This window comes from Onychostruthus taczanowskii, unplaced genomic scaffold (genome assembly GCF_017590055.1).
Source record: "Onychostruthus taczanowskii isolate IOZ18803 unplaced genomic scaffold, ASM1759005v1 scaffold62, whole genome shotgun sequence".
Classification (NCBI taxonomy): domain Eukaryota; kingdom Metazoa; phylum Chordata; class Aves; order Passeriformes; family Passeridae; genus Onychostruthus; species Onychostruthus taczanowskii.
In genome coordinates, this window is record NW_024503901.1 from 2,242,154 (window position 1) to 2,530,511 (window position 288,358).

Consider the following 288,358-nt stretch of genomic DNA (forward strand, 5'->3'; position numbering starts at 1 on the left):
TCAAAGGTCTCCAAATCACTTTGTTTACTCATTTCTCTGCCTGTGACCATGTAACACTGTGCCTTCTGGTAGATAAATGATCATATTCGTTAAAAGTAAGCCAATGCCAATTCAGGGGAAGGGGAAAATGAATTTTAAGGAGAAATTTCACCAATAAGGGTGCTGTGTGGCTCCAAGCCTCTCACTGTACATCCAGTCATCCTACACTGGCTCAAACATAAAGGAAGCTTTTTTATGGAAGGGCCAGACACAAGGGAGAAGCCCACCTAGGTTGGAGAGTGTCCCTAGGAGCAATTGCAAATACCAACTCTCTTCAACCAGGTATGAACTTGCAATTTCCAGTGTGCCACTGCCCTCCTCCAGCAGCTGTTCCTTCACTTCAGGGGCACACAGTGGACAAACCCTCTCCTGGCTGCACCAGTACCTCACAGACACTGCACATCCACAGCACCAGCCTCCCCACACACAGGGAAAGGAGAGGGGCAGAAGTAAAGGGCTCCCCTTTTAAAATACTTGGGGTATTCAGATTATATAGTAATGCAAAATATTTTTATATCATCCCAGGACATTTTTGTTTATACTGCTGAGTGCTAGTTTATTTGTTCCAGCTTTGCCACAGATGCACAAATTCTGTGAAAGGAGAAAGAATGTCTACTCTCTATGGTGGCTTTTAAAAAAAATCAGAAGAGCAAGTAAAATCCATTTCTTAAGCAAACATTCCATTAAAAAATCACTATATGCTTATAGAAAACAAAGATTTAATTTTAAAAAGTTAGTATCTAGGTATTCCAGAAGGTTTGAGTCATCCACAGTAATAATTAGGGGGTTTGTTCCATACAAAATGCTTTATTTAACCTTCATGCCTCCATTCAGATAATTGTACAAATGCATACATTTAAAGGTTTAAACTCTATTTCAATTCACAGCTCAATTCATAGGAAAGTTGAATACAGAAAAGCAATGCACCAACAAAATATGTCTGAGACACCATTTAAAACGATAACACTTGTTCATTTAAATCTTTGAGAATAGAGTGGAATAATCATCCTCTGACAGAATTTCATTAGGGGACTCCCTTTACATTATCATAGGGCAAAAATCACCTTTTTACAGTAAGAGGAAAAAAAGCTCTGAGTATATTTACAATACGTACACTATACATAAATACAAGAACAACACTTACATAATATTAATAAACTTATAGGCATTGCCTAAACACTACATAGTATATAAATGCAGAGGAAACTATTGGGAAATTAGATCTTCAGAAGTTTAAGTTTTGAAGAAAAGTAATTTTTGTATTTAAAAGCTTTTGAAAAGAAGGCAAAAGAAAGTCTAAAAACTAATAGGTTTGCCTGCTAGCACTGGTATTTTTATTCCTTTTAAATGTAGGAGCTCTATTGACACTACTATCTCTATGGGGTTACCGATAATGGCCCTCCCTTTCGCATCTTATCTAGGAAAAAGATTGAGGTGCTGTACACTCTAATTCCATTGCTGTGAAGCTTCAGTCCCAAATGAACCGCTTGGTAAACTACGGGATGTTTTTGTATTTTTACACAGGAGGATCAAATGAACACTCATTGGTACATACAACAGTAATGACCTGATTAGAAGGAACAATTTGGGGCCAAATACAATCCCATCCTTAGGTTTTCATTCAAATAACACCATGGGGGAATTTGCTTCGTCCATAAGTAACTTGGCCAAGAATGATATTTTTCAGTATTGTTGTTTTTTCCTGAACACAGCTGAAAGAACTTTCTGATTTAATGGTATTTTTGACCCCACATGTTGATAGCAGTGTCCAAGTCTCTCTTTCCCTTGATGTGTATGAAATGCATGTGCCTGTGTGTGGGTTGAAGGTCTTAAGGCTGATGGTGCATGAAACTTAAGTAATTCATTACTGTCTCTGTGTATATTCTACAAATGTGCAAATGGGAAATACAACTTTGTAAGGACAGACAGAAGTCAAGAGAGCATATTGTGTAGGTGTTCAGTGAAGAACTTACATTACCAAGGAAGCCATGTATAGGACAATCAGGAACGAAATCAACCATGTGTTTTTTTTTTTTTTAACATGGAAATGTGGCAGTGAAAAAGTCTGAAACCAGAAATGACAACAACTCTGAATCGTGTAAAATATTAGTTCAGCCATGAAGATTTGACTCAAGCTGTCTTTCCAAAGCTCTCTTATATAGAAAGGCAGGGGGAGGGAGAAGAGTGGTATCTGAACCTGTGTATTTCATGGTTGATGCTTATGACAATCCATCAAAGCCATTGCCTATGGTCCCATATCAGACACTGAATTAATGTTTTTATATGCTGAGGTCACAGCACAGAGCAAGGTTTAGTGAGTCAATGTGTGAACCACCCCTTCTTTTACTTCTGAGAGCATCTTGACTCACTGAAACTTCTGACTCTGAATTGGGAGAGATGTTGCAGTTCATTCATATGGACAACAGGATATCAGGTAATTTTTTGTATTCTTATTGTCATAATAGCTAAAATTTACATGCCCAGTTTTGTTTCTCTGGAGGACTGAAGAACTCTGTATTGAATAACGCAGAAGTTTTCACAAGTGTAACTATTTCATAATTCAAAGTCAGTGAACACGAGCTGCTATAGAATAATGCTTGCAAAGCAAAAAAAAAAAAAAAACAAAAAACCAAAAAAACCCCCAAAACAAACAAAAAAACCCAAAAAACCAAAACAAAATAAAAAAACCCCCGACACAAATAAAACAAAAAAGCCCCAAAAAGTAAAATCAAAGCAAAACAAACTAAAAAAACCAAACAAAAAAAAAGAAGAACCCTTACTCAGAGTCTGCTTTTCAGAATGAAGGGGAAAAAACCTGTCTCATTTTGGGATGGTGAAGACAAGGCACCCTTTCCTGCTGAAGAACTAACACATGCAGGGCTGGAATCAGCCAAACGTTCCAACACAGCAGCTTTCTAAGGGTGTCCCTTCGCTGTGTTGTTCTCCAGAATGGAGAACAGAACACTCCTCTCCAAAAAGGGCTCAGGTACTGGGTAAGAAACTAAATTCCTTTGTCCTTCTGACGACACATTCCCTGGTGCTCTCCTGAAATCCCCAGCATGAGTTGTGCTTAATATCTGGAGATAAGCTCAGGACAACCGAGTAAGTATATGCATGTTCTGATGGGATTATTTCTGCCGGTGGTTAACATTTCAATTTGCTACTGAATGAGCAACTTTGTCACATAATTAACTCATGTTCATGAATACCTAATTGTTACACGTGTGTCCACGTCCACTTTTTTTTTGGGGGTGGGGGTTGTTTTTGGACCTGCACTCATGATCATCGGTGCATGAGCCTCAGTGAGACTCCAGCAGCAATCCACTCATGGCAGCAGAAGTCTAAACAAAATGCAGGATTTCTCAAATACAAAATTTTGCCTGGATAAATTACAGGTACAAATTCAGAGGACAGAAAGCAATCTTCCTTGGCAAAGGCATCAGGACAACCAGTTACATTTTGATTTCCAATAAATTAATTTTTAAAAATAGAAGAAGCATGAGGGCATTACACTGCTATTTTAAGAATCCATTAGCAGTAGTTAATATTTACAAAAAAACTGAGAAAAAATAAGAGTGCAAGAGTCACAGCTGGCCGTTTTCTGGTAAGATCAATTAGTCTACTGATGCCAATGTTTAGGCCACTCAATATAAAAATCTCCATACTTCATTTTAGGAATATCGACCTTCTTGTTTGCTATTCAAATAGTCTCTAGACAGACAGTCCCCAATTTTTCACTCATTTGTCCCCAAAAGAAAGCAAAGTGATACATTTTGTCCACTCATGAAGTCAACCAAGATGATATTAAATACTATGAGCATTGCATGATGAAGAGAAAGGAGACATAAGGTGAACTCTTGTGTTTCCAGAGTTCAATGCAGAGGATTTTTCAAGAGAATCCCTGTTCTTTCATATTCCCTAAAAAAAAAGCTCCATTGGGCTTATTGCTGGTTTTGGATTACTTCACTAGAGAATACCCTGGATACATGGGCATAACCAACATAAATTGGGAAGAAATTCCCTAAAACATTGCTCTGACAACGACTTCCAATCACACCTACTGAGAATTGGTACAGCTACGAGTCACTTGTAAACTAAGATTTATTTTATTCTTACAAATATATGACAGATGTTATCTGAGAAAATAACTAAACCTCTAACACAGTATCTCAACATGTGAACATACAAATGGCACTTTGTGTTTGTTTCTGTGCTGCATTATTGTTCTCCAAGTAAAATTTCATTTTTACCTTACTGTTAACAGAATCCCATTAAGTTATTGCTGTGTAAAAGTATAGGAACATCCCATCAGTTCTAATTACAGGCACTTTCAGTTTCTGTTTCACCTCTAAAATAGATTTCAGGCTATCTCACTGAAATGTATGTGTATTTTAAATGTCAGAACTGTCCTGCTACAATGGAAATTCTTGACATGTTACTGCACCTAGAAGACTAAACTCCCCTGGAATCAGCAAAAAGCAGCTGCCTATTTCAGCTCTGCAACCTTTAATCAGGATGCACTGTAGTTGAGGAAATACAAGAAGAAATAAAATCATATGAGTGTTTGCCATTCCTGTATCTGCAGTTCATTGTAAAATGCCAGAAGGAAAAAAGAAATCACAAACCGACAAACCTTTCATATGGTTTTCATTTTAAGTGTTTTTTTTTTCCTTTATTCAGTCAAAGACATTGAGCATTGACTTATTTGACACGGAAGGACCCAGTATAACTTTGCTATATCACACACCATCTGCAAAACAGCAAAGAAGTGGCCACTCCATTTTGCAGAGAAAACACACTCTGATAAAACAGAACAATTTACTTCTTGTGTTTTGTGTTTTAGCTTTGCAAGGCATTATCCTAACAGTCTTCTGATGAAAACTGAAGGTAAGGTTTAAAATTGTTTAAAATTTTATTTCATTTCAGCTATTTAACACCCCACGTAAAACTGTGAGTTTGAAAATTTTCCATTATCACATGTATTACAGAATATTTTAACTGTTGCAAGTATAGTAAAATACTTTCAAGTTACTTTGATTTCTAAAGATGCAGTATCCTTACAGTTACATTTTTATGCCAAAACCTGATTTATTGTGTAGAATTTAAGCCTTTTCAGTGTTCTAGTGGGCATGACTTCATAAGCATACATTACACAGCAACTGCTACGCTATAGCAAAACTGTGAAAATACAACAATTTCTTTGTGCAATTCTCCAGTCACATATCAGATGCAAAGGCGTAACACAATAACATGAACTGGTTTCTTAAGGTAGTATGTTCTGTATCAGTGTTTACTTAAAATTCTTTATTTTCTGTCCTTTTTTGTTTGGTTGTTTTTTTTCCCTAAATTTTAATTTTAAATAAACTTGTTTATTACCTGCACATGGGTAGAGACACTTGGAAGTGCTGGGAATATGCATGAGTGTAAGGATGAGCATGTGGGAACAGCATGGATTTACTGAATGATCTTAAGACTTGACTGCTGTGGAAGACACAGTTTCACACGATGACCTTACCAAACTCAAATTCAAACTAAAAAGTGGGATACTGTTAGTCACACCTACTCTGATTTTGAGGTATCCACCTTCAATAAAGGGGAAAGAGATTTTTTTACATTAAACAGCATTTATTACAGAATTTATATTTATAAATGGCAACTAGAATACATTTTCAATGTGGTTAATGGAAAACGAGACTTAGGATCACTGTTATTCTCATTATTAAAGGGGAGAAAGGCTGTCCAGCTATTTGTCCATGCTCTGCACTGCAAGTTTACCTGAACATCAACATCACTGATGTAATTTTCAACACTGTTAATTCTGTTATACATTACTTCAGCAAATTATTATATATACAAGTCAGTCTAAATCTATTTAATTAATTATGTTCAGCATGAGACATAATAAGGAATACTGCATCTTCATCCCAAGAAAAAACTGCTGTTGCAATGAGCCAATTTTACAGTGCTGAATATAAGAGGTGCTCAAAAAATAATGACAGAATTAAAAATTTTTAAAAGTTTAATATCAAAGCTGTTTGCTCATTACATTTTCCTAAAATGCCGGCTCCTGAGGTTTCCTGACAAATCCATTTAGAACTTCTGACAATACATGAAATGTGACACTTCATGGCATAATTTCTCTTGCAAGCTGTAACATGCAATGTCACAGCATCGTGGATTGAAATCTCTTGTATTTCTGAAGGAATGGGGGACACTCTATGTTAGTGTATCCCAACTGCTTAATTAAGATGGTCCTAGTGGATCATGTCAGGATGAGATCTGGTGTTCCTGCATGCTACACATGATGTAAGCTTTTGCCACAGCCATGAATGTCACCCTGTGGTGGGCTACCAGGATTTTTGAGGAAACTACCCCGGAGCAATTGCCCATGGTCTTTGCATGAGCACAGAAACTTGGCAGGTCTGAACCACAGCCAATAAAGGCAAAGATACACTGAGGATCTGGGGGACATCAGCTCCACATTCAAACATCCTACTGAGTAACTTCTCTTAAAACACTTCTGAAGGGAACAAAAGCCAGAAAACAACCCCATGGAGTAATTGAGATCAAAGCCTGCAGGTGCTGGTATGAATGAGAACCTCATCAAGAACCACACTGTGTACTTGAAACCCTACTGCTGGTTGTGCAAGTCATCTAAGGTAACAGCAGCATGAGAAGCCCTTGCACAGGTGCTGGAGAGGCTGAGGATGTAGTTCCTGCCTGTGCAGTAACAAAATGTAGCACACGCTCCTCTACCTTTTGGCGTCATTCTCCTACCATTGCCACACTCTGTGCCTGTGTCCCTTGGCATTACTGCTGCTTTAACCCTCTATCACTTTGGGGCTCTTTGAATAAAACCAGACCCACTTTCTGTTGCAGTGTTTCCAATTCATATCACAACAGGCAACCAGCTGAAAAACCAGGGATTCACAGAGACCAACCTTTGGCCTTGGGAGAAGAGCCTCTCCAGGGTCTGTTATACATATGCTCCTCCACAGGGCATTTCAAAGCTCAACACTAAAATTAAAGGCCTCGCCACTTCTCTTGTAGTTTCTCTGTCTTCACTGACAACAGCGGAAGCCTAACGAGGAGCACCGATCTCTCCCAGTTGCACCCTGCAACTGATGTTTGAGAGTAACACCACAACCTCCTGCATGCTAACAGAATGCCCAGTAGGAGTTTCTGCTCAAGCAAACTTAATTTTCTATGAGAGGAAAAAAAAAACCTCACAGATCCCAAAAGGAATTCTGTATGCCACTGGTTCTTCAACTGAATTACTGCTATTCAAACAATTAGTTGGTAAAATATTCTTGGGCAAGAAAAGAACTTTATCAATGGGGTTCTACCTGACCTGACTTCTTTCCCTAAATGACAACAATGACAGATGCATTTAAGGGGATGATACGGAAGTACACAAAATCCAGACCTCAGACACAATCCATGAAGCACCTCACATACAATACTTTGACAACCAGTTTTTTAAATCAACAGTAGCAACACTGCTTGTAAAGACACAGTTCTGCTGCCCTGCAATGCCTCATGGTCTATCCAGAAGCCCTGCTCTGTCCCTGATTTGGAGATGGATTCTAGAATGTCGTCAAATTTGGTGGAAGTAGATCACCAACATGGTCAATGGGAGTTGACAGAGGCATTTTTCCCACAACAGCTGTGGATAATTTGTGTTGAGTTTCTCTGCTGACCACTTGGCAGTGGGAAGCCTGAGCTTTTTGTAAGTTCTTTCAGAGAGGTGATAAACTATCCATACTGGGGAACAATCAAACTCTGGATCTTGTGAATGCTGTTGTAAGTATAATCCCATTTATAATGTCATATTAATCCTCAATTAATTGTAATTGCTTTTGTATCTGTATGGGTACTCTGTGTTGTTTTTTCTTAAAGATTACCTTGATTCCAGAATCCCAACATTACTACATTTACTTCAGGAATCTGATATTAACTGAGATGGTCAAACATTTAAAAACAAACAAGTAGCATCACAAATTTAATCTGGAATTCCTGGAACAAAATATTCATAATTAAATGCATTGCAAAAGACCTTTACGTTTACATCTTTCATCTCTAAGCTATGAAAATCTCAACACTTAGAAAATATTGCCAAGCCTCCCCTTTGTCAAATTTAGCTGAATAGGCAGATCCTTGTAAGGAAAGAAAACAGAAAAACACTATTCTGTTAGCATGAATAACTGATGACTAAGAGTTTCTTTCTTTCCTACATAATTCAATTAATACAAATTGGTTTGCAATTACAGGGCTGTATGGGAATGATCAAGAATTTCCTTTTATTTAATCTGAAAAGGCTTGGACTGAGAATCCAAGCAGAGGCAGCCACTGGTACCCATACAGAGGTCCATTTATATCATACTAGACAGCTGGCAAAATCTTGTTATTCCCTAACTCCCAGGGAGAAATCTAATGTCTTGCAGAGCACAACTGTGTATTTCTCTGTCCTACTTACAGTTCATCCACTACCTCCTGAATAGTCAACTCTTTCCTTTATCTTTCCTGCTTTCCAGACACAAGTATTATGTTAAAGGAAATAAAAGTACTTAATTGTGGCACCTAGCAGGTCAGTGAAACCAGCAAAAAGATTAATTTAAATGCTTAAATTTTACATGCTGTTTCTGCATACCCCTCACTTCTGTTGGTGTGGAGTAGATTATTGTCACAAGAGCCATTTTATTCATTATTGCTTTTTCTCTGCAAGAGATGCAGCCGTTTCTTCTCTGTTTTGATGATACATTCAATTCCATCTCAGGAATGGCTATATCACTAACCTTGGTACCAGCAAGTACAAGATCTGACTATTTCCTTGGGTTCAAATAATGGTTGTGGGGAAGAGGATACCTGCATGAAAGAAAACAGCACACTGAGAATAGGGTAGTAGTTTTTAGGTGGGCCCTTTCTATACAAATCAGAAAATGGATCTAAGTAATTCCATGATAAAATACAGATACTTAATATGGTATTTCAGCAGAGATGCTGCTGCCCTTTGCTTATTTTACAGACTTCAACAATGACGACGACAAAAGAAAAGAAGGAAAAAAACAATAAAAGAAAAAAGTTAAATGGCTGGTGTCCTCTAGGGCATAATGACAAGGTGTGGTATGATATTAAAATGCCACCATCGTTATTGCAAAAGTCTGATCAAGCAAACCTCCAGCTCTGGCAGAGGGATCTCTCCAGCAGAATCTTCTTGCCTACTCACATGCAGCTTGTCTGTAGCACAGCTCCGGTGCAGTGCTGACACCGGCCAGATGGTACTGAAAACAAGGGAAAAAGATGGCATAATACAGATCTAGCGGTCTTGCTCTCATCATCATCATCATCATCATCATCATCATCACTATCATCATCGTCATCATCATCATCAGTTCATGGTATCTATACTCCAACCAGCAGTGATTTTTCAGGAACAAAATGTCTGGCAGCTGAGAAAACATACAAGTTATAAACATTTTTTGTCAAAGGATGCAGCATGTAAAATAATGCCCATTCCTGTAGCATCTCAGCTGCTATTTCCCAGGTGATTGTGATGACACTTTCAGGGGGTAGCCATGCTGAGGGGCAGACAGAGTTAACTTCAGATGGCGAGGAGAAGAGTGGCACTTCTTTTCCTGCTTTTTTTGAATTTCTGTTACTATTCTTTGTTACAGACATCAGGGAAAGCCCTGCCTGTTAACACTGTAGAGGGGGATTCAGCCCTGCTGAATTCACTGTGGGTAGTTAAGAGACCCAGCTCTTAAACTCGGCTGGAACAGGTAGCATTTCTCAAACCAGCATGTGCCTGCGGCGGTGGAGCGCCAAGTGATCCGAGCGGGAGAAGCTGCGGTCACAGTCTGCACACTTGAATGGCTTCACTCCTGTGTGCTTGCGGTAATGCCTCGTCAGTTCATCGGATCGAGCAAACTTCCAGGTGCAGCCTTCCCAGGTACATTTGTAGGGTTTTTCTCCTGGGAGAAACAGAAGAAAGAAGGGAAGGGGGAAAAACAGGTTGTGACTTTCCCCTTGTTGCCATTAATCCCCACAATCCCCTCTGCACGCTTCCCAGGAACACGCACTGCCTAGGGGTTGCTTTAGGCCAAATTACACAATTATGAGGTACTGCATCTGCTGAATATAAGGAAAAAACCTTGAGATTTATCATTCCCGTGGCATTCACATGACTAAGAAAATCAACAGGATTAAGGCAATAATATAGATCCTACCTTGCAGGGGTGATGTGAGTATTACTATCAGGACAGAGAGCTGTGCAATTATTCTCATGATTACCATACAAGTCTGCAACTCTCATCTTGTCAGACTACACTTTCTCCCCAAATGACCAGACTACCTGATATTTCTGCAATTTACCATGGGCTGACACAGACTTCCCATTATTCTACAATATTTATGAAGGTTTCTGATTATTTGTGTAAACAGCATTCCAATAAATTTCTTAGTAAGCTGGTAAAAATCAACTACAATTTTCCAATGAAACATAAAAATTCAATCTGCAAAACCTCCTCTTTATTTACTGCACTTACTTTCAGTAAAAATAATTTTATGTAAGATGTTACTAGGAATGGTGTACATTTTTAAAGTGTACTTAGCCATGGGATTTGCACAACACTGTTCATAAATATCCATTTACTTTAGTGAGCTCAGACTTGGGCTAATGTAGATTTTTGGAAAATCCCACCATCTTGCTTTATATTTAAGGGTAAGAATGATGGTGTGTCATGTCAGAGGAGAAGATTAATACATCCAAACTGGATTTTATGCTTGCATAAAGCACAAACTGTTTAAAATCCCATTTTGGCCATGTTTTTAGGCTATACTTCTTTCTGACTTCTATCACTCACCTTCACTGTCTATAGAAATGCTCTTGGCAGTTATCCTAATCCCATAGTTCAGCACAAACCAAAACTGAGGAAAGGAAACTGTGTGAGGTCCATCTTTTATCTTCCTTTTGTGTGTCTAAAATTTTACTTCCCCTCTGAAACCAGCTAATCACAACCTGGACAACAAAAGGCCATCTCTGCAACAACTGTTTCCTTTGTTAAGCACAATCATTCTTCAGTTATTTATTATCTCATATGAATCATGAGCAGCTTGCAAGGAACTATTTCAATTATATGAACCAGTGACGCAACACTTGCCTTTTCATAGGCAGCACCTCCCTCCTTGCGTCTCTTCAAAAGTCAATAAATGCTTTGCAGAGAGCCCTTGGTTTCAAAAGAAAATTCCCAAGCAAGAGTATCATCACAAAGTTCAAACAGCCCTGAAAAATCCAGCTGAAATGGCCTCTGTAAGGAAACTGAGTGCTGTACAGACATCAGCATGACATGTCAGCGAGGTTGTCAGCAACATTAGAGCTCCTTGGGTTGGTACCTTCTGTGCACCATCTGGGCTGTGCTGCAGTTTTGATGTCAGATGGGGGTGGGAAGCAGCTGCTGTGAGGAGAACCCAGCAATCAGGGCTCTGACCACAACCTGTACTTGCACCAGCAGCAGCTCAGCCTAGCTAATTTTGTACCCTCCAACCAAGCTCAGAGCACCAAATAGTTCTCATTGCCCCTGGGTGGCCACAGTGTTGGGCATCTCAAATCCAGAAGCTGCTGTGAGCTGGAAAGGCAGGCACAAGCTACATGGCAGATGGTGGGATGCACACTCTTGCCAATGACACAGTGCTACAAAACGCACTCAAATTTGCCACCAAACTGTATTACATAGATATTCTTGCCACAAACAGTTGGTGCAGAGCACTGTACAAATATAGCAGTACCCTCATCCAACTTGGCAGGTTGATTCCAAGGCTCCCATCACACCGCATCAATGTTTTCCAAGTGCAGTGCTTGTCCTGCCCATTCCTCAACACACTTAAACTCTCTTGTTCACAAGCCTCAGTTGGCTTCTTTGGCCACAGACACTTTTAGAAAACAGATATTCCTTAGGCTCTGGATTCTTACTTACAAGCATCTGAAATTCTAAACATCTTCAGGGATGGATACTCAACTACTTCACTGGACAACCAGGGTCAGGAATTTTTGCCTAATATCCAATCTAAACTTACCTTGGTGCAACCTTGGTGTAACTGGAGGCCACTTCCTTTTGTCCTATTACTTATTATCTGGGAGAAGAGACTGATCCACATCTTGCAACAACTTCCTTTCAGGTATTTACAGAAAGCAGAAAGATTCCCCTGGCCCTCTCTTTCACCAGGCTAAGTAACCCCACTTCTCTCAGTCATCGCTCCTAAGACTTGTACCCACACCCTTCATCAGCTCCACTGTCTTTCTGTGGACACACTCCAGCAGCTCAATGTCCTTCTTTTAGTGAGAAGTACAGAATTCAACACAGGATTTGAGGTGTGGCCTCACCAGTGTCAAGTGCAGGGGAACAATCACTGCCCTGGTCCTGCTGGCCGCACTCTTGCTGATACAGGCCAGGATGCCATTGGCCTTCTCAGCCACTGGGCACTCTGCTGGCTCATCTTCAGCTGGCTGTTGATCAGCATCCCCAGATCCTTTTCTGATGTGCAGCTTTTCAGCCTCTCTTCCCCCAGCCTGTAGTGCTGCCTGGGTATGCTGTGACACAAGTGCAGGATCCAGCTCTCAGTCTTGTTGACTCTCACACAACTGGCCTCAGCCCATTGATCCAGACTGTCCAGATTCCTCTGCAGAGCTTTCCCACCCTCCAGCAGATCAACACTTCCCAACTTACTAAGGGTGCACTTGATCCCTTTGTTCAGATTGCTAATAATGATATTAAAGATACCCATGAAATCTTTCCCCTTGGCATATGGAATTCTGTATTTTCCTTCCCTCAGCAGAAAACAGAGAACCCAATGCAGAAAGGGATGGTTTGCACAAGAAATACCAGAAACAGTTTTTTTTAGTTCATCCATTAAAACAGTATCATTTCAGGTAAGAAATGAAAGTCAGCTGACAGAACGATATGAGTGTAGATCACTCAGCTGGAGTTCCCACATGTTGCTTCCAGCATCCCTCCTCAGTGACTGCTGCCTACCCAGCCCTCATGGAGCTATGTGAAAGAGACAGGACTGACAACATTCCTTGCAAGGTATTTACTCCACTGAAGGAGAATCACTCTTACAAGCTCAACCTAAGAAGACCTATCGTTGTTTTCAATTAAATACATACATTTAGTATAAGAAAGAAAAAAACAGCCAAAGAAGTGTTAATGTGAAGACATTCACTCACACACACCTTAAAAAGGCTGCTGTAAAGACAACTGTGAAAGATACTATATTGTTCATTAAGGTTAGTCAACATTTTACTCAAGTCTAATTTTTAGGGAAAGAATAGTACTTTTCTCTTAGACAGCTACATTATCTGTGCATGCTCAAGTGCTAGAAAAAGAATTTCTTCATATACTAACTCTTAACCTTTTGTTTGGTATCATCCCAGACATGAAGTCTAACCACCGAGTTTGTCAAAACCAGAAGACCCAAGAGTTCTAATGATGGAGAAAGGACCAGCACAAGCAGAATTGCTACAAGCTGAGAAGCTGGTGTCAGCTATCCTACACCAGCTTTGCCTGTTGAGAGCTTGAGCACTCATGGCTGAAATCCTCAGTGCAACCAACAGAGAGAAGCTGGGCCTCAGCAGGGCAACCCAGAGAGCAGTGTGTGAGGAGGAGGAGGAGGAGAAAACTGGAAGAACTTAACCACAGTGCGTATCTGTCTGTCTATCTATCTATCTATCTATCTATCTATCTATCTATCTATCTATCTATCTATCTAATCTATCTACCTATCACCTATCTATCTGCATTTCAAGACTGGATTGCAGTGGAGTTGAAATCAAACACTCAACCATTGTGACTCAGACACTTCTGTCTCCATGCAAGCACTTGAGTTTAAGTGTTTAAGAAACTCTTGGGCTTAAAGTATGGGCACGTTTTGACTCCTCATGCACCCAGACACTCAAATTCTCTTTCACCTTTAAGGAGCAAATGCAGGCTTGTGTGAGTTTTGCCTGGGGTGGTGGAAACACAGGAATGAAGAAGTCAAAACAGTAGACAGTTTTGGGAAATTGGAAGCAAGAAGAGCTGCAGAAAGAGACTAAAAACATGTGGCAATTAGGAAGAGGAGAAAAGGAAAAGTGGAAGGAGATAAAATCCTGTTAGTCCAACATTCTGAATTTGTGAAGTTTTAAAGAATCTACCAACTTAAAAATAGACACCTGAAGCTGTGAACATTTGCTGACCCTCTAGTTTTGCATGTGCCTTTGCGAGCTCTATTGTTTTGTCCTGAAACCTGACAAAAATATCCCAAAACAGAGAAATTCTGCAGCTTTGTCCTGCAATATGTGGACAGTGAACAGTACACCACAAGAGCCATTTACATAGATCAAGCAAGACCCTGGAGCATGAAAAAGTATTTCTAGACAGTTCTCTGAAAATGAGTATTTACTAATATTTGGGGGAGTTAATTACAAAGTTTTGAAGGGATGAGTCAATACTCCAAATGGGAATAGTCATTTTTCAATCTTCTATTAACACAACATCTATTTCTAAGAGCCCTCCAAAACCATGCCTTTTGTAGTCAAGATGCAACAAACCAAATTAGTTTAATTACTTTTACCATATTATTTTTCCTAACCTACCATGACTCCTTTCACTTAGGCACTTAGGAAGATGGTTACAACTGCTGCTCATTAAATCCTCCAAAACTCCTCAAGTATTGAATTAATAATGCTGAATAATGACCACTGTTCAGCCACTTCAAAATTTTCCACCTTCACACAGCCCAACATTTGTCTTCCCATATCTTTATTCATGTACCCTGACATCTGGAAGACCATTCACTCAGGGAAATAAATCTCTTGAACTTTTACTTTATAACCCAATGACATTCACATACTCCTTATTAAAAAAATTCTGTGTAGGTACCAGCCCAATACAAGCCATGTAATAGACAACAGAACCAGGGTCTGTTTTGTGCCATGCAGAATTTCCCACGTGGGATGTTGCTCAGCATTTATCCTCTGCCCATCATCTAGCTGGTATCAACAGTATTTGATGCCAGACCAGATGTTTCAAAGACAGACACCACAAAACCACCATGTAAATAGTTATGGGTTACTCTGCCAGCAGGGAAACTGTTCTGGAACTCCAGGAAACAGAGCTGGGCTTATGTTCATTCCTTAGGTGAAGAACCTTATTTACCGCAACTGCAGATGCCCCATGTATTCCCTCTGCCCATTTGCAGTTCCTTTCACTTGTGTATTATTTAAGTTTCATTTATCCAGCAGTTTAACAGACTCTTGGCAACCATGAGGTAACACTGTCTACTACCATGACAGAAAATATCCCAGGGCTCAAGCTGTAAACAGTTCTCTTTCTCTGGCATCAACTCCCCTCTCTTTCTGGTATTACAGATAAGTGCCATGTCCCTTCTCATTTATGTCCTCTTCAGATACTCCTCTATCCATTTTTTCTGCACATGGAATTGTCACCATGACTCTTGAGTTACGTCACTTCTCTGCAGCTCCTTCCTGCAGTGGCACGCAGCATCTTGAAACGTTGCTAACACTTTTATTCCAAATAAAAGACAATGAAGAAATAAACACAGGGGACTGTTCAGGGGTAAAGGTTTAGCAATCTAGTCAGATTTTTTCTATGTTAAGCTTTCATCACCTTGTGAAAGACAAAGTTAGAAAGCATATGGAAACAAATCCTAATGTATAGGTTTGTGTAGTAATTCTAGACAGGGAGGATGGGGGCGTGGAGAAGATGACTGCTTACCCCATTCACAAAATACTATGGGTTTTAGTGAAATTTGCACAGTTCAATAGGTGGAACATGCCCAGTTCTGCTATATAAATATTTATGCCCCAAGTTTCTACTGTCATTATTTTGGGGAAGTATTCCCCACATGAAAACAGAGTGAGGTCATAAGGATTTAGCCCAAAACAAATTGGAAGAAAAGAAATAAGCCAGCACGCATGCCTCTGCCTATGTCTGATATGCTACATTTTCTAGTCAAAGTGAACAGATCTCCAGTTTTGCAGGGTTGAGGACATCTCCTGGTGATTCCTGGTTTGGTTTCTGCTACAGGATGTTATGCAATATATGTAATGTGAAGTATTTATGTCAGCTGTTTTCAGCTCCCATGTAAACACCAGAATTGTTCTGAAGCACGTGGGACAGTCCTAAGTGCACCCATACTGACAGGACGCTAGGAGAACAAATCATACATTGAAAACCACAAATGATGGCTAATTAGATGTTGCATTTCTACTAAAAATAAGAAATTTCAGGCAGAAAAGAATCTTTTTACAGCAAAAACACTACCTGATAATGAACATCCTCAGGCACTCCCAGAGGAAGAGAGGAGCTTAGCTTTCAGACATGGGGAAAGGGAAAAATGACAATTCTTACATTTTATGTGATATTTTTATTAGTATAATTTTTTTAATGAAAAAATAGAGCACTTATCAAGCACTTTACAACTTTCAAGTGCCTTATAAAGCTTTTTTGAAAATGTAAGCCCCCATAAAAGTCTCTCTTCACAGTAGTACTGTGTAACAAATATCAAGTTCATTCTGCAGGTAGGAAAACCAAACCAGTGAGCATCAGCCTTCCCAAAACTGCCAAGACTGAACAGCAAGGCTATGACTTACACATTAGGAAACACCTTACTTTCTGTAATGAAAGTGCTAGAACTTAGCTTAAACCCTTTAAAACTTTGAAATATTTTAAATCATTTTGATGCAAAAATCTAATTCAATTATTTACTTAATGCAGTTACTAATTCACTCTCTCTCTTTGGTGAACATAGGCCATTTGACTTTTATGTTTCAGTATTGTCAAAATATGCAAATAAAATATCTTTCCAGGAAGAGATTAGTTTCGTATCAGTTGAGCAAGTCTGGCAAAACAATTTCTACAAGCAGAACAGGAACATACTGTGCTGCCTGGGACACGTCTTGAAGTTCAGGTTTTTATTTCTTGTTCTCAGCCTGACTTAGGCAAAGGACAGGGACATGGTTTCTTCACGTGGAAACCGGGAACAAAACAATTTCTTCAGTTCAAATATACAGTGACAACATCAACTCTAGAAGAAGAGACAGAACTTCATTACACTTTGGCAGCCCTTGAACTCATTATTTACAAACTCCTCTTGCGATAATTCAGGTGGGAGTTCTTTTCTCAAAACACATCAAAACACACAAACACATTTTCATTTCACTGCACTGATGAGCTTTGGTCCTGTTTGCCATCCTGGCTCTTCTTCTCACTCCCCCAGCAAGACCAGTCCCTAGTTTGGCAACCCTACTTCTTTCCTTCCACTACTGTTGTCCCACATGCCACTGTAGGTATACAGCTGCCCCAGTCTGATGCTATTTAAATACAAATACCAGTAAAAAAGCCTTTGGGACTTAAATCACAAAATTCAATTTGCTATAATTTAAGAAGGCAAACCCGTTGTATCAGTCTCTGGTCTGTTCTGTAACCACACGCACAGAAAAATGAGAAAGAGGGGGAATCCAAGCAAATTCCCTGTTTTCTCTTTTGGGGGCTTCTGCAGAGACTTTGTCCCTGAATGGGCCCTACTAAGCCCTATGTGACATATGAATGAATTAATGCTTGGGGACAAGGATTAGTTATGTACATTGCCGAGGGCGCTGCTGATGCAGTATGATAAATTTTAACTCCTGTAAAAATAGAAAAAGTAAAACATTTGGAAATGTAAAAGGCCTCTTCCTGTACACCTGAATCCAGGAGCCAGACCAAGCCCCAACAGTTCATGAAAAATATAATTTTTTTAACCTTCCTGAAATTTTCTTCCTGTATGACATTGTATGTATATGTAAGTTTTTAAGTATACGTTAAGTGCATATACGTATACACTTAACATATATCTGTTACAGATATATCTGTAGAGAAAGACGACATGAAGTTTTCTTCTTCACAACAGCCATAGCAAATCCAGGGGACTATTGAATTTCCAGTGCTGTGGGAAAAAATTGAGGTTTTACTTCTTATAGCAGCCTTCACTCACTAAAGTATTTGGAAAATGTGATGCAACAGATCCATACTTCCATCAGCAGCCAAGTGTATGGAGCCAGCAGATCTGCACATTTACTCTCCTTAACTGAGGTACTGCAGGCTTGGCCTTTAGTCTGGCCTTCCACAAATAAAACAACTTTCCTTCACTGTGGTCTGCAACTGCAAGGGAGGCACCAAACAAGTCACACTTCAGTGCTGGTACTGCTGCTCCTCCCGGCACCGTCCCACCATGTTCATCAAGAGAAATACTCATGCTTCGCAGTATGAAACTTAGACCTTCCTTTTGTTTCTTGAAAAAAAACCAGAAACCCCAAACCAAGAACGAAACTTGCCAAAGAAATAATAAAGAAAACCCCAAAGAAAAAATAACTAAAAGGCTCCAAGGGATGAGCTTGGTCTCACGGTTTTGCACAATTGATTATTTGGTGTTTGCACTGTGCTGGAAGTCAGGCTCAAGCAGAGGATGGGCACTGTCGTGCTGAGCTGTGTATAGAAACAGAGCATTAAAAAACCCACCTCCCATTTAAGTGAGTTGGAAATGGAATTAAACTTCCCAAAAGAAGATATGCCAATTTTTATCACAATAAAAATCAGACTAAATATATATAATACTAAAGAAAAATATTAGCTGAAAAAAATATGCATGAGAAGAGACAAGGGGAAAGCTCATTCATGTGACAAAAACCCACTATTTCATATCCTACATGGAGAAAACACTGAAGTACAGACAGTAGCTCCTCATCCTACACAGGTTTCATCAGTTCTTTTTACTTTCCCAAACAACAAGAAGTTTTTGCAGAATTTACTCATGTTTCTAACAGCTTATTTGCAAAAAAAGTGAAGAGTGAAAACACTAATTTTCAGGATCTACCTCTTGTTTGCTTTTATGCATGGAAAAATAAGAAAGCAGGAAAGAAGAAAACCTGAATAAAACATTTTTAAAAAAGCTTTTATGATGCTTACTTGCAGTTTTGAGCATGCTGCACTCTCAAAGACTGTGTTTCTGATCCAAGGTTGCCCTGACAATGACAGGATGGACATGAGCAACTTCAGACACACTTCCCAAAAAACATGGGTTATCACCAGCAGCAAATTATTGTTCCCTCTGCTGGGGACGGAGTGGGCTGCAAGAGCTGGAAACCCTGTACTGTGTATTTATTCCTCCAGGTCTGGGTGCAACATCTGGGAAAATGTTTTGGAAGCAGTGGGAGTAAAGACATCTTTCTTGTCTTCATGGCACTTCAGGGCTACACATGGTAGACCACAATCACGCCAGAGACCTCAGATGAACTGCAACTCTTCGGAGGTAGAGCATTAAGTACTGAAAGGTTGGCTTAGAGAAAAATCTTATTCTGCATAATGAAATTATCATTATTCCCTCGTGCCACACACAGACAAAACACATATGCACCCCATATTTACAAAGTCAAGGGGCACTGTTGAAAATATTTTTCATAACCTTGAGACTGCAAGTAATCACAGACGCAATTAGACTCGCTTCCCCATCAAAGTGCCTTGGAATAACCACACGGGCACTCTTCCATATCGGCACAGCATCAGACCTACAATGCAGAGGAATGACTCCCTGTGTGTAAGGTGAATTCAGAGCTTGCAAAATGTGCCAGAAACAAAATCATCTAACTTTCCACAGAGCAGCTATTGGAAGAGAACTGGATGTACAAGCTCCTTCTGGTATGGACACCTGTCTGTAACTAGCTGGGCTCAGACAACGATCTCACTACATCCAGAGGCTCCCACTTGTACATCACCCTTCTAGGCTGTGGTGGCTTTGGTGAGCCTGCCCTTACACTCCTGATACATACTAAACCAGCAGACAGCTGCTCTTAAATATATTTCTGTCCTGAATGTGAAGCCTGCCACATCAACGGGAGTAGGCTGAGGTTTCATTTATTGAATAGTTTATCTTCTAAAGAGAAACTGCATGAAGAAAGAGCAGAAAGACTAGAAAGGAAAACTTCTGTGAAATATACTAGTTTTCACATTGGAAAGCTCTACTGTTTATTGAAATTGGCACTAAATTTTAAATACTAAAAGAAAGTATTTCTTAAAAAATAAAAGCATCACCCAACACAAATAGACCCTCCTATTTTACTTAAAGCAAATTAATTTTTAAATTGGTTTTGTTTATTTAAATTCCCAGTTTCTGAAACAGCATATGAACCTGCTTTTGGAGGTTTTTTCACTTGACAGATTTTCATGGTACAAGAAGAGCTCAGAGACAAAGAGTACACAGGACATGAGAAAGAAAAGCTGGGGTACTGAAGAGTGAGTCTGGCGGGTAGGTGACAAAGAGGTGTTAGAAACCAAAAATCTACACAGTTCAAGTAAAATCCAGACAGATTATTTAAAAAATGTTACTTCTTCCCAATATTTGTCTAAAGAAGGGATTACAAATCTGTAAATATCTCTCTGGAACTTATAGTTAGCAAAAGGCATTAAACAGACCTTAAAAAAACAACAGGTAATGAATGGTGTTTTAAAACCTACAGAACAAAAATACCTTTTTTTCGTGCCTCTGACTTTTTAAGTCCACTGTGAAAGCGCTCAAAGGAAAATGTGAACAAAGACTAATGACAGGGGCCCTTTCATATTAAAATAATATATGGAGCAACAGTGAGTGAGAGGAATGCAATGTTTGAAAAAGCACAGACTAAATAAAACACCCATGTACTCACTAGTCCTCTCTCTTCTAGGGTGGTGTTTCAACACAGCTACAAAGGAACATCTTGGGGAGGGAATGCTGTCATTTTCTCAGGTACAAATCTGTACTTCTGAGATGTTTACTGTCTCCATGTAAAACTGCTGAAGACCCCTTGACACTGACAAATAGGCTTCATTACGTGTGTGGCAAAGGTATTTGCTCTCATCTCTAAGGAATGATATAGGCGTTGATCAAGGACAAAGCACCAAACACTAAAACAATCCACTTGGCCTGGGGGCTATATTCAGCCTGGCTCTGCAGGAGCCTGGTAGAGCAGCCCCTCTACTGCAGCAGCACACTGAGAAGGGTGCCTCAGACCCAGTGCCAACTGGGGCAGCCCAGTATCTGCCCCAGGCAGATACTGGGGCAGCCCAGTATCTGAGTCCCACAGAAGCGCTCTGGTTACAGACCTTGGCCTTCTCCACTCCTCCGAAGCAGGAGCAAAGCCATGCCTGTGGATATATGGTGCCTACACCCATGGATTACATCCATTCCCACTTCATGCTGCCTGGAAAGTCCCAGGCTTTTGCAGCTGTTGACCTCAGAAAGCCACACTGTCACATTCTACCAGAAATTTTCAACTAACAACTGAAATAAAGTTGCACAGAAATACAGAATGCTGATTACTACTACAGTAAATGAAAATCCTGTGGAGGTGAGAGACAGAGAACAAATCTCTTGTGTTTCAGACACTACCTCAAAGCAGGCATCTTCTTTCTTTTTTGACTTCTTCAGAATGATTCATACAATGTTTTAAACTCCTTAGGCTTCTCCATGTGCTAAGGGGGCAGCCATGATGAACTAGAACTGGATTTAACCATAAGCAACTCCAGATGTTTAGATGTTCATACAGTGGAAAGAACCAGTATTAATTACTCAGTCTACAGGACTCAGATGTCCTATTGGAAGTGTCAATAGCAACTTTAGTACTGCTTAAAAGGACTGAAATAGCCACTACAGATCATAAAATAGCATTCTGACTTGTTTTCTTCTCCAACTTCAAAGTAAAGGCACCACAGTGAAGAAGGTGGCTCCCACCACGGCTGCACAGGTGCACAGCCCTTGGAAACAGCATCTACACTCTCCCCATTCCTGGGGCCAGCACCAGCACCTGTGCCAAGTGCAAGACAGTTGAACACAAACTGGGAATGTAACCCATGACTGCTGGTTTTCCCATTTTTGAAGATTATTCCTTTGTAATTCACATATTAGTAATTTTCTTTAAGTTCATTGAAGCAGAAACTAGCTCAATGCAGGCCCAGTGAGCCAATTTCTCACAGTTTCTCCTTGCAGAAAGAGTTGACAAACCTGAGCTGCGAGATTGCCTGTGAGCCCTGAAGGCTCTCCATCACACCTGATACCTCCTGATAGCTTTATTTGATGATCTGGCAAAACAAAAGCAAGCAGGTGATACTAGAAAGAGAAATTTAATACCAGTGCTTGTGCTTTATGCAATGCTCTATCTATCAGAGGTTTCACTTGCAGCTTTCCCAGTCAGAGAGACAATACATAATTCAAGTCCGCCCCCCAGTGGACTCCATGCCCACACCAGCACGCCAAATTTTGAGGACAGTGGTGGCAAGTATTCAGGAGCGAGATGACAGCATACTTAAAAAACTTAGGAGTTACTCCAAGAGAATTAAATTCAGTTGTTACCATCTATAATACTCTGTTTCTGCTCTCCATTAGGATGAAAAGAAGTATACCCTTCAACCAACAAATCTGTTCATCCTATCATAACACCACATTGTTTTTCCTCCTGAGTCTAAACCACTGTGAATGTTTCAGGGGCTATGCACACAAAACAATGTAGTTTGGAAAAGATCTTTAAGATCATCAAAAAAAAAAAAAGTTCTCAAGCACATGTTGCTTAGGTAAACAACTGTCAGCAAGATCAGCCTGCCTAAAAAAAATAAGGTACAGATTATGCAATGCTGAGTTTCTGTGATCTTTTCTCAGAAAGTTTCCTACTGAAACTTGCTCACTCTTGCGTGCATAGCTGTCATACTTCATTTATACTTATCCAAAACTGCACTAATTACTGTGGGTCATACGTGAATAATTAACTTGTTTTGCCTGAAGCAAAAGTAAAGGCCAAGATAAAAAATGGAAGATGAGATTAGTACATGGCCAAGTACAAGATGAGTATGCTCATGGCCAAGGCTGCATGCAAGTCTGAATTTACCAACTTCTTATCAAGACCTCTGAAGTGTCCTGTAAAGCACATTTAATTTTAACAGCATGACACAAGTTTTCTAACTGGATCCACTGGTTAAATTCAGCACTGACCATTTTTTCTAGACTATACTTCTTTCATCATGCCTGCTGCAATGTCACTATAAAGCAGTTATCAGCTGACTATTTAATGAAGATTTTTGATTCAATGCTGTTTTTCTTTTTCCCTGAAGTAATAAACCAACTACCAGCATGACTACAAAACAGCTCAGGCAATTGTATTTTGGTGTGGGAATCCATTTCAGTCAACTCGCAGCCTGGCAGGTATCTGGGCTTCCTCTGTACTCAGCAGTGAAAGAGAAGCACCTTTGAAAGCCAATCTCTGGGTATACCTGAAGAGGGAATAACATGCCCCACAGGTGCCAATCCCTCTTCTCTGACTACCCAGAGATCCCAGACAGATAGCATAGCCTTGACACCCAGCTGCCAGAGAACCACAGCTGGGGATATGCATCCTACTATTACAGCAGGTAGACAAACTCCTTTTTGTGCTGGTGGAGAGCTACATATGCTTAAATTTGGGATTTCCTACATCCTCTCAAGCCTTCAGTGCCTACTTCTGAGCACCCTACGTGTACAGCCTGAGATTCAGTGGAGTTGACTGCCTAACACTAATTGGGTGCATTACCTGCAAGCAGCAGTCTGCCCCATGAGATCACTGACGAATTACAGATGTCCGACAAATGTAATTCTCAGTGTTTTAAAATGTCACAGCAGAAAAGAGCCTCTTCTGTTTCTGGGCTGCCTTGGGTGTGACATTTCTGAGGTTGTCCACATCTAGTTTGGTAACTCACATGATGATTGCTTGTACTCCTGGGCTGGCTGCCAGTCTGGCAGGATAGAAAAGAGTGACTTCCTTGTGGTGTAAGCAGATAAATGGTATTTTTGTTTCAAACCAAACCCTCTACTGCTCTTCTCTGATGGGCTCTCTGTCTTTGAATTTGTTACAGATGTGTAATGCTCAAAGGGTGATACAGGCAAGAAAAGAAACAACATGTAAATCCAGCAGGGAGAAGGAAAATGACAGAGAAGGGTTAGACTGGGAAAAAGAGGTAAAACAAGAATGCCAGAAAATGGCGACAGGGTAAGGGTATATCAAAGGTATTAAAAGAGTAGGGATGAAAGACCACATTTAAGATGGGAAAGAAGAGGGAAGATGAAAAAAGAATTAAGACAGGACATGACAAATAATGAGAGAGCAGAAGGGTCATCTAAATGGGAATATATGAAGAAACCAAGAACATTTGCCTGGAAGGAAATGTAATGAAATTTCCAGATCACCAGAACATTTCTGTTGTTTAAGGAAGGGACCTACAGAAATTGTTTTAGTAGAGGATATTAGGATGGAGCCTGGTTCAGAACTCCTTTCAACAAAAGTCCTATCAACCAAAAGACATACTGGAAATAGTGTTGGAGATCCGGCCTCAATTGAAATGGAGAGGCCTCCACTTAATTTTCTAAAATAATACGTCATACTCTTTAGAGTACATCAGATCACAGAAAGCACCAGGAGATTCTCAGCAAAGAACAACATTGTCCTATACACTGGATAAACACCATCTTTCCTCCAAGAAATTACAGGAATGCTGAAGTCCATTAAGAGCAGAGAGATCAATAAATTTAATTTAAGCAAATCAGCATCAGAGTAAGGAATAGCACTGAGGCTTAGAGTGTTCTGTTCACTGCCTTTCCAGCTATCCAATCAATCCCCTTTTAGACTTGCTCTTGATAACTTCAAATTGCAGCTCCTGAGTTTATCCACAACAAAATTAGAACTATTACGCATCACTGCTTCAGCTACCCTTACATGCCTGTCATACAGATTAGTAACAGCCCATAAAGTTAATAAGGACACCAGGTATTGACTGAGTGTTAACTATAGTCACCCCTGAATGGGGCCCAGCTCCTCTAAGCATCTCTCTTGCATCTCTGCTATAGGGATCTAGTGTGACTGATTTTCATACAGTGATGACTTCCCTCTCCAGTATGAGATAGGTGTCTCTGAATGCCTCCAGAACGACATATTGAGGACTTGAGTTTTCCTTGCATTGAACTGAAAAGATTTCAGGAGCTCCTGGCATCCAAAGGCTACATCTGTAAAAGCAAGCAGTTTCAAAAGAAACAGGTCTGTAGAGTGAAAAAAAACGTTGCTGAAGATTCATGACCACACTATATGATCTTGAGGGTTTTCTCTGGACTAGCTCTGGTTGGTCCCAAGCAATGACCACACTTTGTTGAAGCATAGCAAGCATGTCCCCAGAGGCCACTCTCTGTTGAGTTTCATCTGAGAAGAGTCTGGTTGGTGCACCAGTCTTGTGCTGACACCTGATTTGCACCAGAATGCCAGTGCACTCACAGACATGTCTCTTACTCAGGTACAGGCATTCGGCTATCAGTGTAGGATGACAAGCTCATTATGCCCTAAACTGGATAGAAAGACACCTGCTTGTCTTAACCACAGTGCACAGTGCCAGCAAATCTTACCTGTGTGCGTTCTCCGGTGAGCCTTCAGGTGGGAGCTTTTTGTGTACACTTTGTTGCATCCCTCAAAGTCACACCGATGGATGCGCCGCTTCCTGGAGTCTGGAGACTCAGACCTCCTCTGACGCCTTGTGCTCTCAATACTGAACGGTGAAATTGAACTGAAAAACAGAACAGAAACAAAAAATGAAGCAAGAGCATGGTGTATAGCCCAGCCCCAAAAATTCAGCTGTAACAGAAGTGACTGTGCTAGAAGTGACATAGAAAATAAATTATCTATTTCCCTTTCAACATTTTGACACAATTAGTGCTTGAACTAGAGCATATTCTGTAGTATGAAATATCTGAAGTTTTGATGTAGAAGTGCTTATTGCCCAAAAAACCCCACCATGATACTTGAAATACTGCTCCAACGAAGCAGCCTGACTTTATCTGAGCTCTCTTTCTATCTGACATGTGACCAGGCACAAGCTCACTGAACTGCTTTCTAAACAGGTTTATCTATAGCCTCCATAACTTCTCTTTGACAAGTTTAAATAGATAAAAAGCCTGAAACCTTTCATGAAAAAGTGTTTCCAGTATCCAGATCTGAACTATGGATCATCACATTAGGCCAAACACCTGTTGTTTGCTTGAATACAGACTGCTAATAGATCCAGATCACCCTGGAGCAGTGATTTTTTCCATTTTCTCATTTAGCAGTTCTCAATCTATCACGTGCAATCCAATGAAATTTATTTTCTTTCAGACCATTGATAAATGAAGTTTAAGAACAAGGCCAGAGAACAATCCCCACAGAAACACATAAATGCTTATCAAAGATATTCAATTTACAGCAATGTCCTACAGCCTATCAGTTACCCTAATTTTAAGCAATTAAAAATACAACACTGAAGTAATGTTTCATGAGTTTCTAAGTACAGTGTGTGCTGGACCTATTACTTGAAAAAAGCCTTGCTACCGCAATGCATTTGGCTTGGTTAGATAAATTATTATCAAGTTGGAAGGTCGTGATTCAAACCCTCATTGACTGTCAGTAATCATACCACCCAGCCATGAATCATTATTAACTGATCATCCTATCAACCTCACTACGATTATATTGCACAGCAACCACCATCACCCACAGCTACAGCAGCCTGTTTAGTTAAGTACTGGAACAACTCTGCTCTTCATCAGGTTTCTGGAGCTTCCCAGGTTTATTGACAATCAGGGTAAATGGGCTACAGACTCATTAGCCTGCTCTTTTAGTCTCTTAAGATCAATCTGAACAAAAAGCATGAACCTTTGGAGAAGCTACTAAGGCGGGCATCTGAAAGGAGCACTGATGTTGATGCATCTGCTGGGAAGCACCTCTGTTAACACCGACCTGCAAGCTCCTGTCAGAGGAGCTCCTGCACAGCTGTAGCTGTTATGGCACACACTGAAATCCTGGAGCTTTCCAGAACTTGCTGAGGACTACTCATATGGGGTGAAATGTTTGTGTAAAGCATCTCACACCATTAGCACATAATTTCACTGATGTTCTAATTCTCTCCATACAAATCTCTAAGCCTTGAATTAGTGGTAGTCCAAATTACGCAGTTTTATTTTTGTTTAAATATTTTCACAGTACAGTCCTAATTTGAAGCACTAATGGGGGGAAAAAAAGTACTTTCTTCCTTAACAGTACTCTTAACACATATTCATATTTCAGCTGCAGGCAAGAGATTCTCCAGATTAATTATTTTTGCCTATAATATGACGCATATAAACAGACGTGCAGAGAATTCCTGAAATGGAGACAGAAGTGGACAGAGAGCCGTAGTAACACTAGCTGGCAAAAATTGTCCCCAAGAGAGTAAGAAACATTAGCACTTTAACTATATGACTGGAGTACAGATATGTCTAGCTCTCACAGAAAATGGCTTAGGAATTGCATTTAAGCAATTGTTCTGAATGTCAGAACAAATAAAAGTCTTGGGTTAGACAATTCACTGAGAATGGTTTCACTACTCCAATAGGTTTGTTTTTTAAACATCCCACCAGCTGAAATAAAAGCAAGCTTGTAAATCAAATGTTAAAGCTCAATACTGAACTGAAAATCCAGTGCTCAAAACTAGGAAATCCTGATCTTTAAAAGAAGTATTTGTGCATCCTTTTTGCTGCAAGCAACTTCTGAGCTGTCTTAAAACCCTGTTTTGTAACAGAGTGTTCAGATCCTGGATAGTACAGCTCATTTAAATAGGAGGAGGATCAAGCTTAAAATGCTGCTGCAATTTCCAGCCCCGAGACAAACCGAACCTTGAGAAGAGTCAGCACCTCATAAAAAGCTATTTGTCACATATGAGAAAGTGATCTCATTGCTGGGAACTGCTCTGTGCTTTCCTGGATATTTATACAGAAGAGGATGGTACAGAGCAGTGCCATGAAGGTGGCACACGATCAATGCTGCTGCTTTTTAACTGGATTGCTCCCTCTTTCTAAAAACAGTAGCACCCTACTTATCCCACAGGAGGGAAAATAACTGAGTAAGCCACAGAAGGTGATGAATATTGTCACCATCCCCTGAGAGCTTCACAGTCATCGCTTGCACAGCACAGCAAGGAGAAAAGCTCTTGTCAACTAGAACCAGCAAATGTCACCGCAAGCCTTCCTTTTGCAGCGTAAATGACAAACTAACCAGCAGAGGAGACCCACATGGCAAGTGAGAGCATATGTTCAAGGTGGTTTTCCTCTGCCACTTCAACTGCTATGGCACAGGGGGACCCCCAGTAGAGACATGTTCCATGGTGGTCAAGGAGCCAGAATCCACCTGACTCCACCAGCTTGGTTTTAGCCTTGCAAAAGCTGTGTGACTTTAAATGGGGATATCACCAAAGACCCTAAAAAAAGCACAAAGTGTTTTTTGCTGCTTCTTCAGGTTAGCCCCTCTCACAGTAAGTTCCAGATGATTTGCTGATGTTCCTTCCCTTTGCCATGAAAACAGTAAAGGGACACCTTCTCCTTTCTCAACCGATTTCTATAAAATACCCTCACTGACCACACAGACAGAAGGAAAGTCCTCAAAACAACATTTGGTGCCTTTTGAAGCCCACAGGGGCTGTGTCAGGTGTCTCTGGTCAGGACAGGGTTCCCAAAACTACTGTTTTATGGTACCATGGTAGACAAAGACTTTGAAATGTGTCAGGGAATTCACTGGCATTTATTTTCTCAACTAACTTACTTTTCATTTGTTTAAAATTCTATAAAATAAAGGAAAAACAGCACAAAAAAGACCACAATGCCCCTCTTCTCCAACCAAAACCCAAACAAACCATATAGTAGCAGCCTCTTTCAAATTTAAGTGTCCTCCCAGCAACTGCACAGCGGGAAGACTTGGAAACCTGTCATCAGCCAAGAGCTACCAGGATACCCTGAGGAGGAGCTGCCAATTCTTCTGTGAATGGCCATGATCTCAGCCAGTCTTTAAGGCTCAAGGTGGGCTTTTGCAGCAGGACTGATGCCACTTAACAGCTCAGCAGGATGTATTAAATTACTGCTGAAACATGAAGTTTGAAAGATAAATTAACAAAGAGGAAAACTGGGTTCTGACCTGTCAGCTTGATGTTTATTTATTTGCAGCTCGTTATTTCTAAAACCAGTGCAATTTCTATGTTAGTGTAGAAATTGTTACACCTAATGGGAATCCTGGGGGACTGCTGGCTGCCTCCATGACCCGCTGCAACACCTGTAGTCAGTATGGTTCATATGGTTAAATGAATAAAACCCATGTGAGCGTTTAGAGTTATTTATAAGAATCCAGCCATGTTACTTCCAGCTAGAAGTGAAAACATACGTCTTTGCAACTCACACATGGCCAAGTATTGTCTCTCTGATACAAAGAAGTCTGCAAAATGTAACACCGACTGGGGCTTCACCACTAGATGGCCATCAAGTTCTGCCGAACGTGATCTGCACTGCAGGAGATGTGGATCATAACAAACCTGGTTGCAGGATTATTTTCCCTTTCTATGAATGCTACCCATGACTTCCTAGATGCTTTGCCTCTATTCTGTGTGGACAGTGAATAGCCCTTGGCACAGGCAGCAACACTGTTAAAAACCACATGTAATGGGTGAATTTATACTGATCCTGTGTTTTCTGAGCAATATGCCGAGCAGAGCTGCCTGGGGAACAGTTTGTTTATTAAAGCCTTGAACTGTGTTCAGTATCGTGACACACAAGTCCCTGCACACTGGCTGCTCCCCACTCACGGTGTGCTCAAGTGCACTCACCCTGTGGCAAACACACAGGGTCTCCTCTGGCCACCCAAGCACGAGCTCCTGGGTGCTGCTGGCATCCCAGTGAGGTGGCCAAGGGCTGGCTGACATGGCCAGCAAGGAGCGAGGGACATGCAGCAAGCCACACTTTGCTCTTTGCTCTACAAACCCAAACAGTGTCCCAGTGTTGCATCTTCATCCTTGTGATTACCAGTTTTACTCCTCCTTGGCCCCTCCACTATGAGCTCAGACTCTGTGGCAACACATCCTCCCTGCCTCCAAAGTCCTAATGGAAAACACATAAATCCAGGGCTAACAGGTGAAACCAGTTTGTACCCAACATCCCTGTCACCTTACCTAAGTCTCTCCACTACAGCAATCAGGCTGCATTACCTTCCTCTCTAGCTGGCCCTGCAGTTAATTGAGACACTTGTGGCTGCACCCTAATAACAATCCATGGCTGCTAAAAGCAGATGCTCTCTTCCCTTTGGGGTGAGGCCCAGGATGTGTCAGCCATGTCCTCTCCACTCTGGCTACCATGGGAAGAAAAACCAGATGGGGCTCATGTCCGTGCAGCATCTGCTCAGCCTGGATGAGGGGCTCAGCAGGCCAGCCCGTGTAACACGAGTTGTGGTCCTCTTGTGCTTCTCAGCCCCTGGGTTCTGAGTAGAGGATTTGGCTGAGATGGCACATCACCACAGTTCTGCTCCAGCTGCTTTCTGTTGTGTTGGCACCGGCACTTGCCTGATTCCGCAGAAAGCCAGTGCAGCACCCACAGTAACAAGAAAATTCTGCCAAGAAAAATCTGAGAAGCTTTTGGTAGCTTGACTCCCTAAGCAGGACAGTCTGCGAAGTACCTGCACTGACATATGGCAGAGGATGGGAACCTGTGGCCATGGGTTAGGGGACTGTCACCACCCCTTTTATTGGGAACCAGCTGTGATTACCACAGCTTCCATGTATATTTAGAATATGTGTGAAGAAATTGAGAATGTGGACATAAGCAGTCAACATCAGGAACAACTGGAAAATCCAGCTTTTGTTCCACAGAAAAGTTGCTTCTTGTAATATTTGACACACAGATATAAAACACACAGAAAAATAACCATGTAAATAGATAAGCTGAAAACAAAAATTGGGAGATATGACCATATCGATAACTATGAGCTGATGATGTGCTTTGGCAATACATGATAGAAGCAGTCATATCCCACCCTCAGTTCAATTTTAGACATTTGATATTTACAAGTTTTATGTTTTTAAGGGAAAAATATGTCGCTATACAATACTCAAATATTCAAATAATGTATAAATTTAGCGATGTGAATCTTTATGAGAAATGCAAAGCTTCTGGGTCAGACTGTAAGTTATAGTAATTAGAAATGCAGGCAAATTAAATAAAAGCAGAAAACTAGAGTACTACATGCCTGCATTCAGATGATAATGAGCAGTTGAAGAAAATCCTTGGATCTTTAGCATTTGTTCAAAGGGTTCCAGGGCTGCAGAAAGAAACATCATGGGTTTTGGCTGCTTAACATTTATAGAAACTAGAGCTGTTAAGTGACTAACTATAGACATAATGTTTTTAAATCCCAGCCTTTGGACTGAGTGTGGGATGGCACCCCCTGGGCACACTGAACTGCACGCTCACACACCCCCATGGCAGCTGTCACTCCTCCTCTGGTTCTCAGGGCAGCTGCCCACCAAGAACCCTCAGAAGCAGGGATGACCACAGTCCCAACACCTGTGCTTGGCTCCTCTGGCACTCTTCTGAATGATCACACTCACAGCAGCACATCACACATTTATGGAGTTGATGTAACTTAAGACAAAGTATCTTCTATTAGTTAAGACCTTAAGTTTCACACGCTAACAGACACGTGAGTACTCCATGCCTTTTTGAAAAGTGGCTTTGAATAGCATTTCCTAGATTCCAACTCTCAATTACTTTATTTTTCACATAATGTAATTTCATTTTCTGGCAGGTCATGTAATGTTTCCATCCCACTCAGGACAGCAGTAACACTCCACACTACACCATGAAGAAATATGACATGGATTTTATTTCTCAATACAATTTATAAAACTCCTTCTAGTAGTCAGATGCCAAAATCCTACTATATAAAATGTAGTACTTTTTGCTATAAAATGCTTAAATATCAGTGCCCTCTCCTGATAAAAATCTTCACTTGAATATTTATTTTTAAAAAAATTACGAAGTTGCTACTGTCTCCTGTTCATAAACAGATGCACATGCATATATACACATGTATTTTTTTCTCCTCTTTGATTCTTATATTCTATTTAATGTTTCATGAAAGGCAAACAGCTGTCTTAGGAATGTTAGACATTAAAACATATCAAGCAGTACTTAAGGTGATCATAAAAGAAAAATATGTGCTACTCTTTTATTAGCAGTAGTTACTTCAATCACTGTACTTTAAGGTGATGTTATACTCAAAATTATACTTTTTGTCAAGAAAGAAAGGAGGAATTTGGCAGCATACACAAACAGCACACATATTAAATAGGAAAATTACATGGACAAACAATACAGAGATAAAAGGTGATTTGAATACATTTGGTTCAGAAAGTGCTTGAACTGGAGCGAAGCTGCACAAGGAGCAGATGAACAGATGGGAGTAGGAGCACAGAAGTTTCTCCTGTTATGCTCTGAACTAGATGTCCACCACTGGCTGCTGCCAGAGGCAGTACCCTGGTAAAGAGGATCCTCTGCTCCAGCTCCATATGACCGTTCCCATCCATATATATATATTCCTGACCTGGGCAGTCAGCAAACAAAACACCCTGCGTGTCTTTGACCTTATCTGCAGCATTTACTGCTGAGACCAGATAAAGGTACTTGAACTGCTGAGCTGCTTTGCAAAACCTGAGTGTGCCACAACATTGCTCTGGCTGGGGTGGAAGTGGAAGCACAACTATACATGGAACACACTTCTGGCAAAAGGAAAGAAGTTTGGGGCCTGCTAAGAAAAGCACTAAGGTAAACCACAGCACACCGTACCAAAACTATTCATCACCTCTGTAATCAGCTGCATTAAGCTGAGACATGAGACATTTGTTTGATCTTTCTGATCTATATTTGTGCTGTGGGATCCAGGGGCACTTTCCAGCTCTTAGGATTTGGTGTTCTGAGGTGCATTCCAGCTCCACAGTGGGCTGAGGCCCAAATACACACCCTATTCTCCTCTTTCATGCTGCTCCTCTCTTCTGGCTTTCTAAGGAAAGAAAGCTGGGCCACAAAGCATCTCTGACATGCTCCAGCACACCCCCCAGATCTGGTGACTGGAGGACTGTAAAGCACTTCTGACAGAGAAAACCCACAAATCAAATCTATGATGAACTCTGAAATGTCACAGGAAAAAATCCCCACTAAAACTTTTCCATCTATTTTCCCCTTATCAACAAAGTTTTACCCTAGAAAGCAAAGGAATTACAAGCTAACTACCTTGCACTAGGCATTGCCTACATTACTAAAATGTTTCTTCCTGGTTTTGAGGAAGTTCATACCTGTATGTCAGCTTGCACTACTACATCCAGCAGGAGCCAAACCTGGGCAACAGCTACTCCCACACCAGCCCTACTGAATTACTGAGATGCTCCTTAACAAGGATGAATCTCACGTTTCTCCTAACATGCGAGAGCATACAGAGTTTGTTCCTACCTGCAAAGGTTTTAGAAACATTTGACAGGAAGGCTATTATGTTTTACACACAGACTTAACATTTTCAGTAATATTAAACATAATTCTGTTTCACTGCTCTGCCTTTCCCTTGGTTTGGACAGACGGACTCCTATTAAATGAGACACTTGTCCTTAGATTTTGTCAGAGATTCTGAGGTGACACATGACAGCAGCTTACATATGTTTAGAAGTATTTTTTCTAACACGTGCATATTACTGAGGATGCACAGCTGCAATACTGACCCTTCCAGCTCATCAGGATGGCTGAACAGAGTGCAAAAACTGCTCTGGATGTCAAAGCCCATGTTAACACCTTTTTTTAACATGGTGTATTATCATGGAATAAAGACTAACAGAAAAACTCTTTCCTGTGGAGCAAACTATAAATTTTCTGCTCAGCAAGGTTCTTCAGAAGTAGACCAAGTTGTTCACAGTCTTATTCTGTTTAAGGATGAAAATGTTCAAAGACAGAAAAAAAAAAACCAAAAAACCAACCAAAAAACAGCAACAGTTTTCTGGGAATTAAGTTCCAGCACTCAGCTGCTCATATTCTAAAGAGAGTTTCTAATAAATGCTTGTTTTTTCTAAATAGTTCCTACAAGGTGTTTATAATCATAAACACATATATCTACCCATTATAAAGAAAGACTACTAAGTGACCATGAGCTAACATAAGTTTTCACTTCTCTTAGAAAAACCTCCAAAATTAGCTTACTTAGCTTTAGCCTGATGTTTTTTTCTCAGCAGGAGTGAAAATTCATGAAAAAAAGGAAACCTCAAGAAGTGGGGAAATGTGTCTTCACAATTAACTTGCAAGTGGACTAAAGTGCATGGGCATGAGTCCGTTTTTTGGATCTGAAGACGAAGCATTGTATATCTTCCTGAAAGCAGGAACAATTCCTGAAATCCTGTATGCCACACATGTTTGACGCATGCTAGCTCAGGCCTGGGAGCTGAATCTGGTCTAGCAGAGAAAAAGCATCTTATTTTCTCCCCTCCTTTCAGAGCTGGCAGAACAGCAGTGATCATTCACAGGCTCTCCAGCCACACTAACGCTCCCTCCAGACACAGGCTGCATCAATGCCGAGTCTGTTCTTTCTTTCTTGTTTCCTTCTAAACAGAGCAGAAAATTGGGTAACTGAGCACCTACAACTCAGCTCCGAGATCACAGGGCCCTGCTTTTTACCTCTTCTGTTGCTGATTCACATTTTTTCTTCGCACTTTTCTGGCAACACATATTGCAAACAAGCCTTGTCAATACTGGTAATCTCAGCAGAAAATTATTTTAAAAGGGAAATAAAAACAACTCTGCCGCACATATGGGATAAGCTGAAATGTTCTTCATGGAAATAAGATGAATACGTACATATATTCATGCCTTTCACCTTTGTTCTGTTTATTTGTTCAAAGAGCACAGACCCTCCACTTTCTAGTGCAGGACTCCCTGTCTTGCCCTCCAATTTCACTTTCTTCTACTATCTCTAATTCTGATTCTTCACACTGTACAGCACAGTAGTCAGTCCCAGTGACTGTACAATGACGACTCCTGCCTGTGCATCCACCTCTTCTTGTTGATCAGAGTAAGAAATGTAGTGGTGATTAAAAATTCTGTGTTCTGTATCCTTAGCTGACAAAATTGCCACCAGCATCTTGCCAAGTCAGTGATATTAAATGAGGACATTGTTTCCATTGGGACCGAAGCTCATGTGAATGACCTTTACTTTCTTCCTGTTCAGAAGGGTTATTACTGATAAGTTAAATATTTGATTACCCAAGATACCTATATGAAATGCAATTATGGGTGGTCATCTGTCATACTCTGTGTCGTCAAGCACATTTTGTTAACTACTAAATGGTTGACCACACTGAAGTGTACATTTTGGTGTTTATATATTTATTTATGTAAAGACAGCCTTGCCACCCCCAACAGAAAGCCATCTCAGAAGACCAGATTTTTTTTATGCCCCACAGCCCTTTACAAGCTCCTGTGTGAGAGTATATATTGCCAAGTATTCATCTATAACTGGGACAATATAACTACCATACCTGTTTGATCTGTCTAGGAAAAAGGGGACTAAATAATTTCATTGATTTGGGGGACAAAAAAGTTACTGAGTGCAAGATTATACTTCAGGGATTTGGATTTCTCTTCCTAAGATACTTTCTAACCAATAAATTCTGAGATTTATGGTATTGCTTGTTTTGTTCTCCCAGAGCACCCTATCATCCTATTGAAAGAAATTTTTAATAAAAGAACAAGAGAAAAACACCCTATAAATCTAAACTGCACCACTCAAGGGCTCTACAGATTGTGTTACTAAGCATTTTCATTAACAAGGAATCCTGATGTATTCATTTTACACAAGAAATCAGCTTTTCTGTTCAGTGTGCTACCTTGTACCTGGCTTTACAGCCATGCATATCAATGATGTATTTCCTCATTTGAACTATGAGATCCTTGCCACATCTTCATGGCTGCTTTGTGTTTGCAAAACAAAGTAGAGTGAGGTCCCAGTACATGAACAGAGCACTAATACACTACTGCAATAAGAAGAAAACCCACTACCTCTCCTTGCATCTGTAGTTTTCCACACCTATTTATAGCAAGTCTCACCTGAAGCAATGTTCTGGGCTTCACCAGGCCCAGCCTCTCATAGCACTTTCCCAAGGACTGCCACTTCGTTTCTCTTCCTTAATTTCTCCCCTCTTCCCTCAGACTTGCTACCAATTCCCCAGCTGGGAACCGTCTCTCTAGAGAATCACAAGGTCAGGTTTTGTCACTGAGTGTCATAGTTTACAGAGGTAGAAATTTACACAGTTGTAGTTTCTGTATTTGGTAGTATTTGGAAAATTTCTGGTGGCTTCATCTGTACTCCAGATGGAAAGTGTTCCTGAAAGCTGCAGAAACCACTCAGACATTCAAATTCTGAGAGAGGGGAACTCATGACTACCATCTATGAGCTGGAAGAGTTACTGCATATTTTTACTGGCCTTGCACAGATCTGTTGCATCATGTGGGCAACATTCCTCTTCTTCTTTCTATTACTAAAATCAACCCAATTTCCACCCAGCAAATAGTCAGTCTGTGGTAAGTAGAGTTCTTCCACTTGTAATTAATTATGCAGCAGAGCACTAATGTACTTTTCACACGTATCAAAAAGCCAAATTTCAACAATTCCTTATTTATCATTATACCAGCTCACCAGCCACAATGATATCCAGCTTGGACACAGACCTCATAAAGTCTGGACAAGCTCCTATTCTCTTCAGTGGAGTCAAACATAGGATTTCCCAATAGGAGGAGGAAACCAGAGTATTGTTTTCATGAACTGGCCCTCTTAACACTTTCTTACCAAGGCAGAATTGCATTTATACTCTCAAGTCTCATGAGAAAGGCAAGGTTTGATTAAGATAAAAATTTCTTCTGTAAATTGTTCCAGTTGCACTCAGTACAAAGTCTATTTTTCCTGATAAATACACCATAACACTTTTCCAAGAGCCTTGATTAGGCTGGTAACCAAGAAATTCCACTCCTCTGGGCTTCACTGGGTCAAGGTGACTTCATGGGCTTGCTCTCATGGTCATCCACTTGAAAAACTAGGTGGCCCTCACTGTGGCTATTCCCTGGTCAGGGAAAACTACAAACATCTTTAGGATGACAATAACCTTCTTTAGAAAGGCAAGAACAAAATTCTGATGGCTTTTTGCCATCAAAATAAAGCTCAAGATTTCACTCCACCTCTGCTAAAGCAAAAACTGAACTGAGGACTTGGGTGTTTATATTCACTATTACTATGTATGTGAATTTATGCAGGGATTTAAACTGGGCAAGATCTAAATGAAGTTGCCTCTTCAGGTTTTTTGAAACGTAACATAATGCATTCTGCTGGCAAGGAATGTTCCCCCACTGGTAAAAGGGCATATGTCTCCCCTTGGTATGTCAAGTATTCAATTATTTGAGAGAAATTATTCTGCTATTTCCAACTGACATTTCAAGTTCTGTTTAGGAAAGGATAAAAACATACAAAGTTGAACAAGTTTTGCAACTGTCAGATTTTTTACCTGGCCCTTCCGTACACACTAGCGACAGGGAAAAAAAATCTATGTTTGCAGGCTTTATAAAATCAATTTTATTTCACTTCATCCCACAATAATTAGGTAGGTTAATCACTTGGTAACAATGCTGCCCAACAAAAGAAAGGGAATTCATAGTCATATAGTACAGTAGTTAAATGAATATTTTTTAACAGGAGGTTAAATGGCCACCCCTTTTCAGGTTAGCAAACTTTTTCCTTTGATTTGAAATTGTCTCAGGGACGAGGGAAGGAACCAAGTTTCCATCTATGCAGAAAAATCATCCTGTCACCAGGAGAATTTCTTGAAGACACCTTAGTACGGACATCAGACGTCACGTCCTTCATCCACATGATTCTCCTTGTCCTATTTAGTGCTACATCATATTTCCATGGCCTCGCTATCAATATTTAAGGTATTTACTATTTACACTACCATCACTACAATTTATTTTCACACTTAGAAGCACACTCACATTACAAGGGAAACCTTGCAAAGAAGCAAAGGGAATCTGCTCTCTTGGAAGCTGTCATATCCCTCCCAACTGCATCTCCTACAATACTGAGAATCAAGGGATGGTAACAATGGGATACTTCATTCACCTTGCTAATTTATGCATGTTGCTCATTAGCAGAGGTCGACACATCTGAGTGGCTGGAAGACAGGGCTCTGAATTTCAAGTATCTTAACTGTGCAGTCAGCAGAACTGGTCTAAGATCCAGTGGTCTCTTGTTTGCCACAGTCTTCCTGCATATATTAGCCCAAAGCCAGTTGTGCTGACCCAGGATGCAATTCATTAATGTCTGGAATTCCTACTGCTGCCCTGAAAACATTTATTCTCTCAAATCTTCACCAACAGGACGTTTAGCTTAATAACTTAAATCCACATCAGGACTCATTTAGTTCTACTTTTTAAATTTCCATTTTTGGAGAAAATAACCCAAGAAAATAGACACTTCTAGATATTTTCCCCTTCCTAATCTGTTAAAATCTCTGCCTGTTTACTATATGAGATTTTACAAACAGTCACCAAATACAGCATCAGCTAGTGCTGCCAACATAGTAATTAAGAACAACTAGTGTGCTTACATTCAAGCTTTTATGGGAGAAATCAGAGTCTGTTAAAATCTAGCAAAACTCAACTCTGCACATATGTTGTTTTGCTTTGTTTTGTTAAATGGGATGGAACATACCAGAACTTTAAAGATCAAAAAACACCCATAATTTCCTAAAACATTTGGAGCCTTCACACGCAGTAAAAAGGGATAATTATCAAAGCATTTTGCTGTCACAATTGTTCATTTGGAAGAGGCACAGGAAAAAAACAACCAAATCCAGAACTCCCAGCATAACAGAATGGCATCTCTGTAACTGCAGTAAATAAGAGAAAGTGTTAGACAAATGGAAGGGGGCATCAGAGTGGCATTCAGCACAGGATCAGATAAGACAACAATGGCCATCACAAGCAACCCCAGTAAGACCAGCCAGACATGTCACCCTGGCAATGGGGTCCCCATACCCCATGAGCCCCACGGAGCCACCCCCACTCTGGGCAGGTGCCCCTGCTGACACTGCCTCGGACATGAGGATGGCTGCTCAAGGTACCTTGTGACCCCTTTCACTGAGGTAAAAAAATATATTTCAAGGGGCAGAAGGAGCAGGGCTCTTCCTTTCCATCCCACTTCTCATTTCTTTGCCCCGTTACATACTTTTACCCCAAACAGAAGGGATGGAACAAGGAGGACTGTTGTTGCAGTCTGAAGTAGAGTTTGATCCAAGACCACAATCTGGACACACAACTTGATGCGCTAAGCATTTTTTTCAGGAGTATTGTTTTCAGCAAGCCATTTACTTCAATTACATCCCTAAATCCTCTTTGGAATCTCCCATTTCCAAGGCCATCACCCTTTGCCTGGGTAGGAAAGTGGAAGTCTGTAATGAATTTCATATTAGCTGTAACATCAACCACGAAATCCATCTCACACTTGGCCACTCAAATGCAACCATATGAGTTACACATACGTAGGTAGTGTTTAATACTGACAGAATGGATTTTGTAATAGTAATAATGTTAATTACGTGTGACTTAGAAGCATCTTGTGGCATGATGAAGTCCCTCGCCTGCCATGCACTCGCCCCACAGCAGGCACAGAATGAAGCTGTAGCACTTACTGCCAATGCATTTGCTCCAGGTAGTGTTAAACAGCTTTGTTCCCTGGCCAGTTATTTCTTGCTTTTGTTAGGGTCTTTTCTACAAAAACAAGCTGTCTGAATTTCAGTGTATTTTATGTTCATTAAATCACAGTCATTTTCAAAATATCTTTAAGCTTTTCAGTGGCTGATGGCCTGGCAGGTGGACCTTTTGCAACTTTTCATACTAGAAGCCTGATAAATGTTTTCTGGAAAAAGCAGGCAGGGAGAGGGTATGTAAAATCATAGAGTATCAGCCAAACAAGTGGTGCATAGTGTGCTGCTCTCTGCTTCACACCAGGATGGTAAATCCTACTGTCTCGTTTCTGTGACAAAAAATTGAGCAATAACAAAAAATTGTCTAGTGCTCATCTGGTTTTGAGACAGGCTGCTTTTATTTCAGCCTCTCGAGTTCAAAGAGCAGAGATGTGGTTTACACAGATGTCCCATGGGTGAGCTTGTATTTCTGAAAGGCTGAAGTCTAACCCTACCCATCTGAAAGCACTGCATTTAAAAGCCATTTTGAAAGACAACTCTGTTATGAAGTCTCACATTATTTCAATGCCCATCTTACTCAACAATACCCTTTGAAAGTATAGACAAATTAAATGCACAGCTTCTCATTAAAGCAATGTGTTACATTTTAATAGAGTGAAGACAGGGAAAGGTTTGGAGCCCCAGAGCACTGCAAATGATTTTTCCTGGGTATTCTTAATCCTGCTCTGTATGATTTTTGTGGGGGCAGTTGTGGGCATATTACCCCTACCTCCTCTCCCTCTTCCTCCTGCCACCACAGTATCAGACTGGTCATCTTTTTGGGACTGGACTGAATCACACAGCTGTATGAACGCACATGTTTTCCAGGCAGAAGAGTAAATGTTAGCACTAAACACAACCAGCAAATGCTGCAAGTACGTAGCAGAAAACATCAGAAAGTAACCTATTCTCAATTTCTGACTGGGCTGTAAGTCAGAAATGCTACTTTACTGTTTGCAATGACTGAAGTGAGTGTTTAATCCTTCCAGTAGGATCACATTTTAGGTGAGTATCGTTAGGAGAAATCCTTACTGACACTAATATGGTGATGATGCCTACGGTGCTACTTCATGCTTTTCTACCACATACACATCACCAGACAAAATGCAAGCCAAATACTGGCATGGGATTTCTAAAAAATCTCTTAGGAAAATGTTAGGTTTTCTTTTTCTAAAGTAGTGATTAAATAAAAAATTGAATAAAACAATTGTGTGGCCAGACTGCTTCTGCTTTGCTGGCAAACCTGCCAGAAACTACAGGCTCCCAACTCTGGGACAAAAGAGCTATTATAGACCAAATATTCACAGGAATTCAAAGCTGCTACCTCATGTTCTGGCAGAAGTCCCTGAAAAAGGTGGTGCTGTGATTTATGTGCCATTCAATGTTGTTTTCAAGACATTCATTGAACTGAAGAAGCACCATTAGAATACATCAAGCACACATCAAAACCCATCTAAATCAACAGTGGCTGAAAATACATCATGTGCTTGACATACAGTAATTGACACGTCATATTTTATTTGACATTTCAAGGACAGTAGTGCCTATTGAAATGGAAATACAGTAACAAAAATATTTTTTATTTGAGCTAACCAAAATCTAACAGGGCATTTTGACGAAAAGCTGGTCACTGAATATCAGAAGAAAGAAGTAATTAAAATAGTGAAATCTCTAATGATTCAAATTATGAAACACAGAAGAGTCAACTTACGAGAATATAACTCTACTAACACATCATTATCTCAAGGGGAAAATTCTGGTCACACTGACTAGCAGCCTCCTACTGATTGCCATGGAGCCATCACTTCAGCCATCCCTGTCCACTCCGTTTGCAGCTCTGCCTGGGTTTAGGTCTACAACTAAAACTGCCAGGACTATCAGCATGATAACTGGTACAGAAACATGGATCAACGTGATGGGAGTACAGGGAGTCATGCACACAGCATGGGTCACGCTCTTTTTCCCAGCATAGACAAGACATTGTGAGGTAGCAGAATTTTGAATCACATATGCTTCACCTGACACCTCATCCTCTCTCCTGAAGGCAGCTGCATAGGGACATCACCTGTAATAACAAAGGTCCTACAGGACATCTTGACAGAAGAAAGGGGGATGTAATATGAACCATTCAAGGAGCAGCAGCCACATATGCTACTCTTTACAACAAGACTAGGAGATTCCCTCAAATTTAATACCCAACACTCAACAAATTGAGAGCTCACTGTCATACTTTCTTCTTTCCCACTTATAAAGATCACTATCAAAAGGTCCTTGTATTCTTTTCCTTCTCTTAAATAACCTAAAGGTTTTTTTTTCCACCATATGCTGTGATGCAAAAGAAGGGTGCTGACAGTTTTTAAATTGAGGGCTAAACTGACTAAATTAATCTGCTGTCACTGTTTCACCTAATGCATGCTGTACGGTTTTAATTGATTATTTCTTGTTCCATCTTATCGCCATTTCTAAGACATGAGGTTGCACTGCCCTGAACTGCTGTTCAGTCAAGCCAAATGTATTTAACTCTTTTACTCTGCCCTCTCAGCTACACCCTCTAGCAATCTAAGCAGTTTGCTGCTTCTCTCAGGTTTTATTCAGATTTGTACATGCACTGAATGCAGCACCCTTCCCTGACGTAACGCCACGTTCTCACCAAATGCAGGAAGGACCCAGGTGCTCTATGTGTAATCTAATGATACTACGTTTTGTGGATGCCATGTAGGAAAAGCCATTGTAAATAAGGATGGCCAGCATAAAGAGTGAAGCAAGCATGCAGAAACCTAACATCCCAGTAAATACTTGCTGTTATGTATTCTTCCCTCCATTTTTTTTTCTTTGTAAGCTTTTGCTTCAAAGAATGCAATGAATTTATTAATGAATAAATGTTCAATCTGTCAGAGAATACAAACAAACTAATTTACCTGTTTTTTTTTAAACTAAGGTCCTGCTCATACATTCTGCGATATCTATGTCCAAGTAAGAAAGTAAACAGAAACCTTGTGCTAGTGTAGAAGTTTATTAAACCAGAAGCAGGAAAAGGGAGATTGAGAAGGCGGTAATCATGTTAGACCAGCAAGCAGAGAATTTTAATCCCCCCACAACCCTCAAAAAGTTTTTGGTGAATCTTTTTAATTGCAGCAACTACAAAGAAAAATAGTATGAGTAATGTGTCATATGCCTAATTCTTCTTTCAGAGCTGTGGAGAACTGAGCAAGGTAGAGAAAGATACAGTGCCAGAGTTTCATTTTAGGCTTCAGAATTAAATACAGAGATCAAGTGCTTCAAAAGACATGAAAGAAAAAAGACTTCATGTACTTTGTGAATTTAACTTCTTCTTAATAGTTGTGTCTATGCTTCCATAACAAGACAAGACCATACTGGGGGAAAATGGAAAAAGACAAAACTACTAACGAATGTGAAGTCATTTTCAAGACTCAAAACAGGATAACTCAAAGAACTGAGAACAAAAAGGAAGAGTAACACTACAAAGCGATTTTTGACAGCCCTCTTTTTAGAAAGTGGCTGAGCAGATTTATCAAAGTATGTGAAATGCCTGATCCTAAGCTGAACTTCTATGAAAATAGAATCAAATTCCTTTATGTTCGTAGGTCAAAGAAACGCTGCCAGCACCAAAGGAAAGGACAAAGAGCACTTTCTGATTTTAAATTAGGGAGTGCTCCATGTACAGACACAAGTGCCTCTATATATCTAGCTAAAATGTGGTCCCTGAGCCCAGAGTGTGTTTACACATTTAATTGACTAAAACTGAGAGGTCAAGGCCTGAATAGCTGAAAATTAAAAGAGTATTCAATGACACAAGTGAAAAGGAGGCTAAGTGAAATATATAGATAATGACAATATGCAAACTCACTCAAAATGCTTTTTCTAATTAACAGTTATATCAAGGCTATGGAAGAAGAATGCACCAGAGATGATAAGACATAATGATCCTGTAATAAGTGTCTTTTCTGAAAGCACACACAGAACCAAATGTTAGGACACAGTATTTCAAGTCTGTACATGCTGTGCTGAGCCCAGTTCTGCTCTGCTCTGCCTGATGTCTGCCCTCTTTCCCCTGGCCCCATCTACAACCCATCAAGGAAAACGAGGCCGTTCCACCACCCTGCAAGCCATACATCAGGGATGGGCCATTCTCATACATCCAAGTCAGGACAGTCTGCTTGAAATGCCATACTCCTACTCCTATATGCATGCAATGAGATCCATCACTTCAGGAACTGGATGGGACGTGCTGCTTTATGCAATGGTAGTGCTATGAGGCAGCTTGCTTCCCAGTCCTCATGAAAACATGATCTTCTGCTTGCCCCATAGCATGAGAGCACAGGTACCTGGTCTCATCAACAGTGTTTGCTTGTTCCTGCAAGCTCAGACTTTGGTAGGGTACTGCCTTGGTGGGAGGGACTGGCCTTGTGCAAGAGAGTTTCTCTCCCCAGAAGGACCCATCACTGGCTTCCCTTGGGGCTGTGAAACTGGATGAGGAGAAGCAGAGGGAGCAGCAAAGGAGACAAAGGCAACTGAAGGCATCAAATGTGCCACAGGAGAAAATGTGTCTGCCATTGTTCTAGTTTGAGGTGCAGGCCTTCAGGTTGTGTGGAGTAAGGTCATTGAGTCTAAGTGCAATTATGAGAGGGAAAAGTGTAAGACAACTAAATGAGCAGTTCTTCTTTTTGATTTTTGAGTGCCAAGTTACAGCCTTACTCCAATCAGCTCCACACTGGAACTTTTTTGTGCACCTGCAATGCTCATCTCCCTGATTAAGCTGCCTCCTGTTGTGCATGCTAACTTCTCAATATGGTGTTACACAAAGAACTGAGAGGCTGGAGCTGAAGAAAAATCTGAGGGGGAGGGCACAAAGGAGGTGAGAAAAGCCCTGCAACACCTCAGTGGGGACAGTCCCTCTGTGTACACCCTTTTACTTAACACAGGCTGCCTTTCCATCCATACTCCCAGGATACTCTGCAAGCCCTTGCAAAGAATGCCATCAGCTTGGAAAGTACTGAGCAGACTTTTAAAATCAAGCAAGAACAAGGAAAAAGACACTTGTTGGGTTAACAAGTCCTAACACAGATCACAATTCTCACAGCATCTTTACGTGTACTCTTCTAAATCTCATTTGCTTTCAATGCAACCATGTACAGAAATACAGCCAAGGTTTAAAATTCAGGTCAAATATTAAGTTCAAGTCAAATATTAAGGGGCCATGCCACCTTAGAAGCTTATCTTCTAATCACCTTGGTTACCTGCTACACACATACTTTCCAGTCTGTTGTCATGTTACACCGTTTGTGCTTCAAATTAAAATTTAAAGAAAATTCAAAACACCTCTACAACTCAACTAGGCCATTAGGTTTGGAATTCAATATTGTTATATGAAATGAAACATTTTAAAAGATGAAAAAGGCAAACCAGGTATTTCTGTGTATCCTAGAGATATCATATACAGGAATGAAAACTACATCATACTAAATACAACGTTGAAGGGAATGTTTTCAGTCCTAGTTATCTGTACATAGCTTAGCCAAGATTTTTTGTCAACTCCTCTAATCATGTAATAATTGTATTTGTATTGCAGGAGTACTGTCCTCCTTTTACCACTATGTTAAATAGCAATTTTCACATGCTGAGAACATTTTAATTGAAATTAATACCTTAGATTACAAGTAAACAAAAAAGCACTTACTAAAAATAAAAAATACTTTTAGAAGTTCTTATTATTACTACTGAAATGAAAAGCAAAGAAAGCAGTTCCATTGCTTTGAGGGGTTTTCCTCTACTATTGTTTTCACATACACATTACTTGAATGCCAGTCCTGAAGAGGCAAACAACGTCAGGTCTTGACTCTAGATGGCAGCAGCCTCCTTTAGATTTTGGTTTTCTCCTTCCCTAGTGTCCTGGTCTTTTGTTCCTTAACGCTCCAAACAATCCTATACTTCCTTCTCTTCCCCCAAAAGAAAGACCTCAGTGCTCCAAGCTGCACAGTTTGGGGAAGGTGACTGGGAGGCATCTTCAGTTAAAGAAATTAGGCCATTCCTGCAGTTAAGCTACAAGGTTCTTCAAAGCATGCAGGATAATTGAGGCCAGAAATGGGAAAAAAGAAAGGAAGATTTTTTCCCGCCCCCTTTTCCTATCAGTCACCTGAAGAAATATTGGAAAATGTTGCTTTTTTTCAGCTAACAACAGCCCCTCAGAAAGGAAGGGGCAAAAGACAGAGAAAAAAGAAAAGAGGCACCCAAGAAATGGAATGAAAAGGTGCCATTTCATAATGAATCTGAACTGGGAAAAAAGTCTACCTAAACAATATGACTTTAAAGCCCTGAACAATTGTACAAATCTCTGTCTTTGGACATGGTATACTGACACTATGCTGGTGGAGTCCATTAGATGAGCCAAGGCTACTTTACGTATCATAAAACTTAACACATAAAGAAAGCTACTGCTCAAGGAAAAACACCTTGTCTGAACACCTCTCCTTTTCTCCTAACATTCACCTTTAGCTCTGGCACTAAGCCATTAGTATTGGCCAGTATGTCCCTGCCCCATCCTGTTGCTAGTTCTTCCCCACAATGGGTTTAGGTTGGATACCGTGCCTCCTCCAGCTTGTTAGTACTTCTCACATGTCCTTTGACAAGACTACAACTCCAACATTCACATGAATGAAACTGAAACACAGGAATACCTTAAAGAGAGATTTCCAGAGGTTCATGTATGCATAATTCCTTAACATTTGTAAACTGCCGCAATTAGAGCTGATTCTGTGAGCCCTTAAGCACACAAGACACTTTATTTGGGCAAACAATCCCAGTTCAGCTGGATCAGACCCCTCTGCGCAGTTTCCCATAAATGTGTTGTAAAAACAAAGCTACTATATTTTAAGTTCACAGGCACTATCAGAATTTTGAGGATTCCCACATAAATGTATGGCCATGATTGGGACACACAGGGACATCAGAAAGCACCCAGGGAACAGCGTTTTGGAATAGTTACAGATGGAGGGCACTTACTGTGGTGCTCTAGAGCATCAACATGTTATGTCTGGGCTATTCTCAAAACTGTAACCCTAACCTCTCCAGCCCAATCCACAGACACCTCTAACGGTATGGAGAAGCAGGTTAGGGAGCTAACATGTGCCAGTGCCCTCCCTGGCATGATTCACCAGCTCAACTTGGGTACCCACACAAGACAAGTGGCAAATACCCATGACTAGGGACAGGGACTGGACTCTGCCTGTTAGATTTGTCCATTCATATGTGCAACCAGGTTATCCCTGCTGCTTTTGAGAAAGGAACTAACATCACCAAATTATGTCACTGCTAAAGGGCTCAGATGTTAAATCAACAAATGAAGATTTCCACTCACATATATTCCAAAACTTGACTTCCTTGTCATATCACAACTAGAAGATACAGAGACACTAGAAGACACAGAGTGTCTTCTAGAAGACCACACTCACACTATCCCAAGGCTTTTTAATTGCAAGCCCCAACTACCCAACACCGGCAGAAACAGTTCTGTGTTGTGTGTGGGTAAAAAACCCCTAGTACTGGCGTATCTATACCTTAAATTCTGCAATTGGATCCAAATGGTCAAACTTGTGTCAATGTGGGACCCCAAGAAAATGAAAGGCATCCTCTGAAGGTGCAAGACTTGCTTGCATGAGTGTACTTGCAGCACCGGGATCAAAATCTTTGCTTTTGGGTCTAACACAATTACAATTCAGAAATGGCAACTGAACCATGGCCACTTTAAAAACTGCATCTCAAGGGCCCAACACAACTTATGAGAGCAGCAGAAATCATCAGTGGTCTCACCCTTAGGACTACAGTAATAAACAGTTCATTTTTGTGCTACCAGAAAGAGCAAAAAGAGAGCAAACAAAGCAGTAAAGCTCCATCTTCCCTTTACTCTCAATTATTATCAGGTTTATCTATAATTCACTGGTTTTACTATGAGAATCAACATAAAATCTGTTGAACAGAGTACAGATTTATGAATTTATTTTCTCAATACCCATATGAGGTTGATGGACAATGTTACTACCATTTTTCAGAGAAAGGAATGACACACAGAATAATTAACTGCCCAATTTTTTTCTTCTATCTTCTTTCTTTTTTTGTATTCTTTTTTACAATAGAAATACAATAGAAATATAGAGTGGAATGAAAAATATGGGTGATTGGGGCATCCTTAAAAATGAGAAATCTATGATAACCAGGGTGGCATTTGGCAGATAAGAAATCCTTAGTCACAATCCCATATACCTACTGAATGCAAAACTGTGTGTGATTCAAGGTGGCTCATTCTTCAAGCTCTGTTTTTCTGGCCTTCAGTGGGTGCTCAGTTTAGGATTAGAACTCACATAATTTTCAAAGAGGGATTTTTTTTTTCTCCAGGATAATATCTTTACATCTCCACTTGTTACGTTCTCTTTAAGACGTGCTTTTTTTTCTGCTCTAACTTAGTTTAGTGGTTTGCTTAGACTCCTTTGATGGCCAAAGGAAAAACAGACCCAGGGAGAAACTGACAATCCTTGGGATAACTCACCACATTTGTCTCAGACATAAACGTTTTCAAATGGGATGGAAAAGTCCACCCCTCTCCAGTAAATGCAGAGTGAACCCTACTCATCAAAGCAGTCATATCAAGAGGAGCACATAATATTTATTTATCTATCCATGACAGTGTCTTTAGCTGCTATGCTGAAGACAACAGGTGACATTGGGAAATCATGGCAACTACTTTCACACAGCTGATAAAAAAAGGTAGTGGTTTGCAAAATATTGTTAAAACAGAGAAAACTGAATGGAAAAAAAAAAGATACTTATTTGGTTTAGAAGCTGTTTGATTGCTCAACAAACTGCTAAGTCATTTGCCTACTTATATGGTGGTTTGCAAAATATTGTTAAAACGGAGAAAACGGAATGGAAAAAAAAAAAGATACTTATTTGGTTTAGAAGCTGTTTGATTGCTCAACAAACTGCTAAGTCATTTGCCTACTTATATTTACATATGTGTGCATTTATGAAAATGCAGTCTGTGTGAGGCACAGTGGAAGGTGTCTGGAGGCAACACAGGGCATGCTGATACACTCTTGACTTTAATGTATCAGACTTGTAATGAGGGACTAATTTGGTTCTAAGCACTAGCTTGGCAGAAACAAAATACTTATAGACTATTAATAGAGAAACTTCTCAGAGAAGCTGTGACCTTTATGACTTAGCATGGTTTACAGCCCTACCTCTGTTAAAATTAAGCACAGCTTTGCTGCAAAGCAACAGATTTCTGCCTTTTTTTTTTTCCTCCCCCAATTATAAGGAAAGGACTGCTAAAGTAGAGCTACTGATACAAATCCTGATACAAATCCCTTCTGCAGTATGGAGGGGTACTAAAACACAGCAGGTTTATGCTGCTCTGAACAATGTTTCCCTAATGTCCTGCAAACATCTACCCTCAACAGACACCCTAAGCTGAAGGCCTAGGGAGATTTAAAGACAATGATCCCTATTAAAAAAAAAATAATAATGAGAAAATATTATCAGTCACAATGTTATCATGGAATTGGGGGAAGGGGGAGAAGTTTATTGAAGAGGTTACTTCTCTCACTGCCAAGTCAGACATATGTAGTAAGTTTCTAATGACTTTGAGTATAATTAAACATTTCAAATCAGTATTGCGAATGCCTGATGGAAAACAGTGATGAAACACATCAGAGAGGACAGTTAATTTACTATTTCAGCCTTTATTTGCCAAGCCATGTGTCAACAAAAATACTGGTTATTAAGGTCACTGAGACGGGAAGAGCCAGGGGAAAATATATCAGGATCACTTTTAACACAAGTGGTGCAAATCTATAACTCACGGAAATATATAATGCAAAATACACATTTTCATTTTTAAATACACTAAATAAACTTTTTTAAAATCATAAAAGATTAATCTGACTCCATCTGCTCACTGCTGTAGTTCACAGCAGCAGTGAAAGTATGTATAAAAGCACAGGTGCATGGGATTAAAAAACAAAAACCAAAAAGACATAAAATAATGTAAAAAGACAACAAATTAGTTCCAGAAATACAAACTAAAGAGATATTCAGAAATAATTACACCAATAGGCACAGTAATCCTAGTTCTTCCTCGCACTGCAGAAATGAGGAGCTTTATAGAGATATGCCAACAGGTCAAGCAGCTGAACAAGCAATGAGCATAATTTTGCTGTACCTAAAAATGAGAATTGAACAAACTACCATCTCTTTAGAAGCAAATGGTGAGAGCAGCTAAATTACTGGTATTTCAGCAGTTTTATGTTTTGTAACTATTTGTGGCAGAAGAAGTGATGTTCCGAATGTTATGAGTGACAGAGTAGTCCATGCTAAGCATGTTTCTTTAATTTATCCTAGTCTTAGTAATAGATTCTGATGATGGCAGATCTAGGATTAATTTGGTCTCAAGAAGAGAGTGCAGAGTGGAAAAGGCTCCCTGGGAAAATGATTTCAGCCACCTCTTTGACAGCTGGCCCACAACTACGTTACCCTGTGAATGCCAAATTTGTGAGATAACTGAGGGGAGATAGTAGAGCTCTGCACAGCCAAGAATGTAATGATAGGAAGTGATTATCCACTATTTTTTCAAAGAACGGGGGACTTAAATTGAACAGAGGGAAGAACTTCTTTATTTTTTTCACATAGCACACACACTTAGAGCTCACTGCCACTGCATACGGCAGGGGCCAAGAATATAGATGAGCTCAAATGAGGATTAGACAAGTTCACGAAGGGCAGGCCATATATGGATATTAAACATTAAGGTCAAGTAATAGCCTCACAGGCTTAGGGGCAAAAACTACTAATTTTTTTTTCATGCTGTAAGGTAGAAGATGGATAGAGAGAGGGGACTCAGGTACTCCAGAGGAATAATTGCTCTATCACAACCTTGTTTCTCTGCTCCTTTGGTAAACACTAGCCAGGTTATTGGGTTCACCTGGACCTCAGTGGGAAGGATTTTAGACTTTGGTTAGCTGTTTCTACACACACACTAATGAAACTCGCCCTTTTGAAACCAGTTTTTTCATGCCAGCTTTAGTGAAGGAGACTCCCATATCAGAGGATTAAATTTGCTAGCTCTTATGCCAACAGGACTAGGAGGACCTCCAGTAAAAGGTTCTCCTTTTAGTGTCCTCCTAGGAGGACACTACCTGGAGTGCTTACAAAATACACGGCAGCTTTAAAATGACAGCTTTAAAAACAGCAGACCAAAAGAAACATGCTCATCAGAAAGGAGAAGGTTCAACTTGCAACACCAAGCTGCCCAGCAAGGCAGGGCTGTTCACTGTATGCTGCCCAATGTTTTGTTTATGTCAAACCCAGATGACAAGCTGATGAGCATAGTACCACTTCCTATTCAAGCACATTTCACAGGCCAAGAAGGACATACCAGGAATCTTCTCAGTATCATCTAGCCCAGGAAACAGGTGTAGGGAGCATGAAGAAATATCTAAGGGCATGGAAAAGTGGCGAGTGGGCTTCTCAGTCTCACTGAGAGAGGCCAGAGGAAGGGTAAGAAGCCACTGCCAAGGCAAAAGGGGAAGGGACAGCAGTAAATAAAAAGACATGTAGGCTGCTGAGGTTCCTGAAAACATACTTTAAGTGGCAACAGGAAATCTGAAAGGTTGAGAAGTGGCAGAGATTTCAACAGCTGGCTCAACGGAGCAAGTCTCCTTGATCTCACTGCTGGGACAAGTACCTCCAGAAACACTCCTGCTCTCAGAACAGGATACTTTTCTTAGTCAGGTCTGGTGGTAGAAACCACAAGAGCATGAAAACTACTTTAATTTTCTCCATTGAAATCACTGTAGTGTTTAGTGCTCACACGAGGCTCAGACACAACAGTGTTTAATGATATTACCATGACACAGAGATAGAGAGGGTGGATAAAAACCTAAAAAAAAAAAAAAAAGAAATCAAAAAACCCTCCACAAAATTGCCTGACAAGTAATTTTTATGAAATGAAAATAATTTACACAGCAGTTTTACAGAAAAAGGGAATTACACCATTAATCAGCACTGCTGGATAATTACACTGTACATGAGGCCTTGCTTTTAGAGAAAAAATATAAGCTAATAAAGACAGTCAGACGATCGGTAATGGCAGGGCTTTTGGGAGATACCAGAGACACAAAGCTTAATAATTTACCACTAAGGAGTATAATGATTGAGAAACCAAATTATTTTAAGTTTACATTAATTTTCCACCCAATTACATATTTAACATTAAATCCAAAAGCTAAAGAATTCCCCTCAGCTGTGAACAACCACAGCAACAATGAGAAAGCCAAGGGGATGTGATCTCGAACATGACTGGACTCTGAATGTACCCTTCCAACTGCTGTGTACATCCTTAATATTCAGAGGTCTGCTCAAGAATTAAAGCCAGTTCACACTTCCCTCCAGTTACTGCCGGTTCAAATAAGGTCTCTCCCTAATACAGTCAACTGCAGTCAATCAATTTTCTTTGTGGTGTCTCTTTGCACCTCCCAAGCACCAGCAGCAGATGGCTCAGCCTGGCTGTCTCACTGCCACATTTGTAAGGGAGAAACCACTGAAAAGTTGAACAACATTGAATTAACAAAGAAATTGAGGACTGCAGTGTAATGAGAATGTTTCGCTACCTTTGTGTCATAAGCAATTCAGCCCTGACTATTACTGGCCTCTGGCAATACTGCATCCAAGTAAAATGTGCTAACCTAAAAAGCATGGGTACACTGGAAGGCAGACATTGCTTCTGAGTGTACTCATAAATAAACCAGAGCGTTTCCCTTCCTGTGTTAGAGGCTTACCTTACAGCTGAGTTATCAGCATTCAGCAGTTCCCTCCTACTTTGTGTCTGCGCAACAAACAACACAACTTGGTATAGTACACCTGGAAAATTACTATTATTATTATTATTATTATCACTTATGTGGCACCCAAAAGAGCATTAGGTACTTCACAAAGTAGTTAAAAAGACAAACTATGTGCTACAAAGGGCTAATACTCGGTGAAACAGTAGAACTACACAGGGTGGAAAAACAGGAGGAGGTGGTATAACAGGAGGAAGTATACAGGTTACAGGAATAACATTAAGCAGTTACTGATCTGGGGGACGCGAGGTTCAGTGCACGCTGCCTTTTCTTATTCCACACCAAGTTCACAGGAATCCCTGTGACAGGACATTTTGTTAGCGTGCTTTCCAAATCCACTGATTTTTTCTGGAAGTGTTGTTTGTTTGCATGCTAATCTTTAATCTTTTTGTCTTTGAAGGTGTTGTAGGCTGAAAGCAGATACATTTAAAAGTTTTGCAGTCCAAAGTTAATATGCCTATAAAGGATTCAGCAGCAGCAGCCACAGATTTTGAAACTTTCACTGATTTTACAATGATAGCACAATAGAGTCCATGACTTTGGGCCAAGATGCAGTAGGCCAGATGCACAGGAGCAGCTCTTTCCTCTACACACTGCATAGTGCAGAAACAACCCACACTGAGGGGCTCTGCACACTTAGGGACCCTGCAGACCACTAAGTGTAGCTGAATGTGTAGTCTATTCCCACTGAAGTGCTATGGTGCTCTGTGAGCCTGCCCCTACTATGCACCTTGGTGTCCCAAGAGCTCTTCCCTCTCTTCTGCCAGAGGGATCACAGCATCCTTCACGTGCTGAGCACACTGGGGACAGTCCAGGGAGGAGGCAGAGAAGAGGAAGGTGAATTTGAAAAACCTGACCAGGAAAAACTAGAGTTCATCATCAAATCCATCTACCAATACTAAAACACAGTTCCCTGCACTCTGGGCAACCACATTCCATCCAGAACAAAGCATGTTGCTGGAGCCTCCAGAATATTAATAATAGTAAGGTATGTACTGCAGCGGGAGGGAGAACCACAAGGGGTAACGCTCCATGGGGCTGGCATAAGGAATGGATCTGCTTCAGGCTGCCTGCCAAAGGCACTGGAAAACGTGACTTTTCAGAGTCTGCCCAAAGATGCTTTTCTCCTGCCTGCAGTACTCTCTGGAGGGCTTTTGCCTAGACCAGGCTGTACTGCAGTCAAATGCCGGTGGGAAGTATCCCTGCTCACTCTCCAGCCTCTCCAACTAGTACTGCTGCTTCCTGATGGAATAGTCACCAGGATCCCTCACCACCCTACCGATAAAAGCTTTTGGTTCCATGACATCCTGCCACGCACATGGGGCTTTTCAGAGGTCACCAGAGTCACAGGCAAGTGTCTTAGAAATAAATCACTCCCCATAGTCCCGTAACCCAAGGGAAAGCAAGTAACAATGGAGGCTGCCAGAGGGACTATTCAGGTTTGCCCAGAATCCACTGCAAATGCAGGGATTACAATGGTCTTCCAAGACAGACAAGAGAAGAGAAAAATGCACAAAATGCTGACAGAAACACCTCACTCCCTGCTAACAGCCTTTTATACCAGAGGTTTTGGTATGGGGCAAAAGCAGTAAACCAGCATGGAGAAAGGAAGGGACACAAGGGGGAAAAAATATTGAGATTCCAGTCAGTAGCCATTGCAGCATTGCAATGGTGCACCCTTCAGCATGGGGAGACATGTCCAAGGGAAGTGTGTATTCATGAACAATCTGCTGCCAGTTCAGGTCTTGCATCTCCCTTAAGTTTGCACACACGCAACACATCCCTGAGATGCAATGTATCCCCCACTTCCTCCCCCATCAGACGGCTGACAAACTGCGGAACAATACAAAGAAAAACCACTGCTGGCTTAGTCAAAAGGATTGCAGACAGATAGCTGCTAGAAGCATTACTAAATATGTTGATGTTTCATAACAGTTTGATCTCACTGCTGTTTGTGTTTCTGGTTTGTGTACAGCAGGAACAGCAAGTCAAGGTGATGCATTTACTGTGCAGATCTGATGCAGCACTTCAGTTTCAGCGGTGGAACTGATCCAGGCATCCCAGTTCCCTGCTCCCCACAGCTTCCCTGCTGTGGGAATGTGCTGTGGTGCACTGAGAGAGCCGAACTCCCTACAGAAGTGCACACAGAAAACTTAAACCTTGCTTAAACCTTGTCTATATGAAACCTTCATCTTTCACACTGCTAGCAGTGAGTCCACAGGTGGAAGAAACAATTTGACTTCCATACATACTGTGCAGAAGTAATTTGAGTTACCATCTATTTTTCCAAGGATTAAAGCTAACATGTGTCTATCTCAAAACATCTGCCTGCCTCACAAATACAAACATGCAGTTACAGTTTTCAGGGATACATTATCTCACACCATGGTATTTGTCAAGGGGTTAACCTAAGCCTTGGAGGTATGATTTAAAACTGCTTTTACTAAGCCACTGTCATCTACTAAATATAACTTTGTTTTCATAGGAAAAATAAAAAAAAGTCCTTTAGGAGTTTCCTTTGAAAAACATAGCTCTTTGAGGCCATCCTGAGGGTTCCTGGAATTTTTTCATGTGTTCTAAAAATCATCCTTGTGAAGCCCTGCACAGTCATGCCTCCCCATCAGAGCTGTCCAGAAAATGCAGAGGTTGTATGGCTCCTGCTCCAGGTGCCCCCAGCCCTACAGCTTGAGGTGGTCCTTCCCAACCAGAGTTAATTCTCTGCCCAAATAATTTCCATGTGACTTTGCAAGCTGCTCCTTGTAGAGAAAAGCTTAACTAAATGATCATTCTAAACAAGTTCCTATACATATAAGAAGTCCCGTGAGCATAACACTGAAAATTATTGAAATCCTTACTTTCTTGCACTGGTCAATGGACTGCATATTACTTTACAGAAGCTAATACAATTTTGTCCCTGTTCCTTACAAAGGACCAGCCACAGTTTCTCCCCAAGAGGGAGCACATCTCTGCACTTAGCCTATATTCTTCCAGGACTCTTTTATTACCATTTTCCCTACAGCTGATCTGTTCTGTACAGATTTTCTGCTCAGTATGAGGGGCTGGGGAGGGGGGCATTAATTATACAGCAAGATGGAGCAGGGCCAGGCAGCCCCTCTGGTGCACTGTCTCCTCCACGCACAGCCTTCTTCCTGCTGCTTTGCAGCTACAAGGATCACCTGTTGGTCTTGGCACTTTCCCAAGCTGGGGCCTAGCGGAAATGACAGAATCCGAGCGCTGTCCAAAGAATGCAGAGGTTGTATGGCTCCTGCTCCAGGTGCCCCCAGCCCTACAGCTTGAGGTAGTCCTTCCCAACCAGAGTTAATTCTCTGCCCAAATAATTTCCATGTGACTTTGCAAGCTGCTCCTTGTAGAGAAAAGCTTAACTAAATGATCATTCTAAACAAGTTCCTATACATATAAGAAGTCCCGTGAGCATAACACTGAAAATTATTGAAATCCTTACTTTCTTGCACTGGTCAATGGACTGCATATTACTTTACAGAAGCTAATACAATTTTGTCCCTGTTCCTTACAAAGGACCAGCCACAGTTTCTCCCCAAGAGGGAGCACATCTCTGCACTTAGCCTATATTCTTCCAGGACTCTTTTATTACCATTTTCCCTACAGCTGATCTGTTCTGTACAGATTTTCTGCTCAGTATGAGGGGCTGGGGAGGGGGGCATTAATTATACAGCAAGATGGAGCAGGGCCAGGCAGCCCCTCTGGTGCACTGTCTCCTCCACGCACAGCCTCTTCCTGCTGCTTTGCAGCTACAAGGATCACCTGTTGGTCTTGGCACTTTCCCAAGCTGGGGCCTAGCGGAAATGACAGAATCAGCTAGAAATGAAAGCCAGCTCCTATTCCAGCAACCCAAATGAGGGAAATACAAAAACAGATGATGGCAACGTGATCTAGCTGCCACACGTGAGAGCCAGGAGGGGGTGGGGTAGAGGGGATGGATAAAGAAGGGGTGAATGTTGGACAAAAACCCCAAAACAAATAAAAAACCAGAAAACCTCCAAAACCACTAAAAGGAAGCTTTTTTTTCCTGCTGTTGTCCTCTTTTCATATTCAGCACAGCAAAAACATTAGGAGAGTTTTTCTCTATCTGAACACCTGCCAACAGGGAAAACTAGCTACCTTGTTCCTGCTCCTGCTGGAGTTGTCAGATGTTTCCATCTCCCATATGAGAGATGTCAAAGAGACATTCAGGTACATAGCAGAAAAAACCGGCCTTTTTCAGGCCAACTCCTCTCTGTACTGCACGGTGACACACAAGCTGTTCCAAGAGCTGTGTAAGGAATTCCCTTCTTCCACAACAGTGCTCAGCAAAACCTTTTACTTGATGTTTGGGTGAGATGCAGTGTTGTGTAGCAGAAAGATTAAACATTACTCGTCTCTCATTTTGGTCTTCCAGGCAGAAAAAGCAGATAAGTAATCCAACAGAAAAGGTAACCATGACTAACTATTTAAAACAGAGCAATGTTGCCTCTAAAATGATAAAAATACAAGCTAATTGCACTCTGCATTTCCATATCTAATTCCATACAAGCCCTTGAAATCCATATTTACTCAAAGCAGTAACCATCCTAACATCCTGGATCTCTCATCAAATTTCTCTGAACCCTTGAGTTGAGCGACACCGTATATATTTACTCTCTCCAATACCTTAACAGGCTTTAAAAATGAACTTTTAACATTTTTTTTAACCCAATAATTTTTAGAAACCATAACAATAAAAGCAGGAAAAACCTAATTCTTAAAAGGAAGTTTATTTCCTCTCCAAGAGCAATGGAATGGGTCCCCAGAGCTTCCTTCTTCCTGAGAAAACACTCTATGAATAATCAATGTAGAGTCCAATTCCTCAACAAGCACCGAGCCTTCAAACACACCCAGCATTCAGCAGTCTCTGTGACTCTGGCCTTTAAACTGTAACACTCATTGCCTTTCTCTCCCTGGTTTCCCAAGCATTCTTTATTCTTTTCTTTCCAGCAACTAGGTAGGTAAGCAGAAGCAAAATTCGAGCAGTGGGAGCAAGCTGGGGCTAATTTGCACCTTATGAATTATTCAGGCCCTCCTGATTCCTGCACCTGCACTGAGGCAGGAAGCTTGCGAGGAACAGTCATTACTCTTCTCTTGGGTTTGCACAAGCTTGGTTACTGCTCAGACACTTTGTTCTGTAACCAAGGGCTTCAGGTCTTGTACTAAGCAATAGGAATAGGAAAAAAAAACCAAAAAACCCTGCATGTTGTCAACCCCCCCCTCTCCTGCCTCAAACCCAGGATAATCATTCAACCCTGTTCTGAGACAAATGAATTGCAGGGTGTATCTGATGCTGAATTTATCTTACATATGCTAATCCACACAGAGCATCAGGAGAGAAAGAGCGAATGGGTGCTTGAGTTGGTCTTGTCAGACATTTACTCAGCTGCATTAAATTGCACATTTAAACTTCTCCCTAGCTCAGTAGGGAGTACTTCATGTGTATCAAGTATTTCACATGCTAACCTGATCATTAAGGCATCCTTCTCCCCAGATACAGGACAAATAAATTCTCTGCCTGGCATTCCGGCTGACATAAGGGGTGCTAACAGTTTAATGCTATTGGAAAAGCCTATATTGTGCTTACAACAGGGTGGATTTAACAAGCAAACAGGTCTTTTTCATCTCCATCTACTATTATCTTGATAAACAGAATGTGACACCTAACTGCAATTCCAGATACAACCCATGAATCTAGACAGCCATTAGGAACACTTGCAGCGAGCAGATACAAACCAATTAGCACTACGAACATTTTAAGATAATGATATGTTTTTGAGCTAATATGCTAAGGCAAACAAATCTAAAAGTATTACACAAATTCAAAGCAGCAAACACCATCTTTACTGTATCTCATGTCCACAGCTGCACTGAGTACCATTAGGTCTTGTCCTTTATTAACACTGCTGTTACCAACAAGTTCTGCAATTAAAAGATCATCTCATTAATCCCAAGCAGCTAAGCATCATGTTTTGATTGATTCAGTAAAACAGATCTGTAGTAACTGATAATGAAACCTCTTTAATCCCCTCTTCCAAAAAAACCAAGTCAAACACAAGTAGTAAGCATTCAGAAAGGTACTGTCAATCCTTATCAAATCTTTGCTTTTCTTCTTTGTATGCCTAAAGAAGTTAATGCATTTTCCTGTCGATGCAGAATGTATGACTGGTCCTCTGCTTCTCTTATCACATTCCAATCCAACAATAGGTACTCTGGCGCTTTTTTTAAGGTATTTTAATCGAGCATGTAAACACGTTTTATTCTTTGATGCTCTTTCATTCAGCATCATTAATCCCAGCATGAAATCAATAGACTTAAAACATTTAATCACGTCAAAACGCAACATACAAATCCACAAATGACTTCAGTTCATCACACACACTGAATAGCTTGCAAATTGGAAACTATGCCTTCTTTTTGCCTTGGGAATCAGCAAACCCTAAGCTAGTCTTCCACTGAAGTAAACAGATCCTTTCTCCAAGAATCTGCCATTAGGCAAAAGAAAAAAAAAAGCGATAAACAAAACATGGGATTTTCTGTTTGCACTGTCATCTTTTTTCATCCCTTACAGTCTCATTGGCCTTATGTGAAACACTTGTTTTACTGCAATCTCTTGACAGTATTCATGTTTAAAAGAAGTTTAAAAACAATTACAGTAACTGGGTTACAGAATGTACTGGAGGTGCAAGAGAATGGAAAAACATCTTTGTGGTTGCTTGCTTTCCCTTTTTAACGGCATACATTGTTTCTCTGCTTGAACAGAATGCAAAAGGGACAACAATCCTTGGCACTTAAAGAAAAAGAGAATAAGCTCAATCTTATATATGATTATGATTTCCAAACCCCGTAGGACACAGAAAGTGACAAGAAACACTTTGATGGGGCAAAAGTTGTGGCTGAGCTAAAAAAGGGCAAAACCAGGTAAACCAGCAAAAGGAATAGTCTAGGTAATGGAATAGTATCTTTAATTCTACTACATTTAAAAACACTGAAAGCTTGCTAATTTGAAAGAAGAAAATACAGTTTGGAAAGTGGTGAAGTGTGAGAATGGGCATGCTGAAACCCTGATTTGGAAGGCAGACACCCAAAAGCCTGCCTAGGTCCATGACTCCATCCCCACCCACGGTCCCATGAAGAGTCCTACACAGCCTCCCCCAAACCCATGAGGTCCTTCATTATTAAGATGGAGCTTCTCTGGGTACCTATCACTAGGCACTTGTCCACACATACTCATGCTGGCAGCTGCCCATTTTCCACCTATAGGCAGAGCCCTGTCCTGAACTTTGCCTGTGTCATGTGAAGAAGCTCCAAAAGGCAGGCAGAGTGCTGATGGTGGTGGCACTGGCAAGGTGCTGCACTGTAGCCCTGCAGCCCAATTCACCCAGAGAAGGAGCATCACGCCAGGAATAATCTGGCTATACAGATGCAGGACCTTCTGCCTAAGTGCCCATGGAAGTGAGGCTACTCTGTAATCAGGAATGCAAGACCCACAGGGCAAAAAGGCTGGACAGAAAAGGAGGATCCTGGCTCCATCTGGAGATTGGGACACTAAGCATCTAGACAGGAACAAGGAAAGGTCTGTTTCAGTATCCACTGCTTTTTCTGGCCCGATGTTGCTTCAGGGAATGGAGTCTATAGTCCCAGTCCTGTCCATGCTCAGGCAAGGATACACGTTCTTCTTACCCACTCTCCTTCCCCATCCCGTAACTTCTGTGTTCCATCTGCCTTCAGCACGAAGGGAGATAACACTCCACTGCTCCCCTCGTATCTTATCTGGTTAGGCCTGCGCCAAGGATCCCAGTGAGATCAGCTTGTGCTCAGAACCTACACCTCAGTCTCCCAGTCTGCTGACGGGCTAGTTAGTGAAGCTCATCTGCAAAAGTGGCAAAATTGCTATTGCTGCTGCCAGCTTGTTTGACAAAAGACTCATGCCTGCTCCATTATAATCCAGGAAGGGCTACAGAGACTACCTCTGAGGGAAAACAATGCTTTTATTGCCTACTGGTTCTCTATACAGTCCATAATGATTGATCTGATGTAACTGGCCTGTATTTCCAGAGAAGCACTTACATTCCCTAGGCCACCGAAGTATACACCTAAACTAGTTGGGTAAGGACTCCTTTTTGGTTGTTCCTGGGACATGCAATTCCCTCTAGTGACTATAATGAGGAATTCAAATGCTTTTCCTCAGAGGTCAGCTCAACCTTCAAAGCTCAACCTTAATATACAGATAGAAGTTTCATTTCACAGTGAAGCACAAGTGCTACTCACTCAAGCATTAAAAAAGTTTTCTGAGAGTGTAACAGAGGTATCAGTGCCTCTAGTGTAGCACAACATAGTCCCACTCTAGCTGAGAGAGGGAATGAAAATTTCATAGTAGTTATGACTAATCTGAACTTTACTGTAAGTATACAGAGTGTAAGTGACCTCCTGATTTTGCAGTTTTTCCTATTGCAAGTAATGTTTATGCACTGAGCGGCATGAAGGAAAATATGTAGATTAGGGAATTGCTTCAAATGCTTTGCCTATCCTAGATGCATTAATTTTTCATTACCTCATTTATGGGAAAAAAAAACCAAAAAACAAACCGAACAGCAAACTAACAAAAAAAGCCCAATAAAAAACCTGAAGTAGAGCTAAAATGTGAAATGAGGACATTCCAAATGTGGCAAAGAGAAGATCAAGCATTTTCTGCTGGCAGTGCTCTTAATTATTACCAGTAACTTCCTATTTATTATCATCATCATCATCATCATCATCACTATTCTTTATCCTGTTCTTTAAAAATGATCCAGATTACCTCTGCAAAAGTGTCGGGTTTTTTTCTGTTTGACAGATGCTAGATTCACTTTTGGCTGAAAGCAATCAAAGTTTAGACAGAAGAAATATATCCTTTAAAGCCTGTGCTCCTCAGTTAACAATTTGGTCCTGGAGATGAATTGCAAGTAGAGACTTGGGCCTAAACATTCTTACTAACTAATGGGAATGCTAACAAGTAAAGCAGCGTACTCTGCACTCCAATGCTTACTTTCTCTTTGAACTCATGCCAAATAAGGACTGCTTCAAATTAGTCTTACAAATGTCAGCAATACAACAGAACCCTGCAAATGTTCCTCTTTGAACAGTGGAGAGTCAAAGTGGACTAAGGTGAAAATGGTGTCCAGCAGAGCAATTCAGATCAGGAAAGCCATCCAACTCCAAAGCAGCTTGACCTGAACACAGCCCCAGAGGCAGTGCCACAGCTGCCAGCTAGACAGTAGCCAAGAAGTTAGCAGAGGTGCAAGCCAAGAAGCCAGCCATGAGCCCAGTGCCAATGCAGGAAAGCTGTATTTCAGAATTTGGCATCTGGGTCCTCCAGCTGCCAAACATCTCCCATCTGGCTGAGCCTGTGGATAAGGTGTTAAAAAGAAGATCAGGGAAGATTATACAAGAGCAAAAGCAGTACCCTTTGCAAGACAGCAAAGATGAAGAGGCACATCGTGCCCTCAACATGTGAAACTCACACACATTATCACTTTGTTCCCAGTGGATCAGAGGAGGCTGTCTGGACAAAATGCTCCACATTTCAGAGGAAATGAAGAGTTAGATGTGCATGAACTGAGACAACCGTCCCAGCCTCCAGCCATCCACAGAGGTCAGCACATGCAGATTTGTGTGGAATTGGTTTGGAGTAAAACTTACAACTTTTAGTAGAGCTGATGAACCCAAAGAGAAAAAATAGGAAAAAAAAACACTACAAAAAATGTTTCTTCAAGACTTTGTGATCCACTCTGTTCCTCCATCATCACAAAGAAACTGAAGTACCAAAGAATATTTCTGTACTTTTCCTAACTGGAATACAATACTTCTCAGTGTAATTTTAAGGAAAGATAACTTTCTTGTAATTTAGTGGAAAAAAATAAGTTTAGTAATACCAAGTTGAAAAATATCCAAACTTGGGTAGGCATGAAATTTAATTCAAATGAAATATATCCACTCATACAGCTGCATTTAACTGCAGCAGAATTCACTTCTGACAAGCATTTACTGTTCCCAAACTCCAGCAGTGTCATACCCCAAGAAGAGGGACCAGCTGTGGGGAAGACTCCTGGCACTGTCAGCAGTTTTAAGTGCATCATAAGAATTCACATATTCAAATAATGCACTGACTTTAATGTTAATCTAATTGATCTTACTTCCACCTTTCAATCTACAGGCAGGCCCACATGGCCCAAATGAGGTTTGACAGATGTGTTTTCTTGATCAATTTGGTTCTTTATTTTAAAACCACATTAAAAAAAAACAAAAAAAAACCCTACAGCTCTTTTCCAAATTTCTGTTTTTATTACAACCTGTTTGTCTTGCCAAATGTTACCTTTCAGTCTCATCTCGCTCCAGTCAGAGTACACTAACTTTCAGCAGTTTAAAACTGCTGCATGAGATGACCTAGTCATCTTCATTGACATCTAACCATGCATGTATTTCAGGGGGCCACATTAGTAGGACCTCATATTCATCACTATGGTATGTAAATACCACATAAATTCATGAGGGATTTTTAAAGCAAAAATACTGACATCATCAAAAAAGTAACAACGTAAGTGTCCTTCTTGAAAATGCTTCCTGCAGAATAGAAGCCAATACCCAAAATATTATATAGTTCATTTAATGCCAGCTAAAGAAGCCTGCTTTAAAAATTGTATTTGGAATATGCATATGTTTTAGAAACACAACATTCTGAGAGACTAGTAGGCTCATCAGAATAATTTCTGACATTGCACTGATTAAATACAATCAGATCAAAGTCAATTATAAGGATTTTAAAAAATAAATGCATTGTTTCAATTTCATAGTTAAGGAAACCTTACAAGATTTGTATTAGCTGTAACAGAGAAATTGCTCCTGCTGCTACTTTGAAAATGTTTGAGTAATAAGATCCTGCAAATTTTTAACATAAATATACCAGTTGTAGTGTAATTAACTGCAAATTGGAGATAGGAGTAGTCTTGAGGAATGACTTCTGTATTTGACTACTCATTAGCAATTTGAAAGTGTAATTGCTCTTAAACATGCCTTCTTCCTAATTTTATTACAAAGCTTAGCTGTACTTATAAATGTGAAGAATGTGATTTATCCTGGAACATACTTGCTTAAATTCAATGTGTGAAGTTGTTTTTTCTTCTGCACTCCACAGACAGAGGGCACACAGGTCACTAAGAGCAGATAAAGCAGTGAGCTGATGCGTTTACACTTGTCTCATAATAAACATGACTCCAAAGGAACCTTCTGATGGGCACACAAAACAAACAAAAGAAGGGAGGAGGACAGGCAAGCAAGCAAGCACACTGAGAGTGGACATTTCACTGCAGACTATTTTAAAACCCACTAAAGCAACAGCCATGAATCCCACAAAAACAGGAACTCTACCAGCTTTGACACATCCTTCTGTCATCTGACACCATTTCTACCTGGGCAAGTGGGGTGAGCCCGAGGGCCCTTATGGTATCACAAGACTTGCTGAAGCCTTCCAGTCACCCCCTGCCACTGGACTGGCATGTAAACCCTGTGCCATCTACTAGGCACGTTACACAGGAAGGTTTTAAAATTGTGCCCTCCTTGAAATAAAAGCAAGGAGATGTTTGCAAAGAGCTCTTCCTACATTTTGCAGCTTTGTTTCATGTTAATTGGCAATGACTCATTATAACATGAGCTATATTGATGCACATTAATTTCTTTACTCAATTTCAGAAGACTACTTTGAACACTTTAAACTATATTATTGAACATCAGAAAAAGTATTTTCTAGTCTAATATTTTTAACACTGTGATTTATATTAAAAAAAATAAAAATTGCAGCTTTCCCACCACCCTCTAAGCCCCAAGATAAAAAAAGCAATTGCAAAACTCAACTTCAGATCTTGCCTAGCCCCACATACCCCCCAGTCATGACACAAAGAGGGAAAGAAACCTGAAAAGCACTGCTACTAGACTTTATCAATAAAACAGAGTATTATATAATACACAATAAAATGCTTCATACCTGGAGTTGAAAAAACGAAAAGGGTTAACAGCTGACCTGGCACAGCCCCACATGCTCTCTCTGGAAATTGAACACAGACAATTAGGAATTTTAAGTTACCCCAAATAATCGAAGGGGATTTAGACAAGCTTGAGGAACACTTACTGCAAAGTAAGTAAGGCATATAGCCTCAGTGTGGAAGGCACTTTAGGATTTTCTCATTCACTCAAAACTCTCCTCAAACTGAATTTGCTCTGTAGATGCCCCATCTAATGATAAGTAGGTCATTAGGAGCTCTGTGATTAATTTAATAGCAGCAAAGTCAAAGCTTAAGGGTCCACATGTCACTCAGTGGTAACTCTGGATCATGATAGATCATATTTTCTTATTAAAAAAATAATCAGCCACAAACAGGTAAACTTTAACAAGAACCTACAGCAGACGGCATTGCATGAAGAGGAAATAGGGGCTGCAGTGAATGTCTGCTCCCAGAATTCTGCTGCATCAGTAATATTATTCCCACACAAAACCAAAAATCTTAGGCTTTAACATTTTTACTTAGAACTGGGACTCCAGGAGAAATATACAATCTTGTAAAATACCATTTGGAATAATGAACAACACCAATATACAGTGGGATAGCTGTACAAACTCCTATGCTGGTTGAGATTTGGACTATGTGAAAGGTTCCTTTTCACTGACAAATTCTGATCTACTGCATGTGCTCAAAGAAGAAGCTTCATACAGATGGTTTTTGGAAAAAGTTCCACCAATTTAGGGGAAAAAAGAAGAAAAACCTGCAGAAAGCCAAGAACATGAATAAGCCCCTTTAGTCCTTCTCTTTGTGGTTCAGATCTTAAATGTACTGTGAAAGTAGTCTGAGGCCAATACCTAAGAAACTAGCAAAAATATTAGAATAACAATATGAATAATAAAAAAGCTCTAGCACACTAGCAGTTGAATGCATTTGCACTGAAAATGTTTTGGATCTTTTATAATGCTCAATTAAAATATCCACGTTGGCACAGGAACTGTTGAAAGTGAAAAGGAAATTTTCAGAACAACTTTATTTCATTTATATAATTGCATTTTCCACTGGCCCTTGGAAACCTACAAACAATCTATTTCCTCTAAAAATTTTGTACTGAATGCTTTGAACCTGTCACATTTCCCTCCTTCAAGTGTATAGCAAATATTGGCTTTCTTTACTGTTTTTCCCATTTTTTAGATGCTAGATTTCTGATAATGACAGAAATATGGTATGCAGATGACAAAATTATGTACAGAATTTCTGAAGTATAAGTTATTAGCTCTAACATTGCCTAACACTGTTTTTGTTTTTTTCCACACTCTTTTCCCACTCTCCATGTAGAGTCTTTTTCTTCTCAGAAATAAATATCAGGTACTTGTCCCACAGTACCAAGTAAGTACAGATTTAATTTTACAACTGTGTCAGCACCTAATCAAAGAGCACTGTGACAAAATCTCCCCTGCCCCATCAGCTCTCAACTGAAAACAATATGCACTGGAAAAAGGTTACTGGAAACCATTAACACAAATGGTTCTCTTCCATGTCAATTAATTTGCAATCATCTCTGTGTCTCACTGGAAAATCATTTATTTGCACAGGTGATATAAACATCCATACATTACCTGGAAGTTGTAACTCTAAATTTTGGACACTCCATTTCAAAAAGTTCCTTTTTTACCACTAAGCAATAGGGCAGACCAAAATACAGTTGTTGGGGTTAAGTATTTGCATGCTGAATTTCTGACAGTGGGAAATTTAGCAGACAACTAAAACTCTGTTTAGAACCTACAGTATCCAGGCACTGAAGCAAAAGGCACTCAGGCATCATTCAACCAACCTCACTGACACCTTAAAGTCACTATGCTCCTTTCTGTTTGGTGTGAAAGCCAAAGGGTTGTGGCCTCCCACGTAACCTCTTCTTCAAACCAGAAACCGTGGAGTGAAATACCTAATCCTTGCCTCTGGAACTTGAAGCTTTTCTGTGCTATGAAAATGGCTAAAACACATCTCAGACCATGTAATCAGCATAAAAAGGATCTGTAACAGTCTCTTCCCAATCCAAAATGCAAGTGCAAAATAAAAAAGAGGAAAAGGACCACTCCTGGGTATCTTTTGCACACAAACGTAGATATCTGGCTTCCTGAGTTAGCGCTCTAACAGCAGGCTTTTATGCCATAGGTGGGTGGCTGCACCACTGCCGGCTGTCACATTTTCACACAGAGAGATGAGAGATGGCCCATGGGAGAAGGACAGCACACTCTGGATGGTTGCAACAGGCAGAAATAGGTAAGCTCAGAACTGGATCTCTTCATTTCCACAACGGAAAGTCAGGAACATGAGCTGTTCTTGTTTTTTCCAAACTACTTTAATGAACTACTACAGTTCAGAAGACCAAGCTCCAAAGAGAGCAGAGAAAACTCACAGCCACATACCCACCCAAGATGTAAGTGGAGACATCTCTAGGAAGCTGATTGCTCTGCCCATTGAACTTCAAAGCCTTTAACTCTTTGTTGACTATACTGTGGGAGTGTTAATGCCTTGTGCAGGTGCTCTGCCACAGTGCTGGAGCCAATCACCTATTTCAGAACTTCACAACACCTCCATCAGCACTCCCGCAAAGCAGAAAATCTGCATCTTGTCTCAAGCGCCTGTGCTGTTGTGGCTCATCTTGGTCCTGGGTACCTGCAGTACTTCATGTGTGTTGCAAGCATTTGGGGATAGTGGAATCTCTATGCTGTGTAATATATTGACAAGGATGTACCTGTTACAGAATTGAATGTACTTGACTATAGGAATGGCAAAATATCTCAGAAATCATGTGTTGATACAGGCACTCAAGCAGTTCTGAAGTGGAAAAATTGAGTGCAAAAGGAATCAACCTGTTCAGCTTGGTAAATAATTTTCAGCAAATAATTTATTATACAACATCACTCTATTATTGTGCTTTTGAAACTTTTATGACTGACATTTTGGTCATTATTATAGTTCCTCCTGTGAACTTATTTATCAATGGTTTAACTCTTTGGCCCTGACAAACAACTGATTACAGAAACAGCAGTGCTCATCAGTTCTTAAGAGAAATACCATGGTGACTTACATGTCTATCTGTCAGCACTGTGTGTCCCTGATTTATCATGCATTATCCCAGCACTATGATAAATATTGTACTTTTCATGCAAATAATTGAGGGACATATTTTGACAAGACTGGGACTGCTGACTTTTAATGAGTACATAAACCAAGTATTTCTTTTACTGCCTGATGTCAGCTTCTGGTGATTTCCGGGTTAATTTATTTTTCAGGCTGTTTGCAATGCTGGGCTTTTCAGCCAGCAGCAGATCCTGTATGCAGGCCTTAAGGTGAGCACTTTCTAGGGCAGCCTCTGGCCTCAGTGCCTGCCAGCCTGCTCCAGGCCCCCCTGAGCTAGCAACACAGGCTAGACAAGAGGGCTCTGGCAGTTGCTGCTTCCTCTGATCCACCCTGGTCTCTTCCTCATTTTCTCCCTGCCTCAGCTTTCAGATTTCCTTGCTTTACCCTCTGGCAACTGAGTATATCTCACAAGGATAAATAAAGAAAAATATGACCCAGAACCTCACGCTTGACACATCTTTTGTCACTGCTCTAATGATGGAGGTGCAGAGTTTGACTCTGAAACCTGTAACTGTCATTACTCCAGGATTAGATGCTATAATATCAGCCATTGATTTGCTTTACTGCTTGTTTGTGCTTTCAATTCCTTTATTGTGACTAGAGTAATTTTGTATGTGTGGTGGCTGTGAGGTTCAAGTATCCTTTCTGCGATGCATTCAGAATAGTAATGCTCATGTTCAAAGTCACATACACATGTACAGTGGCACCTCCTTGGCACACAAGCTCAACACAAAAAACCCCAAACAACCTGTCTTCATATCCATCATCCAAGAGCTGCTGTTCCCTCCTCTTTCTATGAGAAATGAGGTTGTGGTGAAATCACTACTACTCAAAGAGGATTTAACTAACAGATGGGGAAACCTACCACAATCTTGTCCCGTTATGCAGGAGAAAGGAAAATGGCAAGAAAAAAAGAGCAGGTTCATTTTTTTTTATTCCTGTATTTACATGCTCATTCAATTATGCCTTGCCAAACAGTGTTCCCCCCTTAATAGTTCCCTCCTTTACATGCAGTTTACATACCCGTGACCTACACAACTTTAGTGGCTTCGCATGCATTGACCTAAACACTCAGGACAATATTTCCATAAATCAGTGTAAGCACTGCTATTAAGATTTAATTTTGTTGCATGTATGTCTGTCAAAATCACAGGAACTGCCTTATGGAAAAGGAAAGATAAAAATTTATCTAATCTAGATAATGAAACAAGAAGTAATTTTGGCTCAAGTGACAGCAGAGGACAATGCTCTTTCTTTTTCTTATCAGTAAGTCAAAGTAGCAGTTCACTGAGAAGTTTTATTGTGGCTTTTCCTGGCACTGTTCTGCTATCCAATCCACACCTATGAGTATTTGTTATAGCTCTAAATTTCTTCAGGCACACAGCTCTGTCCCTGCTTTCTGTGCTGATTTAGAAAGACAAAACATAAAAAGCTGAATAACGAATCACTGGGGGAAAGAGATGCCAAACAGGTGTACAAACTGCTAACTGGGTAGTAGTAATTCATAGTGTTATTTATAATTCATTCTTCAGTGTCATGCTCTTCAAGCAATTACAGAATGCCTGCCTCACTATCCATAAAATGCATTTCACATATCCAACAACTAATAACTCGAGCTTCACTCTGGAGCAACACATTTTAGTGGATTAAGCATGGGAGTAAGAGGCAGATGTACCTGATCCCAACTCATTCTCTCCTTTGCTGCATGGCCTTGAGCAAGTCACTAACCTGTGGATAATTATAATATCTGAACACACAGGGGACCTGTACAATTTAATTAGTTAATGTTTGCAAAGCACTCCAAAGATAAAAAATGCTTTATGAATGATAATCACATGCTATTGTTCAATGGCATTTGATCCTAAAGCATGTTTGTATAAACACGTTTAGAAATGTAAAATTCCAGTAATGCCAACGTTTGACAACTACCTTAAAATTATTGGCATTTCTTAGACTACAACTTAAATTAATTAACAAATTTAACTTATATTAAGAAGACATTTATACATGAATTCAATACAGACATTAAAGTGAAGCTGGGAAACAAGATCTTTGAAAGTTTCTTTGTGACAGATAAAGGAAGTAAAAAAGACATACAGAATGTATCAATAAACCAATATGTGTAACTCTTTTACTGCAAGATAATGGTCCCCCAAATAGCCTAAGTGTTACTTTCCTTTCCTTTAACATCCAAACTCCTGAAACTAATGATTAGTTTCAGGATTAATCATTAGACCAAACAAAGTTAATGGCAAACAGAAACAGGATTTTGGACTTTAACAGAACCAGGATAAATTGGTTCTTCAAGCTTATTATACAATTAATTTAAATATTTCTCTCAAAAGGAAAAAAAAAAATTACTCCTAGTAATGGTATGGTAAAAGCTCTAAAATTACCTGCTCAACAGTAATGGAAATTTATTCCTACAGAGGAGACAGGAAGATATGATTTTATGTAGGCCAAGGTAAAAACACTCTTATTTTCAGGGAACAACTCTTATTTTCTTCAGGGAACAATTTGACAATACCTGTATCTCCTGATACACTTCCATTTAAGCAAGCCCTTTCAAAGCAGGAAGTGGTGTTGATTTCTCTGTAGAAGCTGGTTTTGATTTACAGTTGCCATTCACCTGGCCCTCATTTCTAATGATCTTTGGCTGATGGGGAATTTTGTTATTCTGGCAAAAGGCCTTGGGACATAGAATAGAAAATTTTCATACCAAAAAAATCCTAGTGCATACACAGGATGTCATCTTTTGATTTTACTGCCCAACTCTCCTTTTGTCAATCATCACATATTTTAAAAAAGGAACCTTTTTAGAATATTATGGGTTTATTGGATTACTGAAACCCCAGGTTCATACTTAGTGCCTAAAGAGCAATTCCCAAAGGTATATAGGTCTTTCAAGCTCTTGAAGTCCTTAATAACGGCTTCAGGCCAATTCATTTTTATAAACAAACAATTTGTTTCTGAGTATTCAGATTTTGCTAGAAATAGCTTTATAAAATGCCATATAAACCCACTGTAGAATAAGTCAGTACTTCTTTGACAAGCTGTCTGAACTGCATGTAGGGGAAATCACACCTGTAGTAGTTGGGGTAGGTCAAATTTAGATGTACTAAATCAGCTTCTTCTCAAGCCACAGACTTCAAGCACAGCCTTAGAAAATAACATAGAGAGTGTTTCCTCATATGTAACTTCAGCAATGTAAAGTTCTATCACTCTCTAAACCACTTGTCCAGGTTTATTTACAGCTGCTGGGGAAGACAGATACCTTTTTAAAGGTAGTTGAGCATAACTGAAAAGATGACTGGACCTAGAAATATCTAAAGAAATCCAAAATACTTGAGCCTAACTTTTAGATATTTTGCATTGTGAGAGATGTGATTTGCTGCAAGGTTATGTCCGAATTGGAGAGTCCAGCACTACGCAGAGGCTGCCTAAGGTAGCTGAGACACAGTACACAGTGCCAGCTCAGCAGTACCCTTGGGTCAGTAGCCACCATCCAACCCAGCAAACTTTTCACTGCAGAAACCCCTTCTTTTCTGCCACAGGATACTTACTTGAGACTGCTGACAAAAAATGAAACAAAACTAGAACAGAAACATCCCTGAAATAATGACACAGTGGGGGCACCAACCATAACACAGATGCCTTGCAGTGCTCTATGTCATTACTGTCTTTCGCTTACGTATTGGCACAAATGCCTCTCAATACTTTTAGCAAGTCAGTTCTGTTTGTAGAACAACTCTGGAGGAGGCCAAGGAGAAGCCTCACCATGTTACAGCCTGTGGGGAGGTCAGAGGCCCATAGACAGTTCTTTCTGAGTGTGTGGTCCAATTTCCCTACAACTGCAGCAACTATGTAACCTTCTGCTCTGAAGTCTTGCTGCAATGGAAAAATGCATCCCAGACTTGGGTATTCTTCATGAGACAAGTAAAATGGAAATTGATGTATTCCTACAATTTCACTTCAAAACAATTAGTGTTCTCCAGAGGAAAAAAAAAATCCTTTATTGAGGAATTCTGGAGGAGCACTAGCCAGTTCTCCATATGTAAAATCACCACTCAACTGTGTGCCAGCTTTAAAATGAGCATGGGCAGATGTACCAGAGAAGAGGGAAGCAAAGTTCACACAAACACTGCTGAAACAACCTCGCTTATGTTTTTTGGAGACTCGGGACAAAGTATTTTGTCTGCAAGTGGAAGGGAAAAATGAGGTGAAAGTTCCCTATAATGAATAGCACAACAGCAGTAACGATTGCAACCGAAGCAGGAAAACAAACTATACCAGTGTAGAAAATGAATGGTTGATGGAAACAAAGATACAAACTTCTAAAAAATAAAAATAAACCACAGAAGTTGATTTACACTGAAGAAGAGAAGGGAGGAAAAAAAGAGATCTAGGGGAAAAAAAACCCACCAAACAGATTTGAAAAGCATGTACTAATTTAAGAGAGTACATAGGAATGGTGCTATGCTGTCTGTTGTGGAGCCTCCTTTTTGTTACTGCAGTGTTCAAAATGAACTCCTACTGTATTGCAGTAATAGATGCCAGAGAATTTAAAAATAAAGTAAGATGATCACATTAGCACCAATATATTGATCACATAAAGTAGCCAATGAGAACAGGGGTACGGTCCCTAATCTCATTTTCATACAAGCACTCCGAGGCACCCAGCTCAGCCCAAAGGGGAATTCATGTTAAAGGTTAGAGCAGTCAGATACAAATGACAAATCCCATCTCTGTGAATTAACTGCAGCTGTAACTACAAGTAGACAGGATTTACTCTCTGAAACTTCTGTCTCTCCCTTACTCTAGAAAAACAATACACTATTTGAAGCATCATCAGTTTATATGCACAGTTCCTCTTTTCCTTGACATTTGAAAGAAAAAAATGGTTCCATCAAAGGAGTTTCCTCCACTTACAACACCTAAGGAGAAAAGAAGTCTAGAGAGAAAGAGGAATTTCTGGACCTTCAGATTTTTACCAACATACTGGTCAAAAGCTCATGCTAAAAATCACCCTCTGCCTATCCTGCTTCTGCACTCAGGTTCTGCAAGTAGGAGATCTCAAATTGTGCATATTCAGGGAGGCAGAGCTGCATGCTGTAAAATAATATATTTTACCACACAAGTAAGTGTGCAGGAAATAAGGAGATGAAAGCTCTGTTCAGGGTTTGCATTACTATGTGCCATGGAGATGGCCCCTGAGGCCACCCTGCATCAGTTCTGCCTACGGATGGAAAGGCTGCCAGGCTGAGGGAAAAGCACGTTGCCTCTATGAGGGATCCTAAAAAAGTTTTACTGGTCTTAGAGAGGTTGACTAATGTCTTCTCCTCCCTTGGCTTCATAAAGATTTCCGGAGCGTATCTGAAATTTGGTTCTGAATATATGATGCTATTCTTGCTGTGTAATAAGCATCAGTGGTGTCAGGCATATGGAGGCAAATCTGCTCTTTGTTAGATGTTACATGTCAAAATGAGTTTGTAAAACATGCCATAGGAAGGATGAAATGCTGCTTACAATGCAAAGCCCACTGAAATCTACATAATGTTGCAATATTTATTATCAGCCAGAGCGCATTATCTGAGATTAATAAACAATTCTTAGTCCGTATTTTGTAAGACATAGCAACTTCCATAAACCAGCACTGTCACAGGAAGAAATTTCACTGAAGTACCCTGCTTGAAATAATGACTTTATTTATCTATAACTTCACATTATTGATTGGGTTTGTTGAACTGAAGGAGAACTATGAACTCATTCCGAAAGAACTACTGAGAAAGAAGTCTGGAAGCTCAGCCAACATGAAGCTTGCAGCAAGAAGGCAATTTCCCTGAGAAAAAATAGTCATACTTGGTCACCTCACAAATATGCAAGCAAATTACATTCTGTTTGTGTAAATAAGAACTAATGCCAAACATGTGGCTCTTAGTGTTTCATTGTCACAATTTTTATTCCTAAGAATTTTGTTCCTGTAAGACTACAGTGGACCCGAAACAAAGCAGCAACATTGGTGGATGCCACCCAGTTTAAGAGGACAAGAAAAGCAAAGCTTTCAAACAGGCATTCCAAACTGTCCTGTGACCCAGCTAGGTAAGTGTCATTTTCAAAATAACAAGCTTAAAGATTAAAACAACAGTTTCTCGCCAAAAACTGATGAGCTGATTTCCCTGTGGTTAAAACGTGGCAGAGATGGAGGGCAGATGCAGGAGCATTCAGTACAGTGCTGCCACTCCCAGTTTCTGGCACAGTAGCTCCCCAGTCAGGCACGGTGGACTGCCTGGCCTCACCTCGCACCAGGGATCTGCAGCGCTGACGTGTGTCCCAGGCAGCTGTCCGCACCACCCGTGGGCGATGGAGAGGAACGGGAGTCTCTCTCTGCCCCTGTATTAGACAGCTCCAACAGGGCAGAGGGATTGCTGCCTGAGTGTGTGTGCTAAGTGCTACCATATGCAGGGAGAAAGGTAACTGGCTGGGATGCAGATACCCAGGCAGGCAAGATGAATCCTGAGCCCCACCGACAGCACACAGGGAAAGGCAGGAGGCAAGGAAAGGCAAGGCACTGAGGCAATCCCTCACAGCCCCATGCTGTGTGAGGGGCTCTACAGGATCAACCCAAAGCAAATTCCCACCACCAGATACTGAAAACCCCAGAGTCTGAACCCCCTTACTGCTCTTAGAGAATAGGTGGCAGTAAGCAAATATATATACATTTATATATTCATAATCCTTATGCAGAATAATTTAAAACATGTCTGAAAAACAAGGAAGAAAAGATCAACTGCTGTCTCACACCTGCTACCAAGCACCTACAAATTGGTACTGTGTTTAACAAAGACAAGACTGTACAATACCAATTGGTACTGAAGAAAAGGAAGCTGCCATCGCTTTGGAAGTACTGTAGTGTAGTGTAGTTCCCAGTCACTCTTTGCAAGAAGTTATTTTTTTTTGGCAACTATTCACCAGAAAGAGCTTACAAGCTCACTTAGAAAACAACACACTCTGTGGGACAGTCATCCAGACTCGAGGGCCAGCCTGCCTCCCTCAGGCACTAAGCTTTGACCTACACTTTACTGACTGCTGAAGAAGTCTTTCTATGTATGTCCCTATGCCTGGTTATTCAGCAGAACAGTAGGTGCCTTTCCATGTCCTCAGAGGAAATTCCTGTCTGCTAAGTTTAGATGCTGAAATTGAGCACACAGGATCTCCCTCTGGAAGGCTTCAGAGGCACTTTTCTCTCTTTAACAAGGCTATGTAGAATGAGAGCTTCTTCTTCAGCGGAGTCCTTTGCTAAACATCTAATATTAAGGTACATATTAGATGCCTAAAATCAAAATAGAGCCTGCCTGTAAGGCACAATATTGCAGACCAAGTAAGAAATAGATTGAGTGCAGCAGCATGAAGTGCCAACATTCCTTTTCAACTCAGCAGCCCTATGTGTGGTGTCTGTGACCGAGAACGAAGTAAAGATGACAAATTGCAGATCACAGTCAAATTAGATTTTCCTAATGGGGCTTTTGAAATAAACTAACAGATTACTGTTTAAATAAAACCTGTAACAAGAATGAGTTGATGTTATATTATTAAATTTCTTAATTTGATTCTTAAGCTCCAGAGCCAGTCAAGTAATACTCAATATATTTAACTTCATGAACTGGAATTCATTGTGCAAAAGCTTAAAAACGCTTCCCATGGTTTGACCAATTCTCTAAGTGTTCAAGCAATATCCATCACAGAGAACAGTATCTGCCTGCCAGTCATATATTAAAATTATTTGCTAGTGCTCCATACTTCCTTTGTTCAGTAATTAGACAGTGCAAAATCATTTACTGCAAAATCATGACGTATTGTTTTATTTTTCTGGCTTACTATGTGTGCTATAAATTGAGAAAAAATACTTAGCACTTCAGGGCCGGCTGTTGTGACTAGAAAATAGAAAATACATATGGGACCTGCCTATCAAGTAATAGCCTCACTGGCAAAGAAACCCTCCCCTCCTTTATCACTGTTAGAAACGGAGCCTGCTAATCACAGAACCAACACCTTGTCTTGCCTTGCTCACAAACACCTCTCTGTCTGCTTAAGGAGAATATTGGTTTGATATTCACAGTTATGGTGCTTGGCTGGAAGATGAAGTACTACATTCCAGTGAAAAATGCAGAAAAAAACAAAACCCAAAAGCAGTACCTCCCCAAACATGGCTTAGAAATGTCAGCTCTTTTAGCTGTTGGTGTTCAGCAAAACAAAGTAAAACATTTTTAGATACCATATTAAGATATTTAAAATGCATCTATAATAATATATACAATAGTAACGTCTAATGGCCTTCATTATACCATTTTTATTTAATAATGTCCAGAATTCCCATATTTTGAACCTCTCAGATAAAGTAATGTGTTTTGTGGGTCTAGCACAGGCTTCAGTGCCTGGAGGCTCTAGTTCTATTTCCAGCTCTGCTTCAGACCAACCCCACCACAGGGTGACCTTTACACATAACCTCATTTTCCTCACCTATAAAATTGAGACATTAATACTTATTTACCTCACAGTTGGTTCCCTTCCAGCTGCTACAGTGACTGACCAACCTCATGCATCTACAGAATTGCAAATGTTCATGATAAACTGCTTCTTTAGTTTCACACAAGCAGTGCAGGTACTAAATTAAGAAATTATTTGTCCACCCCGTTCACAAAAGTACAGAGAAAAATAACCACAGTGGAAAATTGTTTGAAGACCCTCAGTAATTTCCTTCCAATTACACTGTTCTTCAGGAGAAATGCTGCTAATTCCTATCTGACAGCAACTACAATCAACTTCCCGATGCTGCTTTCAGTCAAGGAAAAATGGTTTTTGAGCGGTAATCTAACCTGCTCTCTCTCTGGAGAGGGTATAAAACCACTGCAAGCTTTCCAAGTATATAAAGGGGAAGAAACAACTTCAATATGAAACTCAACCTAATAATGAGGGCAGAGAGAAAGAAAGGAAAATATCATGAGAGAGACAAGAGATGCAGTCATCTCTTCCAAAAAAGGGAATAAATCTCCAGGGAAAGGTGCTGGCAGGTATGCTGCCCGCGGGCAGGAGGACAGCCCTGCAGCACCAGTGCCTCCGTCAGCCTGGGAACACCTCAGCAACACTCATCTTGTCTGGGAACGTGATACTTACTCTTGTACTGCTCTGGCTATGGAGAGCGCTGTAGATCCAGTTTCATTAACGCTATCTAAGGTCACATTTGGCAGGTCGTCATCATCACTGTCACTTTTAATTTGTCTGGGAGATAGGCCTCGGGGGTCCATTTGTGCTGGAAAGAGACATATAATGGATTAATGTGAGTGTGCTGAAATTAATCTTGTCCCAGAACAACATCAGGGTGCACAACACATCTGCCTGCTCCGGCTGGAGAGCACTGATTGTGCTGAGCTTCCCAAATCAGCTGATAGGTGGGCAAAGCCACCCAGTGGTGCCACAGCTGGATGTGAGCACTGCCAGGGGCATGCAGGTCTCTGAATTCACAGAGGCTGCACCAGTGTACCAAAACATCACTGCTCAGACCGCATCCAACAAAAACCCAGTTTACTCGCAAGTAACTTACTCTGCCTGACTTCAGAAAGGGAAGGGAAAGGGTTACATCTGCTTTGTACAACACAGAACACTCAAGAGTACATTTGACAGCAAAATTTCAGGAGTGATCTCTGATTCTGAGCATTCATTGTGAGGTATCAGGATGGAACCCATGTCACTCTACTCAATTAAAATTTAGGCATCTAAACCTCCAGTCATCCTGATTTCTGACATAATTCAGTATCACTGTCGGCCTCTGAAGGATCCTTCACTCCACACTATGTGCAACCTCACACAGGCAACCAACATTCAGGTGACCAGTATCAATAGGGTTAACACATTTTTTTGAGAAGTCGCCCAGTTTCAGGTCTTACAAATCTCTGAAGATCAGGAATTGCAGGATTGTTTTACCTGTCCACATCTCACAGTATCCATACTGCATGGCAATGGTGTAAGTGCCCAGGTGCTGGCAGCAACAGCTGCAGGGATGTGTATGAGGAGCAGCCAGGGCTGCCCTGTGGCAGACACAGTGCTGGGCACAGCTGAGCCCTGCAGACAGTGGGAGTGATTCAGGGAAAACAGGTTTAAGAAAAGGCAAAAGAACTGGCCAAGAAAGGAGTGACTGAAAAAAGTGTGAGAAACACTTTACATAGAGGGTGGCAGAGCACAAGAACAGGCTGCACAGGGAGATTGTGGAGCCTCCTTCTCTGGAGACATTCAAAACCCACCTGGATGTGTTCCTGTGTCACCTGCTCCTGGTGACCCTGGCTTTTCGGGGATGTTGGACTGGTTGATCTCCAGAAGTCATTTCCAATACTAACAGTTCTGGGATCATGTGAAACAGCTCTGCAGATACCAATGTGCAAGGAGATGGAGGAGAGAAGGTTCTTCATAAATAGGGAAGTCCCCAGAGGAGACTGTCCTGATGGGAACTACTATCTACAGGGAAACAACAATGGAGCAAGGGAACAGTGTGAGGAGAAAGAGCAGCAGAGAGGAACAATTATGGACTAACCACAGCCCCCAGTCACCATGCCCCTGGGATGGGAGAAGAGCTGGGAATCAAGGAGTAGAGTGCTGGAAAAGGAGGTTGGGGACAGTGGTTCTCACGACACAATCTACTTTTAATTAGCAATAAATTACTTTTCCCTGTGCTGAGTCCTATTTGCCTGTAAAGGTAATTGGTAAGTGATCTCTCTGCCTCTATCTTGAGCCTTGAGTTCTGGCACTTTATCTTCCCCACTGTTCTGTGGAGGAGGAGGAGTGAGAACAGCTGGGTGTGCACCAGGCAGATGGCCACCAGAGTTAGCTTTTCTGCCAAAAACATACAGGAAAGGAGAGAACAGAAAGGCAGGTGACCTGCCTTCCCTCTTATGCTGGTTGCTGTCTTTCAAATGGGAAGAAAGCATAACTCAGCAGGATAGGGCAAGGAACCAAGAGATGGGTATAGAGGGGAAATATGGGGCACAACTGTGACTTGGGATAGTGCTGAGAGGAACTGGGGGTTGTTTGTGCCATAGACAAACTTCAGAGGTGATGTGGAGAAAGAGGCATTTCTCTTACTCATGAAATACCACATAGGATTAGTAAGTGCAGAGAGACACTGAAAGCAGCTGGAGAAGAGAGTAAAACTGGAGAGATGTCTGACTCTGCAAGGGAGGCACAGCAAGGGGAAAGACAGGCAGAGATTTGTGTAAAAATGTGTTTATTTTGTCTGCTCTGGTGAAATAGGGGAATTCATGGTTATTTATTTGAAGAGCTAACTCTTGCAGTTTGTCAGCTCGTGCTCTCCTGTATTGCAGAGCAGACAGGACACTTTCTTCTGGGTCTTGCAACATGACTTTTGAGAAAGGTATTCATTCCTACTCAAGTCAACTCAACCACAGACCTAGACAATAGGTATCACAGGTTCCCTTTAGAGATCATGAACAGTGCAGTGGGCCCACAGCTAGAGAGCAGCTCCAAAAGTCATAGTTAAATCTGCCATTATGCCATCTTTCTTATGTTACAGTGTTTACTGACTCTACAAAAGGAACTGAGTTACAATGAAAAATGGGAGGGCTGCAGACACTTCAGGAGCTGTGCAGCCACAACAGTAGGACTGATGAATAGCTGGCTCTTGAAAAGAAAGCACTCCACAAATGAGTGATGAATCCAGGGAAAGCTGGTCTTAAATTTTAATTTATGTCTTAGCTGCAAACCACCTGTGAGGAAAAGAACACTGATTGTAAAACAACTTTCAGCTGTGGTTTTTATGTTACAGAACTTCATAAGGAAAATGCTGTTAAATATATTCAGTAGGCTGATGGAACAACCCCTTCTGGAACCACAGTGCATTTACAGCTGCACAGTACTTCTTCTACTACCTTTCTACAGGCACAGGTTAGGTGCCTCAGTAATGCTGGCTACGTCTGGACTGCTTATTATTTTTCATGTATGGTAAACACCTTTTGCTTATCCAAGCAAAGGCTGTTGACAGTGAACCATGACCTACATGAGACAAACACAACTTAGAAATTGTTAGAAACATTCAATTGTTTTAGGCAGAATGAGCATGATTCTGACTGTGCTTCTTAAAATCACAATTTATACATGATGATATTCAATGTGTAACCTCAACCTGAGCACTAGAGATAATCTAGTATTTTATTTAAAAGCAACTGAACCACCTAGTCATCTGATTTAGCCCCAGAAAACTATTTGGAAAGAAGTACCACTTCTGCCTTGCTCCCTAATGCTCCTTCTTAAAAGAATGAGGTTATTACCATGTATTTCATTAATTCTGAGTCTAGAAAAGATTATGTTCTTTTCATAGAATCACAGAAAGGTGTAGGTTTGTAGGGACCTTAAAGATGATCTAGTTCCAGCCCCTCTGCCATGGGGGCTGGAACTAGACTCAGTTGCTCAGAGCCTCATCCAACCTGGCCTTGAACACTTCCAAGGATGGGGCATCCACAGCTTCTCTGGGCAACCTGTTCCACTGCCTTACTATCTTCTGAGAAAAGCTTTGATTTCCCCCTTAAAGGTCCCCCTTGAATTTCATTACAAAAAGTTATGCTTATATGTGCCCAATATTTAAATGTGCTACAAGTGCTGCACTTGTGAGAGCTAGTTATTTGTACACAGAATTAAAAAATTGTAACAAAAAAGCTATGTATGTTAACTGAGGTTTAATCTGACTTGCAGTACAGCAAAGGTTTTATGTAGCTAGTTCAGAAACTAAACCTAACTTGAGATGATGGAAGTTGTTACATAACTGAGTCTGTAACACAGTTCTTACATGTGAATTCTGATCACTTAAGTGTGAATACACCTACATAGAAAGAGATGGTATAAATGTGTATGAACAATCTTACATACTTTCGTTCTCTGTAAGACATGTTTCATTATTACTGCAGATTGCTGGCTCTCAAGATATTAATGAGACTCCTATGACATCTGGTATTGATTGTAGATTACTACAGGAATGTGCCAAGATCACAGCTCTCAATTACCTTCTCCTTGCTTCTACTCAGTAAGTCCTACGCTGTACACCAGCACAGACACAAGGTTGCAAACACCATTTTACTTTTTCACCCAGGGACAATTCACTGTACCCAATGGGTACAGTTTGCCCATCAGACACCAATGTTTAAGCATATAATGAGGTGCTGCCACACGTAAGTATGGAGAGGACAAAAGGTGAGGAATGGAAATATATCAGTGGGTAAATTCAAAGGCAGGTATTTCAAGCACTGCTATGTATTTGCAGAAAACCTAACCAAAGACTGTAAGTAAATAAAACAATGTTCTAGGGATTATTTCCTTACTTTTTACGTCAGCCCATATATACATCCTTTTTTGTCTCTCTGTTTGTCACTTCCTTCCAGCTTGCAGACGTGGGTGGCCGAGGCACTTGGGAGCTGAGGTGACTGACCAGGAGGCTGAGCTTTGCTGCTGCCAGCTGGTGGAAACTGGCCTGTTTTATCATCAGCAGGGCTGCAGCTGCTAGGGGAAAACAGCCTTCAAAGCTGCTCTCCGACCTGAAATGAGCCATGTGAATAACCAACTGGCCAAAAGCCTAACAGATCTCTCCTCCTCACCACTCTCTGCAGTGTGCAGACTGCAGCACAGGACTGTTACACATTAGGAGTTCGTGACTCCTACTTATGTCAACAGCTCTGACTTTCTCTTGGACATCTAAGAACAACTGTCGAGCTCCTGGCACCAAGGTTTATAAATACCAGCCTCAGTTCATAAGCACTGAATTAGAAGTAATTACTGGCATAATGAACATCAAACAGGAGAGGATGAAGAGATGCAGGCAAGAGATAGTTTAGCAAATGCAATAAAAAAGGTGGAGGACAAGTGATTAACAGAATGCAACTGGCAAGCAAGGTGGAGGAAAGTCCATAAAACATGCCAATGCATGTCAGCCTCACTTGATGCTGTACCTTGCTCTAACAGCCAAGCTTTTCCTTGAACTCAGGACCATAGGTCCAAAAGGGACTTGTCTGGATCACTGAATCAAGTCCTCCCAAACACAGGCAGACACATTAATTAATAAAGCTCAAACCCTAAACCTTAACTGGTTTTCTTGCCCTTGCTACGCCTCTTGAAAGGCAAGTTTTGTCCAACAGAGCTATCTAGTGGTTTTGTGAAGTGTGAATGAGGTTAAGGTGAGGCAAGCAAAAAAAGAAACCAGTCAGAGACTGCTGCTTTCACAGGACAAAGGTGCCATTGAAAGGGTGCACAGGAGCTACAGAAGCAAGCTGTTAGCTCTCCATGCTGAATAGACTGGTGAGCCAGGGGAGTTAAGAATGTCTGCAAGTGCTGAAGGCTGCAAGCAGCCATGTTGCTTCCCATCCTTGTTAGCCTCAAGAAACAATGATCCTTTTTTGCTAAGAAAAGTAGAATTGCTCATGATGCACACAAATACATGCAATCACTTCTTAATGCCCCTTTGCCAAACTGTACCAAAGAGGAGCTTCCCTCTGGGCACTGCGAGCAAATTCACTTCCTGCATTTGTTTTAAGTGAAGATGTGCAAATGAATCTCACGTAAAGCACATACCAGCCAGTAAGCACTACACAACTTAAGTCTATCATCATTAATATTGTATCTGCCAGCTGCCAGTAGGAAAAAGCCTGATCTGGATCAGATATAAGCTTGCTTCTATTTCTGTCAAACTGAACAGTTTGGGGCTTTAAAATTTATTCTGGCTGTGGGGTCAGACAATACCTGATCCCACTTCTGAGGACAAAATTGCCTGTTCTACAATGCTGGAAGATATTTAAATTTGCATAGGAGCTTTTTAATGAGCACTGCATACATTTGTGCTTTCTGGCACACAGCTACATTGGTTTTGACATGGTACAGGATTAGCCATGTCACAGAAGCACAATCTCTGGGAAGGATCCAGCTTGTCGGTCGCTAAGGGCAGATAAACCCCTTGGAACAGGATCAATCCTCTACCTCCCCAGGGGAATAACCTGAGCCCACAGCCACACCACCAGGGGACTTTTTTTCCTTCTTCCTAACTGGTGCTCCTGCCCACATTCTGCAAACTCTTGGGAAGGAAGGATTGTGGACTTAAATCGCTCCAGGCTGACAAGAGCCCAGCATCCCTCCTCTCACTTCTCACGCATGTGCTGCTGATACTGGCATGGTAGGTAAATCTCCTCCCCGTCTGTCACACTTGGGTTTCAGCCAGGTTATGTCCTAACATCTTTGGTTTTTTTCAGTGAATAATCAGGGACACACACCTCAAGGGCTCTGATGTGGTCAGACAAAGCCAGGCACTGTCAGAAGCCCTGCATCTGGATGCCTGCAGGTGGCATGAAAAGGGCCATACACCACAACACTGCTGTCACCACTGGCAGTTCTCAGTTACTGCAACCTGATTCACTTTCCCCAGTCAAACTTCCCTCGAGTGAAAGGGAAGAAAACTCATCCCATCATTAGGCTCATGAACATCCACTAGAAATAATTTTATGTCTACATCCATCTTTGACTTAAAGGCAAATATGAGACCCTTGGGCTAAAGATGAATGAAATATTTAAGAGCAGGACAAAACTAAGTAACCATTAGGAGTTTTGCCTCAATTTATAGCTAAGCCACATAGTAATTAACTGATGTCGAAATGACTGTGAGATGATGCTTGCTGGTATGAAAGCAGAGAGAAAATTTCAGCATCCTGAAATACCTCTGTCTCCCTTCAGCTTAGAAACCCAGCTTTCTGCATTTACTTAACTTCTCAGCTAATAACTTTGTAAACTTAGCCACATGTAGGTTTGCCAACACACCACACCACAATAAGAATCACTGTTACACTCTTAAATTATTAAAAATCTGTTTCTGCACTTTGAAAGGACTTCCAAATTCAGAGTTTGCTTGCTTTTGTTTCACATTTTAAACTCTGCTTTCTCTGAAGGATGCCTTATCAACCTGCTAATCAAAATGATTGTTCATGATGGGATTTCCAACTGGTCCTCCCATTCCCCCACTAGGGGTTGCCTGTCAGAAGCAGGGTTACATGGCTCTGCAGTGGGCAGTGACACCAAGACCTGTGCTAGCTGAGACACCAGCCTGGATGGTAGGGAGGCCCCTCCAGCCTTGCCAGTTCAGATCCATGCCTGGTGATGGGTTTGGTCTTGGAAACACAGCCACAGATTTTTATTCTGATGGAAGTTTAAATGAAGCAGAAATATGGGATGCCTCCACAAGCCAAAAAGGGTCACATTTGCTGTTTCCACTAAACTCCTCTCTGGTTGATTTCAGTCCATGTTGGCATACAATAGATTAAAGACTGTCTCCAACTGCAAGTAATGCTACTTTGCACTTCCATTAGGAATGGAAAACAAAATACTACCCCACATGTCAAAATTAACATTAATAAGAATCTCATTACTACTGCTGTTACACATGTATGTCCCTGTGTCTGGAGAGCATGAAGGACTGAAGTAAAAACAGACATTTGCTGCCAAACTCCTAGAAGGATGGAAATGGAAAATATGGCTAAGAAAACTGTATGGCACTCATGTTTTAGCACAGTATACAATTAATCTGCCAGCATCAGAAACACTGCAGTTATGAACACTGCAGTGTCTAAACCACAACTCTGGACCCTTAATTTTGGCATACAGCAGAGTTCAGTATCTGAAATATTGCACGAAAGCTCCTGACCAAGATTAAGTCTTCTGCTCTTTTTTAAACTGAAACTGTCTTAAATGTCTCTGATAACAAATGCATCTGGGCGGATCAAACACCAAGCAAAGGGAAATCATCTCCATCCTTCTTGGTTACTCTTGGAAAATGGGTTTTACAACAGTGGAAGTCAGCCTCACACCACAGTTTGATGTTTGAAACAAATGAACATCCTCCTTCTTTGAAAGTTTTTTTAGAGAACAGGACACCAGCATGGACTTAGCAGGAGAGCATCAAAAAAGATTGCAACAGACATCACTATGCATTTTTAACGGTGGAAGCAACACTTCCAGATGCAGCTGTACAGGAGCTACTTAAAATTATGACCTCAGAGACTGTGTTGCGCTCAGGTTTTTTTAAGGCATTCCAGGAAACAAAATTGTGTCTTTACAGACCTACCAAATGCACGTGAATAATGCTATTCACGATTTCCTTCTCCTAAGCTGGTTCATACTGTATAAAGCACATATATGGCATTTTTCTTCCTATTTAAAGTTCATTATAAATGCTTTATGCATTGGAAAAATGCTCTGAGTGCACCAATCAGATTTTTGCTCAAAACAGCTTGGTGCCTGGTAGGGGCAGCAGAATTGGTCGATTTATTTCATAAAACTTCATGTACAAAGCAGCAGTATCCATGAATGTAATGGTCAGAATATAGAGTCTACAGGGGTAATTTTTATTACAATTTATAGCAAGATTACCCATACTCCACAGTTTTCAGATTTTATTAAGATTTTATGGGACTATATGGCTTTAGCAGTTAACTGCACCTAGCAGTGGTTATAGTTCACAGAGAATAGGAACTGGTACTGAATGCACAGGGTAACTAATCTAGCAGAGAATATTAATTGCTATGATCCAATCAAAGGCAATATTTAAAATCATTTCAACAGTCAAGTAATTTGCCATAAACCTGCAAAATAATAGCTATATGGAGAAATACAGAGGTAAGAGGGATTGCACGGATGTAATATATGCACATAATTAAGCATCTCTATCTTTGGGTTGTATACATAAAAATACAAACTCATTTTTTAAACAAAGGACTTTTCTCTTTCTAAGCTATTTCAATGCCAGAAGACCTAATCTGCACAAAAAAGGAAACTACTAAGACTACTGATATTTATGTCTTGCTGAGCATCCAATATACAAATACTCTATTATCAAAAATAAACAAGGAAAATAATAAGGACAGAATGTATTTAATATTAAATAAAATACTGTGAAACTACCACACAATGGTAGCAGACTGCAACTTACACACTGCAACAGGCCAGAGATATTTTAGACTTCAGGAAGCTTCCAGCAGGTTGGTCCAAGGCACAGTAAAACCCAAGGCAGAGAGAAAATAAATGAGAAGTTTAGGCATCCAAATTCATGGGATAAAAGCAAGCAGATCAAAGCTCAGCCCTGGTGAGAATACAGAACTGAAGGGCCAGAGGCATTCTTGGCGGGGAAGACAAGGAACTAACAACTTCCAAAAGGTGCAGGATATGTCAAAAGAGATTTACTCATCCCACTTACGTTGGGCTTCACAAATCAAGCTGGAATATGCCTGTACCTCATTCCCTTCCTCAAATTCCTCCTAGCTGAAAACGAACAATGAACATCAACATGAACAATTCATATTGATGAATCTTAAAAAGTCATTTGCTTCTACAGTGAAAAAACCCAAGTATGTCACTAGTGAATCACTAGAAGTAGCACTTTTCTGGAAATTTAAGTAGAAGACTGTTTAGGGAAGTCCCCATAGTTAACTTAATCCATTTTGTCTTAAATCAACCTCCTCAGTTTCAAATACCACAGAATATCTTACAGCCTGTGTTTTAGCTCTTCATTCTGGCAAAAACTACTGCTTACTCTAGCTCTTAAATAATGTGCACCATCTTCAGGAGCACAGGTCCCACCGTGAACATAAGCCTCTCCTCCTGCCAAGACACTGCCAACATCCTGTTCCTGCTTTCCCAGAACCTCTAGTGTTTCTTCCAGCTGAACCAACCAAACAGGGGTAGACAGACCCAACATTCTGGGGGGCAGCAGCAGGGGAGGTCAACCAGCTGAATACGTACAGCCACAGAAGATTTTTGTGCTTAACAACAAAATGGTGGTAGCTAAAGTAGAAACTCCCAGCCTCAAAGCAACTCAAATCCAAAATAACCATCTACTAAAATGCAGAAAGGATAATCACTCCACATGAAACAAAAAAGCAACACTACTGGTTTTAATTAAAAGTCTCTTCCATAGCATAATTTATACGAACAGACCATATAATCTGACCTCTAAACAAATGGAACATCTTAGTTTCTATCTTTTAACTACAAATTGCATTTACTTTTGTGAAATAAACTTTACAGTAGGCAGAAATAACAGGCTGCACTTTAAAAAACAACAAGGGCAGTGGGTAATGCAATCTAATGGTACTACCTGCTTGAAGTCACAAAAAATCTGCAGCAAAAGATACTGCATTTACTACTTATTAGTATATCCACAGTGAAGAATATGCCATTTGCAAACTGTGAAAAGACAAAACCTGTGTATTTTTGCCAGGTCTACATACAGGTATAACATAGTAAAGGTCCAAGACCATGTCATTACAGCTGGTTATGTACAAGGGAAGCAGACAAAGTTCAGTTGGCAAATTTAAATTTATAATGTTCTGACTGGTGAATTTTGCATGTGATTGTGCCCTCTGAAAACATAAAAACTCGTAAGAATGAGAATCCATAAATTTAATTCCAAAACCCCAGAAATAGCAAAGTTGCACCAGCCCTTCGTCCACCATTATCAGGAAGGAGATTCTAAAAGGCTCTTCAATTAAGGCATTAACTCCTCTGAACTAGAGAAAACAATTTTCAAGGATATTGTATTTGGCAAAACTTGCTGCTAGAGGGACACGATTTGCCAGTAATATTCATGGATATCTGCTGAAAGCAAAGAACAATGGTCCAAACCAAGCATGAGGTTCACGTCATTAGCAACAATGAAGTTCTACAGTTTTTCATAGGAAAAAAATAAAAAGCTTGAAAAAATTTTTGAACATAGAAAATGCTACATTTTTTTTCCTCTATGCTCAGTCTTAGGAAGAGTGGAATAGTTTTTCTTCTTGAAAATTTCCTCTTAAAGGAAGAAAAAAAAAGAGAAAATACAGGAACAGCTTGAGGCAGATGTGCAGGATGGAAAATGTTAGTCTCAATGGTTAACATACAGCCAGCCTTGGAGCAACTGAAGATGGGGTTTTAAGGGAAATAATCAGGCACTCTTATCCATAGGTGCTGCTAACTGCTGGGCCTCTAAGAAAACTTTTAGAACTTTTAGCAATGCTTACATTGCTAAACAGGGAGCAAAAAAAAGCAAGGAAAAAGTTTTTCTGGGACTATAATGCTGTTTCATGGAATATTTTAATGTACAATAATGTCTAGTCACCACCACCTAATCCTCACAGAAAAAACCTCCAAGCACCTTTTAAGGCTGTGACAAGAGCAGTGACCACAGAAGAAAGCGAAATTTGACTCTGCCATGTTGTGGTGGTGGCAGAGGGCACAGTCTAGCCCTGTGGTGTCCATGAGGACTTGTGCCTGGCTCCCTTTCCCTGTGCGCCCGACAGCCCTAATGCATTACTTTGGTTTATGTGTATGAAATAATGAGAGGAGAAGGTTGTAGGGGGCAACTTGCACAGCTGGGCTGGTGCTGTGGGGGCTGCAAGAGACCCCACTGCCCTGGGGATCTCCCTTGAGAGTGTCCTCACCAATGGGTGCATCAGGGCAGGAAGGAGCACGGTCAGTAGGGGAGTCTGTCTGTAACTGTGTGTGTATTCATAGCTGAGTGCTGTGGTGTCAGCAACTTGTAGGAATTTACTGAGATTTGTAAATGGTAAGTGCTGTATTACCGACACCGAAAATAGTGCTCTCTAATTACCTTCTAATTAAGCATTGTTAATAACTTCCTAAAAATCCAGCAATCCTGGTTTTGATTTAGACTAGGTTTTTAATCCTGCAAAAGCATATCACTCTGACATAAGGCTGCTTTTGCAGCATGACAGCCCTGTCTCCCACTGCCAGCCTTTGGGTGTAGCACGTGGCACAGGACCTGATGGGAGACTGCTGGCACCTTATATATACAAGGGCTACGTGTCTTCAAAACAAAAAGAAACCTTGCAAGCAAAGAAAAAAAAAAAAGGAGAAAGGAGGCAGGATAGACAGCAGAAATAAACAGCAAACTGGGAGGCAGAAAAGGAGATCTGAGATTCTTCTGAAGGATGGTGAGACAAAGAACACCATGATGAATGGCACCATGGAGAAGGATGCACAGAGGCAGAGGAGAAGATGACAGTATTGGCTAGAAATATTAAGAGAAAAAGGTGGGGAAGACAAAGCAGAGCTGCTGAAAGTGGCACTCAAAGAGCAGTCAGCAAGATGGGAAGAACTAGAAAAAATAGAGAAATAGAAAAATACAGGGAAACAGAAGACAAGGTAGCCACTTCTTGTGCCGAAAGGAGAGAAAAATTCAAACAGAACATCAAGAAGGAACTATTTGCTTGAACTGCCTAAAAAAGCAGCCACCTGGAGAGTTTTGTCTGAGACAGAGAGACGGGGGGGGGGGGGGGGGGGGAAACAGAGAGAGAGAGAGAGAGAGAGAGGGTCTGGGAAGCATCAGGGGAAGCAGAAAGCCACCTGTGCAAAACACCTGGAGACACTATTAGAGGGATGGTGACAGCCTGGGAAGGTTTGCAAAAAAACCTAAAAATTAAATGGTTCTAGTCAAACCTGGAAGGAAGAGGGAAATTCAGCATGAGAAAAATAAAATTGGGAATAACAAGGAAAAAGCTTTTCTCCATGCCCTGTTTCCTGTATTTGCTTCCCATAGCACCTGAAACCTAGAAAAACAGGAGACATCTAAGCTCAGGTCTGATGTAATTTTTATTAATTTTCACATTAAAAAATATCTCTTTTCAGGAAAGTGCCTTAGTCTCAATTGTGTGAAAAGGGCTTAGATAAGGGTTTTATGTAAAACATAACTTTAAGTGCTTCCCAACTGACACTCCTAGATCATCAACATCGCCTCTGAATTAGCACCAATGCAGGAATAACATAGGGATTATGCTGCTGATGCTGTCTGTGGATCAACTGTTTCAGTGTGCATATTTTTCTGTTTCTGAAAATTAGCAGCATTCATGTAGAAGTTGAAAGCTGTGACTCTAGATGACTTCAAACCTGCATTTGTCCATCAGCTAGTCAAGGATTAGGAACTAATTCAATTTGGCAACAATGTCCTGTTAGGATCTGTGTAACATTTATTTCTTGTTATCAGCACAAGAGCTGATCATTTAACAGAATTTAGTCTGCACACAAAATAATTTAATTGGCTAATTTGTGCAATATCACTGCATTTAATTATTTATATTGTTTTGCATTGAAGAATGATAAACACTCCAGCAAAAGCTGATAGAAGATTACTACCTAGAGTGGATTGCTGCCCAATTTACTTCTATTGTATTTATTTAAATTAACCTGAACTTCTTAATCAAAAGAATTAAGGACAACAAAATGAGCACAACTCATGAGACAAAATTAATAAACTGAAGAACTGTTAATACCTTCTTTTACTTTAACTGTGCATTAATAGATGATGCAGGGGCTAATGGCTAATGACCTCTACCAATTAGAGCACAAAGGCCACATTGTCAGGGCAGGTCTGAAGGCATGGAGTTCATGGGCTGAAATCCCTATAGCACATTAAAATCTGGAATTTTGTTGATGAAACTGGGGTAGTGAATTTCCAGTTTTACAAGATCAGGAGGTGCTTCCTATAGAGGGGCCTACTACCACAGCCAACTAGCACCTTTGAAAACAAAACAAACAGGAAAATTTCTCAATGGGCTCATGGCTAGCGTGCACCTTGAAGCTCCAAAATCAAAATACAGCCTAAAACTTTCTTTTTTTCTGTTTGTTTGGGCTTTTTTTTTCCTAGACTACATGGTACAAAGTTCAGGTTTTATTCCTAATTTCTTGACAGAAAGGCACAAAGGGCTAAAATTACATCACTGTATGAAGTGCAATAAAACTTAAACCCTAATTTTGAGGCTTAAAACTAGACTCAGATCAACTATGAGTTCATTTCCTGTGTCCAAGCCGACTGAGAGGGCAGAGTCCTAACTTGGGTAGTGAGGGAACAGTATGAGAGTCAGAGACTAATAGACAACAGGATACCCCTAAACATCTGAATGACCCATCACTGTAGTCCTGTACAATAACACACAGTTGCCAGTTTATGAAAGACAGGCATGAGAGGTAAGGAACAAGTTTTTGAGACCTGCTCACTATGCAATTAGGAACACAAGAGATATTACAAGACTAAATGTCCTGCAGTCTCATAAGCCCCGAGGTAAGGTTATCTGTCAATACCCTCCCTTTTCTGCCTCAAGCAATACCTCATTTCAGGGGAAAATTACTGTATTTTATTCACTCACGTGCAATGAGCCTTGAAATGAGTATCTCATTCCTTTCCTCACATTCCCATCTCTGTCACTAATGCCCCCTTTATAAAGCTGTGCTTTCAAAGTTTCTGGGCACATCTGTTTTTCCTTTCCTTTCTCCACCCATCATCTCACTACCCCTAACAAGTTTTTGCTCCCTCAGTAACTGTTGGGTTCTCAGTCTTTCTTGCTTTCCAGCTTCCCTTTCTGTGTTCTTTGGACACCTCAAGAGTGTATCCGTCCTTCTGACATGTGCCTCTTCCTCCCTTCCCACCTGCATGCGCCTCTTGCGTCCTGTGTCTGCAAAACTCATTCCCAACATAAACATTCTGGGTGGCTTCCTTCCCTTCTGCTGTTTAATCTGGAAGAAGAAACCTAATTCAAAGTACTGCACTGCCACTCCTTAAGCTTACTAAAACCTACTTCTCTGCATCTGCTAATGCTCTTTGGTCCACAAGCCTTTCCTTCACACATTCCTGCAGCCTAATGATTGTTTTCTACTTGCTGGGGAACAATCCCTCTGACATTCCTCCCCCTGCTAAATCTGAAACACCTGGTGAGTTTTCCATGTTCATCTGGGATGTTTTATATATTGTCATAAATATCATGCACTGACATTTTTTCCATTCTCCTACTTCTTCAGCTTCTGGGGAAAACTTACTTCTCTCAGGACAGAACCTGCCACAAGTTGTCTGAGCATCTAACACCACTACTAAACCCAATCTTAATTAAAAAACTTATTTACTTTAAAGATCATCTGGAGTAAGACTTAAAGGTTTCTCCCAATCGTGTAAGCTGTATGTCTTTTCAGCAAGAACACAGTAAGTATGGAAACTAACAACTTTTTAACTGTTGTTATGTTTTTCTCATACAAGACCAGTTTCAGAGATGCCACAGATGCACAACACTGGCTCCACCTTACCTTTGACATGGCTTCTCCCATCCTCCAACAGTGGTACTACTATAGTGTTGTTCATATTCCCAGGTGATCTCACAGCTGTATAGACAACAGGTACCGACTGTACCACCACGGGGATACGGTGCACGTGACTCATTTTGTTGGACTGCAAGTTCATGGGACTTGAAGGTGGTACCGGATGGATAATGTGCAAAAACTGCTGGCCTCCAACACCAGATGCAGAGGCCACAAGAGGACCTGGAGTTAATACTGACGGTACAGATGCTGCTGAGGAGACTGATGTTATTACTGTGGGGGATGAAGCTGGCCGACTGGAAGAGGAAGAAGTAGAAGTAGAAGAAGGAGAGGAGGCTGATGCTGTCATGGAAACCGGTGAAGATGAAGCTGCTGTAGGGGATGACCTGGCTTTGTTTATTGACAAGTCCACTGGTTCAGTCTGTGTTTTAAAAACTTATTTACTTTAAAGATCACCTGGAGTAAGACTTTTAAAGGTTTCTCCCAATCGTGTAAGCTGTATGTCTTTTCAGCAAGAACACAGTAAGTATGGAAACTAACAACTTTTTAACTGTTGTTATGTTTTTCTCATACAAGACCAGTTTCAGAGATGCCACAGATGCACAACACTGGCTCCACCTTACCTTTGACATGGCTTCTCCCATCCTCCAACAGTGGTACTACTATAGTGTTGTTCATATTCCCAGGTGATCTCACAGCTGTATAGACAACAGGTACCGACTGTACCACCACGGGGATACGGTGCACGTGACTCATTTTGTTGGACTGCAAGTTCATGGGACTTGAAGGTGGTACCGGATGGATAATGTGCAAAAACTGCTGGCCTCCAACACCAGATGCAGAGGCCACAAGAGGACCTGGAGTTAATACTGACGGTACAGATGCTGCTGAGGAGACTGATGTTATTACTGTGGGGGATGAAGCTGGCCGACTGGAAGAGGAAGAAGTAGAAGTAGAAGAAGGAGAGGAGGCTGATGCTGTCATGGAAACCGGTGAAGATGAAGCTGCTGTAGGGGATGACCTGGCTTTGTTTATTGACAAGTCCACTGGTTCAGTCTGTGTTTGGAAATGGTCTGTAGATAACGAATCCTCCGTGGGGTCGGCCTTCATATTGTTTAGTAACAAGGGTACAGCATCCATATCTGGGTAGTTGTGGACGTTTGGAGACTGTTGAGGAAGAACAAAGGGACATAGTTACACGCGTGGCTAAAGATGACTTGCACACCCAATTGCTAATGCACAGAACACAACTTGATTGTGAAAGCCACAGAACTTGCTTTCTTTTCTTGGGTCAGCTCATAATTGAAAAGTACAAATCATGTTAGAAAGCACAGGCATGTTCTGTTAAAACAGAATATTAAAAAGAAAAAAAGCTCTACTCCCATTTCTTAAAAAGTGCCAGGACTAACAGTACAAAATCATCCTGCTTCTTTGCACTTTGCAAAGTCACCAATGACAAAAATTTTAGTATCTTCCATGTAGCTATGATATTATGAAAATCCTTTGCTGGGATTTTTCCTCTCCCGAGAAGCTGAGGAGCTTCAGGAGAGAAATGTAAACAATTACTATCTGCTGTTGTGGAATGCAACAGGTGCATCTATGATTGGTTCATGTGGATTGTTTTCCATTGATGACCAATCACAGTCACCTGTGCCAAGGCTGTGAGCAGTCACAGGATTTTTGTTATTCTATTCTGTTCTGTTCTTGTTGTAACCTTCTGAACTCTCTGTTCTTTTAGTACAGCTTTAATGTAGTATTTAATGTAATATTTAACATAATAAATCAGCCTTCTGAAATAGAGTCAAGCCTCGTGTCTCAACACGTGGAGAGTCGTCAACATTCCGCAGTAAAAAACTATTTATATTGACAGAACATTTTTTCCCAACATCTAATTTTAAACCACAGCATCACTCTCTTGTGTCATCATCACTCAGACATGAAGAAGAAATGGTTACCATCATTTCTCAAACAACTTTCTGCATGCTCAAAGACTAATTCCGCCCCACTTGTCCAAATTCTTCTAGACTAGGCAGACCTGGCTGCTTCTTTCTGTCATGTCTGCTTTAAAGGGCCAAGCCTTAGTACCCATTTGCTTTTTTACAGTGATCTTTGAAGTCGTGTCCACAACACTTTTCAGAAGGTGCCTTATGCTGCCCTCAGTGCTTCAGTTCTGTGTTTGGCTTCTGTACTCTGAATAGTCATTGGTAATGAACTTACAAGTCATTACAGAGCCACACATTTGTACGACTGCCCCGTCAGAATGAGCAATGGTTACAGCAATTTATTATTCTGAACTAGCCCATTAGACAGCTTCCCCCATTGTTATTATTATTATTTCCATACTAATTGAGAACAATTTTCCTGACTTCATGAAACAATTTTATGCTTTAGATTAGTTTTTTCAAAGCTGGTTGGACTAAATGTATTCTAGAGTGGTGCCGTCTGCTATTTTTATAGTTTTCCCTTATTTCTGTCATCAAAGAGGTTAATAGAATTTTTGAATAATGCTAGACCAAAGACAGGTCCCTAGAGAAGTTCATTTGATATATCTTTCAGTTTTGACAGTACATCATTAATAACCAGTCTTTAATGATGTTTTTTCAAGTAATTTTCACCAGGCAGAGTAAGGATGGAAACGTCCATCGATAATCTGGTCATAAGACAAAGCACAGCTCTCAGCTCCTTAGCTAAGGAACTCCACTGCACTGCAGCAGAGCTTCTCTACAGACAGGCATTCACACTGCGCAGCACCAAACCCCAACCTCAACACAAACCACTGCTCCTTCAAACCTCACTTGACCCAAAACAATTACTCCCTATACAGACCTAAGCAGCTCTAAATGCATTAACCTGATCTCTAGATTACAGTATTTACAAAGTATCTAAAAATATTAACTCAGAAATATTTAAGATAGAAATATTTAAGCTAGAAATATTTTAATGCATCTACTGTCAATAAATTAACAATCAATCAAGCTATGAATTCCCTTTGGGATTTTTATAATCAACTACATTAAATATTTCCAAGGAAAGTCCTCCTCATTTTGAGTCAGAGTCAAGCTTCAACAGACAAAGAAAATCTATTGAAAAATACCAACACTTATATTCAAAACTGCAGTAATAAGGACCTAACTGGATATTATTGCTGGCATGCTGAAAGGTGAGATGTTCTATTTGATCTCATCTATTCAGCTGATTTAGATTGGTTCTTGGATCTGATATTTCCCCCCATCTGAAAGCAAGAACATCTCTGGAATGCTCTCTTCCTCTGTTCATACACAAACCAACTTAAAATAAAGGGACCACCATCTAAATAATGGATTCACCAGAACCCTGGACAGCAGGCTATTCTGTTGTAGTACAAGTAACAAAAACAAAACATCCCTTTTCATAAAGACAATGGGAAATTCTGCTAAAAATAAAACAAAATGAAGAACTGGTTACTTTTCAAAGCACATAACCAGCCATGAGTGACAAGGTTATGTAAAGCTCTTCCTCAAGAAGGCAAACCTGCCCATAATTGGCAGATGATGATTCCTGGTTAACTTCCTCTAAAACACCTTATCCTGGCTATTGTCCATAATGAGATTCCCACCACGCCATCATAAAGACAAAACCATAAACGTACATGGCACAGGAAGTTAATTTGTCTAATCTTGACAGGTCTCATCTATATGCACTTGGGCAGACAGACTGGTTCTGCTGAACTGAACAGACAGGTACCACAGCAAAGGCAAAGTGGAGAGGGACACCCACACAAGGCTACACCTGGACCCTCATAAGGCCAAAGGCAGCATCTCCTATCTTAAATGTTTGAGAGGAGAGGGATAAATGGCATCAGCTTGTGCAAGAGAGATGAGGGATCCTCTCATGCACATGGCCACACGAGTGTCATCTAGAAGCAGCATGAATCCACAGTGTAGATAAATCCACTGTGCAAGAAATCCTACGTTGTTTCATTTCTAGGTTTTCCCTGGGTGCCAGAGGCAGATATCAGGTTGACCCACTGCCACAAGGGACTGAACACAAGGCACCCACACAGATCTCAAAAGCTATTGCCAAACGGGGTGCATCTGCTGCAAAGTCTTACTTGCCTTTGCAGAAAGCAGCACTAGGTCCCTCACAAGAAGAGTAAAGAACACCACACCCTCCTGTAGCTGACACCACACCAAGTATTTGTTCTCTGGATAGAGTTAATGGTCTTTGAGATAAAGCACAAGTCACGACTTACAGATTTTTCTAAGCTGTGCTAAGAACAGGCCTTTGATTCACTATAATAATTACACCTACTCCTTTGGGAATTCAGAAAAAAAGTAACATGTAACTTCAGACTATCATACAAATCACTATCTTCTACATTTACTTTTGTTTGTACATTCCTTACACTCCATATATCCTTCCCTAGGTACTTTCTTCTTGTCCAGAGCTCCAGGACAGGCCACACAGTCTCTGTGTGCTATGGTAATGCAGTTGATATTATTATTTCAGTCTTCAGTAGTGAAACAAATCTCAAAACCTTTATAACCCCTTCATGAATTTCTCCAAACAGGATCACAACTGGTATGCCCTTCCATAGCTGCCTTTCCCTGATAAAACTCCAAGGATGCCACTGATATCAGCTGATGTTACAAAAAACAGCCAGATCCTTATCAAAACAGGTTAGTATGTCTCATATTTAAGATAAAAATTGTACGCAAGTGCTCCATTTTCTTCTGCTAGTGGTAAACAAAGAGATCTACCCCAAGAACTCACACTCTCTTACAGTGGAGCTACAAGTGGTATGTGTTCCTCCATGACCTCAGAATTTAACTAAGCTGCCAAAACTCTATTTAATCAGCATGTGAATCAAAACTTTGAACATTAAATTTATCATTATATGCTGAAAATGGATCATATAAGTAAACTTTTCCCAGTGATGACAGCTATTCCAGAATGAGGAACTATGGGAAGAAGAGCAGCAGGGAAGCCAAAAGGAATGGCAGAATTCTCAGAACACTATTTCTCAGCATCTCACTAACATTATTAACTGAGAAGTAAATGTTCATTTACCTAGACTCAGAGTGTTTTTAGTTTTATTTAATGGAACTACATCTTTTCTAACTGAGAAGATAATAAAACTCTGGCTGCGATATTCAGTGTACCTTCAGCCGTTCTGTCAGCTCAACTGGAAGGGAAACAAGTAGTTGTGTGTTTTCTTCTGTCTCTCTAATTCTGTCTTTCCATTCTCATCTAGTGAACTGGGCTTCTTGTGGGCTCAGAGGATTGCTACTTGGGGCTTCTGAAGCAGGCTTTTCCTGTCTGGCTCCCAAAAGTATCTGTGTTGGTTTTGCAAATTTCATTTTGGTTTTAGGAGTCTAAACTCTGTTGCTAAGAGTTTGGCAGCTTTCAGAACACTTGGTGGCTTAGAAAGGGTTCATCCAAAGGTCCCTGTAATTCAGTGGGCTGCCCTGGACACTAGTCCAGACCATGGAAATACAGCATGAGGGGTTACATCTCCACGTGGCCTCCTTCATCTCACTGCTCAGCCCGCTGGTACAATGCAGAGGGACAGCTTCAGCCCTGCCACCAGCTGGGACTTCGAAGCAAATCTCAGCCACACAAGTCTCTGCAACATTGCTGTTTTATCCTTATGCTGTTCACTATCTACTCCAATCCAGGCTGAGCCAGAACTGGAAAGCAGGTAAGGATGGCTCCCTGCTAGAAAAGGCTTTTTAACAAAGTTGCAGCCCCTATTAATCAATGCTCTTCGCTCATGCTTTTTGTGCCTCCCCTTTTAAAGCTGTACACCAGTATTCTCTGCAGTGCTCTGTTTCATTAGCTTGTCATTAATAAATATCGCCAGGAACGTTAACACGTGATTTCCGTATTCACATAGATTTTTTTTGCTGAATAAAAAAGCATTCTTTATTCCTTCTTCCCAGACCACTATGGAAAAACTACCAGTCTACCTTGCAAACAGCCACAATACCGGGAGTGAAACACGGTGATGCTGTGGCTGGTAACATCCTACCTGCTGGGCAGCCATCCTTTCCTGTACAGCTCTTCATCTTCTTTCCAGCCCTCCTGAATTCTTCTTAATTTGCGAGGAAATTTTGCAACAGACCCTTTTAAATCTACTCTAATTCCACTCATGGCAACTCCTTTGTGTATCAGCATTGTCTCCCACCCTAAAGAAGCAAGGAAGAGCTCACAGCTTCCACACAGCTGAGGTTAAAACCAGAGAAAAAGCAAGAATCATTTTGTTGTCAGCAGCTCATCCTGACACCTTGCAGTTCACCAGCTTCACAGGGTACTAAGCCACAGTGAGTCTTTAAGCCTTTGCGGACTTCTACTGAGCCCACACAACTGAGCCACACAACAGAGTTTACGAGCCTCCAACAATCAGCTGTCAGCTTTTGAAGTGTCTTCCTTTCTGGCAGCAATCTCCCAAGGTCAAACATTTTGTAAGAAAGCATACCAAAAAAGCTGTCCTTGATGACGGAAACAGAACAGACTAAATTTAGCGTTTATAAAATAAGCTAGCTTTGAGGACAGGAAGTTAAAAAATAAATTGCTAAGCATTTAACTCTTCAGTCAAATCACACAAAACCCCTTCTTGGTTTCATTATGCTCTTCCACCTCATTCTGCTCTGGCAGGAGCAATTTTAGACAAGATGATTTTGTTTTGTCAGTGTTAAAGAAGACTGAGATAAGAAAAATTATACTTTATCTAAAAAGCTTGCCACAATTTTAACCACATCATTGCCACTGCAGCACCAAAATGCCAAGGCTCAACAGTGCAGGCAGTGCAGAACATGTGCCCATCCAGAGCAGCTTTCAGCTCTGGTCATAATGCCTGGAGGTTGAAACCTTAATAATCAGAAATTCTGCGCAGGTCACAGATTTTCTAACACTTCACAGTAAATGAAAACCAAGAACATTTTAAATTACAAAACTCACTTGATCTAGAAGGAGTCGTTTTGCTTTTGCATAGCATACAGATCTGTTTACAGCTCTGATGCCATGAGATGAGCAGGTGGCTTGGGTTTAGAATATGGTGTGCTCCACACGGTTTGCTTTTAAAATTAAAATTGAATATTTTCCTTATCTTTCTTGTGATACAGTAGAAAGTCATGCCCCTGAAACTGCAGTTCTGTAGAGGTGCTGGCCATGAAACATATGCCCATGTCAGGTTTTGTCCTACCCCACACCCTGTGGGCACTTGACGAGCACAGAGGCTGCAGCTAGCTAGGGTAAGTAGCAGCCTGGGCACTTCAAAAAGCTGTGTAGGTTATGGCTAGAAGTACCCAGAGCTTAAGAGTCTTTTTAGGGCTTATTTTGCTAATCTAAGAGTAAATTCTCTTTGAAGTTAAGGAAGAGATGTTTTTCAAAACCCCTTCCCAGCATGAGAAATTATCTCCACAATATTTGCTTCTGCCTGAAAATCCCCACTTTAACCAAAGCAACAAAATATTCTCAGCAAAAGAAGTAATACAATCTTCAAAAATATGAACTAAACAACCTCTACTTGAAACACTCTGCTATGCCTCTGAAAAGATGACACATCCAAGACTCAACAATGCTCATTTGGAGATGAGGCTATTATTATTAATCCATACATGAAGGACGCACCAGTACAGTGGCGACAGACAGCTGTATAAAGGCTGAAATACATACACAGCTGAAAACTAAGACAGAGAAAAATATTTAAAATTTTGTTTCCACATGCTAAAGCGCCAAGAGAACAGGCATTTCTGCCTTTTTGCTCAAGGCTACTGCTGTAGGCTTTCCCAGGCTCACGGAACTAGTGCTCAGCTTGGATGCACTGGAGAAACACAGGAGGTCATGCTGAAGAAGAGGGTAAAATGCAAGACAACTAGATCTTTCTGTTTCCTTTCTGGAAGCACAAATTAAAATGTGTCTTACTGTCAGTTTTCAACAAACAGTTGCTCAGGGCCAAGGTTAAATTTGTGTTCCAGGGAAGAAAAGAGATCCCCAAAAGACGGCACTCCCAAGTAAGGTTGAGTCAGACTCTGTCATAACGACTCATATTGAAGCTTTTATAAAAAGCAGCAACTGGCACTGGGAAAGACAGAGGGTGAAGTCCAGAAATTATTAAAATTAAAAAAGGCTCAATGAAAATGCATTTAGCCAAACTGGAATTCATTCAACAGGAGAGACTGAGAGATACCCACTTTAAGACACTCATGATTCACTTAATGTATCATTATCTCTGCATAACACTTGGAAGTTTGATTTTGAAGTGGAGGTTTCCAACCCTCAAGGCCTAAAAATAGTATTTCTGTTCTCCTTGTGAGTCTGAAGAGGCTAAAGAAACTCCCCTAGCCTATCCTAAGAGGCATAGGTGGCCTTGTTAGCTGAGTGTTGCTAAATGTGTACAATCTACAGAAGATGCCTCAAAATAAAAAGATAATTACCTAAGAAATAGGAGACCAAATGCAAATCAACCATTCATAAACACACAAGCAGAATTCAAGCTCCAAGGCTGTCAACACTATCTTCTAACTTTTCCTGATCAGTGACACTATGATGTTATTCCACAACTATTTCAACACAAAAAAAAGTACCACGTTCTGCAACCTTTAGTAACACTTCAAATTTGGACTGGGGAAACATGCTTCAAAACGAAAGGAGATCCCTATGTAAACAGCATTAATTTTTAAACATGTTTAACAATGTGTGCAAATACATCTAATATGAAATGACTTATTTTTACATAATATGTTTGCAAAAATGTAAGCATTAGCATTACTTTGCATCCAACTCTCCTGTCCCCAAATTGACAGGTTTATCCAAGGATTTCCGTAACAGCACAGAAGATTACAGATTTCTACACCAAACAAACTAATCAAGCCCTTTACTAGCTAGTACGTTAAATGTAAAAAAGATCTGTATCTTGAAAATGAGGACAAATTCTCAGTACCTCAAATTCTACATGGGCCTGCAGTGATATTTTTTGATAAGCAACAAAACCCAACAAAACCTAACAAAATCTTGTTCTCTAAATCTTGAACACATTCAGCATGCTAGATGTTCAGCTTAGATGTTTTACTTATATTTGAGAAGTGTTACTAGAGTGCTCTGTCAAAGGAAGAAGTAGTTGAAAGAAAGAAATTAATGCTTATTGCTATGACACAAGTCTTGAAGAGAAACAAATCTAGTAAAAGTGCAGTGCTTGGATAATTACTTGCTTAAGCATAAAAAGAATATTGGTAATATATTTGTATTCCTTATACAGATCCATTTTAGATGTGAAAATAATTTCTCAATAAATGGTAAATCCATAAATAGTTGGTAAAGGGAAGGTAAAATACCAGGAAAAATAATATATTGCTCCAATTCAATTTGGGGGATTTAAAAAAATAAGTTTGTAAAATTCTAGACAACAAGAATTCATATAATCACCTAACATCTCTCTTTCTAACCCTTCTCCTCAACTTACACTGAAAACATTGAAAGCCTGAAGAAAAATTTGCAGTCAACAATTTTTTAAGTTAAGATTTTGATGCAAAGTTTTGATATACATTTTCTTACCCTGCACATTACTCTGAAATATTCATAAATATATTAGCATAAAGGACTATGACAAATAATGCATGAAACTATTATTTATACCCTTTAACCACCTGCAAGCTGTCACCAAGCTCCAGGCAAAATTCAGCCATGACCAAACCTTTGAGCTGGACTCTGTGCACCTGGTCAATAGAGCTGATGTAGAAAAGTCACAGAAGACTGGGCAGTACTTCTTTTCAATCATTCCTCATTACTCAGTCTTGCTCTGAGGTATGAAGGTCTCTGTTAACTGCTTCAGTACCTGTGTGTCTACTGGACATGCACGTGGTAGTGATGGAGGTGCCATGCCTGAAACTCATATCTAGGGTGTCATCTACACTCTGCAACTGAGCTTCTCCATGTCTTTCCTCACCTGTCATTGCTCATCTGAATTTCCACCAGAAGAATTCATTTTCCCAAATGAACTTCCTTCTGTTTACTATCGTTCAACCTGAAGTTTAAATTTGTTTTGTTCTTCTGACCTCCCAGCTGAGGCTGCACTCAATGCCAACATTTCTTCAGTAAAATAAATCGATAGCACAAAGATAGGTACAGTTAGGTCTGACTGAAATGAACCTTTTCAGTGGCTTAAAAAAAAAAAATTCACTCCAGAGAGAAAACATTTAAAGTTGTACTGAAACTAACACTTTCTGCGGACTGTTCCTCAAACTTTTTGTTGGTCCTAGTAAAACAAACATGGCTGATACTGTTCACTAGTACTGAGGGAACATGGCTTGAGTTTGTATATCCAAAACCTCTCAACTTCCAAGTGTGGGTAGCTCTACTCCAAGCTTGTTAACCTGGGTGAAAGCAGTCTGCCTCATTAACTCCCTTGAAATCCTTGCCTGCTTCCCACTGCCACCCTTCCTCTGGGAACACGCAGCACTGAGGTGGACATGAGCTGACCTCAAGGAAGGAAAACCAGACAAATTTATGAAAATAATAACACTGGCTAGAAAAAAAGGCCTACAGAGGCAGACAAAATGCAGAGATTAGGTCTGGAACTGTCTGAAAGGGGAAAGTTACATAATAAGTCTTGGCCGGGAAGGCTGGGATACTACGAGTAAAGGGACCCAGGCTCCCAGGGGTCACGTCAAGTGAGTCTGTAAAGAAATCAGGCACTTTAAATCCTACACAATGATGTGTAGGATTGTCACCTCAGATACAACAGGGAGGCCTACAAGATGAAGATGAGGGTGGGAAGGAGACAGTGCTTATCCCTCTGGGTCAGGGGTTGCCCAGAAAGGCTTCAAGTATTGGCTAGATGTCAGAGCATGGCCCAGCCTGGAGAAGAGAAGGCAGGCAAGTCAAGCTTGGAGTGACCACATAAAAGGGCTTGTGCCCAGTAAAGCAAATTGCCCCACCAGTGCCTGGGACCTGAAACTGATGAGGTTCACCCTTCCTCTGCTCTCAGCAGACATACCAGAAACCCGCTGGTGAAACATCCTGTCCCTCTGTGCCAGTCTTCCACAGAAAATGAAGATAAGAAATGCATATTGCAGTAATGGCCCACTAAGGGTCTGAGCAAAACTAGCAGAGACAGCCTTCCTCCCAAAGGCAGACCAACATTGCCCAAAGGCAGACTGCTTCAGTGCTTAGGCTCACCAATGTTCTTTTAGCATGGCTTTTGGAAAAGTAGAACTGGGATGGCTATTTCTGACTTTTTACGCTTAAAGCAAATAGTCATACATAGTATGAACATGTATATTTGGGAAATTAATTCCTAATGCCTCTGGACTGGATTTTTACTCAATTCACTGTCCTGGTACATCACAGTTACAGAAGGAAACTGTTATTGTTACAGAAGAAAAAAACAATAATAAAAACCAAGCCCTCTCTGTGCACCTACTTTGAGTATTTATATAAAGTTTACAGTTACAGACTAAGTAGAACAACATATGGATTATGAGATGGCCAACCCACTGACACCACACATGGACCAGCACACAAACACTCCAGTAGACACTCTTTAATGCAATACTCTGGAGCTGACAATTGTTGAGAGCTTTATAACAAGCTAGCTCCTGGGTAAGGGCCACAGCCAGATTAATCTGCCCGAGATACAAACAGGGGAAATGTAGAGGATTTTGTAGATAGTTAGCTAGCTAACAAAGATCATGCTGGAAGCAAGAAGGAGACGAGGATAAAAGCGGCAAGGTCACTGTGCCCTTGCCGAAACTTGAGGTTGTGGGAGAGGTTCGTTAGCTAGCAAGAATGAAGGAACGATAGGAGAAACCATAACAAGGTGAACACAAGAATGTAAACGTAGACGTAGTTGACTGATAAATGACTAACCAATGATGAGCTCAATTTTTGCAATATGCATTAGCCTTATTAACACTGCTATAAATGTGTGTGCCTATCCAATAAACTTTTGAGACTTGTTGTTCATCATCTGGTGTGCAAGTCTTCCTTCTCCATCAGACAATGAAGATTCCCTTGTTTCAGTTCTTATCCTATGACAATAATAATCACTTACTGATTACTGCAAAATTTTTAGTCTTCAGAAATCTCGTTTACATGGAGATAACATAAACCACACTTCCACTTTACAGAAGGGGAAATGTAGGGAAGAATCTCTAGAGATTTTCCCACACTACAATATCAAATTTAGAGTTGTAACAGTAGAGCTAAAACACTGTAATACTCAATATAAAAATTAAAGGCATTCTGACTATGAAATCCTCTTTATATTATTTTATTCTCTCTGACTTTTAAGGGCTGAATAAAAATAGCATAAAACAAAGTATCATTATTCAGACTACTTCTCCTGCTCTAAAGTAAAGCCTGCAATGTGTATTTGCAACATCTTCCATTATTTGAAAGGCTCACCTCTGAAACCTGAGACAACTGTACACACTCAATATTTCATTATACTTTTAATCTTAAAACAATAAACACCTTAGCAACTGAACTAAAATGAAACCAAACTTAGTATTTTTAATAGCCAACAATATTATAGTGATATTATTACACATCAGAAGAAACTGGGTATTTACTTGTTTTTCTCGAACAGAGTTAATACAAAACTGTGATCACCATGTTACTACTTACGATGACATCACTTCAAGTTTGCTCTGAAGAACTAATCGCTTTTAAACAGAAAAAAAACATTAACTTTCAAATAAGGTGTTTGTAATAGCTGCTTAATAACTCTTCATTTCCTAGGCTTAGATCAACTTCAGAATATATTACTATACCTGAAATTAAATTGTTAGAGACAAAACAACTGAGTTTTGCCAACAAGTAATACATATAAAAATGCCATATTAGACACCTAAAACTAAACTGTAGGCAAAATAATGCTCTTGAACTCTCAGAGATATACATTTCAACTTAAAGAAAACTCCTTATATGCTACCTATGGTGACAGGGGCAACCAGACACAAGCTATTTCTCTTGCTTGTGAAAAGAAAACATGGAAGGGGAAAAAGGAAGCTTTATTTTGGTGCACAAATTATTTTTAAACAAAATAATTAGTTTTACTTCAAAGTAGAAGTTTCTATTTAAAAATAAAAGAGCAGAGGGAAAAGTAAATATTAGAATGATCCACTGTTAATGATACACATTGACCCATTTAAACTTTAGGTAAAGAACACATTAGGTATCTTCTGATCTTTTTTTTTGTTATTTCCTTACTGATTATAACCGGCTAGTGCATTTGAAAGCAATTCCCCAAGTTTTTGGTTGACCTAAATCCTCTTTCCTTGCCTGTTCCTCACCCCTTTCCTTTGTTAAGAAAGCAACATTCTGTACGAAGTTTTCTTTTGGCTCTTTCACTAAGAGTGCTGAACTCAGACGTCCAGGCAGAGGCACATGGTGCCACCTGAGACCTCCTGGAGTGTGAAGGATGGCACTGAGCTCAGGGACAGGCTCTGGCACTCTCATGGGGAGCAACTGGCAGTGGCTGGGGTAGACCAGGGTATCCCTGAGGACATGAGCTGTGCAATTACCTACCTATGCCAACCCAGCAAAAGATGCACACAAGCACCTCTTACAAGCACACAGAAGGACAGAAGAAAAAGAGTATTTTGCTTTTAGCTGGTAAAAAAAAAGGTTCTGTAATTCTTAATTTCATTTTAAGTACAGACATAAATGGACTGCCTGCTAAGTAATGTATAACATCACAACAGTGACATCAGGATAAGCACTGCCACACTTCCCCATGTTAGAACAGGATACGACACCTGGTACTGGTTATGGAACTGATGTTTTGCCACATCATTGATAACATAACCCATATTAGAGTAGAAATTATAGGTACAGTCAAAGAAGGAAGGTGCTTAACTGCATGTGTCCATCGACTCTGAGAAATTACTGCTGCATTTTCAGATGCACACACGACTCTGAGAAATTACTGCTGCATTTTCAGATGCACACACACACACACGGATACACCCTTCTCAACAGCCAAGGCTCATGGGAAGGATCCAAGGGTACCAAGCATTTCCAAATACTCCTCCTGACTGTCTGAGGAGCACAACAGTTTAAAGTGCAAGAGCTGATCCCTACAATGTGCACCGCCTTGCTGCTCTGCTTCAGAAGGAAGACTTGCAAACCCAGTGTGATTGTTTACTTTGGGAGAGGGGCATGAGGTAACCTAAAGACCTATAGCTTCAATCACTCTCTTTTTTCAGTAACCATAAATACCATGCCTGGCCAAATGGAGGTGAGCACACCTAATACATCTCTGAATAGGCATACTCAAAATTCTGCTTCTTCTGAGACGCAGTCACTATTACTCTTGTTGACATGTGGGTGTTATGCTCAAGCTATTTTACAGCACTAATTAGCACTGACAGCTTCTAATATATTACAAATTAAATAGGGGAATTCACACTTGTGTTTAGGGGCTCTTTTACCACTGAATTTAAAAGAGTATCTCTAGCTTCAATATATATGTAATTGCATGTTAGAGGCATGAAAATCTAATAGGAGAAAACTGCAGGCTGTAAAGTGCAGCTGCTTCACACATGGCTTGACATCTCACAACTTCACTTAGGAAATTCAAGACTTCTGCTGTCAAGCAAGACAGAAGAGAGATTCTGACACAGAACAACACCTGCACAGACAGGGCCGTGGTTTCCCTGTGGAGCTGCTTGTGGCAGGGTCACAGTGTAACTGTGCTCACTGATTAGCTCAGGTACCTCCTTCAGAATGCCTGTACACTCACCACTTTGCTCTATTTCACCTCTACTACCACACATGCTCACAACACAAATGTAGGGAATTGTAGGAAACCTTGGGTTGGAAAACAGACCTTGAAAGACCATCCAGTCAACCCACCTGCTGAGGGCAGGGACATCTTTCACTACACCAAGTTGTTCAAAACCCCATCCAACCTGGCCATAAACATGTCCAAGGACAGGGAATACACAGCTTTTCTGAGCAACTGCTTCTTGAGTCTCACCAACATCATCATAAAACTTACGTCTCTTCCTTATGTCCAGTCTAAATCCAGGCACTTTCAGTTTAAAATCATTGTCCCTAGTGCTGTTGCCACAGACCTTTATTCACCTTTCTTATAACCCCTGTTTGAATACTGAAAGGCTGCAATATGGTCTCTCTGGAGCTTCCCCTGGTACTTTTCTTCTCCAGAGTGAACAACTCCTGTCTCAGCCTTTCTTCACAGGAGAGCTGTTACATTCTACTGCTCAGTTTTGTAGCCCTCCTCTGGACCAGGTCTAAATGTTATTCCTCAACACAGAAATAGATGATACAGAGCCAACCACTCCCCCACTCACCAAACTGGTTTTCTAGAGGCACACTGATATAAATAATTCAAATCATGCTCTGATAGTATGTAATACCCTTTTGCAGTACTCTTCTTGCTGTTTCAAAAGCTTGTCTACTCCATGACTTGCAATCCACTACACAAAGTAAGGTTGGCAGCTACTGCCTATCTTTACAGATACTTTGGCCATGGCAAAAAGCTCATCTTCTGTGTACTTCCCAAGCAACAAACTTCACAGTAACTGCTGCACCAGTGAAGAACAGCAGGCCTACTAACTGTGAACAGGCCAATTTCCCCAAGAAAGACTGAAGCAGGTATGGAAAATTCTGATGGCAAGGAAGATTTCCTACATCCTAAGTAATTATGTGCTAGAGAGAGTTACATGCTTCAGATTAACTTTGTAAGAGGGAAAAAAATATCCCTGACAGAAAAAACCCCACCACACTGAATAAAAACCTTAACTTAGGTAGCAGGAAAGTGGTTTCTCAGGGCAGCAGAACATTACACTGCCTGTCCAGCTGGTGCTGGGCTAAGCCACCCAGTACCCTCACTACCTGCCACTAGATTCCAACAGTGAAGTTCCTCTGCAAAAAGGAAGGTTCAGTTGGAAAAACTGAGATTCACACCAACCTTCACTTTGCATTTTGTAAGAAAATAATGACACCGAGGAGGGAGTCTGGAGTTCTGATTCTACATGATTTAGATAATCACTGGATTAAATCAGTGAAGTGTATTTTCTAAGCAATGTGTGAGGTGGTGTAAGCTTGTCTTCACCTAGCACAGCTGTCAGCAGCCTCTGGCTTACGTGAGAAATTGTGGCATGTGGGTAGACTGCCAGTAGCACACAGCAGGAATTAGATGCTAAAATCATCTGTCTTTCACAGAATCAAGATATCATGAATTACCTCTCTGGTAATACATAGCCAGTTAAGAGAAAAATCCTGCTGAGAACAATTCTTGAAAATTTGCCTAGCAAGTAAACTCTGATCAAAACATTCTCTTTCTCTCTCTCTCTCGCTGCTGTCCTGTATATCTCAGAACTGTAAAGCAGACTAGTTTGAAGAGGATGCATCAGAAGATCCCATCTCAGAACAACAGCCTCATAACTGCACCTCATAAATCACAAAAAGCCTCATAAACAGAGCTCTCCTTGCATGTGTGGGAGACACTTGAATCCCTTCAGGCACTGGTGCAAACTGAACGCAGGTCTTCCACATCATTAGTGGTTAAGTGACCCATGCTTCAAAGTAAAAAAGAAAGCAGGAACATTACCTGCTAGTTCTCTACTTTAAAATATGGGGTTTCAGGGCATCTAAAGCAGAGTCTGAGTCACAGCAGTGGAAATTTTTACATTTCAACCACCAGGCCTCTACTCTCAATGGCAGAGATACAAATCACCACTGCTCCTAGTCCTGATTAGAGGCATGCAGCACTGAGCTGCTCTACCTTTAAGAGGTTCACAAACGCTAAAAAACTATTGTAGGCCTTAAGAAATGCAATACATTATAGCTAAAAACAATGACATTCCTCTGAACTTTTGTCGTCAAACAGAAGATTTAAGGATTTCACTTTTGAATTCTGTCACTAAAACCCCTACTGATTGGTCCACTTCAGGAAGGGATCACGCTAAACACCCATTTATTTTGCTGCATACACAATTAAAATAAATGATTAATACTATTGCCTGTGACAAAGCATTCAAGTGGCTAGCTGACATGGGCATCATTTTAACATAAAAACAGTGCTGTGATAAGGTTTTATAATCCCACTACAAGACTTTGATAGAAGGGCTCACAGTTCATATAAACGGAGGTGGTCTTCACACACAGATGAAGTACTTCATCACATTTCATGGTAATAAACTTTTTATATACAAGGGACTACTCCTCAAGTGCACTAAGCATTTCTAAACACTGTTCAACTTCTGTACAGCTGTACAGCTTAGACAGCCCTTTATATTTAACTACTAACTAATCCAGTGCCTGCATAGAACATAATCAATAGCTTTATTATCCTGGAATCTAATTACAAGATTGATCACCATTTCTTGCCCTTTCTCTCCCTTTACAAATAAAAGTTTTCTCCTAGGGAATGAAAATAACAGTTTTATTTTACTATCTGTCATAGATACTGTATTTTATTGAATTCAAAGGAAGTTCATTATCATACTGAAAGGTCTTCATTTGGTAAAAAAGCCCAAAGACTTTACTACAGTGACTATGCTACATGACGGAATACAACAAAGCTGATATACTTCTAGATTAAAGGAAGCTAATTTCATTTTATGATGTATAATGTGTTCAGCATAACATTAGCTGGTGAATCAGGTCAGTTACCAGTCCTGTCAGACACAGGCATTGCTTAGAGGGACCAGGGCTGCTGTTGAACCAACTAATGACTCCTTTTCTGAGGGAAGCACTTTTCAAAAGGCTAAGAAAGCCAGCTTACCAACTGATTCACTCTGACTATTAAAAATACATCCCAACAGGGCCGACAGTTAAAATAGTAGAGCCAGCCGCCTGCCAAAAAACCCTCAAAAAACCTAATGTGTGAATCTATTGAGGGAAATCTCAGGTTATTTATTCATACTGAGGATCCCAAAAGAGAGAACATTTGTTTAGGCCAGAATTTGCATACTGTACCCTGCTTCAGGCATCAATGCTCTTTCAAAATGCTGGTCATGATGTGCCTAAACATAAAAGATTGAGGAACAGCAGAAGACAAAGCAACCAATCTTATTAGTATTACATAAGATATAAACCTAAGAAAAGGAGAAGTTGGGCAAGTAAAACTTAATTCATGCTTTGCCTTCATCCTACTTCTCTCCAAAGACTTCTATATACAGAACAATATTAACACATCTGATCTTAGCAATATCGATTACACACCACAATTACGATATTTCAAACCACCTCTTCCTTACATCCTAAAGTAACAGATACCACCATGCAGGGATATGTTTATCACCATGAGCTAAACCAGTTACCTCTGGAAAATTAGTTTACTTTATAACTCCTTCAAGATACCAAAATAAGTCTTAGGATGAAAATGCAGCACTTGCAGTAGCAATTGTGTACAACAAAGGCAACAAACAGAGTAACTGGTGGTGCTTGGAAAGGTATCATTAAGGTCATGTTGAGTTCAATAGGCATGAAAGGTTGTGAATGATGTGAGGCATTTTTTTCCAGTATTTCCCTTCCAGATTAACTTTGTCCAGTAAAAGAACTAGTCATGCTATACTCAGATGAGCAGTCAAATCCTCCTGGGGAACAGATGTTTCTGGGTCTCACCTTCAATATTTCAGATCTGCCAGAAAGGTCAGATCCATGGTATATAAATAGTGGGAAGTATGCCACTAATTTTCCTTCCATATACATTTTTGGTAATGACACAGAACACTGTATAAATGAAGGGAAAATAAAAAAAAATTAAAATTACATGAAACAGAGAGAAATTTGCATAGATTAACTAATTTAGTTCATCTAGCTCATAACTGGAGGATCTAAGAAAGCAAATTAGGAAAAGCAAGCCCTCCTTTTAGAATTCCTGGTCTTGAATTTGCCCTATAGAGGAGTGTTCAATGCACCAACAGGGAAAGAAACCTGTGGGCAAGGTGCACTGAACTCCATTCCTCAAGCCAAAGGATATACGCAAATAAAATTTAAAAAGCCCCTAGAATAAAATGGCTTAAACCCCATTACGTATTATCTATTTAAATTATCATAACATGGTATTTCAAGTATGTTAGTGCTATTGAATTAATCTAGACAAACCTCCTTCCTTAACAGGTAAGTAGCTTACAAAAATTTGAGAGGTACTTCATTATCAAATATTACTCTACTTACAGTATTCATGGGTCAACATGCCTCTTGGAACCTTGCTGTGAGTTTTAAGAGATGGGTTTTAGTTCACCTTAAGTTAACTTGACCAAATAAACTCAATAAAACACTACAGCTTAAATCAATAAACCAATAACCTACATTAAACAAGATAAAATCCAGAAAATTTACTAATGGCAAAAAGGAGTGTGTCAAATAGATTTTATTATTACAATAACGTGTGTTAAACTTAAGTATTAATATCTGGGGAGAGTATACTTTGAATATTTTTAAAAATCCACTAGGACCTTCCGTCATAATGGTGTACCACAAACAGGCTTCAGGCAGGCTTATGATCCTGCATTTCAAGATCTACAATGTAACTGTTCGCAGGTGAGCTATGGGAAAGTAATCTTTGCCTATAATCAGTAGAGCCAGGAGAGGCCAGAGAGCTCCTGGGATGAGCGGGGCTGCTGTCGCCCCAAAGCGTGAGATCTGGGCTTCCACCTAAAAAAGCTCCCCCTCATTAACCAGGTCCAGCTACCAGCTTACATGTATGCATTGAAAGGGGATAAAACTATTTATCCCTTTTTCTATTCCTCCTGTATGGTGAAAAAAAGAGATCTCTCACCATAATTAAAACATTCTAAAGGATAAGCAAGGTTTCATGTTGGGAGCTGCATAATCAGCCCTTTTCTAACACTTAACTGCAGACCTCCAGCTGCAGGGTGGGTAGGCAATGAAGAAGGGAAGCAAAGTATCTCTACAAAAGGACAATCTCATTGAGAAAAACCTGATTTCCTCCATCTGCCACTCCCTTTCACTTTGTCCAGATTAACTTTTGGCCAAAGGTACACATGGGTCAGAATGAAGCTGCAGTAAAAATAATAAAAGCACAGTAGGGAGCACAAATAGCTCAATGTTACTCATCCAAATGAAAACAGAGCTGGTAATAGGATGCTTCAGAAAGACTTCTTTTCTTCTTTTTTAAATAAGGCACCATTTACAGGCTTTTAGAAGGCATTAGACTTCAAGGATGGTCAGAACCCTGAATTTTAACTTCAGCTTGGCTTTCCCAAGAAGGGTATTAACACCTTGAGGGCAATCAAGAAAAGTACTGTTATTAAGCATATTTAATACCTGAAACCAGTGAAGTGTTTCAATTTGTTCTCAACAGAAAACTCGGAAGTGACCAGCACAATAAAAATATCTCTATAGTAATGATTTACTTTGATAAAATGGAGCAGAGTTCATTATTTGCATTCATGACAGAGCCATCTTTGAAAAGGAAAATTAAAAAATACATGGGTGATTAGAAAGAATGAGCAGGGCACATGTGAATTGCTATCTTTTCTGTTCTACAGTGTATCATAAAACTACTGTAAATTAAAATAGTCTGAGTTTATATTACTGAAATCATAATATAACCTGATACAATTTGTGATTTACATACTATTACTACAGATGTAAAACAAATTGAAAGATAACACAACACTTGTGTGGTTACTAAATAGCACAGGTGCCTGAGATCAAGTTCAGTTTGGCACTAAAGGCGATTAATTGGTCCACCTTACAGAATAACAATTTCTGATTAAGAAGACCGCAAACATGAAAACCAAATTTAATTGCCATTAACAGCAACCAGATTTAATTCTCCTCCAAGAGCAATAAGCTGTAGCTTTTTGCTTGCTTGAACTACCAAGATTACTACCAAAAAAAGGGGAGGACTGCAGACCCGGCCTCACATGTCCCAAAAGCCTTGGGGCAGCTAGAGGACCCCCACTCACTCCAGCAATGACTGACTTCATCAATGGTTAACTCTCACCGCGCTCCATCTGCTTATAGCACAGTCAGAGAGGTGGCAAATGCTTAGCGGGGAGGAAACTGATGACTGAGTATTTGGCAGCTATAATCAGCACAGCACTTATTTTTGGGTGATGAATCACCACTTTTATCCCAGCCACACAGTGCTGGTACATTCACTGCACAGAAAACCTCTTTTATGCAAGGGGCTGATGGCAGGACAATGAACACCTCTCCTGGTAGAGTCATGTCAAGAAACTGCTTTGGAGAGCTCAGAAGATCTTATGACCAAAGGCTGCTGTGTGCAGTACTGCTCACTATCATTTGCCAGCCACACACCAAGCTCTGGGGGAACGCGGGACTACTTGCCAGGAGATCTCCAAATTCTGTTTATAGTCAATAAGGATCACGTTTTCCTTCCTAGTGAAAACAAGACTGAGGATGCCATGAAGGCATGCAAGGTGTCAACAGTAGTATCAAGGGAGAAAGCTAGGTCCCCTCCCTTGTGAGCCCCTTGAAACTGAAGTCAAGTCACATCACAAAACCATACTTCAAAGTCCTGTCAAAACCTTGAATAAATGAGCAAAAATTGGAAAACTGGAAAAAAATGACTGAACAACATTTTCATACACTCAGCTGAAGCACATCTCCAAAATCACACTCCCCACAAAGCCCTTGGCAGCCTCACCACAGGCTGCCTGGGACCAGGGCCAGGAGACGTACCCGATGTCATCATGCGCCAGAAACGGCACTGCAGCTACCTTCCAAACCCACAGTGATGGCAGTGAGGTGCAGAGTCTTTATTTGGCACTACAGTGCACATGCTCTTCAGCAGTGCTGTGCATTGTCAAGATTTATTGCCCTCCTCCCACCGTGCCTCTCAGCTCAGAATCTGGCAGTACTTCAAGGACTGACCCAGGCTTTTGGTACATCCTCCATGGTCTCTTGAACACAAATTTCCACCACAGCAGCGCTCTCAGTCACAGGATAATTACATATAGGTCAGCAACTATTTTCTGTGGCATATCAGCTGTATCACAAATGACATCCTAATAAAATTATAACAGATCCACTGACATTTTGCCTCAGCATTAAGAGATATGACAAAGTCAACAAACACATCATAAGCACTTCAGGGTAGTGAATGGGTGAAATCAGTGCTTTTGCTTTAGTGTTTACTATGGTGGAATCCAGAATCCTTAACAAATGCAGCAGATTACTTTTGCCACCCCAAAATAGGCACTTTCTAACTTAAACATCTGTCTTGCCGCCACCTACCAAATTACTCCATCCTTTTCATTCTGACTTTAAACTGATATCAACAAGTGGCAACGCTTTGATATAAGCTCAAGCCTGACAATGCATCTGTTTATATTAATGTACAACCCAAATCCATTCATTTTGGGATCCATCAAGAAGAGTGGAACAATAGTAACTATTTAGATAGAGATATGCATACAAACAGTATAAAATATAAATGAAAGTATTTAAATATAATTGTATACAGATAGATATGTGTGTTTGTAATCATAGTACATATTTTTTTTAATCTATACATATAAAGATGTAAGTATAAAGACATGTATTATAAAGAAAATTTTTTGAGGCCAGGTCTATTCTTTGACTCAGAGTTTCTACTCAGTGACCTGCAGAACAACTGAAAAATCTCTATGAAACACAGACTTCACTAGGATATCTATTTTTTCTCTGTTTTTTTTTTCCACTTTTGCAAACCCTTTAGAAAAAAACAACCAAACAAAAACTAATGAGCACCACTCCTTCCTTTTTAGCCGTTTTTTATTACTATTCCTGTCAATATTACAAAAAATATTTTAGTTTGAGAATTTCCAAGTGATTTCTGCTTATGACACCACCAAAAGCCTAATATTGTCCTAACATTGCTGAAGATCAAAAGAGAAAAGAGTGAATTCTAATAACATCAGCTCTAATCCCATTAGATTTCAAGCTGTGCTGATGAATCTGCTCCTTAGGGAACAATCACTAAGATGCCTTTTTCAGCTCTAGCTTCCTATGTTTTCTATCTTCTTCAGAAATTCAGTAGCCGCTCATGACATTCAGCAAGGAATATTTTTGTACTGAATATACAATATATTGTGGTTACTATTTCCCAGAAACAAATCCCTAACATACAATATGCACTTGCTGCTCCCAGCCCGCAATCCTTCAGTGTGTTGAACAGACCTAATACCACAAGGCTATTGCTGCTCCTCTTTTCCACTGTCAACACTGGAGCACAATTGTAATTCATCGTTTACAAGTCACACATAATTGAAAGGATAACACAGAAACATGTCATACATCGCTCTATAAAGCCATGATGTCTGCCTAAACACCCCTTTATCGGTTGTCCCGAATCTGCACATAAGTTCTATCCTTAAATTATCATACACAACAGTAGTAAATTCTTTTTTAAAAACCCACAAAATTCCTCATGATGCTATCGGATACATCACTACTTTTTACAGCCACCAATTGAAAAATTTTACTTCAAAACCACCATACAAACACAGCGAGGTGTTCTGCACTGCAAACTATTCTTTCTGTAATATAGTATCACTTCCCGAAATAAGAACTTAATCGATATTCTTTTAGTTTATTGTTAGTTCAAGGCAGTTACAATTAAAGTTTCAGTACAGTCATGTACTAAGAGTCTGTAACAGGACTCAACAGTACCACAAATAAATTAACCTGTACATGAGGTTTCAGTAAGATACATAAAGAACTAAAATGCAGAACTTGTTTTGTAAGTTGTATACAGAAATCGTTTTGTAAGTTTACACATTAGGATAATCTTTTTAAAAGGACACATAGACCAAGATGGGTGATTTCAGGAAGGATTATCCCTCTGCTATGGAATATTCTATTTCAAAATTTCCATAGAAACAGTAAAACCCATTTAAACTGCTATAAGGCTACCAACACTGTAACTGTCTGAAACACCTGAGCCCACATCTATAAAACGTTCAAATTTTTTGGCACAATATCAGAGTGTGGGTGCCTGATATCTTGCATCCTGAGTTATAAGGCCTCTGAAAAAAGAGCAGGGCCAATGCTGCAGCTGGAAAACTACATCTGTGACTATATATACATATTTAATAGACAGAATTAGAGCTGATCTACCTATATAGATAGGTATTGTAAATCCCTGTTGTTTACTGGAAATTGGAAATCTAAGTGCTGTGGTGGGTCTGGAGCACAGCCTGCTCACTATAGGGCAGAGATTTACCTTCAAGCCCTGATCATCTGTCTTTCTGCTTCTTCCCTCTCCTCCTCTACCATGTACAAGGCTGCCACCAGTGGAAAACCAAAGGCGGTAATTTCTCAACCAACCTGTCACAAAACCACTGCTGCACTGCAGCCAGTTAATCAAACGTGTCCCTTTTGAAACCTGCATGAAGGCACCGTATCCGCCACTTCAAATTAGTGGCTCCAAATATTCAGGTCCATTTGCAAACCACAGTCTGTCCCAATCCATTATCACATGACACTTGGTCAGCAAGCAGATTGTAAATTAACATTTCCATCTTCTGCTGTAGCCTTTTAGTCATAGTAATTACAATAAAATCGCTTTAATCAGCAGACTCATAAAATAACCAAGATGGATGTCTTTTATTTGAGAAGACCTTGTGATACACATTATGTCACCAGCTGCAGGGGGAGAATATCAGGCTTTGCTAGGGCAGCAAAGCAGCAAGCTTTCTCACACTCAAGCCAGGAACAGCTATTCGAGTTCCTCAGTGATGCAACGCTTTCTGCTGTGATTAAAGTGAAACAAATAACATATTTCAGGTTTCCTCTTTTACTTTCAGTGTACTTCCAATGTTCTTAATAAAACACTCCCATAAAATGCTTGCAGATCACCTAAGCAGAGACATATGTGCTCTGTAATGTCATTTCTTCAATGTTCAAGGCAGTCTTTTCAACAGGGCTTATAATTAAGAATGCTTTTGATGGCGAAATTGGGCCTCTGCTGCTAATCAAAGGACCAAAGACACCCCTCAGCATGCATAATTCCACACCTCTTTGTTTCAAGGAAATCTTGACAGGAAAATAATGGTTCCTTCCATTCCTTTCTTCTCTGTCAGTTAACCACGGAAGGATATTCTGCTCCAGCCTCCCAACTGCTGCAGCACAGATTACTGGAAGGGGAAAGAGTCAGAGGCACAAACTTCCCAAGAAACCCTCTGCATCATTTTTGCACTGGGGTTGAATGAACTAACCTGAGTAAAATGACCTTCACCAGAACCTATGGGTAGGTCCCAGGGAAATTCAGTGCTCGCTAAAATTTAGGAAAACTGCAGTCAAATGAAACAGTCTGTCCTTCAAACCAACCCTATTTCTGATCTTCAGATATCCCCAAATATGATCTCAGCTCAGGCACAGCTGAGACTCAGAAGTACAGCACTGTCAAAACTCTTCAAACACTTAAAATATCTGGAAAAACATAACACAGCTTTGCAAGCTTCTGTATTGAAATGTGTTCCATCTTTGAGAAATCTTCTCAAGATTACCAAATGATTGCATTTCCAAAGAAAATCTGTAGGGTTTATATGGCAAATCTGAGTTTCCAAGTTGTAAAGCTAGTTGGTGCTCAAGGAACAAGAATTTCTGCTAACAGAGAAATAAATCAATGAAAAGGTGCACAAAAAGTAACAGGGAAAATGTATGCAAGCAGAAGAAAGGAGAAGCTTTGTTCTGTCTCAATCTTCAAGACAGGTCAAACAGTTCCTGATCCTGCTTTTCAGTGTTTTGATACTGTCATTGATTTATCTATCAGAGAAAGTAAAGAAGTTTCATCTTCAGACAGTTATTGAAATCATTGCAACTAAAGAGGTAAAAAGCACTCAGAAATAAACTATCCTCAATTCCAAAAGCTTTTTATACTTGCAAATTGCATTAATCATTCTTTTTAAAAGGTGGAAGTATAAACCAACAAATTTAAACACCTAAAAATTACCAAACTCGCAAAGATAGAGGTTGTAGGGCAATCTCAATCATGAGTTAAATACTCCTGTGCTGCTTCCTTAGTGTTACTGGCCAAAGGGGCTTGTAAAAAATATGGACATCCCCTCACCTCAGTTCTGTTCCCTCTGTGCTACATCCATGCACCTCCCCCATACACAGCATTCGTTATTCACTGAATTTACAGTGTTATTAGGAAAGGATCCATTTAAAGAAAACTCTGACATGAATTTTACATCAGTTTGTTCCTTTGGGTATTCCAGTAGGCTTCAAAGAGAATGTGTCAGTAATTAATGCAAGTTCATAAGTTTATTTCCTAGGAGTCGGCCCACATATGTGCTTTTGTCCAACAGGATACGTCTCTCGGCAAAGGCCTGAGCTGCACTGGGAGCATCATCAGCTCTCTAGCGAGCCATCACCACTTTCATGTAGTCATCTACAAGTCCTTCTGAGAGAAGCATGGTCTACATTTTTCTTTCTTCATACATTTCTTCACACATTTCTGATCATCTTGATATTATTAAATATCTCCTTTCCTAACAGACCCTATTTTTACTGGCTTTGTATTTCTTCTATGCTACCCAAATAGGTATTAAAAGACAAGTGAAGAAATTTCAGAAGTAACTGAAATACTTAATGTGTTTCTGAGGAATGGAACAAAGTTTCTGGAAAGAACATTACTCCTATCTTCTCGCCCAAACTGGACAGAAGTAGTGGTAACTACAGCCAACTCCTTCTGATTTGCAGTTACGGAAGGACAAGAATTGCATTTATAGGAGATGCCACAGAAAGACATCTGGGGACACAAAGGCCAAAGAAGAAAGAAAACCTGAGGGAAATAACAGATATGGCATTGCCAGTTAAAACAGCAGCTAAATCCGTTTCTATCAAACATCACCATGTGGCTCTTGGAGCAGACATGAGGACAGAGAATTACAAGGGATCTTAGAGGGCTGCAGCAAGTCATATTTTTAGTTTTAAATCAGATACCATTATAAAGACTATGTCCCTAAAGGCCATTCCCACACATTAAACATTATCTCTTGCCACCCACAGAGATCACATGGCACAGCCTCTCCTTGCTCTACCCTGCACTCCATACTTAAACCATAATAAAAGCATGGTCTTCTCTCTAGCTCCCCACTGCTGCCTCTGAAACTACCTTGTTGTCCAGAATTACTGATTCATGCTATTGTGCAACGGGTTCCAAAATTTACTTGGACTTTCTTCCCAGACGTGCTAGTCCAACCACTGGAACAGCAGGAGAGAGATTAAATTTGATACCAGAAGTTCTGCATCAAGGAGAAGCCTATTTTTAAATTAGGAGCTGTTTTCAATCACTACCAACACTCTGTGGGCAACAGGGTTTTATTCTGATCTCAAAAAAAGAGCTGCTAGTCTGAAACTGAAAACTTCACAAAAATTAGATGACATTCTTGATGGATTTTTTTTTGCATGCATAAACAAATGTCCTAACCACAGCCACAGACATGAGCCAAAGATTACGAATTTCAACATGTGAAGTCAGGAAATATACAATGTAAATACTGAAAATTCAACACCAGATACCTTCAGATATTCCCTGTGCCCTGGTGAGTGGATTCAACCAAATATATGCACCAACAATCCAAAAGCCCAAGAATCCAGAAACTTGTCTGTGAAGGCAATCTAAACCCAAAACACTTCAATGACTACACTTGTTTAGTATCTCTCAACTTTTCTATGTCAAAAGTGATGTTAGAAAACAAGGAGAAAGTGGTCCTCTAACACTCCATTCAATTTAGAAAGTTTGAAAAATTACAAGTAAGCAAGCAAAGAAAGAAACCAAACCCACAGGCATCTTTTTTCTATTCAGCAGAAAGCAGAGTTTCTTTTAAAAAGAAAGCAGTATCATGACAGATACTCCAACTAAGACTCCTTCTTTAGGGCTTTCCTCCTTCTTCTCCCCCTGTCATCACCCCCCCACACCCCCCACAGAATAGCAAGCTTATATGAAGTCTTTGTACATGAAATATAAAATATACTAGTTCAGTATTTTTCCAATACCTACCATTAGGCAACATTTCGGGTTATTTTTACTACTTTTAAGCAAAATTTTCATTGTAGTATAGCTAGAATCCTACAGACAGATGTATCTTGAGTTTTGACATTTGAACCCCACTCACTGTAAAGCTGACATGCTTGCAAAAACTAGATTGTGAGCTCAGGCTCACAGGGTACAGCAAAGCCCACTGATGTGTTATCTCCCTGCACCTCTAAAACTTTCGTATTTTCCAGAGCACCCTCATTGTTCAGGCACTTTCAACTCTGATCCCTTGCTGTCTAACTATCAATTTCCTTTCAGTCCTTTTCACTACTACTTTCCAGCAGTAATAAACACAGTTCTTTCAAGTAACAGCTGCCTTGCAGTTTGACACCATTCAGAAACCTATTACAATGATTGCTACAGGAAGGTATCTTAAAATCAAGCTTGTCTCCAACCAACTTTGAAATTATCTAAGCTTTTAAATACAAGTGTATGAAGCTCATTTTCTTTGCAACACTTGAAGCCAAGCAGTTACCTTAAATGACCCAGGGAAGAGCGAAATGCCAAGCAGCAGCTCTCTGATATGGGCATGCACAAAGTGTGCAAAACAGCAGCATGCAGCACTCGGAAAAAAAGTGTCGGGATTTCTTTAGTTTGTGTTTTGAGTTGCAAGCAGTGACCACATTGCTTTAAGTATTTAAAGCATAATAGCAGATCAGAATTGGGTGAAACATGATGCCTGTCATGGTATTTTTATTTTCAAAGACTATTTAAGAAAAGACTTGAAAGTGTCCACAAAACCATAGTGTCCCAGACCCCCCGGTTCACTCCAGCACTGCTCTCACTGTAGCACTGCTAGATGTTTGTAACTCTCACAGAACAGAAAATGCAAACTTCACACTGACATTAGCAGGCACACCAAACACACCATTGCCCTTTTTTGATTATAATTATGACTGGGACATACAAACAGGGCATAAAAACCATGTATTTCTCCAACACCTGTGATGTACAAGCAAGCAAGCAATGTAACACATAGTGTCACAGTCAAATGCCTTGGATTTTGTCATGTACAACTTTGAGACACCAAAATTCTTCAGAAAAGCCCTCCTGCACCCTTCTGTACCTGATGGAAGCTATGGGAAGTTTAAATCAATATGGATTTAGCCACTCCTGTGCTGAAGAACACTTGGAAAATAAACTGAAATAGCTAGGTGTTCAAATACAGACATGCTTTTGCACTGAGTAGTCTACAGAATAAAGGAGAGGATTTCTTTCAGGCCTAAGGAGCCACAGACAGGACAAGCTCCTACAAGAAGGGGCTCCTCTCCTGTGACAGAATTTTCTACATCCCAAGGCAATACAAAATCCAAACTGCCACTGCAAACACCACCAGGGAAGGAAGGACTGTATTAACTGCATTATGTTACTCAGCTCATCTACAGATGCCAGAGGTTACAGCTGCACCAGTCACTTTATCTACACTTGCATAAAGCATAGAGGCTGAGCCAAGTGCTTCCTTCATTTAATTTACAAAGAAAAGCTTTACAAATAAATTCTTGGGGTTTTTGTTTTCATTTTCATTAAAAACTAGTAGATGATTAAGCCCTTACAACATTAAGAAAGTGTACTCAGCATGAGACACAGTTTAGAAGTAAATACATCAGCTTATCATTCAACTCAGAGACTGACTAGCCTCAAGCAACTACACCAGGATCTCTGCTTTCACACTTCTAGAACTGTGCAACCATCACTGTCTAATTCAAATAAAATAGACAGCCCCCCAGGAATCTTCCTGCAATTAAGGCAAGCAGCAATTAAGCACAAAATAGTTGTAAGGCTCTGAGAAAATAAGTGAATCAAAACGCTCTGGTTCACAAGGCTCAAGGAACAGCCCCATGTTTGCAAGACCACTGCTTTTCTTTTCTCCCCACGGACACTAACCCAGAAATAATTTGCGATTAACTCAATAATCGATAAAATAAAGTCACTTTCATGTGGAAACCCACAGCACTGGAAATATTTCTCTGTCTGCCCTGGGATGCCCTGATCCCTAAGGGAGCACTGACTTTGACCCTCATTCATGGAGAAAGTTTCCTAGACTTCAAGAAAGACTAGAATCCACAAAAGTGTGAAACAGATTATAGAGAGTAGTGTAGGTGTATCACTTGGTGAGACATTTAGGTTTTTAGTATGTTGTGGATGGAAGCAAGATGGAGGGCACAGGGTGTTGTCTTCAGTTTCTTCTTCACGCTTCTTCTTCCTTCTTCTTCATGGGTTTGGGTGGCATTTTGTAATTGGGAAGAAAAGGCTGCATTGTAGGCTCTTTGGGAGCAGTTATTGGGTTAAAGGGAAAATAATCTAGGTGTCAGTTCTTAATTGGATAGTTTAGTCTTAAAAGACCTCGTAACAAGAGATTGTTACCCATTTTGTGCCTTCTAATGAAAAGCTGCCAAACTCACAGTAGTGAGACTGTTTTACTGATAAGAAATAATAAACACTTGAGTCCCAACATGAACTACTGTCTCAAGTGCCTTCAATCCAGACCCAGAGAAACTGACAACTGGTACCCCCACATCTTCAGGAGATGCTAAAATGATGACCAAAAAGAAAAAGAAGAGGAAGGCAGAAGTACTTGCTCAACTGTATGTAGCTTCTGTCTTCTGTGCTTGAGTTACTTTTTGTTTTAAATGCTGTAGGAGCAGTCAGAATTTCTCTTTAATTGTTGGATAGTTTCAGACATGATTAGGCACCGGTAAAGCTCTGCTGAGACAGGTCAGCAATAAATCAAAGGTACACAGAGACGCCCTTCTGCCTTTAGCAGATTTTCTGTTATTGGGGTGGTGCATTCTTGCTCCCATATCAGCTGAGATCTTGCACCCCACAGTAATATGCAAAATGCCTCTCTATCAATACGAACAGAAGAGCACTGTACCATATTATTCATGCAAGATTTTATTATAAAAAATAATTTTACAAATCTATTTGCTGCATTTCTCCACCCCTCTTACTTGTTGTTTACCTAGCTGCCAAAATCACTAAATTTCAAATGCAGATGTTAACCTTACCATGAATATCAACTAACATCTTCTAACTAAGCTACAATTTTAAATGTCAGTTCTAGGCAAACAAGTGAGCAAAACTCATGAGGGCATAATTTATTAACATTGTAAAATGGACCGCTGTTAAATGTTTTCCTCTAGTAATGACATGGTTGGCCCCTAATCAGACATATGCACACTAGAAGGAGTTACAGGATCACCCTAATTCTGACTTGCTTCAGTTCTGAACTGAAAACCAGGCAAAACATTTAAAAAAACAAATTCTAACATAATAGTGACAGACCACACATCCTACAGCACATTCAAAGGACACTCCACCCCTCACAACAGTGAGAAATTCCTTTGTACAAGATCACAGCAGCACAGAAATGGAACACTGAACATGATAGTAAGGCAGAAACTAATGACTTTTGTTGTTCTAGAAGTTGAATCAGATAGGTTTAGAAAGGTTTGTTCAACTTAATGTTAAAACTTTGAGAAGTAAGGTTTTACAACCTCAGAACCTGCTAAGAGTGCTTAGCTATCATCAAAGTTAACACGGTTTTTCCTGGGAAAACTAAACTTTCTCATCATACTCTCAGAGAATATTAAATCATTATTTTGCTGCCTCTAAACAGCCTTTAAAAAAATTTGGATGCTGCCCTTTTTTCTTCTTTCTAGACTAAATGAATGTTTACCCATCAAACTTCTATCCAGTTAGTTTATGCTATGCATTTACTGACTTCATTTTCCAGTCTAAAATGATTCGCTATTTTTCTGTACTGATCTTCTTCTTAAATGATTCTGGATCTCACCTCCAGTTTACCTATTTTACTCTGGTCTTCTATAAAGCTTGCAGTCCAGCTGGAAGTTCACAGGCTTTGTTGTCTTGGTTCTGGCCAAGACAGGGTTAATTTATGCAGTAGCACGGAAAGGGCACAGCCAGGAAATGGAATTTTATTCTATACCACCTCATGTCATTGCCAGGGACAAGGGGAGAAGAAGGGAGTTTCTTCTAGGAAGAAGGCGTTCCTTCCAGTCAAGCCAGTGTGGTGGCAGTTCCCAGCTGGAGGGAGTGGTTGGATAATGTCAGTTCCAAGCCAGAGGGAACAGCTGGGTAGCTGGTTCTGAGCTGGAAAGAGCATTTGGAAGGATCTTAATGTTTGTAACACATACCTACCAGCGGAAGTAAAGAAGACGGAGCCAGACCCTTCCCAGTGGTGCCCAGTAAAACAAGAAGCAACAGCATGAACTGAAGCACAGAAAATTCCATTTAAACATAAGAAAAAAAACCTTTTGTACTATCAGGATGATCAAACAAGTTGCCAAGAAAGGTTGTGGAGTCTCCATCCTTGGAGGCTCCAAGGGTGGAGGCCTTGGATATGCACACAGGGACTGCATACAGTCTTGAGCAACCTGTTCTGGGTGGTCCTGCTCCGGTCCCCAACAATCCTCTGATCCTGTGGTTATGTTCAACTGCATCCTACCATCTGTAATTTGATAACCCCACCAGATACATATCCCTCTGTTAGACAGACTGCCACCACCATTTAATCTGTTTGCAGTCATCCACATCACATGCTTCTGTACGTTTGCAGTCATCCACATTGTCATCATTTTATACACACAGTAGATCTTCCAGATTGTTTCTGAGATGTCGCATATGACTCCAATCAGAGCCTTACTGAAGTCAAGAGGAAACTCTTGGACTGTTCTTTCACCCCAGCTGAGATACAGTGTCACCAAGTCATTCTATCTCAATCAGAAATTTCATCAAGCCCATTTCATAAGATCACCACATTCCATCATTACATTTTTGTCCTCACTACTGTAACCAACTAGAAGACTTGAAGTCTACGTACTTTATTACAAAACTGTCATAAAACATCAGTTTACACTTATTCATGACCACATGCTTTTGAAGAGTTATGTGTCTGAACATCTTTCAAGTTGCAAAATTTGTTTGAATGGTCTGCAATCACAACATCTTCCTTCTTTGTCTCTTTTAAGAACATACTCTCTATGTGCCCTCTTTTGGGATATCACCTGTCCTTTATGGTTCTTACAAGGTAATTGTTCTTGGACTCAAAACTGCTTCAATTAGTTGTTTGGGTAGGAAATAATAAAATCCACCTTAAGCTTACAAACCTGAATGTTTGTAACTCAAAAGTATTCTTCAACCTGTTCTTTGCTTTTTCTGCCCTGTGTTCCTTCCACCTTGCTGTTAGCTTCAACCATGCTAAGTTAGCTTATCTTCTTTGTAACGACAGAATACAGGTAGATTACTATTCCAGCTTCTTCTGTCTTCAATTATTTTCTCAATCTCTCCTCCAGATAACAGTCATAATTTCCTTTGTCTCCCTTTACTTACAGAAGATTTTTTCTATTTACAAAACAATAGCTTGTTGTGCACTACATCCCTTACTATCTGCAGGTCTGCATTTTTTAATTTGTCCAGCATGCTTCTCATTTTCTTTTATCTTTAATAATCATAGTGCCAAAAGAGTTTGTCAACATTTCAAACTACCATCCTTGTACTGCTGTTTGGATACTTCATTTGGATTAGCCAACAGTCTCAAATGAAGTCTCAGCTTACCTGCAGAGAGAAACTGCTAAATGATCTCAGGTTTTTAATATTCTTTTGTAACTGTATTTCAAAGCTCTGCTAAACAAATCAGTCAGAGAAGCAGTACACCCACGTTCACAACCTTTCTTTAGCTAATGATAATTACAGATTGTACTACAGACAGCCTTTAATAAACAGCATCAGGTTTAGAAAGAAGACATCTGTAGGGACCTTTCTGTTGCCATGGAAATATCTGCAGGCCAAGCTGTCTTTAGCTCCACACATTACCTCTGTATTAGCCTATTATTATGCTTTTCTTTGAGTATTAATACAAATTATGGACTAACTCACCCCAATAGGATTATTATAAATGATAATTTTGTCTGACTTTGAGGGATTCCAAAGGAGGAGTCACAAATGCTACATAAAAGGGTAAAATCCTGGACTTTCAGAAAACTGAATACTGGCCCAATGTTGCATGGCTTTTATTCCATGGAGTCTTGCATATCTGCAGCTTGCTTCAGTAACAGGGACAGGTCAAGGCTCCCAGCAATCACTAATGCACTTTCTGAAGGCCAGGGAGCAATTCACAGCTAAATTTTTTCACATCATTATAAAAGTCTGGATGAAACTTAAACCATGCCAGCTAAAAATATTAAACAGATGATTACTTTCTGAAACTATGTGATTAACACCGTAACCATCACGAATGCAATAAACAATAATGACAAATGGTGTGGAACACTACAGCAACAAGCACAATAAATGTGTGCAACAGTTTCACGTGTGGAATACTGCTTTGAAGGATCCCAAAACATTTTGCAACTATGTACACTTAACACTGCTGAAATGCAGTCATCTCAAAGGGTAGATGGTACTAAGTGACTTGCAAATGGCATATAGCATAACAGGGGCATCTTTAACACCCACACAGAATAAACAGGATCTCAGTTTTTAAGATCTCATCCAAAACACACCCACACAGCCAAGTGCATAGTATTCAGTTTACTTATTTCATATAAATGAAGAAGAAATTAACCTCTGCTAAGGTATGAACGACTGGGCTCCAGAAGAGTGAGGGATCCAACCACGATTGTTCACAATTAACAACTGCATTTTCACCACTTCAACAAAATTACAGAGGACATAACTGAAAATGTTCCTTACTCTGACAATATCTCATACTGCTATAATTTTTGAACAGAAGATTACTCAGAAGTTCTCCCTAATGGCTTCCACTGCAACATTAACTTTTGTCACCAAGTATCTGATGATAGACTTTTGAAAAGAATCTTTTAGAGTGCTGCCCAAAGAAGCACAGGCAACCTCGTTAGCATGAGCTCAACTTGAAACTCGTAGAAAAACAGACGTAGAAAGAATTCCAGGAAATACAAAGTTATTGCTGCTGGTTCTTACGTAGTATGAACTATATCTGTTAGCGAAAAGGCTTTAAGTACAGTTTCTCAGATAAAGAAAATCCTAACAAAAATATTTTCTGTATTTTTTCTGTATTTTGCTAATACCTTGTAACCTGAAAATAAAAAAGAAAGTAATTTTATCAGGCTGTCCAGAGTGTGAACAGCAATTTAGGTTCTATTTCTGAACTGCTGACTCAAATCTGTGGAAATCTCTCCACAGACCCTAGAAAATCTGTGATTATTGCTCAGAAGTGATACTAGTTCAGTCAACAATTAAAACCATCTATTTTCAGAACAAAAGGAAACCTTTTCTCTTTTCATCTTTCTTTTGTTTCTTGATCTTATTCCCTCCAGTGAAAAAAACCCCACTCTTAGTAAGCAAAGGTATACACTTTTAATGCAAACTTTAAAATTATAAATACTGGAGAACACGCCTTCAGGCTGGAAATCCTCATATAATAACAAGTGGCCTAGCTACCACCAGGTAAGGACTTAACTTATCACCTTGGTCTTTTTAACCAAGAGCGGCATGTGCATTTTGTACTCACACATGAGTACAAAATGAAATTAAAAGCTGATAATACAAGAGGCAGTAACCCCATTGCCCTCCTGCCTCCAATTTGCCTCCTCCCTCATGCTGCCAGAGACTTGTACACCAGCACTAGGGAACTGATAGACTGAAAATCACCTCCTTTTCCCAAAAAATTTATCATTTTTATTATATATCCATCCTCAATCTGTTGGTGATAAGGAAGGAGCTTCAGGTCAACCATGTGCAGCTAAGACACCAAGGCAGGAGTGTACTGCTGTGTGCTGGCAGCAGGACTGGCATACACCGTGGGATGGTGACAATGAAACAAAGTGGGGGTCTGAGGGCAACAAAGGGGGCACTGACATTTGTCTGAGCAGTCAGATTCCTGTATCTTTATTGTATTTGCAGGGCCCCCAGACGTAGGAAGGAATGATAAATCTGACTCCATGTTCTCAGAATGCTAATTTATTATTTTATGATACTATATTATATTAAAGAATACTAAACTATACTACACCAAAGAATACAGAAAGTATACTTACAGAAGGCTGGAAAAATAGTGAAAAACTCAGGACTCTTTCCAGAGTCCTGACACAGCTTGGCACTGATTGGCCAATGAGTGAAAAGACTCACAGCAGAAACCAATGAAACAACCACCTGTTGATAACAATCTCCAAATACATCCCAAAGGAGCAAAACACAGGAGAAGCAAATGAGATAATATTGTTTTCCTTTTCCTCTGAGGCTTCTCAGCTTCCCCAGAGAAAAATCCTAGACGAAGGGATTTTTCAGAAAATATGAATGTGTCATATCATCAACTCACATTCAGTGGTGCCTTCTGTCAGTAATCCCACTGGGATCAACAGGACCACACATGGACAACTTCACTGTACCACTGTTCCTAAAATGTTTTCCCTGTGTTTCATTTATGTAAGGCACACTATCACTTGTGCAAAGTTCTCCATTCATTCAGTGCTCATGACAAACAGCCCTCAATGAACAAGACAACAGATTGTACTTGTTATTCCACCGTCACCGGTGACTGCTCAATGCCGCATTTCCTCTGGAAGATGCACTCAAACACTTCTTATTCATGTCATAGAGGAAATAACGAATCCAAGTTCAAGGTTTACTGAATTCCCCACTGCCATCCACACCTACAGCCAGGCCTCAACACCATGGGAGGCCAAGACCCTGGAGTGTACAGGAATCGCTGCCTCCAGAAGCTCCACTTCTGCTCCCAGCAGGGTGCAGGGAACGTGTTGCTTGTCCTGCCACCCAACCTCTCTAAAAATCCTCCATCACAGTGGTGGAAGTACCACAGGGATGAGGCTCCATGGACATGAAAAACACACCCACCTAAATGGACCCAAAGATGGGGCAGTAAAGCCAAGGACAAACTTTATGTGTAAGAAAAGGAGGATTACACTTCAGAAGCTGAAGTTAAACAGCTGAATAAGAGTGGAAACTCACAGGTCTGATTTCAGCTGTATTACATCCAAATGATCCCTTAAGAACAGCAGGCACAGGTAAGCAGATTAAAAAAGGTAGTATAATTTTTAAATTAAAAGATGAACTAAGATCTCTGCAGATCCTAAGTTCAATATAGTTCCAATTAAGAACAATGAGACAGCGACAAACTATCAAGCAGAATTTAGCTGTACAGAAAATGGTGTTTGGTCATGTCACTAACTTTGCAAACAATGTATTTGCAAAGAATAGTGCATCTACTAAAAGAAATAACCAACAAACCCATTAGCACTTTCCAGATATAAGACATATAATCCCGTGACTTCTGAGGGATATTTTTTACATTTCGAAGTAAACACAGGATTTAAAAAAATATACTTTCCATTCAATCAAGCCTAGAATCAATGAAAAAGTGGAGTGAGTAATGGTCAAAGCACAACATGCACAGTTACACTGCCTAGGCAAGAGGGCTTCACACTCAGCAGCACTGTGCCAAGAAAGAACTTGCCACTTGACATACAGAAGTTGCTTAAGTGAGAAGACCAATTCTAATTACATCAAGAGATTGGCACTAAAGGTCATGTTATTTAATATGCAGTATTCCTGGCCCTTTAAAGAACACTTAACATATGGCATTTCTGGCTTTTAAGTCACTTTTCCGAGACTTTCCTTATATTCACATTCAATATCAATCTACAAAGACTTGCAGAATGAACTTGCAAAACTGAGTGACAAGGCAGTGACACAATATGCATGTGGGAGAACCACCCCCTATTGTGCCTATACAGGGATGACCCATAAACTGGACATGTAAATCGAACTGTCTTGGTGGCAATGGCTTATACTACAGCAGCTCTCTTGGGAAACACAACATTGCCTTCAAAACAATGCCACATTATGGTATACAAAGTGTAACCCATTCTTTTAAATGCTACATGGAAGAGAGACCTGGGCAAAATGCTAATAACCTCATGTCTTTCAAGAATCAATCCCATTTAGGACTTTCCTGTTTTTGGCAGGGCCTGGGGCATTTTTAGTAACATTTTTTGTTTTAAGCCAATCAACACCTAAAGCATGAAAACTCATTGAAAATCTGCAGTGGGTTAAGCCTGGCTGGATGCCAGGCACCCACCAAAATCACTCTATTACTCCTCTCTACAACTGGACAGGGCAGAGAAAACACAAAGAAGGGTCTCTGGGTTGAGATAAGGACAGGGAGACATCACTCACCATATACCATCATGGGCAAAACAGACTCAAACTGTGGATATTAACTGAATTTATTACTAAAAAATCGGAGTAGGATAACAAGACGTAAAATAAATCTTAAAACTACCTTTCCCCCACCCATTCCTCAGCTCTACTTCCTCCCCTGCAGTGGCACAGGGAGACTGAGAATGTGGGTTACGATCAGTTCATCACGCATTTTTCCTGCTGCTGCTCAGGGAGAAGAGTCCTTCCCCTGCTCCAGTGTGGGGTCCCTTCCAAAGGACACAGTCCTCCACAAACTTCTTCACTGGGTCCATCCCACAGGCAACAGTTCTCCACGAACTGCTCCAATGTGGATCACTCTTCCACAAGTTGCAGTCCTTCAGGCACAGTCTGCTCCAACACAGATCCCCCAGAGTGTCGAAAGTCCTCCAAGAAACCTGGTTCAGCACAGGCTCACCTCTCCATGGGTCCATAGGTCCCTGTTAGGATCCTGCTCCAGAATGAGCCTCCCATACAGTCACAGCTGCCCTCTAGGCATCCACCTGCTCTGGTGCTGGTCTCCTCCATGGGCTGCAGGTGGATCTCTATATCCCCATGGAACTCCACAGGCTGCAGGGGGCAGCTGCTTCACCATGGCTGCACCACAGGCTGCAGGGAAATCCCAGCTCTGGCACCCGGAGCACCTCCTCCCACCTCCTTCTCGACTGACCTTGGTGTCTGCAGGTCTGTTCCTCTCACATATTCTCACCCTATTTTTCTCTGGCTACAAATATATCTGTGTAACATTTTTTTCCCCCTTCTTAAATCTTAACAGAGGCATTACCACCATTTCTAACTGGCTCCAGCTTGGGCCAGTGGCACACCCATCCTGGAGCTATTGATGCTATAGATGTGTTTGACACCTTAACTTGCACTGGTTACTGTACCAGTGGTGAAAAATCAAGGGGCCAGAGGATTTTTGTCTCAACAGTTCTAGAGATTAAGGATGATTAGCTCAGACACTGCTATTTAACATTTAAATACTTAACTTACTGAAGAAGAACCCTGAACCTGATATTTAAAAATGTATGTTAGCATACAGTTACAAGGTTGATGTGAGACATGAACTTTCAAGGATATATAAGGCAGATAATATGCTTAGGTTTTGGAAAACGATGACTGAAGTCCTATGATAAGCATTCAAATAGCAATTTATATGGAAACTGTTCTTCACAACATAAACCTAATGCAATTGGCAGACAACAGCTGCAAAATAACTGAAAAGAAGTAGCCTACATTTGCCACGACATTGCCACGAGTGTCCCACAACGCAGAAAGATAAATGAGTTAAAAGATGGATCAAACAGTTTTACTGGGAATAGTTAATCAGCTGCTATTAAATACAATGACTCAAGTATAGCAATGGGCTTAAAATCACCTTAAAAATGCTGACTGATCAAAGTTATGTCCAAGGAAGGATCACACAACATGAACCTTTTCCATCCTCCCTGTTTTCCTTACCTATTGGGGGTCCTGCTGCAGTGTGTAGTCAAATGGACCTTTGGCTTGACTCACCGTGATGCTTATGAGGATTCTAAATAAATCAGCTTGCTACTGCTACCGCCTCACTCCACACAACCGGACTGCAACCATAAACTGCTTTAATGCACAGTATGTTTCACCACATGCCCATGTAACAAAGTTCAAGTGTCAGCTAAGCTCCTTTGTGGATATTACCACATGATGTCATGCCCTGTACTCAGTCAGATGCCATTTGGATACCAGTATAAAGAACAGGTTGTCAAGTATTTAAAAAAACAGCTGCACTTAGATTTAAGAAGAGTAGTGAAACACACAGGTTGATGACCATATTTTAGCCATGATTTTAGACTGAGGAAACATGACACAGGGGTCAGTGTAACATAGTAAAGAGGAAATCAGACATACTGGATGAAAAGCTGTTTTTTTCTATTAGGGACACAAAGTCCATTTGGACATCATCTAGAGCACCATTCACCTCACTCCCCAAACAACAACAAAACCAATACCTGGGTTTTGTAAAAGGCACAGACTTCTTGTTCTCATCAGGGCACAATGGAAGCAGTTGTTTTTCATCTATTAATTCCTTTCTGACTTAGAGGCTGGTTAGCCCAGATAAACTCTCCTCCATACATTCTTCCCTGACAACTGAACTCAGATAAGGTTCTCCACCAAACATCTGACCAGATGAATATGTTCTGGGCATTTGTGACAAGAGTGCTTCCCTTGGCCTAGCAGAGTCCAACCTTCTTTTTTCTTTCCTTCCCCAAGCTTTATGAGAATGATGAGAAGTTCTTTAACTTCCTCAAGGTCAGACTTGAAGTGGTGGGTAAAGTAGATGATTTACTTGGGAGGAGATGCATTCTGAATTTAAAATCAGACCAAGCCTTTAACTGAAGCTCAACCAAAATGAATACAATTATCTGTATCTCATACGAAGAGGGCTATTTTGAAAGCTTCGATTTAGCCACTTTTTGCCTAGAGCAAACTGATAAGTGAATTTTAAGAAACATCTTTAGAAATACACAAAGTGCTATAGATAAACAAAATACTGAGAACAAGAAATACATAATGAGAACAGTCTTAGGCACATACTGAAAACTCTGGTGTTGCAACTGCTTCAAAACCTTAATGCTGTTACAGTAAAGATGTCCAACCAATAACAGTATTATTCGTGCTGATCACTGAATGTTAAATGCCATTCTGAAAGAGTACCTTCTGTTATTTGCCAGTGACTTTCATTTTTAAGACATTCCACTAGCAACAGGCTCTATCCATGCTGAAACATTGAAATTTCATGTTTGATGCACCACTTACAGGTTACGAAGTTCATCTCACAAAAATGGGCAATTTATTAATTTCAAGTTCCTTTCTTGGTATACATATTAAGATTACAGAATCACATAATGGGTCAGGTTGGAATGATCCCAGTGGGTCATCTGGTCCAACCTCCCTGCTCAAGCAGTGTCCAGACGGTTCCTGAATTACATTAGCACTTTATTATTATTCCTTAATAATGATCCCCAAAAACTAAACCTATGACTGTAGATGGAACAGCATGCCATGGGCTGGATCTTGAGCTGTGCAGTCTCCAGGTTCTATGGACAGCTGTAACTGCTGATTCATTACACTGAGAAGAGAGGGTATATTTCGTATGGAGCTCGTTCTTCCTCCAGGTCAATAAGGAAATGGATCAGTCTTTACATTTCTTCAGTGTAAACCTCCAACTCAGCTGCTCAGGGGCTTATCTGTCAGGTTTTATAGAAACAAACAGAAGCCAGGAGGAGAAACCATACCCACTTACAGAGTCTCAGTAACTCAAACACTTCCCTTCTATTGAACACACTGAAGAAGAAAACGTGATGTAGATCCGGCTTCCCTCCTTGAAATGAGTGTATTTGAAACTACGTAAAACAAAAGACCTCACTGTTTAGGATGCCTTTGCTTCTGGAAATGTCTAGCGATAATCAGCAGGTCGACAAAATAAATAATGGTACTCTCACATTATTGTTTTTGTTCAGTCATGCCAGGACAATCTTACTGTTTCATGTGAGATAATGATGCAATAAATCTTAAGAGGTCTATGCCACTGCATTTTAATTTTTTTTTTTTAATGACATGCTCCCAAGACTTCTAGCATACAGATACATCACCCTCATAAAGGCCTTGATCCTTGTGTGGCTGCAAATGTTGATATACTCCATTACCAGCAATAGCACTAGCACAGGTTACACAGAGGTGCTATGAAGGATGAGCCTCAGACACAGCTCTCCATGGTGTCTGAGAACTGCTGTTCTTTTACACATGCAATCTCTCATGCTACGAAAAACAAATTCAAAAACAAAACAAAAAAAACAGCAGAAGATTCCATCAGAAAAAACAGAGTGGTAGGGAAATCTCCGTATTACCCTAACAAGCACAGACTGTGCTGTCAGGCAGCTCTATTCTTTCATGTCATGTCACTTAGCTGTCTTTTGCTGGAGTCAAAATGCCTTCCTTGTTCAGTCACTTAGCACCTGCAAATTGCAAAAGCAAAGCCCTAGCAGCATTTCATCCACATGGCATGACTAAGAGCATGAGCCATGAATTAGGGTAGCACATAGCCAAGCATGTGCTGTCACTCTTCCCCTTCACTGCACATTCCTTCTGCTTTGAGACTACTTTGGCATTTGCCAAAAGTCTAAGTCTATTTGCTAAGAAAGTCAAAATTCTGTTGGGTTTTTCACGCCCTCCCTCCAAGCTACTTTTATGTCAGATTGTCAGGCTGAACTGGCTCACTAAGCAATCCCGCAGTTACTAGCATCAGTTCAGGAACGGCAGCTGAGGAGTTGGGGAAGGAAAGAGGTGGGAAGAACAAAGGATGGGACAACTTCTTTAAATGTCTGACCTAGCCTTCACTACAACTAATAGTAAGGCTACTACTACAAGGAGTATTAAATCTTGTTAAGGCCGGTAAGCAGTCCTTGAACCATGCCCAAAAAAGCAGAGGTCATAATTTAAAAAAAAAGCACAGAAAGCAGAGATTTGTGTGTACGCAACAGAAGAAGGGAACTGAGAGAAGGCAGCACAGAGCACAGAAGCACAAGCCATCCACACAAGGTGGACAGCACAGCTATTTGTTCCAGGCCAAGTTGCAAAAGGCTTTGAGGAACCTGATCTAGTGGAAGGTATCCCTGCCCGTGTCAGAGGGCTGGAACGAAATGTTCTTTAAGGTCCCTTCCAACCCAAATCATGCTATGATTCCATGATACCTGGCCATGACAGGGACCAGCAGCAGCCTAGCTGCAGCAGCTCAGATCTCAACAGGGGCAAATTCATCCAGAGATACCCCCTACTAACTTATCTGGCTTGTCCTGATCCCAGAGGTGGCTCATACCATCCTAAGTGCACAAAGTACTCTATCATAGCACGAGTACTCCCTAAACACAGATCACAGCGCAAGCTGAACACTGCTTTAAGGGCACTGGAGGCAAAGCAATGCAAGTGCCTTGCACTATTAAATTCTCCTGCAATAACTCAAGACAAAATAAAAAATCAACATTTTAGATAAAGTTTCAATGTCTTTTTTTGTTCCTCCTTTTATAAAATCAGAAGGCTATAAAAAGCTACAGACAAAACATGAATAACACATGTCCAAGTTCCAGAACACAAGGAGTATCAGGGTTTAGAAATAAGTATTTTTTAAAGATGCTGGTTCTCTGCAGAGTTTTCACATTATGTCAGAAAAAATAGGGAAGACAAAAAGTAAATATGCTAGTCAATGATTTAAGGGAACACCCAAAACAGCTACTAAGGGAGACAGACTGGTGAAACCCACATCTGGCTTTCACAGCTGCTTGAGAAATGATTCACAAAGGGCTCGGGTCAGCATGCAGCACGGGCTCAGGACTGGTACCCATCACCACACCGCAGGCAGACACTTCCCATATTAGCAGATAGGCACAGCAGGGTCTGGTACAGGACAGCAGGAAGCTCCGACAGACAGATTGCCAGTGCAGAATTTCATAGGGGGAATGGTGAAGGTCGATTATCAAAAATGTAACCTTTTGGTTTTCCACAGAGCATGTTTTTCTCTTAAAGTTCCCACTCAGCAGTTATTCATTACCAGTTTCCTCCTGTTAGAGAAATTACTTGGTTGGCATAGCAACATATTCCCACCACGAATTTCTATCCCTGTGCCTACTTTCAGTTCCTGAGAACTGAGAGCTTCACTGATTCCTCTTCACCCTTTCATGCCATTACTGCCTATACCATACTCCTTCACATGGGCTTTTATTTGAATTGCATCTGGCATCCATGGGTGTGCACAGTCGTTGTGTTCTCTGGCAATGACATTATGTGAGGAGCTGCAGTTAAGGAATACACTCAGTGTAAAGAGCAACTCCTAAACACACCAGAGACATGGTCAAGGCTTGGTAACTGACCTACATCATCCATGTTTTAGAGGGTAAAAGATATTTTCCCTTACTTTAAAATGAGTAAGGCAAATTTATCTAATGTTATTATGATATTTTAAAACAGAAAGTTAGCTTATCAGAGGATGCACTCCAACTACATTTGCTGATGTAATTTGTACCCACCACTAACTGATGGATAACAACAAAAACATTTATCTTTTTAGAGATTATATGGCTTTAGAGATCCTTTGAGTGAAGGCAAGGAACACATTAAAAAATCAGAGTACATAATCAACAATAAACCCTCTCATACACACTTCATCCCAGCACTTGATATGAATAAAATTAGTCCATAAAGAATAGTTAAAGTTCACAACTTCACAAAAACTTTCCTTGTTGTAAATGTACTGCATATTAGCTTAACAGCAGGGTTTAAACAAAACTAAGAACAAGCATCATGTCAGTAATGTATCACCTAACATGCTCATTACTCTGCCTGAAAATGCAAGGACATTTAATCCAATTTATTTCTTCCAATTATTTTAAAGACTGTTACAGATTTCTAGAGATTATGGCAGAAGCTTTTATAGACGTAAGGTTCCTGCATGGTACACCCTGGCCCTGAGTCAGTGCCACGAGTAAGTAACAGATCTCCTCCAGTTCCTAAAAGCCAAGCAGATACTTACCTTCTCTGCTGAATGCTTAATATTCAGTATCTTCCAAAAACAAGCCCACAGCATGCAGACCAGATATTTCATACTCTGTATGTGTGATCTGGATTTACTTTATCAGGCTGCACATTAGGAAGAACGTGTTCACTGAAACTGGTTAAGCATTGGTACAGGATCCCCAGGGAAGTGGTGGAGTCACTATCCCTTGAACTGTTCAAAAAACAAGTAAACGTGGCACCTTAAGAAATGGTCTCATGCACTTGGTGGGACTGGATTTGATCATGGAGGTCTTTTCCAACCTTAATGACTCTATGATACTTTGAGTACCGTTTTGTTTCTTTTCAGCTTGGAGTTTGCAGACAAACTTGCAAATAGCAATTGAACAGAAGCTGCAAGTTTCTCTCCGCAATCCATGTAACCTACCAAATTTTTAGAGCAGGCAGTTATTTTAATATTTAGCCTTTAAGAAATACTTGTTCTTCTTTCTGACAACAGTAAGGTCACAATCTACACAGTAAAATTGTTATGAAACTCAAGGTGACCTCTTTTTAGACTAGAAGTATTTTTGGAATTTTAACGTAAGAATAAATTAATATTTGAGTATTCAGTACTAACAACTTACATACTTATTTTATGTTAACAGTTGTCTTAAACTGACTCTTTATCCCATCAATACTATGAATGGTTATTCAGCGAAAAACATAAAGCATATTTCAAGTAATTCAGTCTAAATCCATTCATGAAAACTAACATGTACAGCAACAAAGGAAAGAAGTTCCAATAAACCAAACTATAAACTGTTTTCCAAGACCAAACATAAGTAATATTTCACTCTATATTTTTAGCTTATTTTGTAAAACGAATACTATTCAGAAGCCAACGAGACTGTTTTGGCTTCTTTTCTATTTCTCTATTCTATTTTACAAGTTTTCTGTAATGAAAATCAATAATGTTTTCTGCGCCATGTTTGCACAGCATGTTTTAACCTGCAGATCACACAGAACTGTGGATGTTGCAGATCTAACATTTTAATCAGTCTATACCTACATCTTAACTTGGATCTTTAAAAAAACCTGAATTTAGAGAAGAAAAACTCCTAAACATGTTTCAGTTTTTCCTTTTTTTTTTTTTCCTAGCTTAGAAGCTTAGAGCACATCTCTGCACTGCCACAACCTCAGAGGAGTTAACAGTGGACAGGAGCTTCCAAACTGCTGTTCTGCCATATAAATAATGGACCAGACCAGTACTACTTCCACCAGTAGTTTTTTTGTTGACAGCTGTCAATAACATTACTACTTTTTATTGCTTTTTACTCAACAACAGAACAACATATTAGTATAAAAACCCTAAGTACTCTATTAAACATAAGTTATAGGACCATGAAGTTGTCACAGAGCATTGTTCCACAATACCCAGCAGCTGAAGGAAGAAAACCTGAAGTCTTTTGTTTTCAAAAGCATAGCTTCTACCCTCCCCAGACACCTCATTATATGGACTCTCCAGAAATCCACAGTTCTGTTCTACTGTAAGTAAAGGGAAAATAAATCGGGAGTGTTACAGGAAATGCACTCACTGCCACCACTGTTTATATCACTACATCTTCAGCTCCTACTGCAGTCTAAGGATGGCAGTAGGCAGGTGGAACACACAGGTCAAAACTTACACCACAGCCTCTGGTTATCAGGAGAATCTCCATGGAGCTCAAAGAGCAGTGAAAACTTGCAATACTAAACATCATCTTCTGCTCATGTGGCCCCCAGCTGCACACTGACAGGTACAGGTACAGCTGCACACTGGTGTACCAGGGCACTGTTGCTATATGCTTGCTTTTTGCCTGTGCTTTCTGGAGGTTCATGACAACAGCTGCCATTGTATGTGTAAAAAGAACCTCTCATTAGGTTCACTGTGATCACTCCTGCATTCTTGTAACATCCCATACGGACAAAACCAAAATGACCACTGTATGTGTGGAAAAAAGAACAAGCAGGGCTGTGGTAATCAGTGGGTGTGATGACCTCTATGCAATGGAGTTCCAGAGGAGAGTGGAGAAAGCAAGGTACTAACAAACACCGAGTCCCAGTCAATCTACACTCCCAGCTAGAGGAGAGTAGAAGTTGTCAGGGAACTAAGTGGGATCTCATGGGAGATACCTCTAAAAGGGTCAAACAGCACAGGAGTACTGGAAGGTCTCTAAGGAGATCAAAGTACAACACTAGTACATATAACCACTCAGAAAAGCAAGAAGAATTAGGACACCGGTTTGGGAGACATGAAACACATGAAGGAGCTCCAGTACAAAAAGGCAGTATAGCAGGAAGAGCAAGAAAAGGATGAACACCAAATATCACACAGGAACACATGGGTGGTTTTGGGAAAGCCAAAGCCCAGCTGGACTTCAGACTTGTAGAGAACAAAGGCAACAAGAACTTCTACCACTACATCAGCAATACAAGGATGAACAAGAAAAATGTGGGTTCATGGCTGAAACAGGGCACAGCTTGCAGCACCTTCATCTACCATGTGAAAGGTCCCAGAAACAGGAAAAAAAGCTATCAAAGAAAGCAGAAAATGTCATGGAAGGGCACCTACAATACTGAAAACATAATCAAGCCTATCTGTAACACATACAGGAGAGGGTGATGCTGCTGTCTTCCAAGGACAAACTGATATGACTGCTACAGAATTTCCAGTAACTCCCTCACTGCAATGGCATAAGCTCCACACAGAGCATCATAGAGGAAGATCAAAGTCAGCATCTCAGAATCACTATCAATCTCTAGTGTATATCATGTGTCGCCCTGATTTTGTAAGACTTTGTTAAGCTTTCTGATGTTTGCATTCTTTCAACGTATCAATCTCTAGTGTATATCATGAAAGTAGGAAACAAGCTACAAACACCAACAGAGACAAAGGAGGCAGGGTGCATGTGACATCTGCGTGGCTGGTGTTCCCCCCAGGCACCAGGGGAATGGAGGCAATTTGGAGGAGACAGGGCTGAGCGGGCTAATCTAACACAGTCCTTTCCATGAACAAGCTTTGCCTGGGAAGATCACCTGTCCTCCCCCTCCACTGCATCCTCAGCACCTCTCCTCCTCTCCTTGTTCCCTGCCCACCCCAATGAGCTGGGTCTTACCACACTTGTCTGCTTCGACTCCATCCTTGGGCAATAGGAAGCATGAGCAGTGGCCTGTGCCAGCAGGGAAGGACAAACACCACCTTTGGTTGCTGCTGTTTTTTTCTGCCTGTGGTTCCTATAGTTTCCTGGTATGTAAGCAATGAAAGCAAGCAATAACAACATCTGTAAAAGGACATCTGAAAACAGATGCCCCCCCTAAATAACAGTTTGTTAAATACTCATCCTCACAATGTGAAACAGGGTGGGGTTGTGGAGAGGAGAGTGAGGATATTGTGAAGAGAATTTAAAAACTAAACAAAAAAACCCCCAAAACAAATAAAAAAATTAAAGAAAAGAGAAACCTTACAGTAATTTATGTAAGGACTTATCTCCACAGGCAGAAATAAGGAAAAAAGCCAATGATGCTAAAAAATATATACAGCTCTTTCAGTACTTCCCCAGCAGGATACAGAACAAGAGTAAAATATACATCAAAAAGAGTACTTATAAGACAACCTCCAACAGAAAAGAAAAGCTAACAGAACATCAATGAACAAGAGAAAAGTAGAAGTAATCCTTTCTCATAATGAACAGCAAGGATTAAAATAATTTTGGTACTTTCATAACATAATTGTCTCATGATGCTGAAGTGTTCATGATATTGAAAATTACTGAGTTATGTTGGCTTATGTTTATTTTTCTTAGGCTAGCCACTATACAATACACTAACAATGCACACTTACACAACACTTCTCACTTCAAGAGTCCTTGAAGAAATAGAGTATCGCAATTACCAAACTGAGAACCAGGAAGAGAGAAGATTTCACTTTACTGAAGTCAAAGCAAAGGGAATGGACAAGAGCCCAGTCACTTCCATCTCATTTCTACTTTGAATATACCAACATGCCCCGGTGAGCAAAATATAGACTGTCATAATGAACCGACTACTCTAATGAGCATTAAAACAAACAAAAAAATTCCACTAAACTCATCTGTGAGTAGAACAAAATGAAACCTAGTGACTAACTTTTCTCCTCACTAAGCAGCTTAAAGATTTTGTGAGTAACAATTATTTCACAGAGACATTTCAATGGAAAACATTTTTAATCAAGGGCTCTGGACCCCCAAAGTTGGCATGCATCAGCAGGCCAGCACAACTCATGCATATATATAATCATAGACAGAGCTAAACAAGAGGTAATTCCATTTCTTTTAAGAAAAGCGGGATTATCTAACTCACCTTCATCAGTTTCTTAATATGAACAGAGGGGTTAAGTACACTTGTAACCTATTGAATTTCCCTTCCACTGCAGCCTGAAACAAACTTCAGATGCCCAACGAGGCAAGTTACCAGACAAGAAGAGTAACTATTTTTCATATGCCAATAATAGTTTCACACATGAAGTCTAAAATGCTCATTGCTGTATCTTAGAATTCCACTGCACTGTGACATGAAACAACACAGACCTGTGATGACTTTCAAGGCAGAGATGCAACAGGATTTTATACAGTACTGTATACCAGCTCCCATGACTACAGTGTTAATACCCTTCTGGCATAATGCATAAAAGCAAAAATCTGTACCTCACTGGTTCCTCAATTAGGATTGCAAGCTCAATCACAATTACAGTTAAACTGTCAATATTGGATTCCCCAAAGAGAAAGAAATGGAGCACACACAAGCGTCATGGGAACTTTGGACATCAGGGGGAGTCACATTAATTGTAGATATTTGGATGGTTAAAGTCATTCTTATGTTTTTTTTAAAACCATTTTCAGTGACTTCTTCAGTGCAGTAATGGAAATGCTGACCTTTCACATCTTGATAAAGGAATCTATTTTCAATCCAAAACGTAGATTTAGGAATTCACAGTAACCACAGATATACAGCTTGTATATGCCATGCTTGTTTTTCTTTGTGTCCAGTTTCTCAGCTGAATAAATCTTCCGGGAGACTCCCATCATAAGCTCTGGTAGCAGTGCAAGCTGAGAGGTCATACATGATCAAAAAGGCAGACTGGCTGGAAGGTGAGCTCACAAAATAGTTGACTGGGGAAAGAAGGCAACCAAACTATAATATTGCAATGAACTTCAGCAATACACTCCAATCAAAGGGTCAACTTTTCTTCTCTCAAAGGCAACATTACTTTTCTAATCCATATAAGCACATAAAAAAATATCAATTTATGTATCTAACATGATATATTCTGTAACTGTGTTTTTGCTATGTAACTGTAACAATATTAAGCTATGTTAGTTTCTGGGTAACATCCCACATTCTCTATGAAACTTTCTCCAGTCTTGGCAGACAATTATCCTTCTCCTCTACCAAATAGTTCTTCATAAAAATCTAAATTTCTGATAATTGAAACCATCTTATTGCTGCCTTTCTATTACTGTAGACATAGGAAATCTATTGGGCATGGCACTGTTGGCTAAACACACGTTGTTTGGAGCAGAGGTCTTCCTCTGCTTCACTCCTTTACACTTGCTGCTGAATTCCTAATAAGCACAGCCACTAATATCTGAAGAACACCATTAAAAGTCTAAACTTCTGATTAAGTAAACCTAGATACCCTGGGACCACCCTTTATCAGAACAATGCCTCACACAATGAAGTTTTCGCCCACAAGTGAAAATCCCCCTGTTCCTACCATACGTAGAACAAACAATACCAGACAGAATAAGGAGCACATTCCCTGCTGTGCTCTGTAACAGTCAACTCAGCTGCCTAGGAAAGGAAAGCAATGGCAGACAGCAGTCAGTAAATTAAGTCTCAAAGGATCTGGGATACTTCACTTGGTGTGAATTTCAGACAGCATCATACATCTTACAACCCCACCCGCACTTTTAGTCTGCAAACTTGGCAAAAACCTGCCTGGCAAGCATGCTGAGCTGGTTAAGCTATCATTTCCTGTTAGTCTTAAATCTGTTACCTTTCTATTACATTTCTGAGTCTGATTCCTGGGGAGAAAAAAAAAAAAAAAAAAAAAAAAGAAATGAAAAAGGAAACCACACCTACATCCATGACAAAACCCCTTGGCTCCCTACACATGAGCTGACTTCAGAAGGAATAAGAAACATGAAACACTGAAAAGGTTCAGTGTTTGGTAATGCAGCACTGCAGAAACATGCCAGAAGTGGGCAGCTGGGGTCCCAGAAGTAGCAAAGATGTCTCAGGATGTAGTTCTAGATACAGGTCACCAGCTGTAATCAAAAGCAGCACCCATGATCTTTCTCCCACTCTCCCCATCTCCATATAACAGAGGATATCCATGACTTCACATGCAAGTATGACTTGCAAGACATATACAACCATTCCCTTTCTCCCTCTGGGTAGGTTTGTCTTGGACCAGTGATCAGCTGACGCTACATTCCCCAGTGTCATTGAGTCACTGGCAACGGATTGAGCAAGAATGCTAGGATAACAGCAAAGATGTAAGAGTTGGCTACCTTTTTTTCTTCATACAAGTTTCCACTCAATGTGAAACAGTACTCATCAGCTAGTGATGCTTGATTTGACTTAATTAATCCAACTGGCATAACCCTTCTGGGATGTGACTTGCACCCTTCTGGGCTGCAAGCTTAACCTTCGGCTGTGCTCAGGAAACGTATCTCTTAGGTACATCTCACAGGGCTTTGCATTGTGCCCTGGAGGTTAAGTCCTTACTGGATCTGGAGTCAGATCTTGACCTCTTTCTGAAGACTATTCCACATTTATGGCACTGCAAAGCAACCAATGAATTGCACCAGCTGTGATTCTAACACTTCATAACTCCCTGAAGTGATGCCAATTGCAAGGTGAAAAGAACCAACAGAAAGCAAGAAGGGCTTTCTTTGCAGAAGAGATCAATACACGTGCACTGTCCATACACATCCTGTTTCCCCAAATCAATCATACTAAACATTAAGTTATTCAGAAAACAAATAAGTAATTGAATAAAGCAGAAACTCACAAACAACAATAGCAAATATTAGAAGCGCTCTTTCTTCTACTAATACAAAGAATGTACCCAAGCTGAATGAATCACTGCGAAACAATTCCCCATATAGTCATGGAGTAAGTTTTGTTACTGAGACCATTCTCAACTGAATGCAAATAGGTATTTTTGTAAATCTTTAAAAATAAGAGATTTATGTCAGTATTACCCAGGCTGAGGTAAAACATATTTATGTATATAACAACATAAGGATGGATGGCATTCTTCAGAGACAGGAAGATAAATTTGGCTGGCTATGAAAGATACAGAACAATATTGGCTTATTAAAGGGTTTTGTCATTTTAATAATTTCTTTTCATAATTCAGTAATGATAAGTGATTAGAATGTAGACAGATCAAGAAGAATTAGGAGGGCACTTCAGAGTAAGATATATAATCCTCCAGTGATGATTTGAGAGAACAAAATGTAGGCAAAGGAACAGATGAGACTGCAGATCTGGAAACAAAAAGACTGATGATAATTAGCAGTCATCATTCTCTGTATTTGAAGATTGATTGTGGAATCTAAGTCCCACATTCATATCTTCTTTTAACAACAGCTTACGGCACAAGTCAGCAAATACTTAAAAAAGTGCAACTGAACACTAAGTTGCACACATTTACCAGTTTTTAGAAACTGGGCCACATTCTGCAATGACTAGCAGGATTTTCAAACTCCACACTGAAGCCAGTCAACACTATTCACGCTAACTTCTTAACAGTAGCCACCACCTAATAAATTCTCCACCCAGTCTTTATTACCAATACATTAATCCAGCTTCCATGCATTTTCACAATAGTGAAATATTTCCAGAATAGTTTTTGACACAAACAAAGACTGAAATTTTTTTTTTTTTTCCTTCTGAAGTACCCTACCTTCAGCCTCATGGGGAGGGACAACCTTCTTCTTCATAGCCTTTTTGGAAGCTGGTAACTGAGAAAGATTTTACTGCAGCCCAAAAGATCTAAAGTTGTAGGTCACTGGAGGATATTAAATGATAAGCAAATTCATATTTCTAAAGTAATTCTCTCAATTTATTAGCAATGCTAGCTCCTGTTCCACAGTAGGGGAGATAATAATGAAGCCTTGTTAAAGGGCGATGCGATATCTTTCATGTAGTGTCTTCTTTTCATTTGTGATAAAGTCATTAAAGCAGCACTGTGTCTTCCTGAAGCATCAAACAATTGACTGCATTAAATCTCCTGTGCAAAATTAAGGACAGTAGCTCACTGGAAAAATAAGCATGTGTTCTTGCTAATGCTGACGGCCTTCTAAAAAGCATTAAACTACTCTAAATTGGTGACAACAAAACAATGCAGAACTTTTTTAACTTTTTCCAAAGCAAAGAGAAAATCAATTTCCCTTGTAAGTACCTCTTTGTTCCAAAACTGACTAGTTACCTCTATCTCCTAAGGCATGTCATCCTTACAGACTGCTTAAATCCTATTCTCCCACAATGATCTAACTTCACACTCAATGTCTTAAATTTGGGTTGGTAAAGGTTTGTCTTCACTACACCAACACAGGCTGCAGCTCCAGAGCCCTGTCTTGCTCACCTCTTCTACAGTCACAGGCTCCAAGGATGGGGCATAGCTGAAATGTCAGCTTCAATTTCCTTTCAGACTCAGCTGAGACTGGGCTGCTTTGCAGCTGGGAGTACCTCACACAGTTTCATTCTCCCAGGGCTACCCTAAAATCTCAGCTGGACTACACTTTCTTTTTTTATTCCTTCTGCAGTGTTGCATTTTAAACTCACCTTCACTTGCTCTAGATAAGTAACACTTGTGCATTGTAAAGGCTGAGACTACTTTTTAAGAAAACTACTTAAACTTTTCAGTGGTATCAGACCAGGTTTGGACAGAGCACCCAAATACAGCAAAAGACACAGAGGAAATAATGAAACAAAACAAAACACGTAATACAAAAGTTTAAAGAGCTTGGAGCTCATGCACAAACGGTAGAGAAGAACCTTACATTATACTTAACCTCTTTTGCAAAACACTGAAGTCTCCAAATTAAAACAAAAAAAAAGGGGAATACAATGAATTGATTGCCTAGCTTGGTATCCAAATACAGGAAGAACTGCTAGTATCTTCTCTGTCTTGGTTCTCATCTACATCATGCATGACTTCTACTACCACCATACATAGTCAAGAGACAACCTGAAGACCAAGTTGCCCAGAGCAGTACAGGGAAGATGAATTTCTTATGAATGAAATGCACGTGGCCACATGGTGCATTTTTCACTGCAACTGTATGTCACAAAAAGTAAGTGAAAAAGTAACTCAAGGTTAAAAGCTGGTGTTGCTTCTATAAAAACTGTTTTTTTTCAATTGTACTTTCATTTTGGTGCTGTAGGTGGGAATGTTCCTTCTATCTGAGCTTTTTTTACTTCCATGTTGTCCAGGTATTGGAATGATAATTTTTCACTTTTAATTCTAAGCTGGGTATTTTCTACTTCTTTAGTAAATAGGTCAAGGGGAGAATCAGCTGAGTGTGCAACACAGTCCGGCACTCATAAATGGCCAGACAACACCCAAACTCCCCCAGCAAGGTCCTGTGTGTGAAGCCCACCTTGGAGGCCATGAATCACAAGGTAGAGTTATCCAAGGCACAACTACAGAGAAAACACATTTTCTCTATGACATATTCATGTGTCCTGCAGAAAAGTATCTTTTAAATTAAGAAGATGTTTATTTGAAATATGGGCTCAGACTTAAACAGGAGACAACTCAAAGTGGTCCTGTAGAATTTCTGAGACAATAGCACCCTAAAGCCTCATGGGTAAAGCATGACAACTCCGTGTTGAACCCAGTGTTCTCTGGTCTGATAGAGCAATGCTCACTATCCTGGTCAAGGTGCTCCAGACGCTGTTGGTTTCACTCCTCCACAACTAGTATTTCCTTCATGATTCTCCAACCACAGATGAAACCTTTTTTACATAACCCCTAGCCCATGTCTCACTTTTGCCCTTGCAGACGTAGAGCAAATCTAGAGCCAACAGCTGACACCAAGCCAGAAAAGCAAAAAACCCAAATGTCTTCCTCTGAGTTTTGGAAGAGTTTGTCTGGTGTTCAGCTCCTAAGTGATGAAGGTTTGGCCATTAAGCTCAGAAGACTCAAAATGCCATTTTAGTTCCCAAAGTTTCAAGTAGAAGTCATACATATGCTGTGATGGAGGTGCAACTCTAGGGACTTTGGGCACTGTAACAACACAGACAGACATGACAATTTCAAACTCCTACTACTTGGATCACACTTCAGTTCCCACTCCATGCTTCCCAGTTATGATATTCATCTTCTCAAACAGCTCCACGGGCTGGTTTTGGTAATCACATCCTTCAAACACTTGTCCCTGTTATGCATACCAACATCTACATACTCAAAGCAGTCTCCAAAGTACATGCCAAACATCTGTTTCAACCAGCTCTGTTTAGAGTTAAAGCTGTTTGCTGGAAAATTGCCATCCTAATGGCCAGCTCCTCTGTTAGTGAACTGGAGAATTCACTTTGTATTTATCGATTGCTCCCTAATGAAGAATCATAAAGGTGCCAGAGACTCTTGACCAGACACTACTTAATTAGTACTGAAGTGCATAAAATTCCAAATCAAAAGAGCTCTTTGTCCAATGGCTCAGTCACTGGGGGAAAAAGTGACATCATTTTCTGCTTATACAGAAGTCCATAAAATTTTATTTAAAAACTCTAAGGAAATTAAAAAATTATATAAATTATTCATTTCCTTCCAGTTCCTAAGACACCAAGTAGGTCTTCCAGAAACAACTCATGCTTTGCTAAAGGAAGTACTCCTCATGAAGGACCCAGCAATATGTATATGTATCATGCACAGAATTTATTTTACACTGAACGAAGGTATATGGTAATGGAACCTTTGTCTTCTGAACACTATAGAAACTTCTCTGCTACATAAAAAGACATAATGCAAAGCATCCAGGAGGTATTAAAAATTAATGGATCTGTCTTTTCATCATTGCGGCTCACAAAACAGTTCAATTTTTACATTCCCACAAACTACATTGGAGTAATTTCTGAGGGTACTTGCTCTTAAGAAGGCAAAGGTGAGAAGAAAAAAACTCAATTAAATGCCAACCTTTTTCTTCCTCTCAAACTTGAAGCCTCAAAAACACCCTGAATAACTGGTATTTCCTTTCAAGTATTTCAAATTAAGTAATCCTGAAAGTTAATTCCCTATTTTCCATATAATTCAAATTCTCAATTAAATAACTGAGAAAATAGCAGAAAGGGAAAAAGCCAAGCAGAATTAGACAAAAGCCCATCCCTACAAGGCAATAGCATTGCTGCTTCTATTAGGCTGCTTGTTGAAGGCATCTGTCTTCAGATTAGTAAAATCCCTTGGATTCTTTGGAATAACATATCATGTACACAAGGAAACAAAGGTTCATGATAACAAAAAATCCATTAAAACAGATATCCTTGCTGTAATCTACCTACAATCATTGATACCACATACACAAGAAAATACCCTCCCATCTTCCTAAAAGCTATCACTCTGACACCAAGTTCGGCATAAAAAAAAATCAAAATCCAATTCATGATCTATACCACATCCAGCAGCTGACGTGATACCACCTTTAGTCCTCTTATCTTAATGATAAACAAGTGCATTTCACCGGAGAGAGAGCAGGTTTCCACAAACAGAAAATGGAGCAGGAGGAGCATATAAAGGATGAAACAATTGCAGTAAGGCAAATATCCCAAGAAGGCAGAATAGCAAAGACACATACATACATATATGGACTTTCCAGACATATGGTTTTATTTACTGAAATCTATTCCCTTTTCCTTTTTTTTAAATTAAACTGCACCTTTTTTCAATAGGTGTAAAATTACACCAACAGCATCTCAGCTATCCCAGATGATTTCAGTAAGTCTTCTGCAGAGTTTTGTTGTGTGCTCTTAGCAGATCAGACTAGACGCTTACCAGTACAAGTCCCAAGAAAATATGCTCCAGAACAGAGGAAATAAAGAAAAACATAGAAAAGAAAATGGGAGGGACAGCTAACCACAGAGAAGCTGGGGAAGGGTTACCAGAGTGAGGTCACACAAACCTCTGCTTACCCCTTGCTCAGATTCCAGCAGCTCTGTTTTGACTCTGACTGCCGGCATCCCATCAAGCATTAACATTCTGTTCTCAAAGGCGCTGATGTCCTAAGGCAAAAAAGGACAAGGTTAATCAAAAAATTATGAAAAAAACCACTTGTTTCAATTCACTGGTTTAAGTTCTACAATACTGTAGAAGTATGTTTCTTTCAGCGGAAATGAAGTTAACGAGGAGGATGTAATAGTAATTTCAAGGAGTAGCTGCCAAGTTACTACTTCTGCTAAAACAGTAAATCACACTTTCAGTTATCCTTAAATGAGAACTAAGTCTTTGTAAGCAACAAGGAAAAATAATCTCCAATACTATTTTGTAATTTGAAATTAATTACACAGGTACACGTATATTAATTCCTTGCTTTAGAACTGAAAAGAAAAGCAGTGGTGTCAAAGAGTTTGAAGGTTTTGGCAGTATGCTTAGGTATAGTTGATTTCAGTCAAAACACTTGCACTTCTGGTAGAGAAAGCTTATATGGAGAGAAGTTACAGTGAAGGCCTGTATCCATACACATTATAAATTAATACATAATTGCTCAAATTTCTTATCGTCTTATAAAGTTATCAGCATTTGCTAATGAAAATCTCCACACACCTCTGAGACAAAAAAATAATCTCTGAGAGAGATAAAAAGCAAGTTAAAAACAGGCACTGTCCATGTAGTTATGGGCACCATATGCTGAGAGCTTCAAGCTGAAGGAGGATTTGCAGAACTTTGGTTCTCTGAATCAACATTCCTGCTGTTACTGGAGCAGTTTATGAGGACATACAAAAAAATCCTCTTGTGCCTTCAATTCAAACAGTACCTCAACTGAATCAATTTTCTACGCCAGCCAAGGCTCAAGGCCGGTGTTTGAAAGCAAGTGTCTTCAGCTGCCATTTAGTCTGGACACCATGGAGAGGATAAAAACATTATATCCTTCAAGCTAGCATGTGAGCTTACAAATCCAGACACCTTGGTCAGTGCTAAAGAAATGTGGAGACATCACACCCATTTTTCAAATAATGTAACTGGAGCACACTTCACTTACAAGTGACTTATTCACAAGCAGTTATTAATCTGCAGCCCTGTCTGGAAGACTCTAGACTGGAAACTCACCTCTGCTCTGGTACCTCATAGTCCTCTAACTGCATGAGAATGGAAAAAAAAACATTGTCCCTGTGTTTCACAGGCAGCAGTTCATTCAGCACTGTGTGGTGCCATTAGTCATAAGGAATGCATTCATAGTCTTGTTTCTTATCATGGTTGCTTCAGTGGAAGCCTAAGGAAAATGGTCTATGGGAATGGAGCTTCCAAAGTACTTTTCAAAAACTTAAACTAATTTAAACATTTTCTTTTTTTTCCAATCAATAAACCTCATCCCAGGACTTCCACTTTCCAGGATATAAATACTGCAGAAACTGTTTATTTTTTGTATACTCCTTTATTGTCATTTAAAGAACATGTTGAAAATTGAAATTGATAGGCCCAGCATGCTGCCAAAAACAGAGCAAATTACCTGCTTAAAATTCCTGTCACCCCCACTTTAAGTCCTGTGTATTTTAGCACCCAGAGCTGTGGTGCTTACTTACTACAGGACTGGAAGAAGCTTGATGGTGAAGCAGATAAGCAAGTGCAATCTCTATTGCCTTCCTTTAAAAGTAGATTTAGATCATTCACAACAAGCTCTAAATGTTTAGTTATGAAATTTCAGATTGAACAAGTAATTTTCAGCAGAACACCTCTGCATTCAAACATGTGAGAATGGAAACCAGTCAAGCTATTGACGTGTCTCACTCCATGCTATGCTACGGCTGTGCACCTACTGTACTTTTAAAGGTTGACACAACAGGAAGAGGAAGAAAAACAAGTTTCTCCTATGTTTGCTGAGCAAATTATTTTGTGCACCTTGATCTTTATTCAGTGTTTGAGGCATGAGGTAGAAAAAATGCAGGAAAGAAGGATCTCTGATGCCACAAAGGAGCTGGATGAAACTGTGCCTGGCTTTGCATCTTTCTCCCCAGCAAGGGCCCTGCCCTGTTTACTTATTAGCAGCAGATCTCAGGTGTCACTGAGCCCCATCAGTTTGGATGTGGTTTGAGGTGGATAAAGAGCAGAAGCCAGCATGGCATTCCTGGCTCCCCCAGTGCCTATTTTGCAAGTTGAGAGGTCCCTCTGCTTTCTTGATTTATAGGCAGCACAGTTGAATTTTACAGCAAGATCAGGAATACACCATCATCAAACATCCCTTAGGCTGTTTAGCTCATAGACAAAGAAGGATGGCTGATGCTGCACCGTGTCCCTGAGGAAGTTTTACCCGCCTGAGCAAAGGGACGAGGCTGGCTTACACAGGAGGCACAGGCAGAAGGAGGGGGGAAGACAAAGTACCATGGAGGAAAGGCAGGTTTAATGAACTGTTAGAATCTGATTAGAGGCTAATGTCCCTTTTAGTGCTTTGTACCAATTTACAGCTGATATACTTGAACCATTTTTTCCCCACTGGCTGTGATAAACTCATTAGTTTTAAAAATGCAAGCTAAACAGAGCCTTTGAAGTTTAAAACTGATAAATCATGAAAACCTGACTAGTTCATGTACCATTTAACACATTTACATTTAACTAAATTTTCACTGTGTTCGCTTCTCCTTTTGTTCTCCAAAAATCTTATTTCTTAAAAGCAGCCTTTCGAGTGCAGGTCTGAAGAGCAAATACTCTGGCTGCGAACAGCTCTGCCTTTCGGGTAATTTATAATTCACAGGAGCAATAATCACAGGAGTAAATTGTTTCCAAACTATTTGATCTCTTCTGCATTTATAACTTGAAGTACGTTGTGTGACACATCCTCAGAGGCCACTGCCGAGTAGATCCAGTCTATGTGTGATCACAGGCACAACAAATTCAGACCAAAGTCACCCAGAGAGCTGATCCTTCCAAATGGTGTTCTTCCTGCCATAACCAGTGCTTGTACCACAGTATGTTCAAAGCCATGCAGCAAACCAGGTATAATTGCTGAGGTTTGCACAGAGTGGGCTGTCACCTAAGGCAAAGGGGCTTGAGTACTCCCACTGAGGCTGGAGATACGAATTGAGCTCTTCCAGGAGCCTTCAAGGTCAGGCAAGCAGATGGAGCATCCATACCAGAGTGAGGCCAGGCTGCTCCAGTGCCCACATTAACTGATGACACTCATGAGACCCACTGACAGAGACAGGTGATGTGATGTATTGAGTCAATGCATTATTCAGACAACCCCATTTTCTTCATTAACTGTGGTAGCTAACTTGCAGCCCCCAAAATTGCTCAGGTGAAGGGTACCTTAATTTGTGTGACAGTCCTTCCTTTTCTAGTCTCCCACCTCAACCCTTCTGGTGGACTCCTTTACCACCTTCGTAAAACGCACAGCAGATGTAGGTCCTAAACTGGGCAGACAATCAAGCCAAACACTGCATGACCTTACCAAAACATCTGTTCTCTTGGATGAGTAACTCATCCTAAAAGAGAGAATGCTGTCTTTCTCAGTGCCATCCGCTGGAACCTGCCACTAATCACTTTTGGACATTTATTCCCTTGAAATATTAATTAAAAACACAAATCATACCCAGGTCTGTATGGGCAACTGCTACTAGAGCAGTTGTTACACAAGACAGATAAGCTTTCAAGCTTTTCTGAGAAGCTGTGGCAGTCCATTAATAACCAGACTCCCCCACTCCTAAAAAGCCTGCATTTTCTACATGCATTTCCTACATTTCTTACATACTCCTAAAAAGCACAGCACCTCTACAGCCATCACTGGCATTTTCTTCATGAGGATGGCTTTCCGTTGCAACTTTTTTCCGTTTGCAATAATTTAATCAAATTATTTTTCACTACTTTAGAGGAAGAAAAAACTCCCCAAATCTTATCTCATCCTGATACAAACACCCTCAGCACCTTGTAGTGTTTATTTAATTATAAATTATACTATTATGACATTTGCCATTCACAAGAAGTGCTAAGGTTTTGTAGGCAAGTTTTTTCATTTGGCCAAGCCATACATTTTGAGAATCACTCTGTAAACTTTTAATAGCCAGAGAGGATCTGATGCCACAACTGACCTCATGTTTTGAGACACCACCAAAGGCACCCCTAAACCCCCTTTGTAATTTCTTCTCAGCATAAAATGACAGAAACCAGATATTTATATTTATTCTTCAAAGCAAGAGTCAGCATAACACAAGAAGACAAAAAATGTGAAGCGATCCACTCAAGGTAAAGTGGAACCTTTTAATAGTATGACTAGGTAAGTTTTTCAAAATGTGAAATTGGTTTTTTCTCTTAGTTTCAAGGGATAACAGAAAAGTGAAGGATTACCATCTCTTATCAAATATAACAATTTTCATAGGGAGAGGAAGCCAAAGAAACCTGTCAACTAACTTAGTTTTCTGAAGACCTTTATACAGCATACAACGAGATCTGTTATTCACTTAAATGCAGTTCTCCCTAGGATGAAACATACCAGTTAAAGAAAGTACATTCATGTGGCTAGAAGAGAATCACTTAACTGGGAGTTCTTCCAGGGAACTGGAGGTAACAGCCCATGTCTTGCCATAAGATCTTCATCATATGTAATTATATCCACAGCTGTGTGAAATGTTCATAATGAAAGCAGAGATTCTGGTAGTTCTGTATTTTAGTCCAAACTTGAATTTTCAGTCAAACTCACCAGCAAACTACAGTTTGCCTTTACTGATGCTTCAAGGAAAGCCAAAACAATTTATGTGAAAAACGTTAAATAAAGCCTTAGACTTCTTACTGTTTTCATATGAAACTGGGTGGGGTTGATTCTAGTTCATTTCAATTCAAAATTAATTTTCTTTGGTGAGAAGGACACAGACTACAAGGCATCCAGTGAACAGGGAGGCATCTCAGCTCTAAGCTTTTCAAAGGCTTCTGAGTGTGGTCTCTTATTACAATTGTGCCTGCCAGGTAGAATCCAGACCTCAACAGCGGCTGTGACTTGATGCTGTCAGTGCCTGAGGCACATGCAAGGGTTGGCCTTCAGCACATGCTCCCAAGCTCAGATCCTTGCTAGGAATACCAGACCATGTGCAGCTTTATCCCACTCATACCAGTACAAAGATGTGCACATGAAAAACAAGTTTCTCAAATTCCTAGTCCATTGCCTAGATCTCTTGAAGAAAATAATACTGATTTTGAAAACAGCAGACTTCCAAAATTATGAAGTACTCAAATCCCTAAGGATGTAGCTATGTTGTAATCTGCAACCTATTTTTACAGATCTGTCTCCAGGAAAAGACTTCATGTCGAGACAATATTCAGTGAAGATAACAAAGATCTCAAATTTTGCTGCTAAAATCTTTTTTATTAGCTTGGGTTTAGGTTAGTTTTTGGGAATATAAATAGAACTGAAGAGACATGAGCAACTTCCAGGTGACAGAGGATCATCAAGTGCATTGGCAACTAGAAGCCAATCTGCTGTTTCCCAAACTCAGCAGGCAACCCTATCAGCTGTGATGGCTTAAAATCCCTTTACATCAGCTCTGCTGTCCCGTCAGTTTTAGTGCTTCTACAAAGAATTATGGATCCTTCCTGTGGTATGGAATTCAGACACAACAGGTTACAACCAACAGTACTTACACCAAAGCCTCACATTTAACTTTTATCAACATTAATGGCTTCATTGTTTACCTTCTAATACAACATGCACAGAATATTGGATTTTTGTGAATATCCAAGGATTCATTAAGTATCTGTGTATTTTCTTAACCTTACACTTAAAAGTCCCACATAATGAAAAAAGCCCAACCTCTCCATCAAAAAGAGAGTGGGAAAAGAGCCATCATTTAGGAGTGGCACATATTTAAGAAAGGGTACATGGGCAGAAAGCACGTGCTACATTTATCTTTACACCAGAATTATTTTAGAAGACATCTCTTCAGAACACTTGATACGTAATAGTAAAATAAACTCTTGATAGTTTCTCCTTTGGGTTTTTTTAGTACAGGCAAGTAGTAAAGACTACTATCAAGCCAAAACTCATTACTGTTTCCCAAAAAGCCAACAAAATCAACAACAACTAATAACCCTACTAATTGATTTAGACTGCCACTTCTCCTTGACCACTATTATAAGACAAGTGTTTTTAAAAAATTCTTGCTCAATTTCCAAAGCAGTGTTCTAATGTCTTATGTCAACTGCCCTCAAAAGTAGAGAAGAGCTTAAAGAAGAGTTTGAAGATGAATAAGGCTTAAAATTAAAAGCAAACCTCACCACCTGGCAAAAAAAAAAAAAAATGGAACAGGAAACAGGATAATTTTTCTAGTATTACACTGACCAAATCTGCACGTATTACTTAAAGGTTACCTTCACTGTTGTCCAAATTGTGACTATTTTGTACTTGCTGAGCAAATTAATATTAAATGGCATTGCCCAGGAGCTTGCCAGCAGATACACAGTGACGACAAGTTTACTCTGAATTCTGACTGTACCTGCTCTGGTCAGAAAATTAGCTGCTGACAGCACAGAGAGCTGGCTGGCACAGTTCCCCTACCTTCCACTGTGCAAAGTGTGTTTCCATAAAGACAGATACAACATAGACTCTGTGTGCTGGAGAATAGAAGGAACATTTAGCATGTAGCAGCAGTCAACGGTTTAGTCCAAAATTTGTGCATGAGATGTTATGTGGCAGGCCAAACATTGTTGCTCTTTGGCAAGAAGAGAAGATGATTTCTACAGGATCTGCTTGGCACCATCATTCCATGCAGTCCAAAGGGACCATCACCTCAAAGCAACAACATCTTCAGTTCCACAACTGCAAAGCTCCAGAGGGAGCAGTGAAACAGCCACGTAAGCACTTTCATAGGCTGGGTATCATCACTTGCTTCAGAAATTACATCGGCCCTTGCCATTTGTGTTTCAAAGTAAACAAACACTGTCTGTCCCACTGCTGCATGGGATCATACCCAACCTTTCAGCTCAGCAACAAAACTGCTTCTCCTCCAGGTGCCACGTTCACTCCCCTAAAATAAAACATGGCAATAAATTGACGGTCAGGGCCAAAATCTGGCTTCTTATAAACCACAGACATTACAAACTGTATCCCCTGAACAAGAGCAATATAAGCTTATGCCAACGTTAAATACACCTAGTGCCTTCTAGCAGCTGAGCCACAGACATGTTAGGCAAATGGCACTGCTTCTATGCAGCACGTAAGTAAAGGTAATTCCTTGATTCTCACTGATCTGGGAGCTCCAACACAGAGGCAGAACGAAAAGGAAAACAAGAAAAAGCCAGCCTTTGTAACAACTAAAATTCAGGAATTTCAGGTAAGATTTATTTTTTATTTCAGGTTTACTTTGCACGCAGTTTTTAAAAAACTTTTGGGGTTTCTTACTATTAAAAATAGAGCAGTATATGACACCCATAAGAGAACAACTTGTTCCCAGAAGTCAGTGGCTCATTTCCAGCTCAGCCTGTCATGCTGCCCATGACAGGAACAGCAGCCTTGAGGAGAAGGAGGACACCCTGTGTGCAGTTGCACCTTCCAACACCAGGTATCATAGGATACACCCACGAAGCAGACAGAAGGTTCACACAGAGCCTCAGAAACCATCTGTCACAGTTCATGTACAAAGTCACAGATACTACAGGCAGTAAGTGGTGAAACCAAGTGCTCTTTCAATGGCCCTGTTCCAGCTGCCAGTTAGAGCTGTGACCACAGTCTCAGCCTCAGAAGCACAGTCAGTTAGCAAAAGCATATATAAAGCACATTTGATTCAAGGACAGGCCAAAATAACGCAGGATTAATTAAACAAAACTAAATGATTGCACACTCAGATGAAAAAGTTGAACTACATGCCAAAAACTAAGCATTACTCCATGCCCTTTCCCCACACCTTACACGTGTGTGGAGGAGCGCCAATTGCTGTACCTGCTTCTCACCATGGAGCAAATTCACTGCTTATTCTGACATGTTTAAAGAAAGGGTGTATGCTGTGATGGAACTCCCAAACTGCAAATGTTTAACACACTGTCTCAACCCAATCTCTGTTTTATTTAACAACAGTTTGAGGTTTTTCCTGCTCCCCACATGCTTCAGTGGAAACTCCTGAGAAAATACTAATATTAAAGCTGGTGAGTCGTACAAAGCTCAAAAAAACGGAAAACACAGTTCAAAAAAAGGGGAAATTCTTGACTTCTGTTCATTTAGTGAATAAAATACAAAGCACCTCAATTCATTAATAAGAATTTGCAAGTGTCCACCAAATATTTTTAAAAATTGTATAAAATAACACTTTGATCTCAGATTGGTTGCACCAACTACTAGATCAAGCCAATACCTAACTACTCACGAGGTACTTTCTTACTCAACACAGAATTATCAAAATGCTTATGTACAAAACTGCCAAATTAGATTCCACAAGCAATAAATTATAGTAGAATTAGGGCCCATTTTAAAGACAATTCTAATTAAGTGCTAAGAATTTCTAATTAACAAGTTTTAAATGTCGCCAACATGCATTTCCCACAGATTCTCAAAGAAACTGTGATTCCTGAAACACGTTTAAAAAACAAATGCTCTGCACAAAATTACTGCAAATTATCAAAATAATGGCAAACTTCAAGATTAAAGAATAGCTTAAGTAATTCTAGACAGAGCCATAAAAATCTGGAAAAGATCAGAAAGAGATATACAAGTAGTACATTAACAGACACTATGAACTTTCATTAAAACTTCTTTAAAAGGCAGATATACTGAATTTGCTATAGAAAGCCAATCCAACTTGGCAGTTATATTAAATCAGAGGTTTAAACAAAATATATGAGTGTGTGTCTAGGCAAAAGACAAGCAAATGCATAATTCATTTATACCAAGTCATTTTACAGCATGAAATATCACGGAACAACTGGGGGAACAATAAATGCTATAGCCAAGTTGTTTTTTTCTTAGGATTGTAGGATAATTTAGTGGGAAAGCATTTCTGGAGACCTCCAGTCCAACCTCCTACTCAAATAGGTGCTTTGCACTGGATTTGCACTGGATTTGCACTGGAAGCCGTAACTTACACACAGAGAGAAGCTGGTCTCATGACAAGTCTGCTTTTCTGATGGGCTGGATATTGGTTGAAAAACAATTGGACTTTTCTCCAGATTTGTTTACCAAAAGCTATCATCAAGCACAAAAATATAGATACAACCTCTGGCTATGCAAACTTGGAAGAGGTACTGGGGCAATATCATCACTCACACAACAGCCTTGCTACAGCCTTTCCCTAAGCATCCATTATTGACTAATGAAAGCAGAAGCAGGTAAGGTAGATGGTCATTTCTTCTAACAGAAAACACGTTTCTATTTTTATGTCTTTTTTTTATGGATAATACATGCCAAAAACATCAAAGTTAAATCAGCTCTAAACCATGGCATTCTGGTCTCAAGAGCTGCACTCCAGAATGAATTGACATTCGTCTGCCAAGTAACTGGTACGGATCACTGTCAAAAGGTACCTTAAGCTAGGTAGGCCACCGTCTGCTCTTCTGCAGGATTTCACTCCCTGACATTTACTGTAGAGGTGAATGAGATGGTCAGCACACGGCATATACAGCTTAGTATGAACTTCAAACAGTAACTTCAGAGCCCTCTCCCTTTGTTCCTCTCAGTGACTATTCGATTGCTGAATACGCAGTGATACAGCCTGCCCGTGCATGCTGCTGCTGCTGGCCAGCTTCACAACTGGTAAAAATCACAGCCAAACAACAGCACCTGGCAAAGCACCAGCACACTGCAACCAATTGCTGTGCTCACTGAAATGCTGAGAAGATTTACACCAAGCTATACAATAAAACTATTCATTCTTACCTGCTTTTTGAACTTTTTTGCCTTGCATCAGAGGCACCCTTTGCAACAGCATTTGATAGAATCATGTGTGACTGCTAAATGTGCACCACTGGGTCTTTAAATCCTCATTAGTGTTTTTGAAGTCAGAGCACCTGATTATACATTGCACAGCAGGAAGATCTAACCAAGTGTTGTTATTTGTATCATCCTTTCATCCTGTATCAACCTAGCATCACGCTTCCTTTAAAAATGTATAGTGACCTTACCATGTCAAGGCTTTCAAGAAATAATGCACTGAGATAATTGGTTGCTTGGCATCATACATAGCCTTTAGAGCATGTGTCAAGCCCCAAGTCACACTAATATATTTAACATTTCTCATTAGGACATAAAAAGAAATTGTGCCTGTATAAATCACATATTTATTCCCAACACGTGGCTTAGTTACACTGTGTAAAATGATGAAAACGATTTTCTGTCCACATTAGCTATGTCTCACATAGACTAAAATGCTTTTATTAGATTTACTTTGCACCACAAGAACTGGATGGGTTAAGTTGCTCATATTTTTAAACAACGATCTCTGTACAGAGATAGAGTGTTATGTATACTGCATCTTTCTGAAGATACCCAGACCTCAAACATTAATACCATGACAAACTACCTCCATCATTATTCTGGTTGCTAAAATTCAATAAACATTACTAAAATATTCTCACCACTAAAACCACAGTCACAGTTGTTTCAAGAGCAGTGTTTATCAGACACTGAATGATGCTGGACATAAATCTGGTGAGTGATTCCCTCAATCAATGTAGCTGATTCACGAGAATGCTTTCTATGCTGAAAGCTCATGCCAAGTCACCATTTCACACGTAAAGTAAAAATAATTTTAAGAATTTTTCTCATGAAAACATACCTTTTCTTAAAAATCACTCCTCATCGGACTTCAGCTAAAAGAATCTGGGTTTTGTGACGAAAAGCACCAAAGTTACATCTCTGTTAGTGCTGTTTCCTAAAATGTTCATCGCCTGGCTCAGCACCATCAAGACTTCCATCCAATGTCTGAGCATGTGAATGACTTTAGTATTTTGAGGTATACTCCATACTGTCTGAAGATATTAATGAATTCATAATTTCAAGAATTTTAGAAAAAAGCTTGGTAATTTTATTACCTGTTTGGTGCCAGGGAGAATAAATTATCTACTCTTAAGTGAAAAATGTGAAATTTTACCATTATTTATTTTTAAGTTTAAGATGGTCTCCAAAACATTCAGGGGTGGTGGTTCCTGCTTGTATTTTGTCACTTGTTTGGGAGTTTATGGTGGTTTTGTTATTGTTTTGGTTGGGTTTTTTTTTTTTAAGTAATGATAACTCTCAGTTGGTCACATGTCTGAAGAATAAGAGAACTCTACATTTATTTGCAACATGAAAGAATACTTGCAAAATCAATGGATTAATCTCTTACTTCAAAGCACAAACTTAAGTATTAACCAGAATATACCACAACTCTGAAAAAAAAAAAAAAAAAAAGTCATATCACCCATTCAAGTGAGGAACTGCTAGATTAATCAAAGACATCACTGTTAATGCTGTTGTGACTATATCTAATTATCAAGTCCCATATAACCCTAATACAAAGGGCAAAGCAAGCCTTTTAGAACTAGAAAAAAATCCTTTCCATTCTACCATACAACTGCTTCAGGGTCAGATATAAAGGTTTATACTTGGATGGGATCACTCCAAAATGTCTACTAAGAAGTGAGTAGTAACCTGCACCCATACAGGCAGAATCCTGGCTGACTATCTGGAATGTTCCCCAGGGTTCAAAGCAGTACAAGCCAATACAGGAAATGCCTGGCTTCACTCCTCACTAGCAAGGAATACAGGTTCATCAAAATGTGATAAGCATTTCTGAGTTGCTATCTCAGAGGCGAAGGCAGCACACATTTAATGGTACAACAACACAACAAGCAGTAAATGCTTACTCTTTAAGATCTGTACAACTTGTAAACTTTTGCAACTCAAACCTTCAGGATATTTAACTAAATGAACAAAACCACCACAGTCATGCTAGAGCAGATCAAGTCCAGCCCTGCAGAGAAGGGCTTGGGGGTGCTGGTGGGTGAGAAGCTGGACATAGCCCAGCCATGGGCACTCACAGCCCAGAAACCAAACGTGTCCTGGGCTGCATCCAAAGCAGCGTGGGCAGCAGGGACAGGGAGGGCATTCTGCCCCTCTGCTCTGCTGTGACCCCAACTGGAACCCTGCATCCAGCTCTGGGGTCCCAGCACAGGGAGGACACAGTCCTGTTGGAGTGAGTCCAGAGGAGGGACACTAGAATGTTTAGAGGGATGGAACAGCTCTTGTGTGAAGAAAGGCTAGGAGAATTGGGATTGTTCAGCCTGGACAAGAGAAGGTTTCAGGGAGAACTTACAGCAGCCTTCCAGTACCTGTAGCGGGCCTACAAGAAAGATGGAGAGAGACTTTTTACAAGTGCATGCAGTGATAGTACAAGGGGGAATGGTTTCAAACAAAGAGGGTATGGTTAAATTAGATACTAGGAAAAAATTCTTTACTGTGAGGCTGGTGAGGCAATGGAAAAGGTTTCCCAGAGAAGCTGTGGATGCCCCATCCCTAAAGTGTTCACAGCCTGTTTGAATGGTGCTCTGAGCAACCTTGTCTAGTGAAAGGTGTCCATGCCCACAGCAGTGGAGCGGCATCTTTAAAGTCCCATCCAGCTCAAACCATTTAGTATTTCTGTCTCTGTGCAGGCAAATACTGGTAGGCCACTTGGGTTTGGATTACAAATAAGAGACTTCGCTGATACGAATGTACACACAGCCCAAAGAAGGGCAAGCTGTGGAAAAGTATGACATGAGGAAGCTGTCCCAATCCAGAGGGATGTTCTTCGGACACCAGGACTCTTTAGAATCCTCTCCTGTGTACACAGGGTCTGTGCTGCATAGCTACACAGTGCAAATACAAAGTCTGGAGGCTGAAGTGAACTTTTCCCCTTGTTTGCCTTGCTCGTATCATATTTAAGATTTTAATGCTGTTTGGGGAACAGTTACAAACACTTTAAATCACATTTGCCTGGTATGATCTTTTATTTATTTACTCTAAGGATCCCCACGTGGGAGATTTCAGAGCCAACGGGGTGGAAGAATTTCAGTATTTTGAAACACTTTCTGATGAAAACAACTCCGTTCTTATAAAAGATTCCTTGGTCTCTGATCCCACCAGGCTGGCACTGTGGAGAGACACCAGCAAACATAAGCAGATTGGTTATCACATTGGTGCCCTTCCTTCCACACTGCAGTAACTGTTACTGATACAGACTTGTGACTTGACAGAAATAACACATTTACTAGAAACACAGGGAAAAAAAAACTCGACTGGCAAAAAGAAAAATCTAACTTTGTACATCCACTGATAAACAATAAATGCTATCCAGCATCCAGAGGAAATCTGGCAGAACTAATCCCAGTCTGCATCTGGGAATTAAGAGCGGAGCACAGCATACCTAGTAGATTGATTAGCTATTGTCCATCACTGCTGAAATCACTGGAAATATGTTTCTTCATTAACAAAAGCAGAAACTCACATAATACTACGCTCGATAAATTCTGACTTTTTTTTCTGATAACCTGGTTTCACATTAGGTAAATAAATGCCTTTTTCCTGCGCAACATTGTATAATTAAATACTTGCCCCGGCTCCTCTAGAAGAACTAGCAATTGACATAAGATTAATACAAAAAATTCTTAAGCTGCATACAGCTCACTAAAACCAGAACCTAAGGACATCATTAACTCTTCTGGAAACTTGCTATGCCCAAAAGTAAATCTTTTCCTTCGAGCAAAAGTGCTAAGTAGCCTTGATCGTTAGGAAGTTTTGTTAAAGATCAAAGAGCAATGGCACATTTATATTCAGAATAACATAAGAGTCCAATTCTTGCTTGAAGCCAAATACACAACTGACAAGGATACAACAGGAATTGGGTGTTGTTATTACCACCTAGACTTAACTATTTTACTTTTCCAGTGTTTGCTTGTCCACTTTCCATGCTGAAGAGATATTATCAGCTGAAGTAGAAAAACAGAAACCTCCACACCAACCAAAGTGGGTAAATTGGTTTGATAAAAAATTAAATCCTGCAGCCTTTCAACACTAAAGCTTCTTTCCAAAAATGCACCCACTTTGAAATTACAAAGGCTCTAAAACTTTTGAAATTATCATTACAACTACAGAACTAACAGCAGGTATGCTTGGTTTATAAATGCTTTCCATATATTTAAATATATAACAGTTAGAATAATTACCCAACCTGTTATGAGCATCTTACATCAAGCCATGAATTATCATCTCATTTTACTACATACCAGACATATTTTTAGAGATGTAGGTTGCTTGTCCTCCCTGAAGAGCTTTGGAATTCCTCAATAAGAAAGCACGATGGCTGAATTGATTCAGATCATTCTAAAGAAAGGTTGGGTTCCTTGCACATGAACAGCCAGGATATTGTGAACTCTCTGGCTCTCTTTCTCCGTATTTAAAAAAAATAAAGAAAAAAAGGAAAGATTACCCTTGCTTTCTGCAGAGACTATTAAGGCAATTCACTTGTTTTACATCCTGAGATAAAATAAACTCCACTGTCATGCTGCCTGGAGCTCCTGTATCTCATCCATTATGTAAATCTCCAAAGAGTAGTTCAGCAAACATCATCTCAGTTCCACTGCACTTAAGACAACCTACACATCTAAGTTAATTTTCATCTTCCTAAGTCCAACAGGCACTCCTTACTACTTAATTTGCAAGAGAGATTCTCACTGTAATCTCACTTCAGAAACACCAAATCCCAAATTCATATGATTTTAAATGAAATTCAGACTGTACTCCAAATGTTTGGGTTTTGAGGGCTGTACCATACTCTTAAAAATAAAAGGAAAAACAAAGCCAACGAAAAAAATAATGTTTTCTATCTTGCTATTTCTAAGACACCTTTTATCATGTCTTTAGCCTTTTCATTAGGGTTTTTTTTATTTGTTTTTGTTTCCTAATATAAATACTGAAACACTTCCATATTACTTAAAAATTAAGGTGGAAACTCAGCACATTTACCTACAATGCCTGAAAGCCCAGGCTTCTGTTCTCACTGGAGCTATGCCCACATGTCCATCACAGCTGACTGCAATCACAGCTGCAGCTGACTGCTATCCAACTGAACATCAAAAAACTTCAGTAAATAGCAAAGTTCAAAAGAAGGTGACAGTCTCAAAGTAGAGAACTTGCCCTTTCCTGACTCATCACCAGACCTCTGCAAAAGAAAGACTTCATGAATCATCACATGGGAAGCACAAGAGTGAGTGGAGATTTAGATTAATACTGGAAGCTTGTTTTCTCTTTTAGACATATGTCCTTGGGTACAGGAAATACCATACCCAGTGGAATCATTATTCAGGTCTGTTAGCAGTGGATATCAGTATTAAGCTAACTGTCTTTTCCTTATGTGCTAGCTACTGAATTCTAACACATTCTTCTACACCATCATAAGAGAAGTGACAAATTGCCATTGTTCAACATCATGCTCTCCACAGGATGTAAAAGATACTAAAATCCAAATGCATTTATTTCTACCACTAAATTCTTATTGTCAGATATGTAGGAAAAGAAAGCAAGAATACACAATATTTCAGTATGGTTCGATGTATTTTCATCAGCACCACTGTTCAGATGGAGAAGATCCTTCCCCTCCTCATCACAAAGAAATGATTAACTCCAAAATGCAATTAGTTGTGATGGTTCATAACATTGAGAATTAATATCTCAACACAAGAGAAGCATCTTTTTTTTCCCCATGCAAAACTTACATGCTTATAACTAATGACCAGATAGAGGTCATTATTAAATAAGCTGAAGTAGCAAGTCCTGTACATCTGTTTTTAAATTGTTTTATTTGATGAACCATACTCAATAGAAATTATGATTATTCTGTTTCTTGGAAACTGAAAACCGGAGAGTATGAATTTAAACATTTTTGTCCCCATTAGGCACTTTGGAAACTGGTGTCATACTTCTCAAAATACACACATTAAAATGGTCTTGTCAAACAGCTTTGAAATTAAGTGCCTTGTGCTTCCCTCTCTGGAGTAGTATAAATTTAGTTATTACTAGAATTAGTAAATTGTTCACTAAGTGCACTAGGATTAAAAGGTGAAATGATCATGGTGACTGCTCTTTTGTTCCCAAGAGACTGTGTGGCAGCAAAGAAGTCAGGCTGCAAGAGCAGGGATGCTCAGGGGTGTTTTGGAAACCCAAGGGCTGGAGAATGAGCTCAGCACAGTGGAGCGTCGTGTACTCACAGTGTCTGTACCATCATATGTTACAGGCAGAACAGATGTCCCTTCAGGGAGGACAGAAAAATCCCATGGGAAGGACTGCCCTCTGGAGATGCTTATTAGTAGAAGACAGACTATGCTGACTAGTAGAAGACAGGAGCCTTTCGCAAAATGACTGAAAATTAGAAGAATGAATTCAGGTATTCGCAATCTAGTTCTCTGTGAATTATGTCCCATCAGCCAGAACTAGTCCCCAGAAGAGCTGTCAAGGCTGAAAAAGGAACTGAAGAAAGTGGTTTGAAACACAAAGTGGTTTGGAAACACCAAACCAGGTTTCTTCCAATAATTTGTGCAGCCCTGGGCCATGCCATGAGGTGAAACAAAGCCTGCTGGGCCAGGACACGGATGGAAGCATTTCCTGATCTAAGCTAAAGCAGTAACACTCTTGGCTCGCTTCCCACTATAGCCTGAAACAAGGAAATGCTCATCTGAAAACTTCTCACCTAGATCCTTAGGCTGTTTCCACTATTTTACTTCATATATAGCCTACAAGACAAATTTTGGAGACAAGAGGCCACGGTATCAGTTTCTGCCCCTGAGATGCAGGAACTGTTTTTAACACATCTCCGCCTCCCAGCAGGGGAACACCAACACACACCACACATTTTCAACACCAGAAATGGGAACCAAGGGTGTCTTTGCCCACATTATAAAGCTGTTTGTTATTTTATGCTCACAGGCTAGTTTTTGTTAACTCTGCTCTCAGCTCTTGCTGATCTTTTCAAGATAAAGTTTTTCTCATATTTGTTTCACTCCCAAAATGAATTAAAAACCAAAGAAAACCCTCAACCCGACAAAAAAATCCTCAAACTTCAAAAAACAAAGCAACATTTACAGGAGGATGGTGATCACAGGATGCATTTAAAAGCTCCCTATGACCTTAATTAATCAGATGAAGTTACCACACCCCAAGCCTTACCATCAACAGCAGTAAGTAATACAAATTATAGATGCTAATGCATTCACTAAGTAAGATCATAAAGGGTTATCTATTAACTTTCAGAAGTAGATTAAACAGCACTCTGCAGAACTTAGTTATGTCAGTAGGTGCTAAAGGTAGCTCTTAAACAGCATTCACCTACATCCATAATTTACTACCCACAGACCATCCTCACCACCTGTCTCTTCATGGAGAAGTGATCCAGGCAACACCAGCAAGATCTACCTTTGCTTGAAAATGACATTTAGTAATTTTCATGACTTGAACTGTAAAAGAACATTTTAAATATTCCACATTTTTATCACATTTTGTCAATTCTAGACAAACTACTCTCCTGTAAACTTCACTATAATGTGAGCTGCCTTACTCTCCCACACATCACCTCACATGAAAATTGCTACCATCCTCTTTTATGCAATTCTCCATTCTTCCTATTTCAAAAAAGTGTTTAATAAAAAGCATTTTAATTCAAAAACCAATACACTCAAAATATTCCACAGCAGCTCCAAGCAGAGCAGAAGTCTGTGTAGTCACTGGATGCAAACCCTCCACACCACTACTGAGCCAAAGACCTTTCTTCCAGTTATGAACAAAGCCTTTTGGGCAACTTTGCTCTGACTATTTGAGAAAACAACCTTATTTATAACATGAAAATATGTATTGATTTTAGAGCAAAGCTTGAGATTTTGCAGAAGACCAGGCTTTGACAGGGCAAGTTTAACTCACCCCGTGCCTACTTTCTATGCCTTTTGAAGAGTGAGAGTGCAAAAAGACCACAGCTATCTTCAATTAGTAAAATAACACTTCTGAAATGTCTGCATTTTTATGTATAAAACTTAAAGACAATAGTTAGGATACCCCATGGATGTTTTATCCCTGATCCACACTGGCAGAAACTAAATACAAAAACAAATAGCCCAATTTTATTTAAACAAGATCAGATCACAAGCCAACTGCTAAATATGATTTGTCCATAATCTACATGTACGTGTGTCACCAAAAGAGTTAGGAAATGAATGGAATGTAGGCAAGACCCAGGATCCGTAAACAATAAACTAAGATTATGAAAGCATCTGTCTGGCACAAATGAAGAAAATTAACTGTATAGAACAAATTTTGTACTGCTGTTCATAAGGAAAGCCTAATAAGAACACCAGGGTTTTTCCAGCAATCATTCCGTAACTTTGGAAATGCAAGGGAAACAGCAAAGAGCTAATAGGTAAACTCACAAAGCTGAAGTGGTTTGTTGCCAGCCATCTTAAATGCCTTTTTCTCCTTGGAAAATTTTAGTGTTGGAAATGACCCCAGCAATTTTTCAGTCATAGGCACCAGCTCCAAATTCACCTGACCCCACCTGCAGTAGGGCTGAGCCTACAGTGAGTAAACCTGGGGCTACAGTGTGCACCATGCACAGTCCTACAGCATCCAGTGGGAAAAGACAGGAGCAAGAGACAGCACAGTATGTGGCTGCTGATGTAAGGAATAGGAAAAGAAAGAAAACCACTGCTGCTCCTCCCTTTCTGCAACATAAGATTTGGGGAAAAGCTTTCCTCCCACTCAACAGTTTCAGCATTAACTTTTACATTTTTCAGTGACAGCAAGTAAAAGCAGATCTCTCAAATGGATATGATGGAACTCCAGATAACTGCCTGCTATCTATTTACATTGTGAAATATTCATTAAAAATCAACTGTTAAGGGACCCATCTTGATAAACGCTAGACAACAGATGAAACCAAAAGAACTTCACAGCCCCCTGCCTTGCTGAATGGGGCCATCAGTCATTTTTAAGTAGTCATTTGTTACATTGTTTTACCCAACTAATTTATAATCACAATGAATTAAGACAAAACATCAAACTACAGCCTCTTTGCCTGAGAGTAATCTAAACTGAAAAGCACACGACAAAAAGATTGATGGTCAGTGCAAAGTAATTCCCTCAAGATTAATATATTTTACCAAGTTGATGTTTCTAGTCATAATTATATTCCAAGAATCCATTGACTGATGCTAGATGAGAAAGACTCCTTAAGAACAGCTGCTTTCTTTCTAGAAAAAACTGCATTTGTTTGCAATACAGAGGGGACAGCTGACAAGAAAAACCAAACATATCACCACACTGTTACCACTATACTGACTATGCAAATAAAACCATAAAACTTCCTTGAAACATTCTCAAATACATTTTACAAAGACATTTTTTTATCATGACCAGACTTTAAAAAGCATGAAAAAGCAAAAAGATGAAGTCCAATGAATCCAAACTCCACACAAAACCAGGGCAGATCCTGAGTCAGATGAGATGACCCAGGAGCTTGCCCAGCCGGCAGTGGAGCATGGGGTAGAGCCCCAGGCCTGCAACCAGCAGCTAGCAGGTTCTGCACCCTCCCATGCCCTGCTACATGCAGGAGCCAGAGGAGGCGAGGCAAGGGCACATAAGAGGTTGGGAGATTTCTGAAACGGGGTGGGCTTTCAACATAGTTCAAAAACCACCTCCTTGAGTCCCGTCCTCTATACAGTTGAGCTAAAGTTTGCTCTTGGATGTCTTTAGTTTGGTTTTTTTTGAAAACATGACACACAGAAAATCAGGAGTCATCCTTACACCACTAAACTCAGTGTTGTTCATCACTTTTCCAGCATTAAATAACTTAAAACATCATTAAACCTGATCAACTGAAATGCCCAGTGTTATTTCTAGGAGCTGTTTATGAAACCACAGTGTGAGTCGTGTGATTGCACCCATGGTCACTCATTAAGTACAACCCAGATCTGTGCTTTTCCAATCTGGATCTGTGCTTTTCCAATCTGAACGATCCCTTTAGTTTTGCTCTCTGACCTTCTTTCAGTCCTGTTTACCTAGTTTTGAAGTCTTAGATCTTTATTTTGCCCAAAACCTTTGAGCTATAGTTTTTCTCTGTCAGGTACCCATTTCCTTGCCAGTTCCTACCCAAGTCTCATTCCTCCTACACCCCCATTCAGCCACTGTACACTGAAAAACAAACGTTAAATATCTGATTCAACAGACAAATGAACCTCTGGATGCAGCTGTCAGTATTATGGAAAATGCAGAAGCATTTTAAGTTGCAAGCATTCTGTATACACATATGCTGTCAGGTTTACTTTTGCATATTTTTCTGCTAGGTATTTATCTAACTTCATTTTATGAGAATAAGAATTATGCCCATTTTTCCTTCATCAGTTGCATATATGCTTGGATATCACTTATTTATACAACACCACGTTTACATATATTTTGAGGCAGGCCCAGGAAGACCTTAAATATACCAATATAACATACAGTCAATGCAACACAAGTTGTTTACACTCCCAATAATACAGCAACATTTTAATGTTAGCAGTGAAAATCTTTCAAAACTAGATTAGTAGAGGAGCAATAAAACAAAAAGCTAAGGCAGGGTACTGGCTGAAATCCAATCTCTTCCCTATTGGAGCCAGAACTTTTATCAACTGATCATAACAGTGACCACAGAGAAGCCTTCTCCATCCCTGTTGCTTAAGCTTTCTGGAATCATTTCTTCCCAGAAAAGGAAAAAGAAATTTTTAGCTCAAACTTCAAATTCCTCCATGTAACCACTTTTTTTTTTTTTTTTTTTTTTTTTTCTTTTCTTCTTTTTTAGAAGGCTCTGGGGAGACCTTAATTTAATCACGGTACTTTCCTAACATAAAAGACTACCAGTAGGATTCAGAGTCCTACATTTGCAAAGGCTGCCAAACAGAATACATGTGAAGAAATAACTCAGTACCCCTTTCCTTATCTGCACATATTTAGAGCAGCTTCCCCACAATTACTGTGGGATGTCATCAGAAGGGCATGAGAGAGTGGAACTATGGCTTGAGAAGAAAGAGGTCACCCTGTTCTCCAGTTCTTCCTTCCTCATTCCACACTCTGTGTTAAACCAGAAAAGCAAAAGCAGAGAGAGGAACAGCAATACAGTGCTACCAGAGATACAGCTCTCATGCAATTACAGAAACCTGCAAAAAGGAAAAATTATTTCAAGAGTCTTTTGCTTTTGCTTGATCTGGAAGCCGTCCCCCCTCTGCACAGACTCTGGCATGACAGCTCCTCTCAAGAAAAAAATCCCTAACTTTTTCTGCCCAGGTGTTACTTCCCAAACCAAATACCTAAGACACAGCCTGTCCCAGTTACTTCTCAATCCAACACAGAACATTACCACACTATGGTAGTGCTGCTCTGTGCTGTCTCCTGGACAGCAAGAGTAGTCCACTGTAACAAAATTATATCCAAAGATGGCTTACAAATAATTAGTTTGGTTTTTTACCCTCTCACACTTTCTGTCAGTGAAATGCCTCCCCAAGTTTGTAAATACAAGATCTTATCACCTCACTTCTGAAACATGCAAGTAAGGTTTGGAAAGTATCAGTTTTTCCCTCTGCTATTCATAGCCAAGAGATCTGAGCAGGGAAGCGCTTGCTCGGCCACGACGCTGGCCCATCCCAAGCTGTTAGACATCGGTATGGGCAGCAGCCACTGACTTGTCAGCAATCAAACCAAAGAGAAATTCCTCAAGATTTTGTGCTCTGGTTTTAGCAGGCAACAACTGCTGCCTCGTGTGGGCATATGGGCCCCTGACCCCATGGAAAAAATTGTGTACATTTCTGCACAGCTACTAATACCACTTTGTCTCTATCAGGGTTTAAATTTGGCTCTGGGAGGCCAGAGGTGTTTTCTGGGACCTGCAGCATACAAAGGAGAAGTTCTATGGATGCTTCTGAAGATTGCTTTGCTGGCTCTTATTTCAGAAAACAAAATTCAAAGACACAGATGATTCCCCCAAATTTTATGCTGCTTCTGAATTTGGAGGTATCTGGAATCAGCATGTCCATTCCCTGTTCTGAACACTCAAGAAGTTTACCCAAGAAGGAATTACACTCTTCTACATCCAGGTCAGTAGTTCATAAATTGTAAAACATCTGAACCATTAAGAGCTTGATAAAACTGAATTATTACTGAGAAAAATAAGACTCTGTCCTCTTTAACCACTTTGCTAAATTAACAGAACTGCAGACTTACATTTCTTGTATTGATTTAATACTCTGCTCTTGAAAAACAAAACCTCGGATTTTTTGATGGTTTTTTGATTGTTTCCATCCCTGTCTGGGATTCAGAGGTTGACAGAAGCTCTCAAGGGAACAGGCTTCCCACAATAACACCCCTCCTTGACTCTTAGAGTTTTCAGAATGTTTTACTTAGCCAAGCTGCTGCGCAGCATCCCCCTGGACTGTGCCCTGCATCCCACTGTACCAGACCCTGCATTTGTCAATACAATTCATTTGCTCTGGTCTAAATCCACAGGCAGCATCAATTGTGTTTAAATGGCCTCAATGCTAATTGGTTATCATAGCATCCCAGAAAAAGATTATCCCTCATAGTCACCAATAACTCAGATTGGCAGAGGTCAAGGCTTGGTGTGTTAGACCAGTAGCCAGTCATGGAGGTCTACCAATAGCTTCTTCCTTTTTTATTATCAGAGGAAATTCACAGTGTAAATAATCTTCTCTCATCACAAGAAAACAAAGCACCAAGATAACTTTCAAACAGATCATCTCCTGTTTGACTTCTTAAACAGCACCTGTCAATGTGGCATCTGAGTGCCACTCCACAACATATTAAGCATCATAGTCAGTAGCTATAATGGAAGACAACATTCTACTTCTACTTCTGCCTTCATCCTTGCATGGAAGAATGTGTGAGCCCATTCAAACACCTGGCTTCAAAGGAATTGACTATTTCCTTAACGTACTACTGGGTTTTCTGCTACTATATTCGGGTATTGTCAGCAAACGCTGCATTAAGCCACAGCTGTTAAGCTACAGTACTCCCCTGCCTCAAAGACAATGCAGCATACAAAGCTCAGGCCAGTTATTTAAGCTATTCTGTTTTATAACACAGTGTAAATTTTTGATACCCGCATTAATACATATAATATATATGGCTGTAAAAATGTCAACCAACTTTTATGGCTTTCCTCTTCATATGAATATTCAGTCATCCATTTGTCCCTAGATCCACTTCAATCCTGAAAAAGAAAATATTAAATCATTTAATTTGTGTATTTTCTGAGAAGTTCAATAATTTCTCAAGTATGTTGTGTATGTAAATACAAAAAAATCTAACCACAGACATCTATTCCACAGTAAAACAGAGCTCAGAAGAACAGTGATTTTATAAGCACTTCAAACAAAAATGGATTAATATGACAAAAAGGTATATTGGAGAAAGTCTTATGTTTCCTCTTAACTAATGATTTTAGTCAAAGCTCTGTGTTTTTAACTTCTGCGCTGCTATTTCAGCTCACTAAATCCCAACCACTTTAATTAGTCTTCTGAGCCCACTATGTACCAGTACCCTGCATTTGTACAGGTAAACTTTCCAGCAGCTACAGAGGGCAAGCATTCTTTACCCATATTTAAAACTGTATTTCCCAGAAATACTATGCATAATCCCAACAGTGACACATTAAAAAACTGTCCAAGACCACCACAAAATCTGAATATATATTTCTTTCAGCGTTTCCTATAGATACATGATCAGTTTAGTTATGAGGGCCACAGAGAACAGAGGGCTGCAGCATCCCTCCTGTGAAGAGGGGCTGAAAGAGTTAGGGTTGCTCAGCCTGGAGAAGAGAAGGCTCTGGGGAGACCTTACAGCACCTTCCAGTACCTAAAGGGCTACAAGAGAGCTGGAGAAGGACTTTTTAAATGGGCATATACCATAAGACAATGTTTCAAACGAAACGAGGAGAGATATAGATTAGATGTTAGAAATAAATTCTTTACTGTGAGGGTGGCAAGGCATTGGCACAGGTTGTCCAGAGAAGCTGTGGATGCTCTATCCCTAAAAGTGTTCAAGGACAGGTTGGATGAGGTTTTAAGCAACCTGACCTAGGGGGTGGCAACCCTGTCCATTACAGGGAGGTTGGAACTAGATGAACATTAAGTTCCTTCCAACTCAAAACATCCTAAGATTCTATGTTAATCTGTAAAACAAAAAAGCATACAGAGATTCAAATATTGTGTTTTGTGAGGCTCCTTCAGGTTTAAAAAAATAAACAAACCCAGCAGTCCAACTTTTTTAAAAAAGCCTTGGGGGAGAAAAAAAATCTTCAGATGTCCGAAATTTAAATAATAGACAGGATGTCTTAAACCCCTTGACAGAATATGTGCATGTATCTGGAAGCAAATGCTACTTACATATGTCTCTCTTAATAATGGAAATGGTGTGAAGTCAAGAATCTAAATCTGCTGTCAGAATTACTATAAACAATCTGCTGTTATTTTTCTGTCATTCAAAATAAGGTCATCCTTCAAGTGCCAGTAGAGCATCACCTACCTGATTTTAAACCACATTCCAGTATTTCATTACTGCTGTATATATGACAACATGACAGGTTTCCAAATACCACACAAACTTCTACAGTGAAAAGAAGACAAGAAGCTCCCTTAAGAAAATAGAAATAGTCCATTCATATAGTGTGTTATTGTCATACCAACTAAACATCACACACTTGTATTTTATTCCTAAGAAAATATTAAGTATAATAGAAGAAAGTAAGTTTCAAATACTTGTATCAATTATAAAAAGCTGCAAAGTCACCACAAACACTGACCTAACTGAATACAACAGACCATAAGCATGCTAACTGTTGCAGACCATTTGTCTTCTCTCGTGCATCTTGTAGACTCTCTTTCCCTTTTGTTATTTCATCTTCCTTGGCATTATTTGGATTACTTCAAAATTTCATGTAGCAGATTCCTTTTTTTTTCCTTTTAAAACTGCACACTTGAAGAACCACCTTTAAGTTTATAACTGCTCTTGTCCAAAAATGGGACAACTGGACCACATTTTCCATATCCTGGACTCACACAATGTGGTCACCTAACCTGTACAGGAAATTACTTAGTCATTTCCTTTTTTTAAATTAAATGCAATGTATCCAAAAGCTTCACGGAGTCTCCATGAGAGAAGACAGAGTTTGACCTGTAATTGTTTCCAGTTCTCCAGGTTTTCTCATCATTACTCCTCTCTACATGCACACAGACGCACATGTTCCTACAACACAACTTTGCTTCAAGTTACACACCAACGCTGCAGTCCTATTATGTTACGGTGGCTATGGTGACACAGCAAACATGGGTCTGTGTTTCAGAACTAACAAACCTCTATCCAACCAGCCAGAGCTGCAGCTGTGCTTTTGCGTTATTAAATCATGTCCAAGGGTCCTCCTCAAGGAAAAGCTACTTCTTTAGCAATGACAAGTCACTGGGTTTGCTTATTAATGCTCTTCGGGTCAGCACAATTAACAAGCATTAAATTGCCTACATCCTTGCACCACTGGGTGTTCTCCTCTATGGAAGAGCTTCTATTTTAGGCTGCTTTTTAGAAGATTAAGAGCAAACCTTTTTCCCCTGAAAATGACATTTAACTAGTAACTTCACAAATGTTTGCCCCGATTTTGAAAAGTGCTGAAAAGGTTTGACTTCATATGAAAGCACCTTGAAATGCATATGAAAAAAGGGCCCATCCATTCTGCCACACGTGTCACTGCCATGAAACCCGCTACGGACTTTGGTTTTCAGTCCCTTGCAGTGAAATGTTACTTTCTACTATCAGGAATATGAAATCAGACATTGAAGTCCAAGTAGAAACATCTTCCATTTGCACCAAGCAGGTTGCACAGTAGAAGAAAATGTACCCAACGAGACAGCTGCACAGTATTTCCAATTTGAAACCTTTAACGCTAAAAAGGCTCTTCAAATACAGAGTGAAAGCACAAACCATAATCTTCAACCAAAATAATGAAATTTAAGCAGCAAACACTGAATTATATCCTCTTCTACCCAAAGCCTAACTTTCACCTTAAAATAGTGTTTTAGGACCCCAGGAGTTTATGAATGCCACCAAACATTAGATTCCTTTTTCTACAGCAAGAAGAAACCAAATACATTTGGTTGGCAACACCTAGTCCATTTTGAAAACCTGTCTTGATCATGTCTTGAGATGCCCTGGTAGTGCCACCCCAACCAGCAGAAACACTTCCTGGTGGAGCTGAGCAAGACTCCTGGACCACATTAATGAGCATGAGAAGACAGGACAATCATTAATGAGCATGATTCCAGGACAATCATGCTGAGTGTATTTCAGGAAAGACAGAAGTCCCTATGGATGCAGAGGTAGCCATACCTCTACAAATAGAACACTTTTGAACATATAAACCCGTGTTAGTTCATTAGCTCACAAGTCCGCACTAGTATCACTTTTACTTATCTTTTGCATACTGATAATTTTAAAGGAAACTCACATTAATATATTAACAAATTGCTCCTTGTGCTATTTTTACTCTTTTATAATTCAGATAGGTATGGGAACGTACATTTGGAAAATACCAACTAATTTGCAAAGTTATGTCATTTGCTGAATCAGGATTTACTAACTTTTTCTGCTACAAAACAAACTCCGTATTTGGACATAGTGGGGCTAGTCACCTTCTTACATCATCTATTTTATTTTCAAAGTATGCACTTTTCTTCTTTAAAGCCCTCAGATCTGTATTTTGACTTGTGCAACCCCTTTCAAGGGCCCTGAGTCACACCAAACTTCCCCAAAACCAGCATGACTTCTCCCAAACTCATCAAGACCACCCTGGCCATCAGGTAAGGCAGGATCACTGAAAGCTCAGTTTCAGCACTACTCAGAGATGAACACAGGTTATCCTCAACCCAGTGTTAAGGATAACTACCCTTGTAGTAAGAGTAGTCACACACTTGTTCTTTTTCCCTACGTTTCTGACTCTTGCAGGGACATTCATACACTTCACAAAGTGACATTTTGCACAAGCTACACATGAAATATACATTAACCACAAGATACAAATCCACAGCAGTCCTTTGACACTTAAAACTGATACAGGATAGGAGATGCTGGTATACAGTCCAGCACTGTATTGAGCAAATCCCAAAGTCTTCCTCAGCTGCATTTCAAGTGTCTCCCTTTCTGGACCTGGGTCTGGTCCCCAGGATATTTTTAAACTGAGTGCTGCACCACTGAAACCAGCCAATACACTTTGCCACAAAGCTTCGTAAAAAAAAAAAAAAAAAAAAAAAAAAGTGAAATTCCAATTCAAGGCACTGTCCCACCAGCAGTCACTACAAGCTGCAAGACAAACCCCAGAGTACAGTCTAAAAGTCATTCAGTTTAGGTTAAGTGTAACTGCAGACCTCACAAGACCAAAGGATCACTTGCTATGCATCCTAACAACTGAGGTTATAAGGGTTATTCTGTCTCCAGCTGAAGTTTTTGCTAATTTTTGATTGCAACTACTGTTCAAACAAGGTCTTTAATATGCCAGCCCCCACAACAACATCTTTGCTGCTCTGCTGTAACATCTTAACAAAAATATCTCAAGTTGCTGTAAATATTTCTGAAAATTACCTTAATGTTTCAACTTCTGGTTTTCAGATACTTTAATAGAAGTAAAGAGAAGCAGGAGGTAGAGAGTGGGATGCTTGTGGCTAGGTGATACCTAGCTATCTTGAACTCCTAAAGACTGAAATATTTATCCAGACTCCCACAAAGAATGACATCTAGCAGAGAGAAGAGACACACACATGTACTAAAGTACAGCAGGATTCAAAGAAAGAAGCAGCAACTCTGCCACTTGTTTGGTCCCTAGGGCACCTGAGAAGACTGCCGTCTGGGATGGGGATGATACAGCTCCTCCTAAACATATGCCCCAGTTTTTGCTAAGACTACATGGAGCGATGCCTCCAATACATTAATGCCAAACCAGAATGACGTCAATGCCATTGGAATCATGGTAGCACAAGTAAATGCATCCTTGGCTATCTGACTATAAAGCAGTGTTGTTTTCCTGATGTCTGGGGTACTTTTCCCCAAATCACTACACTCTGACAACAGGTTTCCATTGAAAAAAAGCATGCAGTTGGCCAAATGTGGATGAACAATTAATCAACTAAACACACAACGTTCCTGCCATGTTCCTCCTGCTCCTCACTTTAAAAGGTTTATAATAAATGTTCAACAAGTGCTTACACAGTCCTTCAGTAGAGGCTTAGAGGAATAAACATTATTCTTTACAGGGTCTTTTATTTGACATTAATGAATTATTCTGAACTGAACAGCTTCAAGGGTAACTCCCAGACCTTCTGAGTCTTCAAGATGAATTCCAAGAACAATTTGATCTCCCTAGAACTTACATGTCTGGTTTGACAACTATTAAAGTTTCAGAGAAAGACAATGTCTTCCAGTAATATTTAAAAAGCCTTGCTACTGCATCAATGTACACAAAAGAAATTAAAACGTGTATGTGCACAGTGATAATATCTTAAACACAGAATGGGACTTAAACTCTGGAGAAGTAATGGAGTCCTCAAATGACTGGATTTAGGTAATAATCAGTGGCCAATCTAGAAGAGTGCAATAAATTGCAGGGAGCAGAGAAAAACACAGCCAAATACAACTCCTTGGCTTCTTACTCTAAAAGCAGTGAACTTCGACACTCAGTTTTTTGAAAGGATAGCTCTGAAACCTTGATACTCCCTTCACAATTCTAGCTTAAACAGAATGACATTGTTTTTCATTAGATCCAAATGAAACCAATAGTGATAAACACAATCACCCATCACTTTGGGTAGCTTCCCTGACATACGGAAATGCTCATGTTACAGTGCAGGACAAGGTCTGTCAGTTCACCACCTCACCCTCACACACAGTTCAAACTCTGTTAGACGAAAATTCTATTTACCAGCCTGTGCACAATGTCTAAAGACTTCACGAGCCTTTTCTTGTTACAAAAATTATAGGGTTTTTTTTATATATATACACATACACACACACTTGTATACATATATTATTATAAAAGTATGCACATGTTCGGTCACAAATTTTTGATGGTTTTTTTTGGTAAATAAAGTTTGGTAAAGAAGTATTTAAAATAATATTTTAATATTTAAAAGTGGTTATTCCTAACTCAGACTGGGATTATGTATGTTCTGTTTGGACTTCATATGAAACAAATGTGATTAGGGGTACTAAAAATGAAGTTAAACTTTAAATGAAAAGGAAGGTAAACCACAGGAAAACTGCTTGTGCCTCAAGGAGGATAAGAGGGAAGAGACCTGCTAGTGATTATTCTCTATCTCCGCAGTGGGGGAAGGGATAAAGATCAACCTCTCCAGCAGGACAGTTCCATCAAGACTAGATTGACACAATAGATGCTGCACAGGAAAGATCCTAACTTTATAGGTTTCTTACTCTTATTTTGCCCTGATAATACAGATTAGCATTACCAGATACCATCACCCATTGGCCCACTTCTGGCTTAATGCTTTTACTCAAACTAGGTTTATGCTCAGTCCAGAATCAAGCCAGCTTTACTTGAGATACAAGCAGCAGTATTTCATCTCTCTTTTCAAAGTTGCAATATAATCTTCTATATTCTAACTCATTTCAAAAATAAAACAGGGATTTTCTTTACCTTCTGTTAGGATGCTGCTGAATCCCAGAGACCACGAGAAGAATAAATAAGCCTCACACTCGTATGCACTTATAAATGAAATGACCAGATCATAAGAACCAGTTTACTTAGAAATATAATTTCTGTGTGGACCATGTCTCTGATGTTTCTCAATGTGATGGCAACCTCCTGATTACCTGATTGAGGGAGGGTGGATGAACCCCTAAAGCCTCATGCTACAAGTCCAGAGGGATGAGGACAATTTCACTGCACACCTGTGTCAAAATCTGCTCTTTGGTCAAGCCAGTGAGCAGAGCAAGCGGTAGTTTAGCCTGCAAGTCTGAAACACATGAAAGTCTGAAACAGATTAATACTGCCTCAGATGGCAAATGTACTACCCTTACATGACTCAGAATTTTTTAAAGTTTATCCTCACAGTTGACTTCAGAGGGAACACCAAGACAATTGAAAAATCAGAGCAGGAAAAAAAAAATCTAACACTATGTAGTAGCTTATATAAACCCTGGCATGTCTTCCCTTTTTACACTGTGCAAGATGTTGTAAAAGAAGTTACAAAACGGTAGTAACCACCATCCCACTACAGACAAAATACTGTGCAGCTCTCCACCAGTGTCAAGCACTCTGAGCCAACTTTCACAGCAAAGACACTTAAAGAATAAGCAAAAACAGACAAGTTGCGCCTATTAAAATTCCTTTAAATGAAGGAATAAAATTGTTCCCACAAGCAGCAGAAGAAAGGTGAACAAGCTTCAAATGTATACATCACCAGAAGGTGGTTGTAAAATCAGTGTTCATGTTGCTGAGGCCTGCATAGCAAGAGCCAACACCTCACCCCACAAAGTCCCAGCCTGGAGACGGCCACCACTTCAGAAGTGCCCACATACTCAACTTCTACCTCACTGTGTCAATAAATGCAAGATAAGTTAGCCAAAACCCAAACTGCCTAAACAAATCTATTGTGATCCTCCAAAGCAGAGGTGGCAATAGTTATGAGTTACTGACCTCTCTAACGACAGCCACAGCATCTAAGGACAGGCTTCCACCATTTACCCTAAAGTTGAAAAAAAAGAGCAAAGAAAACCAAGCAAATGCTATTCCAAGTCGCAATACACACTGAAGAAACCCAACTTCCAGGCTCAGTTATGCTTGTAAGAAATAAAGCTATAAGCTGAATGCACCCTGCTCTATATAGCAGAAAATATTCAGGCCTATTCCTGCCTTTGCACAACAAATTCCAACACTGCATTTTTGACAACGTGAGCCTCTTCTTTTGCTTTCCATTAGAACTATATCAATAAAACGCTTTTTCAAGAAAACAGCATGGTATCTACAGCATTGTAGCTATCCATCTATCTATGTGCCTGCGTAGTTACATAATCAGGCTCTAAATGAGGGGCACTACATGACACCAGTGATGCTATTAATCAATTTAAGCAGCCTATTTGGCTGGCATCCTACAAATGTGGGTGATGAGTGTCTATTTTAATAGGAAAGTACACTCTCTAAAATTGATCAATTGACCACAAGTGTTTCAATTAATAATTTTTAATGTCTTTTCTCCTAGCCTGCCCTTCCTTAAAAGTGGATACTGGCATTATTACTAATAATCATCTGTCAGCGTATTGGAGGCAAAAGGTTCAGAAAAGAGAGAAATCCCAAAATCTGTCAACACAACATTCCCATCAGGTGCTGACCAGCCTGAAACAGCTTCACTACCAGATTCAACAGCTACAAATCTTTTTGTAGCAATTTGAAATCCAGAGAAAATCAGTGAAGCATACTCATGTTCTTGACGCCTTCAGAAGGAATGAGGATAATAAAATTTGTCTTTATACTGTTCCTAGAGAATTTCCACTGTAAACTCTCCATCTCAGCTTTTCAAGCTTCCCAATGCATGGTAAAGCTCAGAAAAAGCCATCATTAACCTTAGGAAATGGTACATGTGTCTGGAGATCCACCCAATACATACCTGGTCATATTCCATCAGCCTCCCTAGGCCTCATCATTTTCCTCCTTGTTCCAACAGCCCTCACATTTTGACAGGACACACAGATGCTCTGATTATTTTCCTGTCCTTGCTTAGACAGAAATATATTTGCTTCTCCCCTTTGAAGAAGGGGATGGTTGGGAAATAATTTCATGCATTATTCCAGGGGGACATTAATCTGCAAATTTGACTATATACTTAAGTCCAAAATCCAGAAGTAGCCTGATGTCCAAAGGTAATTTGTACTTTCCAGTCTCCTGCTGAGATGACTGCAGCAGCCTGCAGGACTCACCATCTGCATGCAGCAAGCCACTGACATTTCAGTCTGCAGACCAGCACAGGCAAACAACCCCCTTAATCGTGGCTTGGCAATTGTTCACATTCACAGCCCAGAAACCATAACCTGAAGAGCAACTTTAGCAGATAAAGTTCTAGGCAAGTGGCAGGCTCATCTCACCTACTGACAGACACTTCCACCTGTGCTAGCTGCCCTTCATGGCTCTGCAGCCAAAGGACAGAAAGGGGCAGTGTAAGGGCCTGAGTCACTGTCACTGCAGCCAGTCCAGCAACTGCTTTTGACCAAAAATCATTTTAAATAAAACAGTACTTAGTTGTCTGCAAAGTGAAGGGTACTGTTAGTTTTAAGAGCTTTGGTTTTTTAAACCAGTCTTGGATTCCTTTGTTTTCCTGAGCAAACACTCTAAATTTTAAGACTTAAGAAGAGACCATTTCAATGGAACCAGGAGGACTTGGAAAAGCATCCCATTTTTACAAGAGCTTAGAGGGAAAAAAGGAAAAATAGAAAAGTAACTTGACCTGGCTAAATACTACTGTCAAGCAGGAACTGGTGACACCAGCCATGCTAAGTTTCCTGTACACCAAAGCTCATCAGTAGTACAGACATCATCATAAAAAAATTATTACAAAAATCAAAAACTGAGAATGGTAAGGAAGTCACTTTGCCTGATTTAGTAAATGAGAGACAAGAACACTGCAATGAAAAAATCCTGTATTTTATGGGGAAACACACAATTGTTAAGATCAAGTTTTTCACAAACTTGACCAGACTGCTGATCCCATACTCTGTGTCACCCCAGTGAAACAAATCAACTTTTATGCTCCCAATATTCTCACTCTCATAGTAGAAAGTGGACTCATTGTATTTAATTATCTTTCAGGAAAGAGAATGTAACAAATAAATTAATGAACATAATTAATCACAAGAGACATGAAAACTAGAGGCAATACCACTGAGGAGAAAGATTTTCTTTTTCTTCCCCCTCAATACTACAGATGTAACAAAAACAATGTGATGATATGGCTGCTGTCTAGAATTAAGCATGCCTTCTACCCAAGACCCCCAAAAAATTGTCCTTTCCTAACCTACATGATCCATAACCCCCACAAACTATCCCGACTCAGAACACCATGAACAACTTGACTCGCCATTTCCCCGAGGATTAAATTCAACAACTCCTTGACAATCAAAGGTTTTGTTTTTCTACCAGTTCCCTTTGATTACTTTTTTGACTTGCAGGTAACACCTGATAGGATACATGACTTCAAATGCTTAAAGCAGTTCAACTGGCAGTAGGAAACACATTAGCTGAAGATGCATTGGGGCTATACCCATCCTCAGCTTATTGCCAGGAATACACCTATCCGGTATTTTGCAATTATGAGGAAGCTACTAAATTAGATCAACTACTGAAAAATATTTCTGTAATTTGATTATATAAGAGACAGCCAACAGAACTTCTACTATTCTACCAAATAGCTGCCCATCATCTACTATCAGTATCTTGGAGTTTGCCATGCCTTTTCTACCAACTACACCCTTTGGTGACACAGTTTCTTCTTTCCATGTTACTCTAACACAGAAACATTGCAGTTGTTCATCTCAAGGATCCTCCCGTCTTTCTCAGATTCAAGAACCATTTAGCCACCTTTGAGACACAGGGTCCTTGCCCAGGAGGGAAATACTCCCCTCTCAACCACTGGACATCCCTCTTCACCTTCCCCTGTTTCCAGGACAGGCTTCTGGTAGGTGAGTTGGCAGCTTCTGCAACACAAATGCAGCTGCCTCTGTGCACACCCCATCATCAGTACCAGTGTGGGCACCTTCACAGCCCACACTTCAGCGGTGTGAGCCTGTTAACCAGACCACCCTGTTCTCATCCCATGGAGTGAGCAGTCTCATGTTCCACTGCCTGACATTCAGTAGCTTCAAAAGAGTTTAAAATTACAATCTAAAACAAGGTGATGTAGAATTTGCCCAACACTCCTCTGTGGCTTGTCCCACCTACCCTCCTCACTACTCTTACCACAGGTCTCCCTTCACCCTCTTCCCTGAGCTTCAGTCTTGGGCAGACCACTCATCCAGTGGCACTAATCCAACAACAACCCTCTCAGTTATCACTGAAAGTGGCTTTATTCCCACTAAAAAGCCAAATCCTGACTCCATCCTGCTGTATAATCTGTTACTATGAAAGATTTGAAGGTTGGGTTTCTTTTTTATACAAAAGCTAATTATTTCTTCTGTATCCTAAGTTGTGCTCCTGATTATTCATTAGGTACAAACATTCCCTGTTCTCCACCTTCTGAGTTTTCAATATCCTGAATTCACTGCTAGCAGTAGAGAGGCCGATGCTACCTACTCCAAGACACCATGAAACACAACCTGTCTCACACAATGCTCTCCTACTGGAAATTGCTTTGTCTTTGGTAACAAAACCTTATGAGAGCATCACCACAGGAGCAAACTTCAGTTAATAACACCACCAGACACAATCGAACTACTGACAGCAGTCCAGAAGCAAACAGCAGATTTTGCTGCATGTTGGAATATTAAGACATTCTGAAAACAGTTTTATTAAAAGCAGAGGTAGCTGCAACAGTCTTTGTAATAAACAAGGAATACTGCAAGCAACTTACACTCCCACAAGTGGCAAGTGTCATCATCCTAATGATAACCCCTACCGAGTTGCATCCTGTAGAGTTATCACAATTAAGATTCTGTTAAAATACCCATTACAAATATCTATTTTTAATTAACTGTAATTCAGACTTATAATATGAAGCAGGTTGTAACTTGATGATTTTCATAAGACAATGAATTAAAAATTAGAAAAACAAAATAAAGATTAGCCTCTTGGGGGGAGGGGAAAGGAAATCAAACCAATTTCAATATATATGAGTAAAAGTAATATAAGTCAATAAAAATAAAAATCATAAATTCTGGTTACACAAACCAAGTTTTATAGATAATAAAAAAGTAAACCATTGAAAATAAGAGTCCCCTAAGTGTGCATTTACAGTTTAAAAAGAACAGAACAAAAATCAGTGTTACAGGCCTGAAGTTGATATGGGAAAAAATATGGAGGTGAAAACAATGTCTGCTTTATACTCTACTAGACCCTTCACAGCTTAGCTTAAAAAAATAAAAAGGAAAAAGATAAATAAAAAAATGCATGTAGATATTTCTACAAACCCACACAGGGAATGCACACAAGCATTAAAACCCAAAGTGCTCCCAACAGGGCCATATTCAGCACAGGCAGATTTACAGACTTATTCCTCCTTGGCCCATCAGGCCATGGTACCAAACCAAAGGCTTACAGCTGGGCAGGGCTAACAGGGCTTCTTACATTTAAGAGCCATTTTCACCAGCTCCATCACTTTTAGTCTTAATCCCATTCATGCATTAGTCGGTATTTGGCTTTTCCAATCTGATATACAGAGAAAGCCCACTTTTCTCATGTCTCTTTCCTTTATCAACTGACCAAGTGACAACAACATGAGATCAGTCCAGTGACCCATCCTCCCATCTGCTTCCACGTCCTGCTATGCACAGCAGGCATGCTAAAATACAAGTGTCAAGCAGTCAACAAATCTCAACAAGCCCCTAATCTTAAGGGCACCAAATATGGTTAAGTCATCCGCTTTTATGGAAAAAAAAAAATAAATCTCACGGACTGGGGCCAGCAGTTTAAAGGGCTTTGACAAGAGGAGAAGGATTACAACAAGCCAGCACCATTTCAAATTGAAAAGCAAAGAGGTCTGACTTCCTAATAAGCAAATTCACCCAAAAGCCACAAGCTTAACTGGAAGCATCTTAACCTGCAGTATGTCAGCAAACACAAGTAAGCTCTTTCAAACATGTACTGAAAGAAATAATGCAGTATTTTCTTTATTGCTGTTTCTCTTATTTGCATTTGAAAAGAGCCCACAAGGAAACACTCTACTGAATGAGTTCAGGAGGAACATATTACCTAAATATGCACATTTGTATTAATAGCCAGGGATGACATTCACAAATATCTTCCTACTATCCTGTAAATGCCCTCAAAACAAGCATCTCTACACTGTATCAAGGATACCGAAGTTTCATAGAAGCTGCTCTTGTGAAGCTTCCTGAAGGCCAGCATGCCCAAAAGGGCAACCGCAGCACCTGCTCTCTCTTATGAGCTTTTCCATACCCTGCACCCAGTGCACTCTGACTATCACTGTTTCTGGACTCCAGAAAGAGAAGGAGAATAAATTCTCAAGACAGAAAACTTAGTAGATAGTCATAACATGCCTTCTCTTGAGGAGGGCAACAGGAACAAGACACAGCTGTGTGGAGTTCTATTGCTCCAGGATTCAGCTTCCTGTCCAAGTCATCTCCTTCCCTTCCATCTCCCAAGCTAGACCAAGACAAAACACCCCTCGCACAAAAGTGAGGGGCATCTACACTACATTAAGCAAACATTAAGCTTCAAGCAGCTGGTGTGCATTAGCTTGAGCTGAAGCTGCCACCACTCTGGAGGCAAGACCCCACAAGACCATGGCATTTTCCAAGCTGTTCCCAAACTGAAAGAACTGAGCAGGAAGGGGTTGCATAGCTAGAACAGTATCTGACTTTTTCCTCCACTCCTGCCAGCAGTATGCCAGACCAGAATCCTCATCACCTGGCCCTCTGTTGCCACCTGAAGAGCCATCAATAGAAAATTCACACAAATTTTAAAAACTGGGATAGAGGATACCTCAGAAGACCACCTAGTCTCTTGCTAGCAATTCGCCCCACTGTGATTACCTCAAAAAAATAATTCCATTTTTATTATATCCATTACAGACAAGCTTCAGGAAAAGAATCACATGACCTGCAAAGAAAAACTGCATGTAGCACCAAGATTTCGTCCTGATTCATTCTAAAGACAGAACATTTGCTTTAGCATACCACTAGGGCCATAAATAGAACAATACTCAGGGTAGGGAGCTGAGAGCTTGTCAGAGCTCTGATATTTACTTCAATTGCTCCTAAAGATGTCTACGAAGTAAATATTTTTCAACGCAAAATTAGGATTAAACCCTCCCACAAAATATGACTAATTACATGTCTTCTAAGGATGTTTTCCAGATCAACTATCACAGATGATGTCTGCAAAATTATTTGAAGATGGAAAGCAATATGAACTTCTATGATAAAGTTTTAGCTGTCCTGAACAAGAGGGAATGTAAGAACAATGTGTTTTCATTCCTCAATATGAGATAATAGAGTACTCTTTTAAACTGAAAAAAAAATGCATACACAATAGCAGTCATTCCTCCAGCTTCTTTAGAACTGACTTCATACAAAAGCTTTGTGATCCATGCCCCCCCCCCAAAAACAACAGGAGTGATAAAAGGCAGTTCCTTCATGCAGAAGTCCATGTTCCCCTGGTTAAATTTATTTTCCAGAGAGTCAAAGCTATTGCTAACCCCAGTCAGATGAAGTTTCGAGATACCACTGAACTCCAATACTGGCACATCTAGGTCATTACAAAGTCTGTGGAGCTGATGATCTAATTAGTTGTGATCCCTAGTGAAATATGAGTCAGTACTTGGTCCATGTTTTGTTTTGTTTTTAATTTCAATGCATCTCAAGGTACAAAAAGACACAAATGTGTGAGCGTAAATCTACACGCAAGTCTGTATGTTAGCAATGAACAGTAGTGAATATGCTCAACACTGTTTTCATAACTACAATGAAGATCTTTTTAGTACAGTAAAAAAACACAAGAAGATTTAGACACTCTCAAGGTAACCACATGCAGAAGTTATATCTACAGACACTTCTGAATATCTCTGATCTCTTGTGATTTATTTATATCTGATAAGTCACACCCTGAGAGTCACCACAAATAACACCAGGATTTTTTTCTTATTGCATAACAAGACCTTACAAGCTAATTTATTTAATATTACTATAATTTGATCATACAATGTTAATATAGTTTGGGCTATACAGATATTTAGGTAAGTAATGATCAGACAGAATGATTCACTACTGTACTGTGGCATAGGGATGCACAGACTGAAAAGCGTATTAGTAAATCCACTATCGTAAGCTTTCACTGGTACAGACTAATTATGTAACTTTTAATTATCTTCTCTTACATGTTACAGTCACATGAGACAACAATGCTGTTAAAAGCAGTAACAAGCATCACATCACTTGTGAAAGACAAGGCCAGACCAACAGGAATGGAAAGGAATTAGCAAGAAGTGGGGGGAAAATTACTCAAAAGCAGATGAGAAGTAAAGAAGGAAAACAAATATGTTTGCTGCAATTGACTCTGCTCTATCTGCATTTTCTCCACTCTTCAGAAATGGAAACATAGGTGTATTAATCATAGGGAAGACCACCAAGCTTACTGCCACCACCTTCAAATCCTGGAGTGTAAAACTAGGGTTCTACACAGAATTTCTTAAAAAAGATTAAACAGATATGCAAAATATAACTAATGAGAAAATACAGTTTACATTTATTTTGCTTTGTTAATTTCTCTATGTAAGTCTAATATTTTTATGAGTTTTTTTCAGGGAAGTAGCAGATGAGCCCAGCAACTGACTGCTCTTTTGTGACTGTGCACTCCTACTGCCTTTAAAACAGGTGTATCTGTAAATTTTTGTTTTCTTGCTCACACTCCAGTGCCCCAGTTTTGTCATTTTTAGCGATTCCTTCCTGTGTGAACAAGCCTGAGCCTAAGCGTTTTCTTTCACACGCCAACAGGAAACCCTGCCTCCAAAACTGCAAACAGGGTGCAGGGAGAGGTGCAAGGGAGAAGCACGGCCAAGACAGAGATTTTCATGTAAAACCAGAAAAATGAGATCATAGATAAGCAGTCTGGAAGAGGAAGGGTTAAAACTGCTATCTAGAGCAAAGCAAAAAACCCGTTATGATTTATCACGTACACCAGATAAATTGTCTTTCGCCTCCAATTACTGGACTACACAGCACAGCTAGATCACTTGGCCTCACGATGTATTCACCAGCTTCTCCAAGTCCCACTAGCAGCCAATTTCTAGGTGCCAACACTGTACAACAGCTTCAATAAAACTGGTATGACAGGAGAATGTCACCCGCAAACTTGCTGAAACTAAATTTGAGAAGGCAGAGTACACTCTAGGAATGGAAGCACTGCCATTCAAAGTGATCTCAGAAAACTGGAGGAATGTTTTGTCAGGAACATTGTGAAATTCAGCAAAGGCAAATGGCAGGTCCTGCACCTAGGGAAGAATAACTCCAAGGACCAGTACATGCTGGGGGCCAACAAGCAACTTGGCAGAAAAGGAGCTGGGGTCCCAGTGGATGAAAACTTCACCATGAGCCAGAAATGGGCCTTCTTGGAAAAGGCCAACAGCCTTATGGAATACATTAGGAAGAGCATCATCAGCAAGCTGAGGGAGATGATTCTTCCTCTCTGCTCTGGTGAGACGTCTGGAGTCCTGGGTCCAGTGTTGAGCTTCCCAGTACAAGGGAGACATGAACACAACAGCATCCAGGACAGGGACCAACCAGAAACATACGGTGGTACTTGAGGGCCAGCAAGAGAGTGGTAAGAGTTGGAGCTGTTGAGCCTCAGGAAGGAGAAGAATTGGTGAGGAACTCAGTGGTCCCTGCAACTACTTAATACTGCAAAGACAACAGAGGAGTCCAACTCCTCTCTGAAGCAGGCAGGAACACAACCCAAGGTAAAGGCCACAATTGCAGCAAGTGGAATTTTAATTAAGGAAATTAGAAAATGAAGTTTTTATGATAAAGGTTATCAAAAACTGCAACAGATTGACAAAAGGTCACTGTATCCTCATCCTTGGAGATATTCAAAACTTGAATACCCAAGGGTTGGAGCAACCTCCATGAACTTGGCCCTGCTTTGTGCAGGGACTGGACCAAATGGTCTACAGACACACCCTGCAACCTATGTCAGTCTGCCATTCAGAGGTTTTTTGCCTGTGTATATTAGGTTTCTCCAAGCATTAAGACTTTGACAATACAGTTCTTGAGAGTATAAAAATATTCCATCCCAGTGACACAAATTTTTAAGACCCAAAGTTCAGGGGAGCTTCACACAAGTTTTAGCATTCGTACAATTGGAATGAAAAAAACCCTTCAAATTCTGTTTTCCTTCTAAGCTGCTAAAAAGGAAATGCAATTTTTCTTCAGAACACCTAATCATAAATATTCAGGTAAGTGTCTGTGTAAAAATATATACTGTCCATTTATATGTATTTGCTAACATATCTTGAAGCCTCCAAATACTCATGGTTCTGAACAGGTAAAAATGCAGGAGCTTCATATTTAAGTACTATATCACAGAAATACAAATCACATTGTTAATTCTCAGTGTTTATTGTTTATTTATCTCACTGACATTTCAGCTTTCCCATAATACAAACTGTATTTTAAATCAGTTCCTGTGCCATGGGTTTTCTATACTCGTGATGCCGACTAGTGTAACAAGAGCTATAACCACAGCTTGTACAGACAGCAGAAAAATGACAGAATGTTTTCAGCTGAAAATAAAGACCTGCATTACTTCAGTGCTAAATCACATGTCACCACTAGTACATACTATTAGACTACATCTAGGGGACTTCAGTAGCTCTAATCAACTGCTCTGTCAAAGACTGTAAACTTTCAAGATGTGAAAAGCAAAGTAATAATAATCCCACCAGTTTGGATTGTTTTCTTCTATGCACACATGATACGTTGATGTAAGCATGTATAATCCATCTGAGACATAAAATATATGCCAAAAGGAAATTTAAAGTTTCAGATTTTTATGTACAGACAAAGACTACAAATCGCAGGCCAAAACAGAAGGAACAACAGATTTCTGTAGTCTCCCATCATCTGTGAAGAGAGCACCAGGACACATACATGATATTAATCACCCAGGACTCCACAGATTGCATCAGCAGAATTACATATGGAATCCACAACTATTATTATACTTTCATGCTAAAGTTAGGCACGACACAGCACTGAGAGGACAAGTTCAGTTCCCTTTTCACTTCAAAAGTGGTACAGCCTCAGATGGTATTCTTTCTCCCTTCTAGAAAGATAGCTGTGTCCAGATTGTATGTCAATTCCAAAATACTTAATAACTCCAGATTAAAAGTGTGGTTTTCAGAAACAACAGTAATTTTTTTTTTTTTTTCCCCCAGTGGTATAATTGATTCCATATAGGAACAGCAAGAAGGAACACAAAACAAAATTCTGCTTGCATTTCAACCATAAATCATGAAGGTCACGCTTGGGTTCGGGTCGTGGGACAAACCTATCCTTGGGAAATATCTCAAAGAGAGCAAAGTAGCTCTGCCTTGATCCAGCTCACTACAAGCACAGCACCTTTGGGCATCTCTCCAGAGCAGCCGCCACCCCCAGCAATGAGTGCTCACCAGCACGGCTCTCCACGGATTACACCATCAGGTGCCCAAGGGCAAGCAACCATACCTTCCTCCCTGCGCCGCATCACACCAGGGGTAATCGGCATTCAGCATTTCTGTATAAGCAAGCAGCAACCAAGAAACTGGCAGCAGTAGTCAGTGCAAAATAAAAAAATTTTTAAAAAAACCCAGAAAACAAAACAACAAACACCAGAGCTGACACTAAACATCCAACTTTCTGTCCCATAGCCATCTGTGCACTGCAACAGCAATTCCAAAGAGAAACGCCACATTTTTTACATGACCAAATCACATGGTAACAAAAATATACAGCTCTAGAGATAAAAGAGGAAAAACAACCCAAAAACCCTATACCATCAAGAAAGAAAAAAAACACAACCCAACCACAAAAGTAAAGAATCCTCTTTCTCAGAATAAAGTCACAAGTCTTAGCTGTTTTAACTTTTAACCCATATTCTCCAGGGGATGGATAGAAGGCGGGAAGATAAACACATGTTGCCTAAGACATTTTAAAAATCTGTTAATTGACACATTTACTGTCATACTACTATTCATGGAACACAAAGCCAGTTTCACCCTCATAGATTTTGAAGAGGAATTAAGTTAATTATTATATTGGTGAGTAATAAGAGTATTAAGGGAAGTATGGCAAACACAGTTTTACGTATAAGCTCTCACTGAAAAATCAGAGGAAAAAAACAAATTTATGACAATTATTACAACTTCATAAATGTAAACCAAGGCAGGGGAAAAAAACCCAAATTGGTCAGTTCTAATTTTTAGTATCAGAAATTTGTAACTAATCCTTCAAGATAATGTATCACTAGTGCTACAGGTCTAGCGTTTCCTTCATCCGTACATACAAACACCGCCTTGATTGTGTGAGGTGCCAGACCGAGCACAAGGTAGTTTCCAACTCCAGCAACATTTTTCATGCTGTAGCACCTTTGTCTTCCCCAGCCACAGCTTCCTCAGCTGTAAAATAGAGCAACAACTCTACCAAAGACAGTCATGCTCTTGGTGAGGGCACAATTCATCAAAACAGAGGGTCATATCTAAAAGCAATGCTGCCACTAGCTCCTTCTTTCCCACCTTCACCCCACTCTCAGGTGACATCACTGACTCTTGGTTCACAAGAGGTTCCCCACCTCTGATGTTGAACGGAATGCTTTGGAGCACTAAGGTCACCAAATGGGCAAATCTACAATTGACTTTTAAAAATAATTAGTTTTCAGCCAGATTAGTGAACTATGCTTGCCCAGGGGCCAAATCACTGCTGGAACCAACACAGAGAAGGGAAGATGAGTAGCAGGAGAAGCACAGATGTAGACTGCTGCTTGCAGCACAGCAAGGTGAAGGGCTTGCTTAGAGTCTCATCAAAACCAAAACTGGTGGACAAATCAGAGAACATGCAAGCTGCTGCTACTGCAGAACTGAAACTTCCCAGAACATTTTACATTCTTCATTAGTGGCATGAATTTTTAAAATTACATAAGACAACCCTTTAGATTGGTGTATCAAGATAGAGACATCAAGAATTTATCAGCAAGAGCTGGCAGAATGATGTTCTCTGGCTCTGTAATAATTTCATTTTTCCTGTAATTCTGAAATTGTCTCAGGACTCGTCTACTGTTGACAGAGATTTCTATCTATTTTCTCATTAAACTTCACTGGGTTCAATCTTTAATGGAACTGTACTCCCAAAACAGTAAGTAAAACAGAAAAAGAACTCTTCAAAAAAAAATTATATGAAGGGGCCACAGGAGTATTTTTTATTTCTTAAAACACTCTCTTTACTTTACAGATATACTCAGAAGCAAACTGGATTAACCCACGAGTGCTATTTATCTGTCAGATACAATGCCAACAGGCACTTCAACAAAGACCAGACTATCAGAGGTAGAATATGTTGTGATGACTTTCAGGATCTGGTTTCCATACAAGTGAATGTTCCAACCTATACATGCATGGCCTCTGGCAGCAGGCAGCACAGAAATTATATTTAAGTTACATTTTTATTTCCTGAGGAAAACAAAATAAAATTAGAATTAAACCTCCAAGATTTGCTCGTTGTGCCAGCAAAAGAGAAGCAGTATTCTGGACCCAACTGATAAGCCAATGGAGAGCACATACTCCTACATACATCTAGGAATAGCTTAGCATAGTCTCTACAGACAACACTGTCACTTTCTTTTTCTTTAAGAAAACTGATCCCTTCAAGGTAATTCAAAGCTACCTGTATTACTGAGCAACACCTTAACTCCATTCACATCCAGACCATTAGCTTCCTTTTCTGGACAATACATAATTTCCATTACATAGGGGACTTCCTTGCAGAACAGTACAACAGATCTTCTCCAGTCCTGTTAATTTGTTTTCTACAGGCAGACAGTAATTTATGCCTGACGTGAATATTTCTGTTGAGTTATCCTATGCTAAGTTTCTGCTCAGAACATGTTTTTACAGCTGAGAGTTATCAGTCCCTGAAGACTGAAGTCCCTGATTTCTGAAGACAGGAATTCCAGCAGACATATTTAACTTGAGATGGTAAAAGAAATAGGGGGTTTCAGCTACTTGAAATTATCAAAAACTTTTGTGGTAACAATATAAAAGAAATGGACAGTTCAAGGTAAACCATTATCTACAATTGCTTCCATACATGTCCTATCTTCATGACTGCAAGCTGCAACATTTTTAAAGTTCTTTCACTGATAGTGCTTATCTCAACCTTCACTTTAAAAGCTTTTTTCTTTCTTTTGTATGATTTCTTGCAATGAAGTATTCTTCAAACTACAGATCAAACTGCTTCATTTTGACTTTGTCCCAATGATTTTTCACCACCAGCTACCTATTCATAATCCCAACTACCTTCTAGTATCTGAATCAGAAAGAGATCCTATAAACTATGATGCTTAGAAGGCAAGGCTAAAGGAACTTCCTTTTGTGGAATTATTTGGCACCCACAAACAGACCTGAAGATCACATGGAGTACACAGCAGTGTCCACACATCCCCCACTGCAGCTCCAAGCTCACAAGCACCCAGTACTCAGGCTCTGGCACCCAAAGTCCGTGATGGGGATTTTGTGCATAGGAAGAGAAAGGCACTTCACAGCAGAATCAAAGCCTTCACCACACTTTTAAGAGCTGACCAGAATTAGCAAAAAGAGGCTGATCTTAAACCCAAATCCTCTGCACAAGGTACCAGTTCTGTGGTTCCCACAACCAAAGAACAAACATTATTCATTTGACAAGAGCTAACAATGTTCCATTCTTCTAAGCCAAGACAAAGCAACAGGGGGTCAGCACCACTCCACACACCCATCAGAAGCTGCAGAGCGGGCTAAGCTGCTCCTCTTGGGACAGGAAGGTCAGAATCCACGCTCAGCTTCTCCCAGCCAGGAACAAGAGATTCACTCTTCCAGAGGCACCAAGGAGCATGGGACAGCACAAACAGTTGTGCAGCAAAAGCAGAGCCAGCTTCCCAATGCTGTTTCATTCATTTGGATATTTGCTGGAGAAAGTTGCTAAATCCTTCACTCATGCATACCTCGGATGACCCTCCCTGGTGGACACCAAGTTGCTTGCTCTGTAATTAGAAAAGATTCTTCTCTGAAGCTCCTAGAACAGCCACTCAGGCAGTAGTTTCATCAGTACATAAGCATACACTGATTTTTCAATAGAATTTAGGCACTCACAAACTTTTACCCTGAAGGAACAAGACGAACAGACCAAGCACATCAGCCCTGCAACAAAGAACGCAGCTGCACAAGAGCAGAGGAGTGTCCTCCAAGTCTTTCACTAACTGAGGAAAACAAAGTGAGGGAGATGGCAAGCAGGAGCAGTTACCTTTAGGGACAGGAAGAACAGCAGCAGCATAACCTCCTCTCTAAAAAGAAAAGTGACGGACAAAGGCAGAGAAAAGAACACAAGATGGATAAACATGAGGACAAGAACAGAATATACAACGTAAAACATGATGGGCAAAAGGAAGAAAAACAGGCTAAGAGATGGAGAGACAAAATACAAAAGACATGGTGTACACTTCAGCCACTCTTTCAATATGGAAAATTATAAAGCACATTGAGAAGCTTCAGACTATTACTCTGTTGAAAAAAAGTCCTTTCAGTTGCTGCTGTTTTATTAAGTGTAGTTGAGTTGTTTTTTTTTTCCTGCTTCTGCTTACACATAAAATGTTGGAGCAGAAAATTGAGTGAGTTAGCCACTATCAGGAAGTAAAATGAAGTCATTGAGACAAGTTGTACCTATTGATTTTACAAGTTTTTAAATAGCAAGAGAATCTTGCATATGCATACTCATGAGCAAGAGACTAGAATGAAATGAGACACAAAAAGGTGAGTGAGTGAACCATAAAAAGGAACCATCAGACTAGTATGAAGATAAGCCAGATACAGAAAAAGATAAATGAGTTCAAAGAAACAAGAAGACAAAAATTCAGAAAAACGCAGAATATCAAGTTACACAGTTGTAATGTTTGTGCTCCTACAATACACATAACTGGCAATGTCCTGTATTTAAAAGCATAATAAAATCAAGATAGGAATGGCAGGAATACTTTCATTATACCAGTATTTCTGGCTACTCTGGGTTTTAGCAAACCAGTAGCAAGACACAAAAAGAAAATAACATCTACTGTACTCATGCTCCAGCTCTGCAGGAGCATGGGAGTCCTCCCTCCACACAGGTTGCTGCTTTACTTGAAGAACAATTTCTCTAAAGTATTTTCAGTTGCTGGCTACTACAGCAACATTAGTGGAAGGGATAAAACCCCACAGCAAGAGATCTCTACTGTCCTACAGGAGTTCCTGCTTTTTCCAACCCCCATCTGACAGCAGCCAATTAAAGCTGAGGATTGCTTTTAAAGCCTTGAGCTGGTTTTATTCCCTCTGAAATTAACCTCACCTAGAAGTGGAGCAGCACTCTGGGTCCTGCACACTTCTGTGTTTTCTGCTCTCTGGTAAGTCAACATCCTGTTTTCTTCCAGCTTCTTTGGCTGTTTTCCCACCAGATGCATACACATATAATAATTATAAGAATTCCCTAAAAATGATAGTCTGAGTATTCATGAAGAGTAACAGTTGGACTCAATGACCTTAAAGACCTTTTCCAACATAAATTACTCTCTTTTTTTCATCCCTGTTTGTCTCTCGTATCTTCATTCAGTTCCAGCCAAAAAAAGATTCAGAATAGTAACACCACCTTACCTCAAAACCCTTGGCAAGAATTCTTCCTGCAACAACTCTCCCTCATTAGATGTACCAGGTTCACTTCACATCAGAAGTTGCAGGGACAAAAAGCTGCACAGCCTCAAGAAACTGCCAAGGAAGGGAGGGAAAGTAACACAGGACTGAGCTGTGATTTCCCACCACACTCCACACAGTGACACAATGTGCCAGAGGGCTCAGGCACATCCGTCCAAGCCAGTGGGTACTCTCTCTTCAGACCCAGTATTTCTTGTTAGGGAACACACTCAAATACCCTAAACACTTTAGTATGTAGCAACTTATGATGGGGTGAGGTTGGGGTATCAGGTTTCCATGGAGCTCCTAGAATATGGGAACGTGGTCTCACATGGCAGTTAGTTTCCCATTTGTATGCTTCTTATAGTTTAGTTTAAAAGTCCTTCCATATTAGCTTAAGAGGCATTTTTAAGAGCATCTCAGCCATTCAGACACATCCCATTGCAAGCCAGAGCCACATTTAGTTGCCTCATTCAGTTTGAAAATTCCTACCTTTTACATGATTTTTTGCTATCACAGTCTATGTCTCTTTCCCCTTAATACCAGGAATCTAATCAAAGTAATCAGATGGGGACCCAAGGTGTCCTAGACTCTCACTACAGGCAATTTACACTGAAACAGACATCTCTGGAGCTTGTCACAGCCCACACAAGATCTAGAAGGGCTTTTCAGCTCTCCCTTGCCCACAGCACTGTGCTGGCTACACATTTACCTGAGCACAGTACCTCCACCAGGTGTTAAATGAAATAAGCCTAGGTCACCTTCCCTTACTGGTGCATTTCAAACCCACCTACACATCTTCATGAATGAGTACATACAAATATATATATATACACATTACACACTTACACATTCTTCAGCAAAACTGTTCTTGATAGTCTTGCACTCAAGCATTAAACTGCTTTAGCAAAGAAATTAGCTGATACATGCTAGGACAGACATTTCTTCCACCCACCTCCACAGAACGTCTAAGCCTTTAGTGGGTGAGGGTGCTTCTCCCAAAAGACTATTACACTGGTATAGCTAGAGTTATACACAGCAGAGAAATAACCCAATTAAGTTAAAAAATATACTCTAGAAAAAGTAGCTACCATAGATTAAAGAGAGTGACAGATGTGTAGTTTTGCAGATCACTCATCATTTTGGCAACACCTTCCTAATGATCGCTTCTGCTTGCTTTCCTGAGCTGCCAGTGGAGCCAAAACCTACCAAGCACCTGCTTCTAAGCAGGCAGAGCTTTAGTAAAAAAGAGTCAGAAGAATGATTTCCCGCTTTTGCCTACTACTTTCCAGACAAGGGGATTTACAAGGTAACACAGCTCTCACACAGTTACCAACCACAGACATGCATTTGGCAATGTGGAATCTAGCAACTAGGAATCAGCCAAAAATACTGGTTTGCTTCAGTTTTTAACATCAAAAACTGGCACTCTGCCCTGCCATTACAGCAGGCTGCACCAAGATGAGAAAAGAGGGTCCTCTGCATTCCACTTTGTTCTGTCCATTCACACTGCATTTACCACACCTCATGCAGACTGTACTGCGAAGTCGAGTTCTGTATTTCTACTTAAAATATTGGTCATGTTTTTGTGGGGCACTCACACACCATCAGGTAGACAGATGGAATCACAGTCTGTTGAAAAGAAACAAACACAGATCAATAACTACAGTCTGATTTGTGTGCTTTAAATATTGTCAAAACATGCAAGAGGAAAAGGCTGGTGGACTTCACAGCGCAGAAAACTCAATGCACTCCAATACTCCATACAGGGAAGGAGCATCCACAAGAGTTAACTACAGTGGGAGAAGTGTCTGCAGGCAGACAAGTAAATAAATAAATAAGGATGGGGAGCATTTCACATTCTTTCAACCATTTATATTTAATGATCTCTGTACAACATAGTCAACAGGTCTTCCAATAAAAGAGCCATGCAACATGTGAACGAGAACAGGAATGCATAAACTCTGAGATCAAACCCTAAGTCCTCTGGCTTTAAAATGAAAAAAACAGTCCTTTCCGTATTGATTTTTTCCCTCCTCTTTCATTTGTGAAAAATTGATTTTTCTCGGATGTGTTTGCTGAAGTGTCCACACCTGCAGATCACTGCTTGCTTTAATCTTTGTATTTGTTCATCCATGCTTCCAAGTAAGCCGTATCAAATAAGCACCTGAGAGCCCCAGTCCCACACTCACCAGCGGTCTTAACAAGTCTCAGAAATCCTATCCCTCACACATTATGACTGAAAGACGAGAAAGCAGCTCCTGCCTTCCAGGAGGATGCTCAGAGGCCATTCCTGTAGCTGAAGACCCTCAGAACAAAGCCGTGTCACATATTTTTGCAGGACATCTCAGGGCAGCACAGACACCAGAGAAAAATGCAACAGAACCTCATGCTGCTCTCCTAGCAGCTCCTGAGAAGACAGCAGAGTAGTAACTCCAGGCTTGCCATGTCTGAACATCCTCAGGAAACCTGGCACAAAAAAAGGGAAGCCTTGGAAGAACACAGAATTTTAGCAGATCCAGATGAAAAGACAAAGTACTCATACAATAAAGCCTTCACCACAGCTACTGCCTGCTTCTCTCACTCTCTGATGCATTTAACAAAGGAGCTCACACCACACTTTGCCAACCTACTCAGCTCCTCTGAAGACAGCTGGACTAGCTGGAAAAATGCCAGACAATGAAAGTCCTTCAAATCCTGTGACTATATGACTTCAAAATTGTAACATACATTTACGATTTTCTTTTTTTTAAAGGAAAAAAGTTTGACTGAAATTTCTCAGTTAGAATGATTTGGGGATTAATCCAAATAATAATTAAAAAACTGTAACAATCAAGGCTAAATCTGTACTGCTTACAAAACACTTGGATTTTAGCATGAATCCTCCCTACAGAAAAAATGGAGCTCTTAACTCCCAGACCAGGCCAGTCTGTGCAGCATTTGTGACGTATGCACATGTCTGCTCTGAACACGTATGGCTTATTTCACTTTTGACCTGAACTAAGACTTGCAGATGTGAAAGGCATTAATCCACTTGGGCAATCCATCTATTTTGCGCTACAAAAATCTGCACGTAGCACAAAAAAACCCAGTAATTTGCATGTAATAGTTAAATGAATTTTAAGGTATTTTAAAAGGAAATTTAAGGTAATTAGTCATGCTGCAAGTCTATACATTTGAAATCCTCAAACACATTCCTATTCCAATATTCTGAGCATTACCTTTTGGGGGGGGGGGGGGTTAAGTCCAATTATTTTAAACCATTCATGACACTTATTGCTTTTCCCTTGCCCTTTGGTCCAAGGCACAAATAAAACACGACTTATGGTGTAAGCCAACAATTATAGAATTCTACAGCTCATTTATCAGATGGGCAAGAAAGTCCAAATGATTATGACACATTAAGCAAGAGACACGAATTATAAAACACATCTAAAGTTCCAATTATCTATTTACTATAAGGCAACATGTCCTGCTTGTAGGAGATGTAGGAATGGTAAAGAATGAAATTAAATTACTCCAGGTGCCAAAAGGGACAGAGGCCCCAAGGGAGGGGACGTGGGAGAATGGTCCTCTATAAGGTTACATCCTAAATGAACAGCATGCACATTGGCACATTGCACTGTGCCCCCAGAAACATCCTCCAGTACACAGCAAGGCAAGGGGTGAATTGTTTTTGTATATCTACATCCTATTTGGTTGATCTTGTATGCAGCAGCAATTCCCAAGGAAAAAAAACACAGCACAAGTTCTGCCACAGTACTGTTCATTAAAAAACTGAATTGTCTCACCCTGTGCAGAAATAAATGATTCATCTGTGTGTCCTGAGGAATGTCCAGGCCAAATAAAGATGCCAGAAAAAGAGGCAATCCCTCCACAAACCAAGTTCAGAGTAAATAAATGAAGTGAGAACTCTTACCTTTCTGAGAAGGGGAAGAAGCTTTTTTTAAGTAAATTTGGGTCTGCTCTAAACTTCAGAAAATTTAGTGTGCAAGAAATCTTTCATCAAAACAAGTGAGAACAAGAGTCATATCACAGGACCACAAACTCTACAGCAAAAGAAGCAATTTTTTACCAATCTTCAAGCAGCTGAACTTCACTGCATGTAAGATCTAAATGCCAAACCATCCTAATCAGTTTAGTGACCCTAAGTTTCAAATACACTCAAGCGAGACAGAAGAGCTGAACTTTCCCTGCAGATGTGTCCATCTCAGGAAAAACCCTTCCAAGAGAGACCACCTCTGTACCAGCAGGTTGGCCTGGACTACCAGCTCCCCCTGGTTCCCAGGAGAACCACAGTGCACGTAAACCAGGCTGCTTCTGGAGGAAGCTAAACCAGAAGGCCCTCTCCAGTAGCACAAAAAATGTACTCCAAACCTCAAGAAGGTAATAAGGGCCTGCTATAACAACTGCTCTCCTCTTTTACATCTGCTGCTGCGCAGCTCATGAGCTCTACCTGCTCATGTAGACATGGCCTCTAGCATGTAGTTAGGAAAAACAAGTCTAAATCTGGTAATTTCAAAGTCCTGCAACCACTTCAAATCCCTTTTAAAAAGAAGTCATGCTGTCGACATAAGACATATAGTTCTTTAATATTACTAGATTAGTATTTGCTGGATATTTTATGCTTCCCTTTACTCTGCTTGGCTCCTGCTGCTTCTTTGAACCACCCTCCCTTCTTTTCCAGTTCTTACTCATCACCTCCCAGTTCAGAAATATTTATCACATCCCCCAATAATGGCTGAGAAAAAGAATCACGACTAACCTATGTTGAATTCTGAAAGCCAAAACATAAAATATATCAAGAGCAAAAGGTAACCTGGTCTCAAAAGAATAATTTTCAATTTTGAAGACTGAAAACCCTTTTCTATATAGTGCCATTTATTGTTAAGATATTTACCTTTAAATATAAGGCATTAAATATATGTAATTTATATAAATTATATAAATATATAAGAAAGATATCAACTCTGCATGAGATCACCTTCATGCAATAATCTCCAAATTTACTTAAATTACAGAAGTAATAATTTCCAGTGCATTAACATTTCAAATTACTAAAGCACACAGTGAAGTGCAGAAGAACTGAGCAGTTCAGAAGCTTTCTATAGGAAGTCTGTCAGAGAAGGAAGAATGCATTGCTAGCCTTCCAGCTTCTTGCCTGGAATCAAAAATACAGCTTCAGACGTCTGCCAGCTGAAAACTGAACTGCTTTGAAATCAAAAATGCCACTGTCTTGACAAATACTAGGTAAAAACCAAATCCAGGAAATGCTATGGCATTAAGAAGCCAAATTTTTGTCACAGTAATTTTAGATTATTATCCTGTAAGGGGTTTCACAACTGCAGAGATCAATGTACTAAAAGGAACACCTCTCTTACAACATACTGTATTTTTTTTTTCTTTTGGTGTATGAGTAGTTCTAAATAAGAAAAAATGTGAGAGTTCCAAAAAGGGTTTCATGCATTGTTAGTAGATTTAAAATGTTTGCCTCGGGCAGGATAAAAGATCAAGCAGTTATAGAACAATCTCAAGTCCGCTGACCATACAGAAAGCAAAATGTAAAAGGTACAAGTATATTTAAACAAACAGAATGAATTCAGGTCCTTTGCTCTACAGTGCCTGAGCATCTTCTAAAAGGATGCAAAGAAACATAATTAATAGATGTCATCTTAGGCTCAGTCTATCAAATCTCTCCTGGGGAAAACCACATATGCACTGCAGTGTTTGGGGGATTTGGAGTTTTTTCTTTCTTTTTGTCTCTCACATGCATCTGCACATTTGTTTATCCTTAGTCATGAGAACATGGATGATTTGATAATGGCCTCAGGGAAGACGGATGGAGCAGCAAGATCTAGATGAGTGTAAGCATCATTAAGGAAATAGATGGTCTGTAGCAAGAAACTGAGAAAAGTCAAAAAGGAGAAAAGATACGCTACAACTCACTTTATCCAACATGTCTTGCTGTATAAAAATTAACACACATTATGTGCATCTCCAATTTTCTAAATTACTAGAAAAAAAGGATTATATTGGGGAAGATCAAGTTCTTCAAGGTTTTATGTAAGGTATAGACCCCGAACACGCTCGTTTCATTTCAATCGCCTCTCACCATAAAAGCAGTTTCCCGTTTTTTTCCTTAATACTTTAAGGCAATTACAACTTGAGTATCTGGAAATGTAGCTCCAAGCTTCAATACTGCTTTCCACATACTGCACAAGGAATGCTGTCACCCTCCTGTGCTCTTGCCGTTCCCAAAAGAACCTTAAGTTCCCACCCTTTGATATCTATAAATGGACAAAATGTGCCTAAGTCTCTTGCTGCAACCCCACCACGTTCAGACAGGAAACAGCCCCAAAGAGGAAGACAAAACTGCAATGTATTTGGTAACAACCACCACGCAACACCTGAGAAGGTCACTCAGGCTTTATTTCATCTTTCAGGCACAGTAGGTAATATTAAAATTACTCAACTGTTAACTGGTTACTGCATCACAGACCCGAACACAAGGAGATATTTACAGTCACCAAGCAATATGAAGTTTAATGTCTCTCTCTTCAGAACAGAAGATACTCAAAAAGAAAAGTAGGTAACATGATTAATGACAGAGTGTTAAACTGGACAGTCTAACCCTGGAGAACCCTGGAGTTACACAAGCATTGCCACCCTAAGTCTCTTGCAGCCACTTCACCAGGAAGCTCCTACCATTCAGCATTAGAGTTCCCACACTAACACTGTGCCTGGAAAGCAGAATTTTCTTTGGAAAGGACAAAGATTACAGCTTTCTGCCCAATTCTGAAGCACAGAAGAGGAAATAATGTAACCACGTCCACAACTGAATTAATTCTACTCAATCATGACTTGCACCATCACCACCAAAACATCTTCAGAGATCTTCCTTTCTTCCTCTCCTCCCCCACTAAAAAAAGAAACTCAGATTTCACTTAAACATCTGTGCTGGGAAACTCTCTTGAATCACTATGCTTACTTCCCAGGGTTTCCCTTACTGGTATTTCTGTCATCAGACCACCTGCTCTTTGATTTGGCAACTGGATTATACCTTTCGCATGCATGCACAGGCTCTAAGACATAGCACATTTCTGCCCTTAAGACTTCAGGGAAAGTAAGGGAAGTGACTTTGAAATTCCAAAAATCAAATCTTGTCCTACCAGCCCATTTTTAAGTTTTAGATCTCGGAGGCCCAACCCAAATAGTTCTTCAATGTCTTTTGAAGCTAAATGCCTAAATGGAAAGCTCTGGACAGGTAGGTGGGAGCAGCCAATACCAGAAGCTTATCATAGAACCTGACAAATTTCACTTAGGAGGGAAAAAAAACCTCTCTTGTGGGTGTCTGCTACTAAAGACCACGGGCTCACGCCCTCACAGGCAGCAATCACCTGCCCCAGCCAGGCCAGCAGCACACAGGGACTGTAAACCCCTTCCTTCCCACTGGAGGACAATGTCTAGAAATGTGACAGGGTGCAAGACCCCACACCACGTGTCATACCTGTCCCTCCCCACCACCATTCCCCACACCCACTTGCACTCCCCCATCTCTCAGACAGATCAGTCCTCTGGGCCTGCTGGTTTCTCATGTGCCCTGATCCACACACCCTCAGGTCTTTGCATTCAGTTACACATCCCTTGACTTGCACCACAGCAACAAGAAAGTAAACCTAGGCTTCTTTCACCAGATGAAGTGCTCCCCCAAAACCCTGGTGCTGGGGACAGACACAGGAATGGAAGAGCAAGGGTGTCCAATCTCCAATGCATCCCTGACTCCCTCACAGGGCTCTTTCAGGCTGCTACAAACCCTATGGTCTCAACTTTGCCAACTCTGGAGTCTACAGACAAAAATCCAAACCCCAAGAAGATCAAAAAAATGAAACAAGACCTGCATTATCAGCCAGGATTTTCAGAGGAGGCTGGTCCTCTCAGAGCTTATGTATCCAACTGGAGAGGTCCTAAAGTGGTTAGATTTTATGTTTGCTATTCCTTTCAAAGCTAGTCTTTGAGGCTGGAAGCAAATTGTCAAAAAATCTAAGACTCTTGTGGTTTTCAGAAAGCTTGAGAGTCAATGCAAAGCAGCACTCTGAACTTTAGCTCTTCCATGCAGACATTACAAGACTAATTTGTTGTTATAGATTTAATAGCATCACAGCCTCCTATGTATTTACACTGCTCTATTGAAGTTTGCCAATCCAGCAGCTTCAGATCTGTATCACAGGGGAGCAAAAGGGAAAAAAAATCAAACAAACAAACAAACAAAAAAAAAAAAACAAAAAAAAAAAAAAAAAAAAACAAACCCCTCTACATAGTTTAGGCACTTCCTGAGTCTGGTAAATTTGCAAACACAAGAAAGAAGCCAGGAACTGCTCACTGAAACCCAAAGGTAAAACCCAAGCCAGCTGCAAAATTCATTTCTTAGCACACAAATTACAATGATCCTTGCTCTTCAGAACAGATTGAGGCATGTGTGGTTTGCACTGTGCTCTACAAACACAGTGGTCTGGGCAAACTCATGAAGTCCAAAGTCCAAAGCTCCCAAGGAAAATGTCTTGTTAATAACAGTCTCAATGTGGTAAGGACTCTGGTTTGAGTAATTTTTCTCATCACAAGAGCAGAGGTATCAGAGAGGAAGAGAAAGGGGTTCTTACACATGCTGCTCCCCAGAGATTTACTACACGGTAAGTCAAACAAAAAGCCATGTAAACAACCTGTATAAGGAAATTTCACATTCTCTACAAAGTCATCACAACACAGGGGACCGGCATCAACACCTCTGCAACCCATCAAGACATTTTATGACAATGCCACTGCATTTAACCAAGTTATCAGGAATCTAGACCACCCATAACTGCATGTTATTTGTGAATGCTGGGCAAGAGCGAGGTACCCTTTAAAAAGACTCTTAATCTAGTTATTCAGTTACAAAATGAGATGTAGACCAGCCAGATTCCACCTCTCTGTTCCTCCCTCCCCAGCTGGAGGGCGCACCTCATATGCCCAACCCACATGTCAGATCAGTAATTCAAACCCAGCAGTGACCAAAACCAAGCTCAAGGTTTCTTTTTCCTGACTCCTGATGAAGATAACACCAGTGAAGTTCAAAACTAACCACATTTTTTTCAAATTCTTCTCTGATGCAGAACACTAAGAAGCACCAATGAAGAACAAAACGATAAATGTGCAACAACTTTCTCTGCACAACCCCCAGCCCTCCCCTTCCCTTCTGCACTGATTTCATGCACTGTGGTTATGCAATTCATCACAAATAACCTTGTGGCAGGTTAGCAAAGGGTGGCAGGGGCAGATTGCCCTTATCCTGACTCCCTGGGAGGGCAAGCAAAGCTAAAGCCCGGAGAGATGCCCCAGGCACATTAGAAGCAGCACAAGGCACTGAGTTTTGGCAACCAGGTACCCAGCCCTACAAGGATGAAGGCAAGCCCAGCTCAGAGATACAAAATAGGAGGACTCTCGCAGAAGTTGATACAGACAAAGCTGACGCAGAGGAAACAAAAGTCAGGACTGAACCTGGTACCACAAAGGCTCAGCATCCTTTTTAGCATTCACAGTAACACACCAGAGAAAGATACCCAAGACTTGAAAGAGTAAAGAGATTAATAGGCTACAGAATGGAAAGCCAACAAAGAAAACAAAACTTCTTTTGAAAGTTGATTTATACCACCTCTTATGTGGAATAATATAGAAGGTTAAAAGCAAAATCCATGCCTCCTTCATGGTAGAGAAACAGATTTGCAGTGGAAAAGCTTGGCCAGAAATTCTCAATTTATCTTTGGCAATTTAAACCATTTTTACATAAATGATGTTGAGAAGGCAAAACTGACTGACACTTTGTTTCACAACACATCAGCCAAAAGTCCTGGCTCATATGCTTCATTTGTTATCACAGCCACAGACTAGGAAGTTCACATCTGATGCTTTATGCATAAATATAATCTACCTACACTGCAAAACACATTGGGATAGAGTCAGCCTTAACTGAGGTATGTAACTTCCAGGGATTCCCCTTCCCTTAAGACAGAAGAGCACATCCCTTGTACAAAATAAAAAGTGCTGTAGAACTTAAGGTTTATTTAACAGTTTTTATCTAAATTCCAAGTCAGGCTGCAAGTGAGATGCATTTGTGTGGCAGTCAAATGAGTAAGACATTACATCTACAGTTGGGCTAATGCAGCCTATCATTTTCAGAAAGCATTTTAAAATAAAAACAAACCCATCTGATTTCTGCAACAGAACAAAACCACTGACTGGAGAGGTCTTTTAAACCAATAGCTAGCAGTAGACTGTAAGGAGTTCATCTTTTCCACATCTACTGAAAAAAACCAGAACTACAGTGGCTCTCCTCTTTCCCCACTCCTCCCACACATCAGCGTAATTGGTCTTTTGGAATTATTTGATCTTCAATCATTTTCTGTCTTACAGCAACCATGACAGGTGCAAAACCACAAATTTTTATTGTTATTGGGAGACAGAACTCATGTCTCCTTCACACGGTGTCTCCTGCTGGTATCTACTTTTTTTTTATTTAACCCGAGCTCTCAGCAGCCGTGCCTGCTATTCATAGTGAAAGCCACAGCGGAATCTTTCAAGGCCGCTGGCAGTTGTGGTTACTCCGCTTCTTACAAACACAGCGGCTCCCTGCCAAGGCTCCCTTGCTACATCAGGTTGAATCATGGCATCCCTCACCGCCGTGACCCCCGCACGCAGTCATGCCACAACTCTGTCTAGTTCCATTAACTACACTGCAGTGAGATAGCACTTGTGTGCCTACCTCCAGAACAGCCTGCCTCTTCCCTAAGCCAGCCAAGAGGCTGCCAGCGCACTCCTTCAGGCTGCCTTCAGTTAATCGCATTTTCATGTTTCAGAAATAACAGTTTTCACTAATTGCCCGCAATATGAACTTCATGGTACACTTTTAAATATGCTGTAGTGGCAAATATGTAATCCTCAAGGCAGGCTCCTATTCGTCATTCACTCTTCTAACCCTGCAGATACAAGCACAGGAAATAAAGCTCTTAGATTAAGTGGACAACAAAGAACAAAAGCAACTTCTTTTTAACTAGGTAAAAAAAAAGGTGAATTAAAAGAACAAGCAGGGCATCTTATCGCTCTTTGGTGATCCTGTAGCAGATACATTTATTGCACAGCAGGGCATTAAATGTGTTTTCCTATACACTGATAAATTATAAATTATGTGTGTCCTACTTCTGGTAGTGCCACTTTTCTTATCTCTTCCAGAATTGAGTCACCTAATAGCAGCCTTAGCATTTCTGACCTTTACTTCATAAAAAAAAAAAAAAAAAAAAAAATTCTGCTATTTAAATTAAGGATTCTGCCTGCAGCCCCTAACAGTTGCTGCTTCACCTACCCCCAGCAACCCAGTCAGTAACAGCAGCTTGACACTGAAACAAATGCATGTGAGGCTGAGACCAGCTTCTTTAGATGACGTATGTTGAGGTGCCCCTTCAACACTTCTAGCTGAGAAGTTTCCATCCCCTTCAGATCACTCCATCTACCAAAATCTTGACAGGGTTGAAAGGCTGATGCTGTCAGTGAGCAAGAAAAAAATTCTGCTGCTCAGGGAGCAAAGGAAGGAAAAATAAACCCCACCCTCCCTCCCTAGCTTGTTGTGTGTCTGCACCTCCAGCTGCCTTGGTGCATTGTGTCAGTGGATGAAAACTGATGGGCCTGACAACTTCACTGGCTCTCTCAGAGAGGCCAGTAGGCAGAGGCAGCAGTCCTGTTCAGGGTAGAAAAGGACAGTTCATTATTTCCTGTTCCCCAAGTCTGAATGTTCACTTTCATTCTGACTACATGGGAAAAAAAAGAAAATGTTTCTCTTTTGAACACATAATCTGAAGAATTTACAAATACACCTACTCCTGGCGAGAAAGAAAACTTCACCTACTCCTGGAGAGTAGGGAAACTTCACCAGTGTAATCTGGTTCTGCAAAAATTAATCTTCTGTTTGAAAACTAAGACAACCTAAAAGTTATGACCACAGAGATAACCTCTCAAACATGAGGAAGTTTATAGCAAAGCAATGAGCTACAGAAATGCTCCCACTAATTCTTTGCACCACTTCAGAGCAAAAGCATTCCTGTCCAGAAAACCTGGGGACAACCCCAAAACTGACAAGCAAGCCCAAATTTCACACTTCTGCTATTCTGCCATAACTTTAGGGTACTCCGGAGAGGCTGACTAGAAAGAGATGTAAAGAGCCTACAGGGGCACACCAAAACAGGACAGTTAAGAAAAGCATGCAAGAGTGAAAGCACCCAAAATACCTCCAATGCAACCAGGATGGATGTTCAGCCTGCTAAAGAGTACAAGATACTCCAGAAGATGATCTAAATTCAGTACACTTTCTTAAACACATATCAGCAAGTTCGCCATAAGGACCTTTGTGATAAGCTTTGACACAACAAGATTGTAAATGAGTGGGCAATATTTTACAATCAATGCTTTACATTTTAATGCACAAACTACTGCAGAGTGCAAGTGCCTGTAATGCACCACAGCTTCACAGCCCTACCTCCAGAGAGAGCCTGAAGAGCAATGCTGCCACAGCTGCATCTACCCCAATCACTTAAGCTTGCAGAGCTTTGTTTCAGGAGACTTCAACATCTCCCTTGTGCGCCTTAAGATGCAGAAGAGCAACCTCAAATTGTGTTTACAGGAGAGGCAGCATGATCAACACGCTTTTTTTTGGCCCATGACCACTTCACATCTTTTAAGGATCAGATTACCAAAGATGTGAGTCATCCATGTAAGACATTAACCCGAGCCCAGGTGTGGGTGGTCATGATGCACTGGCAGCAGTCATGGGTGTCAATACTACAGGAGGTTTTCTAAGGCAAAAATGTATGATCTGAGCAGATATGAAAAATCTACGCTAACAATTTCGCTACCACCCAGGTCATTTTCCTATTCATCTCTCCAGATGCTTCAGAAACATTGCTAAAGCTCCTAGGTTTTGGAGCCTATTCTCATTCACAGTCAAGATCACCAAGAAGCTTTTTGAAATTTTAACTCATTATTTATGTCCAGAAATAAACTGAAATATAAATGGTTTGAATAGAAACATTGGCTATGAGAAACCATGAAACAGGAAGGAACTGGACAAGACACTAGTTTTAAGAGCAGCTGTGACATTCACACCAGAAAGTCATCATGATGGCAGCAAGGCAGGGTGCCCTGGTCACCTGTCTCCTGGCTGAACAGGCCTTCACTTCCTCCCTACTGAAAAGGGCCCTTTGCAAGAACGAGCTCCTAAGGAGACATTTCTACTTTTAATAAAACAACCATTGTTTACCCTAATGCTTTAGGGCTATCTTGTGAGAACAATCTTCTGCACAACTGTTAGCTGACTTCTGTGAACACACTCACAGATTGTATCATTGCTGTAAATACTTTTGAGAGTTTTGTACTTCAAAAGAAACTAATCCCAACTGACAGCCCAACAGCATCAGTAGAATTTTCAACAGCAATTTCTTGGCAGGTTATTGCAGGTGAGACCTCCTCAGAGTCAGGATAATCAGAGCCCAGAACACAACAAAACTGCTCAGTTGTCTCCAGCCCTGTAGCACAGAACCACTGAAAGCCCAAGGCGAAGCAAACCTACAAAACCTAGAAAACATTACTAAAAGAACACTGGAAAGTTGCTAGGAACTGTCCAGTAAGGAGTCATTTCACACCTGTCAGGCCCATAGGCCTCTGAAAGGGCTCACTGGCACAAATTATCCAATCCCTGCAGGACACTGCAACTGGGCCAGTGACTACTTGAGCTACTGGCCAAAGAAAGTGAGCAACACTTCTTCCCAGGACACAGAGACTGTGCTGGAGATGCACCAACCTCCTAGAAAGGAGAGAGGTTAACAGCAAGGTTCACAAGCCTTTCACAGCAGGGAAGAGAGGCAGAAGCAGCAGCCAGGACACAATCCAGCTGCACTGAGTGCGCAGAAGAGGGGAGGCAGTTCCTCAGAGAGGCAGAAAGGCAGGCAGGCCAGAATGGCCAAGCCCACATACCAAACTCACACTATGCCCTGAGGAACACAAAACACATACATCAGCCTTGAAGGAGCTGGGGAGAGGCGAAAATGGATCTCGGGGTCTCATTCTCAAGTGCAGGACACAGCGCTCTGTGTGATGAAGTCCAGAAACACCAGCCTTGGGAGAGGCTGTTGGCTCACCTCCTCCTACAGCTGTGCATTCCAGTCATCCCAAAGCTCTGTGCCAGAGCAGCCCTGCTGCTGGACACTTCTGCTTACATGTATGTGAACTGTGAGTACTGATCCAGCCACTTCACCATGGTGATCCATCTTCTCCCTGCCACCTCAAACAGCCTAGCTGAATACTGGTGACATTGCACACTGGAATAGATGGGCTAAGGGATCCCAGAACTCTCCTGGGAAAACTTGAGTTACATTTTTCATCTGAGCTTCAATGAATGAGTTTCCTGATACTCCGCCCAGAATACCAAACCCACAGGCGAATCGGCATTAACCTACGGGGTACTTCAAGGAAGCCTAAAATTAGGTTTAAATTATAAAGCCTTAAATTATCACTTAATCAGTACTTTAAAAATAGTTGGGGAGGGAGGGTCCAGCCACAGAGAAAAATAAGCTATTTAGAAGAACAATGCTCTGGCAATCACCTCACATTCACTGCCCTTGGGAGAAGAGCTTTATGAGCTGCTCTTGGGAATAAAGGAAATTCATTAACTTGCCAAATAAACTTTTCACAGGGAAGAGAGGAAGACGACAATTTCATGCCTCTTCCCCAGCCAAGACTGAATATACTTACCGGTGAGTGAAGGGAGTGAGGGAATAAACCTGGTTTGCAAAGAGGTAGATCAGAAGTGGGGAAGAAATTCAGAGGAAAAAAAGAAGAAAAAAGCAAGCAATTTGTTTTGATTTTTTCATAGCTCCACTGAATCATGGAACAGAAGGACAGAAATTCAGAGTAAAAGGAAAGGAAAGAGTGACTAATGAGAAAATTTACACATGCACGCTCACCTCAGTGCCAGACTGATCTGATAACCATCCCATGCACGTTATGTAAATCAAGTTTCCAAGAAACTTTACCTTTTACTCAGACCTTGTTGTGGGGGTACATCAAACACCAAAACTATTGCACCCTCTTCGGGTTTTGTTACTCAATATTTTCTGTATCAGCCTCCTCAACTTTCACCCTCTCGGTCTGCAACATGACAGAATTACTGGGCACTTGGAAGAAAATAACCTAGAGATAACATACAAAACACATAGAATTTTCATTTCTTGGGGGACAAAGAGAGGTATGAAGACACAGGTCAAGAACCACTAGTGAAAGCATATTTAGTACTTACATCTAAGGCTCATTCTTCAAGTCAAAATTAAGTAAACACCTAAGAGGTTAGTATCGAAGAGGTTAGATACTTTCCTGGCACACGGCACTAAACATCTCTTCCAATGTTTAATAGCACAGAGCACGGTGAGGGACACCCACCACCATCAGCACACCTTCCTGCAGTCTGCAGTGGAGTAACTGGGGGATTTGGCTCTGACTGATCAAAGAAGAATGCTGACAAAAACTCAAGGACAATGAAGTCTGAGGATGGTGGAAGCTATAAAGAGAAATGTAAAGGGAGGAACTAGGCTGATGGGCAGCACTCAAACTGCTGTGAATTGCTGCAGTACTATTAACAAACTGCACTCGATTCATTTCTGGCTTATTTCTATCATGTTTTATCAACTTGTTCAAAGTGAGCATCAAAAACTCTTTAGTACCTTGCTACATATGTTACTGCTGAGCAGACATAATTGCCAAGTAAGAATCTATCTGGCCTGCTCATGCTCCAGACAGTGGAGGTCATGATCTGGAAAAGTCTAACCTTGAATTTATCCGAGTTTCTAACTTCAACTGAAGTTACACACATGTGTAAGACAACTGAATGGCAAAGAAAAATGGAGATGAGAATCAGCGATGCAACAGAGCCTCACTTACTCCAGAATTTTTTTTACTTCTGAAACCATACAAGAAATATTAGGAATTTATTTGCCCCATTTTTAAGTCATGTATTTGAAACACAGCTACCACTGGTGAAAATGTAAGTGATCCCTGAAAAATACATGCTGGCCCTGGTATACCCAATGGTGCCTCCTCTCTCCAACCACTCCCTCCCACAAAGATGCATGAAAGTACCAAATCCTATTCTGGACTCCTTGAGGAAATTCTTTGTCTGTAAAGTTTTCTCTAAAAACAGTCCACAACCGACTTTCTTTTCCACTTCCAACACAGCAGGATTCCATGTCAGTGCCCCAGCTGCTGTGTGAATCAGAGGTGAAGGAGTGAGCTTTGAAATCTGGCCGTGCAAAGGCCATCCCACAGGGTGCCGGAAGCTCCCGCACACAAAGCACCAACACCACAGAACCACAGGGACCAAACCATTCCAGCATATCACAGAAAATGCCTCAGCTGAGGAACCGCTCCTGGGCAAGTCACTCTTGCCTGAAGATCTCTCTCTACCCGCAGTATTGCACCAAAAAAAACAAAAACAAAAACAAAAGAAAAACAAAAAAAAACCAAACAAACAAAAAAAAAAAAACACAAAACAAAAAAAAACAACAAAAACCAACCCAAGAAACAAGCACTCCTCCTCTGATGGCATTTTCAGCCAGAAATCACATGAAGCAACCTCATTTTTAAATTTCTTGTTCAGCTATACATGTTATGGCATAAGAGTTAAGCACCATGTCAGTAGCTAGTAGCTTGACAGCTGACTAAAGCTTTGTTAAGCATAAGGATTTGCATGATATTATCAACAACTGTCATAAACTTCCCAGACTCCTGCGAAAACCTCCCAGCTGCCATTAAACTGTTAGCATTGTCTTTTGCCCCCCGCCCCCCATTCTTTTTTTCATCAAAGTTGCTGACCACACAGCATCACGTTTCACCTTTCTTACTCTCACAGCTCACACCGCAGTGCTGTGCTGGTAACCCTCTTTTCCTGTGCGCAGGCCTACAAACCCAGCAGGACCGGTCCTGCCTGCAAGCACCCCCCCCATGCACAGAGCAGGCCAGAACACCAAAATGAAAGGTGTGCCAAGAGCAAAGCAGCTGCCACAGGCAGAGGTGCACTCCACCTTCAGTGGAAGTAAAGCCCTTAACTCTGTGTGTCCTGTCTGCCCTCACCAGACTCTGGTAGTCTTAAGTCTGTCTTTCAACTTTTACAGATGGGTGTGGGTTAACAGGTTGCTGGAGTGAGGGAGTGGTCTTGAGTACCCATCATGAAGCCCAATTTCAAATTATGTCTGTATCCAGGAGGACTCAACATCTCCAAAAGAAGGCACAGTAAAGACACAGACCAGAGGATACTCAACACACAGTAAGGGACAAAGTTGTCTCCTTGACAAATAAAAATTCTGAGCAAACATGACAGAAGAGAACGTGTGTATCTTTTGCTCTGAATTGGCCTGAATGTTATCCAGTTAGGTAAAATAGGAGGAACAACAATAAATGGCAACAACAAGGACAAGACATGGTGGGATTGGGGGGCAGGGCTAACCAAACCAACCAACCAACCCAAACCATAAAGGGCTGCAAAAGGTTTTAAAAGCTAAGGCAAAAGTAATTTTGATGCATCTCAAGTAGATGTGATGCAAGGATCTGCTTTCTGAATAGACAGGAAGAACAAGAGGAGGTCAAGAAAAGCAAAGAGCCAGTGAAAGCAGTGAACCATCACTGCTACAAACAAGCTCCTTTGCTGCGCAAGCACCAGTTGTACTGAAATGACAAACACTCAGAAAAATGTAAGGCAGCTCATGTACAACACAGCAACAATCAAAAACACACAGAAAAGACCATCTTCATCTACATATGTAAGTGCAGTATCTGTAGAACACACGTATGTGTAGAACACACATCTACAAACTCTATATAGTGCATTTTGTAGTCACAGGAAGGGTTTGTCCACATTCAAACTTTCAACATGATGCTGATGCGCTAAAACCTAGGGTTGTTTTTCCATTTGTCTTGACTTGTTTGTGGCTTTTTTTTGGTGGTAAGTATTACCTCATGGCACTCCTGTGTGTCTGCTTGTGTCCATCTACTCCCCAGTGTCTTACTCTAAAGACTTAAAAATTCCTTTGTGCTAAGCTTATAATAAGAGGATCCTGACCCATGAACTGCCTTGTACAAATCAAACAAATAAATTATTTGAAAATGGAACATTTATGACACATTTATAGATAAAATTCTCCGACAGAACAAGAAAAGCACAGCTCAACTCTGTGATGATGCAGAACTGCTGATTAACATAACTGAACAGTTTTTGTGCTCTCAAAGCAAATTACACAATTTACAGTCACCGAGTCTTTGGACAGATCCAAATGAGGAGATCAGCTTCTCTTCGAAGGGACCACCCATGTACTCTTTGTTATTCCTCGTAGCCTTCTGATCAGGCACTACTGTTAGCAAAATTGAAGTGTGCTTTGAGTACTGATTTAATTACAAAAAATCCTGTACGAAAGATCTTGGCAAACACGATGATTATAGTATTCATACATTTTCTGAAAGACTTACTGAAGAATCCTGAAGAAACTGAATAATCCATTTGGATGCACTGTAACTCTGATATAATTCAGTATGAAGACAAAAAAAATAGTTTTAACAGAATTCTGATGCACTAAACACAGATAGGGTTATGTGTTCATACAGTTGGTATCTGAAGAGAAAGATAAAAACTGTTCTTCTTCTCTTCATTCTAGTAGAAACACTGACAGAAATTCCATACTGTCCAAATCCTGCCTCTCCAAGATTTCACTTCTTTGTCACTGTTATGCTACAATTTGCAAGAGTTAAAACCTGAATCACATTTTCATCTGCCTGAAACCATTATCCTGGTGAAAAATGTAAACCTTTAAAGTTGACACAATGTGAAGAACATCTCATACCATTCAAAATTTTTACTGATCTGAAAATGATGGCAACACTTCTTGAGAAAAGGATAGTTGATATCTCCTTTTTGTTGATATTAAACCAAGTTTTAGCCTCTGAACACAAAGGCAAATGAGGCAAAGGTAATAATTTCTTTGGTTGCTTCTCAGTACCTCCCAAATGTGGAAGGGTAATAACTGTCTCCAGTTACTTACTCATGCAAGAACTTTTAAGGAGAGCCATCCTTTATAAAGAACACTTCTCATTAAAATCCTATGCTTATTTATAAATCATACACCCCTCCCATTTTTCAAAGTTTCAATATGAAGACTAACACCAGAATCTGTTCTGTTTCAAAAGCAGATGCAGTTTTTCAGTACCCAACTACAGACCGCTATTTTCAGTATCCTCTACAGAGACCTATTATTTACCCTATGGGTAAATTTTCAGGATAATTTTACTCCTTCAGTAAATGTGCTGCAACTCTGCACCTCTAGCCTGCCCCCAACTGTCTCTATCCAGTCTAATACAACACCCAGTTTTAGTAGCTTTACAACAGCACTCACCTCCCTCAAGTATTATCAATATTTAAACAAGAGAAAAATGAACACTGATACAATTTCCAGATACACATGGACAAGACCTACCAGGGACTGAAAGGGAAAGCCCTTGCCTACACTCCCACATTCCCCAATCTTCATCTTCCTCCGTACACGACTGCATCAGCTAGAGAGTTAGCCACTGGGAAGTGAATTTGGAGAAGGCTGTTGCCCAATTACCTGGTTACATTTCAAAGCCCAAAAAATAAAGGACAGCATAACAACATCACAAAAAAAAAAGGGGGGGGGGGGGGGGAAGAAATTATACACACAGAGATTAATTAAGAGGGAACAGCTGGCAACAAGACTGGAGGAACTTTTAAGAACTTTTAAGTGCTATGAAGAATGTAAGTGCAAGCTTGAATTAATAGTTTCATCTATGTATTATGCTTGAACAAGATGAACAATGCTGAGTTCCTGTATTTTCCCAATGAAGTTAGCTATTTTCTTAGACAGGGAAATGAAAGTAGACAATGCAGCCGTCTGTATTTAATCCCTTTGCTATCACCTTCATGTGAATGGAAGCCTCTATTTATCTGCTGTGCTTTTATTATGAAAAAGAAGCAAACAGCAGCTCAAATTGTCAAGTATTAAAAAGAAAAAAAAAATCGCCTTTTTTTTAACTTGAAGCCCAAGCAAAATGATAAAATACAAAAATCTACATGAAGAAAAGTTAGCTTAAGTACCTATGAAAAGAAGCAAAGAATGCCTCAGAGCATCTACAAATGACAGGACTTTTCACTACTGGAAATCCAAACACCACAACGAAACTATAGGAATACTTCAGTTTAGCTATAGTGACATTCAGGACACACCAAAGTAACAACCCAAGCAAAAAGCTGCTAGTGCCAGAACTGAAAGTCAAACTCCACTCAGCAATGTCCCTGCTGCTAGCAAATTAAAAAAACCTTGACTTTTCAAAAACACAGTTGTTTAAAAAAAATAAATCCCTCAGTGGCCATTTTAGATTTTGACATAAAGTGCTTTATTTCCCTGAATACATACTCTTCTATCTACTGTGTAAACAGTGAAAACTTCACTCTTTAGACTTTCAGTAAATCCAATGTTAACACACTTTTTTTTTTCCCCCTATGCTACAACCTTTGTATATTTGTAGAGCACCTCAGCTCCAGCTGAGATGAACCTCTGGTTCAGAGAGGTGTGCTCTCCAGTCCCCTGCAAAGATGAAGCTTCTGCTAATGAGCAGAAAGCGACACAGTCAGAAAAGAGCCAGATGCTGTGCAGGTGCACAACTCTGGGCAAAGAGCTGCTCTTAAAACCAAACAACCTGGATGTACCCCTGCAGAAGCACAGGCTCTTCAGGTGGGAATTACAAAGCCCACCAATGCATATTTTCAATATTCTCTGTTCACCGATGCAGGTGGCACCCTAGCACTTCCAGCGGTTTATCACTTCTGAGCAGCAAAACCCTATTCCCTCATTCCACGCTATTTGGTGAGTGAATCGGGTCTTGTTGCCCTTGTTCTGTTATTATCTGTTATTCTCCCAAACAGCACACTGGCAAGTGGAACCCAACCAGTTCTCAGATTCACTAGGAAGATACGAGATGTTGTGGTCCACCCTACCTCCCACTGCCCCCTTACCAGAAGTCACTTTAGTCCTTCAGCAGCTGCCCTCTCAATTGCCCACCTTGATCCCCAACTCTTCCCTGCTTTAATTCAATTACTGATTAATTTCAGAAAAACAAAAAACCTTTAACTCAGTAAGAAGCAGATGCTCCTCCTCCATCCTCTCCATTCCCACCTTATCTCACCCCACCACACACAGAAAAACACTCATAATGCTCCAATTAAGAGTACATTCTTAAGTCCTGTCCACAAAATCTCAATATTCGTTAGTTTGGGACCACCATCATGACTAAGTAGGTACAAACACCACTGTGTATGAACTGCCTCATGTGTTGCAATGTGATTTTCTGAACAACATGCTCATTTGTACATTCTACAGTATTTCACAACACCTATAATGTTTCAATTCAAAAAAGCTAGCCAAGTAAACACATTTCCCATTTTTCACAGACATGATTCTGCAGTTTGCTAACTAAAGAGGGTGTCTGGCAGTAGCTCAGATTTGGGGTTGGCTTTTTTAAGAGTACATTAAAACTGGGCTGTTTTAACTTGCTATTTGACAACTGAATCATTCTCCCAGTAACTTTACTATTTACCTGTGCCCAGCCCAGTATATTGCTGTTTGGTGAATATACTTTCAAGTCATACAGATCTGAGCCCAGATCAAGCAAATCTGAAACACAAGTCCAGAATAATTAATTCCTTCCAGTCAGTGAGAATGACTCTTTGGGCTTTGCCAATTCTACCACAATTTCTCTTCCTCATCCTTTCCTCTTCTCAGAGGAAGCCATCTGCCACTGGCTCAAACCTCACACTCAACAATGACAGCTTGGTGACAGACACAGAACGGAAGACATGAAATAGCCCTTTCTGATTTGAAGGACTTGGCATCTCCAACTTACCTCCACACTAGCTCCTCTCATGCAGAATCACAGAATGACTCAGATTGCAAGGGTCTTTGAAGACCAACTAGTTCCAAACCCTCCTGCCACAGGCAGGGACACTTTTGACTAAACCAAGGTGCTCAAAGCCCCATCCAACCTGGCCTTGAACACTTCAAATGGCAATTTCAGCTTCATCGTGAAAAACATCTTATCATGGAGCTGAAAACAAAAGTCTCCATCTTCCTCTAGCAGAAATAGCTCTCTTTCTTTCTTTCATAATCACGTTACAGATAACACAAGTGCTCTGTCTAGAAAGCTTTAACACCCTGTAGCTCTCATACCTGGTAAGGCAAGTGGCTGGTGGTCAGAGATTCACACACGTCACAGGCTGAAGGTAAGCAAGAAAGAGATACTTACTTTCTACTTGAATTGATATTTCTCTTTATCTGTGCCTAATGTCATCTCTCACTTCCTTCATCACCTTATTCACAAAATTCAATACAACCTAGAGTAAGAGCTGATGTATCTGAGGACTGACAATGACGCTGGGTTGGAGCTGCTTGAGACAAGAGGTGCTCTGAGTCTCCAATATTATACAAGCAACAGCTAAATCAATATCACATAAGTGTTTCTAAATCTACCTATACGTGCTAAAAACAAAGATTCTAAAACTAAAAATATCATCAGTATTCTGCCAGAAAAATAGTGAATATATGAAGTTCCCTTGGGGTTTCTACAGGAGTGAGTTTTTGCAACTACTGATTTAGTGGTGACGCCCCAGAAAATCAGTAAAAAACAACAGGTCTAAGGGTGGGTTTTTTTCCCCAGCTTCTTCCTTAGAGGTTGCATACCTTCTGTGGCTATGATTCTAATCACTTAAAGTAAGTGATACTCAGAAGACACTCATCATATTATGAAATGAAAAAACCCAGAAAAATAGAACCAATATAACACTGCCATCTCATACATTTTTATCTTCTACTTTTGTATTCTAAGAATTCTCTGTACATCTTCACTGCAGTTATTCCTTCGTCCCTCTAAGTTTAAGTTAGTGTCTTCTCTCCAGATTCCTCTGGAGGTATTTATCTTTCAATTAATCCTGCAATATTAAATTCATTTTGTATTGCCACAATGGCTTCACATGAAAACAATCCTAATTTTAGCAGGATTCTTATGCTGTAAACCACTGTTCCCATCTTGACTGACTTTGCAGTAATCCATGTAGTTTATTTGGTTACACAAAGAACTAGAGTTAATTTGATAACATTATCTTCCTATGTTTGCCATCTTAAGCCTTCATACTCAATTTTTGAGGCATGGTTATGATCCTCAATGAACAATTCTATATTCCTGTTCTGACTTCAGCCATACACAACCCTACCTTCTGCTCTGATTATCTGTGGACTTTAAAAACAACCAAACAAAAAACACCCCACCCTAAAACTCAAGACCTGCCCTTACTCAGTCTTCCTTCTGCAACCACCACAAAGACTTTTTTGCAGTTTACTGACCGCCCCTTCAGCTTAAAGCTTCAGCACACAAGTTACCAACAACAAGAGTTTCCACTGTTTGCTGGGATTCTGCCACATTGCCATTTTCCACTTTTTTGTATTTTTTTCTGCACATGAACTTTCTTTTCCACAGGTCCCTAATTCCCTCCTCCTGTTCATTAATCTCCCTGCCTCCTCACAGCCTCTTCCACTGTAATCCATAGCCATTGCATGGAATAAATCAAGAACAAGCTGCCCTCAACCAGCTAGAACCAGCCACTGAAAAACAATACAGATGAATCCTTCCTTAGCATCCAGAGAGACAAACAGCCTTGTAGCCTTCATGATGTTAGACACTATTTACAGAACCACTGGGCAAAGCACTTATTCTTAGTTCAACTGGCTGGATGAGGAAAGTAGCACTTCTTGGCCCATTCAGGGAGGTTTTTGTGGTTCCTATTTGCTCTCAGTCCTTAGTCTCACAAGACATACAGCTCACAGACATAGCCATCTTATCTGACACATTGACCTACAGGTTTCAGCAGTCCTTGCTTGCCCACCAATGCCTCTGCATATTGAGCACCTGATCCTTACAAGCACCTGTGCAGCCAACTGCCAGCATCCCACCTCCTACTTTCAGGGTAAAATCCTCTTGCAACCCCAGATGAAGATACACCTAGGCTCATCCTGCCTTAATTAGTATAGCAACAAAGAGCCACATTAGGCCACGGACCATAAACACCTTTATAATCTCCAAGCAAATCACAGTTCATAACGAGCAATGTTTTGTGTAAAACATGAAAGACATCTCAGGGGAAAAGAATCCAACGGCTTGAGACACAAAATCTTACCCCAGTCTAAAACAGAAGCACAGACTTGCATGCTCATGTTCTTTCAAATTACTTTACCTTTTCATCCACACCTTCTTAAAAACTTTACCTTGCCACCTTCTTATGGCCATGAAACTACTAGTACTACGACCAGGAGACAAACACATTGCTTTTCTGCAGGAAAACCAAAGATCTCACCTCATCTCTGCTCTGGAGGTGTTCTCCAGTTTAAGAGCACGAGGCTTTCTCACTTTGGGAATGGCTAGAGGTGCTTTCATGCCTCCAACCACCTGATTGTTCCTGCACAGCAACAGCTGTGGGGAGATGGACTGGGAAAATAGCGTATGTTAAGAATAACTCGGTGAAACGGAATAAGCTGGGCAATTTCTTGACTCAATCCAGCCTGCTGACAGCAGACGTGACAGAGGGACATGCACCATAGGAGATGGGTGGTAACTGGAACCACATAAGCCAGTACTGACAACAGAAGCACAAATTAAACCACAGCCAGCAGCACCTCAGTTAGAGTAACTGAACCAAGACCTGCTCCTCACTAACGAGGGCACACAGGCAATCGTTACCCAGTAGTCAGCACGCACAACATGTATGCAACACTCTGCTGTACGCTTCTTCTCTCACACTGGTGCCCCTTTCCATCCCCCCAGCATAAATCTAACACCAATTTCAAGATAACCTAACACTGTGCTCCAGGCATAAAGCAACTTTTCATTAAAAAAATTTAACGAGGCTGTCAAGACCAAATTATGACCAGAAGTCTTTAAAAGTAAGTGTATATGAAAACCCTATACAATAAAAATAAGTTATCCAGTAAATGTAATTTACTTATCACATGATCTCTTGCATGTACATAACAAGGAGCATTCAACCTCCTCCACAGTTTTAAAACATTTACAAGACATGAATGATAAGTTACAGCATCTAAACTTCACCATGAAGAAAGTATTCCACTTTGCACTCCATCAGTGGTAAGGCACTAATTATCTGACTTTTAAGAGGATCAATTTTTTCATTTTGTCTGGAATTGACCTGTTTAACAGAGGTGAAACTGGAGCCAGGGCTTCCAGTATCCCTTTTCGGAATCCCTTTTCCATTAAAACACAGTTGTTTTTTTCTTTTTTTCCAGTCCTCCAGCATTCAGAATTGGCTATTTCACCAAGAAACACAGAATTATTATAAATGTCATTCTATGGACATGCAGTGACTTTCAACATGGCCAGAACTCTTTAGAGATATTAATTTAAAAGCCTGAACCAACAGTTTAGGATTTCCTCTAAGCTGCAGCTTTCTGAAGTCAATATTTGTAAATCATGTTTCATGTTTCCAAGGAAACCAAGTGGGTAATACCTCTTGCAAACAGCCTCCTTCAATACACTTTTCATGGCTACAAGGCTCACAGAAGTTATTCTCAGACTGACAAAGAAGTTACACTCTTCCTTATATCTTCCAAAAAAACATATCAGCATGCAAAGGCAACTGAAGTAATGTACATAGCAAGCATCTACAGAAATCTCTCTGGACCCTGCCATCTGAAGCATACATCTTATAACCATTGTATTACTCAGCTTCTGTACGTATCTTTCCCAAAGGTAGACCTAAAAGTGTCCTGAGTAAAAAGCATTACATTCATTTTGCATGTGTAAAAATGAGGCACTTATTAAATGACTTCAAATCATCAGTCAGTGTATCACTTACAGTGTGTATCTCACCACCCTCTCTAAAAACATTATTATGCATCTCATAGTAAAGTTCAAATATTAATGAAGACAGAAATCAAATCTAGAAACAGAGCAGCAATGTTGCAACAGAATGCTGCTTACTTGATCTTTTTTCTACTATTTTTCTTATTTGACAGATATTTACAGCAATTTAAGGCATGACTGCTCACTGCAGCCTGCAAACATAAAATAAATGGTGAGGAGCACAAAATATACTAAAAGTAATTTTGTAGATGGGATCTTTGGAAGTAGCAAGATCATAAGCTAAGCAGCAATAACATAATATCACTACCTGAAGAAGAAAGGAGGAAAAAGTAAAGTCTTAAATAGAAATAACAAAATTATGAATTCAACTTTGATAAGTGTGACAACTTAAAACTTTAAAACAAAATGTCTGCAACAGTATTTTTGTGCTCTTGCACACTGAAGGCAGATCAAAGCAACTCAGAAATTCATTTTCCTGTCTGTTAGAAGTTCTGTAATACTTCTGTTTCCAAACAGCGAGGTAATGTGTTTTTACAGGATATATTTAGAGAGCATTTTGGGTCCAAACATTCATGGTGAAAAACAAAGATTCTGAAGCTTCACCAAAAGAATACAGGTTGGAAAAATACATATCACACCTTCTCATCTGCTCACATCTACCTACAAGACACCTTCAGCAACTGTTTTACTACACAGAACATACCCAGAGCTCAAGGTGCTGCATTTTGCTTACTCAGAGAAACTCAACACTGGTTAAGAAATGGATGCTTTTTGGTGGCTTAGAGTAACCAAAGAAACAGCAGCCCTTGGAAAACCTCCTCTGGATGTAATACACACGGAGCCAAACTCATGGGCTTCAGCTGTAGCAATTCACTGCATCCAAAACGAATCAGCAACTTACAAAGACACATATTTAAGAACAGCACACAAAGTAAAACCCAAAACATTGAAGGAACAGCCAGAAGACTTCCGACACTACAAGAGAGGATTGTTCTAACAACAAAAATGAATCCATTGCAACAGAATCACTCAACACACCAGCCATCACACTAGGTACATAAATTTCTTTGGTAAGCAATGAAAACCAGTTTCTGCCTTCCAGCAAGTCTCAAAGTTGTCTGCAGAATAAAAAACATTTCACAACTCATGACTGAGATGATAGCAATGGACAAGGTGTTCAGGGGATAACAACCAGTGCTGCAAAAAGAGAAATCCATGTTGCATGGTAAGTATACTCAGCAGCAAGTAGTTTTCAAAAGACGTTAAGTCAACACTGAGCAACAAAGGGCTTTCTTTTGCCACCATTTACTCATGAAACACACACCTTCACTTTTCTTGGACCATTTATGTCCTCCCCACACCCCTTAATTTAGTCGTTTCTCTCCCCTGCATCCTGTCTTTGTCCCAGAGAAGGGCAATCCACAGAGTGCAAGAGCACCACTGGGAAACAGATGGGAAGGAACAGAAATATTTTCCCAAGATCCTGGAGGCAGAACAAACACAAGGACACATAGTAAAGGCAGACCAAACCCAGACTGCAAGGAGAGGAAAGGACCCCCAGGACCCTCCTGCCGGAATGCGAACAACAGTCATGGTCACCCCAAACCTCAGCTGTCCCAGTTACAGAAGAGCAGGACACATAAAGCATCTGACAGCCTGACCTAAATGAAAGAAATGGAGTTGCTTTCCACGTAGCAACTTGTGAGGTACTACAAGCTCTTCCAAAGGTAATAAAAGACACCAGCACTGAGCCACCATGTGCAGCTCCAGCTGCCTACGGCACCAACCCAGAAACCAAGGGGTTACTGCTTCACCACGCTGTTTGCTGCAATAAATCCTCAGCCTAAATTCAGGCCTCCAGGGACCTATAACATGCTACGTCATCTATAACACAAAAATGTAAATTAAAGGTATGACTGGCTTTTACATTTAGAATTGTGCAACAGAATCTAATTTTGGATTAAAAATAGCCTAGAATCTCAAAAGTAAAAACAGATAAAAGGGGCAACAGTCATTGCATGGAGAAATCAAGAGCAACATTACTGATGAAGAACAAGAAAGAACATCTAAACATCCTACTTGAATAAAAAAATTGAATCAGTATTAGTCTTTGCAAGGAAAAGATTTTAAGCTAACGACCACAATGTGAGCTTTAGGCTCACATTTCTTCTTTGCCATGCAAAGCACTGTCACATGACATAGTTCAAAAGTTCTGTGTTGAGATGTTCATGAGCTTGGAGCCTTGCACATCACTGCCAGATAGCATGGGGCTATTTCTTAATAAAGTGGTGGTTCCTAAAGAACATAAAGATCATAAAGAGTAGCAAGCTCAACAGAGGAAAGTGAAAACATCGCACTGGAAGCCTCAACAGACACTGCACTGAAGAAGCGTCTGTCAAAGAGGAGGAACTGGAGCAAATGCTGGGACTAACAAATCACCAAAGGTCATCTGGATCTTAGAAAGGTGGTATCTTTTCTTGCAGGCCAATTTATTTTGCAGTAGCAGTGCAAGAGGTGACTGTAAAATTAGTTTTGTAATGTATTTTGTTTTTCTTTTTTAAAACACAGATAAGTAAACACCCATTTGGACTTCTCTCATAAGCATAAAAAGATAGTCTTTCATCAGAGAATCTCCATGGTGCCAAAATATATTTCTAGCGCTCTTTACTTGGTTCATTTTGCTCTCAGGCAGCTTGAAACATTAATAAAACCTTTCCTCTGACTACCACTTTCCAGTTTCCTAACTTGCTGCACAAGGCTAGACTGTACAATGGTCCTTGTTTCCAGCCCTGATCCTTTTCACAGGATCTGCACTAGTTACGTCAATTTGCAAAAAGAAAGCAAAACAGCCAACAAGCTTCCTTCTCCCTCTTTGAGGAAGAAACAAATTGCCTTTCCAGTTGTACTGCTTTTTGATAGCTCTGTGTCCTACATCATTTTGCCTGGCTCCATGACAAATACAAGTAGAAAGGAAGTTATCACACTGAATGAAACTACACAATGAAAAAACTGGCAAGCATAACAATCTTGCTTTGGTCTTTAGCTGCTATTTCAAGAAGATAGGGAGAAGGCAGGGAAAAAAAGGAGAAAGGCACACCTTTAGTCTCCCTGTAAAATAAGGTTACTTATGACCACAGTTTTAAAGTCAGAATGTCCAGAAATTAAGTTTTATTTAGATAATTGTATCCCTTTCAAGACTGAGTAAATAGAGCAGTGTATACCTAAGCACTGAAAAATGTCTCCAAAAGAAGATGAAACCATTACAGTGAAAAGGTCTGGTTTGTTTGAGCACCAGCAGGGCTTCAAAGATAAAATTACCGTTAAAGAGCAAAACTTGCCCAAGTTGAGCAAAGCTCAGCAAAATCACCAGGTTTTCTCAGTAATTCTTTTCAAACTGGTATGATTAATAAAAAGCAGTTGCGGGGGAGAGGAAGTGGACTATCCCATTATAAAATTTGAAATGATCTCTAAAAAGCACAGGAAGAAAAAAAAACCCAAAAACAAAAACAAAACAGAGCAAGAGACTTGAAGGTCTGAGAAGTGCAGCACCACGTAAGCACACCAAACACAAGCCTGGGTGCTCTGGCTCAACTGATACCTTTGGCCAAGGAGCATCCTATTTCATACTTTAGATAACATACTGAATAGACATGCCCAAAAAAGCACCTGAAAACTGGGCTGTCAGTGTCATCAGCTGACACTAAATCAAGTATTTGAAAAAATTATTTTCATATGCAGTTTCACAAAGCAAGGGTAGCTGGCCAATCCTACCTTTTGACAATGTTTAGAAGGAGCAGGTTAACCAAGGCTTCTACAAAACCTGTCTGGTAAACAAAGGGCTTTTTCCTGTAACACCTGTCTGGTAAAGAAATGGCTTTTTCCTGTAACACTATTATAAGTTCCAATGAAAAATTCTGACTCTTATTTAAATTTTTCACCAAAATTACATTTGAATTTATGAAACCAATTTATATTCCTTCTTTCATCAATGTCCAAGCAGTACCCATTTGCTGTTAAAGTTTCAAATAAACTACCTACCCTATAAAAAACACAGACTAAACAAAACTGAAACACAAACTAATCAATAGACAGGTGCAGAACAGAGTATCTTATTTCTCAAAGCTTATTCAACCTCCACAAAATACTGGATCATTCAGAAGTTGAAAAAAAACTACCATAAGCAAATTAAGCTAGGTAAATATGTTTCTCTTACAGTCTTTTAATATAAACAATGTGCAGAAGGGTGATAGCTACTAGTTCTAAAACTCCCCAGGGTATTTTTAACAGAAATTGAGTTTCTCTTAATTCAAAGTAGTATTTTTCCTTTATTCACCATAAAAGTTAATTATAACACTAATACATTTTATTAAGATATTTAAAGAAACCTGGCATATCAAAAAGAAATCAAGATCTTAGTAAAAATTATTTTAATTATGTTTTTCATGGTTTATGAGTTCTAATTTCTTAGTTGACAAAGTAAATCATAAAACTGAAATACCTAGTAAATCAGAAACACATAAGCCATACTGTAATATTAAACATTTGAAAATTCAAACACAGCAAATGAACATGAATTCCACAAACTTTTAAAATATGCAGGTATGCATACATTGCATTGTCTCAAATAACAATTTGAGTATACTCTGTGTAAAGACTATTTTGTCCGCTGTATAGCAGCACACTAAGCATCTCTTACCTAAAAGACAGGGAATGGAAAATTAGTAAGAACTGCAGAAACCAAACAAGATTTAAACTAATTGTTTAAATCAAGTTTTCCTGCCCACTACTTTGAAGTCAAAATTATTTAAATCAATTCACCGTCTTTAACAGCCACGAAGTAAAACATGGTTCAATTATGCATATTCTAAAAATGAAGACAGAGAAGGAATTGACAAGAGACTGGTTGACCACTCATTTAAGAGACAGAAGTATAACAAGGTTAAGTGGCTGGAAGCCAAATACATGGCTGAATTCAGGGAAGAAATAATGCATAGAGATTAGAGTAATTATAACCACTGGAACAGCTCACCAAAGATGACAGTTGATTACCTGCTGCATGAAGTTTTTTACATTACAAACATCTACTCACAGAATGTTCCAGCTCCAAGAGACCATGCACATGCAGGACAAGGTGATACTCTACTGATGGCATTATTGAAATTGAATTAGATGATCACAATGGTCTCTTCTGATAGACAAATCAATGAAACTACAATTTGATTTTATGAGAGATACTGTAATATATAATATATAAGATTACTTCTCACTTCACCAAGCCCTGCCTCCAGTGAGAATACTAAATTTGGCTTGTACACCTCGTGTGCTATCTGCTTAAATGCCAACCTGTCCACCACCAAGACTCTGAACTTCTGTGGCTAAATTCCAACTTGTTCACCGAGGCAGAAATCCTTAGAAGTCTTTGTAAGTAACCAACTTGTATGTTGGTTAAATATGGCTTTGTGGGCTCACTTCTTCTATGGCATTTCAGCACCGTCAAAACACTCTTAGGACACCATTTCTGTACTTGACACAGCTGCCAAACCTCAAGCTTCAAAAGAGCTGCAGCCTAGTCATTCAGCTTTTAAACTGAAAATTCTATAATGTCTGTCAAATACTGACTGGAATTACTGTTTTAGATCATACCAAATGACTGCCATAGCATGTGTCTCATTTCTGTTCTCTCCTTCAAAAATTACTGTTACAGATTCTTTGAGAGATTAGAATTTCTGGGTTTTCTGAACTAGTTCTAACATTGTGTAACACAAGGAGAATATTTCCACTGATTATTTCTGTATTTCTAATACATTAGCAATATGAAAAGACTTTTCACACTAACCTCATGTTTCTATTTTTGATATCACAGTAATATGCAAGGACTCATCTTGGGTACGGGAGTAACTTTAGCCTGCTCTGATCTGCTGAAAGACACGACGGCACCTGCAACCAAATGCAGGGAACACCTTCACCCCACCTTTCCCTCTCTCTGCCACGGAAAGCCATGCTTCCAGGAGGGTAGGCCTGCTCCAAGGGCTTGCCAGTTAGGCACTGAACTACTGGGAACATAATTCTTACGCAAAGCAAGTAGCAATTTTAGCAAATATACACACACACACACACATATATATATATATATATATATATATGTATTCTGTAAAGGCTTCTTTGGTCAGATGTCTTGAAAACACAACTGTACAAGTAGAAATGTTAAAAAAAAAAAAAAACAGGCATGGGGAGTAGTTAAAGTGGCTATAGAGTTTTTGTTAAAGGGAAGCCACTTTGAAATAATCCAGTATCCAGAAAATGTGATTGCTTATAAGAATTCAGCAGCTTTTTAATGACAAAGTCATCAACAGAAGGGTTACAGCAAGAGGAAGAGAGCAGCGTTCCGCACCCAAAGAGAGGCTAAGCAGTGCTGCTGGCAAGAGGCAGAAAGCAATAACTAAATATAAAGGGATGAGAACTGATGGATGGGAACACAGTGCAGCATCAACTGCACTCAGAAACCATCGCAAGAAACTTCTTCTACTTTAATTCCTCTTTATTTTATTTCCTTTTTGTTTTGAAAGCCACACAAGTGGAACTTCAGTAGTACTGGGGGGAGATGCGGGATCTGAAGGTACAAATATCTTTATTTTTGTTGATGGACTTCAGGCTATGACCTCAAGAGGACTTGGGTATCAACCCACTATGCTCCTGATGCTGTCCCTACTATAGAAAACCCCAGCCTGGCTGGGCCTACCTGCTCTCACAATATATGGCCTAAGTTAAACACCAAATAACTAAAACCTCAAGAAGAGTCCACAGAAACTGGTATTCCTTCTTCACCACCACCAAACCCTTCAGGACCCTCCAGTGCTTCTCCCAGGATTTGAGCACTGCAAGTGCTCTCTCATTTATGTTTTAACAAGTACAATGTACTCATTTACATGTGAAATAAACATCTGAGACTTCCTGCACTGTCAGCCAACAGAGAGGTTTTCTGAAGGTCTTTTGACCATAAGAATTATTCTGGTGTCATGATTTTAGTATACACTTCTGAGGCAAGGGTGAGCTAAGCTCTTCTTTTTTGGAAAAGGAAAGTATTTTATTCAAACTCTCCACCAGAACTGACTTAGGCAGATGTCTGTGATTGCTATGCATAGAGTTCCGTCTTCTATCCCTGCCTATCCCACATACTTCTCTAGCATCGCAATGCAGAAGAAATGCTGTGTTCCTAAATCCAGCAACACGTGAAACCCAAAGGACAGCACATTTCCAGCAAGCACAAAATAAATCTGTCTCAGATACTAGCTGGAATGCAAAGCAGAGAAAGTGCACCTTTTTTTTTTGTTGTTTATTATGTTTAATTGTTAGATGTGACTGTTGTAAACTTTATCCCACTAAAGTCACAATAAAAAAAACCACAAATCTACCATCTTCTCAAAACAGGAGGTCTCCAAGTACTAAGATACACTCCTTCAAGATAGACATTTTAGCCAAATGTTGATTTAGCTGAATACGTATCTAGAAAATAAAAGTGAAAATGGCAATGCTGTCAGAAATAGCAGCCTCCAAATTTGCCTCCAAACTAGACCAACTCTGCATACTCTCACTTTCAAAACCTCATTTTTTCCTTTCAAAATTGTGTAGGGCACTGTCTATACAAAAGATTTCCTTGACTAGATGGAACAAGTGAAAAATTAAGTCACCTTGTAACTGTTATCAATTTACAGAAAGTGGAAAGGAATGTTTTTCTCTACTTTTTTTTAATTAAGAAAAATCTTTTCATTTTCCACTTGGAATTTTCTTGCAACTGAAAGATTCTCTGAAAAAGGAACTGGAAGAGCTCCAACTACTGTCCAACACTTTAAAAGATTTTAAAGTGTCATCAATCACAGCTCTTTACATGCTCTTCTAGAGCACTGCCAACTCTTATTTGAAGACTAACTCAAAAGCATTTCATGCCAGCATTAAACACTCAAAATAAAGACAGATACAAAAAAAAAAAAAAAAACCAAACAAAAAAAACATTTCTATATTATTCTGATTTTAAGTCCTTATTAGATTCCTGACAAGTGTTACTACATAATAGTAATAGTCATTATCTTCCCTTTTTTCTAGGAGGAATTGGCAATTGATATTAATCCCAAATATCTCAGCGGCTACCTCAGATGACAATATATTATTATGTTTGCTATAAAAGGTCCCTTCAATTATTTGCAGACCATCTTTAAAGGCTGGTACCACAGAGAAAAAAAAAACAACAAAGGAATAAGATCCATGGTAAATAACAAGTAACAGGTATTCTTTGAAACTGATGTAATGAATTTCTAATAGTGCATATTCCAGTTAACAAACTTCAGTCATTTCAGTAGAAATGCTCAGTGACTGGTTCTTCAAAGTCTGATTTGAAAGTATCTGAGAACACTGACTATCTGAACCAGCCACTTCTGACAACTTCAGTAGGAAAAAAAAAATGCAAAAAAAACCAGTACTTTTTCTGTAAAAAGTACTTTTTTTGAAACACTTTCCCTCAGGTGTCCACAGAGAGAAAATGCTGGGTTACAGATAGTTGCTTTCACCTCTGTCAATGGCAGCCTGTCAAGACCTGAACAAAGTATATGAGAATTACAGTTCACTCAGGCTCAGGAAGGCTTCCAGAGCTCACTGATAGCATCTCCAGCTCTGCAAATGGACCTGACCTTATTTCCAGCTGGCCTGAGCTCCGTGCACACACCCCCTGCACCCACGCAGCCTGCCAGCATCACTGGTGCTGCCTATGCTGCTGTCAGGGACCTGTAAGGCTCCAGACCAGAGATGCAACACCACCACCAGAAAAGCTCTTTGTGGACAAGGCAGAGAAAAAGAAATTATTTAGGCAGTCGGCAGGCGGATCAGCATTAGCACGCAGAACCCTGTGCTCTTGGCTGCTCTGACCACTGGACAACACCCCGCATTAATAGGGAATTAGGGTCACTGCTTCCCACCTTACAGAGAGGGTAACAAAGTGCCTGTCCCAGGTGACACAAGACAAAAACGAGACTAGAACTCGGGTCTCCCCACATGATACATCATCTGATTAATTATCCCCTTAGCAGCGCTGATGTCCAAGGTCATGCATTTGATTGTTCTATGTTTAAACAACGAGAACACACTCGCCCCACAGCCAGGCCAGGAACAAAGCTCGGGATTTTTGAGTCCCATCATTACTCTGCTATGTAGCAAATACCGTGCCAGCCATTAGCAAAGAGCACGCCTCATTCCCGTCCTGAAGGCTGGTTCACAGAGAGGACAAAAGCTTGCTACTGCTAACCAGACATTCCTTAACTCAAGTGGTGCTGGTCTGCGCTGCAATGCCTAACGCTGTTAATGCCAGCACTGCCAGCCATCCACAAAAGGATAAACACCACTGCACACCAGGGCGTTTGTTACAAGAAACAAACAAAATTTTAAAAACAGTTCTATGTATAAGTAAATAAACCAGATTTTTTAAAAAGCACAGACATTACTAGGATCACATTCAGAGGGTCAGAAACATCAGCGTGTGACAGTCTTGCCCAACGTTATTTAGTATCACTGAACATATACTTTTAATAGTCTTCAATCACAGCATCTCCCTTGATCCTGACAAAGTTTTAGTTGCAACAAACCTTAGCTTTTGCACCCTTGTGATTCTACTGAACTTAAAAAAAAAAAAAAAATTAGCAAGCCAGCACCAAGGTAAGTCCTACCCTTGTAGCTGTGGCTGAAGGGACTCTTCTGGCACAGGAGTTGATGTGTACAGATGTTGAGTGCATGAAGAAACAGACCGTATAAAGCATACAATCCCTGAATATACATCACATGACTTTACGTATTCACTCCCAAGTTTTACCATGTATTTGAGAAACACTGGGATGGCTCATGCCACTATGCCATCCCAAAAATCCAAGAAATTACAGAAATAGCTACAGAACCAAGACATACCATAATCTAAATTTGTCTTCTCCACATCAAAACACATCATTCTGCAGCAGACATAGATAAAGAAATACATTTTATATACATATATATATAATGATTCAATTTTGGTTTAGTCCCAAGTTTAGATAAGGCTTTCTAATTCACATGAAGAGCTGTTACACTGAACGCAAGAAAGTCCACACAATCTCAGTGTTACATACAGCATACATACACTTTCTAGCAAAGCCATGCTCATTTTCCCTATTCTTCCTATCTCTCAGTATTATTTTAAGAGCTCTCTGCAGCCAAAAAGTAAATAGAACTAACTAAAGAACAGTCTACCTTTTTCACATTGTAGAATCACAGGATGTTCTGACTTGGAAGGGACCTGCAAAATCATTGAGTCCAACTCTTAAATGAATGGCTCATACAGGGACAGAACTCACAGCCTTGGCATTATTAGCACCGTGCCCTGAGCAACTGAGCCAATCTCCTACAGTCACTGCTTGGGAGCAAACTAGAGCACAGATTTCATATGAACTTCAACCCTATCAGTCACACCAAACTCTGCAGAAGTATGAAAAAGTTCACATATTCAGGGCACAAAATCTAAGCAAACTCTCTGCACAGAAGATTCAAAATGCAAACACAGCATGATTAGGGCTGGAATTTATATCTATATATACACACATTCATATAAAAACCAAAACTGACTCCACAATTTTCCTCAGACTGGTCCAATTTTACCCACTTCTGCAACGGTGCCACAAGGTCTGATCAACACTTCAGTCAAGTTTGTCAACATACGTCTGTCTAACTATAAACTAATGCAATCATTTTGACACCGAATCATCAAACATAATTTTTGCTGTTGTTTGGGGGGGTTTTGTGTTTGGCACAACTTTAAAAAAATCATTCAGTTGAAGCAATAGACTGTCTAAAGTTCAGTTGTTGAACACAGGGTAAGATTACATGGAACTTTTTCCAATGACAAACAATGTTGACAGTGTCCTCAGAATTTCAGTGCAAAAAGCATTTCTCCTTTCTAGTGTAAGCATGAATTTGATTTAAAAAAAAAATCTTTTTTACTGCATAGGAAACACAGTCATTTCATGCTTTCATATTTTGTACTTTCAAGTCTCAAAACTTGTCTTAGAGATACAGCACAGTTCAAGTGGCACAAAGGAAAGGAAAACTCTCAACCTGGCTGCTCTACACTTTACTTAACAACTCACTTTGAAACAGCATGTTTATTACATGTTTTCCTCTTAGCAGGAAAAGTGAGCATGCTTGTGTTTGCAGCTCCTCCTCTTTGAAAGACACACAGCTGCAGCTGTAGTAAACAACCACTAGTCAGGAGCTGAGAAGGTCAAAGCCTGGATGCTGCATCCATTTCAGCTTTTCTAAAACCAAAATTTTTATTTCTAGAAATTAATTCTTTTCCTCACTCTGTAGTTATGTCAAGGGAAGGCAAACCACAATCATTCTCCAACAAAAGAAACCAATATACAGTATTTCAAAAGCCACAAGCAAGACACTTCAGTAAAAATAAGTGTTTTCAGATCTCCATCTTTATTAATGAACAAACACATCATTCGCACTCTCCTATTTACTTGATTCAAATGAAGACTTGGTCAAAACCAATTTTGTACTGATGAGTCCTGTTCCACAAAGCAAACAACACTTACTGAAGGAAAGAGCAAGGAGGTTGGCCACGCAGAGAAGTGATGCCAGCAGCTGAGCAAGGTTCACGTAGGTCATCCAGCAGCCTGAAGCAAGGAGCCTACAGCACTCTGTGACTGGGAATGCTTGCAAAAGTGGACATCATGCACCCAGCCATGAGAAAGGGCATTCAGCTTTCCATTATTTTACAGGCCATCCAATATCTAAACAGTGGGATACCCTAGCAGCACTGAAAACTCCACCGAATTACGCAGATGTTCTGCAACACCCTGTGCCGCAGAGACCTCCCAAAGCACCCAGGAAAAGCACTGCCCACTTTCCCCAAATACATGGTCTTTATTTCTATTTAACTGTGGTGGTTACCATCACACACCACCTTGGTCTAGGCAAAGAGAAACACAGTCACTACCACAGGGTTCTGCAGCCCAAGCCCTCCAGTGACCCCATTCTAACATCTCCCGGGGAAGAGCTATTTCAGCCCCACATTTCTGCCTCCTCTCATCTGGAGTGAAACTGCTCATGCATGTTCAGGTCTGGCTGATCCTGACAGAAACAGCTGGCAGAGGACTCCACGATTAGCCTGTCCTGGAATCTTAAAGTTTATTTTTAAAAGTTGTTACACAGAGTCTTCTTGGGCTGTCAGGGGCCTTTCCAGAAAAGGTTTTTCTACAAGAAAGCAAAGAAAGGCCTGGAAATATTATAATAAACTACTGCTGGGGGGAAAAAGAATTAAAAATACATTATTTCCCATCCCCTCTATGTATACATCTGATATTGCCTCACTATCAGAAACAGAAAACAAACAGTATCTCCCATATCCTAAACTCCTTCCCAGCCCATCCCGAATAGGTACACTCACTCATCAAATGACCTACGACATGCATCTTTGTCAAAAAGCTTTTTTTTATCTCCCAGTTCCAGGTACCACGCATAGTTAAAAAAATTTTTAAAAAAGGAAAAAAACACTAAAAAGGGAGAGAAAAATAATTAGAAAGAGGAAAATGCCACCAGTGTTGTTCTGGAGGCCGAGGGGGGGGAGCGGGTGGGGGTGCTGGCCCGGGGAGGGGCGCGCATGGGTGTCACCAAGGGGGTGATGTCATCCACCAGCCTCCAGCCCGGGCACCTGCCAGCAGCAGCAGCGTAGCAGCGGCTGCCAAAGCCTCCGGCAGCACGGGGAGGAGGGAAAAAAAATAAAAAGACAGTGAAAAAAAAAAAAATCCGCAATGTTTCCCTTCGCTATGCGCGGTTGGTTTGTGACGATAGGTGACACGCCAGCTTGCAGAGAGCGGTTTCAACTTGATTACGTCCCATTAGAAAGATATTCAAGACACTCCCCCCCTCTCCCAGCACGAATAATAAATTTAAAAAAAAAAAAAAAGCAGCCTCGGTTTATGCAGCCTTACGTCACTAATAAAATGCTCCTATCGCCCCATCTGTGACCTATTCAGCACAGCTACTAATCCCACGCTGCGACCACTTTGCTGTTCCTGTGCATTTCAGAGTTGTAGACCAACCAGAGAGCAGAAAATGGAGCCCATATGCCAGCACTATATAAAGCAGCCTCGCAAAGTTGCCTCGAATAATGTACCTGCCGTGGCGAGACGAAAAGTGAAAAGCAAAAAAAAAAAAAACAACCCCAAAAAAAAGGGTGGTGGAGGGAGGAAGAAGAGTACCATTTACTTCACGATGGGTAGTTAAAAAAATAAACTAGTTTACTGTCTTACTTAGGGGAAGGGGAGCTGCCAAGAGCTAGGAGGATTTTACAAGCTCTATACACACCCCGATGAAGTGAACTTCTCTTCAGTGCTTCCTACCGAAACGGCTCGTACCTCCTCCCCAAGCGCACAAAACATCTATTTCCCAAGCAAGCCCGTTTGCGGGACTGAATGCCACGCCAAGATCCGAAAAAAAAAAAGCCCAAAAAACCGCTGTCTGGACCGGAGCATCGCATCCCTGCAGACCACGGGGAGGAGAATATAAAATAACCCGTCTGGAAGCTCCTATCCGCCTCCCCCAACATCCAACCACCAGCGGTGGTGCAGGATTTTGGGGGAGGCGGATAGGAGCCACATCTCATCCCAGTGGAAATTTCATCCCAGCAGCGGAAAGCTTTTGGAGGGCTTCACAGGGTGACGCTGATGCCATGGGGTAACCCATCTCCCGCAGCGGCTCTGGGCTCACGCCTTAAATGTAAATACCAGCGGTTTGCTCCCCAAGCTCCCGACTTCTGCAAGAGCGAGCATTTGTTCCGCAGAAGATAATTATTTATGTAGAAGGTAATACAGCACGACACACTTGCTTTTTTATTTTTCCCCCCCCATAGCGTGTCACAGTCCGATTTTTCTCCCCATACAGCGTTACGCTCCGATTTTCCCCTCCACAGAGCGCTACACTTTATACTTTTTTGATATTTGTTTTTATGTATTAATTGCCCAGCCCCGAATGCGCACGGGGGCCGCCCGCCCCCACCCACACCCCCCCGGGGACGGCAGCACAAAGGGCTGGGCGCTCCCGGCTCGCTGCTCATCACTCCCCGCTTATCGCTTTTCATTTCCCCCCCTCGCCTTTTTCACCGCCACCCCCACCGCTTTTTTCCCCCTCCTAGAGCCTCAGCGGGAAAGTTGAGGGAAAAGTTCGGGCCGGCGCCTAGCACCCTACCCCGGTATCGCTGCCGCCGGGGCACCGGCAGGGATGGAGGCAGGCGGGAGGAGGGGATGGATGGAGCGGGGGAGGGAGCGGGGGAGGGAGGGCACCGCCGTTAACCCCCGGCTCGCCCCGGCGGCGCCGGGGGAAGCGGGGGGGCGCCCTGCCCCCCCTGCTGTTCTTTAAAATTATTTAACTTCAGTATAGGAGCGATATTTTGTTTGTTTGTTTTTTTTAAATAGCGGCTGGCTGGGACAGCAGCAGCAAAACCCACACTCATTAGCCGTTTATCCTGCTAAGAAAGGGAATCGGCACAGACCTGAGCAGAAGCGGCAGAGCAGGAGAAGAAACTGTTTCCTTCCCTGACACAGGGTCCCCGCTCTGTGTCTGTCTGTCCGCCCGCCCCGCGCTCCCCGGGCAGTGCCCCGCGCACCCGCACCGGCGGAGGCAGCCGGCGGCCGTCCCCGGGAAATGAATGGGGGCAGCCCGGGGAGCCGCGGCGCTCGCTCGCCGCCGACTTACCCGCGTCACATGATGAGCCCGGGCAGGGTGGGCCGGGGGTGGAGGCTCCCGGCGCCGCCTGGCCGCGCCTCGCGTGGGGCCGCCGCGACACCCCGCCGGCCGCTCAGACAAAGGGTCCGGACCGGTGTCCCCCTCCCCAGCTACCGGCCCCTGCTCCGGCCACGGCGGGCGCCGGTGGCGTCGCTGGCATGCGGCGCGTCCCCGCCCCCACCGGCAGCCGGGCGGAGGGAGGGGAGGGAGGGAGGGGCCGCGCCCCCGCCCCGCGGGGGCGAGGGGGCGCCGAGGGCGGGGCGGGGTAAAGAGGCGCCGGGGGAAGCTCAGCGGGGTGCGGGGCCATGGGGGAGCCCCGGGGGAACTCGGGGCTCTGGGAGCGCCGAAGGGACAGTGGGGGGGCGAGGCTCTGGGGACGCCTTGGGGAGCCGCGGCGGTACGAGGCGGAGGGGAGCTCCGAGGGGTCGACGCGGGGCGATAGCAGCGCTGAAGGGGCCCGGGGGGACAGGCGGTCGCGACACTGAGGGGCGTCCCGCGGAAAGGACACACGGGGCGGTGTGTCCGCCTCACGGCCGCGCCGCCGGAGGGTCTGGCCGGGCCCGGCCCCCGCCGTTACCTGGGGCTGAGCGCTGCAAGCCTTTCCCTTCTCTTTTATTTTGTTTTCTTCGCACAGCCAGACTGCAGCTCGTAAGAAGTATGCGAGGCGTGGGGTTGTGGTTTTGTTTTGGGTTTTTTTTTTTTTGGTCAGGGCTCGTAAGCCCGAGTCGCGCCCCTGCAAACTGAGAACTTCCTCTATGGGGAAGATTTTTCTCACGTAAGGGCTGCGGATACGGAGTTGTAAAGGTTTTAGTAACAACATACAGAGGAACAGATTCCATAATCTTAAAGTTTGTTTGAAACACAAAGTCTTTTCTTTTAAAACATGAATGTAACAGAACTTTCAGAATCTTAGGAAACAAAAACATAAACCCTAAGAGTCAGTTAAACCTTTAGAAGCAAATCTCTGTTTCTTTTCACAAGCATTCTTACACGTGTTTGCACTGTGAAGTATTTTGGTGGAAAGATCCTGGTCCATGCCTGGGCAGCACTGAAGCTATTAAGCTGGCCTGACAGGTTACCTAGGGATTCTCTTACCTAGGGATTCTCTTGCCTTGGAAAGCCTTTTGTTAATGTAAAGCTGATGTGGCTGTTTTCTGCCTCCTCCCCCGTGGCTGGTGTTGCATAAAGTAAACACGGTGTGGCCAGAGCGCAGGTGAGCTTTGACCAGGGCCGCCTGCTTAGATGGTTTCTGGCCAATGGTCGGGGGCCATTCAATTTAAGGAAGCTTAATAGCCTTTTGAATAATCAGGGTGCTGTGCTGGCCCCTGGCAGAAGCCATGGCCAGAGGAGGTACAAAACGGCAAGTTCTTTATGAGTCCCACCCCTTATTCCCTCAAATTCACAGCTCAACAGTTCCTGAGAATCCCAGTCATAACAATTATTGGGTAAATAAAAAAAAGAGGGATGGATCCTGCATCTAGGAGGTTGGCCTGTCATGTGAAGGTGTTTGTAAATGCCCGTACAGCTTGTGTATTTACATAGAAAGCCAGGCGGAGCGCGGGTAAATAATTGCTGCTAAAATGCTATTACTTTCAGTAAATACAAACTAATATTTGCTGCTCATCACAATATTTACTGAGGAAGCCAGAAGAACCAGAACCAATGTTTGTTCCCAAAGAGGATTTCATGCCAGCTGCCAGAAACAACTCTACTTGTCTCTTTCCCTGTAATGGTCCTCTGCCTCTTCTTGGCATAAATGTTTTGGATAATATAACTCTTCACTATTTGTCTCTGAATCTTACCTCTATTTCCACAAGGGGAAAAAAAAGACAGAATAATAAATAAGAAATGTTAAAATGGCTATAAACAGAAATATATGTCTCCACAAGCCATAAGGGGGATTTGGCATAATTTGCTATTGTAATGTTGCCTCTGGTCTAACCATTTCCTTTGGAAAAAAAGCATAGAGTTAAAATACAATCTAATGACCCAAGCAACATATTTCTTATGCTAGTAGTTTAGATCAGAACCAGCTCCAGCTACTCCTGGTAAGTTGCATATGTGATTCATTAGATTTCACCCAAGTCAAAAGTTAACATTGTAACACTTGTTTTAAAAGATAAAATATGCAATCCCATAGGAAGCAGGCTACTATGGAAAACAGCTGGAAACATTCCCTGGACAGATGCATAGCTTATATTCAGATTTATCAATAAAATACGTGAGTATTAACAACATTCATCCTTCTTAACCACTTGGAACAGGGAGCACTGAGTGTTCTGCAGAAAAAAAACCTGGTTTCTACCTACCGAGGTTAAAGGATTAATGAATACTTGGCACATGAAAAATGAATAGTGATAGCAAGAAGAAGATTGCATGTAGACAGTGTGATAAGGTGCGTAACAGAGAAACATCGCATTATACACCTTGCTGTGCCCTGAGAAAAAGACAAAGCTCATTTCCATTGAATTTCAGATAAAATATTTTAAAACATCAATATTTATTTTGTCATACTTAGAAATATTTTATTCGTTTATATAAAATATCTAAAGAAATCTTCCAGAAGAGGGGTTGGCTGACTGACATTGGGTGATAAAATTTGTTCTTCGTGAATTTCATTATGTGCTATGTTGGCTGTTTACATGGTCTATTGCCTGCTACTAAAAACTATTACCCATATACATGAATTTGCAGGGCAGTATCTAAAGCAAAAAAAAATATGTGGCTACATTTGCAAGAGGAATGTATTACATGATTATATATCAATAGATTAATACAGAAGTAGGGATATTACACATTAGTATTTGATATATAACACAGATTTATAGAGAAATGTAGTTCTCAATCGCATGCTTTTATGGAAAACCTGTCCTACTAAATCACCATCTTGGCTCACTCCATACACCTGACCCCTCTGTTTCCAGTCTCCTCTAACTTAACAAAGCTGAGCATATATAATCTATTTGAAAATGTTCTGGCTTACATTTTAACACAGAAATACTTTGTAAGCATTTAGTATTTCTCAAGATTTAGAAAGTTCTTTGTTATTTTTGTTATTCTTTTTTTTTCCCTTGAAAGAAGAAACTTTGATTATATTTCCTCTGAATCAACAGGAGTTTTCAGCATTTTTTTTAGAAACACAGCCCTAAATTTTGAAACAGGAACCTTAACAGTGTATTGCCATATATTATTCTAAAATTAGAAATTTGTACTTTTGAAACCAGGAGAACAAATCAGCCCACAGACCATTTTTGGTTGCTTGTTTTTTCTAAAGCTCAACAAGTATGTTTTTGTGTGATTTTAGACTTTTTCTGTAGTTATTCTCCAATTCTGCCCTATTACCTACAGAGCAGTACTACTGAATCACTTTTATTGAGTCCAACTGCTTACAATATCAGGTGACTCTTTCCAGTCTTCCTGTAGCTGTTCTTCCCTAATGGAGTTTCCTAAAATTTACCAAAAACAAGGTACTACAAAATTTCCCATTAATGTTCCTCAGCCTCTGATCTTTCCTGGTTTTGTTCTTCACTGATAGAAAATTTTCTTCATTTTCTTCTTTGTTTTATAATTTTGTCTTAGATCCTAATCCATGTACAAATAAATAATACTGTTCAATGCAATTTAGCAACTTCTACCTTTAGGCATGCATTAAGGTTATTTTTTTATTAATAATCGATCATTTTTCAAAATGGAGAATGGCACCACCAGCAGAGTGCACACTGGAACCTCAGAACAAAAGAAAACAGAAAATCAATAGCATATTTTAACAATGTCTGCCTAAAACACATAAAAATACTTCCGAAATACATCAGTAATGTCCTGAATATTGAGAGATTTTGTAATTTAAATTAGCACCAATTATAAAAAAAATCACTTAAGTTACCTATTGTTTATTCCATTTCAGATTGTATTCAATTTTCTAATTCAAATAACACATAAAAAAAAATCAACCTTACTACCCAAACCAAAACCTAAATGCATTTTTATTTGGGATGCATGGTTAGACAAAAGCTTTAACAAATTACGTGATGCATTTTAAAAGACAGATTGTGTTCATTTGCTGAACTTAGAGAAACCTTTGGGTTGACAGATAATCAATTCAAATACCTACAGCTGAGGGATTGTATTACTAATTCCTTTCACAAGCCTTCCGTTTTGGATACCAGCAAATAAACGTGTTTTCTTTGCCAAGGAATTGACCACACCAGTAGATACAAACTTTCAGGTATGGTTGCTGTCTTGCAATCCAGGCTGTGATTATCTGCCAAGTGCTTCCTCCACTCTTTCTCCATTCAAACTGGTGTTTAGCTCTACATGAATATGTGGACCTTGCTCCTTTATCTGACAGCTGCCATCAAGCATGAGAGTACAGACTCTTTTGGGCCAGGACATCGACTTCTGTTCCTTTGAATCTACTTAGGAAGTGTTTCAACATGCATGGCACTCTGCCATCGAATGCTAAGCTTTGTAGTCAACTTCTAGATGGCTGTTAACCGAGGCAGTCAGTCTAAAATGTGGAAGCAAACTATCAAGCATCAGGGTTGTATTTCACACGCCTCACTCGAACATCAGCAGTAGTATTCCTTGGGTATGAATGTTGGAGATTTTGTGTCTTTTTTCTGTATGCCGTATAAACAAATTGTTTGTTCTTAAACAGGCTATCAGGAAATCTTTCCTTCAGCCCACAGACATTAAACCCCCCCTAAAAATACACAACCTAGCTCATTGCATAAATGGTAGTGTTAGTGTAAACAATGAAGCCTCTATGATACAATAAAGTATATAACGGAGAGTAGTTCAGTTACACTAAACAAGAGAGGAAAATTATAATCTGATATAATTAATAAGTGTGGGTTTTTTCTCCAGGGACAGAAATCAAAATATTCAATTTGCCAGATTTAGACTAGTGATGTTGCCAAGGCACATATTCTAGGAAAGTGGGGCCACAAAGTATTAATGCTTCACTCCCTTGATCCAAAAGCTCTGTGCCCTTTTTATAACCTTGAACTGAGATCATGCTTTTTTTTTTTTTTTTTTTTTTTTTTTTTTTTTTACTTGCTTTCTTTTAGAAAGATCCCTTAAAGGCTTATGATCTTATTCACAACCCAGAACAGGAGGAACAGTTCCTTATTTAGTATAATCTGAGACTGGCAAAATTTAATAGGGAATAGGAAGTCATCAAAGGATGTGTTCTGGGGAAGGTTTGATATGTGCATGTCTTTAATGTTTGGTTAACATTTTTGCAAAAAAAAAAAAAAAACAAAAAAAACAACCAAACAAAAAAATGGAGATGAGCACTTCCTGGCTCTGAACACCATATCAATGCAATGCCCATGAATGGAATGGATTGCTCTGGATTTTCATTTCAAAACTCTGTAGCTCAATTTATGAACCTAAATATCACTCTAATAAAATTTCTTATGCTATTTTAAGGTCTGTGTTATATTCCATGATCTCAGCTCCTTGCATTAAACACTGTGTTTGGTTGTTTTGGATACCAAAAAAAAAGGGGGTCATCATTTAAACTGCTTTATAAAGAGAGGCACACAGTAGTCTCACATGAACATTAGAGCTACTACATTTCTCATGGTAAGATAGAGACATAATATATGACAATCTTTCCCAATTTTCCCCGTAACTCCCACTGTCTTGTGTTCTCTATGGCTCCTGCTAATTTTGTGTTACACTGCATCTTTGTAAAACTGATGATGTCTAATTTGTACCCTGTGCATGGGTTCCATAGGCTCCAAAAGAAGTTCTGCATGTTAAAGACCAGGAGGAGAAGATACAAAGCCAAAAGAAAAGTTTCAGAAACAGCTGTGGGTAGTGCACAGGAATAAGGAGCATTCTGCAGTCAGGTTAGCAAAGGAAAACATTCAGCTGGACATGGATTTTGCATCTACTAGACAGCCAAAAATATCTAGGATATCTTCTTTGCAGGTATTATCATAACAATCTTTCATGCTTTTCCTGACAAATTTCAGATATGACAAATATTTTCAAGAACTTGTGGGTTTCGTCCCAGTTGTTTTAATTTAGCGAAGTTCTTTGTTCTCCATGGAGGTGTTAAATAAATTACAACAGAATAAATCTTCCAATACATAAGCACTTACATGTTTTCTCTTTATTCACACAGCGTTCCTCCTCCCCATCTTACAGATGCTTTCTGGTGTTACTAAAGCATTCATATTGATAACTTTTGATTTCATGGCCATTCAACTTGGCTTTTCCAGTACCAGAAACTCTTGGATTTAGGAAGCATTTACCCAGCATCAAGAATGGAAGAGATTAAGAATCAGATTAGAAATGGGGCAGAGCTCTGGGGAAAAGGACCTGCAGGTTGAACATGAGTCAGCCCTGGCAGCCCAGAGGGCCAACCCTGTCCTGGGGTGCACCAGGCACAGCATCCCCAGCCAGGCAAGGGAGGGGATTGTCCCCTCTGCTCTGCACTTGGATGGCCTCACCTCGAGTGGTGGGGCCAGTTTTGGGCACCACAATTTAAGACATTAAGCTATTAGAGAGCATCCAAAGGAGGGAAACAAGGATAGGTGTGAAGGGGGAGCCATATGAGAAGTGGCTGAGGCCACTTGGTCTGTTCAGCCTGGAGAAGAGGAGAGAGAAATGGGGGAGACCTCATTGCAGTCTGCAGCTTCCTTTTGAGGGGAAGCAGAGGGACAGGTACCAGTCTTGTGACCAGTGACAGGGCTCAAGAAAATGAATTAGCTGAGTCAAGGGAGGTTTAGGTTGAGTATCAGGAAAAAGGTTTGTCTCTCAGAGGGCAGTTGAGCACTGGAACAGGCTCCCCAGGGAAGTGAACACAGCACCAAGGCTGTCTGAATTCAAGAAGTGTTTGGACAACACTCTCAGGCACATGGTGTGACTCTTGGCGTTTCCTGTACAGGGCCAGGAGTTGGACTTTTTGATTCTGGTGGGTCTCTTTCAACTCAGGCATATTCTATGTTTCTGTGGCTGAAAATGAAAAATGGTTCTTTTCAACTCTTCTGTTACGTAATTAGGTTGCCTTGAAATGCCTGGGTTTGCACCTGAGCATCACGGACATATCCATGATCATCGTGATTTCTGGATAGTATGCTTTCTTGATATGAAATGTTGATGACTTACAAGCATTAAGAGGCTTTCTCTGGACTCAGTTGTATATATCACATTACAGATGAATAAATTGAGTAATTTTTTAATGAGTTATAGGGGTTTTTCTAATGCTGAATTTCACAGATTATTAACCATAGTTGTACCACTGGGTATCAATATAACAGTTGAAAAAAATCTAAGCATTGTATTGTAGCAATTGCTTACTTAACATCTGGGCTTGTTTGTGTGATTTTTGTTTTTTGAACTAAGAGAATGAATTTGTTTGAGTGACTGCAAAGCTCAGTAAGTACCAGTTATCAATTCTCCTTCTAATGACAACCGATGACATGATTTTTACAAATGGTTGAGCATTTGGCAAATGCTAACCATAGAAATCGAATGAGCTGAAAGAAACTCCAGTCCGCCCTATTGTCGCTACTGAGCTGACAGATGGGAAAAAGAGGAGGAGGTTGTGATGCTCTCTCAGAAGCCCAGGGGCACCGCAAAATGACTGCTGAAGTGCCTTGACAGACCATAAGTGAGAGAGGAGCAGATTTCTGAAGAGCAGACTTCACCTATATTTTGCTTTGCTACAAACATTACACTGTCTACCATAGCCTCCCCAAATGGGCTGGCCAAAATCTCTCTGGAGCACTTAGCACCAGAACTCATTTGAACCTCAGCAGTGGAGGTAAAATTGAATTTCCCTGACAGAAGGAGGAGCTGGAGCCAGGCTACCTCCTCCAGCAGCTGCTGGAATAGTGAGAGGGCAGGACTGTCCTTACAGCTGCCTCAGGCTGGTGGCCCAAATGCCAGCATCTGCTGCTGCCCTTGACACTGTCACCTGCCTGGGCCCTATCAGCATGGCCAGGGTGCTTTGCTATCCTGGCCGTCTGCTGCTGTGAACATCTGCTTGCTCTGCTGGTGCCTAAGCAGCAGGGAAAATCACCCAGAATGCAGAAAAGGCTGTAAACTCCAGAATAAGAATTGAGAAACGGGCAGTGGAAGTCTGTTGGGATCAGATCACTCGGCTTCGCCTTTCCTTTCCTTTTTTTTTTTTTTTTTAATCTCTACAATTAGTCTAATGCATCTTCTTTGGTTTTGTAAAAAGTGACTCGGGAAGTTAAAAGTACCAAACTTCAGTAGCTTTATCCATATGTGCTGCATGCCTCAGGCTAGACAGCACATATTGGTAGCCAGACTGAGAAGAACATTTACCACATTACCTCTTCAAAACTCACTTTATTTTTCTTGTTGAGCTGGCCCCCATCCAATGTGACACTCCAGCGTGAGCAGTGTAGTGACAGCAACAGCCTCCATGGAAACACACCCAAGCATGAGGCCAGCCGTGGGGTAGACAGAAAAGGCAGCTCTGTCCTTTTCCTTAGTCTGTGTGTTTTTGCTCTGAAGAAGCTTTCTTTTCATTTTTAAAGCATTATTATGAGTGCCTCTCCTATGCTGTTGTGTCTTTGCTGTGTCTCTTGTAGCAGTGCAAAGTTACACTGAACCTGGAAAACCTGGGGCTGTTTGCAAGGCATCACCATTCCTCAGCCTCCAAAACCTCCAGTCCTCTTTCACATGCTGGAGCCAGGAGGGAACCCATTTTTCCAACTGAGACACAAATAAATGCTGGCTGTTGTGGGTGGAGGTTTGAATGTGCACTAAGGAATGACTGGCTCTTGTGGACAGTGCCCTGCTGGCAGCCTTGGTGCTGCTGTGCCAAAGGTCCTGCTAACTGAATGCCTCTCCTTGGCAAGATGGAGAGAGCAAAGGGAAACAGCATCTCAGAAAATTTCCTTGATGTCCCAGATTTTGACATACGCCCTGTATTACCCAGGAACAAGTGTATTGGGAAAAGGGTGGGTGGAGGGGAGGTGTTAAGCAGGTTGCTCTCCTTGGGGAGACTTTGATGATCAGGATGCCCTGAGAACAAAACACCTCATCATCAGGGCTATCACCATGCCTTTCTCTCCATTATACTGAAAACTCACTCCCCAGGCAATAGCAGCATGAAAAGTTGTCTAATGCCATTGTAATATAATTCATTATATCACTTCCCTTTAATATTTCTCTGAACTTTTCCTCTTTATACCGTAGACTACCCTGAAGTAAATATTTCAGTCTGACTATCCACTGCTTGATGCAGACAGTGAACCAGGTAGCTGTTTGGCATTGTTCCAAGTCTTTGAACATTTCAGAGACAGCGTAAATCCAGCAAAATTTGTGCACCTACAGGGTAGCTGCTACTGTTCTAAGCTTCCAGACACCCGGCTTTACATCCACCAACAACATGACAGTAGTGACTTTCACTGCACATCACTTGTGGGCTCCCAGCTCGGAATTCATACTGCATGGTGGGAAATACCTGTTCTGGATGTGTCATGGGGAGAATCAGGTGCCACAGCCAGAGTACTGAGCAGAGAGTGTCTTAAACGAATCAAGAATGACTGAAAGCAGTTATATAGTAAAATTTCCAATCTCATAATGTAAGGTCACACATGAGTTGCAATGCAGTAGTTTTGGTGGTTGGGAGTCATGGCGTGGTTCTATTTTGAGCTGAGCACCTCAGCCATCTTTCCAAGGAGCTGAATTAGCTATTTTTAAAATTTAAATGATACATCAGTACCCTGACCATATATGACATGTAATACAACATGTAACAAGCATATTTTAGTGTCTAATACTTTAATACATGAGTTATGAATAATAATAATAACAGATTTGGCAGATGTCTTTGTCATATCAAACATTTCAGTTGACATCAAGAGTCACACTTGGCTTCCACATGGACTCCAGCACTTCTGACATTGATTTGGTTGCTCCTCATATCTTTGCTATCCCAAGTGTTTTGAGTAGTTATGTATAACACCAGGTCACCTAGGTGTGAAATCTTTCAGGTGTAACAACAGATCTTAATAAATCTGGGCACTGTTTCCTGAGTTAAATTTCCTTGCAAGATTTTTTGTTCCCTGATGTCTCAGACACACAAGAAAGCTAATTGTTCATCATAAGGGAACCACTCACCTGGCTTCCTAAGTGATAGTTCTCATCTACTGAAATTACTTCTCCAAAATCACCATGGGTTCTACAACTCCTAAGTTTACACCCTTAATATCAACTTCCAGTGCATGAGCCTAGGTCCTGAGATTATATTAATTTGAACATCTACATTGAATTAGTGATCCTCAGCATGTTTATCAAGTTGTTGATGTGGCCCATGAATGTGTGAACTTCCCAAGATCTTTCACATCACTTTTCACCTTTTCTCTTCCTCATCTATCTGTCCTTCTTGCCTCTCATTCCAAGAGAGCCTGAGCATTCCAGCATCTTTACAGTGTAATACATTGAAAAGAAACTTTGTTGGCCATCTGTGAAGTACTTTATATCACTTTATATCACTTACACTACCATAGCAATATGGCAAAGAATGCCATCTAATTTACATAAAGTCACACAGAGGTTAATTAGTATATGGAGGTTAATTTCAAAAAGAGTGCACTAGGAAAAAAGCGCAAAAAGCAATTCTTTCCTTAATTGGTTTTGTACGCACACCTCCTTCTATGTTTTACAAATGTACTCAGGCATTTCTGTCTTCATTTTCTGGGAAGATTGCATGTCAGGTAGAAAGGAAGTCTGACACTGTGTCTCTATGACTTGCTGACCTTTCATTGTGGAATGTACAATTTGGAAATATTACCATCACACGCTATCACAATTGCATGGTAGTGCTACGCTTGCATGCATCCTCTGCAATGGAGCAAAAATAATTCCCAGTTGTCTTTCTACTTGCATAATTTGATACAAATATCACATTAGAAACAATAGATGTTGATACAAACTTCACATTAGCAGTAATATGTTCCCAGCTCTGTCCACAAGGAATGGCGGGAAAGTGTTAATTTGGTGAGCCCACAAGCTGGAGGAAACGCAGGGCATTTAATGTTAGAAGGCAGAGACAAAGGTGATTAATTTTCTGTTTGAGAAGAAACATTCTGGGGGCTATCAGAAGCTGCTCCCAGGTGACAAAGGAAGAAGGCAGTCTCTGAGCCTTGCTGGATTCATCTCTAAATTTCAACACTCAGATCTGTGTATTGGTTCTGTATCCATCTCTAGATCCTATGACTTCAGTGGAAGTGGTTATGCTTTTCAACAAGAGCTTTGATGGACAAAGTACAGTTTAATTTGAAGACACTTCTTCTCTCAGCAAAAATAGCATTTCTACTATCAAGACCCAAAAACCATGATGGGTTATACTACAATGTTTTTAATGAGTCATTAGCATTATCATTTTTTGCAACTAGACATCTGCTCGAGCTTGGGTCTTGATAACCTAGAACTACTTAACAGTATTGAGTTTGGCTTCTGAAATATGTGTTAGAATCCTTGTGTTCACAGAGGCTTTGGAGCTGTTCTAATCCCAAAATGTTTCTTTCTCAGAAGTAAGTAGGAGAAATCCCTGCAGCAGGGTTGAGCAGCGGTAGCAGACTATGAAGACTTCAGTATTATTTCTGTCTCTCCACCAAGCTGGTTAGACACCTAACAAGCAATTCCAGCGGTGGAGCCAAGGATCTACTCAAGCTTCTGGTAGAAATGGAAGACCTTCTGCCCCTGAATGCTGTGTCAAAACCATGGGCACACCACACTGTCTTCCTGACCACTCCTCCCCTCTTGCTGCAACAGCAAGGTGTTGGCTTCACCACTGCTCCTTTGAAGGATGAAGTGGGTTTGCAATTCTGTAAATGTTATTTCTGGTGAACATTTGTACAGAGGCTGCTTAGAAACCAGACCTGATGCAAGTGTTTCCATGATGAGTGGATATACCGTGGTACAGCATCTCCTAGGTCACACAAAACTGGATGCTACATTTGGCAGTGGTAAAAACGTAGTCAGGACCCTTCCATTTTCCTTGGTCATGAATAAATCCATCCTTGACAATAAACATCTCAGTCTTCATTCAAAAGATAAAATATAATAAGAATACCAACAATCAACATTGAACTTATTTATTCTATCTACGTATCCAATTTTCCTTATTATTCTTGGTGCCTAGGAAAATGTTCTTTCTCTTCCTTTAAACAACTCTTGTCCATTGTTGCTGTTTACAATCTCCTTATTGTTGCTGAGGGTTGTCTTATTCCCTCCCTGTCATCATTTAGCAAAGCTAAATGCATTTCATTATTCTAATCTTTCTTGAAAAGTCAATCCCTTAATTAGAATCTATGGTTGCGGAGCTCCACTGGTGTCCGCAGGCTAAACACAACTAAGGCTGTTTTCTTACTAATTGTGCTCACAGGCAGGGCATTTGTTACTGTTGTTGATGGCATTAATTTGTTTGGAGGTTTTGTTTTTGTTTTTTTTAAAGACTGTTTATCTAGGTGAGAAGCAAAAGGCAAAAATCGTTAAGTCAGACTTTCAAAGAATCAAAGCCTACAAGGCATAGAAAATGACGATTTTCTTGGTTGGGGTTTTAAACCAAAACATGCAAAGGCAAACTTAAAATTCTGGAGTTTGTAGACTGAGCACATCAAAATCTCTCAGTAAAACATGGAGATTTTTAAGAACACACTTTTAAAAGAAGGCTGTCAAATGCTGGTCTGCTTTCTTCTACCAATTCTTAATGAGCATCAAAAATGTGGAAACAGTCCTTCATGCCTAATCAAACACATTTTGCTAAAGAGGCATTTGGAAATTCAGTGGAAAGGACAGTAATGCCAAAAAAAATTGCTTACCTTGTCCTTTCTCACTTTTGTCTCCAGTTTAGCTCATTAATCACCCTACATGCAAGTATTTAGGAAGGATTTTGTTCTTGTAGCATGCAATTGAGGAAGAATCAAAGAACCTTTACAAAGACACCGCAATGACTTTTTGAAATAAGTTTGATGAGCTTCACAGTTTGTAATTTCTTTTCTACATACTTAGGGACGTAAATTTTTTGCATATGCCAGTGCTCTCCACAGCACCACACATACTAGTTTAGACACTAAATGTAATAACTGCTACCCGAGGGATGTGTCTTTCACCCTGCACATAAACTTACTGCAATTTGAATATTTCTTGTACTGGGATATGTCTCATTTGATTCAGTTTTAGTTAAATCAGTTTTTTCATTACACATAAGTCAAAGTTGCATTGTTTGGACATACAAAGTAGTGGTATTCCATGAAGGTGTGTTCAGAGTATGTTTCCATCTATCTCCTCTGGCCACAGAGATTGTTGGGTTCAGCTGTGTGGTGTGGCTTCCTCTACAGTGCTCAGGATGAATCCTGCTTTATCTATCATCTTGCAGTCAATTCTCCTGTGTCCCACATTGTAATTTACTACCTACTTCCAGTCTAAAAAGTAGCCTTTAAAGGCATTTCTCCTTTACTTGGGAGATGAATCTTAGCATTTGGGATTTCCTAGGCCTTGCCATGGCCACAACTGATTTTTTCACATAAGTGCTAAACTGGATGTGGCCTTACCCCTGGTGACAAGTGCCAAAATAGCACCAGATCCCACGTAATGATTTAGCTGTGTGACTAATAGCATGCTAATGTTTGTACCTCTGCCCTGGTCGCCCACACAGGTGTGGCTTGAGAAAAACTACCTGTTGGGCCATAGCATCAGCATGACTTTGGGGATGCCCCTGCCATTGTATATGAGCTTCTCAGCATTCAGTAGCACCTGCAGCATCTATACCTCCCCTAGGTGTAAAGCTGCTGAGGCAGACAGGCTTTCTCTTCCCTGTTCTCCTTCTGCCCATGCAGCCTTTCCTCCACCACCACTTAACTTGCAAAGCAGAGTTTACTCCCTCTACAAATTTCTCCAACATTGTGATTTAAGCATTCTTGAGGTTTTTAGGAGCTGCAGCCTAAAAACCTGATAGTTCAAAACCCTTCCCATTTCTAAGGTGAGGTGGCAAACACTGAAGACCCTGAAAGCTGAATTCAGAGCCCAATACATTAAGGCACCTCAGAATTTCAGAACAGGTTGGGCATCTTTTCTGGTCAGACTGGAGTAAGAGAAATCTTAGGTGAAATACATGAGGCATTTCCTGACACTGGGCTGTATCTGATCTGGTTCAGATCTTTTCTTTGCAGGATTTGACAGCTCACCAGGATGTTTCTGGAGAGTGAACATCTAGTAAGTTAGACAGTGCTAAAGAGTGGCCAGGCTGGATGCCTGGGATTTAGGCATGTGGATTTTTTCCAAGTACCAGTATAATTTTGAAAGGTGTATGTGTTGCTATTAATTCCTGCTCCTCAAAAAAATCTGGCAAAATATTTCATGTGCTAACACCTATATACCTATAGCCATATATCTACTGACTGTGATTTTCAATGAAACCCATGTTTACACAACTAAATGATCTGTCTGCATCAAAAGGCCCTTGGCATCCAACTCGCCACTGTGCATTGTACACTACAGCTCTGTCCCAGGCTGAGGGTGAAACTCTCTGACATTCAGCCATTCTGTAAATGGAGGGATTCATTCTTCCTGTGTAAATAGGAGACAAACTAGCTTCAGGTAGCACAGAAAAACAGCAGTGAATGCTTTACCGCTTAAAAGAATAAAAAACATCTGTAGAAGGAAGACCCATCCTTTAAAAGCATAAAAAATACTTAAATTTGGCAGAGAACAAAATATTTTGAAATTATGCAACACGAAACAGTCACTGACACTCCTACTGAAACATGACACTGGTTCCAGGATGTTCAGGCGCTCCTGCTGGGATAGATAATCTGCATTTAAATTACAAGATTCAGCCATATGTCTGGCTGGGAAATGAAAAGTGTGGAATGATAGATACTACCTTGTACTTCTGCTCTTCGAGTCTTTTCCATCCTGCTCAGTCACTCTCATGCACTGAGGTCTATTCCAGGATAAACCCTCTTCCTATTAGATAATATCCAAATGTCTCCAGGGCCTGTTTCAGAATCCAGCAGCATCTTTTTTTTTTCTTTAGAAACTATATATCAAATCTTTGGTGGGAGCAAGCTTTCGACTAATATTTCCCTCTGGTTATTTAACTTGTAATAACGTATCAATTTAACCCATGCAACTTTTATTCGAGATTTAGGCTATGACATATGGCTGGGGATTCATACTGTTCAGTTTAGCAAAAAACAGATCTTCTTCATTTACAAAAATGGTGCACCCCACCTCCCCACTCTTGTGTGTGTGCATGCGTGGATGATTTTTAGAATAAGAGATCAGTGTTTCTCTATAATTTAAGTGATTTTTTTTCCCCTCAGCTCATGTTGACTATCTTTTGCTATTATCTTTCAGGGAGAAAAATGTATTTTTGTTGGACTTTCAAGTTAAAGCAGCATCTTCTTTGTAGCTGCTGAATATATTCTGTAATAGCTTGGGTTTACTTTGTTTAGACTCTGAGAAGTTGCTGTTATATTTCCAGTAATTTAGTTGCACATTCTGAACTAAAACAGAATTAATTGGTGAGAAAAAAAAATCAGTTCTAGTATTATGAAGAAAAAATACTAAAACTGCATAAGAGAAAAATGTGTTTGAAATACAGAGACTTTTCCCACATTTCCAATGTCTTACTGTTTTTGGACTTTTTTTAAATTTTTTTTTTTTTTTTGCAAATGGCTTGGATTCAAGAAACACAGAACAATGCAGTCTTAGTGATTTGGTGATGGTACCTGTGAGTGGTAAAGGCACAATCTGGGTTTAGAAACCTGGTTGCTACGCTCTTCAAACCAGAAATACTCCCATAATTTATAGTAATCATTGGAAACCATGCAGGTAGCCAGGAAGGACACTGCACAGCATCAATCAATTGCCATGCTTGTAAATGCCTCTTGGAGTTTGATGGGGACATTTTAAAGATACACATGCAAGGAGCTGAGCTTGAAACTGGTGCTCTTCTGAGGGACAATCTGCTTTTCTGGAAAAGACCATTTTGCAGGTGAGCAACACAGTGGTCAAAAGACGCTTTACTGTGGTCTAATTTCTGTCCATCCAACCTTGCTCTGGTTTGCCCTCCCTGCTTTTGAGACCCTGCAGTTGCACTGAGCTCCTGACTGACCTCTGGCCAATCAGTGTGGCATGAGGAGTGTCACTGTCGCTGGGAATGACAAGGAAACTCCATATGGTCCCAGGCTGCTACCTGGATTCTGCTGTCTCCAGACAGCAAGGCAGAGCTTGAACTCAGCTCTCACCTGCAGATCTCACTGCTTTTATCACCACTTTGAAAAAAAAGGTGCAAGGACCATTAACTGAGACCAAGTGTGAACTGATAAAAATGAATGTCCTTGTGAATTGCTCTTAGAATTGTCACTGCTTTCTAGTAAGAGCAAAGAAATCCAAGAATTAGCATAATTACTCTGAAGGCACTTATTTTCATATACTCTTTGTTGTTGTTTTATTTCAGGACAGGTTTAATTAGAAGTAAGCACTGACAGTAATCATATGGTATATGCTTCCTTTTGGAGCTTTGAAAGATCTTGCCTTGTGAGGGTGATAAATCATCTAAATGAGCATGCATGAAAACTTGTAAAATGTAATTTGGTACAGAATTTTTCCACACATGGCGCATATCCTAGGCAAGTGTTTTATAAGTGAGACATGAGAGTTTTATGGAGGGTGGTTTGGAATGTAACATAAATAAACTGAACTTTGCATATAGGCCATACACAAAATACTATAGATATCTGCTTAAAGGACAACAGCATGACAAACCTCTAGGAGTCACAAAGTCTACCTGGTACGTATTAGGCATCTCAAAAACAATTGCCTAATCGATGTGCTCATGCCAAAAGATCCTTTGGGTCTTTCTGAAAAGAATACATACATCAGCTTCCATGAAATATGTCATCCCTTTAACTCATTTTACTAAGGAAATACCAACAAAACATTGTTTTTAAATAGCTTTAAGGATCTGATATAAATCAACAATAGCCAGGAAATTTAAGAAAGCCAAAGACTGACACTCCCTCTTCAGCACATTACACCCTGTTTTTTTAAAAAAGCTAAAAACCTTGGGTATCCCATCTCATTTCCAGTTCTTGCCATGTCAGACCCTATGGAAAAAGTACCAGCAACAACAGAAGCTTCCACCTCAGATCTTGCATGCCAAGGGTGAAATCACAAGAAGTCATATGTGCTTTACATAAAGTATCAGTAACTTTTCCCCCTGACATAAGACCATTTGGCAGCTGAGACTGAGTCCCTGTCCTACCCAGCTGCTCTCACCCTGAGCTGCTGCTGGTGCAGATGCAGCGGCCCGAGGAAGAGACAGACAATGTACACATGCCAGAGGAGCTGCTCCCCAGAGCCTGTGTGAAGGACATCTTCCATTCTGGCTTTGGATTAGGGGCTGAGGTGATCCTGGGGCAGTAACAGTGCCACTATCGCTGCTTTGTGTCACACTGATCTATATTTATTTGGCTCTGCCAGGTGATAATTATTTCAGTAAGAAGCTAGGTATTTTAAAGTAATGTTTATAAAAAAATCAGAAGAGAAATCTAGTCCTATTCTGGAAATATGGGTTGATTGGATGCAAATGAAACCTTCTGGATTATGGCTTTACTTCATATCAGGCTTACTATACAGAATGTTTCCATCTGATATTTAAATATGAGAGAGATCAGATATAAGGACTAAGAAGCCCTGACAAGTTCTAAATAAGCATTAAAATCTTAAACATATGTGTGCAGAAAAACAGCTCCTTGGAGCCAAAATATTTTAGAAAGGGAAGTAAAAGTTTTTAAGCCTTCAAGACCAGGCACATGCTTACCCCTACATTTACTGTTTAATCCCATTAAGCACAACTAACCATTTCAACACAGAACCAAACTATTCTGTACAACCCACCCAAAAACCTTTAACTGGTCTTTGTTAAAAGGGCCAAGAGCTAGGTGCCTAATTGCCATAAATACTGATTCCCCTAAGTTCTTGTCACATTATTTTCAATAATGACAGCAATCAGACAAACCATTTCAAAATCCTAATCAAATGTCTTCTCAGGGCATTCATAAAATGAAAGGCTGATGCAGCACATTCTGTTTAATTGAGATACACTTAGACTAGGAAGTCCACTTAATCAGGACGTCTCTCTGGGAACAATTTAAGTCCAATGATACTTAATGGCAATGACACTGCTGCTCCCACATAACAAGCAATGGGACAAGAGGACATTTCCTCAAGCTGCTCTATGGGAGGCTTAGATTGGATATTATGGAAAATTTCATCACCAAAGGCTGCCCAGGGAAGTGGCTATCTCCATCCCTGGCACCAGTTAAAAGATGTGTAGATATGGTGCCTAGGGACACGGTGGACTGGACATGGTGGACTTGGCAGTGGTTGGATTCGGTGATCTTATGGTATTTTCCAGCTGAAGTGATCCAATGATTCTTTGAAAAGATTTGATTCTGGTGCAGGGTTAGATGATAACCCTGGAGGTTTAAGTAAAGACTTTTTTAGACAGGTACTGCTTTTTTTCCAGTCTCTTCTGTTGCAGTGATATCTGCAGGTTATCAAGTGCCAGTGTCTATTTTGGACCCATGGAAAAGGAAGGAGGCATCTTCTCCAAAGACTTCTGGGCATCTCTAGCCCCAGCAGCTTTATCCTAAAGCAGCAGCTTCTCTGGTCCTATACCTTTTGTCCCAGGGACCTCCCTTTGTCATGCCTGGGCCTAGGGGACTCCTCCCAGGCAGAGGCAGAGCTGTCACCACCTCTGCAGCAGCAGGAATGTCCCAGGACAGAGGGTGGTATGCCAGGACTGAGGTCAAAATAGGCCTTAATGAAAGTCCTGTCTCCTTTCGCTGCTTTGTAATCCTAGTTACATCCTTGATTCATAGTGAAACAATCTGGTGAAGTGAAAAAAAAAAGATTTCCGTGTAAGAAGATTCCTTTTTATTGTCAACTTTCACACAGTTGGAGGATAAAATTCCCTAGGCAATTAAAGCTTCTAACATTACAGGCACAAGGTTTGTTTTGAGAAAACAAATACATGTCAGCATTTTTAAAGTTATTTTTTCAACCTTTAGACACGTTGGCAAGGCATCTATTCAGTGGGTTTTTACTTGAAGGCATATAGACAGGAAAACACAGTACCAGGTGGGAGTGCAATATGCCACTTGTCTGTTAATGATAAAGAACAAAAATGCAAAGGAGCCATAAAGCAGACAAAGCAAAGGAGGAGAGAAGCATCCACAGAAGTGGGTGTGGGGCAGTCACCCAAGGACTGGAGATTTCCCTGCCACTAATATCTAAGGTCATTAGCGTAAAAACAGCATTGGTTAGGGATATCTGCATAGCTGTGAGTAGTTTAGGGGTTCTGGTTAGGCATTTGCTTGTTTGGTTGGGTTTTTTCTACCAAGTCTTGTTTTCACAGTGGCAGTGGTGTAAAAATAAACTTAAACTAAAATCGATTTACAGGGATCTAGATAAACACTGTGTAAAAGTGACCACTCATGCAGTTTGCACCCTCTGTCTATTAAATGTTAGCCTTGAATTTTTGTAATACAACTTAACAATGATTACAGCATTTAAAATGAAATGTGATCATTCTGTGCTTTTAGCTCAAAGTGCTGCCTTCATTTGTGCTAAGTAACCCCTCTGACTCAAACTTGTTTATTACAGTGAGGTGGGCTGTAATTGTAGCCATCAGTGGCAAACAACAGATAGTTCATACCTAAACAAAATTTCAGTGTTCCTGAACAATAAGTTTGAGCAGTGTGAAAGGTCCAGCACATATAATATTTGTTTCGGTCAGCTTGGTGAACCTGCGTTGAACAGGTAAAACACGAAACCAAGAAAGTAGTGATCAAAAAAGGACAGGAGAATTTAACAAATAGTGCTAGAGCCAGGAGCTATCAGTTTCATATCTTTTTCCCTGAAGTGAACCCATGACACTCAGAGTCAATAGCAGGGGTATTTCCCAAATCTGAGCTCCTGACCTTGCAGCTGGACCCTGCCCCTGCCCAGCCTCCCAGTGTCCGCAGCGGACTTGCAGCCAAGCCGAGACGGTTGCGCATGCAGATGTGATAACTTGACCAGTGACCTACATACGAAGCATTTCCTAACCCACAGAGCAGACAGTTTTAAGGGCACATTACTGCCTCCCCTCCACAGGAGAAACTTGCCCCAAAAGGACATCTCTGTGTGGGACAGCTGTGGTTTCAGACCATGGCAGGGGCTGTCATTCAGAGGCAGAGATTGTACATGGCAGATCTCTGAATGTAGCAAAGAACTGGAGGGAAAATATGAAAAGAAGATGAATCTGTTCAGCACTCAATGTGTTTATTTTAAATTTTTGCAGCTTCTGAAAAATCACTGAGCAAAACTCCAGGGTATAAATCAAAGTGTGAGAGAGAAAGAAAAACGGCAAGCGAAAGAAAGTCATTACTTTGATTGGCAATGAAGGATTACTCAGGATCCATAACTGTGTTTACCTAGCTCAGCTTAAAGTTCACCACTCTAAACTCCTCTAAAGAATCTCATCTTAAAAACAAAAACTAAACTTAAAAAAGCCAGTGTTCAAGGAAAAGGACTTGTGTAATGACAAGTGTAAGTTTGGGGTTTGCCACCTATACTTACATGACTATGTTTTCTTCACTATGAAATGCATAATTTATGTCATTTCAATCTTTGTCAACTAAAAACTTAAATTACAGAATAAAGCCTAAAATTATGAACATAAAGATCTGATATTATTTTTGTCTTTTCAATTTCATGTTCTTCAGCTATACCTTAGCACAGCCCAATTTACAATCCAAGGCCAGAAAGTTAGTAGTACTAGGCACAGAGTTGCACTGAGTACTGTTCTCACTTGTTCACTATAAGCTCCCTATTTCCTTCTTAAAAGTTGTTTTCAAAAGGATCTGCTTGCATAATTGTGCAGCAACAAGGCCTGGTAGCCTCAATCCCCAAGAATGTTTTCAATGACCTCTTCCTGCCCAGTTTTTCCATGAGAGAGAGAGAACTGTTGGGAAAGGGGGAGCCAACAGTGTTACCAGAGGGTAAATGAGTAGACAGATGCAGAATAGAGATTAGTGTTTTAGGAAAGAAAAAAAATTTCCCCCTCTCTGGTGTTACAATTGCTTTTAAAACACACCCTCTCCTTCTAATATTTCATGTCCTTTTTGTAGGCACTTCCAGCAACAAAGTAGACCATAATTTTAGAAATGAGAATATTAAAGCAGAGGAATGGGCACACAGCGTGGCTGCCAGTATCAAACCCAGACCATGGGTCAGTCCTGGCAGTGAAGAGGCTGGGCAGCTTTGCAGGGGCAGTGTGAGTCAACATGGCCATTTGTGGACAGATAAGCGAGTGCAAACAAAACCAGAGCATCAAAAGTGAAATGTCTGCTTCAGAGGGAAGCCGAGCTCACTAACACACACATACCTGTACCACGTGCCTAGCAAATCAAGATTGGTTTATTTACAGTATCAGTTTTGGTTATGGAGAGCTCTTAAAAATCTGAGGGTAAAATAACCTTGAGAAATTCACATTATTAAGAATTAATTATTACCCTCTGACAGACCCCATTTATCACCATGAAAACCAGATACATTAATTAGAGCACTTCTGGCATCACAGCAAACCTGTTTCCTTCATGTTAGATTTTGGTTTAGATTTTGTTCCCAGAGGAACAACAGAAATTGTTAAATGTACCAAAGAGCAGTTTAAAGATTTTCCACTATGATGAATTTAAATTCGGGCTTTTTTTTTGTCCCTGAATCAGGCTCCATAGTAACCTCTATCACCAAAGAATTATCTTTGCTAGTGACAGACTAAATTAATAATCAGAGTTTTGTTTTTAACCCTGTCACCTACAGCACTGATACTGAGGACCATGGGGTAGCTTATTTAGCAATTAACATTACGTGATGTTGCTGAATACAGTGTATTTCCTGTAGCTTAAAAACATGCCACGCTGTGGCAATGCAGAGTAGGCAGCTTTTAAATTTTGGATTAAATCTTAGTGAAAGTCTCCCATGACTCATTCAACTCCTGCCATTACCTTATGTATTGTGATAATGGTGTAATGCAAGGTAGGGATTTAAAAGGACAAGAACATAAATCTTTGAGATTGATGGCATTTTGCCATTGCCTCTGTGTCAAGAGGACTGAGGGAGCTTGCTGTGTTACAATTTCCCATTCTGGTCATAGTGGGAGCGCAGAATGAAAGCTTTACATTCAGATCAAATCCTGTGTTTGTCTCCAAGACAAAATTTCCTATGAGATTAAGACCTACAAAATGTGATCCCATAGGGAAGAACTAAGAAATTCTCAATAGCATCCCAAGGAGGCCTTGCCACTTTTTTATCCACAGTCAGCTGCAAATTCCCCACCACCACTTTGGTTGCATTTTTCTCTGGGTGGGAGAAAAAAAAAATAAAAAAATCCAGCAAGTGTGATACCCCAGTACTCCACAGCTTAGCTATTCACCACAAATGGTCTGCCTCTTTAAATAAAGCACAGGCTGGAACACGCTATCTGCTTCTCAGAAAGCCGAAGGTGGATGCATGCCAGGGATTTGTGCAGCTTCCTGGCTTTGCTGATAAAGAAAGGCCACTGTGAGGTAAACCTCTGCTCTGTCCCTGACACGTTTTCCCAGCGGCTGCCCAGAAACAAGGCACCCGAGAAGACAAGGAAAGCACGGATCCCGTGGCACCGCAGCTCGTTGTGCGCACAGCAGGGCTGGAGGAAGCCTCGGAAGAGTCCACACGGGCTTGTGCTTCTACATTTAGAAATGTGAGCTTCGAGCCCGAGCATTTGCATCAGCAGGTGGAAAGTATGAGAGAGCACATCCAATGCTGAAAGTTAATGATAGCATTTGACCATGTTAACCAGTAAGTGACAAGGCAGGGTCACGGGAGTTAATTATTCATGTAAGTGACTGCTAAAAGAAATGTTTAAGAAATGTTGGTAGTTTGCACTGACTGCAATGGAAAGTGACTAATCATTTCAAAGTTTAACCTTGGCAGCTCTAAGCAGACCCTTCTGGCTCTTTTTTCCTGGTTTTGTTTTTTTAAATCAATATTGTCTACTTCACAGGCAGAACATTAGAGGTTTCACAGCAGAAATCTGGATAGAAGGGCACCTATGCCATGAAGACCAGAGCTCCAGGAGAGAAGCAATCTGTTCAGCTTTGGGAGAAGGGGGTGCTTCAGCCTCAACTCCCAATCTCCTGAGTGATGTGACACCACCCTCCCCAGCTCCCAGTCCTTGTGTATTTAAGTTATAACCTCTTTGGGGCAAACTCTACCTTGTTTGTTCAGTGCCAAGCACAATCAGTCCCTGCCTGTCACTGGTGTCCCTCAGCAGTGCCACAATATAAACACTAACAAAGACAGACTGCTCAAATCTGCGTAGCCACAACTGAATCCACCACTTTAAAAATGTAATTATTTTTGTTGGTGCCCAGATAATTTAAAAAATTCTCAGGAAAAAAACAATTACTGCCCTGCCAGAACTGCTAAGCCTCTGTGGGACATAGCTGCATAATTTTAAGAGCCAAACATTCCACTAGATCTCTTTGTTTCAACAATCAAATACCAGAGAGGGAGGTAATACTGACAACATGTTGCTCTTCTTCTGTATGTTGAACTGCTTTATAACTTCTAGTGATGATATATGAGTCTACAACTAAAAAAAAGGAGGGCAAGTATAAACTAACATTTTATAACACTACAATACATAGATGCAGCACTTCTCATCCCAAGAGTACTTAGAATACTTGAGGTCTCAGAGGAGTACAGCTATCTGCAGACTGGGACACAGCCTGTGTTTAACAAACAGTATCTGGGGCTTGAACACAGAGAGCAGCAATTTTTCCAACTTACACCTTTGGTAAGGATAAAGCAAAAATAAAGGCACGTTTAATGCATGTAGACTTAATAAGATACTGAAACTAAAGGGAAAACAGGTTTGGAGAACTTAAATATGAAGAATATATTAAGTAAGGGTAAAAATGAAATTTGAGCAGTAAGATGAGAGGACAGCTAAGTGAATATTATTTTTTCCTTAAGAAAAGAAGCTTTTAAGGTTACAATTTGGTTATTAAGAAGCAGGATTTATGTGAAAGCCAGAACCCTCAGTACCACTGGTGTGGGCACTGCACTGGGACACAACATCTGGGGACACCTCAAAGGGAAGGCTGCAAGATCATCAGGGAAGTTATGCAAAATTTCTAATGAAAAAAATTTATTTGTTCAAAAGAAATCCTCTGGATGTGTAGCATGAAATCCCAGAGTTTGTGGGAACTTCCTGTTCTTCCTGCTCATGTAGGAGAGCCAGAGGTGTTCTCTTATTGGGCTGTGAAAGAGACAAGGAAGTTCACTTGCAGGATGAGTCAATATGTAGGTACCGCCAACGCTTTGTTAAATGTTGCTTTCCATGTGTTGCCCGAAATGCCTTTTCAGTGACAGAAAACACTGGGAGAAGCATGGTGGGAGGCAAGGGGCATAAGCATAAAAAGAACCTTCAACGTAACTAATACATAAGAATTAATATAAAAGAACATAAAAAAATTTAAAGTTACTGTTACAAACAATCCGGTGCCAAGTCAGCCTACATTAAGGGTAAATGATAAGCATGTAAATTAAAGATTGCACAAAGCAGATGTTTAGGTTTTAAGCCACATTGCTCAAGTCAAGAACAATTTCCTCTCGTGTGGTACTTGGACAGAGGCAGAGGGACATGGTAAAGGCAGTGTGGGTGGTTCATAGTGTTCACTTTGCTTTGGCATGGGAAGCTAGGAAGCAACAACAGTTCTTTGCTTGTAAGCTTTCTGTTGCTTTAAGCATGAATGTCCTTTTTGTCCTCTAATAATCCCACTTTTGTTTTTAAGAAGACAGCCTTTGACCCTTTCCTGGACCAGGAATGAAAGTCATCTGAAAGAGCAGTAGGCTGCTCTTCCAAACCTACTTTCTGGTGCTCTCTTTTGATGTCATTGCTGGCATCATGCGAGCCAGGGTGACTTCAAGCAACTTTGCTTATCTGCCTTCATCAGCCTATACCCAGATAACCAGTGCTCATATGATTTTTTCAGCTTGTCCTGCACCAGCCTCATTCCCTAGGGGTAATTTCATCTGGTGGCTATAGATCTTCAGCTCAATCTTACATCTCCCAGAGCAGGCAAAAGGGATGGAGAGAGGCCCTGCACTATCCTCCCTCAAAGCAGACCTGCTTATTTCTCTGAGTATCTATACAGTGAAGCTTTTAGTTTTCAGTCCATTTCAGTCAGTTTCAGTGAGTTTTGAGTTTTCCTTCCTTCTGTAAACCTCCCAGGGTGAGGTAGTGTGGCAGTGACACTTTCAGGTAAGTGCTGGGACCTGTATGTCCCCAAGCTCCCTTACAGACATTGGACACGATTTAGAGACAGCAGTGCCATATTCAGTGTACTTCCAGGAACCCTGAAATACCTACTGTTCTATCTGTCTAGACTCCAGCTGCCACTGTGGAAGGGTCTTCTGTGGGTCAACCCTGGGTCACATCTGCCAACCCACATGGACATTTTGGGTATCTTAAGCGATCTCAAACAGTGTGAGATCCCTACCTGTGACAAAGAAGTGAAGCATCTGTCTTATATCAGCAAGTTCTGTCTGTACCTATTGCTAAGAAGCATGTGTTTCTTTCACCTGTATGAGAATGGGCTGGTGTGCCCCCTGGGGATTCCTGTCTCTGTCCATTGATTTAATAGGAATTTAGGTGAGTAGATGAGATGTGATGACTAATTTTTAGATAGCTATAGTGAGATGAAATGAATCCCATCCATCCTGGCACATGATTAATGTTGGAACAGTAAGCACCTTGCACTTTGCTCTTAAATGTCACAATAACATTGGTCAGATGTAATGTTTTTTAAAAGTGTTACTGTTTTTATTAAATTGATCCTTGTTAATTATAATCCAATAAATTTTAAAAGAAGCTTTAAAGGGTGATGATCTATGTGTCTATGTTCAAAAGTCAGAAATATCAGACAGCAAGTCAGCAAACTCCTATAGAATTCAGAACATACATTTGAGAAGTGATTTTAAAATCCCTATGCCATCAAGCACATGGAAAAGTATGTACACGACATACTGCTATATTTTGACAAACCATAAAGAAGCTTTCAGCTATATAGTATCTTGACAGGCTGTTCAAAATCAAGTGTTTAACTTCAGTCTTTATCTTGATAATCACGTTTCCCTCTTTGCTTCACACATATATTATGCCATATTTAGCATACAAAAGGAAAAAAAAGTCAGTCATTTAAAGACAGCCAACTTTGTCATGATGCACCCCATCACTCTTCATGTCTTTCATCGTAAGAAAAGCATCCTGTACTTGCTTCTATAGCAAACAGATCTTTCCTAGCAGTAGTCCTTATATGAGTAACAGGGACTTATGAGGATGTAGTCCCATGCCTCAGGAATAGATGTGTTAATCTGCCAAAAAAACCCCAACCAAACAACAAAACAAATAACAATCCCAAACTTAAACTTTTTAAAGTCCTGTCTCTCTAAAAATATGGGCATTACTTACTTATTCACATTACTGACATAATCTTAGTGTTCCATTAATGCTCATAAAAATTTCTAACTGTATTTTAAAAATACTTATAAACTCAAAAATAGAAGTCAGGACATGTCCTATCATAACAAAAAAAAAAAAAAAAAACAAACAAAAAAAAAAAAAAAAAAAAAAAAAAAAAACCAAAAAACCCCACCACTTATTTTCCAATATTTGTTGCACAAATTTAGTTATTCATTGCTCAGTCACACTTAGCATGGTGGTTTCTCTGGTCAATAAACACCTAAAAGACCTGTTGATTTTCACGCATTATCTTTATGATTTGCTTTTCTTAGACTGCCCTCAAATCATTGTATTTCAGAGTAGACACCTGCCTTTCTGCTCAAATGCAGTGAGGTTATAATAAGTGTGAAACCAAGAAGTGATTCTTTTACTTCAAATTACACATGCACCCTATGCTGTATTTATAATTTTGGGGGAAAAAAGTATAAAAATAGACTTTACTAGCAGTAGGAACTCTGGATGAAGGGACTAGCTGAAAGAAAATTCATGTGATTTTGAAAGCACCTATGCTATGCACAGAGGTCAGACACAGGCTGGTCTTTACTTGTGTCTTAATAATGAAGCAGTCAATGTTATCGGGTAAAAATAACAGGCACTGTACCAAATTCAACCCAGCACTATACATACAGTGACAGTGACGTCTGATGATACTTGTGACAGATTATTATGGTCCTCCATCATAACACTGCAGCAAAAATTCAAGGCTGCAATAAAAATTAACCTGGCCATGAAACTGGCCTATAGCTATTTTCTCCCCCTTACTACTACAACACTGATGTATAGAAGCTATCAAACATGACTTTGTGAGGGTATTAGATGAATATAAATCTTGCAGAGAGAAACTGATGGTTGCTACAGAAAACTCAGAAACCAACTACTTAGAGAGTGTCTTTTCACATCTCCCTTGTCATTACAGATAGCGCCATGAATATCTGACTTACTAGTAAGGTGTTTTGAAAACCTGCTACCAGAGAGCTGGTAATAATACCTCACCTTTTCTGCTCAGACTACAGATTCAAAGTCTGGCCTGAGTTAAGGAAATTATTCTAATGTAATCACTTAATTGCTGATTTGAAATAAGTCAGTAGTTTTAGTGAAAACCCTAAGGATGAAAGCCTTCTTTACAAAACCAGGGTCATCCCAAATTTTCCTCTGGATCCTCAGAGAAAGTGAAGGAGCTAAATACCCAGAAGAAACTCTGGCATCAAGCTGGGTAAAAGCCAGGGGCACTCTGTGTTGCTGCTAGTGGCAGGTCTGTGTAAGAAGACTTCTCTCTGAGACTTACCAAAGCTATTAATATGACACTTGTTCAGTCACATACTGACTTGGAAATCAAAAGAAGCACTGTCTCCTGCTAAGGAGAGGAATATAACTATTCATAACATAAAGGGCTGTAAACTATGTCCTTGGGTTTTCCTCCCTTGTGCGACCACTTTTGTATTCTCCATTTGCAGAGCATCTGTATAATCCATGTGTGGCAATAATTTCATGCACAAACTTTAGGACGCGCAGTGCTGTAGGAGTTGAACAAACCTTGTCAATCACCGAACACAGGAAAACCTGTTGGTGGAACAAATTTACTGCATGCTTTAATTGTAGCCAAAGAGGCCTGACTTCCCCTAGATTTTCATGGTTTGTCATTCAACTACAATTTCTTCCATGCGTCTGAAATTTGCTCCAGGTTATATGACGTTTTGTGGTCCATCACAACATGGCATATTACCAATTGATACAATGTAATCCATGATGAAAATATGCCCTTAATGCCCCATGACAAATGGAAAGAATGTGGATATCTTATTTAAAACAGTAGAGGGGAAATGGAATACAGCTCAGCTCAGTTTTTTTAAATTTATCATTTTTGTTAAAGCAAAAGAAGTATATAAATAAAAGGTACCTGAAACTTAGATTATTCATAAGAGGAACTTAATGACTTCAGCTTTTCTGAGCTGGCTTGTACATTTTTTTTACTGCTTCCTATCCGTACTTATTTCTGTATTGTGCCAGTACATTTTTGGATGTGCTTTTATGTTATCAAAATCAGCCTTCTGGAAAAACAAACTAGAAAACTTTACCCTTTTGAAATCAGTGAAAACAGTCCTAATGCTTAAGATTCCAATTGCACCATTTTTTTTACTTTCTTTTAACATTCCACATCATGGTAGATGAAGTGCCAACACAAAGAAAGGTATATGGTCTCTACAAACAGCAAGCATTGCCAAAGAGAAAATTTTTTATAATATTCTACAAACTAGTTTCAAACTCAGTGAACATGTGGTTTAAAATAGATTCTATAGGCTTTTAAAATAGTATCCCTGAATTCTCTCACTGCAATTTTAAAATTTCTGTTAGCCTTTTCCCAGGGATCTGCTTATGAATATTAGCATTATAGTGTTAATACTTTTTGGTTCAGGCTTGTTTGTAAGTATTACTGCGACAGTACTGTAGGAGAATAATTAATTATGATTTAAATGCATCCAAATATTTTGAAAAAGAAATAAATAGATTTGATTACTGCTTATGATCTACTTAATGCATATGTAAGTACATGTTTAAATACCTTGCATTTGCAACTGGAATTGAACCTTTTTATCCTACCTGCAGCTGGGCTATGAACTGAGTGCATAAATAACAGGTGTTCTGGTTTCACTGACTCATTTCTCAGCTTCCTCAGGGCCAGATAAACCACTAAATATTTATCAGATGTGCTTACAATATAGGGTCTCAATTCAAAACACTATCAATGTGGAATGCCTCAGGTTGAGATTAACCATCGTCTTATTTGAATATCTTTCTTCTGGATCAGTGGCTGTTCTGGAATGGCCAGTGCTCATGGTTATACTGGACAGGCACAAAAACATCTCCTTTTTTCACCAAAACTTCACTTTGTTTTCCTGATGCTGCACAATGCAATTTAATGGAAAAGTTTTAAGGAGCTGAAGCGAGATAGGGCCTGGAAACTGTTTCACAGTCTTCTGTGCTTTAAAGTTCTTCTCTTTCCTTCCCTCCTCTTCTTCTACCATGTGAGATGGACTGCATTGCATCAGTGCAGTGGCAGGTGACCAGCAATGCTACATTTAGCTGTTTGTAATAAACGTATCTTGAATGATGTGAAATATTTCTACCTTGGGAGCAAAGTATGGTACATGTTTTATTCTTTTTTATTTTGCCTGAATGAGCGAGAGACAAGAACTGAAAATCAGTTCCAGGAGCCTTGCATGACTCTGCAAAACATTGCCATTAAAATTATTTGTCCCTGGCAAAGCTGGTATAATCTGTAGTCATTTAAATTCACCTTCACTGATTGAAGGCTTAATTATTGCATTTTGAGGCATATACTTTTTAGGTATAATTATATAGTTGAAGACATTTCAAGATCACAATTAACTGGAAGACTGAGAACCAAATCAATCCAAAGTCAATATGAAACACAGTTACTTCACGGGATCAAAACAGCAACTGTAAGAGAATTCTTCACTGAATAGGTATATTCCTAGATGATTTTGTCCTCTATACCATTGAAATTGTTGTCACAGATAAAAAGAAGGCAGAAATATTCCTTCTAAAGTCTGTAGAAATCTAAAATATTAGGGGAATGAACAGACAATATCATAGATTTTGGTAAATAGTTTAATAGATCTACATATTTTTGAGTATGGTGACAGGAAAACAAATAATGGGGGAAGAAATAAATCTTAAGAAGCCTGAGAGAAATAAATCAGGTGAACAGATTCTCCCATGGTAATGCAATTCTTACACATAATCCAGAAATTTATACTCAAAAAGTGTAGGAAGGTTACACAACGGTGTGTGTCATCCTGCTGGAACAATAAGCCCAGCTCTGGTGTCTACAGTTTGATAAGAATTCTGAAAAATCAAAGACATTTCAGTCAAGGTCCTCAAGAACTATTAAAATGGAAATTCTTCCTCATGGAACTCATGGAATGAACTACTTAAGACATTGAAATGGGGAAAAATTACTTAAGTACCTACCTGGAGAACAGGAATTCAGTTAATAACTGGCTCTTTGATCTCACAAATAAAGGTGTGGCATTGTGAAGGCTCAAAAGGCTGTTTTCAGTGATTTCAAAAGGGCAAGGCTTCCTGTTCCACTGAAGTGACAGAGACATGGTCAGTATTAAAACTGTCAGGATTGAAAGTTCATCAGTTCAGGGGTCTTCAATCATCCCTTATAACAACTGTTGATTTTCATGGATGAGGTAACTGGTTATAGTGGGAAGGACACAGTCCTTTCAGTTGCGAAAGGAACAAGCCTTATGAGCAGGATTTTGTATGGAACCCAGACACTTCTTGGAGAAGCACAGTTAGAGCATCTCAGCTAGGTGCTGAAATAGGTTAATTCATAGGAATGTCTGAAGTCAGACCATACTAAAACCAAAATGAGAGTGAGGCCTTGAAACAAAAAATGCTCAAACACATTTGTCATGTACACCAGTGGAGAAACAAGCCTGACACGTGAAGGGTCTCAGTGTTAGAGAGCAGTGTTGGGTTGAGTAGACAGCCCAGTGACTATCAGGCACAGGCATGGCCACCAACCATGTGCGAGAGATCAATCCAGAATGATGGTTCAAACAACAATTTGGACACAGGGACACCCCCAGAATTTCTCAAGGAGGAGCTGGGTGCCTGAGGCTGGACTGAAATGGGGCCCCTGTGTCATGGGCAGGGTGTGGGGAGAAGCCTCAGGCAAGGGTGGCCAAGGCCAGTAAGGTCCTTTGGGGCATGGATGGAAGCCTCATAAGGCTCAGCAATTAGCATTTCGTTAGGTTTATGCCAGAGACTTTCTCAGGAGAGATGCTCTCAGCATGACAGCATTTTCTGTGGACTGCTAATTTGTATCCCTTACTACCATTTCTGAGAAGGGGTCACCCGTCCTTTCACAGCATATTTGAAGAGTGATGTTCTCACACAAGCACGACATTGTCTTCTGCGACCGTGATTCCCTGATGCATAGAATCAGTTTATGAAGTGATGGCAGCTCTTGGATCATATCAGTCTTTTTATCCTGCCATTCTCCTTTCTTTGTACAGCAGACAGCAGGTTTTAGTAGTTTTCAGCATCCTGTCAAGTAAAATATCAGTGGATGACAACACAAATTTAATCACTGCCCTTCTGTAATTTAATCTAAATACAGATGAGTCTGGTTCTGCAGGTTATTTTACAGTGCTTTATTATTTTGATACTGTTTTCCAAAAACAGTTTAGATTTGAGATAACAAGCGCTGGCAGTTACATGTCTCCTCTCCCCACAAAATTCTTGAAGGCGTCTTTATTGTTTAATTTATTTTTGTGGCTTGTGTTTGGTTCTTTCTACACTAGAAGATAATTTGTTACAAATAATTGCTTATTTAGTTGCAATATTTTCTAGTAAATATATCAGAAGAAAGTGAAAACAGCAAGTTAAGACAAATATTAATTTCTTCAGCCAGCATAAATAAACCTATGCCTATGTTGCTCCAGGGGTCCAAACATTTCTGTGGTGTCAATAAGGGTTCTTTCATTTGACTTGGCTTGTATTTCTGGCATATGCAACAGACTTAGAAATATTTCCCTTTCATTTCTTTTATTTCCAATACCTACGTTCCCCTTTTGTGGCTTTTGAAGCAGTTTTTGTGCAACATCTTGGAAACATTATCTAGGCATATTTAGACAAAATCTCAGCTAGTATTGTGTGGATCACCCAGCAACAACTGGCCATACACTATTAAGATGAACTTAATATCTTAAACTTCTGTTTTAGATATTGTAATCCAACAGTAAAACTAGTCCTTTCCTTAGTATCTCACCTCCACCAGTAATCTGAATTGCATCTAAGATCAGTCATTTTTTCTTTATCAGATCCACAGATACACAGTCTGCCTTAACACTTTGCTTTGTTGCACTTCTGCTATACCTTCATGTCAGGGATGTCTGACTTTGAATTGGGCCTGGACACCTGTTCTGGAAACCTCTGCACTCTGTGCTCTCACACACACACTACTCCCTTGTGTCTTATAGATGCAGCAACAGCTCACAGCAGTATATCTGGTAATGCATAAATGCATTTTAGAAATGTGAAATTATTTTTGGGGGCAGATTAAGTTGTCATTTGTAGAGCCCTGCTGTTGTGAACATTACAACTAATGCATTTTTCCGCAGATGTGAATTCAATCTGAAAAAAAGAAAGCATGTGCTCTCCTAAGTGTAGAAGGGTTGTTTGTGAAGTGCTTTTGACAATGGCAAGAGTGGTTTATGATTACCTTCCATCCACACCTCATAAATTATATTCTCACTAGTAAAGATAAAAACTTGATATACCTAACCACTAATGCCAAAGAGTCGCTCTCCATTTGCTCTCATCACCATTCTGCATTTGTCAGTCTCTCTGAGGTAGTGACCTCTAGTTTTGACAATACAGTTATGAGAAACACGAAAATAAAAAAGAAAGTACCTTCTGGCTTGTTGAGGCAGGAAGGTGTTGGCCTCAGCTGTACTTTCATTTCCCTGTAAGTATGGTTGGGTTTGTTTCTGAATGAGATCTGCTATTCCCATTGAAATTTATGTATGAAATTTACATTTTTTGCTTCTCTTTGCTTTATTCCAGAAGCTTGAACACTTTTCAAAGCTGCCAGGAGTCTTTTGTCAACTGACTGTATTCCTCACATCAAAGCTTCATTTATGTGTAACTTAAAAACCTCTAGACTATCAGAAAGTTGTATTTTCAGATTAAATAGCTGTTAAAAACAACTGAGATGGTGATGTTCAAAAACAGTATTTCCCAACAGGGAGGGAAATGGTCAAAAAGCTACTTTATTTTCCTTTTGCATCAAGGGCAGAAAAATGTTTCCAACTCTTCTGTACAGGAATGTGTTGGGAAACATTCTTACTTTAAAGGTTTTGGACCTATACAGAAGTGAAAGGTTCCACCCTTTTTTCCACTGTGCTTCGTGCTCTGGCCAGGAAGCTGCACCCATGCTACCTGCTGTTTCACTTGCTCTCCTCCTGCAGAGCAGTAACACTGTCCTGTTCCAAAGCAGTTTCTATTTTGGGATGAAGGGCGTCCTCCTAGGAATTTGAACAGGGGGGCATAGGAGAGTGGCAAAGGGAAGAAAAGATGATTTTATCATCTGTGCTCTGAAACCCACTGAGTCCTTGGAAGACCAGCTCCAAAGCTTTTGTCCCTTTCTTTCCAATGTAATCTCTGCACAAGTCCTAGATCTTAATTTTGTGTTGCTCGTTTAACAGTTACCCCTTCACATCTCAGCCCTGTAGCACAGCCCCTCATCTTCTCTTCCCATGTAAAAGAAGGAAAAAAATCCTCTAAAAGCACAAGACTCTCTTGATGAGCTCAAAACATTGATAGTTTTACTAGAGCAAATGCTGCTGCAAGGTTGAAAAGTCATCTGGTTCCTCCATTATTGTCACAAGTGTGGGACTGGCATGAGGAAACCTGTGCTTGTGCCTCTGCTGTGCTATCGCAAAGGCTGGCAGGCAGTCTGAAATCACCAACGAAGGTGGGCCTGAACAAAGTACAGTTCCTGCACTGAAGGAGATTGTGCATGGGCATACATTTCCTCCTGTCAGTTCTGCTGAAGGGTGGTGACCTGTTAAAAAAGACCGTAGCAAACAGCTGGGAAGAGGTGACAGCATCTGAGCTGCTCACTAAGCAAAGATGAATGAAAGCCCTTAAAACAGTCACAACTGCTCATAGTTTCATTTTTCTATTTTGTCGGTTTAAAAAAAAAATCATCTTTTTTTGTTTTATATGAAGTAATATTTTCCTCAGATTTCTATAGTACTCTCATCATTAGTTTCTTCTACTGATGTTAATTGAAAAGAGTTAAAAACATTAAATGATTCTAAACCAGTTCTTGTCAGAAATAAAGTTATTTTTTGGCTCTTTCTTTCAGGCACTACTTATAAATGGAGGATACTTATTTCATTTCTTTAGTTGTCTTACAAATTCAGAGAGCTTTAACTCCAGTGTGAATTTTTGCTCTCTAGTTCGTCTCTCCCTATGGGAATTTTTAAATGCATTTTATTGTTGATACTGTGTGTGATTCAGTGCTTACTGAATGTGTGTGATTCATTCAGCGTCTGAATTTTAACTCTTCAACATTCGCCATGATCCTCTGTGACCAGTGACCCAACGGGATAAGAACCTTATAAAATATAGTTCCCACATTTTTCACTTCATACTGTTTGCATTCATTGACAAACTTTCTGAAAACTATCATGGTGCAAGAGTAAAAGTGAAATTAGGATTTCACTCACCACTCTTCTGACTTACCTTTGACATATTGCAGTACATGGGACTTTTAAAAAAAATTCAGATGGCATGGACTTGAGATTTTGGGGGATGGAAGTGTTATTTCTGTTGACAGAAACTGTTGAAATCCAAGGGCTCGTGAATTGCTGCATGGTAACAACTGAGATGCTCCCAGACAGGCACTGATATATTGCTATTGGTTTCTTGTCAAATGTGTTCCCCTCAGTGTAATTATGCACAGAACATGAATACATTAAAGCCATTTCAACCACTACATTTTGCCTCCTCAGCTTTTACAAACAGACCTGCAAAAAACATGCCAACATTATTTCTTCACTTTGAAAAACCCCAGTATCTTTGCTTCCCACCTTTAAAGAAAATCAATATTTGGCAGCTGTCTTATGTTTTTGCCATGTTCCTGATTTCCCTCAGTTTTTGGCATTGCCAACACACACTCTGCAATATGCTGCAGTGCCCCTAGTAACATTTTGGAACAGTCTTGCTAGAAATGGCAGTTCACAGAGGATTGAATTATCATGCATCATCTACACTGAGGACATGAGTTTTGTGCTTTTCCCAGAATTTTGTTTTTTTTTTTTTTTGGTCTTACATACTTTGGCTTAAATATTGCTGATGGTGCAAAAAAAGCTGCATTCGTTGACTGACCAGGTGTATCGTTATGGTTATTATTTTAGTCCAGTTTCATGTTCCATTATTACTAAGTGTATTTGCCATATACAGGTTGGCTATCTGTGTTCTTTGGCTGAGTATCAATCATTTTCAGAGCCTGAAACTGGATTCTGAGCCTCCAGCTACCGAGATAAAAATAGGAACTGTAATTTGTCACAGGTGTTTGCTGGAGCAATTCCAGCTATGGACACAACACTAAAAATTGCAGAATAACATTACATTTATATGACATGGTGGGAACACTCTCAACCACTATCTGGGATCTGTTTCTGCAGTTTTTGACCCTGTGCAACCTTCTATGCTAATTTCTAGGCATTGCTATTATAAATACATCTTCATCTCCACTTGAGAATTTTAAAATCAAGTTACAGTCAATAAATACTTACTTCTTCCTCCCATTATGGATTTTATAGGAGCCTTAGACCATGTGACACAGGATCACGGATTTACAGAATCAGGTAGACCATACCTGGGTGACATGCCACTCATCCACCCTGTTCAAGGCAGGACTAATTAGATCAGGTTCCTCAGATTTGTGTCCAGTTGAGTCTTTAACACGCCCAAGGATGGAATGTTTTTTCTATAGTGTCTCTGGGTCTCTTCCAGTATTGAAACAATCTCATAGTAAAAAAACCCCTCAAATTGTATCTCAGTGTTCCCTCTTGTAGCCACTGCCTCTCATCCAGTTGCTGTGCATCTTCAGGAATAGTCTGGCTCTGTCTGCTTTATGTCTTCTGATCAAGTGGCTGCAGACACAACATTTAGTTTCAGATTTCCCCCCAGATCTTTCTTTTCCAGGCTAAACAGGTCCATCACCTAGTGCCATTCCTCATAGGTCATGTGGCCTCAGCTCCGGAGCAGCCTGCTGGCCTCCTGAGGATTCAATCCAGTATGTCCAAGTCTTTTATTTATTGGAGATCCCCAAACTGGGCATGCTATTCCAGGCAGTCTCACAAGTGACAAATACAGAAGGGGGGGTCAGCTCTCTGAATCTGCTGCCTGCAGATCTCGCTAATACAATACCCAGAGTGCTGTTTTCCCAGCCACAAAGTCACTTTGCTGGCTCAACTTCTTTCTTCCAAGATTGCCAGGTCCTTTTCAGAAAAGCTGTTTCCCAGTTAGCTGACCCTCAGTCTGTATTGCTGCATTAGTTTATTCCATCCCACGTGCAAGACTTTGTATTTGCATTTGCTGAACATCATGAAATTCCTGTCAGCCCATTTCTCCAGGCTGTCAAAGTCCCTCTGAACAGCAGCAATTCTCCCCCCAATTCGGTGTCACCTGCACACTTGTGGAGAACGCAGTTTGTGCCATCAGCCAGGTCATCAACGACGTGATTAAACACTGCTGTCCCAGTCGAGCTTCCTGAGGGACACCAGCTAGTGGCCATCATACAATTGACTTTGTGCCACTGATCACAACCTGCTGAGCCCAATAATGCAGCCAATTTTCCACTCACCTTATCATCCATTTTTCTAGCCCATATTTCACCAGTTTGGTGATAAGAAGTCTACAGGAGATTGTGGCAAAGCTTGATAAAGTCAAAGTATACAACACATATTGCCCTCGTCTTGTGCACAACATTATCATATTAGGTTGGTCAGGCATGGTTTGCTCTTGATAAATCTATACTGACTGCTTACAGTCACCTTCTTGTCCTTCATACATTTAGCAATAGCTTGCAGGAGGATTTGCTCCATAACTGTCTCAGGAACTGAGGTGAGGCTAACCAGTCTGGAGTTACACAGATGCTCTTCCTGAGTACTAGTGAAACGTTTCCCTTTTCGTAGTTATTGGGAATCTCCCCCCTTTGAAATTGCCATGACCTTTCAAAAATGTTACCAGCATCGCAATGACATTACCCAGCTCCTGCAGCACCCTTTCATGCATCCCATGTGAATGTCTAAGTGTGTTAAGTACTCCCTGATTCCATCTTCTCCTAGTGTGGGTACTACTTCATGCCTGCAAACTGCTGGAGGGCCAGGGGGCAGACTTGCCAAGGAAAATTGAGGAAAAAACGCATCAACTACCTGAGTCTTTTCTATATCCCTTGTCATGGGATTCCCTTCCTCATTAAGCAATGCCCATTCTCATTGTTCTACATTCTCATTACTCTTCTTTCTGCTACTGGTGCACATAAAGAAACTTTCCTTATTGCCCCTTTCTTCCCTTGCTACTTTAAACTGGCCTTGCAGATTGGCTTTCTTGACTGTATTCCTGCACACTTCAACAGCATCTGTTCATTCCTCCCAAGTAGTCTGTCCCTGCTTCCACCTGCTGTGTACTTCTTGTGTTTGAGCTCAGGCAGGAGCTCCATGTTCATCCACACTGGCCTTGTGCCATACTTGCTCAACTTTCTGAACATTGTGCACTGTTCTTGTGTTCTGAGGAGGCTGTCTTTGAAGATCAGCCAGCTCTCCTGGGGCCTTTTGCCCTGCAGCACAGTTTTCCATGAACAGACTCCCTGAACATACCTAAATCTGCTCTTCTGAAGTCCAGAGCTGTAATTCAGCTATTTATTTTGCTCACTTCTCCTAGGGTCCTGAATTCCACAGTCTCACAGTTGCTGCAGTCAATATTGCCCTTAACCTTTAGGTCCAACATCCCCTCATTGGTTCACTGACCACCTGCATCAAGAAAAAATTTTCAATATAGTCCACAAATCCAATGGACTGTTTGTGCCATATTATCCTGCCAACAGATACTGTGGTGGTCAGAATCATCTGTAATCACCTGTGCCTCTAATTCTTAGGCTTTCTTCAGCAGCCCAAAGAAGGATTGATCTACCTTCTCTTACTGACCAAGTAGGGATGTCTTTTACAACACTGCCTATGCAGGTCCATCCCCTGATCCTTACTGTTGTGGAGACATAAAGTTCAGCCAGTCTGGGGGCAGATGTCGGAGCTTTTGTGGTACTGGGTGGTAAAAGGCAGGCCATTGGCATGGCATCCCGTGCCTGAGCACTTCATTGGGAAGCTGTCAGCATTATCAGCACTTCATCAATAACTGATGCTGGCAGGCAACAGCTGAGATGGGGAACAGAGGCTAAAGAGTAAAGTGAAATTTGCACTGGCAGAACTCAGTTCCACACTGCAACACCTGAATTTAAGTGCTGGTTATATAAGGATGTCTGATCTCAAGGTACCGACACAGGTTTCATCTGCAATGGGATGCATCTCATTTCTAGGTAAGGCAGTTGAAATCAGAGCTGTTGGAGGTGGGCTACATTTCATCAGTGAAAAAAAGGGAAAGATCCCTGCAGCTGGAAGATGATAACTAATAAAATGCTCACTGTAGAGCTGTAAGCATTTGAGAACCTCTAAGAACCAGCTACAGAGAGGCTTGCTGGAAAAAGCCCCATGAGAGGGAGTACCTCTACAAAGCACAGAGTTTGTGCTGAGCTGGGGGTGATCCAAGGCCTCCAAGGATGAGCTGGTTTGGTATAACACACACTGCTATAGCAACGTAACTGGAGCCATTCAAGATGATTCAGGAATTTAAGTCTATACATAGACCATTGCCGAGAGATTTAAAATCTAATTAAAAAAAAAAACCCAACCTTTTACTAGAAATAATGAATATGGATCTAAGTTTCTTTTCTGAAGCTTGGTGGCATTTAAACCTACAGGTATTATAACACAACATATGTATTGCTATGTTGCACTATCTTTTATTGCAGGAGAAACTAATTCCCATGGTTTAAAATTTCTTTTAAAATTATTTACATTCCCCAGAATGCTAAACAAGAATATTATATTTCAGATAATATTTTTCTTTCAGGTAAGTGCCATAGGCCTAAATACAACACTTTTTTTCTCTCTTGGAGGTCTGTCAAGATTTTATGGGTCAGATACAAATTTCTTGATATTGTTTTTTTGGTTATTTTTTCTTTTTGCTCAGAATGTTTATGTGTATTTGTTTTTTCTTCAGACACCTCCTTGTTACACAAGTCAGGAAAAAACTTGGCAAGCTGGTGTTTCTTGTTATCTTTCTCTCTGTTTTAGTCTCTCTTCTTTGTTTGTAGTTGCTTATGGGGGCTCTCTTTGACTCTTACAGCCGCTGGTCAAACTCCAGTTACCTGCTCCACTCCTTGAACTTTACTTCTGCTTGCTGTTTGCTTCAACTAGAAAGCCCGCTGCTTTCTCCTGAGATTATTTCACTAACCCCAGGAAATCTACCCTCATCTTATCAAAGGTGATAAACGCTTCTCACTCTGCTTCTATGTTGCTATCTAGAACAACTATTCCTGGACATTCCTATAAACCGGCTGGTCTTGTTCTCACCTTCTGTCAGCAAGGCTGAATTCAGGCTTTTTCCTATACTTTTCCTCCATTATTCAGGATTTAGCTGACTGTTCTCTAGTGCTTACTATTTCAGTTTAAGGTTCTGATTGTCCAGATATTTTGGAAGTCAAGATACTGATCCTACAGTTCATAATTTCTCCAGCAAACTCGGGTCAGACAAATATGTGCACAGAATTTAGCACTTTAAAAGAAAGAAATGTTTGTATATAAAAGGAAGCACATTTTTAGTTACATTGCTATATCTCTTATAATAACAGAAATTGTTCTCCTGCTTGATTATCACAAAAGCTGGTTAGTGCCTTTTCCACTGGAATCTACAGTAATATTATTAATGTTAATTAATATTATTTCTAAAATACACTTTTGCAAAATTTCATTATCCAGTGTATGACAGTTACTACGTGCAACTGTAAAATATTAATTCTTTCACAAAAGCCCATACTAGTACCAAATGACACCCAACCTACTGTATGTACTGTAAAATCACCCTTTGAGATGGGGGAAAATAGCAGGTTCTACTGTGAAGGTGGTTTATGTTGTCAACAAGAACTCACAATAAAAACACACCATTAAGATCAGGCTGACATCAGGAATGAGAGCGGATTGTCAAGTACAATCAGCTAACTTAAATCACAAAATCAACTGAATTACATTTTTCCTTTCCTGTTTTGTGAGTATTTTATATCACAGTATGTTCCTTAATCTGCTGAGCCCCAGTTTAATTTGTCACCCTGGGGTTTCAGAAATGGTCTTTGCAAGAAGGGTGTCAGAGGGGAGTGTCCGTGCTAATTCAGGAAAATCACCCTCTTCACTCCCAAAAAGAAAGGGTCTTGGGAAAGACCATTCTGAGATCTTAACTGCTATAAAGAGGAGAAATATTAGCTTTGCATTCCTGTCTGGAGGATATGTGACTGATATCTAGAAAAAGCCAGGCCAACTTGCACAGCTGTAGGTAAGAGACCCAAGTGATATCTTGCCATGGTTTACAGAAAATTCAGCTTTCACTTCAGCTAAATTCCAGTTTTGTGACTTTTTTAATGTGTTTTGTTGTTTTGTTTTATTCATGGAGCTGTTTATGTAAATGTGTAAGCTATTATTCAATATTGCTTCATGCTGAAAAAACCACAACACAACAAAAACCCCAGCTTGTTTATCTTCCATTAAGAATCTACCACATTCTTCTTACAGTATCTCTCTTCAAAAAATCACACAGCCTGAAACTGCTTCTGATAGTTTTACTCAGAGCTCTGTGCCTCCTTACAGATGAGAAAGCCCCATTTATTTCAATGATGCCACCTCTGGATAGAAATGTACTCAATATAAACAACACCTGGGTCACTGACATGGTGAATAATTTATTGCAGGCTTTCAGTGCATCCTTCTCATAGAAACAATCTTTTATAATGTCAAACTTAAGACTCTATGGAGAAACTTTCAGCATGTATCACAAGCACTTTCAGAATATCTGCAACACAAGGTATAAGGCTATTAAAGTGGTTCTTTACTCCAAAGACAGAAAATATATAGTGCACACCCCAACTCATACAGGCACAGGTGATTAAGCTGGCCAAATTATGTTCTCATGTATTCCATTGAAATCCTAATAATTTTACTCATTTCAGGAGGCTTTCTCTAGTCTTGAATATTGCAAAGGAGAATCTGAGCAGTGTATACACATTAGCAATGTAGATTCATTAGTGTCAGAAAATTACTTTAGTGTAGTGCCTGGAAATTACTTCCTCACTTGTTAAGCCTGCCTTGCCAGGAGGAAGATATTTACTTTAAACAAAACCCAAACTTGGAGCTGAAGGCTTCTCATGATCAAATCTGTCAGCTTGAAAGTCATTCTTTTTTTTAGTTTCCTTCCTCCCACCACATGCCCACTATATGCAAGTCTCACAGATTAGTAAATATTGCTTTGTAACATGGATTCATGACAAGTTTTTTCATCCAAAAAACTTTGCAAGCCCCATTACTTTCCCGTCAACTTTCTGATTACTGTCATAATCAGATTTCTGAAGGTTTAGCTATGTTTGAAAGACACAAAACTGCAATCACTCTAGTCAGAGCTCTGGGAGAATGCTGTCATGAATATTGAGTGGGCACATGCTGGTATATGCTACGAAATGGTAATGACAGAGGTCTCTTCCTGTAGCTGTCCAGGCTTGTTGGTGCATAGGGAGAAGAAGTATGGTCACTCTCCCTCCTCTTATCCACTTGTATCACAATATGAAGGCAAACTGCTCCAGAAAGACTTTTAACAGGGTTTTAAGCAAGAAATCCTGTTTGTAGGGTATGTAGACTAAGGAAGATAAATTCTCTGTTAAACATCTAAACAGGTACCTCAACAACCTAGCACCAAACAAGTAATTTTCTATCTTTTTGGAGAGAGGAAGTAAATATTTTGTTTTCTCTGAAGTTCTTCAGTGCAGATTGAATATGAGCCTGAGGATAGGGAGATGGTCAGTTGCCTCTGAAAAGCCAGGGAAAGCTGTTAAGAAGAACTGGGAGCTGGATTTGAGAAGGCCTGGTTTTGTGATGAAGGGAAGGGGCCAACTGCCAGCAGTCCAAAAGTCTGATTTACAGGAAAACACACATTTGAATTTCTCTCCACCACTCAAGTTTTTGCTCTTGAAATGAGGTATGCTAATGATTATTGTATGAATTAAACAAGCACTGCTATTCCAGGAGCTGAGAAAGTTTAACCATTGGTCATGTTATTGGGTTACACTTAAAAGAGCTGCAAGGTTAATCTGAAGTGATAAGAACGCGCTTGACGTTTTATTAAAAAAAATTAACAGACTGGCTTCCAAGCATTTCTCAAGGCGTGAACCACAACTCTGAGAATACTGTTTGATTGCCGTAACACATCTGAGATATCTCCAACATACAGGTTACTCTATGTAAAATTTCCCAGGACAGTGTTTGTCAAGGAGAAAGACATAAATTTAGTTAGTCTTGCTTGCATTTTAGCTTCTCTGGTACCTCTTTCTTCAGATAAAGGGAGGGGTATAACTGTGGGCCTGCACAGTCTGATGAAACACTAAAGCACTGGAAAACTTTGGCTTGTTTAAAATCACACTGAAAACAGCTACATTTAATGTGTGTAAAATATTAATTGTAAATATGGTGTCTGTTGTGGAAAGATGTAATTTTCAAGAAATACCAGTTCTGACCATGAAAGCAAAAGGCGATACACAGTTGTGAGTTTGCTACAGTAAAGGGCATATCTGAAATTCCAAGCAATTTCTTTTTTTTTTTTACCATCTTTTACTTCACCACATCTTCATGAAAATTCCTTTCAGACTTTAACTTTACATCTCTCTGCTTAGATTTATTTCAGATAATCACAACATTTTTTAGATACTGTGCTTGAAGATTATTTTGTAAAACTGATGGTTTTGTCAACCAATCCATAATATTTCTTCTGACTTTCTCAAATGCCAACACATTTGAACTGCTACATTTTTTTAAAATACAAGTTTTTAAGCAATGGTAAAAATCATTACTGTCATCTCACACAGCTCAGTAACTGCATAAAAATAAATTCTATTTTTTTACTTTGCTTAACATACATTTGCATCAGCCACAAACAGTGTTTTCCTAGGTAGTGAAAGTAGAGACCAGAGGTTCTGCTGTCCATCCCAGCTGAAACGTTCACTTATACTCAAGAGATTCCATGCACAAAACTTATGCCTGTACTCTAATCCAAGACTCGGTTACATATTCAAACTGGATGTGGTATGGTTCTCAAAAAAGGTAAAGAACAGAGAGCTTAAAGAGCTCCCTCCCTGACAAGAAGATCTCAGTAAAGGTTTCTGGGCTAAGGGATCACAAGGCAGTGCCCAGCTGTTGCTCCAGCCCTGAGGCCAGGCAGCATCATGCAGAGGGAGATTTTCAAATGATTGATAGCAAGTGGAGCTTCAGCGCCTAATTGATAACTTTGGGGAAAAAATCCCCAGCTTTCAGTACTTCGACAACTGGGCTCAATTTTCTCTTCTCACAACAACAACAAAAACGCTGCAAGGTGCACCTGAAGGAATCCTGTCTGGCAGGAATGATTCATGGGCACCTCACTCCCTCAGTGTGCCTGCAATGATGCAGTTCGACCCATCCAAAATCCAGACTAAAGGCTGCAATGTCCTGCTAATGAATTGCTCTCTACAGAACATTTTCCTATGCCTTGTTGCTCAAAGTGAACCACTTCTTTGCTGATCTGCAAAAACTGCTCTGTGCTGCTCTGTATCAGCACTGGCTACCTTTGGAAGCTGTGCCTGTAGAAATCAATTACTCCCAAGAGAATTAATTCAGGATTCTGCTCCCACCACGTCCTGCATGCCCTGCTCCCAGCTGGGGAGATGCTCAGTGACAGGTAGAATTAGAGGGTCTCAAGGCCTGCTCCTGGTCTTGCAAAATTCAACTGCAGAACTTCAAACACCTTGTGCTGGATCAGAATCTCCCTGGGAAGAAGAGGTTACAAAAGAGCAAATCTGTGTTATCTTTTCACAAAAGATTGCTTGGTGCCACCGCATAATGTGAAAACTCACCAGAAATTTTCTTCAGGCTTACACACAAAATAAATAATTTTACACAGAATACTGTAATGATGGCTAATAGTATCTCCAAAATACCATGTAAAATACCTAAGGCTGAGAACAATGGTGACAAAAAACACTGAAATGATGGCTTTTCGGTTCAAACAAAGCACAGTATTAAAATTCTGGTGGGTGCATTTGGAAACAAAAATGGTCAGCTTCTGACTGATGGAGTCACCTCCCTGGCTGTGTGTCAAAATAGGTCAATGGAGCTTTCTTTTCACAATAGCTAGAAGTAAATGGAAACTTTGCTGTGTTCCAGCCTAGATCAGTAGGGAAAGAGACATTCTCCCCGACATGTAGCTTTTATATTTGTTACACGATACTCAGTGATATTGAATAACAGCTGGCAGGTTTTCAGCAAAAGAAAAGACTCTTGTCCCCGCAGATGGCACCACCCCTTGCATGCTCGCACCTCAAACCTTAGAGCCCAGCGATGTAAAACACTGCAGCACCTCAAGGTTCAGCTCAGCCAAGCGTGGCAAGGTCAGCCGGCGGAGCAGGAGGAGGGCGAGGAAGGAGGGTGGGGGTGGAGACGGCAGCCTGACCATAACTCTAGCCACAAGGGCTCAGTTTCTAATGGCAACAATCTCAAAAGCTTCTCTGTGCACAGCTTCATAATTAACTGTTAAATAAAAGTGCTGTGCTGTGAACACTGCTTCCTCCCTTACAAATTCTGACTTCATACCTGGTAGTCTATTAAATAATTCAGTCTGAAAATTCCTAGCACTTAAGCAGGGACTGTAAAATTAAGACATAGTACGGATCTCAAGTGTTAAACACAGTGACTTCCTTCACCAAGTATGGCTTGTGATCACTCTGTTCCTATGACTTGGAACCACATTTCAATGTTAATACATTGCTAGGGCATTTTCTAAATGCATGTCTAGCTTCATTGTGGAAAGACAAACTTGATCAGAGTAATAGATTACAATCACAGGATGTGTGTACAGAAAGGTGCAAGTGGAATGAAGGTCAAAAAAGAAGTGTAACTTCTTTTTCAAACTTACAGCAGTTTTTCCCAAACATGAAATATAATCCTTTTAAAAACAGGCTTTCTGTTGCACAACAAATCTGCAACAAAGCAAGGCTACCAGCAAAAATATTGACTATTTGAGTATTTTTAAAGGAAATGCAGAACTCATACCATAGTATAAGAACTATTTAGTGACCTAAAACTTAATGCCTCAAAACATCTAAATGAGAACGTATTATTCATCACAATGCTTTCATGATTACAATTAGCACAAACACATTTGTGATGCTTGCAAACATCGGTGGGGATGTTGATATGTTTACATCTGTGTAACAGAGATTTGTCTATTTTCCATGGAGCAAACTATTATTTTTCAAACAGTGTAGGAATAGGAAAGCAGATATCACAAAGAATGGTTGATCTACTATCTGGTTTATAGCTATCACTATTTTTATGCTTTTGGAGATGATTATATATAATCCACATGAGAGTGAGATTTTAACATTTAATGTGGGATTCCACCGTGTTACAGATGCTACAAAACTGTTCTGTGCATGCCCTGGACACATATATTTCAGTATAGGGTGGATTAGTGTACTGAATGAGGTGTGGTTCAGAGGGTGGTTATGGCAGAGCTTACTTCTCCTTTGAATTCTTCACGTACAGGGGTACCCATGGTGCCCTACAGCACCGTATCTGGTTTCTCAGGTAACTGCTCAGTTTTTTCGGCTCTCCCTTTTCTTTTTGTGTGAAACTGTCTCGAGGTGTGGTGCTAATGAAGGGAGGAGGGGAAGAAGAAAAGAGGGTATGGCTCAGTAAGTCTTCCACGACCCTCTTTAAAGCTTCTCCAGAGCTAAAATAATGGTAATAGTTTTCGTCTTCTTTTTGGGGAAAAGCACTAACATTAATTAATCAAAGCAGATTTTTCCTTCAGCGAGAGGCATTCAATAGGAGAGTTTTGGCTTCTAGCCACTAGAGCAGGGAATAAAAAAAAAAAAAAAAAGAAGAAGAAAAAGGAAAATCACCACACCACCTCATATGGCTTCTGCATAAAGTAAAGCTAAGACTCTTAGATTTTTTTTTTCCCCTTAATTGTCTTGTCACCCCGGAGCGCCCCTTCTGTCTGGCGGGAGACTGACGCGGTGCGGGAGAGTCGCCCGGGGCTCGGCGGAGCGAGGCACGGGGAGCTCCAGCTTCCCACGGGACGCGCCGCAGCGGCTCCCTCCCCTCCCCTCCCCTCCCTTCCCCACCCTTCCCTTCCCTTCCCTCCGGGCCTGTGGCGAGACCCTCGCCTCGCCCCTGCCGGCACAAGCGGGAGCTGTGTGCGGGCCCGGTCGGGGCCGCCTTTGTCCGCCGCGCACCCGCCGCGCATAACAACGACCCCGGCCCGCGCGGGCCCCCCTTCCCTTCGCTGAGCGCTCGCAGTGGCGGAGGCTGCGGCGCCCCGAGGCAGCGGGATGCCCGCAGATGGCAGTCCTGTTTCTGTGCCCCTGCTAGGTGAAAGCGATGGAGGCACTGCTGCCGCTGCGCTCTGCTGAATGCTGCTAAGCGCCCCCCTTCACTAATGCAGCTGGAGGGCGGACACAAAAATGACATCTCCGGAGGTTTCCGCAGCGTCTCGCTGCCCTTCCCTGGCTCGCTCGGGTTAGCTGGGGGCTCCGCACGCTGAGTAAGGGACAGGCGGCTGAGCTGCTCTTTCGGCTGCGAGCCGTGGGCAGCTGTGCCTGGGTGCTGATGATCCCGGGCTGAGCCCTTGCCGATGACTCACTGCGTGTGGACATCTGCTCGGGGAGCTGCTGCGCTCCCTCCTGTGTCCTGGAGCTGGATTTCCATCCTGACGTTTTTCAGCTCCAGACAGGGTTGTATTTAGAAACAATTTTCTGCTGGGAAGAGTTAAATTGCCGGCTTTATACAGTTATATAATATTTTCTAGTTTTTGTGTGTTGGGTTTTTTCCCCTTTAAGATTTGTCATCGCAGACCAAAAATAAAGCAGAAGGGAGCAGAAAAAAAAAAATCTGGGCTGAACTGCACTATGAGATCATTCGTGGGATAGGTTTTGATTTGGTAAGCTATTTAAAATGAAATCGGAGAGAAAAAAATAAAAAAAGAGGATAGGAGATTAAACACTACTTTAAAAAAACCCTAAAAGTCAGCAAAAATAAGATTTAAGCTAAATAGCATAAATTAATTTCATTAGGAATTTTGCTACTGTAAAAGCAACAAGCAGTTCAGTCTAAGAGGGGCTGTGTACCCTGCAGAAGAATTGTGTTATGTACGCTCAGTCATAAATTAAAGTGGAGCCCTGGCACTCAGAAGAGTGGCACTGCTCTCCTGTGTGCTTTCACTATATCTCACCACTTAGTGTATCATGTCATTTGCATTATGTAATGCCTAAACAAGCCCAAAATACTAATTCTCTTAAGACATTGCTGTTTATTTAAATACCTGATCCCGAGCATTTAAGAGGGTGATCCCGGTTAATTCTCACGATTAATGATCCTAATGTCTGATTTCCTAGGTAGATGATTTTAGGGAGCATTTGTACTGAAAAAAAATGGCACTCCTAGCTGGCTTTTTTCGTTGTACTTAGCAATGTATTGCTATTGTACTTAGCAAGGTTGCTATCATACAAAATGAATGAAAAGTGACAAAAAGGAGAGACTGAAGAAGAGCACTGGGAATTTTAAAAGACTTTCAGTTCAGCACTACCATTTTTCTCTTTTGCTGTGTTCTCTCCAGCTGCTTAAACAACTGCTGCAGGCAAACCAGGTTGTGCAGGTGGAGGCGGTGTTTAGCAAGGCATGCTGCTTTACTTTAGTCACCTGTAAAGCAAGATGATCTGCAACGTTTGGATAAATTCAGTTGTTCTTACTATTTCCTTTGTCACCTGCATTATCTGAAGTGCAGCTTGGAGTATATAGCTATGAGTTAAGTAGTAAGTGTTCTGTCAGTATTCATGAAGCTGGGATAGTCTTCCTGTGTGAGTTACTTGTTAAAAGCACCTCTTTTTGTCAAGCAAATCAAGAAGAGTCATGCCTACAATTTCTTTTCTGTGACACTCTGTAAAAAGGGAATATTAAATCAGGGAGTTACACACAAGTATATATGGATATGGTGGGGAGGGAGGAGCAGTCTGGAGAAGAAGTTTCAGAGAAACTCAGAGAAGGTCCAGCCAGGATGCTGACGAGGTCATAAGAGAAACAGAACTGAGAAAGAATCTAGAAGCCTTACCAGAGACCTACTGCTTACCCCAACATTTCAAAATGGGGTTTTGACTTTGAGAAATAAGTACAAAAAGGAATTATCTATACTCTGTGGTTCCCAAGGTATTTGAGAATGCCTTTAATGTTTCCACTCTAAAAGAGGGTTAGTTCTTTTCTCTGCACACTGCATTTCAAAGGCAGTCCCCTAGAGTGAGGTTCAGCTTTGGCTTCAAGCACAGAAATTTAGTTATGGGAATGTAAGTGAGGTGTCTTCACTTTCCATTGCAGACAGTGGGGTGGGTTTCATGTTGCTCCGCAGGAGCCATGTGAGCCTTGTGCTTTCATACATCGAACGGAGGCCTTTGAATATGGCACCATGTGACTTCTGGAGAGACAGCCAGAGGGCAGGCAGGGTTAGCAAAGACAACCCCATGGCACAGGATGCCTATTTAGGCAACTGAAGCTAACCCAGTACACACAAAGGGTACACTTTTGTACCCTAAAGTAGGCACTTTGGTTTGGTCAGCTGAGTAAGTCTGTGTGCTCCTGCTCGCACTGGCAAGACCTGCAGTGACCACGGTATGTGGCTTGGACACCTAGCTCACACCACGGTGTCCAAGGACACACCAAGGCTTAGGACCTTAAATTCAGGCATTGAGCTCTATCCTTGCAGACCTAATTTACTTGACTAAACTCTTGTGGGTAGCGTCGTGTGAGACAGCTGTACAGCGCTGTCAGTTAACACATGGCAGCCAGTTCATGCACCCAACCTGGAACTCCTTTCCTCTGAAAGCTTGCCTCTGAAAACTGTTTGTCAATCATTTTTCTGAGAAAACACTCCTCTTTAAGATTACCTTTTTCCATCCACAAAGATATTTTATACACAGACTCAATCTTTTCTACAAATTCAAAGCTATCTAAGTATGAAAGAACTAAAACAAGACCTTTCTTTTCCAGATTCTTTATTGCTATAGAAAGCAGACCTTTGTTAAATGGATAAAAAGGGTGTAGAAGGGAACCTGGGTGCCATTTAAGAAACTGAAAAATGTGAGAATATAAAAAACGTGTTATTCTGTGAAGTTAAATGTTGATCAAAACCTTTACAAGACAGGCTGAAAGCACTTACCTTGAGTGGTTTCATTCAGGAAAGGACTCCAAATAAAAAAGGGTGAAGGAAAATCAGTGACAATAACAGTAAAATAAAAGTATACGGACACTGGGAAGAAGTATGAGGAAAAATAACAAGCAAACATGCTTTTCTAAAAAGGCAACACAGAGAAAGAAAATCTGATATGTATGGGACATATCCTCAGAGACTATTCACTATTGAACTTAACATAAATTTTAATAGAAGGCAGGGAGAAGACCCATCCCTAGCTGCAGAGATTTCCTACCACCTCCTTCCTTTATGGCATTTCTTTATATCCATTCCCTCAGAGAAACCATTCCCTCACTGTTAGCTCCAGAATTTCTCTTATTCTTCCACCTTTTTTTACCTCTGAAAATGAAAAAACTTCCTCTACCTTCAGAGGACTTCTTTTATGTGACAGAAAGTCGGGTCATCTTTTTATTCTTTTCAGTGTTTTATGAGAAGCTTGGCATGCTTCACAGATTCTTTAAGTTTCAGGACTGTGAGAGAAGCAACTCAACCTTATGCTCTTGTGCCAAAACTGAATGTGCTTTTCCTGGTGCAATTTTTAAGTCAGCCACTCAAATCCTCCAACCTTTTCACCTGTTCACATCAATATCAGCTTGAACTCTCAGCTGCCATAGATACTGTCACGGGACTGAAGGCAATAAAAGAGTTAAAGCATCTACAGCAGGACTTCAGTGGAATTGCATTTCCTGACCCCAAACTACTGATCCAAAATCCAGCTGTTAATCTGCTGCCTAGCTTGATTAGGTGCCTCCTTGTAGCACTGTGAAGTTCTTGAAACACTCAGAGCCAAATGAAAGAGCTCAATACCTTTCTTTTGTCTAAAGGGGAAGTTTGGGAAAGCAGGCTATGCTCCATCTACAAATCCTTGAGGGACCCAATATGTCAAATATTTTTGGAGCGTGCCTAATGGATTAGACCTCACGAAAATGCAATGGATGCTTTCCCCTGAAACACAGCTGAAGAGGAGGCAGAAGTCCTTCCATGCCAAATACACACACACGCATGCGTGCACACCAGATACAACACCAAATGTTCAGGACACTCTCACCCCCAGGAATGGGGAATGTAACACTCTTCTCAGCCTGAAAAATTCAACGGGCATTAACTGTGTTTCACTCATTTAACTCTGTTCTGCTAGAGGTAAGGACTGAAGCCTACAGATTCCATTTTCCTGCTGATCACCACAGCCTCTGAATTACAACCTCATGATGTATCAATGCTCTTCCCTGCTTTGCTGTACAGAAAGGTGGAAAATCCATCCATTTTGGTTAGTTATGTGACTGATTATTAGAACCTTTATTTATCAGGTTGATGATGTGGGTTGCACTCTTTGCTGGGAGAAGCTGGAACCTGAATCTTCAAAATGAAATATGGACATCATACCTTATGTTAAAAGTGGGTGTTGGCACCACTTCTGTTGTGTTTTTAAAACAACAACAACAAAAAAAAACAAAACAAAAAAACCCCCCAAAAAACCACCAACCCAAACACATGAGTTCTGCTACATTTCCTCAATAAAGAATCAGGATACCATGTCTTTAAAAGACAGAGGAACTTTTCTATAGCCCTGCCTAATCCAAGTTCTGCATCGGGATGGATGTAAGGTAGTCTTGTGTTCTCAGTATTCCTTACTCCTTGGATCTCAGTAGCTCCTCACTCAGGGTGCTAGCTATTTGAGAACATTGTTGAAAAGTTCTTAAGAATTCCTGCCTGGAGAACAGCTTAACATCGATTTTGAGGGCAAAAGCGTGGACATGCTGCATCTAAATATGAAGTGACCACATTATTATCTACTCTTTCCTAAACTGTTTTTGTTACAAATGTTGCCCTAAATCTTCCTCTTTCTGCTCATATTTCTCTCCTTCAAATCAAGGAAAGGAGATATTTCTTTGATCAGTCTCAATCCTTTCATAGATGTCCAGTCATCCTTCATTGCCATGTGACTTTGTGATAAGCTTTAATCGTCTTACCAGGTGGTCGACTGTTTGGTTACCAGCCCTACTTGGGTGTGCTA

At 40.4% G+C, this 288,358-nt stretch overlaps 1 protein-coding gene across 1 annotated transcript; it reads right to left on the minus strand.

The window, feature by feature from the left end:
* Window positions 1-717: 717 nt before the first annotated feature.
* On the minus strand, window positions 718-236,733 carry KLF12 (Kruppel like factor 12). Its single transcript, XM_041419918.1, has 8 exons — window positions 236,499-236,733; window positions 172,174-172,237; window positions 148,991-149,080; window positions 92,679-93,222; window positions 77,065-77,200; window positions 64,734-64,793; window positions 25,519-25,676; window positions 718-10,010 (listed from the first exon to the last, which is right to left on the minus strand). The coding sequence occupies exons 2-8, from the start codon at window positions 172,192-172,194 to the stop codon at window positions 9,829-9,831; spliced, it is 1,191 nt and encodes a 396-aa protein (XP_041275852.1). The 5' UTR covers window positions 172,195-172,237; window positions 236,499-236,733; the 3' UTR covers window positions 718-9,828.
* Window positions 236,734-288,358: the final 51,625 nt, after the last annotated feature.

Excerpts from the sequence above, each read along its gene's own strand:
- KLF12 (XM_041419918.1), bottom strand. The coding sequence starts at position 172,194 with ATGAAGAGGAAAGCCATAAAA. Across the intron at positions 149,081-172,173 it reads TGAAGAGGAAAGCCATAAAA|GACATCAGCGCCTTTGAGAA; the intron begins GTTGGTTGACAT and ends TTTTTGCCTTAG. Across the intron at positions 10,011-25,518 it reads TCACCGGAGAACGCACACAG|GAGAAAAACCCTACAAATGT; the intron begins GTAAGATTTGCT and ends TGTTTCTCCCAG.